This window comes from Archocentrus centrarchus, chromosome 19 (genome assembly GCF_007364275.1).
Source record: "Archocentrus centrarchus isolate MPI-CPG fArcCen1 chromosome 19, fArcCen1, whole genome shotgun sequence".
Lineage (NCBI taxonomy): Eukaryota > Metazoa > Chordata > Actinopteri > Cichliformes > Cichlidae > Archocentrus > Archocentrus centrarchus.
The window spans coordinates 7,644,724-7,925,538 of record NC_044364.1 but is presented as its reverse complement, the minus strand read 5'-3'; the positions used below and the strand labels follow the sequence as shown (position 1 = coordinate 7,925,538).

General features: G+C 41.1%; 15 protein-coding genes and 4 non-coding genes across 36 annotated transcripts; 9 read left to right on the top strand and 10 right to left on the bottom strand.

Moving 5' to 3' along the window:
* The first annotated feature begins 37,179 nt into the window (after window positions 1-37,179).
* trnai-uau (transfer RNA isoleucine (anticodon UAU)) lies at window positions 37,180-37,273 on the top strand. Its single transcript has 2 exons — window positions 37,180-37,217; window positions 37,238-37,273. It is a non-coding gene; the product is annotated as a tRNA-Ile (tRNA).
* A 1,151-nt stretch (window positions 37,274-38,424) lies between these two features.
* Window positions 38,425-76,672, bottom strand: rhbdf1b (rhomboid 5 homolog 1b (Drosophila)). Of its 3 annotated transcripts, XM_030755805.1 has the most exons (20): window positions 76,434-76,672; window positions 54,130-54,271; window positions 53,708-53,844; window positions 53,294-53,440; window positions 46,904-47,132; window positions 45,985-46,191; window positions 44,708-44,830; window positions 44,290-44,432; window positions 43,954-44,208; window positions 43,749-43,860; window positions 43,585-43,659; window positions 42,613-42,774; window positions 42,313-42,413; window positions 42,017-42,080; window positions 41,366-41,460; window positions 41,093-41,168; window positions 40,670-40,770; window positions 40,407-40,560; window positions 40,035-40,258; window positions 38,425-39,387 (listed from the first exon to the last, which is right to left on the bottom strand). In XM_030755805.1, exons 2-20 carry the CDS (start codon window positions 54,241-54,243, stop codon window positions 39,192-39,194), a joined length of 2,715 nt encoding a protein of 904 aa, XP_030611665.1. In that variant the 5' UTR covers window positions 54,244-54,271; window positions 76,434-76,672; the 3' UTR covers window positions 38,425-39,191. The 3 variants fall into 3 exon arrangements, with proteins under 3 accessions (XP_030611665.1, XP_030611666.1, XP_030611667.1); XM_030755806.1 differs by lacking the exon at window positions 53,294-53,440; XM_030755807.1 differs by lacking the exons at window positions 53,294-53,440; window positions 53,708-53,844; window positions 54,130-54,271; window positions 76,434-76,672 and adding an exon at window positions 49,720-50,372.
* trnai-uau (transfer RNA isoleucine (anticodon UAU)) lies at window positions 40,905-40,998 on the top strand. The gene is made up of 2 exons: window positions 40,905-40,942; window positions 40,963-40,998. It is a non-coding gene; the product is annotated as a tRNA-Ile (tRNA).
* On the bottom strand, window positions 55,909-56,002 carry trnai-uau (transfer RNA isoleucine (anticodon UAU)). Its single transcript has 2 exons — window positions 55,965-56,002; window positions 55,909-55,944 (listed from the first exon to the last, which is right to left on the bottom strand). It is a non-coding gene; the product is annotated as a tRNA-Ile (tRNA).
* A 3,922-nt stretch (window positions 76,673-80,594) lies between the features above and the next one.
* trnai-uau (transfer RNA isoleucine (anticodon UAU)) lies at window positions 80,595-80,685 on the top strand. Its single transcript is given in 2 exon segments — window positions 80,595-80,632; window positions 80,650-80,685. It is a non-coding gene; the product is annotated as a tRNA-Ile (tRNA).
* Window positions 80,686-82,538: 1,853 nt separating this feature from the next.
* hbae4 (hemoglobin alpha embryonic-4) lies at window positions 82,539-84,525 on the top strand. 2 transcript variants are annotated; one of them, XM_030755480.1, is made up of 4 exons: window positions 82,539-82,613; window positions 82,811-82,908; window positions 83,404-83,608; window positions 84,218-84,525. In XM_030755480.1, exons 2-4 carry the CDS (start codon window positions 82,817-82,819, stop codon window positions 84,344-84,346), a joined length of 426 nt encoding a protein of 141 aa, XP_030611340.1. In that variant the 5' UTR covers window positions 82,539-82,613; window positions 82,811-82,816; the 3' UTR covers window positions 84,347-84,525. The 2 variants fall into 2 exon arrangements, with proteins under 2 accessions (XP_030611340.1, XP_030611339.1); XM_030755479.1 differs by having other exon boundaries at window positions 82,548-82,610.
* A 5,181-nt stretch (window positions 84,526-89,706) lies between these two features.
* Window positions 89,707-90,582, bottom strand: LOC115798013 (hemoglobin subunit beta-1-like). Its single transcript, XM_030754658.1, has 3 exons — window positions 90,421-90,582; window positions 90,123-90,345; window positions 89,707-89,945 (listed from the first exon to the last, which is right to left on the bottom strand). Exons 1-3 carry the CDS (start codon window positions 90,510-90,512, stop codon window positions 89,817-89,819), a joined length of 444 nt encoding a protein of 147 aa, XP_030610518.1. The 5' UTR covers window positions 90,513-90,582; the 3' UTR covers window positions 89,707-89,816.
* A 10,796-nt stretch (window positions 90,583-101,378) lies between these two features.
* On the top strand, window positions 101,379-102,434 carry hbae5 (hemoglobin, alpha embryonic 5). Its single transcript, XM_030754736.1, has 3 exons — window positions 101,379-101,540; window positions 101,791-101,998; window positions 102,220-102,434. The coding sequence occupies exons 1-3, from the start codon at window positions 101,446-101,448 to the stop codon at window positions 102,346-102,348; spliced, it is 432 nt and encodes a 143-aa protein (XP_030610596.1). The 5' UTR covers window positions 101,379-101,445; the 3' UTR covers window positions 102,349-102,434.
* A 184-nt stretch (window positions 102,435-102,618) lies between these two features.
* On the bottom strand, window positions 102,619-104,356 carry LOC115798641 (aquaporin-8-like). The gene is made up of 5 exons (XM_030755554.1): window positions 104,100-104,356; window positions 103,626-103,752; window positions 103,313-103,527; window positions 102,840-102,974; window positions 102,619-102,727 (listed from the first exon to the last, which is right to left on the bottom strand). The coding sequence occupies exons 1-5, from the start codon at window positions 104,354-104,356 to the stop codon at window positions 102,682-102,684; spliced, it is 780 nt and encodes a 259-aa protein (XP_030611414.1). The 3' UTR covers window positions 102,619-102,681.
* Window positions 104,357-107,776: 3,420 nt separating this feature from the next.
* LOC115798630 (aquaporin-8-like) lies at window positions 107,777-109,903 on the bottom strand. The gene is made up of 3 exons (XM_030755541.1): window positions 109,647-109,903; window positions 109,139-109,265; window positions 107,777-107,989 (listed from the first exon to the last, which is right to left on the bottom strand). The coding sequence occupies exons 1-3, from the start codon at window positions 109,901-109,903 to the stop codon at window positions 107,777-107,779; spliced, it is 597 nt and encodes a 198-aa protein (XP_030611401.1).
* A 572-nt stretch (window positions 109,904-110,475) lies between these two features.
* On the bottom strand, window positions 110,476-119,194 carry lcmt1 (leucine carboxyl methyltransferase 1). 2 transcript variants are annotated; one of them, XM_030755067.1, is made up of 12 exons: window positions 119,143-119,194; window positions 118,816-119,001; window positions 118,347-118,438; window positions 117,997-118,118; window positions 117,796-117,872; window positions 116,949-117,010; window positions 116,738-116,840; window positions 114,446-114,566; window positions 114,230-114,331; window positions 113,909-114,000; window positions 111,204-111,301; window positions 110,476-111,092 (listed from the first exon to the last, which is right to left on the bottom strand). In XM_030755067.1, the coding sequence occupies exons 2-12, from the start codon at window positions 118,899-118,901 to the stop codon at window positions 111,070-111,072; spliced, it is 978 nt and encodes a 325-aa protein (XP_030610927.1). In that variant the 5' UTR covers window positions 118,902-119,001; window positions 119,143-119,194; the 3' UTR covers window positions 110,476-111,069. The 2 variants fall into 2 exon arrangements, with proteins under 2 accessions (XP_030610927.1, XP_030610926.1); XM_030755066.1 differs by having other exon boundaries at window positions 118,816-119,182.
* Window positions 119,195-121,264: 2,070 nt separating this feature from the next.
* On the top strand, window positions 121,265-154,357 carry arhgap17a (Rho GTPase activating protein 17a). Of its 7 annotated transcripts, none has more exons than XM_030754699.1 (21): window positions 121,265-121,794; window positions 130,383-130,422; window positions 138,085-138,189; window positions 138,409-138,441; window positions 138,893-138,969; window positions 139,675-139,786; window positions 140,243-140,319; window positions 140,513-140,630; window positions 141,372-141,440; window positions 141,609-141,690; window positions 142,795-142,922; window positions 145,013-145,124; window positions 145,407-145,488; window positions 145,844-145,924; window positions 146,020-146,133; window positions 146,317-146,408; window positions 147,362-147,509; window positions 147,714-147,992; window positions 148,812-148,960; window positions 149,636-150,163; window positions 150,252-150,271. In XM_030754699.1, exons 1-21 carry the CDS (start codon window positions 121,742-121,744, stop codon window positions 150,254-150,256), a joined length of 2,484 nt encoding a protein of 827 aa, XP_030610559.1. In that variant the 5' UTR covers window positions 121,265-121,741; the 3' UTR covers window positions 150,257-150,271. The 7 variants fall into 7 exon arrangements, with proteins under 7 accessions (XP_030610559.1, XP_030610558.1, XP_030610557.1 ...); XM_030754697.1 differs by lacking the exon at window positions 150,252-150,271 and adding an exon at window positions 152,069-154,357 and having other exon boundaries at window positions 121,270-121,794; window positions 148,815-148,960; XM_030754696.1 differs by lacking the exon at window positions 150,252-150,271 and adding an exon at window positions 152,069-154,357 and having other exon boundaries at window positions 121,270-121,794.
* A 910-nt stretch (window positions 154,358-155,267) lies between these two features.
* Window positions 155,268-198,026, bottom strand: grid2ipb (glutamate receptor, ionotropic, delta 2 (Grid2) interacting protein, b). The gene is made up of 23 exons (XM_030754283.1): window positions 197,697-198,026; window positions 194,852-195,006; window positions 182,193-182,471; window positions 179,045-179,130; window positions 177,325-177,394; window positions 172,663-172,815; window positions 172,399-172,554; window positions 171,482-171,633; window positions 171,109-171,243; window positions 169,981-170,066; window positions 169,589-169,712; window positions 168,777-169,078; window positions 165,416-166,153; window positions 164,737-164,889; window positions 164,248-164,335; window positions 163,724-163,801; window positions 161,591-161,787; window positions 161,347-161,502; window positions 161,176-161,262; window positions 160,959-161,088; window positions 160,523-160,641; window positions 158,024-158,188; window positions 155,268-157,724 (listed from the first exon to the last, which is right to left on the bottom strand). Exons 1-23 carry the CDS (start codon window positions 198,024-198,026, stop codon window positions 157,653-157,655), a joined length of 4,011 nt encoding a protein of 1,336 aa, XP_030610143.1. The 3' UTR covers window positions 155,268-157,652.
* Window positions 198,027-203,202: 5,176 nt separating this feature from the next.
* On the top strand, window positions 203,203-205,243 carry zdhhc4 (zDHHC palmitoyltransferase 4). Of its 5 annotated transcripts, none has more exons than XM_030755319.1 (7): window positions 203,203-203,271; window positions 203,636-203,769; window positions 203,836-203,909; window positions 203,992-204,170; window positions 204,359-204,484; window positions 204,579-204,823; window positions 204,912-205,243. In XM_030755319.1, exons 2-7 carry the CDS (start codon window positions 203,647-203,649, stop codon window positions 205,209-205,211), a joined length of 1,047 nt encoding a protein of 348 aa, XP_030611179.1. In that variant the 5' UTR covers window positions 203,203-203,271; window positions 203,636-203,646; the 3' UTR covers window positions 205,212-205,243. The 5 variants fall into 5 exon arrangements, with proteins under 5 accessions (XP_030611179.1, XP_030611177.1, XP_030611176.1 ...); XM_030755317.1 differs by having other exon boundaries at window positions 203,209-203,391; XM_030755316.1 differs by having other exon boundaries at window positions 203,209-203,452.
* A 1,750-nt stretch (window positions 205,244-206,993) lies between these two features.
* pgp (phosphoglycolate phosphatase) lies at window positions 206,994-209,393 on the top strand. The gene is made up of 2 exons (XM_030755116.1): window positions 206,994-207,928; window positions 208,404-209,393. The coding sequence occupies exons 1-2, from the start codon at window positions 207,076-207,078 to the stop codon at window positions 208,727-208,729; spliced, it is 1,179 nt and encodes a 392-aa protein (XP_030610976.1). The 5' UTR covers window positions 206,994-207,075; the 3' UTR covers window positions 208,730-209,393.
* A 474-nt stretch (window positions 209,394-209,867) lies between these two features.
* bricd5 (BRICHOS domain containing 5) lies at window positions 209,868-213,838 on the top strand. Its single transcript, XM_030755460.1, has 6 exons — window positions 209,868-210,004; window positions 210,256-210,393; window positions 210,477-210,626; window positions 210,718-210,825; window positions 212,003-212,153; window positions 213,289-213,838. The coding sequence occupies exons 1-6, from the start codon at window positions 209,951-209,953 to the stop codon at window positions 213,381-213,383; spliced, it is 696 nt and encodes a 231-aa protein (XP_030611320.1). The 5' UTR covers window positions 209,868-209,950; the 3' UTR covers window positions 213,384-213,838.
* A 333-nt stretch (window positions 213,839-214,171) lies between these two features.
* On the bottom strand, window positions 214,172-217,401 carry mlst8 (MTOR associated protein, LST8 homolog (S. cerevisiae)). 2 transcript variants are annotated; one of them, XM_030755459.1, is made up of 9 exons: window positions 217,348-217,401; window positions 216,948-217,085; window positions 215,992-216,043; window positions 215,738-215,900; window positions 215,584-215,659; window positions 215,308-215,460; window positions 215,067-215,191; window positions 214,812-214,975; window positions 214,172-214,416 (listed from the first exon to the last, which is right to left on the bottom strand). In XM_030755459.1, exons 2-9 carry the CDS (start codon window positions 217,074-217,076, stop codon window positions 214,298-214,300), a joined length of 981 nt encoding a protein of 326 aa, XP_030611319.1. In that variant the 5' UTR covers window positions 217,077-217,085; window positions 217,348-217,401; the 3' UTR covers window positions 214,172-214,297. The 2 variants fall into 2 exon arrangements, with proteins under 2 accessions (XP_030611319.1, XP_030611318.1); XM_030755458.1 differs by having other exon boundaries at window positions 217,261-217,397.
* A 1,812-nt stretch (window positions 217,402-219,213) lies between these two features.
* Window positions 219,214-227,410, bottom strand: meiob (meiosis specific with OB-fold). 3 transcript variants are annotated; one of them, XM_030755454.1, is made up of 14 exons: window positions 227,329-227,410; window positions 226,941-227,040; window positions 226,721-226,778; window positions 226,423-226,554; window positions 226,110-226,182; window positions 225,765-225,960; window positions 223,770-223,870; window positions 223,481-223,533; window positions 223,197-223,292; window positions 222,908-223,000; window positions 220,573-220,717; window positions 220,301-220,487; window positions 220,079-220,165; window positions 219,214-219,997 (listed from the first exon to the last, which is right to left on the bottom strand). In XM_030755454.1, exons 2-14 carry the CDS (start codon window positions 226,995-226,997, stop codon window positions 219,881-219,883), a joined length of 1,395 nt encoding a protein of 464 aa, XP_030611314.1. In that variant the 5' UTR covers window positions 226,998-227,040; window positions 227,329-227,410; the 3' UTR covers window positions 219,214-219,880. The 3 variants fall into 3 exon arrangements, with proteins under 3 accessions (XP_030611314.1, XP_030611316.1, XP_030611315.1); XM_030755456.1 differs by having other exon boundaries at window positions 223,197-223,280; XM_030755455.1 differs by having other exon boundaries at window positions 226,941-227,019; window positions 227,329-227,404.
* Window positions 227,411-249,573: 22,163 nt separating this feature from the next.
* On the bottom strand, window positions 249,574-270,029 carry LOC115798200 (heparan sulfate glucosamine 3-O-sulfotransferase 6). Its single transcript, XM_030754956.1, has 2 exons — window positions 269,232-270,029; window positions 249,574-251,073 (listed from the first exon to the last, which is right to left on the bottom strand). Exons 1-2 carry the CDS (start codon window positions 269,702-269,704, stop codon window positions 250,455-250,457), a joined length of 1,092 nt encoding a protein of 363 aa, XP_030610816.1. The 5' UTR covers window positions 269,705-270,029; the 3' UTR covers window positions 249,574-250,454.
* Window positions 270,030-280,815: the final 10,786 nt, after the last annotated feature.

The window sequence follows — 280,815 nt, the reverse complement described above, 5'->3', positions numbered from 1 at the left end:
ATTTCATTTGTACCTTTTTTAAGCTGTTTGAAAAATGCAATCATGCCTTAATGCAATAAATGGTGTCAATTAAATAAAAAAGCAGTAATAAATAATTCCATTCCTTAATTGAAATATCTTAAAACACCTACACATGGTGGAGTGCAGCAAAACATGTCGGTCAGGTCTGTGCGTGGTTGTGTGTGTGTGTGTGTGTGTGTGCAATCAACAGATAAAAGGTCTATCAGGGTTTATTATTAATCAGCCCAGACAGGCCTGGACTTGCCTGGCATTTGAAACATACCCCAGGTAGATATAATAGCATGAACACCTGTACAGCACACATAAGACAACAGCACATTCTACCTTTAGAATGGCATTATTTAATGATTGAGTTAAAAGTATGTTTACAAGCACATTTTGTTTTTCAGATGATATTCATAGGACACGTTTTTGTTGAGTATCTGATGCCACTGTGGTCTTTGGTCTGGGTTAGGATGAAAAACATGAAAATTAAAGAAAGTTAATAATATAATATCAAAAACTATTGAAATGCCCAAAAAAACATTTCTTTAAAAAAAAATACAACATGTGTTTGGTCATAAAACATCCATTTTATGAACAAAAACTATTACCACGAGCCTGTAAATATACCAAAAAAAAAAAAAAGAACAGCTTCATGTCAGTTACACTCATAGAACACTTCATTAGGTACATCTCACTACCTCGTACTGAGTTGGACCCACTTTTGCCTTCAGAATGCTCTTAAGTTTTTGTGGCATAGATTCAACAAGGAGCTGGAAACATTCCTCAAAGATTTTGGTCCATATCGACATGACAGCATCACACAGTTGCTGCAGATTTGTCGGCTGAACAACCATGATGTGAATCTCCTGTTTCACCACATCCCAAAGGTGAGCTATTGGATTGAGATCTGCTGACTGTGGAGGTTATTTGAGTACAGATAACTTATTGTCATGTTCAAGAAACTATACTATATTGCCAAAAGTATTTGCTTGTGTGCCTTCACATACATATGAAATTGAGAGGCATCCCATTCTTAATCAATAGGGTTTTAATATAATGTTGGCCCACCCTTTGCAGCTATAGTATCTTCATCTCTTTTGGGAAGGTTTTCCACAAGGTTTAGGAGTGTGTTTATGGGAATTTTTGACCATTCTTCCTGAAGCGCATTTGTGAGGTCAGACACTGATTCTGGACAAGAAGGCCTGGCTCACAATCTCCACTCTAATTCATCCCAAAGGATTTCTATCAGGTTGAGGTCAGGACTCTGTGCAGGCCAGTCAAGTTTTCCCACACCAAACTCACTCATCCATGTTTTTATGGACCTGCTTTGTGCAGTGGTGTGCTGTCATGTTGGAACAGGAAGGGGCCATCCCCAAACTGTTCCCACAAAGTTGGAAGCATGAAAATGTCCCAAAAGACTTGTATGCTGAAGCATTAAGAGTTCCTTTTAACTGGAACTAAGGGACCGAGCCCACCTACTGAAAAACAACCCCACACCATAATCCCCCCTCCACCAAACTTTACACTTGGCACAATGCAGTCAGACAAGTACTGTTCTCTACTGTTCTCCAGACTCCTCCATCAGATTGCCAGATAGAGAAGCGTAATTCCTCATTCCAGAGAACAAGTCTCCACTGCTCTGGAGTCTAGTGGTGACGTGCTTTACACCACTGCATCTGACCCTTTGCATTGTGTTTGGCGATGTAAGGCTTGGATGTAGCTGCTCATCCATGGAAACTCATTCCATGAAGCTCTCTACGCTTTTACTGCTTTAATCCTTTTGGCAATATAGTGTATTTTGAGATGATTTGAGCTTTGTAACATGGTGTGTTATCCTGCTGGAAGCAGCCATCAAAACTGTGGCCATAAAGGGATGGACATGGTCAGACAGGCTGTAGCATTTAAACAAGTTCGTACTAAGAGGCCTAAAGTGTGCCAAGAAAATACCCCACACACACAAAACTGAACGACTACCACCAATTTGAACTGGTGATACAACATAGGATGGCTGCATGTTGTTTATTCAAAATTCTGACTCTACCATCCCAACATCACAGCAGCAATTGAGACTCATCAGACCAGGCCACATATTTTCCAATCTTCTGTCTAATTTTGGTGAACCTGTGTGAACCTTCTCATCAGTTTCCTGTTCTTAGTTGAGAGGTGTGGCACCCGGTGTGGGCCATCTGCTTCAAGGTTCAACATGTGTCAGAGATGCTCTTCTGCATACCTTGATTGTAACCACTTGTTATTTGAATTACTGTTGCCTTCCTATCAGCTCAAAGCAGTCTGGCCATTCTCTGACCACTGGCCTCAATAAGGCGTTTTCACCCAGAGAACTGCGGCTCATAATGCAGTGCTGACACTGATGAGGTTGCAGATATGATCACCACCTATAGCCACCTATACTAAAAAAGGAATGCAGAAATTCAGGTGCAGAAGCACTCCCATTTTCCTAAGATATTGAAGGGACATTTATTAAGAGGATCAGGATGTTTGCACAACAAATTTGCATCCATCATACAATGTCTTGAACAAGCTTTCTATGGTGTTTGGGTGCCACATCACTGTTTCGCTTATTCGCTTCCTATCTGGACGCCCCTGAAGGATTCATTGCATAGCACGAGTGGGTTTAAGTTGTACAACCATTAAGGGGTGTCCACCCAGAAAGTGATTTGCTCATCGCACATAGATCTGTTGTTGACAGTCTGGCACTAGCGGACTTTCCAGGGTCCAGTTGTTCAAATCCATTTACCACCATATGTCAGCGATATCCTTTGGTGTCATTGGTAGTCACTTCAATTGCTTTCCTCAAAGATGAGAAAACTTTAAGCCAGGACAAGTCCACTTCACATCGCCAGCAGTTGTTTGGCTTGTTGTCGCTTGATGTCGCTAAATGTCATTGACTTTCCGTGGTCTCAGGCTGCTATGTTGCTGTGAATCACTTCCTGTCTGGATGCCAATTAAAATGTGGTTGACTGGAAATGAGCCAACCCAGAGCTCTGGAGTCTCTACTGAACAGCTCTGTTCAGTAGAGGATTGCAGAATGCCCACTTTAATTAAGAAATCACTACTCCTCTTCTAAAGGAGACACTCATATAGATCCTGCTGCTCTCTGATGGTGCAGATGTTTGTTCATGTAGGATGCGTAGATGCTTATGAATTAGTTTTAATGTCAAATTATGAGAAAACTCTTGCTGCGCCCAGATCAAATCTGTTCACCCTTGAGAACCTTTTTGTTTTTATTCTATAAAGTTGTCATGATTTGCATCAGGGATGAGACTCAAATGCAGACTGAAAAAGTTTAACAGATTTATTTACAACTTGGAAAAGGAAGTGTTGGCAGGAATGACAATCCAGTTAGCAACTATATGCCAAAAAATTGGTATGAATGATTTTCTTCTGCTATGTCTTCCGAACCCTGGAACCTGAATTTCAGAATGATCTGTGGGTGCCTGCTGGACAACTCTGAGATGATCTCAATGCACAATGGCCCAAAAGTAAAAAAAAAAAAAAAAAAGGGTAAGTCACTGGCATGCAATGTGAAGTGTAATCATTATGTCCAAGTTTGTGGCAAGTCTACAATCTTTGCAGCTAATTAAACGTGTTGATTGTGGGCTTCAGGGTCAAATTAGTTTAATGAGAGGACAAACAACAATTCTCTAATCAACACTTTTGTCAACTCCAAATGATTATGGAAGTTAAATGCATGGTACTGTTACAAAGCTTTCAACAGTGGATTAAAACAATTTTGTGCATAGGCAATTAAGAAAGCCTTATGCTAAAAAAAAAAATCCTACATATATATATTTTTAAATGAATTGATAGGATTTCTATTGTGTATTTCTAAAATGCTCACAGTGGTGTGAAAATAAGAACTACCCGAGACAGCAGTAGCATCACATTTATGCAGTCAAGTGTGATATAACAAGCCAGTTTAAGGCTACGTGGGCCCATTCTCCACAAAAAGAGACGTGCCTGGTAGCTGTTAGAAAATGCCCTCAAAATTTAGCACCACATCTCATCTCAGCCTTTTCCAGGATTTTGTTTGAATGCCCTGTATGAAAATGTGCTTTTCCACCTCAAATCTCTTTTTAATTGAAATTGCTGGAGTAAAAGGGGAGAACGGGCTTATCCCCGTCCCTCTGGCTCGCGGCTCCCAATAGCGACAGGTCATGTGTGGAGATCTCCAGGAATGGGTGGAATAACTCAGATTCCTTAAAACAGCGGGGACTACGGCCAGATTTGAGGCTAAGGCGTGTGACCGGTGACCACCCTGCGCTGGAAAAAAAATCACCTCAGCTGATCGAGATCAGCATGAGAGTTAAAGGCAAGTTTATACCAACAAAATCTCAGCTTGAACATCGCTGAGAGCAGGAGAAACATCAGTGTCACTTTCAGGGTGAAGTGAAAGTGGGAAAAGGCATCCATTGTCCTCAATCCTGCGCATGTGTGCATGTGTGAACTTTCACATTTGGCTCTGTTTGTCTGCGGCCCTGTGCACATGTCCTTGTGTGTTGTTACATTATATGCCCATAATGTTTGTTTTGGTCCACAGGCTTCTTTGTCTGCACTCCTGGTGATGTGTGTGCTGCCCGCTGAGAGTGTGTGTACATGGCTGCGATTGGAGCCCCGTGGTGGCCCAGATAACACTATCTCTGTGGAGCCAGAGTCCCGTGGTTCTATTCAACGTGGAGGATGAGAGGCTGGGACTGCCCAGCATGCGGACACTTTTGAAAGAAGCAGGAACAAGCCGGGCTGTCACTGTAGGCTAACCTGGCTTATAATGCTTTATAACCTCTTCTTTGGTGCCCCTCTGGGAGGCTGTGCATTGGTCTGAGTACGCCTGTGTGCGTTTGCGGTCACACAGAAGAGGGCAAAGGCAGGAAAAGAGACAAGAAGAGGGTGTAACCGGTGTTTTATTGCCTTCATGGCACCCTCTGGACTGCTTCTGATTAGAGTCAGGCATAAACAGGGTCAGCCAGATTTGCTAAAGAGCACTCCTCCCAGCTTGACATAGACAGTCGGTTCAACTCCCCACTTATTGTGCAAAACCATACAGCTATTCTTTATGGGGGAAAGCAGACAGAAGACACATCATGGGGGTCCCTCTCTAATTAGAGGCTTCATTGTACCACAAAGCAAAACTAACAGTGGGAAAACATCTTAGGGCTGTTTTATAGCCCCCAAGGATCCCCTGTTCATGAGCGATTACATGTACGGATAAGAGAAAGAGCTTGCTGATAAATTAAATTTTCTCATGGTGCACTGAAGCAAGGACTTGCACATGTATTGAGATAGCTCCTCGTATTCAGACAGGATTCTCCTTCACCTCTCTGAGCCAGCGGGGAAATTGTCATCAATTGTCAAATATTGATAAGGAAAAAAAAAAAAGACTGGGGATGATATTCAGTGGTCTGACCATCCGCTAATGCCTCTCCAGACGAGCTTGACACAAGAGGAGGGGCTTAGGCAGGAAATACACCTAAATAGTCTTTCCAAAAGACTGTTGTTTATGTATGAAATGCTAATAAGGGTTCCACTTAGATTGCCTGCTCCATTTTGAAAGGAACTACGGATGGTAAATTAGAATAAAAGGGCTTAGGTGTAACACAGTTGAGGGGGGGGGTTTCTTCTATTGACAAAGATTATCAGGGTTTCACCCAAATGCATAATTGATCACCATCCAAATGGTCATGTTTATATACAAAAAGAACGGAATCATTACTTAATGAGCTGGATGGGATTATTTTTTTTTTGATACATTTTCCTTCAACTAAAGCATCATTGCTGTAGTGTTTTCCAGAGGAGCTTTTATTTCCTTAAATATGACAACTGGATCTCATATTTCCATGAAGCCCGAACAGAAACACCCCCAGATGTTGTTTTAGTTTTGATGTGCTAATTTTTATTCATTCAGGGCATGTTGTGCAGACAAAAAAAAAAAAAAAGGTGTGCAAATGAGTGCAATTGCAACAGCAGCACACAAACCGCATTCATGAAAACATATATGTGATCTTGAAGGCCAAAGAGGCTCTTTTCATTCTTATAGGGATGCTTGCTTGAGGCTTATGTCACATCAGCTGTGCGGTATTTGTTTTTTTTTTCTTCCATAGCCTTTTTCTCTGTGTTTCTATGATCATTCGCTGCAAGAACATTTTTTTAAACCATTTTCATTACTTTTGTTTTTCAGTGTTGGAAGCCTTAATGTTTAGATGTTTCTTTACTCTGTTATCCTTGACTGCCTCTCAGGGACAGTGTTGCTAAGAATGAGTGAGGTCAGACTTGTGAAAACCACAGACAGTACAGTACAGTATGCCCACTACAGCGCATACCGCATATCTTCTGACTCCAGCGTACTGCTGCAACTGTATTTACATTTGGAAAAACATCAATATGGAATGTTAACAAAATGCAATTAATATGCATACACAGACTCATGTTACCCCTTTTTAATGATAGTGTGACTTTGAAACAAATGTATTTCAGTGAAAGTTTATTACATGGCCGCACCACTCATGTTTATGGCATCTCCTTTGAGACCTATATTCCTTTTCTATAAATTAGAAAATGGGGCTTTTAACTGGGTGGTAAGTGATGCATTTCATCTCCAACCGTGTTCTTCTTCTGAAACCTAATCAGGTCGTTTTGGTGCCTATAAAGCAAATTAAATGTAAAAGTAACAGCAAAGAAAAGTGACCTAAGCCACCACCACCCTCTCTTGTTTCCTAATGCAGACTATGTTGCTCTGGTAAACCACAGGTGGAGCAATTTATGTTCATGAACACAAATTCTTCTTATGTATAATATAATTTTATTTTTTGTAATCTTTTTAAATGTAATTGCATTAGATTTTCATCATTATATTTACAAAAGTTATGTATCACACCAAATCATATGGCTTGCATGACGTGTCATATCCAATACTTTTACTTTACTCGTGCTAAGTGAAGAGCCCATCCTTTCAAAAGCAGCTGGTGTGAAATAATTTAGCATTTTGTGATATACAATGCTGTGCAAAAGTCTTGTGTCACCCCTCATTTCTTTATATTTTGCTATTAAAATAGGAACTATGTGCAGCAAGTTAATGAAGCATGTGCAAACATACATGGGAATACAATACACAAGAGCTTGAACCTGATTGCTCATAACTTGTGTGTACACACTGAAAGTGATTTGCAGGGCTGTGTTAACCAGAGATGATAAAAAGTGAGTCTCCATCGTGTTTTACAGATGAATGTAGACACTCGCTGTCGTACTTCTCTCCTGACCTTCTCTGTACATATTGGCAATGTGTGTAATTTGGCATACCTCAGCCTTTTCTCTCTGTTTTCCTTTCTTAAGACCCTTCCCTTTCCCTTCTTGACAGCCACCCATCCACTGAGACCATTTCTGGTGAGGCTTCAGCAATTGGCATTAAAATACACCAACTTAGGTTCTGCAGAGATTAAACTAATAATATATGAAATTTCAGCAATGCTTGGAGGTAATGCATAAAAAAGTAAGTGTGTTCAGCTAACCTTTTAATTGCAAGGAGTAACCTACTGCACTAGATTTAAAATTCATGTACCCTAATGTTATAGTTTTATTTCTCTGCCTGGCACACTGCTATGAAAGTGGCTGTGTGCACGTGAACCTCAGCTACCAAGATGGAAGAAAGAAAAAAAAACTGGGCTGTGAAAGTATTCACTTTATACTGAATGTGCAGTAGTGGGAAAAAAACTAACATTGCTAATTATGCCTGTGTGTGGAGAGGACACCCGGTAGCCAAGGAAGGCCTGCTGAGGAAGAGCAACACATTTCTCCAGCTCAAAAACCTCAGTGGCTAGCTTTCAGTGCTGCTAAGGCAATGCTACGATGCTACCAATATCAAGCTGTGGGGTAAGCATACCCTCTGGACAATATAACCAACATGCACAAGGAATGGTAAGTAGGTAACAATAAGATGCAACAGCAGAAACAGTGTTTCTTAGTAAAAAATATTTTCTTTGAGCAGAGCCTTGCTGACCTCTGTGCATGTCTAAGCAAACCATATCCTGACACCTACTGCTTATTAAAGGTATAAACAAAAGACTTGTATTAATCTTGTTATCAAACTCTGGGCAAGAAAGCCAATGAGTGTATTTCCTAAGGTCGTCTATTATTCCTTTATTGCACACAGCTGCATAAAAGAAATAAAAGAAGAGAACAGAGCTGAGTTATTAAGGCAGCTATAAAAGTGCTAAGTAACATTTTCCTGGAGGTCTTTAAGCAAAGAATGCACTCACATTTACCTTTAGAAGATATTAATGAAGAAATAATAAAGCAATCTCAACGTCTTTCGTCTTGTGTGTGTGTGTGTGTGTGTGTGTGTGTGTGTGTGTGTGTGTGTGTGTGTGTGTGTGTGTGTGTGTGTGTGTGCATCTTGGCATCCAGCACTTGGTCAGAGAAAGACATTCTTGTCCCGTGCCTTCGGTCTCTGTGGTCGCAGGGAGCGGTCGATTGTCCCACAGGCAGACTGGAGGAGGGCACACAGCTGCCCCACACACACACACACACACACACACACAATTGTACACACAGACTTAGGCCAGTCACACAGATACAACTGCATGAACTCTCACAAGGTTCAGCACTCATGCCCACACACAGAGGGCTAGCCAGAGGGCAGCGTGTCAGGAGGCTGAGCGTGGATGAGAGCGTAGAAAACGAGCCAGGACAGTGCTGGAGCTGCGCCACTCACACAGCATCAATATCGGTGCCAAGAAGCAGAGCAGAAAACAAGTCTGGACCAACCTCCTCAATGTGGCCTGCTGCTCTGCCAGGTTCTCAGCCAGAGAAACTACTGGTTAGATTGTTGTTGAGCTCCAGATTTTATGGTCACAAAATTTTTTTTGAGGTACTGTTCTGTCAAGATGGAGAAGTCCTTTCTCCAGAAACTGTTTCTCAATGCACACCTGCATCTCCAGACAAATTCAAGTGGTCTTAACAACAAATTCCATACATTTTCTAAGGTGAAATAAATCAGGATTATTTATGCAAAGAGCCATCAGTTCAGCCTTGGACTTGGTGAGAAGTATTTGCTCATTCATCATCATTTTTTTTTTGTGCTTTCTCTCACAAGGCCACTTATGTGGAAACAAAGACTATGGAGACATTCTAAGAAGCTAAGAAATAAAGATAAGACAAAAGGTGCTGGAAATGTGTGTGCAATTTGCACACTGTGTGTGTGTCCCCATCCACCCCCACCTACTATCCAGGATGTCTTGAAGCCACTAGACAACCTCCAACACCTTCTCCTTCAGACACACACAGACACACAGTTCTCCCATTCTTCACCCTTCGTCTGTGTGCTGTTGAGGGCTCTTATTTGATTAGCTGCGATTTGCTTTGTGAAGCAGTGGAGCATTTGGCTCAACCAGGGGAGCCGCACACACACACGCTTTGACAGACACATGCGTGGGTTCTCAGACAAACACACAAAGACACATACAGGGCACACGAGTATATTTTACATCTACATTAGCCCGACCATGTCTCCATCCTTGATCTGTGTGTCGGAGTGTTTAAAAGATAAAATTACAAGTAGTTATATCACATAGCACAACTCTTTTTCTCTGGATATGAACAACAACAACAACCTATAAACAGATGCGAGGGTCCAAGCCATCTCTAAACAGTTCCGTTACCACTGACTCACCAGCATCTGTTTACTGGCCATGACTTCATGCTGTGTGCTCAAGAAATTACCTCTGATTGTACAGGGATGTCAGTGAAGTGACACTCTATCTGCCAGGCCTTAGTTGCACTAACCATCAACCCGTCAATAATGAATGCGGGGTCAGCGTGTCAGTACGGGTGTGTTACTTTGAGAAGTGTGTGAAAAAGATGCACTCAAACACAGGCTGTCATTGTCTCGTTATCAGTCTCCCTGTGCTGTGTCTCCTCTTTATCAAGCATTGAGAGAGATTAAAATAGAATCAACATAATGTCTTTAAGTTAGATGTTGGGTCATCATAAGCAGCAAGAACAGTTCTAATGACAGTGTTGGAGAGCACAACAGTCTCTAAGTCTGCTGCAAGCATTTTGTTTGGCTAATCCAACTGTAAGGATTTCTCTGCACTACAACTGGCATACTTGCTCACAAAGAAATGATCAGTCTCTTAATTTTTTGGTAGTTTCATTTTAATGGAGAGAGACAGAATATCAACCAAAAATCCAGGAAAAATTACATTATATAAAAGTAAACCGGTTTGCAAGTCACTGAGTGAAAAAAGTATTTGATTCCCTACAACACAGCCAGAATTCTAGCTCCCACGGGTCGGCTGTGTGCCCATGTGGTACACAGATTACAAGCAATCAGTTATTACAGATACCCCTGATTTCAACTTGTGTGTATGAAGCAGACCAAAGAGCTGTCTACGGATGTGAGGAACAAAATTGTAGACCTGCACAAGGCTGCAATGGGCTACAAGCCCATAATAAAGAAGCCTGGTGAGAAGGTGACAACTGTTGGTGCGAAATGGAAATGGAAGAAATAAAAAAATACCATCAATCACTGTGAGTCTGGAGCTCCATTTGATATCTTACCTCATGGGGTGACAGTGATGATGAGATAGGTGGTGGATCAGCCCAAAACTACACGGGAGGAGCTTGTTTATGAACTGAAGGCAGTTAGAACAACAGTCACACCACTGGTAACACACTACACCATGATGGATTGAAATCTTGCAGTGCCCTCAAGGTCCCTCTGGTCAAAAAGGCACATGAACAGGCTGGTCTTAAGAACATCTAAAGGGTTCAGAGAAGGCTTGGGAGAGAGAGCTGTGGTTAGATGAAACCAAAATCAAGCTGTTTGGCATCAACTTGTCCTGCCATGTTTGGAGGAAGAGAAATGCTGAGTATGACCCAAAGAACACCATCCCCACAGTCAAACACGGAGGTGGAAACATTATGCTCCAAGGCTGTTTTTCTGCTAAGGGTACAGGACGATGACATGGCATTGAGGGGCCAATGGACTGGACCATATACTGTAAAATCTTGGTCCTTCTTTCCTCAGCAAGAACGCTGAAGGTGGATCATGGATGGGTGTTCCAGCATGACAATGATCCAAAACAAGGCAACAAAGGAGAGGCTAAAGAAGGAGCGCATTAAGGTCATGGAGTGGCCTAGTCAGTCTCCAGACCTCAGTCCTATAGAAAACCTGTGGACAGAGCTGAAGCTTCTGGTTGTCACGCAACAGCCAAGAAACTGAAAGGATTTAGAGAGTTTCTGTAAAGAGGAGTGGGCCAAAATCCCTCCTGAGATGTGTGCAAACCTGGTGACCAACTACAAGAAATGCTGTGCTTGCCAACAAGGGCTTCTTCGCCAAGTAGTCAGTCGTGTTTTGGTTGAGAATCAAATACTTACTTTACTCAAAAACATGCAAATGACTTTACAACTTTTATGTAATGCATTTTTTCTAGATGATGCCAAAAGGCTTGATTTTGGTTTCATCTGACCACAGCACTTTCTCCCAAGCTGTCTCTGAATCATTTAGATAAAGAATAAAGTTGTTAAACCAAATATTGACTTTCAAGCTTGTCATAATTGTGCAAACTCTGTTTTTGCCTTATATACTGTATTTCCATGTGTGTTTGCACATGCTTTAATAAATCGCTGCACCCATTTCCCATTTTGCTAGCAAAATACAAAGATTTGAGGGGTGGCTCAAGACTTTTGTACTTTTTTCTCTATTTTTCTCTGTTAATTCCCATCTGCCATCCGTGTCTGTTGCAATGACAAGCACAAATTTCTCCTCTCTTGGTTCTCTTTCCCTCCACCCTAGCTGTTCCGTCTCTCCCCATCTCCCACACCCCACACCCACCCGCCCTAAACCACAAGGGGTTAATTAAAACTGATTGGGTCTTTGGAGACCACACCTGCCTCTGACAGTAAGGCATCGGGCTCACATGAGCCATGTGTGTTTGTGTGTGTGTGTGTGTGTGTGTGTGTGTCTGTGCGGATATGTGCTTAGCACATCGGGCTGTTAGCACATCATGTGCTCTGATACCCATCCCACTAGAACACCACGATGGCTTTCAGTGTGTGCGCTGTTTTATATCATTGCATTTGTGTGTGGCCTTCAGTCTTTAACTCTGCATTTGCATTCTGTGTGGATACATACATATGCATTTTAATAGCGTGTGTCCCATCTTTTCAGAGACACTTAAGGATCTCATACTTGATGGCTGATTAGACTCCGCTCGCTGGAACCAATCGTTGCTTTGCTTTAACTTCACACCTGTCTGTCACACTGAAGATGGCACATATATATGATTTAAACCTCCTATCATAATCTTTGCCACTGCTGAGATTACATACACAACATATAGTATAATCATTTCAAGCATCATCCCAGTTCACATGAAAGCCGGTAGGGCAAAAGCTTGCCTACTAAAATGCATGAATGAAACAGTGATAAAGGCTGTCCTTTTGTATGTGTGTGTATGTGTGTATATTTTCTGGCAAGGGATATGTTTGTGTGTAGAGACAAGAACTAGTGTTGTATAACAGCACCTGGCAAGGGAGAAGTGCAACAGGCACACACATACACATACACAGAGCTCCCGCTGCTAAGTTGGCAAGTAGAACAGTCAAATTAGCCACTGGAGAACAAAGCACAAGACCACCGCTGGGAAAAGGTAAAGGGGAAAAAAATGGTAGAAGCCGGAGGAAGAAATAGAGAGGCTGAGATGTAGACAAAACGAGAGGTGAAGAAAGAAGATGACAGGGTGGGGGAAGATGAGAGGCTGTACTGTGGGGTGAAGGCACAACCGGGAGTTGCATATGAGCTGGAGAAAATAAAAGCAGGGAGCATGAGAAAGGTAGAGGAGGGGACTGAGAGATATGATATGTGTAAGTAAATCAGTGGGTATGAGTGGTTGTGTTGTGAGGAGGGGGTTTGTGTGTATGAACAGATCAAAACAGCAATGAAAATGTATCTTGAGACATGATATAAAGTTATATTATTTTAAGGAAGTCAATGTTGGAATACAAAGTCTGATGAACGATGATGTAATTCCAATATACTACACTTCCACACTGGGATTATAGATTAGCATCTACAATATCTACTGAAGTGATTACAACTAGTAATGGTGATTTAATGGCTGGTAATAATTAAAGCGCGTGTTATGACTTGGTTCCAAATTTTCCCCACTGCTACGGCCCCGAAATGTGAGTTATTTAAGCCGATCAACCTTTATCAAAATAGGTAACTTTCAAAAATTTGCAATAACTCATTGCTTTGAGTTATCAACCTGTAGTTTAGGAGTTTAAGTCCTAGTCACACAGGCCTAGAGACTGGTTAACAACCCCCTGATAACCACTGGTCGCTAAAGAAAATGCGCATTCCCACAAAGGAGGGTGCTTGCTGTCGCTAGGTGACACTGGTCACAAAGAGGTATACAGCGCTGCACCAAAAACCGCCTTGCGATTATCCAGTCAGCAGATTGCTGCTGACTGGAAGATGCAGCATAGTCTCCAAATACTTGCCAACTACTTGCTGAGTGCAACGCAAAATGGAAACAGAGAATCTTCACCTTCACTTTTTCAAGTTTCACTCCACTTGGTGGTTAGTTAGTGTTTCCAGACAAGTCGGCATTGTCCATGCACACTACGAGTGACTGTGGCAATCTGCTAGTGACCAAAGCAATTACCCAGTGACTGATTTTACCTAGAAACCACCAGGAACCATCAGCAACTACATGCCAACCAGTCAGGAAATATACATTTTTCCATACTAACCAGATGTTGCCAGGGAGTCACTGGCCTTTCTCTAGATCTATGTAAACGAGGTCTTGCCTGTTAAACTGCTTAACCTCTAGAGGGCACCACAAATGCAAAAAGATCTCTCATAATTGGGTTTGGAAAAAGCTGCATTCTTACTGAGGTAATTCATATAAGCTTATATGAGCTTATATTATATTATAAGAATGAGCTTATATAAGCTACTGAGGTAATTCATATAAGCTTAGTAAATATTGATTAAAATATGTGTCTCATATTGCAGCAAATTAAAATTTCCAGATATTTCACATTTAAAATTTAAAAATATATAAACATCAGTATGGCCCATGGAGCTAATTTTATTTTTATTATTTTTTTTTTTTGGCACTCAAATGATTGCCCCTAGCAGCTGTATTTACCTTGTGCTAAATATGTTTTAGTGGCAATTTCAATGTCAGGGCATCTAATACACCCCATAAGCATAGCTGAAAACATTAGAGCAAGTAGATATTGTGCGAAAAATGTTGTTACACTTTAAAAGGTTTTTGACATGAGGCGGAATAAGCTGCTTAATACTGACATAGTGATTGAAAACCTCCCAGTGGAACAGCTTTCAACTTTTGTTTTAGTCTGACAAGTTTTTCTTGTTTCAGATGTAGAAAAGCTTTAATTTTTTTGGCATATACTGTATGCTGTAAATTTTTAAAATGTCACTTAGAGAACAATTTATGCACAAACAAACTTAGTTTGCAAGAAAAATTAATATAATAATCTCACACCATAAAAAAGGTTCAGTTGACCTTCAGATAGACTCACAGCCCTCTCTTTGTCTGAAGTGATCTTGTTATGTTTCAAGGCTTGAGAGTTTTCACTCTGATGTGAAATAATAAACCACAATGGAGTCATTGTAGTTAAGGGTTATACTGTGAAAAAGGTTTTTTGTTTTACACTTTCATTATTTTTAAAGGCAGTCTAAAAAAAATTGCATATTTTTTGATGTCTGAGCTGTTGTCTTACAAATAAGCTGGGTTTGAAACCAACAGGGGTCAGCGGTTGTGAATGTAGAGGGGAAAAGTTCTACTTGGGCCTCTTTAACATAACATAAAAGTTACACCAAGTCCACTTTGGTTCTATGAAAAAGACAAAGCTGCTTTTTTTTAGTTAGTATCAAAGCTTTTCATGCATGGTTACATTCTTTATATAGGTCCAGATCTCTCTCTCTCTCTCTCTCTCTCTCTCTCTCTCTCTCTCTCTCTCTCTCTCTCACACACAGACACACACACACACACACACACACACACACACAAAATCGATTTACTATTTCTTCTCCTCATTACATTCACAGGCCTTCGTGCTCATTGCTGAACCCTTGCTTGGTTATGAGCGTCTACAAAAGTGTTTAGAACCAGGGTATCAAGGCGCTAGTAAAAAGTTATCACAGAGTTGGAAGTTCTCTCTTGGTCTAGGGAACTTTATATTGACAATGAATACAGTGCTCAAATTAAAGGAAAACTTTGAAAACACATCAGATCTCAATAGGAAAAAAAAATCATGCTGGATAGCTATACTGATATGGACTTGGTAATATGTTGGGATTGAAAGGATGCTACATTGTTTGATGGAAATGAAAATTAGCAATCTACAGGCGGCTAAATTCAAAGACACCCCGAAAATCAAAGTGAAAAAAATGATGCAGCATGCTAGTCCATTTTGCTGAAATTTCATTGCAGCAACTCAAAATGCTACACAGTAATTTGTATGGCCCTCACGTACCTGACAACGTCAGGCATGCTCCTAATGAGACAACAGATGGTGCACTGGGGGATCTCCTCACAGATCTGGACCGCAGCATCACTGAGCTCCTGGACAGTCAGCAGTGCAACCTGGTGGCGTCTGATGGACTCAAACATAATGTCCCAGAGGTGTTCTATTGGATTTAGATCAGGTGAGCGTGGGGCCAGTCAATGGTATGGATTCCTTCATCCTCCAGGAATTGCCTGCATACCGTCGCCACATGAGGCATCGTTGTACACCAGGAGGAACCCAAGGAATTCATCCTAATGGCCATTGGGTTCAACCCTAATATATAAAACCTCAGTATACAAACCTATATTCTTCTGTTTGCTCACTGCAGTAACTAAATCTTGCTGGTTTTTGCTCTGTTTTGGACGCTGGTTTCTGTGCTTGCATGTCTTTCATTTGATAACATTTCGTGTCTTCAGGTGCCTTCAGGTATGACAAAAAGAATGTGCATTGACAATGCATGCCCATGAATTTGGAAGCTGTAGCTTCTGAAGAAGAACTTGAGGGAGGGGAGGATTTTGTTTAGCTTTCTCAGCTTTTAAACCAACCAAATGTAACACTTGTTGCTTGGTTTTAGTGGCCAGAATTGGATTATTGCTTGTTAGAAGCAACAAACAGCCTTTCTAAAGTCAGATTAGGTGGCTTTGATAAAAATGACTGCATCACATTGATGACAAAAAAGCTGTAAAAGGACACTGAACTTTGGTGTGAACAGTTATTCTGTTTTTAATCTCATGGTCACACTGGAGTAAAAATAGGACACAACTTCCTTGCAACTAGGAAAAATTGGTGGTTGCTTGGTTATAGCAGTGAATGACCACAGCATGTCTGTGTTATGTCCCTTTGCAATAGAGACTCAACTGGTTGTCAACTAGTTGTATTCTGGGTGTGGCACACCTGTCATTTTGCAATTAAATTGCTGTCCTGCACCAGCGACTTCACTATTTGTGGAGGTTCTGGCAGGACTCTAAATGTAAGTAGTTGATGTGAATTTCTGTGTAAGAGATTTGCAATTTTTGCTGATTTATCACAAGCAGTTTGGACCCCATTCACAAACTGATAAACTAAACAAAAACATAAACTCAACTGACCCCATTTTATTGCCGTTTTATTGCCCCAAAGTTGCTTTTAACATGACACCTGACTGCGAGTGGTCACTCTGTCTTTCAAGCAACTATTTCAAAAGCAACAAGCTCACAGGTTCATTGCACCTCATCCTAGACCACAGTCATGTTGGTCGTGCTATGGTCTCCAACCACTGTTTCCCCTACTGTGACTATAGTATTAGAGAGACTTGGTTGTGTCTTTTCACCATGTTAATCCATGAACTCGCACCATATAATCTCTAAGACTAAAGCAGAAAAAGAGGATGAGGTAGGAGAGACAGGCATATTCTCTGTAAAGAGTCAGGTTTGAGCCTGAGCCAGATTTGGACCAGACCCACGGCAGCTTGGTTTCCAGCTAATTATGCAAGACTGCAGGCAGCTCTGGCAGACAGAGCGGGACGGCAAAAGAAGAGATGAGGAAAATGAAAGAGAACGAATGAAGAGAAGATAGAGACTAAGTAAGTGACATGTCTAGAGAAAGCAGATGAAAGACGGGGGTACAGGCAGGACAAAGCAGGTAGCAGTAAAGGGGGAGAGCAGCACAAAGAGAGGATGAGAGGGAGTGGGGGAGGGATGTAGCAGAAGGGGTGAGGTTTGTCCTTTGGTTGATGGTCAATTAGTGGTGGGGAGAGTAAAAGGCCACGGTGATCTGTGTGAGCGGCTGCAGAAAGCTCTTAGCTTGTTTACTCTTCTACTGAAGGAGACAGCTGAAGAGACAACGCCGAGGCCAGAGAACGTCATCAAGGGAAATACTAATGAGGAGAGTGTGGGATGAAAAGTTTCCTGTATTTGAGCAGAAGAAAAAAAAATCCATACACTTTATAGTCAGTGCTTGAAAAAACTGATTCATCTTTCTAAATATTACAGTTAAAAAAAAAAAAAAGTAACTCCAGTTGAATTCTGGAAGAAAGTTGCTGTGACTGATCTTAGTTTCAGCAGTTAAAGAAGGTTTTGGAAGTGTTTTAGGATAAAGCGGATTAAAAAGACAGTAACGTGTGGCTCGAGACTGCTACTTTATGTTCCCACTGTGCGGTGTAAATGATAAATTTAAGCCAATGTAAAACTTCTGGGAAGGCGTAGGACACTTGCTCAAGTTCCAGCATTTTCCCTTTCAGACTTCAGAGTCACACAGTGAAAGAGAAAACGAAGAAAAAGAGAAACCCCGCTTTACTATTTTACTCTTACACCACCAGTTTACGCGTTCCTGGCCAATCTCTATTGAGTGCCGGCTGATGTGGGCAGACGTACGGTTTGCACCATCCTCTCTCCGGCATTCCTCTGTTTGTCTGCAGCTCCATTAAGGACATGCGGTCTGACCATTCTGTGTTTGTGTGTCTGGCTGGCTGGCTAGATGGCTGGCACAGGCTGGGCAAAAGAGGTGTGTGTGTGTGTGTGTGTGTGTGTGTGTGTGTGTGTGTGTGTGTGTGTGTGTGTGTGTGTGTGTGTGTGTGGGCAGAATGCTAACTCGGTTTGATTGTTCAATAGTATCAAAGCATGTAAAAGTGTGTGTGCATGTGTGTAGGTGTGTGAGACTGCAGTCATGTTTGAGGACACCGAGGTCATTTTTCTCGACACCCCCCCCCCCCCCCCCCCCCCACACACACACACACACACACACACACACACTAAACAGGCGTAAAAGTCCACCATGTCCGTGCTCCAGCATGCTTCTCTCACTGGGGTTGATTTGGAAGCCCCTAGTCTACATTTAATGGATGAAGAAAGCCGATACAAATGAGGTAATGACAAGTAAACCTTCTGAAGCTTTTCGGGAAGTGATGAAAGGATGATGTCAGTAGGCTATAAAGAGGAAAAAACAAAGAAAAAGAGCACACAAATACATCTGATTGAGGATGATGGAATAAAAGGGAGGCTGTCAAAAGGGGAGCCTTTACTCTGGGTTTCCAAAAAGAAATGCATCTCATTCATATCTTCCCCATAACTGTAAATATAATCAAATAAAACTAACAAGACTGTCTTTTACTTTAAACATCCTAGATGAATACAAATGATGTACAAATGCTGAAAAAAGTCCTAAACAGTAACATGTGGGTGCTACTAACTTTACGACCACTTCTACGATCGTCATGTGGTGCAGTAGACGTAGAATTTCTATTCGGTGGTGTGGTACATTCACTTGGCAAAATGTAGCACATTTCATTTTCTCAATAGCCTGCCTGAAAACAAAGGCGGGGGGGCACCTTTTGTGAAAGCTCCAGTTTCTCCACGACACCCCGTTCTGTGCTTCCCTGTGATTAGGTTCAGAGCACATCACACAGGGGTGAGGGGCGTGAAATCATTTGTGGTTGTAATTATGGCCTCCCCTCTCCAGAGTAATCATGAGCTATTAAAAAGCACCCTGAGCTCAGCCCCGCCACCCCAACAATACCAGTTAACATCTAGGTTCCTCTGGGAAGCTGCGAGGAAGAGACCACCTACCTGTAAAATGCAGCAGGTGGTGAGCTGACAAATGTTAACAGGTAGAAAAACCTGAGTTGGAACCGCTTATGTGAGTAGTTACGGATGGGGCTAATGCTTGAAATTCTATAAGGATTCACAGATGCAGCCAGTTGTGATTTCTCTCCACAGAAATGATCTAAACTTCCAATACATTAAGCTACAAAACATTCTGATAGGTTCTCAGACCAACTGAAATGTACTCTGGCTTTCAAAATAACCGGCTCATCATTATATTGGAAAAAGTGGAAAATAGCAATAAAAAGAAGGAGGAAATGTCAGATTTGTGTGCTGCTCTAATGAAAGAAATGCTAACACATTTCAAAAGTTATTGTATGCAGTTTTACTGCTTCAAATGTGCTGAATTTTATACATTACTTTAAGTCATTCTGTCATTCTCATATATAAAAAAAAAAAAATGTATGCATGTGAGTATGGTTCTGAAAGCCAACAGTGTGCTAAAAAGCTACTTTTGGCTGCTCTCTTGCCACAAGGGGTCGCTACAGAGAGTAGCTCCGCACGTTTGATTTGGCAGATTTTTATGCTGGATGCCCTTCCTGACACGACCCAAAATGGGATCTGTGTCTATGTGCTAAAAGGACATACATTTAAAATATGCAAATTAGTGTTGTTCAAAGGTTAATCGAGAACTACCAGCATGATGTGACTTCAGGAGGGAAAATTTAAATCCTATGACTAGGAGCCTTCTGCTGCAAAGCATGTGCCTGATGTTACTCCAGCAAAATTTTTAAAACCAGTACCAGTACCAATATTGTGATATTTAGATACATACCTTTCAGAAACAATAAACATAAACAGATTTCCCTAATATTTTATATATTTAGTTATTTATTTACTTGTTTATCCTCTCCCTGACTCAGCTGGTGTTTGCAACCGGTAAGTTGCAGAGTGCCCTCTGGTGGACAATCTATGCAATGTCAACCCTAACCCTAACATTGTTGAAGGGTGTTTCTCCGGTCTCTTCTTTCTCTTCTTGTTCAGTTACCGACCATTATAAATGTGGAGACTGACAGATAAGCAAATACCTAATATCAATAAATTGGTTGGTGTCTAACAGATAATGAATCATGCTCTCATCCACTCCTACGCCCAATTTAGAATCATCAGTTAACCTAACAAGCATGTTTTGTTAGGTCTTGCATGGAGAGCACCCATGCGGGCACTGGGAGAACATACAAACACCACACAAGCTAGTGGATTCAAACCCAGGACCTTGTTGCTGTGAGGCAACGGTGCAAAACACTGCACCATCCTAAATATATCCAACAAACTAAAAAAACTGGAAAATGAGTTCAAAATTTAGTCGGTTCCTATTTTTTAAAAGAAATTATGGAATGAAAATCAAAATATGAAACATGAACAATAGTAGGAAACAGGATGAGATTTTCTCTCGGTTTCTCTCCGGCCTCTCTGACAGGTTCACAGGCTGTGTGCTGCCCTTCATTGCACCCTAGTTCAATAAACCTAATACCATTATCAGTGACAGTCAATTAAACATCTAAATGCCAATTTCTGAATGCTTTATGCTATGACACAGAGGGCAATTGAAGATCATTGGCCAGAGACTGATTGGTTTGAATATGCTTTGGGGGAAATATTGAACAAGAGACGTGCTCTGAAAATATGCTTCATTTCTCTAGGATAACCTTTGTGATATCACCTATTTCTGCCTGCACATACACTTTTTTTTTCAATACAGCTGTCATCACGGGTTCATTTTGTGGACAAAAAACAGTCGTTGATCTTGTCCTGTCATAGTGTGATACACAGAAAGTTGTGTCTAACAAGGTGTCCCCACAAAGACAGACGGCAGCAAACAACTTGAGCGAAAAAGGCAGGAACAAGACAAAACCAGATAAAAAGGGAGAAAAGGTTGTATAGTGTGTTTGCCTTATTGAGAGGGAACTTTAGTGAAAATTTCTGTCACATTGTATTGACACAGCAGGGAGTGGAAGAAAGGAGAAGAAGAAGGGCTGAGCGAGACAGAGAAAAGAAACAGTGAGAGGAGGATTGTTTGTTCTCGTTTTCTTCCCTCCTCAACCTCAGCCTTTTCCCTCCCTTTTTGTCCATTTGATGGTGTATGTGCTTCTGTGCCTGTGTGTGTCTGTGTGTGTGTGTGTGTGTGTACGCCGTCTTCGCCACACTTGAATCTTTTACTGATTACTTCGCACACGTCACGTCTTTCTGAAGGGCTTTTAACGCTGGAGGATTATCAGGCAGTCGGGTGCTTTTTAACCCTTTTTCTGCCCTCCCTGCTGCAACCAAGCAGTTGATGAATGTTTCAATTATGCCCCCATCCAAAAACTTCTATTTCTTTTTTCTAATCTTAATGACAAATTAATACACAGATATTAAGTGACAGAATAGGCCTCGTGTCCACTCAATGCAGCTGTGTTAAACTCTGGTTGTTATCTCCTCATCAACGCATTTGCAGCTCCTTCAAAATCAGAAAGACTGAAAAAAAATGGATACATGGTTAACATTTAATCAAATGAATGTCTGAGACAAGAGCTGACACACAATTCCAAATTTGTGAATTGCACTGTTGCACCTAACCTTCCAAATTACTGTCACAGTGTTGAATGTCATTTATTGATTTGAAGAGATTTTCAAGTTTGTGACTCCTCAAAAGAATAGTGAAAGCTTGAAGTTTGCATTATTAAAGGTTTCTATGAGGTACAGAAGATTTGTCAAGTTTAGTGGGGGCATGGGGTAGCATGTAACTGAATAAAATACGTGAAGGAGCACAAAGCCTTTCTGCTCGCTCACATGTGTCATCTCTAAGGTGGTCGTGTGTTTTGTCTCTGCTCCCTCCCTCTCCTCCTCATGTATTCCTCTGTTTTATGTGTCCTGCTCATCCCCTTCCATTCAAACCCCCCTTTACCATGACAATAGTTGCCTGCAGAGACCCTCTCCCATGTATAGTCCGACCACCGCTAGCTATTGGCAGGAGCCCATTGAATGCTGCAACCCAACTCAGCCTATAAAGGCCCTGGCAAGACCAACTAGGCCCCCCTGTAAATGGCTGACACCACACTTGTTCTGTCTGTCTGGCTATACTGCCAAGGAATGGAGGCAGGGCAGTAGAGCAATTGGGTTTATGCACTTGGGTTTTGACAGGGGTAAAAAGGAGGGGTTTGGTTTTATGCACGCAACACTATAGAGCTGCAGTTTGAATAGTCAGGAAAACTGTAAAGGACAAATTGTCAAGTGTTTACCTTGAAAAGGAGGAACAAAGGAAACGTGCATGAGCAGATTGTTTCAAGTCATGGTCATATGCTAATTTACTCTGAGAAACCTCAGCTACACGGTGTAACGAGCATTGGGGTTACAATTTTTACAATGTGGTCGTTTGCAACCAACTTGAACCATCATGGAAAGTCTAGTAATATTAGATAACCTTGCTTTGAAGGATAATGCAGGAGGAATGCAAGTTTCTCAGAGCTACTGACAATCAAACAGGTCTTGAAAAAACAGGGATGATTAGCAGGGATAAGAGATTAAGTGGCAGACTGCAAGTAGTTGTGATAACCAACATTTTCAATTGCAATTCGATTGCACAGGTCCGCTGGTGGAAGGCAACATATCTTTAAATGATTCCAAACTCTGAATGAGTGCAATCACTCTCAGACAGACTGGTGAAGGTTTGCAAATAATCGCAGTACAGTAGGCAACTCAAGTGGTTGCCAACCACTTCCATTCTGGTTATATTCCTACATGAAATACTTTTGTCATTTTGCAGTACTTGCCATCCTGCAGCATCTATATAAAAAAAAAATCATCAAAGGCCTTTTTCTTCCTGCACACTGGTGCTACAGTTTATTTCATTTCCTGTGCAGAGAAGAGGAAAATAGTGAAGTGTCTACAACGAGTGGGCAACCAAATTGCACTCATTTTCATCATGTTATGGTTTCCATTTTTATTTAATTTTTACCAAGCACAACAGTATTGCAATAGGGCACACTAAACAAAACCTCACAAATAACTTATATATATAATATAGGTTTTGACCTGACATATTTTTTGCTACTTTTACCTGTTTGTAGGAGTCTTTCCTCTAGGGTCATTAAATATCTGCAGCATCCTTATGAGTTTTCAGAGTGTAACTTGCTGAATTTACAGATGTGACATAAGCATAAGATGTGATATTAATTACTTATAATAAGTTATTCTTAAAATGGAGAAAAGATCAGTCAGGGCTTAAGAGCAAATTACAGCTGGTATTTTTCTAAACCTCACACAGGTGAAAAAACATTTTTCTGTCAATTTATCTTTTTAATTACACATTTTTCAGCTTCACTGTCTCACAGTCAGAAATGTGCATTAGTAAGTACGTTCCATGACACAGACACAAACATGACACAGACACAAACGCCCACTCAATCACAACTCAACAAAATTGTTGGTGTGCGTAACATGCTTTGTTAGTTTTGTTTTTCACACACAAATTTATTTTTGCAAGTATTGATAGTATTTTTTTATATGTTAAAGTGATGAAGTATCTGATTAATAGACTTGTGCTCTTTCCCCTTTTTTTTTTTTGCTCCCTTTCTCTCTCCCTTTTTCTTCTCTTTATTTTCCTCTTCTTCAGCCTGTCAGCTCTGGCTGTTACATAGTATGTGGAAAAATAACTCAGATAAATAAAATAAAGGGTTAAAACATCAACAAGAAGAGCCTATTGAGAACCTATAGAGCTCATCTTGAAATAGCAAATATGTTTGGCACAACAACGCATTCAGATCACAGTTCTGCTTGCAAGATCTACCAGACATGACAGGCTTTAAAAAAAAAAAAAAAAAAAAAAAAAAAAAAAAGAAATGTGCATTAGAGAAATATACTGTAAAAAAATCAGAGTAGAGCATCAAGTCAATTAAACTTCTGGGATATTGATCTGGTCAGCTAAGTAGCAGAGGGGGTTTCTAATCAGTTTCAGCAGCTTTGGTGTTGATGAAATTAACAGCAGCTACACTACAGGGGCAACAATGAGGAAATCCAGAAAACAGGAATGGTTTTACAGGTGGAGGCCACTGATATTTTGGTCTTTGAAATCAGCTGCCTGTAGGTTGATCATTTTCATTTTCATCAAACAATGTGGCATCCTTTCAGTCCTAACACATTACTGAGTCCATATCAATGTAAAAATATATATATCCAGGATGATTTTTTTCCCCAATTGAGATCTGATGTGTTTTCATAATGTTCCTTTAATTTTTTGAGAAGTGCATAAATATAGTATTCATTCATTTTTTTTTTTTTAGGGTATTATTGTATTATGGGACTTTATGGGTGAACTTTAGTGTTCATGCTTTAGGCATTTACAAATATTTCCAAAAATAATCTGAACAAATACAAAATGTCTTCCAGCTGCAGAAAAGAAGAAGTAAACTCAAATTCCACCTTGCCTTAGAAATACAGCTTGATAGTCTAAAATGAGGATATCTGAAATAAAATCAGATGCACCATTTCATAACTGTAATGCACCCACTGATTCTGGAGGTCATTCTGTTTTGTGCAGATGATTGCCAAATTCTAAGAAATGCTGTCATAAAATGTTGCACGCTCTCCTTGGTAATACTTGGAGGTCAGATGGGTTAGCAGGCAACTGTAGCCTCTTTAGCAGAAGCCACGTATGATTGCTCCCCATCTGAAGAGCTCCATTCTCTCCAAAATCAGTAATTTACTTGTGGGCCATTCACAAGGTCTCTGTTTGATTGGGCAAGTTGTATTGTGTGTGTGTGCGTATGATTATGTGTGCACATGCCTTAGACCTTGGGAGGGCTGGCTGTGCAAGTCCCAGCTTGCCCCAGCGATGCCACAGAGGCTGTCAGAAGTGAAAGATAATGGCAGCACACAGCCAGGAAACGTAGGATATACCCCAGTAATTCTTATGAGAACAAATACACACCCAGTCGTAACACAAAAGCTGTGATATATGAGCCGACCATAATTATTGGCATTTTTTCTGTTACAAATCTGCGATTCGCTCTCCAGAGAGAGAGTCGAGGAAACAAAGAGCAAAGCAGTTATCTGGAGGAAGCGTTCCATCCAGCCGTTATCGACGCAGATTGTAGAGTTACAGATGAAACAGCTGATAACGACTGCCTTTGTGTGTGTGTGTGTGTGTGTGTGTGTGTGTGTGTGTGTGTGTGTGTGTGTGTGTGTGCATGCGTGTGCGTGTGTGTGTGTGTGTGTGTGTGTGTGTGTGCATGCGTGTGCGTGTGTGTGTGTGTTTTCACGGACCTCACGCAGGCTGATCTTCTAAAAAGAAACAGAGCACAAAGTGGAGTTTACAGATGCCTACAGATTAGCAATGAGAGGAAAGAGATTACTGCTGATTTAACCTTACTCCTTTTTAAGTACAGTGACAGGAGCTGTTGCAGGAGTTGTGATCAATTGGAGGCACTGGGTCGGATGTGGAATTTTTTCCACTAGTTTCACCCAGTAAACACGAGATTTTTGAAATTCTTCTCTTGACTGATTCATTTCAGCAATCTGAGGTCGGTTAGCTGATTACAGACTCAAAATTTAAATTCTTGCTATGTGGTGCTTTTTTCCCACAAAGTAAAGAAGAAGAAAACTAATCAATACTATAGCACATCAACATCAGAATTTCCCAGCAAGTTTCCAAAACACAAAATAAGGGACTTTTGAAGATTATAGCCGTAAGGATGATGATAGTATTTAGTCTGAACTCATCTTATGGAGCGCTGCGCCTTCCAAAAATATTCATGAGATGCCGAATTGCCTGTCAAATTGTATCTCAGAAAGGAGAGGCTCTGATTTGTTGCTGTGTGGAGGGATAATGGTAGAAGACGAGGAATAAGAAAGATGGGATGTTAAAACATTTCAAGAACTAAAATTGGGACTGAGGTTGATTTGCATCGTAATCAGAGAGGCCGAATGCGTTTTCTTTGCATAAATTTGTAACAGAGGCAAACATACAGTATCTGATCCAGTTTTGTGGCTGTCCTGCTACAAAAACCATTGATGAGTGACAAAATGTCCCTCAGCCACACACAGTGGAGTGGAACACCACGTCCCACTGAGAGATGTAGTGGCATCTGATACTTACAAGATACAAACATTCCAAATACAACCTGAGATGAACACCATGACATGTTACACTGTCTTTATTTATTAAACAAAACCTGAGCCAAAATGCAGAAGCAGTGTGTGAAAAAATAAGTCCACCCCATGATACTGTAATGAAGTATTAGTGCTTCATTACTTCCCACCTCTGACAAGAACGTCATACCAGCTGTCCAACATGGTGGTGGTAGTGTGATGGTCTGGCGCTGCTTTGCTGCTTCAGGATCTCGACAACTTGCTGTAATTGATGGAATCATGAATTCTGCTCTGTACCAGAAAAAAATTCCCTGGAAGAGAATGCCCGGCCATCGATTTGTGCCCTGAAGCTCAAGCAGACTTGGGTTATACAGCAGGACAATGATCCAAAACACACCAGCAAGTCCACCTCTGAATGTCCCAGAAAAACACAAACAAAATGAAGGTTTTGGAGTGGCCTTGTCAAAGTCTGGACTTAATTCAGCGATGCTTTGGCGTGACCTTAAACAGGTCATTCATGCTCGAAAACCCTCCAGTGTGGCTGAATTAAAACAATTCAGCAAAGAAGAATGGTCCGAAACTCCTCCAGAGAGATGTGAAGACTCATTGCCAGTTATCACAAACACTTGATTGCAATTCTTGCTGCCAAGGGTGACACAACCAGTTATTAGGCTTAGGGGGCAATTTTACACAGGGCAGGGAGGTTTGGATAGCTTTTTTCTTTTATTAAATTAAATCATCATTTAAAAACGGTATTTTGTATTTACTCTGTTTTTCTTTGAAATCTTCTGTGCAGTTTTGTTTTTACTAAGGTTGTGTAACATCCTGGAAAACAAACTGAGATATACTAACTTTGTGTTATTCAAAAGTTGCATGAAAATAGTGCAGTTGTACTGTGGTGAGTTTACAGTAAAGCTCTGTGTTGGACTGGTGCACAGCAGCTGTGGTGTTCATGGTCAGCTCGTGAAATACTGGTTTAAATCTCATTGAATTCAGGTGTGTAAATCCACACAGAGCAGTAAACCTTAAAGCAGCAGCGGCAGCAGCTGATCACACACAAATAAACTCTGCTGGAGCGCACAATAGAAATTATTATGAGTAGTGATTTTGGTTTTTACCCTCACTGAGCCACTACAACCTATCTTAGTGTTCCTCACCTGCCGCATCCCACTATAACTCCTTGTACTCTGTACTCGTTTTATGATATGATCTGTAAGCGTAAATCCTCTGGTTTTATATGCATTAATAATTATTGCTCTATCGTATGTGGTTTCAGTTCTACTGGCATTTAAAAGCAGTTATGCAATTGGGTGCGCCGACACTCCGACTGGTCTACCTGATTGAAAATGGGCCTGCAGTTCTGTAGATGTGGTTTTGGGTTCATTTGTGACCTCCTGGATGAGTCGTCGAGTAATTTTGGTGGGACGGCCACCACTGGGAGGTTTCACCACTGTTCCAACTTTTCTCCATTTCTCAGCACGGTTCGCTGGCATCCCAAAGCTTCAAAAATGGCTTTGTAACCCTTTCCAGACTGATAGGTGTCAGTGACTTTGTTTCTGAGCTGTTTGTTTTAGATCGTGACATGACATGCTGCTTTTTGAGATCTTTTAGCCTGCTTTGCTTTGTCAGACAGGTTCTATTTAAGTGATTTCTTGATTCAGCAGGTCTGACAGTCATCAGGCCTGGATGCTGCTAGTTAAATTGAACTCAGCTTTCCAAAAAAGTGTGGTTAATTCATAATTTAACAAGGGGGTTGAGCCAGGTAGGTTTGGATAGCTTTTTCCCCCTCAATAAATAAAATAATTTAAAAACTGCATTTTGTATTTAATGAGGTTATCTTTGTCTAATATTAAAATTAGTTGGATCATTAAGAACAAAGCAATTAAAATGCTCAGTTTTGTCTGGACCAAGAAAACTAGCTGAACTGGTTTTACCTTTACTGAGTCATAATGGCCCATCACAACATTGTGACTGACTGGTAACAGCCAGCAGCTGCTCCTCAGTTCAGGCAGGCCCAGACTTGCCTTGTTCAATGATTATTCCTGCTTGTCTTACACCGGACACAATGGCCCCTTCCTCTTAGCCTTGCATAGCTATTGACCCAGTGCTAACCAACTGGAACAGCATGAAACAAACAGGGTAATCAAATCGTTTCATTGAGAACAATATGAGAAGTGCAATGTGGGAGAGCCACATTCCTGACGTCTGTAATGACTGTGTACAATACTGGAAATGTGACAAGCTGTTCCCATTCTCATTCACCTCACACAAAACTATACAGAACGCAGAGGTGATATCGCCAACTGAGCTGTACTTGTCTTAAGTATGAAAGCGTGATTTCGTGGCTACTTGGTACACCACACCATTTTGTTCAAGAACAATATGCCTGCCATTTGGCTTGAAAAGACACACCAGTCCACACCAGCTATGCTTTAAAAAACTTATACTTTCAGTTCAGCTGCACTGTAGAGTACTCCACTGGTTAGTCCAGTGCAGTAAATTTAATAAAGCACTTTGCTGCAAATTTTCCAGAAAATGAGCATTCGATTAAGTTTAGGTAATCCACAAAGTCCAGCAGCAATCCTACCATATCAGCTGATCTCAGTACTTGCCCACATCAGCTCAGGCTCAGCTTATACCCCTCTACACATCCATCTGGCAAATCTCATATGAGTTTCTACACCTCTTCTGTACAAAGGTCTTGCTGCTTCTCTCCTCATTTTATGCTTTCTAAATATAAATGACTACAGATAGAAATAAAAATCTTCTATTGACTATAGTAGTCCTGACCAAAAGTAAATGTCTTTCTTAGTCAGCTCCATTAGTGACACTTGGACACTCACTGGATGAGGAAAAAAGATTGTATAAAAGGTTTTCTGGATTCCTAGTTGGCCCCAAACCCCAGACCCAGGACCTACAGCCCTACAGCAGTACCTAACCCATGTGTACAGGGAGCCAGTGATGGATCACTGTGTCTCTGTTCTCAGCACACTTCCTCCACACCTCCACAGTAGATCATCTGCCTCCATATCACCCTATCCCTACCATCCTCCTCTGTCACACCAACCCTCTGCATATCCTCCTTCACTACATCTGTAAACCTTCTCTGTTCCTCCTGCATGGCAGTTATTTTTATTCTTGCTGAAAAAGCCAGTGTTCAGGGACTGTACACTGGCTTTGGTGGAAATCATTCATTTTCTCTTGTTAATACTTAAGCTAGTTATGTTAACCTTTCCATGGCTGTTCTTCCTGTTGCTTCACAGCTGCTAACTCAACTGTGTAAACCACCTCTGTCTAAATAGTTTTTGCACTTATGCATAAATGCAATGAAATAGCTGCTGCACATTTATTAATTTGGATCGGAGAGTGCAGGCGATAGCTGGGTTGAATGTTGGGCATTCACAGAGACCAGATCAGAGACTTCAGTCTGCATCCAAACTACTGTCTGTGGTTTGGTTTCAGGCAACAAAAATGAGGATTGCAGTTTTGATGTCTGGGATTTTTTTTCCCCTTGGTGGGTTTGTGCTCTCAAGAACAGTACTGTTTCTGCCTCTCGCCACTGGAACACCTACTGAGGTTTCTCACATGACATCATGCACACATTTCCTAGAGTTGTCCACCATATTGGATGTCTTACAACCACCGATTGCTTTGAAAAATGTGTTTTCCCCCAACTTGTTGGCAGTGGCTCCTCAAGGTTGCGCTTGCTGGGTGAAATCAGTTGCAAAGAAGGTGACGCACCAAAAACCTCCTAGTGATTGCACTGGTTCCTATTTTCACTGAGAGTTGTGTATGGGCCTCAAGAATTTTAGCACCACCAATGGGTCAAAGTCACGAAATTATCAGCAATTTCCACAAGCTACAAAAATTCACAGCAATTATCACAGAAAGTGGGGTTACCTTATTTTGACTTACCTATCAAAAACAATCTTAGCACATGGAGTCTGGACTCCCTTTACAGTGGGTTACCACTATAGTGGGGAGCTGCAACAAGCAAAAGAATCCATTTAATTCATGCAGACCTAAATCACTTTCTCTAAAATTGCAAGAGAGGGAAAAGGCAGAGGACTCTCTAAGCATTTCCAGTTCTATGTCACAGTGCAGTAGTGGAATATTACACTGTAAAAACTGAATAACATGGGTTCTAATAAAGTTCCTTGAGGAGCATCCATTGATGACTTTATGCCAACAGACGGTGCATGGTTAATTTTAGCACAAGCCTCTATTTTGCTTTTTAACATGCTATTTGTCTTTCTCCTCCTCCTCCTTGGGGTCCCATGTGTACTGTGTGAACATCACATAACAATTCCATGAAAATGAATCCAGTGAGACGTAACCTACACACAGGGAAGGGGGTGGGGGTGGGGGGTGTCACATAAACATGAATACACAGATTGAGGGAAAGAAAGAGAATTACTCGTCATCGGAGAGAATCTGAGAGGGCGTACAGGGAGAGGGCATTGTCAGAGTGATCACTAATGAAGTAAGTGCATGTAGGTGCACCTATGTGTTTGTTTGTGTGTGTGTGTGTGTGTGTGTGTGTGTGTGTGTGTGTGTGTGTGTGTGTGTGTGTGTGTGTGTGTGTGTGTGTGTAATTAGTGAATGTGAGCCTATGAGTGCAAGATAAGAGCAAGTCTTCAGGGCGGCTGGAGGACACATGGCATAGAAGGGGAGGATTGTCCTCTGGAGATGACAAAGAGGTGTGTGTGTGTGTGTGTGTGTGTGTGTGTGTGTGTGTGTGTGTGTGTGTGTGTGTGTGTGTGTGTGTGTGTGTGTGTGTGCGTGTGTGTGTGTGTGTGTGTGTGTATGTGTGCATGTGGGAGTGTGCGTGTGTGTGCAGGAAGGCAGCGCTCAGAAAGATAGTCACATTTCATCCAGCGTGACAGTTTGACACAGTCAAAGAGATGAGTGTTGCACCACTTTGATGTTATTTGGGACAATTATCAACAACAGCATGTTGTATATAACAAACTCCATATAAAGAAACTGTATGCCAAACTTGCCCACAATTTTATGAAACGCATCTTTGGTTATACATATACATATGTGTGTGTGTGTGTGTGTGTGTGTGTGTGTGTGTGTGTGTGTGTGTGTGTGGCACGATTAAAATTATTGCCACCTTGTGCAGTGAACTTGTGATCTTGCTGCCTTTGAAATGGCTGCTTTGAAATCAGAGACAATGTGACCACTCGCAGTCAGCGGCTGTCCTCAAAGTGACCTGAGTGCATCAAGTCAGTGATAAAACAACATTCATCTGCTATTAGTCTGCTATCAGTTTGCAACTCAATGGGGTCAAGTAGCCAATTACATGCAATCTGTGATAATATGGTGTAACCATTTAAGTTGTGTGCCCTATCGCAAGGAGACACGCTGTAGATGAGTTGCACTGAGCAGCACAGACTGACCAATTGCAGCATGTTAGCAATCTGTCTGCATTCATATATTAGACAGCAATTATTTGCAAACCTTCGCCAATCTGTCTGAGAGTGACTACAGTTAGAGTCAGACCATGATTGTTTGGAGACAGGTTGCCTCCCACCAGGCAACCTATGCAATTGTTTTGCAATTAAAAGTGATTGAGCACAGGTTGGTGACCAGTAGGTCACCAAGGACTACTTGCAATCAGTCGCCAAAAGTGGGAAAAATTCAATGCAACCACCGGCAACCACTAATTTTTTCTAGTTGCAAAGAGGTTGCTGTCTTATTTTTACTCTAGTGTGACTGAGTCATAATGGATCCAAGCTGTAAGAAATGCAAATGAGCTGCAAGTAAACTTATGGAAAAGATAGGCTGGAACTTTGAAGGCTTTGCTGTTCTGATGTTGAAAAAAAGTCACAAAAACTGCACGCAAATCCAAAAATATCACTATGTATACACATCTTATAATTTCAGAGAGCAAAGAGTATAACTTCCAGAGGAAGTTTTTATTTTGGGGGCAAAGTCAGCATGCTTTTGAAGCTTTTTTTTTTTTTTCTTTTAAATCTGGTTATTTCTTATATATAGTTTTAACATCCCAGTGACCAAAAATAACAAATAATGCAGCCAGTCACGCCATTTAGAGTTAGCGGCCTCTAAACTGCTAGAAAATAGAGAAACAAAGTCAGTCATATGACGCAGTAACTTGCATATGCTTAGTATTTGTGGACCTTGCAGATTAAGCAGATACTAGACACAAGATTTATAGTGAACACGCGCACACACACACACACACACACAAGTGGCAGAAGGTTTTTCAGTGTCAGCCCAGGTGGTGTATGGGACCATGTTGGGGGAGGATACTATAACATTACTCTCCATCAGCTCTGACATAGATGGGATCATCAGCCAGGTGTGCGCAAGGCCTGTGGTACCCCTCCCCCTTCCCTCCTCTCGCTCTCTCTTACACTCACACACACACACACACACATATAAATACAGCCACTCCTCTCGTGGCCACTTGGTAGCCTCCTTCACCTGATGGCCAGGGTGCTGAGTCGGAGGAGTTTGTGTGTGTATTATTATGTGTTGCAGACACAATGAAGAGAGAGGGTCTGTCAGTTGCCACCTGTTGGCCAGCTGTCAGGGTCCCGTTTCAGGGTCACCTTTCCATGCAGCCACAACAGCAGCTACATCTATCTATCTATCTATCTATCTATCTATCTATCTATCTATCTATCTATCTATCTATCTATCTATCTATCTATCTATCTATCTATCTATCTATCATTTTTTTCCCTCTCCCTGCTCTCATCTTTTCATTGTAAATACCTGCAAATCACATAGGCATTGTGAGCTTCAATTTCTACCCCCCCCCCCCCCCCCCCCCCCAAAAAAAAAAAAAAAACAACCAACCATTAAAACATTACACAAGGAGGTGGAGGAAGAGGAAGAGGAGGTGGGGGAGGTCTTGGGAGCACCGTAGGGGTGTCTAAATGTGTCTCGTTTGATGCTGATCAATGGCTCGCAGATACCATCCTCTTCATGTTACATTACCATCTCTATAGGAGCCTTGATGGAGAGTTTAGGGGGGATGCAGGAGAGGAGAGGTTTGGGGGGTGTTAGAAAAACCAAATGATGAATGAGTGATGGAAATAGGGAGGCATGAAATGAACATGAGGTGGAGGAGGTGGACGTGACAGGAGTTGGATTGGAGAAAGGATGAGTGCAGAAGTGTGTATGTGTGGGGGTGGGGGTGGAAGTTGGGAAGAGAGAGGAGAGATAATTTCCTCTGAGGAGGGTGGTGGTTGTTGTGGGCTGGGGGATGGGGGGGGTAATGGCTTTGGGTGCTGCTCTAATTAGACCAAGGAGCCAGTAGATGACAGAATGAGATTATTTTTCAGGAATTCTATGCAGGGTCATTAATTTTTCACTCTTAGTTGTTCAGCCACCTACAAGATGGAGATAACACAGAAAAAGGAATTCATGATAGATCCCATAGTTTTCCTGAGCACATGCTATAAGTATAGCAAAGTGATAGTTTAAGGAAATTTAATTAGGCACACAGAGAATAAACCAACTCCGCACAGAAGGGTCCCCACTGCGGTTTGAACTGGGAACCTTCTCGGTGGGAGAATATGAAAAAACTCTCTTTGATCTGGGAAAAGGCCATAAAGCAGCGCTGAATGGACGTGCTCTTGGGAACTTCAGGTGACATTAAAAGCAGACGTGATCCTTTAGAGGAAATCACGTCACACGCTCAGGAACACTTCTGAAAGCCACTGCCAGTGAACACAGTCCTGCATGTAAAAATGCAACTTAATGGCAAAAAAAAAAAACAGACAGACAGGCACACAGACAGCATAATAGCAACAATACAGTCTTTGGAACATAAGTCGGGGGTTTAAATCCCAGCCGGGACATGCATCTTGTAAGGGCCTGACCTGAAAGTGAAGATCATGGCTAAGCTGAAAACCAAGACTATGTGAAAGTCTACTAGAAGAGGTGAATGCAGCAGTATGGACAGTCTCTATTGTGACCATCACTGAAACCAACCAGCTGATCTATACCATGGCAACACTGATCCTTGAGATGCTTGCCTGTAAGATGAACAGCCACAAGGAGCAGAGCCCTCCATGGAAAAGAAGAAAAGAGGCTAAGATCAAGGCAGCAGAGGGAAGTCACTCAGCTATCAGAGCTGAAGAAAGGGGTGCCTCTATTTATATATATAAAATACTTGACTAATATGTGACTAATAAGCCAAAAATATCAAACTGTCTTTTTGTATCATATATATTATAATTTAAATAATATTTCTTTGTTAAAGTGTATATTTTTCTTTTATTATTGTATAGTATTATTGTTATAGGATTGTTTTTTTTTATTGTTGCATCTATTCATTTTATTCCTCCTCCATATTCTTTTTACAGCTGTAATAATGTGTATCCCCCCCCCCCCCCCCCCCCCCCCCCCCCCCCCAATGGTCAAATGATTGTGCAGTATACATCTTTAGTGACTAAAAAAAAGAAGTTAGAAATGATTTTGGATTTTTTCTAATCCACACTGGGTCAAAATTATACGTAGAACCCCACTGATATTTGGTTAAACATCCCTCAGCAAGTTGCACCTCAGCCAGACGCTTTTGTTAGTCATCAACAAGCTTCTGTCATAATTCTGGTTGGATATTTGGCCACTCTTCTTGGCAGAATTGGTAGAGTTCATTTAAATCGATAGGTTTCCTGGCACAGACCCAGCTTGTCCACAAATTTTCAACAGGGTGAAGGGCTTTGGAAAGGCCATTCCAGAAGCGTGCAGAATTGACGAGTCTGGCTTGTTGTGAGCCCGCCTGGTATCATGAAACAACATAGGAACAAGACAGCGATTTTCTTTAAGTGTTAGGGTGCTAAATTTGCCTGCCTGAGCTCCAGGCCTTTGAAAATATTCTAGAACAAAAACTACAACAAAGCTTAAACTCTATATCAAGCAAAAGTATCAAAACAATTCAAATTTTAGAAGTACAGCAATCGCTGCATTTTAATAATAAAAAAGAGTAGGGTATGGGCAACAGATTTTCACGATACCAAAGTTAGCTGCAGTTAGGCGTACAAAGACGACTTCTCATGCATTCTGTATGCAGATCAGTGTTGTCTGTGCTGTTTGTCCTCTCAGCTCCTCTCTAACATAAGTGCACACTTATTTAGAGTCAATTACAGACAAGACTTAATGAATGCCAGAGCAATCACATGTGTGTATGTGCATGCAAATGCCAGCGTGTGTGCGTGCATCCACACACGCTCAAAGAGAGGAGGAAGGAAGCAACAGCATCAACAAACCTCAGTGGGTACAACACATGGGGAACATCAGGGGCAACACTGAGCGTTCTGCACGCTAATAAACCTGCTTGAATTAATGACATTCAAATGCCCAAGAACACCACAAAAGCACTGCTGTAATTTGAGCTTCGCACCCTCAGTTGTAGTCGTGTTACTGTGTTGCACCGCGACCTGTAAGTTACTGGTCTCGGGCTGCCATCTATTGGCCGTTCCCCAAACACAACAAAACTTCAGTTTGTCTACCTCTGACCAGTGTTGGGAGATTAGCCATCAGTGTTTAATGGTGTGTATAGTTTCAGTGTAAAAGGGCACTGTCATCATAGCTGGCTTATGTTATTGCTTTCATAAGGCGTCACATCTGATTTGATTTTCATCCCGCGTGCCTAAGAGAGGGTTACTGATTATCTGACAAACAGAAAAGGTCAGTTTATATGCCAATTTCATTATGATGTACCATACTCACAGAATTTTAAAAAGAATCACTTCTGTTATCTGTTAGCAGTAACGGTAACCTGATATCTATATTCACTGTTTTGGTTCAAACCAAAATCATATTATTCTTAGATAAATATCATGGGAAAATCAGCCAAGATAATGGAAGTGGTATGTTTTTGAATTCTGTACATTATAATGGAGCTTAATAACTAACGAATTCTAAATATTTGATATTTTTTATCTGCTCAGGTTTATGTTACTGGTGTTACATAGCAGGCAGTCAGTTTGTCTGGGTTAGTTAATTGTTTTATCACTGATTTCTATAAGTTGCATTAATAACTTTGTTGAGTTATGTGCCTGCTGCTGGTTAGACAAGAGAGGAAGATGAGTTTGGGCCTGGTTAAAGTACAGAAGCCCAACAAGATGACCAAAACATCCACCATCACAGCATGAAGGGAAGAATGGGATGTAATTGTATCGACTTTAATTATTGTCGCTTTATTATTATGATTGGATCTGCTGGTATTTACATACCCATGCCACGAAGCTCCCAACCCAGCATTTCTGTGTTGATGTTAATGCCAGAGGAAGAGTCTCCTAAACAAGTGGTGGGTGCCAGGAACAGGAAACCCCGCCCCCAGTAGACTTTTTATTTGATAATAGGGGACTTGAGTGACCGGATTGATAAAGAGTCAAAAGTTGTGTCATATATTTGCGTATCCGGATCACATCCCTATCAAATGTTACATGTCCATTGACAACAGTGATATGCTTCTTACTGCAACAAATGGAGGATGATGTGTCTTTTTTTTCAGCTGAGATTATGGCTAAAAATATGCATTAAATGGAGTTTCCCATGCTAAATTCAAGTACCCTGCAAATCCAGAATCTGGATCGGACTCATATGATGTTCAGTTTGGCACTAGTTCTTGGCATCGCCCACAACTGTGTGCCGAATATCAGTTGAATCCGACTTTAAAGGGAGATATGATTTTTTTAATAAGTTTGCCCTACGTTAAAAAAAATAGGGATTTTTAAATTTTTCTCTTTGTTTTTTTTTCCTTGACCTTGTCCTAATTATGGTGAAAATTAAATCAGGTGACCTGCTTTCGTGCAAATTTTTTATGACTCAGACTGGTACTGTAGTTTTGTTGTAATATTGTTAACCAACAGCCAAACATACCAAAAACAATACCGTGTTCCACCCTCTGGGGGCAGGATAAAGAGCTGTATCAGTCATAGGCATTCATAAAAATTCACAAATATAGCCCAAACAGTGCCAAACGAAGGCTCCAGTGGCGCAATTGGTTAGCGCATGGTACTTATAAAGCAGTAGCCTATGAAGCAATGCCAAGGTTGTGAGTTCAAGCCTCACCTGGAGCATTGCTTTTTACCTTTCTGTGAACAGACACACATTTTGTCCTCTTGATTGTTAGTGTATGCCCCACATGTTGGGTGTCAGAAGAGAAAGAGGAATTCTGGAGTCAGCTGGATGAAGTGATAGAGTGTTCCTGTGGGGAGATATTGACAATTGGAGAAGACTTTAATGGACATGTAGGTGAAGGAAACAGAGGTGTTGGTAGATATAGTGTTACGGAGAGTAATGCAGAAGGACAGATGATGGTGTATTTTGGGAAAAGGATGGAAATGGCTGTGGTGCACGTGTACTTTAAGAAGAGAGAGGACCACAGGGTAACATACAGTAAGGACAGAAGAAGGTGCACACAGGTAGACTACATCTTATGTAGAAGGTTCAATCTGAAAGAGATAGCAGACTGCAAGGTGATGTCAGGGGAGAATGTACTGTAGCTGGGCGGCATCGAATGGTAGTCTCCAGGATGACTTTGGGCATCGAAAAGATTAAGTGAGTGAAAACAGAGGCAAGGATTAAATGGTGAATGTTGAAGAAGGAAGAAGGTTATACAGAGTTCAGAAAGGAGCTGAGGCAGGCTTGGGGTGGCAGGGAAGTGTTGCCAGATGACTGTGAACATGCAAGGAGCAGAGGTAGTGAAGGGAGATGAGTTTAAACATCTGGGTCTACCATCCAAAGCAACAGACAGTGAACAAGAGAGGTGAAGAAGAGAGTGCAGGCAGGGTGGAGGGGTGGAGGTAAGTGTCAGGGGTGATTTGTGCCAGAAGGATAGCAGCAAGAGTAAAAGGGAAGGTTTAAAAGATGATAGTGAGACCTGCTATGATGTATGGTTTGGAGATGGTGGCACTGACAAAAAAGACAGGAGGACAAGCTTGAGGTGGCAGAGCTGAAGATGCTCAGATTTTCATTGGGAGTAACCAGAATGGACAGGATAAGAAATGAGGACATCAGAGGGACAGCTCAGGCTGTATAGTTTAGTGCAGAGGAGAGATAAAGGATGTTTAAGGTGGAGCTGCCAGGCAGAGGGAAAAAAGGAAAACTTCAGAGAAGATTCATGGATGTAGTGAAAGAGGGAATGCAGAGGGTTTGGAGGATGAGGTGGAGGCAGATGATCTGCTGTGGCAACTCCTAAAGGGAGCAGCTGAAGGAAGAAGAAGAAGAAGAAGAAGAAGAAGAAGAGTGCTCATTGCCTGGTAGCTAAAACGCCACCACCTTTAATTAAAAAAGACACAAATTCACCTTAGTAACAGCTTTTCATGATTAAGCATATTAACCTACCTGTTGTGGGGCTTTTTTGTACACATGTAAAAAAGGGTGAATATAAAAAACATCCATTTGTGACTGGAGTGCTTTAAAGGCTGCGGTTTCCAGAGTGGTAAACAAATAAACAAAATGGCAATTCAGCCACCAAATACTAAAGTAAAAAACACATTTTACATGATTTTGTCATGAAAGCAGTTTCCACAGACATTAATGCCAGAAGCTGTGATGTATCAGTAAGGCACGCTGTCCTTAGACTTCATCTAAGAGCATCCAGTAAGACAAAACTGCTAGGTAGAAAAGTAGCAAAAAACCTCTGCTCCTCCACTGTATCTATGTTAGGTTGTGCCCAGAGTGACTGGGCATTTGATTAGCTCAGCTCGAGTTCAGTCACACACAGATCAATCATTAGTACATTGTTCTCCTTGTTCTCATGCACATTAACATATTGAGTCAAAGTCCTGAAAGCTTTCATGCATGGTCTTTTGTACATTAAAAAAAAACTGTGGAATTCACCAGTCCGTATAAAATCATGAAATACTGATGGTTTTATCAGGAGAAGTGCTCCTGTTCAGCCGTAAGTTGCACTGCTGCACAGTTTCAAACATCCCATCTTATCGCTCGACATCAGGGCAGAAAAAGTCCAGCTTAGATTCCACCCACTAACATTCAGAGGAGGTGTGCATTTAGGTCGTACTTCTCACAGAACTTGTCTGTGATAGGGATGCAGGTGAGGTACTCGCACCAGTCGCACTTCACAGGGTAGACGTAGAAGAGAACGGCCAGAGCAGAGAGGAGACCCAGGAAGATCAGCAGGAAGACGCAGATTTGGACTCGCTTTCGGTACATATCGGAACGACCAAAGCTAGGGGTGAAAAAAAACAACAAAAGAACAGCAACATTATTTAGTTCTTAATGAAGTTAGGAGCAAGTCAAAAAATCTCACAGCAGTCAAAATGCAGAAAATTCTGTCTGTCCCCAAATCACAACAAAACATATTTCCAATTTTCTTAGCAAAATATAAAGAAATGAGGGGTGACTCTGTTCATGCACACTTAGGCCAGAATTATGCCTCTGCGTGGGGTCTTTGCGGAGCTTACGGAATAACCTACATAAGTGGCCAACGCTGCCAGCATTTATGCCTGTGTGAGGTGCCTTGTGTGGTCGTGCCCCCTAGTTTTTTGTCACTTCTTTGTACATTCCTTCTCGTCCATTCCAATAGTTTCAGTAATCTCCCGCCAGGAATTTGCTGGCATTTGTGTCCTATGATTAATATTCCTTATATTGAGACCATGATTGTTCCTCTCTCACTGATACATTCAAAAACTCAGGGGAAAAGTAGCCCAAAGTGCACACGAGGAATCTGAGGTGCTGAACGGGCCAATCAGAATCATTGTGAGCTGCATCGACCTGACATGTAGTTACACTTTTCAGGAGGTGCACGTCAAGTTACGCTGTAGGATGCTGCGTCAGATTCAGAGGGGTTTCTGTTTGACAAGTATTTTCACTTACCTGATGTATGGGAGGAAGGCGAAGGACAGGAAGAATCCGGACACAAAACCACAGATGTGGGCAAAGTTGTCAATCCAGGGAAGTAAACCAAAAGAGAAGAAGAACACAGAGATGGCCAACAGTTTAGCAAACGCCCGCCACGGTCGCTCAAGGATCTGCCAGCTCTGAAACAGCTCCACAAAGAGACAAGCCAGGATGCCGAACTGGCTGCCAGCAGGACCCACCTGGGAGAGAGGGATGAAAAAGATGAATACAGGGACTGATAATCGCACACAGATCCACCAAATGAAAACAATTTATATTTTTTTTGGTAACATCTTTTATTTGCTTATTCTGTTTAACCCTTTGGTGTTCTGTAAGATCTGCTTGTACCTCTGCTCTGTAGGGCAGAAAGATGGCAGAGGCCAGGTTGCCAGTGATGCCACTGAGCATGTAGATGATAGAGATTCTGAGCCAGCCTGCCAACTTCTCTATATCCCTTAGCACCGTCATCTGGAACAAGACTGACACCAAGCAGTGCAAAATTCTGCAGAGAAGAGGCAATCAGTTATTATTAACACTGACCCAAATCCAAAGTGAACAACAGTTTCGTTGCTGCTGTAAATACTGAAGGGAGAAAAGGAAAGTGCAGTCACCCAGCATGAAGAAACAAGGACAGCCAGAGGCGAGAGAACTGATCAGGAACCTCTGGGTTGAGGAAAGGCAGCAAACCACACACATCATCCATGCAAGCCACCTGGAGGATAACAGGGAAAAACACAGTCAGGATTACAGGTACTAACAGTCAGTAAAGCTCTGCTGCCACCCTGTGGAGGAACATGCCAGAGCTGAATGCAGTCCACAGTCCATCCTGTTCACCCCTCCACACAAGCTCCAGTGGCGCAATCGGTCAGCGCGCGGTACTTATATGACAGTAACCTGCAGAGCAATGCCGAGGTTGTGAGTTCGAGCCTCACCTGGAGCAGTGAAGTTTTAAATCAACGGTGTCTTAGTTAAAGGAGGAAAAAACACAGGTTTTAAACATACAGTTAAAAGGTTGCGTGTGCTGTTTGTCCTACCTGTGAGCAAAGAGTAGCCTCCTCGTGGAAGTAGCCATGCATAAAGTCACAGTACTCTCTAGAAGTTATTTCACATCTGCAACACAAATCAGGCTTGAAAGTTAAGTTTAATGTATCTTTTTGAGCTTTTACTCATAAATATATATCATCTAATTGAGTGATGGACGAATCCTTTTTTCATGATATCATAAATTGGACTGCTACTTTGTTCTACTGTTACCGAGCACTCAGAGGGTATTGAAAACATAGTGTTTCAGTGACACTGATCCTTACCGTCCTTTAGTTCCAATGCAGCAGGGCCGGCCTGTGATGGTGCAGTCTATGTGGGGGAGGTTAGTGTGGTTCCCAGAGCTGAACCTTGTGCAAACCTACAAATCAAAACCAAAGCGAAAGTTTCCCATCAGATTACTGTTAGAACATAAAAAAAAAAACTCACAAGGAGATGATTGTTTGCCCGAGCTTCACTTGAACCAAATCACTTAAATGCAATATTACATTAGTCTCCTTTGTAGCCAGTGTTTAGAGACACTCTCACCGCAGCATCTCTTGCAGTACTGTTTACAGCTATTTTATCAGTGTGCTTTTTAAGGCTCCAGTTGTATAGTCAGTCATCATCTCACTATGCATAACAATTTAGCCCATTGGTGTATTACTGACATAGAAACAAAACCATCATTATCCAATACCAGCTCATAATTTTGATGATCCATGTATCTATTACTGTAGTTTATAAATAATAGTATCAGATAAACACTTTGGGGTAGAGTTTGGGTTTGGTTAAAAAATTTCACTGAAACACTGAAAAATGCTGAAAGACTTCACTGGAAATGGAACATTTTCTAGTTTCTGAAAATTGGTCTACAAAGCATGTGGTTGAAACAAAAGGACCTGCTGGTTAAACTGCTAACATGTAAGTGTGCTTACAGGCCAAGAGGTGATGTCATCCGGCCACTCGTGTGGTGAAACGGAGGCTGGCTCCAGACAAATTCTACAAAATCAAAATTTACAAGAAATAACAGTGAACATCTTCTATCAGAGTAACTCAGCTTCAACATCTCAGCCTACGCATGAATAAAAATGAAGTCTGTTTAGTAGACTGTTGTTCTTGTCTAAGTTATGAGTCCTTTAATCCAAAATTGTGCTAAATTAATTGTACTGTTTTAAAAAATTGTAAAACAGAATCACAGTTTGCTGGTGAAGCAGACAGCGGTGTACGTTACCTGGGGTCCTGATGGCAGACTGCACCATGCTGCCGGAGTTTACCATTCAAATGCGGAGCGCTGGGGTGCTGAGGCCACTTTACCCACACTGCCAATGTGCTCTGCAGAGCCAGACAGAAGAATAACAACCATTCCTGAAGATGCTCCCTGTAACATTTCTATTCAGTATGCACTGAAATTATAGCAGAAGGTTCTTCTGAGTAACATTTTACTGCAGTGTTTTATAAGCAGACGGTCTATAAAAGCACAGGGTGCCTTAAATAATCAGGTTATAGTCAAATCTAAGCTGGTTTCACTGACCGAACACTCCTCCTGTAAAGTCTGCAGGCAGCCGGAGCGATCATTCCTCACACAGCAGCCCGATTCTCTCTCGAGCGCTCGCTTCTCCTGGATCAGTCTGTGGATCTCTTCATCTTGACGCATACACGGGGAAAACTTGGCTCCCAGGTGAATCAGTGCTTCCTGCAACGAAGCAGAGATGGCATTAAAACTTGAAAGAAAAAGGTCCACCTTGGAGCCTAACCCTTCATTTCAACTGAATTTAACAGCAATACAATATTCATATTCACAGCTTCTATTATGAATAATAAACATAATTTCATTATGGAATACATTTTGGAAATTATCCATATGACAGGACCCTGGCATGTTAAATACAAATACAACAAAAAGTTGATATTTCAACCATTTATTCCTTCAAATCAATCAAAAATCATCTATGCATTTATTTTAGATATGTGCTTCAATCATTTGTCCTTGACTTTTACCTAAATATGTCAATATCTCTTCCTCTTCCTTTTAACTAACACTTAACCACTTTTCCATTGCTTTATTGTACTACACTGTGTTATTATTTATTTAACAAAAAACTGAGCCAAAATGCAGAGGCGTATGTGTGAAAAACTAATTACACCCCCACTGCTTGGATAGAAATTAGGAGCCAGGTGCTGCTAATCAAATGCACTTGATTAAGTGATCATCAGCAAGTGTGAGCACCTCTTTTAAAACAGAAGTTTTGGCAGTTTGCGGGTCTGAACCTGCTGTTTTCTTTCATTATGCCCTGAGATGTAAAACATGTTTGTACTTTTTCTGATATCACAACTTCAATTTTTCAAAATAACCTGACCTGTAACAGTACAGCAGTACCTCTTGATGGCTGTCAATCACTGACTCAGACACCTATGTATTATTACATTGCAGCTTCCCCATTTAGACCATCACACTTATGAGCTGAAAAAAGCAGTAGTTTGAAGGTAGAAATAAAATACTTACCGAGCTTGGACCCACCCAGAAGTTTTGTTGTTGCACAAACTTAACGTTTTCATAAACCCCCTTGTTCCTCAACACCTCAAAAATGAAAAACAAAATATTGCATTATTCAGAAATCCATAGAAAAGTAGCAGCAAACCATTATAACGGTTGTACAGTTTACTTACCGAGTCTACAGTTTCGTGCTGTGAGAAGCCTATAGGGGCAATACCGTAAATGCTGACGGCCAAAATGGTAATGAGCAAATGGACACAGGTGATCCAGTAGGTAAAAAAAGGCCTGGAGAGGGAAGCATTTTTATGCATTATTCACTTTTTTACATTTAATCAGTTATAGACAGCCATTCGTCAGAGTAAACAGAATCCGTCTTACCTGTGATCATCCATGTCTTCAATCTGCCGCTTGACATAGCTGTCAATGCGTTTGCGATATGACCGGTTAGTGAGACGACCGACTATGCCCATCCCGTACGGCCTCTTTTCTCTAGCAAAAAGCTTCTTAACTGGAACCACAATTCTTTGTCCCCGCTGCTGATGGCTGCTGACACTCACCACCTCCTGTTTCAGACGGACTTTTGGTTGGACCACAGAGCCGTCTTTTGCCTTCCGCCACCCTCGCTCTAAGGGCCTGAATCGACGAGCAGGGGACTACTTTCAGTAATGAAACTCGTTTCATGTGTGCATACAAAAGATATGGTGTAAAACCTACATCATGAGATGACTCCTCTCCAGTTCATTCCTATCCAGAGCACTTCCGGTGAGCTCACTCTCATCCAGCTCTTTAATGGCAGCCTCTGATGGAGTCTCAAAAACCTCGTCAGCATAGCTGGACAACTCGTCCTGCAGGCCCTCCTGCAAAGATGAAAAGTGAGTAAGGAGGAATTTAAAGCATCTCATAGATAATTAGTAGACGTGTATGCTCAGACTGCAAGAAGGTGCTTTTAATTAAGTTGCTACAGTTACATCATTTAAATTATGGCTGCAGGTTGTAGAACTAAAAATAATACAGCAAAAAGTAGCTATGCTGTAGGTAAAGTGGAGCCTTTATCTACTGACTTTATTAATCTTTAATTTAAAATGAAGGTCAAAGTGACTAAAAGCTTTGCGAGAGCATGCCCACTGCTCACTCTGGTAAAGAAAGAAGTATCGAGCTCATCAGGGAAATCCACGGTGTCATCTTCGAAGAAACTAGGAGGCATGAAACTCCGTCTGCGACGTCGCCCAGCGGTGCTCTCGCCTAACGTCCGGCCCTGAGGAACACAATCGCACATGCATACATCATAATTATTATCATAAACACACATATCAAACATAGATGGGGGGAAACTTCTAAGTCATCTCAATAACAGTGCCTTCCTTAACAATAAAGATAATATTTTACATAGTGTTCTGCTACCACTGCCAAATGAGAGCTGGTTTATATTAATGCTAGCCTCTGCTTATAGAAAGTGTCAATCACACATATTTAAAGACTGCTCTCATCCTGAGGGTGTCAAATACTGCCGTTTTGTCAAAGTCGCTGGTGCCAGTTCAGCTCAGTGGGTGAGCAGGTGGCCAGAATGCAGCAGCCTTCACTGCTCCACTAGCCAATAAATGCACTAATGATAAAGCTACTAGTGGCACACAAGGTGGTGCACTAGCTTCATGAGAATGCTCACATATGGGCTTTTGTGTGGGACCTTGTGACGTCACATTTAAAGACAAAAGGTCAGTGTCACTTTTTTTTAATGTGCAGGATTAATATTGAAAACAATTTAACCAAAAGGCTCTTTTCCTAAACCCGTGACACACCAGGAAAATAAGAAGCTGACATTTCTTAATTAAGGTGTGTGATGTTTATGCAGCATCAGTGGCTTCTGTGTGTTAGTATATAAGCTCAGCTCTTTCAGAATATTCTGAAAATGATGCATCAGATAACTGTATTATCAGTATTATCATGGACCATCTGCTGGTAAAACTGCTACAGTAATCCCTGTCACTCTAAACAGCAACATAATTCCTTTACATATGTATGTTTCTGTAGCTTTTGGTTCATCTAAGGAGAGTCACCTGCACACTGCTGTAAAATATAGGACTTGACTTTAATCCCCAACAGGACAAGCTGATCTCATGTGTTACATAACATGCCTGTGTACAGGAAAACCCATCCAAATAATTTGAGTAGGAGACACGGACATGTCACAATGTTTAATGTAGATCAAAGCGCATATGTGGGTTATGTTCCTGGAAAAGATTGCACAAGCTTTTAATACCAACAATGAGGAACTGTTGCAGAAAAGTTGAGAAATTTACACTGCATGGACATCTTGACTGGCAGCAGCTTAGAAGAGTTCAAAGCAGAGCAAGAGCATATTATGTTGATATGTTTTTTTAAAAAGTCTCCGTATAAACAAAAAATGTACACCTTCATTAGCGCTGCTGCAGCCTTGAGACTCATGACCGCGACAGACTCCCGCTTGCGTCGTCGTGGGAGCCGGTTGAGGGCAGAGCGGGAGCTGGAAAATGAGCAAAGGGATGCGGTGCCGGGTGTCATGGGCGTTTGCGGGGCACTGAAGCCATCTACTTCTTCCACATTGCGGAAGGCACGACCCCGAGCCAGGGGGTCTACGATCTGCACACAAACACATCACGCACATCGTACAAGTGTGTTGGTTCACCAAAGCCTTTTTTTTTTTTATGCTCGACTGTCAAGACAAACAGAACAGGAAAGCACAGGGATGCACATAACACATCTAAACTAGGGTTAAATTGATGCATCTGGTACTAATTAGATTTTACTTTATGTGTGCTTTATGCCTGACATCTGAATCCCCTTTTATACTAAAATCAAACCCCAAATTATATATGAATTTGCTAAACCAATTGCTTTTTGGGGTACTAGCATTTAGCAGGCTATGCTGACATGCTATGAGCTTAAACAGAGTGTCCCTTATAAAAAAAATATGAGCAAGTTATTTAGAAAGCTTGCAAAATTATTTGTTTTACAGAAACAATTTGGGGAAGGTGCTACTATAAATAAACATGCACACTTGTAATGTTAATTGTTAATCAGAACTACTGCAGCAAAGCATCTGATGTAATCTGATTAATATTATGCATTATATAACTGTGTAATCATTAATAACATCAGTGCTTTATCTGTTCAACCACCATCAATTGAACCCTAAGAAAGCTGACAAAGCCAGGCGTTACAGCAAGCCCGATAATCACATGTGAACTGAAAAAAAAGAGGAAAGAATGGGGGAGAAAATGTGATTAAAAAAAAAAAAGGTGCCCATCTTTTTTCTCCATCCCTCTAACATGCCCCCCTGGCGCAGGCCTACCCTCTGCATGCCATAGTGGTGATGACTGGGGTGAAGGGGTGGGAGGTAGAGGGGAGGAGGGGTCTCAGTGCTGGCCAGGGAGAGATTGTCCTGGCTGTGTAGCTCCATCTCCCTCATCACCTGCGCCTTCAGACCCCCGTACAGATGACTGCAGTGCTGCAGGCTCTTCCTCCTCCATCGCTGGGTGCTGTCACTGTCTTTGCTCACCCCAAACCAGTCGGCCGTACCCCTGGGGGAGATTCAAGCAGACATCTCTTGTGTAACACAATATAAAACGACCTTCTCCTTATTTCCTCCTTTAACTCTGTCTTATGTGTGCAAGTCTGATTGCACAGATGCTGGCCTGGATCACATACACTGTCTTGTTTCCTTACATAACTTATTGCCCTTTGCCAGAAGATGCAAAGCAGATGTTGCCTCATATTCCCAGAGTAAATGACACAACATGGCTCTTTGTTTATGACATTTCAGCTCAATAAATGTGCACTCAGGTCCCCTTTTTCCAAGAAACCGTGTCCGCACATCAGGCTGTGTGTTAACCGATCAGGCGGGGGAGGCCGTTCTCGGAGAGACTGTTTAGAGTGCAGAACATTTGGTAATAAACACTCATCCCTCTTCATCAAGAAGAACGCCAGCTGGGGAAGCCTTTTAAGGCTGCACAGGGACAGGGTGGGGGGTGGCGCAGCCATGATTACTGTCCCTGAAGAGAGGGATGTCTTAAAAAGAGGAAACCGGTTTAGAACAAAACAAAACAAAACAAAAAGGTAGAACTTAGACTGGTTGTCTTGAGCAAGAGAGGAGACGTAAACAGCGGGATTAGAGAGGCAGAAATAAGGATGATAGGAGGTCCAAATTTGAAATTTGAAAACTTTTCTACAGTTGTAAAATGTGTGTTGCCTTAAATACAGCTAGCAGTCCAGACTGCAATAACAACCACACAAACAATATTAAATCCTGGTGAAAAGCCAAATTGCAGAAATCAACTTATTTCAGGCTCGATGACAGTTTGTTTAGAAAAGCAGTTTCTTTTTTTCTTCTTGGGCACATGCACAAACAAATGAGCACGTCTTATTCACCCACACAAAACACGAACAAAACATTCAGACAGCACAGAGCAACAACACATCGCAGAAGATTAAAGCAATTTAAACACGCATGAATTCGTCTCTATATCCTCCAGATAAGGCTCGCACACACGAGGCAGCAGTGGGCTGTGCTGTAATTATGGGCTTACACGGCATTCGGGGCACCAGGGAGAAGAAAAGGCAGAAGGTTGCAGCTTTGCGCAATCTAAACAAACACGACACAACAAATCCAAGTAGTAGCTATCAAATAATTAGACTACTGCTGGTTCGGCTTACATATGCCCAGACTCATTCACTGATAGCCACACGTTGTAGAGAGGAGAAAAAATAGAGAAGGCAAATGTGACCACTGATAATATTAATATGGAAGTCAAAATAGGCATTGTTTTAAGAATGCATCATAATTTATGAAAGGAACATAATTAAGTAAACTTACTCAAGTTCTATTCCTCGGCACAAATTGAATGTTGGTTTGCATTTTTCCCATAATTTAATATTTAATCCATTTAATGTCTTACAGAATTTTACAGAAAAAATAGTTCATTATTTTTCAGTTTTAGATGTTTCCTAAAAACACTGGAACTATTTTTTTTTTAATACATAACTACAAAAGACCACATTATGCAATTTCTAAAACATATAGCTCCAACACTGATGGGGCAGCTTACATGGAACAAAAGTTGATCTAATTGATCAACCAGCATCTATTATTTTTAAGACTACTTTCAATAGTACTACCCCCAGAAAACGAGGGGAAAAAGTGTTTTTGCTTATTTTACCCTTTAATCAGATCAGCATGGGCATCAAATATGCTGAAATTAAACTAATCATTACTTTTGGCTTCATCCCAGATTCCCAAGTGCAAGATTTGTTCATACCCAGCTGTGAATCCTGAAAAAGGTGTACTGCAGTTCCCTTTTCAAGTACAATATGAATACAATACAATATGAAAGGTTATCATGGTTTTTTGGGGGGACGAAAAAAAATTTTTTTTAAACAAATCTATCATTTTAAAGTTGGTTGTCTACACCAGTTTTTTTTTTTTTAAAGATCAGAATGTCGGTGACATAGTAGTGCATCTGGCTCATGATCCATCACAATTCATGGGCTGCTGTAATATGTGAAGCACAGAAAAGAAGATTTGTCGTCATTGTCTGACTGTAATTCACAAACTAATGAGAATTAAAATAAAAGAGGAAGGCAGGCTCACAGTCATATCCAGGACAAATGAAGTTTGTTTCACTAAAATCTGACCGATACTCCTACTGCACATAAAATGTCAAATATGACCTTTACTTTGACCTTGGGCACAATTTGGATTTGTTAATAATTACGTGCAAGTTTCACAAAAATCCTCAAGGCGAAGTTGTAATTCTTGAGACAGACATTCAGACGGACGGATGTCTTGCCACTGCATAAGCTTGCCGGTCCTTCGGCTCGATGGGCTAAAAATTAATATTTTTCTCTTATATTCTTATATTTTAAAGAGATGACATAAAACACATGACATGAAGATGCTGGCAATCACAAAGCATTCAGTAAAATCCAACATATAAGACTAAAAGCAATTTTAAATGTGTGCTGCTAGTGAATCTAAATCCTGTAGTTAATTTGGAGAAAACCTTAATCCCCCTCAAAGATAGAACAAGTGCTTTTCATTCACTGTCCGAAGCATCTCGTGCTGAGTCAGATCTTTTGCTGGTCAGCTCTAGTTTGCCTCAGCACACTCACCTGTCCTGAGATCTCCAGGTGGGGTTCAGAGTATGGGTCATTCCTGATTGGGCTGAGGACTCTGGAGCTGAGTGATCTCCATCGCCAGTACTGTCTCCGCTTAGCCCCTGACCCCTAATAAACCCCAATCCGCCAAATACAAACTGATCCTTTGCAAATCCCACATACAATGTTCCATAAGGGGATTTCCTGATATCCAGGCCAGCTCTACGTCACGGCTGAGCAAAGAGAGGAGGATCAACACATGTCTGGACTCTGCTGAACATCCCTTTCCTCCTCCGTGATCTCCTGGTTAATCAAAGTTTGAGGGAAGCCGGTGCTAAACTCCTCAGTCAGACAGGAGTCTGAGCTCTACATCCTGATGTAAAAAGAGCTCCACAGAGAGCTTCTAGTTTCTTCCAGCTGGACTACATAATACACAATGAGTAAGAGGATCTTGGCTTTTCTGAACTTGTGTCACCAGCACGCACAGCCAAAGTTTCCATAAGTGAAGAAGAGCGTTAATGTGTCTGGCTGTCGTCCCAGGCTCCCTCCTCGAGAGCTCACATAAAAGAATGTGACCTACTGGGCAAAAAAGACAGCGACTCTGGTCCTCGTCAAGCCGAACATTTTCCCACATCAACGATCTCTATCAATGAGTTCCTTCTCTCTCCCTGCCCGCCTGTCTCCCTGCCTTGTTTTGCAGGAGTAAATGTAAACACCAGTTCTCCCTCTAACACAGCACAGGAAATGGAACATTAGAAGGAGGGAGAGAAGAAAGATCATCATGCACATTAGGAGAGAGAAAAGATGAAGGGAGTGCACCTTAGACATGCCTGGACATGACACATACTGTATATACACACTACCAGAGAGGTTTATTTCCTCCGACTCATTGCTCCGAGTTTAAACCCCACCTTGCGCTGCAGTTCTGAAATTCGTGTTAAGGAAGTCAAACTGAGCGTGTCAACCTCAAACTGCTGTCATTATGAGCCTCGGTGAATGATTAATTTGTGGCCTAATCTGTCAAAACGAATGCCTCCTTAACATGAAATATGACCCGTGAAGAGCACTGCTCTTGTCCTCCAGATCAACAAACATCAGGGTGTCCTCTCAGATACCCCGCGAGCGCACAACAAATCACACTCAAAGACACGCTTTGTTTGAATAGTAAAGATTTAGCCTGGATTCATGAACTCTTGTGGAGGAAGCAGCTCAGCTAACCTCCACAAGTCACGTACAGCCACATAAATTTCTCTCTCTCTCTCAGTCCTATTAATTCTCTCACAAACATCAAACGCATTCTGTGCCTCTTCCACAAATGCAAATAGAAAACTAATAAACCTCTGCGAGATAAAGTTAAGGCATTAGGATGCTCTCTTTGAAGAGTATCAGCGGGTATGAGGTTTGCATCTTCAAACATTTACACTCAATTTAATTCTGTTCAAGGAGCTGCTTTGAAGTGGCGCGACACACATAAGCTAGCCTGAATGGGTCCCTGTGTTATTTTGTCTCTTTCAAACTGTGTGGTCCTGCGTATGACCTGCACGGATACAACACACCTCTTATATTCATTTTCATACAAACCATCACAGCATAAAGTCCGCTCAATATTTGTTTCGCAGAAGTTGGTTTTAAAATGTTTCATTAATTTGCCCACACAGTCTTTAATTGAGTGAAAAATGCATGTGTCAAACTCAAGGCCGGCGGACCAGATCCGGCCCACAAGATAATTTCATATGGCTATTATATGGTGGTGAATAGCGCTCCCACCACATATTCTACAAATCCCATTATGCACTGCAGCAGCTGCTGTGCAGGTCAAGATCTGTGCACTAACCCGTTTTCCACGTTGCCAATGACACACTGATCAGCAGTCAGTGGATAAAAACATCATCAGCACTATTTTACAGTGACATTTAAGCTAGTCTAACCCCCAAAAATGGCCAAACGAAAAGTGGACTTTGAAAACAGGTGGGAGGCAAAGGATTTGTGTTCACTGACATCGTAAACCCGTGTGTCTCTTTTCTCTGCCTGCGATGTGCGGGGAAAAGAGGGGATTGGTGGGACGGATGCGGGAGAAGGTGCAGAGGGAGACCTGCACAGGTGAGCTGACAGAGCATCATACGCCAGATCACACACAAGTCCTGAAGATGAAACGTGTCATGGTCCTGGGCCGTATGCCCAGTGTTTTAGTATTTGTTCTTTTAGTTTCTGTTTTCACTGTTTCTATACTTGCTTATCGTTTGGATTCTTAGTTTGTTACTGTTTTCTGAATTCTGTTGTTTATATTGCATTCCGGGTTCCCTTTGTTCTCCTCTTCCCGTCTGTGTCCAAGGGTCTGTTTTGTCCCCCTGTCAAGTCCAATGAGCTGCCTGAGGAAATTTGTCAGTTCATGAAAAGTAAGTAAGAAATGGAATAAGAGGGAAAACTAAATAGTAACTTTTTGCTGATCTCACATCACAATTTTTATCTGAAAAATTTGCAAATTTGAAATGTACCTATATTCTTATTTTTCCTGATGTTATTTTTTGAAGAAAGATATCATTTTATTATTTATTTAATGTGTTGAGGAAAAGGTTGCTGCATTGTGGCCATTCAAATTCATACTGCTGATTAAAATATTTTCAGTTTTAGACTCTTCAACAAAGGTTAATCCTGTTTGGCTCGTGACCTAGACTGTGTTTTCAATTTTGGCCTGTTATGTGATTGAGTTTGACACCACTGGAATAACCCCTTCCAGTTTTTAACCCCTCAACCTCTCTTGGATGTTCTTTTTATATTTACGTTACAAACTTGTTGACAGTTAATCTGTTCACTAGTGAGATGTTCCACACAGATAGTACAGAACTGTTTTTTGGTGCCCCTCTCCCAGTGTTTTCTTTAAAAGTGGCATCAAATCTAAAATTAACACATTAAAAAAACTTTTCTTTTTTCAATTTTTCAATTTTCAATCATTTTCAATTAACTATAGTACTTAAATGCTTCTCAAATCAATACATTCTGCTTTTATGCACATTTTACACAGAAAGTACTAAAGTAGTACAGAGACAATAGGACATGTCACCTGTTGAGTTAAATAGTTGCCTAGTTGAACACACAATAAATATTTGGACATATACATGTTAGTCCAGTTTCCAGTCTCAGTTTAGCTGTTTTACTCTAAATTAAGGCTGGAATAGGCATTAGGCTACATGTTTTAGGCATCACTGGACAAAAAAAAAGAAGAAACCCATAATAACCTTTCAGCATACTGTAAATCAAGTGGGCTGACAAAGAACTGGACTCCTTCACTTCCTCTGGGCTCTGTTTTCAGGATTTAGGAAATCGAACCTGTGCTGAGAGACTTTGACCAACTGCAGTCTTTTCAGATCATGTGAGTAGTTTAAAGGATGACAATGAGTGGCGCAGTGGGTTAGGCAGAATCTTTTCACCTGAAGGTCTGGGTCAAAACTAACTAAATCCATGCAGCACTGCTGACCCACTGGTGCTTGTTTAAGTCCAAGAATCTACTACTAATCAAGATGCAAGAAAAAAGATAAACAAGCAGCTATGACTTGCTGTTATCCTGCCCCTTTCTCCACCTCTCATGTACCTGATGATCTGTTTTGGTATAGATGAACGCCGTCTGGTCAGTATTTTGGGAATACAGGACCGCCTTCGGATGGTTGACACCCTCCTGGGGCTCCTCTGGCCCTTTGGGGGAACGGTGTTGACGCGCTCAAAGCGCACCCTTTTCTCACTACATTCACATCGGAGTAAGAGGTTTGCAGGGAAGCAGTGAGGAAAAGTAAAATAAAAGGCAAGATCAAAGAAAAAGAAAGGAAAAGAAAGAAGAAACACAGCAAGATTAATCAGAAACAAAGCTGCAGCTTCTAACAGTTTAGTTGAGGAATTATTGGAATTATAGATTATGCTTGCAGAAAGAGGAAATAAGCAGCTGGAAAAAAACAGGTAGAAAGGAAAGAAGAGTTGTCTTCATATATTCCTGTGCGTGTGTGGGTCTAACCTTTTAATGGACTGAGTGATGGAGGGCAATCTCTCCGCAGGAGGTCTGAGGTAGTTGTTGGACATTTCCAAGGCAGCAATACAGGCCTGAGGGTTTTCCCCCGGCATGCTGACACTGCGCAGACGCCTCACCGGCTGCTACACACAAAAACGCAGACACCAACAGATGAAACAATCATCCTCTGTACCACTCAGAATGAGTAAAAATATGCAGAGAAACAAGTAAATTCTACATAGAAGAAGTAATCTGTTCAGCTGTATGCCATAGTCTTCCTCATTGTGAGGAATTTGTTCAGTTGTCACATGTGAAAGTCTATTATGGTCATAATTTTACATCTCTTGTCTTCCTTTGACTTTTCTAAACTGCTGTTCTAATAATCTCCTAATCTTATCCAGACACGTTTTTGAGTGTTGTGACTTTACCTGGTTGAGCGCTGGCGTGTCGTCCGGTGTCAGCTGGATGGTTGGGATGTCCAGTTTGAGCCATGGTGGCTTCTTCCTCTGGAGGCTGCTGTTCCTGCTGCCCGGCTCATCCATGCTCGGTACCTCCCCCTACGCCTGCCAGCTGGGCAACACAAACACACAAGGGAATTGGTTCTTAGGACGAGTCACACAGTCAGAGCTTGTGCTCAGACGGGTTAGTGAACTGTCACGAGCCAAAACCAAAACTGACCAGCTTGGTTGATTAATTACAGACAGTGGACAGAACGGGCTAATAATCAGCTGCAATCCATGTTGCCCCATGATGTGAGCTCATATAGATACAGTGTGGAGGCAAATTCCTGAATAAACCAACTGCTTCACCCAAATGTATGAGGCTTCTTCTCTGCTGACAACCACAAGTGTCTTCTCCAAATAACCTGAATCACAGCGTAGAGTGAAACTGAACTTTTGTGACTGAAGCTCAATTGAGCAGGTCGATCATTAGACTGAAACAAACATACTGCTTATAGTATTAGTAGCAGCGGCCCAGTACTTTATTATTTTGACAATTTAATTTAGCCAATGTGTGTCACAAGCAAGTGTCACTGTTATGCCTCTGGTCTCCAGACAGAGGGATAACTGCTCAATACTGATAGGTTCAGTTTGCTCCTTTTTATCAGAACTGCTCCAGTTGAGGCTCGAACTCACAACCTCAGCATCACTGAGCTGGTTACTCCCTTATGAGCGCATAATAGATTACACAAGTTGAACCCTCACAAAATCTATCCTAAAAACCAGTTAATATTCCCTCCATTCCCACAGGATGCTCAGCATTTATCCACAAAGACCCACAAACTCCTCCCACTGGAGTTTTAGGAGCGCATTAGTGCAGCTATGTTTCAAAACCACAAGGTGGCACTAAGCTGCTCATATGTAAGGCTTGTGCTTAGATAAACACAAATTTGCCACTTAAGAAGAGAGACAGGAAGAGTGAAAAGGGTTTTTCCTGTTTTCTGTTTCCATGGAAGCTGAATGGAAATAAATAAGACATTTCCTTGTTCCCAGTCTGTTTGTGAATGTTTGCTGTGGAAATTATTATTAATGTTCAAAACCAAAAGAAAAAAAAACAGCAATTTCTTTTCCCTTAAATTATGAACCTTAAAGCTACTGCTGCTTGAAGTCAGGCAGTGATGCAAAACCTGTGCACATTTTGGCTGCTTACTTTGTCATTGTCTTTTTTAGTGATTCCAAATCAAGGACTATCAAAAAAATCTACAAATATCCTGATATATGTGGCTTATCTGATTAATATCTGTGTCTCTAAATATGGCATCCCATATGTGTTAAGGTAAAAAGTTCGCTTTTTCGAGAAAACTTGGTTAATTATAATTATGTGTACAGCAGAACGCATCTGACTCCACTGTTTTCAATACTTAGAGCTGTGTCTGCAGTACAGCTAGCAGAATACGTGTCAGCCAGCCTGCCACAGACAGAAGTCTGGTGAAGGAGAGAAACTGCTGTTACCAAAAATGACAGCACGAGGCCACATAAATTAGCAGGCCAATTATGTTGGTCTCCAGTCCTTTTGTTAATGCACCATGGGTAATTTTTGTGCAAACAGACTGCAACCGCTTCTTAAAATAAACTTGGTAGAAACAAGAGTGGGGGTTCAATAAATATTTAAGCCTAAATAACATAAGCAATCTCTTTCAGTGTGCCTCAACTATGACAGGCAAAATTTGCTATAAACCTCATAAATCAAGGAGATCATGACTCCTCTGCTCCAGGTGAGGCTTGAACTCACAACCTCGGCATCACTCCGCTGGTTACTGTCTTATAAGTACCGCGCGCTGGCCAATTGCGCCACTGGAGCCACTGCAACTACGGCTTTGGGAGAGCAGTAGTGTAGTTGTTCCTCAGCGCCCAAAGGTGGCACAAGTCTTCCCATGGGAAATTCTCTATATTTTTTTTTACTTAGATAAGCATATCCCACTTATGAACAGAGACAGGGATGTTAATAGTCACCAGTGAGAGTGCTCCCACTCTTTAGGTTGAGTGGTCTAAGTGCAGTAGGCCACCTATTAACTGGCAGCTTTACTCAAAAAAATCTGATAGATGAACAACTGAGCTGCACAAACAAATTGGGGGAACTCCACAGAACAGAAACCAAAGCCTCCACTCATCCCCGCTGCTTGCTGGTTAATGACTTTGAAGACTGAAAGTGGTTTTCCTGTTTAACTGTTTCAGTTAAAGTTAAATGGGGATAAGTAAGATACCTTATTATGACTTTTTTTTTCTATATTCACTTTTAAAAAATGACCATTAACGTTCAAAAAATGTGTCTGTATTTCAGCTAATTTTGAGAAAACATCAGTCTTGCTCGAGTCATGGTTACAGCTAGTGCCAAGTGAAAGTCATTGTGTACCAGTGAAGGGACTATTACTGCATAATAGGACATCTGCATGGGGCTCTGGTGAGAAGTAATGAGCGACCACCAACAAGGAGCTCCTGTAGATTTCAGCTGTGAATCATTCTGTGATTCAGGGCGGTGAGTGAAATTACAGGCTCTCCTCTTTTGCCATAAAGTCATTAAAGTCAACAATAATCTCCTCCATCATGCGTGGTCCTGGAGCCGATATTCAGACTTCTGGCCAGATAATCAACGCCGGCAGCTGGGGGACTCCTTGATACAAACTGCTCCGGACAGGACGGCATGTGCTTCCAAAGCCCGAGAACTGCTGCACACAAACCTATAGAGTTTCAGCAAAACCGCAAGGAAATATCTCTTTTTGGATAACTTCACTTGTAAAGCACAAGCAGTTCAGGCGTGTATTTTTCACTCAAATCTGATTTTCTGGTGTATCTGCTCTCAGGTAAAAGGCCATGTCTATTTTGATAGTGATTGCACACAGTGGTGCCTACAGAGCAGGTGTGAACTTGATGTTCTCAGTAAAGGGTGGGTGTTTGCACAAATAAAGTGTGATTACTCAGCTGCAGATGGGAGTAGGAGTAGTAACACAACAAAGAGCATGAGTCGAGCGCGTCCTTTGTTGTATCTCAACAAAGCTGTCAGAAACGATGTGTTGAGCTGCATTAAATACTGGAGCCACTCAGGCTGGTGGGGTCTGGGATGTTTGGTTTGGCTAAAACTAACTCAAATCTGCTAAGTATGGTTTATTTTGGAGGGGATATGACAGATTTAAAAGAAACATGGGAGAGTCCTACACAGTCCATTTGTGTAGGTGGTAAAAAAATTAATTAATTAATTTAAAAAAGTTCGTCCTGACAGAATAATCTTAACATCTATTGGATTGCTTTAACCTTAATTTTATTGTTCCCTAAGGGGAAGCATAATACACAACCTATGCTACAAATGTAAAAACAGCTGTTAAATATCAACACAAACCATCAGTGACAGCAGAACATGAGACTATAAGGACCAACAGCAGTTCAGTGTCATCCCTTATCAAGCAAAATATCTAAACATTGTCTTAGATTGCCAAATATTTTGTGCAGACATTCATGGTTCCCAGAGGATAGGTCTACCACCATGAGGTTTATATTTGTGGTTTTGCATGAGATGTCTAGACTACCATGAAATTTTGCACGGATGTTTCTCTCAAGATAAATCATTAGGCTCAATTTTCTACTTTGGTTTATGGTAAAAACCTGCAAAGCTAATCACATCCTCGTTAGCTTGCACTTTGTGTTTTGTGTTTAGTCCAGCAGATCTCTTAAAGACTTTTTAAAGATGATTATAAATGCCTTTTTAAGACTTACTTTCTATCCATACTGGCAAAAAAACGGGATAAAAAATCTGAATGAGAATCACAGAGCCAGAATTACTTTGTAGTACAAGTCCAGAGCACCACCACTTTAATGTTGGCGTGGCTCCAAATGCTGTCTGGAATTACAGGAGTAATGCTGCTAATGTAGAGTGGGCTGCACTGGAGTGGGGATTTTGCTACTGCTGCCACAACGATACTGGGTTTGCTGGTGGTGATGTTACGGCATCTGATGTTTTTCTGTAAAGCTTAACTACCAACATGTTAGCTTATGAGTGCACATTAGCACACATACCACAGTGCAACACACAAGGTGGGTGTGCTTGATGCAGGTTGCACAATTTGCATTGGTGTTTACTGGTTCCACATTGGTTTTGTTTTGTTACTGCAAGATCAATACAAATCAGCAGTGATTTGAATTTACACCTCAAAGGCTATTTAAAGATTTTTAGCTACTCTGTAATAAACAGCTACTAAGATGCTAATGCACTAAACTAAGCTGGTGAACATGGTAAGCTTTATACTGGCTTTATTTATACAAACTGTACTGTGCAAAAGTTTTGAGCCACTCCTCATTTCTTTTTGTTTTGCTAGAAAAATTGGAAAGAGATGCACAATCTGTACAATTCTAACGAGCTTGAAAGCCGATATTTGGTGTGAACACCTTTATCCCCCAACACAGCCTGAACTATCTTAGGCAGCTTTTTTGTAATTTTTTTTAAGTCGTCTTCAGGAATAGTTCTCTAGACTTCTTGAAGGACATTCAAAGCTCTTCTTTGGATGTTGGCTGCCTTGTGTTCTCTTCACTGTTTTTCTATCCAGGTATGCTTCTACTGCATTGGCAATGTGTTTAGGATCATTGTCATACTGGTTTGAAAACTGAAGGAACTTTTCTGTGTTCATAAATCATGAATTTTTGAAAGAGCCTCCACTGTGTTTCATAGTTGGCTGTAGACATTCACTGTTGTCACTCACTTTGTGCATACTGATGAGAATTTAAACCAAAAATGTCTAATTTGAATTCATCACTCCATAAGACCTGTTGTCACTGATTTTCAGTCCAGTTCTTGTATAATTTGGCATATCTCAACATTTTCTCCCTGTTTCCTTTCCTTAAGAATGGCTTCTTGACAGCCACCCTTCCACTGAGACCATTTCTGACGAGGCTTCAGTGAACAATAGATGAATCAACTGAAGGGCCAGATGCATCTCTCAGATCCCGTGTCGGTTCTTTGCTGGATTTTTTTTTTCCTATTTCTTAAGGACATCACTGGCTTTCAGATACTGTTCATCTGCTGTAGGTAATATTTTAGGCCTGCCACTTCAACCTTTGACCTCCACTTGTCCAGTTTCTCCAAATGTTTCAAGGACACGCTGCACGACATGCTGAGATCTGCCAAGTCTTTGGCTTTTTGTCAAGTTTATAGCTCTCTGTGAATCGCATTCTTGGTACAAAATTACTACTTTATACCTGTCAAATTGTGCTATCTTTGGCATTTTTAATAGATTCAACTAAAGAAATGGGAACAAATTATGTGTTTTTGTGACAGGTTTCTAGTAACAAAGTGCCTGAAGAAACAATTTTAAATTGGCTCTTTGATAAATTGTCTGTTATGTGTCGACATGACATATGTAGATGTACTGTGCATTCATACAGTACACTGAACCAACACAATTTTTGGTTGCAAAGTAAAATATCAAACAAAAGCTGGATTCGGTTCCTTTTGCCTCTTAGCTGCATGTGTCAGTGTTTTGGTCCCTCTGCGGTCGCATGAAGGAGCCTGTGCGTTCTTTTATAAACACACCCCTGCAAATAGAAAGCTTCGCTATAATCCTTTGCTTCACCACATCCTTTGCTTATTTTGTAGTGGTGATATTGTGTGTGTGTTTGTGTGTGTGCGCGTGCAGGTGTGCACGTTGACATGAACTCAAGCACTCTGATACACACTTTTAAAATAAGGTCTGAATATGCTCAACCTACACACTCACTCAAATGCATATAGTATATAAACACTCACTTCATAGGCCTCGTTTCAGCCCCCTCACATCAGGTTTTTGCAGGTCTCTACTTTGCTGAAAGTGCAATGTGGTCCAAAATCAATATCCCCATTTTTCATCTTGTTTTGTAACATTCGCCATTTGTTATTCCATAATCTTGATCTCTCTCTCTCCTCTTTTTTGTTCTCTAGTTTTTTTTCATGACAGGCAGATTACGGCATGTAATCCCTGTGCTGTGTGCCACATGGCATTGCCCTGCTGTTCAGCCACAGAAGCTCATACCACCCACTGCATGGATGGAGATACTGTTGCGATAGTGTCATCAGCAGGAAACGGTGTCACTGATATCAAAGAATCAAACTCAAAGAAAGAGTAAGTTACTGTCATCACATAATCATACTGGCCAGTACTGAGCCTTCACATTTCATCTAAGTTGAGATTTATCAGCCAGAGATTTGAAATTTTGAATATTATCATCTCCTTGTTGAACGCTCTCAGACTGAGTACTTCCTCTGGATGCAGCAGCAGACTATTTATGATAGCAAGAAAGAACATTTAAAGACTTCTTATTATTTTGAGAGAAGTTCTCATTTTGCCATCAAAACCCCACATTTATGTCACAATCACACCTCCAGTCATGTCAGAATAACTGTTACTTCAAAGGAAATATGACCTCCTCTGCAGCTCTGCAGTTAGTTGTGCCTATAGGGGACTGTAGCAGAATGGTGGCGTAATTGGATCCGCTTTACATAGAGTGACATTTCCTGACGTGCCGAGACAGAATAAAACAAAGGCATCGCTTTGGCACAGAAGCAAGACTTGTCCTGACACTGCTCCCTGATTCTGGTCTTTGAGGCTGAGGCAACCACTCATTGTGGCATGGAAAGCTACCATGACTGCATATCAATAAGCTTGGATATTCAATGGTTCATCATGTTAAGCAGGCCACAGTCTACTCACTGTTCTATCTCCTTTATATTCTCTAAATCACTCGCTTTCTTTGTTCTCTTTCTTTCTTTTTCTGCTTGCCGTTGAGTGCGCAAGCCTTTCATTTACTCTGCTTTTTAATATTAAGTGTACTGTCAGAAAATTGGTTGGGTGCTTTGGTGCCAAAAATTTTGAATACAACCTGCAATTTCTAGCTATACTTAAATCAAAGTGCTGTATTTAAATCACCTTCTTTCACACAAAGGACCAGTAACACAGGTAATTTAATCCATGTACCTTTATAATATTTAGCTTTAGAAACCTGCTAGCCCAACTGCTGCCTCTCCTGCCAGCCAGGCAAACAACATTCAGGGCTCAACAGTTGCCTGCCTTCCAGTATAAACTCTGGGCACTGAGTTGGTTTTTCCGTTACTTTTCACTGTTTCCACTGGGCTGATTTTGTCACACAGACCTGGCAAGATCCATCTGAGCTTCTTTACTATTTTCTCTCGGCTAGCCCATTTAGTGTCATGACTGTACAGAATTTCATTGAGCAAAAAGTGATTGAAGAGAAAAAACAAAGCTTTTAGAGTCACTGAAAGTAAGCAGGCTTAGCTTAGCTGGGATGCTTGGACACAAGATGTCAATGTGTAATTGTATCAAGGACTCCAGGCACTGTCTTCTCCCATGTGGAAATAGTAGAGTCTCAGAGAGAAATATTTTCATCATTTTAAGCTTCTTGGCTCACTTTCCCTCAAAGGTCAATAATGTCCGGCTAAATTTCATACCAAAGATTTCTGTGCTTTTGCATCATTACTGGAAGCAAATCCACAAATCACAGTGATTTCACTCGATTATAATAAACTTGCATGGTGTGGCCATGCCTTACCTTAGGCAGTGCCTAATACCAAAATTACTTTATTCAACATACTTTGAATGGTGGACAACCAATAAAAGTCTTCAGCTGGCTAAAGCCAGTTTTATTGCAACTTTTGTAGATTTCTACCTAAAGCTGCCACTTTGTTAGATTTATCCATTCGTTAATGCAATATCTAATCAGGCAATCACATGGCAGCAGCTCAATGCATTCAAACCGAGCATTAGAATGGGGATTTAAGTGAGTTTAAATGCGGCATTGGACGCTGGTGCCAGACAGGCTGATCTGTGTATTTCAGAAACTGCTGATCTACTGGGATTTTCCCACACAACCATCTCTAGGTTTACAGAGGACAGTCTGAAAAGAGAAAATGTCCAGTTAGTTTTCTTCCAGGAGAAAATGCCATGTTGGTCCCAGAGGTCAGCAGAGAATGCATGCATTACTGTTGCCTTCAAGCAACAGTAAAGCAACTCAACTAATCAAGGTTTGCAAAAGAACATCTCTGAACCCACAGCACACTGAACTTGAAGTAAATGGGCTACAGCAGCAAATGACCACACCAAGTGCCATTCCTGTCAACTGAGGGTAGAAAACTAAGGCTACAATTTGTACAGATTCACCAAAATTGGACAACAGAAGACTGGGAAAAAAACATTGGCTTGTTTGATAAGTCTTCATTTCTGCTGCAAAATTCAGACGGTAGGGTGGAATTAGGCGCAAACAATATGTAAGCATGGATCCATCCTGCCTTGTATCAACAGTTCAGGCTAGTGGTGGTGGTGTAATGGTGTTGGGGATATCTTCTTGGCACCAACTGAGTATTGTTTAAATGCTACCATGTCCATCCCTTTATGACCACCCATCTTCTGATGGCTGCTTCCAGCAAAATAGCACATTATGGCACAAAGCTCAGATCAGCTCTAAGTGGTGTCTTGAACATGACAGTGAGTTCCCTGAACTCAAATGGCCTCCATAGTCTCCAGATTTCTACCCAGTAGAGCACCTTTGGGATGCGGTGTAATGGGGGATTCACATCGTGGATGTGCAGCCAACAAATCTGCAGCAACCGTGTTACACTATTATGTCAGTACGACCCAAAATCTCTGGGGAATGTTTCCAGCACCTTGTTCGATCTATGCCACAAATAATTAAGGCAGTTCTAATGGTGTACCTAATAATGTATGTCTGATAACTGTTTCAGGTCCAATATTTATTTTTATTTGACAGGTACATGGTATATTTAGTGAAGAGCCCTGTTGTATCCTTTGCTCTCCAGCAAAAATGTGTTATAAAGCTGCACTTCCAAGTTAATTGGCTTGGAGCTCAGCATAAGATTACAACTCAGACAGCCCAGGAGGGTTTGAACTTTATTACGCTGGCACCGCTCTGTTCTAATAGGCACTACAACCTGCCAAACAGCACCACTGGGCCCATTTTAAATCCAGTGTTGAAGTAGTTGCTCTTCTCAGGGCAGTGCTTCTCTGATTTACTGCCATTTCACTGAATTTATCAGTTCCTACAGATCCTTTTGCACATAAAATCCCTGTTTCTGGAAGCTTCTCAAAACTGTGCATCGCAATTCTTTTAATTATTGTTCTTTATGATTACGTAACAAAGCATGAAAAGGCCACATAGATTTAAACTACACCCCCCCCCCCCCCCCCCCCCCCCCCCCACACACACACACACACACACACACACACACACACACACACAGGGACTACATTTGCTCTCGGCTCCCATCTCTGCCAGATGTTAGTCATAACACAGTGGGTCATTTCCTTTCTGTTTGCAGAGTTTGGATGATGAGTGCATGTGTGTGTTTCTCTAATCTGCTACTACCTCTAAAACAAACACTAATAAATGATTAAACATCTGCCGCAACAGAAACAGAATCTCTGTCGTGTCAGTAAGTAAAAACAAGAAATGATGGATGGCATAAACAAAGAAAACAGAAGAGCATTTATGTCTTTCTTGGCCAAAAGCATTAATTAAAATTGCATGTTGACTTTTTGAATTCCTGACTTGCTAAATTTGTCAGCATTAAATCCCAGAAGTTTTACAGTAAAATATATAAAAGTACCATATATATCTTTATACACTATTAGCACAAGATTGCAACTTTTGTGTCAATTCCCCTAATCCTGGTTGGCTGTGGGGATGCAGCCATATTTAACATTCTGGCAGCCACACTGAGGCTGAACGCTGGCCAGAAAGGATTATTCACCACAGAAGTCTCAGTTGTGGCCCATTGCTAAATCTTGTTCTCAGATCCACAACATTAAAAGTCTGAATGCAGCATATCTGAAATAACACATATATCACAAATAAATAAATCACATGAACTTAACAGTTTATATTCCCATGAGTCTTTGTGCTCACTTGTTAATGATGTCCATAATCTGAGCAGCTGCCTCCTCTCACTGATACAATATTTCAGGCCTGCATTATGTCTTCTTTCTGCTGACGGTCTGACAAATTAGGTAGCTGAGCTTCACGCAAAATGATTTGGCCCAGGTAAGTTGTAACTGAGCTCAAGTGAGACTCAAATTACATAAACCAAAAAAACTGGAAAATAACTTAAGACTTTAAAGTAGCTTGGTGCTAATTTTCAGTGTACACAGTATTCAGTTGTACTGAACTTCAAATATTTGGAGTCACGAGCAGATAGCAATTATTATATTCGATCTACCATACACAAGAAAGTAAGGATGGGATTTGTGTTGAACGATATAGGATTTTTAAGGGCGATATTTGGTTATTTAAAAATACAATAGCCTAATATATTGATAGATAGATTCAACTTTATTGTCATTGCTCAGTACAAGTACAGGGCAACAAAATGCAGTTAGCATCTACCAGAAGTCCAAATAGTAGCAAAATTGTAGGAGTGCAACAAGTAAAAAGTGTTCTACAATTATGGATAACGTGCAAGTGCATCATGAAATTATGACAGAGTGTGATAAATATGAGACAGATGTGGTAAATAAGAATATATTTGCCTCCCAGAAGGCAGGAGGTTATACAGTGTGTGACTTGGGTAAGAAGAGTCCCTGATGATGCTGTGTGCGCTCCGCAAACAGCGCTGGTGGTGAAGGTTGCTCATGGCGTCTGCCTTTTATCTTCTTACCACAGATTACGTGACAGTGAGCAGTTCATTAGTCAGTCAGTTGCTATGCAGCCAAACCTTGACTCACATCAGTGCGCAGGGGTGCGGGCACATATCCCACCCACTTACACACACACACACACACACACACACACACACACACACACACACACACACACACACACACACACACACACACACACACACACATCCTATCCCAGCAGTCATAGGGCAAGAGGCACAGTATACCCTGTACAGCTCGCCAACCTGTTGCAGGGCTAATGCAGAGAGACAGAAAACCATTCACACCTACGGGCAATTTAGAGCCACCAATTAACCCAACCCCAGTAACTGCATGACTTTGGACTGTGGGAGGAAACCAGAGTACCTGGAGAAAACCCACACATGTAAACTCCACGTCACGTCCTTCTGCCGCTTTCGTCACACATTCTCGGTTTGAGACCAGGTAGCTTGCATGGCCCGAGTTGAACCCGTTTTTCGGCCGAGCACCAAGTGAGTTCGCGGTGGAAAAACCGCTGAACAGTTCAAATACTGGCACAGGAACCGGAACCCCGTCGGTGGAAACAGGGCCAAAGACACCTTTGAAAACCTTGTATCCCTCTCCCCACTTGGTTTTCTTATTCAAAGAACATGAATGTTTTTGTAAAGTGATGTTTCCATCTGCCTTTGAATCTGTACACCACCTGCCATAAGAGGAACTCTCAAGAGTGTCTCAACCATTTAAGAAGAACAGCAAATAACCTCACCTTGCTCTCTAAAGCAATCTCCTTCTGTGCCATAAAAAAGTCAAATCTGATCTGGCTGCACAACTTGCAAAACAATTTAAAAGTATTAATTGAAGCTGAAAGGCTTTTTATTGACAAAATCATTTGTTTACAGTAGTTTATAGATGTTTCAAATGTCATAGACAAGAATAAAATGTCATTTGCTTTTATGCCAAAGTGGCTCATTGTGCCATTTATATGTTTTCCTTAAACTTTACTTTGAAGACACTGGTGCAATCATAAGCAGTCACCTCAAGCACCAGAATTAAAATGAACAAAAATTCCTAATGTGCTGTGTTCAGCTTGTCTCACAGCTACACTGCAAGCTAGGAAATGCCTCACATTCCTGTAAAGAGCTCGAGTACCTTGCAGCTCATTTCGCTCTGCTCTAATTTGTCAGCTACAGCATGATAGGTGTGAGAACCGTGACTGATCAACATCTGGCTAGATTACCGTCATCTATACCTCAGCTCACGCAACTGTCCCAAGAAATGTCTTCTTTTGAAACTTTTCATACCAGCTTTTCCAGGGAATGTGTCACTAAAAAAAGCAGATTTTCCTGTCATAAAACTGAGAAGCTGACCTGGCTTCTTCTAGGACCCCTCTGCAAGATCTGCCAGTGAATAATATTGACTATATGAGGAACACAATGTAAAGAAAAAACACTTTACTGTGAAGAAACAGAAACACATGGTGCATCCAAAATATGAATAAATGTTATACAGGGGAATCTTTAGAACCTGTAGTAAAGCTGTATTGCTCTTTGTTAACAATGGGGTCAAGGCACCATCGCCAGTAGAGGCTTAAAAAGTCACTGTATACTATTTATTCAGTTTTATTTATAGACCACTGATTAGCAGCCTTCCCAGGGTGCTTAATGCTGTAAGGAAAATAACATAAATATACAGAGAAAACCATCAGTTCCTTATAAGCAAGCATTTGTTAACAATGAGTAGGGAAATGCTTCTATTAACTACAAGAACCACATTTTTACATTACTTTCTAATAGTTTCTACAACCTAACAATTAATACTGAAGAACAATAAAAATAAAAAAATGCCAAGGTTATCGGTTCATAAATATGCTTGGTAGATTGGGTACAATCTCCCTTTGCCTTAATACATAGGGGAAGAGCATAAAAAGCTGCTTAACTATACAAAGACAAGCAGAAGCCCATACAATCAGAGCAGGTCAGAGGTCAGGTCTGCCTCTAAGTACAATCATCTCTCTCAACTACTGAGCCATCTAAGCAGGACAGATTTAATTGGCAACTCAAAACCAGGTCAGAAGCAAAAAAATAAAACCCACAGCTACACTTCATGCACTCTTGGTTTTACATAATCCAAAAGTCTCAGATCTGTTTTACAATGAAAAAATGTCTGCTATGAAAGTCATTAAGAGTTTAAAGGATTGGCATAGGTTACTGGTATCAAATGCTTCCTACTGTAGATTGACATGTGGCCCGTGGGGAAGCAGCTTCAGACTTGGAAAGCCTTGTGCTTTATTCAAACTTCAACCCGTCGCGCTTTAATTCACACCCACACGTTTCTGATGAAGCAGTCTGCACAGGAAGACAAGCCTTTTTATCTGTGCACAGCTAGCGATCACATCAAACCTCAAGGTAACCATTGTTGGGACATGAACGGTTCATAACACGTCAAATGGTGACAGTGATGAGAGTAGAAAAAGTCTCGAAAGTTGTCTGGGTGAAGTTGTCTGAATTCATTATGGCTGGAAAAGTTCTACAAGGATTTTAGTGTGATAATGGGATGTGGCTTCACACTGCCTCTTGACTGAAGATGACCCGGGATGTATTGAGGCAGAAAGAAGAGAAAAAAAGAACAACAGATGCAGAGAGATAAAAAAAAAAGGCAGTAAAGGGATTTTACGTCATGTTGGGAGAAGATGAAAGATGCGTAGAGAAAGCGAGAAACTGCACCAAGTCAAAGAGCGTAAAAACCCCCAAAGGAAATCCAGAGCAGCAAAGCAGAGAATAAGCAGCGTAATGCTGTGTGAAGACGACAGTCAGATGGACACAGAACAGACAAAAATATCTCTCTTAACCAAAAACAGTTATCTACCTCGCACATGCATGTCCTAACAACATAAACATGCTGTATGTTGTGTGCGTATGTACATAGTGAGTGTGCATCCATATAATGTCCGTCTGTCTGCTATGCCAAACATCTGCATCAGTTTACCTGTTTCTGTCTCTTAGTTACAGGGTTTTCGTTTTGGTGCGTGAAATCCTTCACATGCTGAATCTGAATTTCCCTAAAGCAGATTTTTAATCTTAAAAGCTTTTTGGCCACTGATCAGGCTATAAACCCAGGTGATTTTTTAATTACAGCACACCTTTTGGGAAATAGGACATTATTTGCACATTAAGCAGATGAGGCAGTTGCATGTCGCATTCTGTCATTGCCATCTTATTGTTTTGAAACTGGATGTGACAAGAGCATCTGGATCAGACTGTGAAACCGCACGCTCATTGGCTAATGACTCGTCAATCTCAAGTCTGAGGCCACTTTTCCTGTAGACTTCCCATTAACTTCTAAAAGGACAGTTTTTTTGAGGGCTTTTTTTGCAACCACAGGAATCCAGGTTTAATGGTTTAAAGCATTTCTGCTTTGATTTCCATTTTCAGACCTGAAAGCTACGTCCATCCTTCATATTTTTTGTGCATACAACAAAAATGCCAACAATAACATCAAGTTCTTAGTAAAATCTTTTCAGAGTAATTGATGGAATCATTATCAGTTTAAACAGTAGGTAATTACTGGCAACTGCAGATAATTCAACTGACTTGATGGAAAACCTCTCTGTACGAATCAGCCTGCAGCATTGCCATTCATCACTTCAAATGTTCCAAGACCTCATAGCTTCACAGCACATATGACTGCCAAAGATGCAGCTGGAGAGAGTGTAGCAGTTTCTCAGCCCGTGCCAGATGAAGGACTTGAGCGGATGGTGCAGAAGTCTAGTTACCCATCTACTGCTCTGGTCTGACTGAACAAAAAGTAAGCAACAGAGGGTAAAAGAGAAAGAAGACAAAACAGAGAGAAACACAGATTGATCAGTAACAGCCCCAGGAGAGGGGACTGGAGACTGAGTGCTGGTTTTATGTTTCATAGCATCTTAGAGCCAGTGATCGTCAGATCCTCAACAATAGATAAAAGGCATGAACGCTTAAAAAAGTTGATTCCAGGAGCTTTTAGGACTTCCCTTTTCAACTAAAAACAGGACTAGTTGACCAATCACCATGTCCTTTTTTGAGACAGGCAAGGGGGAATTTGTGTAAAAAACAAAGATGGACAGATGTCGACCAAGGTTGGTGTGGCTGGTGCACTGAGTTATAGCTGAGCTGCCCAGTAAGCACAGAAGGGCAAGGTTTAACCCTCATTTAATCCCAAAGGCAAAGCTGGGTTATACTTAACACAATGAAACTAACAAACAATTTTTAAAAAAAACTGCAACAAGAAGGACTGATCAAGGATGTCACTGACCTGTCACTGACCTTTCCACAATAAATCTTTATCACCTTCGATTTAAACAAACAAGATTCTGTTCTCACAGATTCACATCACTTTATATGTGCTGCTGATGGCCAGTTTGAGCCTTGCCAAATCTGCGTTTAAGAGGGTATACTGTCACATTTACAAAAAATTACAAGCTAAAGAATAAGATGCTATTCTTAAAATAGTAATTAAAGAATAATATAAAAATAACAACTATTAAAAGTTATTAGATATATTAAGTCAATCAAGGACTGGGCAGTTGAGGGAAAGCAATAACTAGAAAAAGAGAGAAAAGTGAAAGGTTGACTGGCAGGAAAGGAGACAAACAACTCATGTGCCTCGTATGAAGCTGTTTTGTGTTAGCTGCATGGTGACAGGAAGGTCACCACTACAATAAGTGTCTAGTCAAGTGTGGGCTCGCCTGGAGACATGAATAGGCCTCCTCAGCAGCCATCTATTCCTCCCGCTATTCCTCCTTCCTGCCGTCTCTCTAGACAGCCAGCAAATCCATGCTGTGAGTGCCAATACAACAGCTTCCTCTGTTGGCTGGCCTTGTATGAAAAGTTAATGGTAATTGCCCACAGATGCCACATTAGAGTAAGATAGCGGGGGAGTAGAGAATTGGCTCTGAAAAGAATATGAAGGAAAAATGGTGGTCATAATTGTGGTTTCAAAGAAACACAGAGGAGTTATTCAGGATTTTCATAAAGCAGTCTGGCCGGGGGATAGCATTGTCATCAAACAGACATCGTAGAAGTGTTTGGAGACCAGTATATGCCACATAATGGCCAGATTAAAATTCTTTTTTCTTTTTTTTTGACAGGCAGTTTCTATTCATCCAGGCTTCGTTTTTAAATTTCAAGATAAAGATGCTCTGTTCTCACTGATTTTTTTTTCCTCTTTCCTCATGCTCAGTGAAAGATTATTGACAAAAAAAAGAAAACAATTCACAAAAGGCTGGAGTTATTCAGTATTTTCCAATATGATAGCACTCCTCTGAGCTTTATGATATTACCACCTGCAAGAAGTCATTTCTATTTAGGAAGCATGACTCCAGTAAAAGTGCTTTTTGTTGGGGATCATTTTCAGCTGTGGAAAATAGTTCGCTAACAATGATGGATAAACAGATAAAATAGTTATCTTAAAGTTAGGATTAAATAGTAAAAACAGTTCACTAAATAAACTGGATACATATCTGAAACAGCTCCCTGAGAATACTGGATAAATAGGTAATATTAATATCTAATTTTCAAGTTTCACTACAGCTTGGAGAGTAAATGGTGTGTGTTTGCAGACATGTCGGCGTCTTCCGTGCAAACTACAGGCAACCGTGGCAATCTTATAGCGGGCAAAGCAACCATGGAGGTTTTTCTTGTAACACCCTCTTTCCAACTGATTCCATCTGATGACAGCCAGCAACCACTCACCAACTGATTGGGAAATGCAAGGCTGCTGACTGGTCTCTAGAGCTGTGTGACTAAGGCCTTCCTTTTTCCAGCTGGCTGTTACAAAGAACTCAGGTTCAGGGCACTGGTTTCACTTTTTAGACACAGAGGCTACATTGTTTGTATATTCTTTATTTTGGTACCAAATGAAAGATATCCATAGTGGTTACACTGTATAGCTGTTCATTTTAACGCAAGTAAAGCAAAGTCCATCTAGAAGCAAGTCTCGCCATTAGGCAACCATTTTGGTAGCATCTCTGAGCAATTATTTGGACAGTTATGTTGAAGCCCCTATCTAAATGAATGGAGAGAAAGCCATAACTTTAATTTCATTAGTGACTGGGACATAAAAACTGCTTGGAATTACAAATAAAATTAAATAAATTTTTTAAAAAAGCTGGCATGAACAAAACCTATAGCACATTCCAGAGCACTTGAATAAATGACATGGTAATTCACATTATTGATATAGTGAGCCAAGAAAAACACTAAGTACACTTACCAACATCCTTATGATAACAAGTAGATGCGCCTCATGGTTTCCCCTGTTTGCCTGTTAATCGGTTCTTTGAAGGCAGAGGCAGGACAACCGCCATCTTTGTCATTCCATAATCCTCCAAAAAAATTCAATTCAGGGTACTTTGAGTGCCATCTCTTTCACTTTTACTATTTGAGTAAGGTACTCTTCCTCCAGCATCAGCTGGTACGTTCAGAAGCTGCTATCGCACTGGTAGTCAACTCTTCAAAGACTCATCACACACTCAGGAAATCTGTTTATGCAGCTCCCACCCAACTCAGCATGAAACAAATGTTTCAAAGTAACTGCAAGACTGCACATCTGCCCATCAGTCATCCATTCATGACCGTTCAATGACCTGCATGTCCATGCTTACACTGTACAGTCAGCGTTCCTTCACTTCAACCCTTGACAATCTGTTGTACAGCACTTCTTCCAATTCCAACAGATCTCAAATTTTTATTTTTCTTCAAGCTTTGAATGATCGAGGGAATTTTAATGCATATTTATGTCACAGTGTAGAGCTGCACAAGCAAATGCAAATATTGCTTGCCCTACTAAGTAAAAATTGCACAAATATAAGAACATATTTTTTCTATCATCTCTCTCATTATTTGCTGATTACACTAAAAGCATCTATTTGATCTTATCTGAAAAGAAAAAGAAAAAAGCAAGAGCAAGCACAATGCAGTGACAAGAAAAAAAAAAAGAGACACAATAATGGAGAGAGAGAGGATTAGATAAATCTCTGTCCAGATCTCTGGAGATCAGCTCAAATTTTGATCATTTGTTCTTTCAGGGGGAGCACAGGGTAAACCAAGCTGCACTAAAGCCTCAGTTATTCAACCATTACCTGTCAGCACACAGTCAGAAAAATCATGTGACTCGAGGCAGACGCCCATCACACCGCTAATCATGGGTAGCTGTTGTTCCATCTGCAGACTCTAGCTAGGATGTGACTATAAAGACAAACCTTTTTATGCAGCCAGCACCAGACTGTTAACAAACAATCAGAGAAACCTCAGTGCATATGCAGCCCTCCCATTTATATGGGCTTGGGACTACTCCCCACACAAAGTTGACTTTCAAGTTGCAAATCAGGGACAGGGATCAGGTTTGCTCGTAACGTGAATGTGCTAACTTTAGACTGTGTCCTCTTCATTGTATTTATTCAGCATCATTCAGATGCAATTATTACTAAGATAAATATCCTAGAAAGTTTAATGTATTTCAATCATGGGGGTTGACACGTTTGTCTAACACACTAAAGTTTCCCAATTCGCAACCAGGAGGACACGCAAACCCATCGGTCGCAAGCTACTGTACTCCCACTGCCACTCCTGGATAAATAGAAGGAATGCGTCAGATAGAGTCTCTGGTGGCCAAACCAAAAATTGTACTGTTAACCTCACGGGAATATTGGTAATTACCTGAACAAAGAAATTCAAGTTGCCAAAACTCAAAAATCTACTGAATCAAGCTGTCTTGATATTTTGGTGTTTTCTCGACCTTTTCTTTTTTATGCTGTGTGGGAAAAACTGTGCGTAGTTCCCTCAAACCATGATCTTTTCCTGAACTGTAACCAAATAGTTTTTGTGCCAAACCCAAACCAAACCATGAGTGAAAGCAAAACATAAAAGCAGCTGAGACAAAACTTTGAACTCCTAGTCTCCTGGCCTGTGTGTGTGTGTGTGTGTGTGTGTGTGTGTGTGTGTGTGTGTGTGTGTGTGTGTGTGTGTGTGTGTGTGTGTGTGTGTGTGTGTGTGTGTGTGTGTGTGTCACCTAGCCTGTGGACTGGCCAGGCTCCTACATTTCCTTTCCTTCCTTTCCTTTCCTGCAGCAGCCGCTTGATATGATAGGCACAAATAATGCCGCTTGATATGATAGGCACAAATAATCAACATGATCATTTGATTGGAGGGTTTGCTATAATAGCTTACATTTTCACACCCTTAGTTTAGCATTAATAATTCCTAAACAAAAAGCATTACCAAGGCTGGGGAGAATGTTGCTCATTTTGCAGGTACTTGATCATAAATTAAAATACTGGACACAATTTGACCTCATTTTTTTTTGGCGTTAGAGAAAAACCATTAATATTCATGCTATGGCAACTATAAATGTCTTTATAAAAAAAATGGGGGACCAAAGGAACCAAAACACCACCCGTTCAAATTCTGTGGAAAACCTCTTTACTGGCATCTCCTACATGAATGAACTAGTTGTCCAATAACACACAGTGGCGTAAAACACATGAAAAATGTAGAGTGTGACTTGTAGGCACTGGAGATGATCCACACTGGGCAAGCTGCCATGAAAAGTGAATTATAAAAATATGCTTGAGGGCTCCTGTAAAACCAACCCAGTTTTCCACCCTGATGCACCCAGCAGAGAGCTCAGTATAAACATGAAGGTGCACTTCACTTGGGAGAGCAGCGGCCCAGAAATAAACCTGCTATTGTCGCCGTCACTTTTCTGCCCAACGTGTTCAAACAGGCTCAACACAGCAACCTCAATATGAATGGGCAAGAGACAAAGAGACAAAAACACACCTGCAAAATGTCAACATGCCTACCATTTAACACCTACTGTGTGTTATGTTGTCAGCTTCCTGTTGAGGTCAGTCAGTGTATGTGTGTTGTTACACTTTTATCATTAGGCTATATCAAGCCATTTTAGCTCTAATTTAGTGCCACAATTATAAAAGACATAACACGATGCACTGCTTTTCCACGTGTATTTAGAATTGAAATTTGGATTTCTTGTAATTTTAGGTTTCATTCAGAGTTGGTTAAAGGATCAGTTCACTCCTTTAAAAATTATTTTAACACCTCCTCAACATAAGTTTCTGTTCCATGAGCTGAAACTGATTTTCAAGGAGTTTTTAATTATGTAATAGCAGCATTTTCAATCAAAGGCTACTATTACCTATTTATATAATTTTCTTGAATGTGGGAATGTTTATTTTCAGTAAGCTGAATATTCTTTCCTTTTTGACCATGAAAGACATTTAAATTACTTAAGTATTTTTCTGTATTTTATTGCATTTTTAAAACCAAATAAATATAAATATATATTCACCAGCCACTTTGTTAGGTATGCCTGTCCAACTATTTGTTATTGCAAATACATAATAAGCCAATCACATACCAGCAACTCTATACATAAAGGTATACATGGTCAAGACAACCTGCTGAAGTTCAAACCGAGCATCTGAATGGGGAATAAAGGTGTTTTAAGTCACTTTGGTGCCAGACTGTCTGTGGATTTCAGAAACTGCTGATCTACTGGGATTTTCCTGCACAACCATCCAACCAACAATGGTCTGAAAAAGAGAAAATATCCAGTGAGCGGCAGTTCTCTGGGCAAAAATGCCTGGCTGATGTCAGAGGTCAGAGGAAACTGGCCAGACTGCTTCGAGCTGATAGGAAGGCAACATTAACTCAAATAACCACTAGTTATAACCAAGGTGTGCAGAAGAGCATCTCTGAACACGCAACATTTCCTTGAAGCAGATGGGCTACAGCAGCAGAAGACCACACTGAGTGCCGGTCCTGTCAGCTAACAACAGAAAACTGAGGTTACAATTTGTACACACTCACCAAAATTGAACAGAAGACTGGAAAAATTCAATTCAATTCAATTCAATTTTATTTATATAGCGCCAAATCACAACAAACTGTCGCCTCAAGGCGCTTTGAATTGTGGGTAAAGACCCTTTGTTGCCTGTTCTGATGAGACTCACTTTCTGCGCAAAACTGAGGGTCAGAGTTTGGTGTAAACAACGTGACAGCATCGATCTATCCCCTCTTGTATCAAAAGCTCAGACTAGTGTTGGCGTATTGATGTGTGTGTGTGGAGGGGTACTTTCTTGGCACATTTTGAGGCATTTAGTACAAACTGAGCATCATTTAAATGCCACAGCCTACCTGAGTATTGTAGTTGATCATATCCATCCCTTTATGACCACTGATGGCTGCTTGCAGCAAGATAAGACTCTAGGTCACAAAGCTCAGATCAGCTCTAACTGGTTTCTTAAACATGACAGTGAGTTCAGTGCACTCAAACAACCTCCACAGTCACCAGATCTCAATCCAATAGAGCACCTCTGGGATGTGGTGGAACAAGAGATGTGCATCACGGATGTGGAGCAGGCAAATCTGCAGCAACTGTGTGATGCTGTCATGTCAATATGGACCAAATTCTCTGAGGAATGTTTCCAGCACTTTGTTGAATCCATGCCACAAAGAATTAAGACAGTTCTGAAGGCAAAAACGGGTCCAGCTCATTGCTACCAAGATGTACCAAATAAAGTGTCAGGTGAGTGTATATTAATTGAAAGAAAAAGCAGGAGATCAGGGAGCAATAGTTTGCTGCAACCCTAATTTTAACACCTTATCTGTGCCAAAACTGCATTATTATTTTTTTTTACAAAGTTTATAAAGTTGGTGAAGATTCAATCCACAACAAAACTCCAAGTAAATCCACGCTAACTGCATCGTAAAATTATTTAGAAATCTAGTAGTTCACTTTCAGGTACAGCTGAAAGAACAGAATCTGAACAAAATGTGTGTCTGTGACAGCTGACATATGAATGCCACACTCCACTGACTCATCACTGAGATCACAGATTTGAACCCTGACCCAAACTATTGTCTCCCTAAGTAGGGAATTTTGTACAGCACTGCCAGGTGACTGTGTGTGCTGCACAAGTGTGTGCCAGAGCATATGCTCCAGCCATCTGCCCCCAAAAAATCAGCTTCCTTCCATGTTTCCGAACAGGAAGGCAAAACAAATCCTTGATGACACGGGTCAGTAGTTTAATTGTCTCTGTGGGATTCCTGCGCAGCCAGAAACCGAAACAACCTCCTTCATCTCAGCAACAGGGGAGGCTGCAGCACTCTTAAGGCAATTTATCACTCTTAAAAACCTGAGAGTGCCCTAGAGTGTGTGCATCATGCAACTCTGATTTGAATAACTAAAGCATTTAAGAGTAGACAGCATATATAGAAATTTGCTAACAGTGGCTTACAGGGTATGCCTTAGCAATCCCAGAGGCTCCACAGCAACACGGCATTTTAATTCAAAAGGCTTAAAAGACAGTCCAGATGTGTTCAACTCCCTTAGCACCCATACAACAAGCATGAACGCACAATGCCACTCATGTGTGCTTGCCGTGAGCCTCGGGAGACCCCACCCAGAGAGCCCGCGTGCTGCAGAGCAGTTAAAACCCAGCGTACCTGCACTCTGAGTGAGAAGCTGACAGCTCAGCTACCGCCTTTTGAACTTCAAGGTGCGATTTCCTTTCTGCAGCCGGCTTAAGAAGAGACACGGTCCGCTTACCTTCAAAATGAGACGGGTTCCTGCAGCAGAGGACAGCACCGAGGGCTCCCCACCGGTGAAACGCTGACTACGCTACATAAGTTATACCTGCCTCATCACGCGGGCACGAGGAAGAGCGGGTCCACTATTAAGCGCGAGCTCCAGATGTTAGTGAGGGCGGAACCGTGCTCACGTGCCATAAAAACGTAAAACAGCTGCCAGCTGAAACCTCAGTTCTATATCGGGTACACCAGATTCTCCTCCGTGCCAGCCACTGAGTTTCGGTCATGTGTAGACGCTCACCTCCGCCGCTGCTGCTGCCGCCACCACCTCTGGATGGACGCCGACCTACCGGCAATTTCAGGGCGCCGTCCACCGGTGATAACGAGTAACTGCATGACAGGCGACAAATAGGTTAAGCGTAATCTGCATGGTTGTAATTGTAAGGTTTTTATCCCAGCGAAGATTAGACATGCCATCTGGTCAAAAAGTTATTTAAGCAGTTTTCTGTCTTTTTTCAGTTTAAAACCCTAGTTATATATCGGCATAGGAATAAAGTTTGTTTGCTCTAGCACTAGTTTTCTTTGCTCTTTCATTTATTACTCCCTGAACATTTTTGGATTGTGAGCAATAAAAGCCAAAACCAAAAACCATATATATGTGTTTGGATGTGCACTGAAAATGCCCTCAATAATGTAATGAGAGAAATGCTCACAATTACAAAGAGATCCCAATAATTTGAACAATGACATGGTCAAGGTTTTTAGGATTTAGAGGCCTTAAAAAGAGGCAAAACATGTTTACCTTAGAAAACCTCTTTAACAACTGGAAGTACCCCCTATTACTATTTATGATGCATTCAATGGTATTTTACTTTTTTTATCTTACATACTGGCAGTTTTAAACCTCCATGTGTCTCCTTGTGTTATTAAATCTAGTCAAGGGTTTTTAAATATATGCTGGAAAGAATGATATCATGCACTCATATATAGTAAAGTAATTCTATCTTCTTGGTCAGAGATCTCTTCCAGCACAGGTGCTCCAGTGGTGATTTACTCCACCTGAAACAGTCTTTCCTTCAGGGTCAGTATCGTCTTCTCTAAGCCCCCGGATCCTCTTACCGTCCTCCTTCATCACACAGCCATCTAAAATCTTTAATGGGTTCATCTGACCACCATTTCTCATCATCACCACCGCAAAAGGATCATATTTGCAGCAGCAGGTTGTGCAAGCCCAACCAGGTGTTCCTGAGTGTGTTAAGGATGAATTTCAACTTCTGGTCACACGGCGGTTATGTGAAAATGCAATGCAATTTTTTTTTTTTTTTTTAAAAAGGTGGGAAAAAATAAAATACAGGCAGTTTATTTTTATTTAAACTGAAGAGGTGGCATCATGGCTAAACATACAAATACACAAATGAACTCTAAGCCAGAAGCCATGAAACATTTGGAAATCAGTAGAAAGAGCTACACGTGTTTCAGCAGAATGACGGTGTTTATCTGAGGAAGGACAGTGCCAAAAAAATGACTTAACTACTAAAAACTACACAGGTTTTTATATAAATTGATGGATGCAAGTGAACACCTGAGACGTGATCTCAGCAGGAGACTTTCCCTACCCAAGGAGCATTGCTTTTTTTCCCGTGTCTAAATAAAGTACACACAGACCGAGGGCAGGGTGCTGATCAGTGGAGGGTGTGATTACTAAAACTAAAACTGAGATTTCTGTTTGCTGCATTCATACAGATTTGAAATAAACAAATATAGAACATATTGTATTTTGTTGCTTTAAAAATAAAGTTGCATATTAATACATATTGGAAAATATACCATGTTTAACTGAATTGGGAAACAGCTGCTGAATAAAGTGACACAATAATGCACTTTTGCACACTGGAGAATCTGTTCAGCTTTGCTGTGATTAGAAGAGAGGATGGTGTGTAGTAAACCTCTGTGTGTGCGCTTTCTCATTTCTGAGTATTGGAGAGCAGGTTTCCTCCTGCTGGCTGTTTAGTTGTGAGCTGCTTGGTTGCATGCATCACTTCAAAGGCCACTTCCTTCTCCTGCTGGAGGCCAGAACAGGAAACGGTGTTTGGCAGGCTTTTTGACAAATAGCACTACACTGAGGGGACAGGGCCTGAGCTATCGTAAATGGCGTACTGACCATCCAAATCCTGGTACACTATCAATTATAGTTTGGTGTTCAAGCTAATTTACAGCTACTCAGGCAACAGTACAAGTACAAGAACCCACAAATGTGTGCACACATGTCACCTAAAGCTATTCGCTCTTTGTTGTGGGGCACACCATGTGGGAGTCACGTTACGTGCAAGACATACAAAGACCTGCTTTCCTTCTGTAGAAACTGCTTACACTGCAGAGCTGCATCAAACTAGCTCTGAGGATAATCAACTGGGGAATGACAGAAGAACAGACTTGTGCTGCGCTTCCATATTTTAGGAACCCTTTATCAGTGTTAGGAGGAAGCGCGTTCATTTTGTAAGTTGCTGCATGTAACTACAGATTATTATTACCAGAGGTTGAGAATTTCGTGAAAGGATTAGTGAAAGATAAGTAGCTAATGAAAAACGATCATAACTGCTGACAGCAAAGCAGTTTATAAACATTCAAATTACAGAGTTTGGAAACATTTTGGAATTATTGTGCTTGTCCGAGTGTTTCTTGTTGCTGGATTGAAAACTGCTGCGTTGCCAGGTCTGTGTTATTCATGAATGCAAATGCTGTACAGACTGGAACTGCAGTATCACATTAGTAGCTGTGATGGGTTACTATATAAAGCAAGTAAATGTAATTCCTCAGCACAAAGCACATTATGTCTCCAGGAAGTCAACAGCATGCAGTGTCTTCTTAGATGGACCCCACAGCTTATTCAGTTTTTGAGTGAGTGAGATTGAAGTAATTAAAATGAACAGTGATTTTATTTTGGGTTCACCAGCAGCAAGTGAGGTGAATTTTCTATTGCAATGGCACATAATCAATAGGGTTAAACTAACTTAACGATGGTCTACGAAGATGTTCTGGAAGTCAAGTTAGGAGTTTTCTCCTAAGTATTGATGCAGCTGTCAATTTAACACAGCTCTTCATTTCTCATGTTAAAAATAAAAGAAGGAGGTCAAATCACACCAGAAGTGAATCTGCTTCTAAGAATTCAAATCTGGCATTTTAATGTAAAATAAGTGATTTTATTACTGCAGTAAGGACAGTTTTATATTGGCAAGCGCAAATACTCACAGGACACTTACTCCATCCATCCATTTTCTTAACTGCTTATCCAATTCAGGGATGAAGCGTATCCCAGCTGTCATAGGGCAGAAAGGGAGAGCAGACACTGGATTCAATGTTGTTGCAGTAAAAGGCACAACAAGGTGCTTTTTACTGCAAAGTAAAGACCCTATCACAGCTACCAAATTTAGAACCTCCAGTCAACCTATCACACGTGCCTTTGAGAGGAACCCAGAGAGAACACATTAACTCCACACAGAAAGCTCCTGACCACCTGGGAGATTCGAACCTTCTTGCAGGGAGGGAACAGTATTACCCACTGCACCAGTCCTCTGATAATGACACAACCAGTTTACCACTTCTGAGCACAAAAGGCTGGATGTGTTAGTATTTAATTGAAATCACAGTAACACTTTATAGCAGGCTACACATGTTAACCATTAATTCTTTGCTATGCAAATTGATGGCTAACTAGCTTTTTATTATTCATTCAAAGCACTTTTTATTACCTCATTCTGGATGACTGTATACTGCAGCTATTAGGGCATAATAGTTGCCTTGAGGCAACTGTTGTTATGATTTGGTGCCATATAAATAAAACTGAATTGAATTGAACTGAACTGAACTGAACTAAAGACAGTGTTTCCTTTCAATAACCTCCTATTTACTGCTTAATGATAGTAAGAAAGTTGATGTACACAAATAGGCCTTATAAGGTAGTAGACCCACCTACCACATGTAACTCGGGACCACCTGAGTCAAACTAAATTATATTAATTGAGTTTCATTAGAGTGGCACAGTATATGTGATTTAATCTGTGAGTTAGTTTTACTGCTTAATTTCAGTAGGCACTCAATTGTTTTTGACTCAAAAGCAGAAGTTTACTTAAAAGAATTGATCAGACAATTTGAACAATTGATCAATGCACAAAACAGCCGAGCTCCAGTGGCGCAATTGGTCAGCGCACAGTACTTATAAGACAGTATGCAAAGTGATGCTGAGGTTGTGAGTTCAAGCCTCACCTGGAGCAGTGATGTTTTCTTGGCAGCAAATTAGATGACAGGTCTAAAGAGGAGACACTGTTCTTTTCCTTAACTGTTTCAGTTTCGTTCCCTCTGCCACTCAGTAGACATGATGTTACCATCTGTTTCATTTCCTAAGTACTGCTGCACAGATACTCAAAATTACAAGGCCCATTGAAGCCCCATGAAACTATTTGAGACAATAATTGTGTCTGTGTTTAACAAAAACGTGCATGCTTCTTTCTTTTATGGATACGAGCTGGAGCTTTGTAAGTATGGACAGCTTCGCACTTGGAAAGCCTGAAGACTCAGCAGGATTGTTGGATTGATGACCTCCAGTAAACCACTTAGGTGTTAGGCTAGGGGTTTTCTGTGTGGGGGGGAAAATTATTAAAGGTAATAAACTGTGGTGGATTAAAAAACAATAAGTGTAATAATATAACAAGAAATGGAGTTAAAAAATGTTTGTCATTGAATATAACATCCATATATAACATGCATTTGATGGTACGTGCGACCAGACTGCTGCATGGAAAAAAAAAAAAAAAAAAAAGCTTGACTGTGCTTTTTCTTAACTGGACACGAGACCCTCTCTATGTGCTGAGTCAGCTCTCATCACTTCACTGGGAAACACCTGAAGCAGAAAGGTTTGGAGATGCTTTAGACCAATAGGGAAAAAAATGCTTTAAGGTAAAGTGTGTCTTTGTTTGAAAGGGTTTTTAGCATTTTTACTTATAATTCTAAACCATTCTTTTTTTTTATTACAGTTAATGTAATATTGTTATCACTGTAAATATTAAAGGGGCAGTTAACTAACTGAAAATCTTCAATACCATCTTTAAAGTATAATTAGTCAAAGAGAAAGACGCTTGTGCTGCATTTCTTTGGATCATGAGTCACCATACTAAACTTTAGTAGACAGCTATAGCCAATCAGGAGAATGATGGCTTAAAGGGGGAGGCGCTTAAAGAGCTTGTTTCAGACAGTGAGTGACCTGAGGGCCTGCACAGAGTCCAAGAATAAAAACATGGAGCTGGAAATTAGCAAAATAACTCCCCTGTAAGGAAAGTTTACCATCGCGAGAAAGCTGAAGTTTCCAACCCTGAATTGTGGCATCCAGGAAAAATCAAGGGGACATGTCAGTTTTATTATTTGTCTTTTTTCTAAATCTCTCTCTAGCTTCAAAATGGAAATAGATGCCACTCCTGAACAATGTGAGCTTACATACCAAACTGGGCCTTAAGTCCAGTTTAAGGCTGCCTCAGTTTCATGTCCTGTGTGAAGACCTTTATTATTGCAATAATGAAGCATGGAAAACCACACTGAAAGCATTAACCAGAAAAGCCATTAAAAATTTGGACATCCATGTGCTCTATTTAGTGCACTGCAATGCTCTTATTAATGGTATCAGATGCAAACTGGGCTCACGCCCACTGTTCTGTAAACAACGACTTATGGACCTGCAGATAATAGCAGCTGAGAGACTTTATTTCCAAATGAATTATCCAAGTTACAGCGACATTGACTCATTTATTTTCATTTAATATTATTAATAGAAATACTAAATGTCTTTTTTTAATGGCTGTTAAGGTTTATTGAACATGTTTATTTAAAAAAAATTACTTTTTTATGTCATTTATTGTGTTTTTATTTACTACCTGGAAGTAAAAAACTCTCGAGCAGATATAGCACCTAATCCTGGTAAAATGCCCATAATTTAAAAAAAGAAAATCTACCATCAATGAACGTCCGTTGCACTTTGAGCTGAACCTCACCAGCGATATGGTAAATATCCAGCATGACGCACATACCATAGCAGATAGCGCAGTGGTGTGGAGCCCCCACCCTGCCCTGGCTGCAGTCTGATAATGCAGAGGAGGAGGGAGGCAACACCGCTGCTGAGAGGTCAACGGGTACAAGTTGCTTTCTTCAGGCAGTAGGAATTATTACTTCAGCTCTTTCACTCATCATTCCATTTATTTGGTTTTGGGGGTTTTCTGTTTGTTTCTTTTTTAGCATTTTAGTTTATAGCATTAACATGGTGATGTAAAAATGGTTGATTAGTCCTTTTTTTTGCCTGTAAAAACATCTGACACTCTGGATATTTAGCTACAGTGTTTCTTCTTACAATAGGCCACAATGTTGTCCAAGAAGGAGAAAACGTTAATTAAAGAAATGTTGGAAAGACTGACTCCTGTGGCTGCAGAGATTGGGGCAGATGCGCTCCTTAGGTAGGTTCAAACTTACCTGTGTAACCTTGATCCTTCACTGCATTGCTTGACAATGTCTCCTGTGAGTCTTTGAATGGTTTTGTATAAAGATTTCAGCTCCTACACACCAAGTAACTTTTGAAATAACTTTATGTGTTGTGATAAAATTGATTGCTGATGTCCTGCACCGATGAGCTTTCATTTCAGTTTGCAGACATTATGTCTGTAAAGCACTGCTAAAAGATTTACAAACCATTACTCAAGTAATTAGTTGCTGCAAATGAATGCTGCACTAGCATGAATCCAGGTCCATTGCTTACTACTAGGGGGAATTCCTGAAACCTCTAACAGGGGTTTGAAGGTGCTGGCTTTGATCCAGCATCAGTGTGGAAACACGTGGGTTGTGAGTTAACACGAATGAGAATTGGTGACCAAAGTCGGTCAGCGTGTATCTCTAACTCTGATGCTTCTCTCATTTTTGGAGAGAACTAATTTTACTTTTCTGTTCTTCTGCAGGATGTTTGCTGCTTATCCAGGCACCAAGACATACTTTTCCCATCTAGACATCAGTCCCAACTCTTCCCATCTGCTCGCTCACGGGAAGAAGATAGTCCTGGCTATAGTGGAGGGAGCCCAAGACATCAGCCAGCTAACTGTCACCCTGGCTCCCCTGCAGACTCTGCATGCCTACCAGCTCCGGATAGACCCAACCAACTTCAAGGTGCTTGAACACCTTCTTTGTTATATGCCATATGCAATAGAATGAAAACACTGGTAGAAATAAAAGAAAATCTAGTGGCAGACATGTATCTACTGCATGAAATAGTTCATTTGTGTATATTAGGGCACTTTTCCATGCAAAAAGATAATATTACTAATATATATGGCTCTTTTTAATGATTTTTTTATAATACAGTTGAAAAGAATCAACACATTTACTAACTTTAAGTTCTGTGCTTCAAGTTGAGCAAGTTGAATAAACTAGTTTGTTTTAAGGAAGGAAAAAAAATCTTCAAATGTTTCATTTATTCTAATATATTTCACTGAAACAGGTTCATTAAAGATTTTTGAAATCAAATGGCGAAAGAGGGGCAGAGAACCAGTCAGGGAGCCCGTTAGAAATCAGAAAATTGTTTTGCATCTATAATTAGCACATGTGCTTTGGTTATATTTACAACAACACACAGAGAAGGACAACTGGCACCACCCCAGGCCCCCGTTTGGCCACTCCCCTGGGTTCATGATTTTCTGAACACTGACACATGCTGTAAGTTGTGTTACCTGCATCCTGTTATTCACGCCATATCGTCTCTTTGTTTTTCTCCTGCAGCTGCTGTCACACAGTATGCTCGTCACCCTTGCCTGTCACTTGGGCGATGAATTCACACCTGTTGCACATGCCGCAATGGACAAGTACCTGTCAGCATTTGCAGCTGTGCTCGCCGAGAAATACAGATAAGACTTGACCACAGGGTTTCCAGGAAGCGTAAGAGGAATTTAGGATGCCTTGTAATATAATTTTTTTTTTTCTTTGTATGTATGTGTCACTGTTGTTATGTTGTTTAATTTTGTAATGGTCAAAAATGTGCAATTAAAGTGTTACTTTTTGTGTTGTTGTTTTTCCAAATTAAACCTGGTTTTGCATGCATTATCGTATTAACTACAAACTGCACTGTGCTGATCATTTTTAAAGGAGTCATCATTTGACTGAGTTATTTTAACTTACTGCCATGCCAGCTGATAGTTTGCATTGTTTTATTTTATTTAAGCAAGCCTTTCTACTTTAAATATTAAGCCTGATTGATCATTACTCAGGGTTTAACTCCACTGAATAGGGAGCTGTCTGAATGTTTATCTATGGTTCCCAAATATATTTCTAATGCATTTGGAGCTATTAGTGGGGCTGCAAAAAAATAGAAATTAATTTCCAGATAAGCTATTTTAACGTGTTCAGAGCAACAGCGCCCTCATTTGGTAAAATGATGGTACTAGGGTGTGAATCTTAATTCAAACACATGCAATATTCAAAGGGGCACACAGACGTGAAACTAAAGGCCAGGTTTATCTTTAAGTGAAATTACTCATAATTTACAAGCATCTTTGTTGGATTGTGAAACTATTAAGACAGTATGTGTGAAAACGCCTTTTTCTTAAAGAAAATTTAGATATTTTTAATTCTGTGAAAACAGGGTAAATCACATCTGCAGAAGCAGATAAAAGGGTGTCACAGTAAGCTTTACAGAGGTGTGGAGGGTCCAAACCACAGGAGTGCAGAAATGCAGGAGGGAGGCAGAGGATCCACTATCCCTCCAAACCAGGGGTCTTCAACTCCAGGTCTCAAGAGCCGGTGTCCTGAAGGTTTTAGATGTGTCTCTGCTTCAACACACCTGAGTCAGATATAGAAGTCATTAGTAGGACTCTGGAGAACTTGACTGCATACTGAGGAGGTAATTCAGCCATTTGATTCAGGTGTGTTGGATCAGGGACACATTTAAAACCTGCAGGACACCAGCTCTCGAGGCCTGGAGTTGAAGACCCCTGCTCCAAACCATCTCAGCCTTGCCTCTCTAGTTTTCACTTTAAATTTCCTCTGATTTACTCATTTCTAATCCTGTCCATCCTCATCACTCCCAATAAACATCTTCAACTCTGTCACCTCCAGCTCTGCCTCCTGTCTTTTTGTCAGTGTCACATCTCCAAACCGTACATCATAGCAGGTTTCAGTACCATCTTCTAAACCTTCCCTTTCACTCTTGCTGTTATACTTGTTTTCACTCGCTCCAACCTGCCTGCACTCTTCATTGCATTTGTATGGTTGATCCCAGGTAGGGAGCGCAACGAAGGTAAAGACAATGAACAGATGAAAACAGACAAGACAGGAAGCAAAACTGCTACAGGGCACGAAAGAAAATAAACCTAAGTAACACTAATAACAACAATGATGCACATGAAGCAAAACTAAAACTCATCACTACAGTGTACAAAGAAACTAAACACAGAAACCTAAAATATGAGAAATCAGAATAGGATCTTTTAAGATAAACATCACAAAGTCTTTCACAGCAAAATATAGCCATCATTAATTTATTGTTTCATACAAAGTGGATGTTACAGACAGAGGGGTGATAGGAGAGGAGTCAAACAGAGACTAAGGAGTAGGGGAGAGTGGTAGAAGAAGGGTAGGTGATGGGGGGGAGCAATGAGATTAAGGGGCTGAAGAGGGTGGAGGGAGCTACTGTTGTTCAAACACTGAGCAATCAGCAGCCTCCTCCACCCTCCTGTTGCTATCATGCTTTTTATTTCAGGGTATCAGACCCCAGACCTAATTCTCCTTTCCATCATTTTCTTTAGCCGGACTCTTTTATTTCCTCCTTTAGCTCCTTCAGTTTAAAAACTTTCAGCTTTAATTCAAGTGGTTTTTACAGAAGCCTTACATTAATTAATTAAATTACAGACATTTTTATCCAAAGTCTGCAAAGGCTCAAAATGAATTGGAAAAACTAATATAATTTTAAATGTACGAACTGTTTTTAATACTTAGATTAAAATCCTGTGTTGTCAGTGACAGCTGTGGGTCTTTGCGCACCTCAGTTTTATATTTAATAACTGAAAAGCGTGCTCTAAGGGGTCGAGATCACTTGGCCATTAAAGAATATCCATTTCTTTGCCTTAAGAAACTTCTGTGCTGCTTTTGCAGCTTGCTTTGGGTTATTGTCCACTTGGCTGAATCTGTATAGCCCTGCACACTTAATAATTCAGCTGCCACATTATCAACAAATGCCTTATTATAAACCTTCTGTATTTCCATTTGGGAAGGTTTTTCATGATTGTAGACCAAAGCAATGATACACCTTCCTCTTCAGGAGTGTTCTTGACTTGGTTTGATGTTATGAAGTTGTTTTTCTTAACCAAGGAAATAATTCTGTCATCACCCACTTTAAATGTCTTCTGTGCTCTTTCAGGCCTTTTGGTGTTGAGCTGGTTGGTGCATTCCTTCTTTTTGTACCAGTTTTCTTTTTGTTTGTTCAGCCTCCTTCACTTCTTTCTACATCTCCTTGGACCTCATGTTGAACTTTCCAGTGAACTGCTACCAAATACAAGTCCCGCACTTGGAAGCAACTCCAGTTCTTGAGATGCATGTGTCATTAAATAAGTCTGTAAAGTATATAATTTAATACTAACTGTAAAGCATGAACATATGCATCCACAATTTATATATACAGATATACAACAAAATATGTACATATATACACATGAATATTCATACAACAAAGATACCATCAATCTCTCTTTTTATACTTAATCATTTAGACTCAGTTATCAGAGTTTTGATGACTCTGATACAGTCAAATAACTTTAAATCAACTACAAATTGGCAATAAACAAACTTTGCTTTGTGCACATAATGTTCACAATTTCTCCCAAGTATATTGTTTGAATAAAAATGAACAAAAATAATTTTTCAGTGCAACTTAGTGGGTTTTTTTATTTTCTAATTGAAAAATTGATCCTTGTGGAAGGATTAGGTCCTCATTTTGAGCCTGATATCACAGCCATGATTTCAGATCTTCTAGAGTAGCTCAACATCTGTATTTTTAAAAGTTGCACAACTTGAACAAAAGAAAAAGGCTGTACTTCACTGTCCAAAATGTTGCTTTTATCAATGTTTTTTTTTTTTTTTTTTCTGCCTGAGTGAAACGATCCTGCTATTTTTTTCTCAGGCACATAGTTAGGTAATTATACTGCGCATGTGCAGAGTAAGTTTTACCGTCCCCCCCCTCCCGCTCCCCTACACCGAAGAGTGTCGGGCGAGGACTCACACGTGTTCTGACACCTTCTGTCAGGCAGCATGATGGTTGGAACAAGCCTTAGGCGCCCACGACCATGTGGCCAGTTTACTGCTAATCTTTCTTTGGACCTTTGTTGGTAGGTTATATTCTTCCACCGTTGTATGATTTTAGTTTTGGAAATGGGTTCGATTCGCTTGTTTTATGTGTTATGTGTTCGCGTGTTTTCCTTTAATTTGGCACGTGGTCTGACACTTTACCTGCTTTGTTTGTTTGTTTTAGTTATAAATCTCCAGAGCTCCATGTGCGGTTGAGAACATAAACAAAGGAACACAGAATAGGATGTTGCACATGAAGCTGCTGTGAGGAAGATGAATAGCGCTGTCTCTGGTGCTGAAAGGAGCTTGATTGGACTGTATTTAGTTACTATACTTTCTATACTTCTGCAATTTGTTTTTATTTTTGTTTTGTTTTGACTTCTTCCAGTTTCCAGAATGGGTCTGATGCTTCCAGTTTTCTTTTGTTTTTTCAGAAGTCTGGTTTTTAATTTTGATTTCTGTTAATTAAAATGTTTTTGTTTGTTTGTTCTCACACCTAGTTTTAGTTTGGGCTTTAGTTAAAAATGCCGCTTCTTTATATAAACATAAATATCTTCATATACAGGCTATAGTATATAAATTGCCCTGTCAAATGCAGAGTTGTAGTTCTGTTTGTTTGAGTTAATAGAGCATGCTCTAAGTCCCAGGTTTTAGATGTCCTGCAGGTTTTAGATGTGTCCCTGATCCAACACACCTGAATCAAATGCCTGAATTACCTCCTCAGTATGCAGTCAAGTTCTCCAGAGTCCTGCTAATGACTTCTATATTTGACTCAGGTGTGTTGAAGAAGAGACCCATCCAAAACCTGCAGGACACCGGCTCTCGAGGCCTGGAGTTGAAGAACCCTGACTTAGAGGAAAAGTGTTACGTCATTTTTAAGTCACACAGGGCCATCTGGTGGATTTAAATGGCAGTTACACTTCTTGATCTTTTTCATCAGTGCTGCGCGGACTTACATTACATGAGTGTAATGATGTTTGCAAAACGTTAGCCTAATAACATAACTGCCTAAGTCATATTTTGGGCATATTTTGAGATACCTACCTAATTCTACGCTAACAGTGTAGATTCATTTAGATAGATATCTCAATTTTGGCCAAAATATGACTTAGGCAATTATGCTATTAGGTCAACGAAAAGTTAATCTCATCCATACATGTAAAACCCACTTATAGATTTTACTTAATTGTTTCGTTATTATTCTTTTTTGTATGTTGCAGAGCAGCACTAAAAATAAGAAATAACACGTGGACTCGTGTACACTATATTTATTTATTTTATTTTTTATTGAAACATTAACATTAAATTAATTGACAACAATTATCCAGCAGTTAATATACTTCATTAACAACAAAATAAGAATTTCTAGCATACAGAAAAATAAATGCACAGCAACAAACTGCTTTAAATACTCTAGCGAGAATAAAGAACAGTATTTTACTGGTAGGTAATTTTACGATTCTAATTGCTTCTACTTGCGTGCGCTCTAAAATACGAACACCTTTCGTGTTTGTAAAACAAACTTCCAGAAATATTTTGGGTATCATAAATTTTATTAGTTACACAAATTACACAGTTTAAAATAAAAATATTTTAACATTTGCCAGGGCAAATGTGTCCTAGTTTATTATTATTATTATTATTATTATTATTATTATTATTATTATTTTATGTATAAGCTGACCTATTGTGATTTCGAGCTTCACTCTTCTGAGTCATATGTTTGTTTTTTAATCTGCCGTTTAAACGCAGTCACACATATGAGAGATCCGATTCATATTTATAGTCTAATGACACAAAAGCACCAACGATATCCTTTATTCATTCTCTTCTCATCCACCAACCCCCCAGTGTGATATATAATCGATGTCATGCATGTGTAATTTATTTATTTAATTTTTAAGAAAAAAAAAGGGGAAAAATAGAGGCAGCGATTAAACTTTGCTTCAGTGGGCTTTTATTTCTCTTTTTTTGAGGAGATATACAACACATTTAAACAGGCCGTAGATCTCCTCCTGCTTTCCAGATGCAGACGGGGCTGCATTTAGTGGTACTGCTTTCCAAGAGCGGAAACCACCACGGCAACGAACTTCTGGAAGGCGGCCTGAACCTCTGGGGTGAAGGCGGAACCCAATTTGCCGGCAATAACAATGGTCAGGCAGTCAGAAAGCAGCTGCAAGGGGATAGAAAATGCGTTAGAAATCATTTTATTAAAAGATAATAATAATAAATGTTTGCTGTTGCATTTTCACTGAGTGCAGTGTGATGTGTGGTGTGCAGTTCATAACTGCGTGTGTGGAAACGAAGTGAAGTCTTTGGCATTGAAGAGTTGCCAGGTGTTGAACTGTACCTTGAAGTTGTCGGGGTCGACGTGCAGCTTCTCTGAGTGCAGGACGCTCAGCTCGGCATAGGTGGCCTTGATGTTGTCCAGGTTCTTCACAGCGCGATCCAGACCGTGCAGCACCTTGACTCCATGGGCCGCGACTTTCGGGTTGGTGCTGATGGCCTCGGCGTTGTAGAGGTTACCGAAGGAGGCGAAATACCTCTGAGTCCAGGGGTAAACGACCAGACACCTGAAAGGAAGAAACGGGTGAGTTTGGCACCAGAGAATGTCGGAGGAAGGATTCTCTCACAGAAATCTTCCTTACCTGATCAGAGCCTTGGCGCCTACATCTTCGTAGTCCAGGTTGGAAAAGATGTTGGTGATGATGCTGCGTTCCTTTTCGCTCCACTCAACCATGGTGGCTTTTGATTATTTTTTTTTCTTCAGGCTTGAAGGAAAAGGCTGAATAGTGTTCCACTTCAACTCCTCGTCTATTTAAATGTCTCAGAGCTCCCCCGCCCTAAAGGAGAGGTTTGCTGTGATAGGCTGGAGATGATGCGCTTGAGATAAACTTCAAACTTCGCCAGAAGATTCTGGATTTGTTGATATGGGTTTAATATTCACGTCTTACGCAATTCTAGCGAACAATAATGCAATCTGCACAGTTACTGTGAGCTATTAAAATTGCAATAAGAATGCAAACCGCCTATGAATTAAAAAAAAAAAAAAGCCACACAGTGAAAATAATACTTATTAATCAACAACTGCTACATAACGCATTGGAATCGTTTTAACTACAGTTCTCACTTCTCTAAATTGTTTTGTTTTGGATCTTTTTCCTGTTTCAAGCTGCTGATTTCAGTCGAATCCTGAACTTCACGATGTTTTATTTATTTATTTATTTATTGCGAATAAAGAAACGCCACCGAGAATAAAACGGTTGCTATTAATTAGAAGACCCTGTTGAAAATTGTCAACAGTTATTAAAATATGAAAGAGCATGTATAAGGCCGACCTGCAGCTTGGGAAACTCTAAATAAAGAATATATTTATTAGTGAGATTCCAGATTGATAGAAATGCGTACTTCGAGTTTATCTCATAATGTATTTTAATGTTTGTGTAACCCATGTTAAAATCTGACATAAAAAAGAATAAACAGTTGATTAAAAGTCTGCAGACAGAAAATAACGTCACTGCCCCTTTAAGGAACCAGCGTTACAGACGCAGCACCTGAGTGACGCTGCAGTACACAGACCGGAGGGAGAGAGCAGAGGAGGAGTCGGAGAGAAGAGCGGTGATTAATTAACAGGAAAAAGTTAATATTATGGTGAAAAAAACATAATCTACCTGGTCGGGAACTGACAGGGATTTTATGAGAACTAAGCTACATCGGGTTTGGTGAGTTTTATGTTTATTTTCCTGCATTTTCACCGTGTCGTACTTTTTCTTTTGGCGGAGGGCTAATGCTAAAAAATGTAGCCGTTACAAAGAAATGCTCTGTCATAAACTGTTACCTGATTAATATATTGGGTTTATGAAGAAGAGTTTATTTGTATAATTTGAGGATTTAAAAAGAGTTTTATTGTGTTTGTGACCTGTTACACAGGTCAGGTTTTTTGCTTGGTTGGAAGCTCGGTCGGAGCGAGGATTGGTTTGCCGTGTGCGACGTGCACATTCACAGACGGGATTCAAGATGGCGAGCCAGACCCAGACCTTCAATTCATCTTCTCCATCGCATTAGGGAGGGATTCTCCTGCGTGTGGTAATTCGCTGCCGGAGCGGTAGGAATATCAGGAACTAGTTCGAACTGAACTGACCAGAACTGAGAACTGATTGAATTATTATCCTTTTTGGACTGAGTCAAACTGAAGCTTTTCACTGAACTGAGTACCTGAATTTACATTTTGACTTGAACTTGAATTTAAAGTGCCATACTCTGATTTTCATATGTTTATGTGTCTGAATGTGATTTGAATAGTTGTGGTCCACTTTGATTTAATTGTGTTTGAAGGTATTTTTCTTACCTCTAAAAGAAAGGAGATTGAGTTAACTCAGGAAGAAAAATAGGAATCTTAAAATAGATGCAACCTAGGAAAAAAAGACTGGTTTAACTAACTCAAATTAGTCTTATTAAAATAAGCCAGGTAAACTAAAGAGCAAAAAGAAAGAGTGACATACTCTTTATTTTTTTTTCCTTTTCAATTATATTTGCCTCCTTGTTAAGAACCTGCAGGGTAATTTCTGTTTCATGTATTGTATTTTATGTGTGTGTTTTTGCATTCAGTAAATTGCCGGCCTGTTCCACTTAAAGCAGCGATCTCTGGTGTTGTTATTCTTGCTCCCCACTCCTTAGAGCCTAGAACTGGTCCAGTGGCGCAGTTAGCGGTGTGACACCGGTGCTACAAACGTGGCGAGCCAGCCAGGAGTGGCTTAAAGCATTTAAACTAGAAACCAGAGACCGTATAATATTGTTATCAGAAAAAAAAAGAAAAAAATGGATGTCGTTCAAACCAGTAGTGTAAAAATCCCTAACTCAGTCATAGTTAGCGGCATGACCGATACAGAAACTGATGACGAACTAAGTGACTTCCTGAAACAATATGGTTCCGTTCAAAGAGTAATCCCAGTTGATCTCACTGAACCAGATTCAGCCAAACAGGTTATCGTAGAGTATGTGTGTGGTACAGCTGTGCAATCTCTCTTACCTTCATTGCCATACAGGCTTAACAGTAAGACTAAGACTGACGTCACCTACCACATCAGAGCCCTAGCTAATGTTTACACACCTGTAGCTAGCAAGACAGCTACACAGACTTACCTTTCAGAGTTAAAGGACATTGCAAAACAGACTGGTAAAGACTTTGCAGCTGTCCTCAGAGAGGAGCTCTCCCTCATCAGTGAGACTGTCGATCTAGATCACTCACCTGATACCCCAGAGCAACATGCTCCTGAAAATGCTGCGCAGGTAAGCTCCCTGCCCAGTATGACCCCACAGCAGCATGTTCAACATCATTGGTCCCCACCGTCGACATCATCTAAGGAAAAGACACTGCCTGCTCTGAAACTTTCTGACGTCAATCCACCTGACATACAAAAAGTAGTTGTTGAGCACATAGTGAGAAATGAAGACTCTGCTCTGCAGGTGCACACTTCCTTGAGTCTCAGACCCTTCTCTGGGCGTGTCCCACGTCCCAACAGTGAAGTGGATTATGAGACATGGCGCTCCAATGTGGAACTTCTTCTTAAAGACACAACACAGTCTGATATTTACAAGTCACGAAAGCTTCTTGAAAGTCTCTTATCACCCGCCATTGATATTGTGAAGCACCTGACACCTGATTCTCCTCTTAGTGTGTACTTAGAGATCTTAGACTCTGCTTTCAGCACAGTCGAAGATGGAGACGACCTCTTTGCAAAGTATCTCAACACGATGCAGGATAATGGTGAGAAACCCTCAGCTTATCTACAACGGCTGCAGGTGATGCTGAGCACCACCCTCAGAAGGGGAGGTGTAACTGCAAGCGACCTTGACCGGCATCTTCTTAAGCAGTTTGTCAGGGGCTGCTGGGATAACAACTTGATAGCTGAACTCCAGCTAGAACAGAAGAAGCAGGATCCACCTACCTTTGCTGAACTTCTCCTGTTACTCCGCACAGCAGAAGATAAACGTTCTTCCAAAGCTTCACGCATGAAACAGCACTTCAATGTTTCAAAGCCAAGAGTGTCTTCTCATTATCAAGGTGTTTATGTGCAGGGTGAAGAAGACTGCAGCTCATCTCAGCCAGCTCCTGATCACAGGTCTGAAATCCAAGACTTAAAGAAACAAATAGCTGATCTACAGTCTCAGCTCACACGTATCACACAGAAAGACAGTAGAAAAGCTAAATCAGCTACCAGACCACTAGCTCCCCCAACAGCTAACACACTTTCCCCACCTATCACTCACACATCTCAAAGGCTGCAGCCCCACAGCCGAGATGCAAACAACAGCACAAGCAATAGACCAAGGCCCTGGTATTGCTTTAGATGTGGAGAGGATGGGCACATTAAGCCTCAGTGTGAAAGTGAGCCAAACCCATCTCTTGTGGCTGAGAAGAGGAAGCTGCTAAAAGAAAAGCAGTTAGCATGGGACAGTCAACATGGCACTTCAAAGCCTGATCCTTTAAACTAGACCCAGTTCCGGTTGTGGGACAAACGGGGACTGGAGCACAGGCAAAGTGTCCCAGAAAGGAGTTTTACAGAGCCCATGTGTACTCTCACACACAAAGACAGTCAGTGACTTTGCCAAAAGGTCTGATTGGAGCCAAGTGCACCACACAAGTGACCATAGCTGACAAAGACTGTAGTTGCTTGTTGGATTCAGGATCCCAAGTAACAACGATCCCCAACTCTTTCTATCTAGAGAACCTGTCTCACTTGCCTCTCAATTCCTTGAACGACTTGCTTGAAGTGGAAGGAGCCAACGGTCAAAGCGTCCCTTACCTTGGCTATGTTGAGGCCACCATCAGATTCCCAAAGAGCTTGCTTGGAGTCGACATCGAGGTACCTACGCTGGTCTTGGTTGTACCTGACATGCGCTCCACATTGTCATCAGTGCTTATAGGCACAAATACTTTGGATGTTCTCTATGAAAAGTATGCAGAGATCGCACCTCAGAACTTTGAGTCTCTTCCTTATGGCTACAAAGTCGTCTTAAAGACCCTTGAAATCCGGAAAAGACAGTCTGTTGATTCCAGCCTGGGAGTGGTGAGGCTTCATAGTAGGGACCTCGAGACCATTTCAGCTGGACAGACTAAGGTCCTTCAAGGATCAGTGAGCTGCACAACATCTGGTGTTGGAAAGTGGGTGATGGTGGAGTCACCAAAGTCATCGTCCCTGCCTGGTGGCATCCTGGTGACAGATAGCCTGGTAAGTCTACCACCAAAGCCATCACGCTGCATACCAGTCATACTCAGAAACGAGTCACAGCATGACGTCACTCTGCCCCCAAAAGCTGTGATAGCAGAGATACACGCTGTCAAGAGTGTTCAACCTGTCAAGACCCCTGACTCAGACTCTCCTACAAAATCTGACAAAAAACCAAATCTCGACTTTGACTTTACTGATTCTCCTGTACCCAACGAGTGGAAGGAGAGGATAAAAGAGAAGTTGAATTCCATGCCAGAGGTGTTTGCAATGCACGAGCTTGACTTTGGCCGCACTGACAAAACCAAACACCATATAACTCTCGGTGATGAGACACCATTCAAACACAGGCCAAGACCTATACATCCGCAGGACATAGAAGCTGTGCGTACCCATCTCCAGCAACTCCTCGATGCAGAAGTCATCCGTGAATCAGAGTCACCTTTCTCCTCGCCGATCGTAGTCGTCAGGAAAAGGAATGGCGATGTTAGACTCTGCATAGATTACAGAAAATTGAATGCACAAACGGTAAAGGATTCATATGCCTTACCCAATCTGGAAGAGTCCTTCTCAGCATTGACCGGGTCCAGGTGGTTCTCGGTGCTCGATCTCAAATCGGGCTTCTATCAAATAGAGATGGAGGAGGCAGACAAACACAAAACCGCATTCGTCTGCCCTCTAGGATTCTTCGAGTTCAACAGAATGCCTCAGGGGATAACCAACGCCCCTAGCACGTTCCAGAGACTCATGGAGCGTTGTATGGGAGAGTTGAACTTGAAGCAAGTCCTAGTTTTTCTGGATGACCTCATCGTCTTCTCCTCTACATTGGAGGAGCACGAGGAGAGGTTGATGCACGTGCTCAACCGATTGAAAGAGTTTGGCTTGAAACTGTCACCAGGGAAATGCAAGTTCTACCAAACTTCTGTAAAGTACCTCGGGCACATTGTGTCTCAAAAGGGCATTGAGACCGATCCTGACAAATTAGCAGCACTAAAAACCTGGCCAAAACCAAACAACTTGAAGGAGCTAAGAATCTTCCTGGGTTTCTGCGGTTACTACCGCCGGTTCATTAAAGACTATTCTAAGATCGTGAAGCCACTTAACGAGCTCACTGCTGGCTATCCACCACTAAGAAAGCACGCTAAAACCACAGTGAACCCTGAGAAGTATTTCAATCCAAAGGACGTCTTTGGTGACAGATGGACACCTGCTTGCCAAACAGCGTTCGACACTATAATCGAAAAGCTGACAACCGCACCCATCCTCGGGTTTGCTGACCCTAAGCTCTCCTACATTTTACATACAGATGCAAGCACGTCGGGCCTCGGTGCTGCTCTCTACCAGGAGCAACAGGGACAGAAGCGCGTCATTGCTTATGCGAGCCGAGGTCTGTCGAGGTGTGAGTCCAGGTATCCCGCTCACAAATTAGAATTTCTTGCCCTTAAGTGGGCAGTAACAGAGAAATTCCAGGATTACCTGTACGGAAACACATTCCTTGCTGTCACAGATAGTAATCCATTAACATACATTCTTACCTCAGCTAAGCTCGACGCCACGAGCTACAGATGGTTGGCCGCTCTGTCGACGTTCGATTTCCAGCTACAGTACAGAGCCGGTAAGCAGAACCAGGACGCAGACGGACTGTCCAGACGTCCTCACGGCAGAGTACCTGATGACACATCATCACAAAAAGAGTTGGAGAGAATACAACAATTCACAAAAAGACACTTGTCAGAGGCTGATTATGCACACCTGAATGAAAGCACCATCAAAGCCATCTGTGAGAAGCATTTGGTCCATGAAGTAATCAACAATCACCCTGGGGAAACATCACCCAGCACCACCTTGGTTGTGTCACTTGCCCACCACCCAAAGGCTCTCCCTCAAAGCTTTGAAGAGGAGGATCAGCTTGGTGGCTTACCTGTCATTCCACCATTAGCACCAGCTGAACTAAGAGACAAACAAAATGCTGATCCCTGCATTGGTGAAGTCATCAGGCAAGTGGAGTCAGGAGAGAAACCTCCACCCTCCTTGAGGAAAGAACTTCCTGAGCTTGGTCTCTTATTGAGGGAGTGGAACAAACTGGAGGTCTCAAATGGTGTTTTGTATCGCAGGCGACAAGAGGGTGCTCAGACTCACTACCAGCTTGTACTCCCTGAAGCCCTGAGATCCGTAGTCCTCGAGAGCCTCCACGACGACATGGGCCATATGGGCACAGAGCGCACGCTAGATCTTGTCCGGAAGCGATTCTATTGGCCCAAAATGTCAACTGAGGTGGAAAATAAAGTCAGAACCTGCAACCGTTGCATACGACGTAAGACCATGCCCGAGAAAGCGGCACCACTCATCAACATCGTGGCTACAAGACCACTTGAACTCGTGTGCATGGATTTTCTCAGTGTGGAGCCGGACTCAAGTAACACAAAAGACATTTTGGTCATTACCGACCATTTTACGAAATATGCAGTGGCAGTCCCCACCCCAAATCAGAAAGCCAGGACAGTGGCCAAGACCCTGTGGGACCACTTTTTCGTTCATTATGGCATTCCTGAAAGACTCCACAGTGACCAAGGTCCTGACTTTGAGTCTCAAACAATAAAAGAACTGTGTGAGCTCATTGGCACTCAAAAGATAAGAACCACGCCTTACCATCCGAGAGGGAACCCTGTAGAACGCTTCAACAGGACCCTGCTCAACATGTTGGGCACCCTTGAAAACCAGAAGAAGAGTCACTGGCGTGAGTATGTCAGGCCGTTAGTACACGCTTATAATTGTACTAAGAACGAGACAACCGGCTTTACCCCCTACGAGTTAATGTTCGGGCGTCAGCCGAGACTGCCAGTTGACCTAGCCTTTGGCCTACCAGTCAATCATCAGCCAGGCTCTCACTCGCAATATGTCCGCAACCTGAAATCTCAACTTGAAGACAGTTACAGAGTAGCAACTGAGAATGCTAAAAAGACAGCCAATCGCAACAAAGCAAGGTTTGACAAGCATGTTGTTGACTCCACCTTGAAAGAAGGCGACAGAGTCTTGGTTCGAAATGTCCGTCTCAGAGGCAAGCACAAGTTAGCTGACAGGTGGGAGTCCGACGTGTATGTTGTCCTGAGACAGTCCGGAGACATCCCAGTGTATGTTGTGAAACCTGAGACAAGAGATGGTCCACAAAGAACTCTTCATCGTGACCTCCTGCTGCCATGTGGTTTCCTTCCTGCGACCCCGGTCGAAAGCGAAACTAACCCACCAAAAGCAGTAAGGCGACCAAGAACTCGACAACATTCTAAAAATGACACATCAAATGGAGCTGATGGGGATGAATCCCAATCTGATTCTGAGGGATATCACTATCACAGAAACCTAAGAGTGGAAACACTAGGTTTCAACCTGACTTCAGAACCTACGGAATACTTACCTGAAAGGAATGAACCAGAACCTGACTTGACTGCTGTTGAGCAAGATCCTTCAGACGTAGCCAAAGCTTTCCCTGAAGATCCTCCAGTAGAAACTTATGATTTAGGCTTACCTGATACTGAAGAGAAAGACCTACCTGATCCTGAAGAGAGAAACTCAATCGCTGAACAGGAAATTGGAAGCCTACCTGAGAAAGACCTGGATAATGTCCATCCTTCTACTCAACCTGCTCAGGAGAGCAAAGAAAACACAAGTGATCTGGGTCAAACGGACAACCAAAATGAAAGTGACTGTTCGGGAAGACCTGTCAGAGACAGAAAACCGACTAAAAGACTGACTTATCCTGAGCTAGGAAACCCGTTGGTTACAATAGTTCAGTCTTTATTTCAAACCTTGAGTGATGTGTTTACAGATTCTCTTGAAGAACCTAGCTTTCCAAAAACTCCTAGAGTTATGACAGTATAAATTCAAAATGCACAGGGACGTGCATTAGGTAAAGAGGGGAGGATGTAACCCATGTTAAAATCTGACATAAAAAAGAATAAACAGTTGATTAAAAGTCTGCAGACAGAAAATAACGTCACTGCCCCTTTAAGGAACCAGCGTTACAGACGCAGCACCTGAGTGACGCTGCAGTACACAGACCGGAGGGAGAGAGCAGAGGAGGAGTCGGAGAGAAGAGCGGTGATTAATTAACAGGAAAAAGTTAATATTATGGTGAAAAAAACATAATCTACCTGGTCGGGAACTGACAGGGATTTTATGAGAACTAAGCTACATCGGGTTTGGTGAGTTTTATGTTTATTTTCCTGCATTTTCACCGTGTCGTACTTTTTCTTTTGGCGGAGGGCTAATGCTAAAAAATGTAGCCGTTACAAAGAAATGCTCTGTCATAAACTGTTACCTGATTAATATATTGGGTTTATGAAGAAGAGTTTATTTGTATAATTTGAGTATTTAAAAGGAGTTTTATTGTGTTTGTGACCTGTTACACAGGTCAGGTTTTTTGCTTGGTTGGAAGCTCGGTCGGAGCGAGGATTGGTTTGCCGTGTGCGACGTGCACATTCACAGACGGGATTCAAGATGGCGAGCCAGACCCAGACCTTCAATTCATCTTCTCCATCGCATTAGGGAGGGATTCTCCTGCGTGTGGTAATTCGCTGCCGGAGCGGTAGGAATATCAGGAACTAGTTCGAACTGAACTGACCAGAACTGAGAACTGATTGAATTATTATCCTTTTTGGACTGAGTCAAACTGAAGCTTTTCACTGAACTGAGTACCTGAATTTACATTTTGACTTGAACTTGAATTTAAAGTGCCATACTCTGATTTTCATATGTTTATGTGTCTGAATGTGATTTGAATAGTTGTGGTCCACTTTGATTTAATTGTGTTTGAAGGTATTTTTCTTACCTCTAAAAGAAAGGAGATTGAGTTAACTCAGGAAGAAAAATAGGAATCTTAAAATAGATGCAACCTAGGAAAAAAAGACTGGTTTAACTAACTCAAATTAGTCTTATTAAAATAAGCCAGGTAAACTAAAGAGCAAAAAGAAAGAGTGACATACTCTTTATTTTTTTTCCTTTTCAATTATATTTGCCTCCTTATTAAGAACCTGCAGGGTAATTTCTGTTTCATGTATTGTATTTTATGTGTGTGTTTTTGCATTCAGTAAATTGCCGGCCTGTTCCACTTAAAGCAGCGATCTCTGGTGTTGTTATTCTTGCTCCCCACTCCTTAGAGCCTAGAACTGGTCCAGTGGCGCAGTTAGCGGTGTGACACCGGTGCTACATTTGCAAGAGAGAAAGTTTGACACTCCAAGTGATATCTTCAACACCACACCGGTGTTATCTGCAGCAGCGCCCCCCTCCACCCATGCACCCGGTGCCCAGAGATCCATGTGTTCTGATCAAGAAAAAGCTTGAGCTCGCTGATAAAGTTTGTAAGCTCTGTTTTTCTGCATTTGATAGGAAATTGCTGAATTAAAAAAAATTCAATCTGAGAAATCTGAGAAAGCTTTAACAGCTTCAATTTGATAAGACAGGATTGTGGGTTTGGGGTGGTTTTATTATTATTATTATTATTATTATTATTATTATTATTATTATTATTATTATTGTTGTTGTTGTTTGCTTGTTTGTTTTTTGTATTTTTATTTGTAGGTAATGTTTCATCCAGTGGATTTTGAGCACTTTTCTTTTTAAGTGCGGATCTGTGCATGCATTCATTTTTTTGTAACTCCAACCGGTGTCAATAAATGATCCACATTCGCAAGTCACAAATATATATGTATAAGATTAAGATAGTGTTTATTCGTCACATGCACAGTTATACACAGTACAATGCACAGTGAAATGTATTTTGTACCTGCAACCATATATACACACACATATAAATAAGAAGAATAAAAATAAAAAAGTATATATTTAAGTGCTATGAATCTAAATAGTGATGTTTCCTGTATCTGCAGATTTTTCTTTGATTTTTTTTATTGGCAGCAAAGCCAGACATGTTTCAAAATTTACTGACTACATTATAGGGAAAAAAATAAATAAATTAAGTCTTTGATGAAGGTGTGTGCAGCCTCTTTTTTCACATCAGTTTTACTGACATTAACTTAACAACACCAGCTTCAGCCTAAGTTAACTTCTCGTTAATTTTGTATTGAGTTTCTGCACCTCATGTCAGTCTGTCAGAGATATCCTCCTACACCTCAGGGGTCCCTGTGCTTCGTTTCTAACTTCTCTAACCATAAAATTAAAATGTTACTTTACATTTACAGTAGCTTTCACGTAAATACTGTTTACCCACTGTTTTTGAGCTACGCCCAAGATGTCACCAGCAGATATCATCTTCAGTGCTGGCTTCCACCCACAAAAGTTTCTATCAGGGGAGGCGGATGAGTCCTATCTGCGTCACTGGATGCAGCTCGGTATCAGATGCCGTGGGTGTGACCTGGAGGCCAACTGAATTTAAGCAGCGCTCCTGACCGGGTAGCATCATCAGAGAGAGAAAGAGACAACCAATTCGACATGAGTCTGACTGAGAAAGACAAAGCTGCTGTCAAGGCCCTCTGGGCCAAGGTCTCCAAGTCTTTGGATGCTGTTGGAGCAGAAGCTTTGGGCAGGTAAGGGTTTCTGCATATTTCTAAACATTTTTCTCTCTAAAATGCATGGCATATTTAAACACAAGTAATTTTCATAATATAAACCCCACTGGGTAGTAATACTGGGTAAATGTGTTCCATTTCGACCATTTAAAATAACTTCGTGCCCCAGGCGAGGCTCGAAGTCACGTGCTGAAGTCCTTTGTAAAGCCATACACGTTAGTCCGTATCTCACCTGTCTTAACCATCGCCATCATCTCTACCTCCACAGGATGCTCCTCGTGTATCCGCAAACCAAGACCTACTTCTCCCACTGGCCAGACCTGAGCCCCGGCTCTGCCCCCCTGCTGAGTCACGGAAAGCTGATCATGGCTGGAGTCACTGAAGCCGTGGCCAAGATTGACAACCTGAGCACCGGCCTGCTGGAACTGAGTGAGCTGCACGCCTTCAAGCTGAGGGTGGATCCAGCCAACTTCAAGGTAAGACAAGGATCACTGACTTCATGTGCATATAAGTTTATTAACTATGACTAAATGACCAAAGAATTTGTCCCAATTTGAATCACGTTTTGGGGAAAATGTCGATTTTAAACTAAATGGAGACAAGTGGAAGTTAGTCACTGGGAGCAAACAAACTATTAGGAGAGATTTCTGCCGAGCAAACCTCATGTCTGGTATAAACTTGTTTCCTCTCTCCGCAGATCCTGGCCCAGTCCGTTATGGTGGTGATCGCAGCCATGTTCCCTAATGATTTCACCCCAGAAGTTCATGTCGCCTTCGACAAATTCATGTCCAACGTGGCCCTGGCTCTCTCTGAGAGATATCGTTGAGATGTCGGCAGCGGAAAGCGCAGTGCATGACCATTAAAGTCATGGTGGAAAAAAATGATGAATAAAATGCATCCAGCCAAAAATGATACTGTTGTGTCTTGTCATTTCACACCTGCACACTCTGCAGAAAAACTCGAAATAAATAGGCTCAAATGAATGGCAGTAAATGAGTCTTTATGAAGAAAAATATCCGAGGGGGAAAAAAAATAGGTTTATTTTTTTCTTAATTTATTTTACACTGAAAATAATCAACTGATTACACACTGACATGGAATAACAAAAGTTGGCTTGGTATTATGTGTGTGTGTGTGTGTCATCGCGCTATAAATGGAGTTATGGCTTCATTACGATTCGTAGCTTATCATCACCCAGAATGACCCTACAAAAAAAAAATAAAAAATTAATTAATTAATTAAAATTAAAGAAAGAGAGACTGGTCCATCAATCCAGCTGTTTCGTTTACTAATCCAGTTATGTGTGGCCTCTCTTACCTGACCAAAGCAGCGCCCACCAGACCTCCCCCAATGGGTCCGACCCAGTACACCCAGTGGTAGGTCCAGTAGCCGGTCATTACAGCTGGACCGAAGGCCCTGGGTGGATTTAGACACGTTCCTGATACATCACCCCTGCGCATAAATGATAAGATGCTTAATTTCGAAATGCGATGACATCAATCACACACACACACACACACACACACATACATACATACATACATACATATATATATATATATATATATATAAAAATAAAGAGACAGAGATGTACAGCTGGATAACACTGCATGATACCAATGTAGGCATTGGTACAGTATTGGTGAGGGTCACTTGGGGAGGGGTGACCCTCCCTTACAGAAAAAGCAATAGAGCAGCCGTAATTTTGTCATAACCACTGTGAATTTTTAACAACAATAAAATGTTAGTGAGTGACTTGCTGTGTTATGGTCATTGCCCTTTCATCTCACCCTGCCAAGACGTTAACTATGATGGTACAGCCCACCAGGAAAGGAGCCAGCGGGGTTTTTGTCTTGCCATTGACCGCCACCAGCAGCACCACCATAGTTATCAAGCAGGTCATAGCCACCTCCCCAAAGATAGCTCTGAACAGTTGGCTCTCTGACTTGATAATATCAAACGCTGCTCCAGTGGCATTGATGAAGCGTTCTGGCGGGGTCATCATCTATGAAATGCAGGTCATGGTGAACATTTCACAGGATGTAAGTGAGCTCAAACACACATCCTTTAGGAACATGAGTAGGTGGTGCACACGCAACTGACCTTGGCCATTCCAGCTCCCAGCACTCCTCCAATTATCTGACACACAAGATAGGGTCCCACCATTATCAGCTCCATGCCTCCACACAGGTAGATTGCAATAGTGAAGGGAGGGTTGAAGTGGGAGCCGCTGGAAGGAGGGACAGAACAGATTGAAAAAAACAAGACAATGCAAACTTCAGCTGACCTAATTCCACTCAAATCTGTTAAATATCTACAGGGTATACCTTTAACCTGTTGACTTTTTAATGGCTTTATTTGTGTTTATCGTATCTACACTGCTTCCTTTATCTGTGACAGATATCCTGAAAAGTTTCAATGTACAGAAATGGCCTTTAATGACCTTTAGACTTCAACTGGCCCACCTGATAACTTGAAGGTTAAAGTTTGGCCTATAGTGCATGTGGTACTCAAACAAATAAGCCAACAGCCAAACTATAAATTACAGCTTTTGACTTTTTCAATAAATAACCTTACCTGATGTTGTCCATGACAGCCACCAACACGGCTGCAGCCAGCCCGTGCACCAGGGCCGGCTGCAGCCGTCCAGCTGCTGGCACGTTCTCAATCACAGACACACAGCCAATGAAGACAAAGAACATGGTCCCCACCAATTCAGCCAAGCAGGGCTGGTACAATCTTTCATATTTGTTGGAATGTTTGGACACAGGTGGCTTCTTCGTCGTAGTCTCCATTAAAGTAGAATCTTCCATTTCCAGTTTCTCCTGTCCCATCGTTGCTGCTGTCTTGTTTGTGCCAACAGGTGACTTCTGTAACTCAGACCAGTCTGCTGAAGAGTCAAAGGTACTGCGAGGTGCCGGGTTTATTTATTGTGCTGTGAGCACGCTGAAAACAAATTGTATCACTGGTCATAAAAACGTAAAAGGTGAATTATGACACCACCACGCCCAAACGTATTAAAGTCCTTCACACCTGTCAAGCGATTTCCGGCCTGGCAGTCTTTGAAGGAGTGTGTTTAAAAGAAAAAGAAAACATGATATCCATTTAAAGACACCAGCTGTTCAAAGCTGACCACAGTTCCATGTTCCAGGGTTAAAATATTCTGTTGTCATCATAATTATTGTCTTTGCTTTACTTGGATTTACTGGCAAACATAAAGGGAACAACAGGAGCCTGTACAGATAAGCTAGATTAATGACTACTGTTTGTCATGTGGAGGGTCAGATTTTACACTCTTGTGTTACACTGATTATGCCAGACTAATAACATCTTAAACTAAAGTAAATAAGTACACTATAGTTACAGAGAGATATTAATTTAATAGCTAAATTAAATAATAGTAAAATATTATTTTACTATAATATTATTAATAATAATAAAACAATCAGCGTCATCTCTTGTTAGCAGTTATTTTCACACATTTTCATTTTTAATAGGTGCTTTAGCATCAAAGAATGAGAAAACAGTCAGAATCGTGCATCAAATTTATTGTATCAGGATAATCCCCTGGAGATCTAACATCTCTGTTTCACTTGTGTATGAGATCAAATGCTGTTGGGTGAGCTCAACCAGCTCGCCCAAAACACATGCTGCTGAGGCATCTGCAAAACAGCAATAGCAATATACCTGGCCCCAAAATAGCAGAAGAGGATGGATGGATGGATGGCTTGACAGAGGGCCGGAGTAATAAAAATTATACAAATTTTTTTCCCACCATTTTTGTGGTGAAAACTTCAATAATGACACAGCAAATCTGTTATTTAATGAACAAATCCATGTAAAATTACAGGCATTTTTTTGTCTCATTTTACACTCAATGCATCAGATTTTAGATATGCATTTACAGCAATAAACTAGAATTTAACTGTTTTATATTTAAGATAAACAGGACATATTTGTGCAATTATGTTAAATGTGTGACTGTGTTTTTGTTTGGAAAAAAAATTTAAATGATTATACTGTATATCCATGTATATTTGCACATTTAAATGAATCACCACACCTACTTCCCATTTTCATAGCAAAACAAAAAGAAATGACAGGTGACTCAAGACTTTTGCACAGTGCTTTACATTTTGATGATAACATTTTCACTTGTAATTGAGGTATTGGTATTTTTACTTTACAAAAAAAAAGAAAAGAAAAGAAAAGAAAAGAAAAGAAAAGAAAAAGAAAAAAAGGGTACATTTCACCTATTTGATCAAAGTGCACCAGTTAATGATTCCAATCTAGCTTTATATTATAATCCAGTAGCCTGTCCTTGTACCAAGTAATAAAAGTATAGTTTTCCAATTGGGACTTTGGTTCAAACAATAAATATAAAAGACTTCAGTAAACAGTAAATATAACAGACAGTGTGACCATTCGGATGAAACTGGAATTTATTACCAAATCTATCTGGATTTTTTCCAGCCAAACATTTAAAGGTCAACTTAGGGGTAGCTAATAGATCACCATAGGACCATCAGGGTACTTATTAAACCCTGAAATACCATCATATTATGATATAGCAAATCTGTCGGCACACATTCTTCAAACATTGTTGGGAGATGTATGACCATCCAAATGGAAAAAATGTCATCATTGCATAAATTAGGCCTTCACTTCAGCATAACTCGAGTTTCCTGGTCACCAAGCAACAACCTGCAAAAGAGAGTAATCCTTGCAGGTTATTACCATCACCATTTAGCGTCACGACCTTTTGTGGTTCATCTGAAAAAAAATGTAATAAAAAGCACATGACATGGTACAAAATGATCGTGTCCTTTGATCACAAAATCTAAATAAATAAATATTGTTTTAAAATAAATAAAAACAACTTCAGAGAGACTCAAAGCAACTGCAAGATGTGTCCCATAAGACCCTAGGAGTCTTGCTCCAGTGTAGAGGGTGTGGTGGGGCTGTGGGGCAGTATAAATGGTTAAGAAGCATATAATAAATCAGCATTAGAAACAGTCTTACAGAAGTAATTCAAGTCAAACTGTAATAGAGCTAAAGCTCATTAGGTGGAGCCACAGCAGCACAGTTTTTTTTTTGCCTCGAGTTCCACCAAAGTTCAGTGCAAACAGAGGAAGGGACTTTGCTACTGTTACACAGCTCAGCAATATGCATAGGACATAAAATGAAAGGAAGGCATTATTTTCATCTCTGAATTCTTTATATGTGCTTTAACCAGTTTTTTTTTTTTTTTGGCTCCAATTAAGTTTAACCAGTCAGATTATTTCTGCTCTGAGGATTATGCTATCATTTTAAACTGGAATCTACAAGAATAAACACAATCTACGGCTATACTGTTTATACAGTGCACATGTGGCTTTTGGACACAAATGCAAACAACATTTATTTGTGTCCTGAATCTTTAAAGTCCCACTTTCATACCTGACAATGCTGACGGTCAGCAGTGCACCAGCACTGGGTCCAAGCCAGTAGATCCAGTGATTGTTCCAGTGGTTGGCAGCCATGGCAGGACCGAAGGCACGGGCAGGGTTCATGCAGGCTCCAGACAAAGTCCCTCTGAAATGACAGACAGGACAAACCTAGTGATACAGATCAGCAACACACTTCTCATTTTGGAAATAGCACACAGCCTGTAAATGACATAAAGGCTCATTTAAAGGGAAAGTTCACCTAGTCAACGAATTAACTCATGAGGCTGCATTAGAGGAAATTTGGAGTTTAACCTGTAACAGTGGTTCTCAGACTTTTTCTGGCATGTTCTGTTTCATGAGCCACCCTCCAGTTTGTATCAGAACTTTACAATAAAAAAAATGATCCAATTTGAATTTTAGCAAAATTTTCCCTTAAAAACTAAGAAACATATCAATTCAATTTAATATCACTTTCATATTTCCCCCCAGCTCAGCAACACCACATCCGAGGTGGCTCTGCACCCTGCTAGTAGGACCTGCCCCTCAATTTGAAAACCACTGACCTATAATAAGAACCAATATTTTTAGCTTTTGCCTTTGCAACTTTTACCATTTTTTTTCTTACAAAAGTCGCAGAAATGCAGAACAAAATCAGTGATTAGATCTTTTTAAAATCTGATTATCAGAACCTCGGTATTTCTAAAAATCATGGCTGCAGCCCTGATTGTGATCTGGAGCACAAACAGACTGGAACAGAGGCGATGGTGGTATTTCTGGACTTCATGAACCATAAATTCTAGCTCCCAGTGTTTCCACCTGAGGTCCTTACCCAGCAAATATGTTGGCTACCACAGTGAGGCCAATGCTAAAAGGAGCCCAGTCTGTTCGGGTTTTCCTGTTGACGGCCCCCAAGCACACCACCAAGGTGAGGATCAGGGTCAACACCATTTCTGCCAGGGTGGTTTTACCAGCATCAGCAGACACTGCATTAAAGGCTCCTCCCATGGAAGCGGTATACTTATCAGAGGGGTATATTGCCTAAAAGTAGAACAAGTACAGTATATAATATAATACTATGACATAATGTTGTAAGTCAACATTTTAAAGAACAAAAAGTCATGACAGAAAAAACACAAATGTTGACTAACTCAAAATTAAGATAAAATAGAAAAAGAATTGATGAAGGCCAAAAATTTCAAAATTGATTGTGCATGAAATAATATTTTTTCCCTGCAATGTCTCAGCTTAAGTCAAAATAAGGTGAAAGAGAAGAAAATGAGATACAAAGTCAACATTTTGGTAATAAATCGGCAATTTGACTCACTATAAAAATGGTCATTTGAAATATTCACATACACTATATTGCCAAAAGGTGTCTGCCTTCACATGCATATGAACTTGAGTGACATCCCATTCTTAATCCATAGGGTTAATATAATGTCGGCCCACCCTTTGCAGCTATAACAGCTTCCACTCTTCTGGGAAGGTTGTCCACAAGGTTTAGGAGTGTGTTTATGGGAATTTTTGACCATTCTTCCAGAAGTGCATTTATGAGGTCAGACACTGGTGTTGGATGAGGTCTGGCTCACAGTCTCCACTCTAGTTCATCCCAAAGGTGTTCTATCAGGTTGAAGCGCTCTAAGCACTCTTGAGATAATCTGAAGGCCACATGAATTTTAGAGTTCTGCAGTGATTGACTGCAGAAAGTTGGTGACCTCTGTGCACTATGTGCACTCAGCTGACCTGCTGTGTGATTTTACCACTTTGTGGTTGAGTTGCTGTCATTCCAAATTGGGTCCACTTTGTTATAATACCACTAACAGTTGACTATGGAATATTCTCTGGTGAGGAAGTGTCACAGCTGGACTTGTTGCACAGGAGGCATCCTATCACAGTACCACGCTGGAATTCACTGAGCTCCTGAGAGCAACCCATTCTTTCACAAATGTCTGTTGACGGCCCCCAAGCCTGCATGCCTAGATGCTTGACCTGATACACCTGTGGCCATGGTAGTGGTTGGAACACCTGAATTCAATTATTTGGATGGGTGAGGGAATACTTTTTGCAATATAGTGTATATTTATGATCTAAGAAATATCTTGATTTACAATGTATGTTTTTGTGTTGTATGTTTGTAGCGTTTAATCTTTTATTTTGCACAAATGGGCTTCTACATTTGTTTTTTACCTGGGTTAAAAAAGCACCGATCGTCCCTCCAGCCATCTGAGCTACGACATAAGGTACCAGCAAAAGCAGCTTCATGCCTCCGCACAGATAAACACTCAGAGACACTGCAGGATTAAAGTGTCCTCCGCTGCAATAATCAGGATGAACTTTAGTCTACAATGGTAACAACTATCCATCAGAAATGGGATGATTAGAATATTTGAGTGATGCGTTTGTGTGTGCTAGCTTTGTTGTATCAAACTGAATAAGGCAAAATGTGTGACAGAAAATTGTAATATGATTTTAAAAAAAGAATAAAAAAAAAAAGCCTAGTATCCTCTGGTTTCCAATTCTCGGAGGCTCTTTAAATTGCAATAACCTCTGTAAATCAGGCAATAAATCTTATACTTTAAATAAACCTATAAATTTGCTTTGTCTTTAGCTTTAACCAAACCAAAATACTACACAAAATACTATTCTAAAATTGTGAAGTGATTAATAAAATCCAGAACATATAATAAATCTGTACCTGATTGGTCCAAACACTGCGATCAGCACTCCCAGGGCCAGTCCATGCGCCAGAGCAGGCTGGACAACACCCCCCGTTTCCACGTTCCCAATAACAGATGCACACCCCACAAATACAAACAAGCTCGTCCCCAACAGCTCAGCCAGACAGGGCTGCACGTACTGCTCATAAACACATCTCCTCTGACTTCTCTTACTCTCGTCCTTCTCCATTGCCACTACCGTGAAGACTTCTGTCTTATTTTCTTCCCCTGACATACTGTATTTGTGCTAGACTCACTCCTTCCACTAGTGGACTACGGCCTGATGAACATACAGTTCTGTATATAAGCCCTCTAATATGATAATGCACAAGGGACACATGCACATTCACGTTTTTTTGCTTTGCGATGCCCCTCCTTATGCAATTGTTTCTACTCCCAAGATTTTTAGGAGGAGCTTGTTAAATGATTAGACCTGCATACAGACATCAAAACGATAAAGGTGAGGATCATCTAATTACATAATACCAATGTTTAGTTTTTTTTTTTTTAATTGCTCATAAATAAGCTTACAAATACCAATGCAAATAAATAATACTAAACTTTTCTGATCCTACAAAGGCTGATAAATAGTCACTGAATATGATTGCTGGGCTTTACAGCACAACAAAGTTAATTTGTCCAACTAAATAAGCTTAAGAATTCTCAGAATTTATCATAGTGTTCGCTCCAATGAATGCTCCGCCCACTCCGGATAAGCTAAGGCTTAAGACATAATCCTTTAGATATGAAGTCCATATCAAAGTACAAGAAACTGATAGGGCAACACTGGTTTACATAAAAGCACTGTTTTAATTATCTGCATTTGATCAGCATTCATCAAATATAATCTGTTACAAACGAATCTGCCGATTTCTCTTTGCTAGGGTCAACAACTGAAAATACTTTGCAGGCAAATGTAAATTAACGAGCATTTTTATGTAATGCATTCTTTTTAATTCTTTTTAAACACTAGTTATCGCATGCATGTAAGAAACTGCGTCCGATCAATAAATTAAATTGAAATGGCACATGAAAAAAAAAAAGAAGAAAAATCAGACAAGCACAAATATATAACATCTGAGATTCTTCATACATTGTTTCATCTCCACTACACAAGAGCAGATTTTTTTTTCCAGCACATTTTTCTGGATGGGATTTCAGCGCCGGCACCTTTTCACAATTCTCAGCCTAATTATGTCTTATCTTCAACACATACAGGGATACAAAGGACGCTTGTAAAACAGCATTTTGCTGATGCTGGGCTTTTTTACGCCGGACCAACTCCCAGATGATGGGCTTAACGGAGAATAACGGCTTCCTCTTTCCTTACATCTCCTTTCACACGTCTTCCCCAGCTGTTTATTTTGGTGAACACATGTGAAAAGTGGTGCAGTTTTATGCTCAAAATGCCAACTGAGACAGACCTGAGGAAACAGAACATGATTTGTTTTTATTAACAGCCACAGCAGACAAAGCAACTGGAGTTTCTTTTTTTTTTTTTTTGTGGAAGTATGAAAATACAAAGTGTGCATTACCCAGATTGAGTTTATCCTTGGTGGCCCAGCAGATACAGTAGTGCTGAAGAAGTTGTTGCAACAGTTCCTTCTCGTCCAAGAACTCCAGGCGCTCAATTCTGCAATAAATAAATAAATGATAATCTCCTCAGGATTTTGTCTTAAAATGTGACCTTTCATATCAGGAGGCTACATGCAGCCTGGTCTGCAGCATTCAGGTGTGTGTAAACACACAAGAATGTCTCAATCTTCCCAAATTCCCCTCATCACCAGAGGGTGCAATGCTCAGAGAAACTGCAAAAAACTCAGACTCTACAAAGATTGAACAAGCATGGCTTGTTTGGAAGGGGTGCCACAAGAAAGTGTCTTCTCTCTAAAAAGAACATGGGAGCATGGCTTAGGTTTGCAAAACTGCATCTGAACGAACCCCAAGACTTCTAAACAATGTCCTTTGGACAGTTGAGACCAAAGTGGAGATATTTAGTGAAAACCAACCACAGCATATCTGCGCAAACAACTCACATGAGCTGCCAAGTACGGTGGTGAAGGGGTAATGATTTGGGTTTGTTTTGCAGCCACTGTACCTAGGCACCTCACAGTCACTGAGTCAACCATGAATCCCTCTGTAAATCAAAGTCCTCTAGACATAAAACATGAGGCCATGTGTCTGACAGCTAAAGCTTGGCTGAAACTGGATCACAGCAGCAAATCTGCAACAGACTGGCTGAAAAAGAAACAAATCAAAATGACCTCAACCTTAATGAAATGTTTTGGCAGACCTTAAGAGAGCTATGCATAAGTGAATGGCCACAAAACTCACTGAATTGAAGCAACGTTGTAAAGAAGAGCAGACCAAAATTCCTCTATGATGATGTAAGAGACTGATAAAGCCATACAGAGAACCATTAAAAGTAATTTTCTTTTAAAGGTGGCTCTACAACCTAATGAACCATAAGTTGTGCTTACTTTTTTCACAAGACTGCTGATAAAACACTTTGACAGCCATAAAATAGATTTTGTTTTTTTTCCCCCACCAACAAGATGAGTCCCAAAGAGCTATTAGACAAAAATTTGGCATATTTCCACATGGTGTGCAGTGTGTCTGTCCCAGGACCCCAGCATTATTGAAGCAGTGTGGGATCATCTTGACAGAGAACAGAACAAAAGGCAGCCAACATCCAAAGAAGAGCTTTGAATGACCTTCAAGAAGCCTAGAGAACTGCACCTATTTCCCATTTTTACCAGCAAAATATAAAGAAATCAGTGGTGGCTCAAGCCTTTTGCACAGTACTGTATAATGCAACAAGCCTTAAATGCCTTTCACTGAGCCTTTTTCTAGATGAATCTCCACAAACTCCACAACATTCATTTTACAGGTTTGCCTATTATCTCCAGTTAAAGAAGCCATAAAACTAGACATCAGTCATAGAGCCAGGACGTCAAACTTCAAATCAAATTAGGTAGCTTTACTAGCATATAAAATGTCACAATGTAACAGGTTTAAGATGAACAAACAAGACAAGAATCCAAATGAGAAGTCAAGGAGAAGGAACCCCAGTCAACCCACAGAATCACCAAACTGAATCACCAAAACCTGACATATCAATAAGTAAGCAAAAGAAGATGTAGATTAAGCAGAAAAATGTTTTAATAAGCTAATGGAGATACAAACCAACTAATCTGTACAAAAACATGAAAATATATCATTAACTACGATAAAAAATCATTTTAAAGGCATTTCCATTATAAAAGAAAATGCATAAAAATGAATTTATAAATGAAAATAAGGATAAAATGTGCAACATTTCTGTTGCTAAATATATATTTGCTTACTCTTAATCCAGTATAAATGCATAATGGTAAAATAAGGAAGTGAAAGCACTGTGAGCAAATTGAGAGGTGGAGAAAAGGGAAGGATCTGAAATAAAATGAGTCCGCGAGGTTAAGAGTTCATGGACAACAAGAAGTGAATTTTGGGTATATGACATCAGAGTCATGACCCTGATCACGACTTTTATAGCTCCCTTAATTGGCAACTGCAAATGATCTAATGTCCATATCGAGAGAGCGAAAACGGTTTTAGAACAATCACAGATTCTGTTCAGCCTTTCACATTATATTTAAAGAAATCTTTAAATTCAGGTACTGCTGATGGAGAGCCACTACAGAGCCAGTATTGCCTTGCTTCATGAGAGCCAGCCTACATTATGACACCTTACAGAACCAAACATTCATCAAAACAGTTACAGATCAGTTATAGATCAAATGATCCTCTGTGAGCAAGCACTTGGCAATGGTGGGAAGGAAAAACTCCCGTTTAACAGGAAGAAACCTCTGGCACAACCAGGCTCAGGGAGAGGCAGCTCAAGGAGGGGTGAGGCAAAGAGAAAAGAAAGCATAGGGAAACAGGGCAAAACACACACTATGGGAGAGAGAAGACAATTTAATGACATGCGGCAAAAGAGGGTGTCTCGCAAAAACCTACTGGGAGCTGGTTCCACCAGAAAGGGCAGTCTTTCTTTTGATGGGCTACTTGATCTTCAAAGATAAAATGTGTTTTAAGTGCCTTCTTAAGCCCACATTGCTAATTCAGCAGATCATAATAAAGTACAGATTTGATCAGTTATTACTGAGGAGAGAATGTGTCTCAATGTATAAAATAAAAGGGATAATAATGTATATCCAACAAATATTGCAGTTGTTGCGATAATCATTGCCTGCATTACCTTGTGACATCATCCTGCGGGAGCATACTGTAGACTGTCATCATATCTAGAGCGTCAACGTGCTCCCAGCCAGTTTTCAGAAACCGATCCTTCTGCAAACAAACGCAATTTAATGCCTGTAAAACCTCAAAAACGTAAACTAAATGATACAACCAGCATCACAGTTTCATGTCTTAATGTACAGAGCACCTCTTGGACATTACATTCTAAAACCTGTCAGGTAGTTAGCCATAATAACTCATCCATAATAACTTATAATGTGTATTAATACTAACAAAGTATAGTACTGTCAGAAATACAGACTGATGAGATGGAGGTTACCTGAGAGTCCAGAGACTGACAGGCCTCTACTCCCGCCAGGGTGCACTGGCGACGTTGCAGGTTCTCGACCATCACTTGACCAAATCGATCACTCATGTTCACCTGCACACAAAGACAACAACTAAATCTCTTTGTCCCATTGAGAAAAACTCCCCTGTTACTCAGCTCTAATCTACATGAAGCTTTTCTACATGAAGACAGGATTATTTAGTTTACCTGTTCGTAATTGATGAACATGGCAGTGTGAAAGGTTTCTGCTGCCCAGTGAACAAGGTTGCACGACTGGGATGATGTCATGTAGACCAGCACACACTCTGACAGGAGCAATGTCGGTAACCTGGAGATGAGAACAGCATATATAAGCACAACATACCAAGAAAGTACTTAGTGAAACCTGGACAAAGGCAAAATGTCTTTTATCCACATGCAGAACAATACAATGTACAGAAATATCTTAATTTAATACAGCGTGGTGGAAAACAGTGAAGCTGCATCATATTTTCTGTAATGTTGGTAGAGTCTTGTTCTTATGCAAGGCTGCATTAGTAAATTAAGGGCAAAAAAGATGCAAGTTCCCAGCTATGGTGAATGGGTCTGCCAGCATTGCTACAGAAAACATCCCATCCACAAAAAAAACTAAACAAAAACCTCTATCCCACGTCTTATCTCTTTATGACATGTTTTTATCCACCACAGGCGGTAAAGTGGTGCTCCAGCCGAAATCTAATCTAGGGATCAAACACCTGAAGGACTGACGGTGGCTGTAAAATTGCTCACAAACAATGTGTTGATACGGCGTCTAAGACTGCAAAGGCAAACATAGATGCATTCATTTAGATCTCCTACAGATTGTCTGCCACTTCGTGCTCTCAACAGTTTCACGCACTCTTTTTAAGTTATTGCATAATCTCTTATGAGGTGCACAATCAAGCAATCAGCAGGACAGGAAGCCATAAAAGCATGTCCTCGCTCAGCGGGTGAGCAGCTGACCATATACACTACATTGCTCTGGTGCAGGCGGCCCAGGTTCATGGCCGACCTGTGGCCGTGCTGCATGTCTTTCCCTATTTCTCTCTCTCCCCACTTTCCTGACTTTCTTCACTGCTCACTATTTTTAAAAAAGGCCAAAAATAGCTTAAAAAACAAACAAACAGGCAGAGCTTTCAGTGAATTAAAACATTTGGTGGGTCATGAAATTAAAAAAATACAACAGGACTATTGAGCAGCTAGAATCCTTTATGAGACAAGAATTCCTTTCTCAAAAGTCCAGCAACTGTTTTACAGCCTGCTGTTAAAAGAAGACGGGATGCCAGGCTGCCCTCTCCCCTCCCTGATGGACGTCTATCCCTCTCGCATCCTCAGCAGAACTAAAAACATCATCGGGACAGCTCACACCGATTTTGAACTGTTTGACCTGCTGCCCTCTGGCAGGCGCTACAGGTGCATCAAAGCCAGAACAAACAGACTCAAGAACAGTTTCTTTGCCAAAGCAATAACCGCCCTGAATTTACACAATCACCCAGTCTAACTGTGCAATATTCATTATGTGCACTACTTACCCACTGTACATCATATTTATACGTATATATCTATTTATTTTATTCATATATATATATATATATATATATATATATATATATATATATATATATTCTATTTTATATATTTATGTGTGGACTTTCTACAGTATGGCACTGAAGCAGGAATGGCCTTCCAATCTCACTGTATATTCTGTATAATGACAAATAAAGGCATTCTGTTCTATTCTACACAGTTATAAATGTGGCCCTGTCCCAACTTTTTCGAGGCATATTCCTGCAATGAAATTCAAAATGATTTTTTTTCTTAAAATGGTCTATTTTCTCAATTTAATCATTTTATGTTTTCTACATTTATTCTCAATAAAATGTGGGTTGATTTGCAAATCATTGCAATCTTTATTTATTTACATTTTGCACAGTGTCCCAACTTTTTTTGGAATTGGGGATGTAATTAAACCTTAAACTCATAAAAATTTGTGTACATATTCAGGCTTCCTAAATGCTCAGTGACCTTATGTTCTACTTAACACACAGGAAGTGGTAAAATGAACCACGTTTCACAATAGGGCAAATTAATCAGACCTGCTGTAAATGTGTCACACTAACTCACCATGAGTTTGCACATTTAAGTAGTATGTAAGCAAAACGATGACTAAGCATACAGAGGAATCTGTAGTCTGAAAGCATTTTAGCATTTCATACTCATGCCTCATGGGTGTGTTATCCTTTTGAATCAGGCTGCAGATGGCAGACATTATATCTGCACTGCAGCCACACACATGATCAGTAGGGTGCCTCTTGTTATCTGCAGCTACTTACACACAAAACAAAAAGATAAGCTGCAGTTCTTGAGCTCAAAATGATGTGTGGTGAAACAATTTATATATATATATATATGTATATATATATATATATTTTTTTTTCCCTCCATTGCGACCGATAAAATCCAAAAATATGTATCACATACTCTGGGTTAAGGTGAAATTTTTTCAGTTTTTCATCCAAACTGGAGATGTCTCTGAGGTCCGCCCCAATGATACAGTAACGATCTGATTCGAGGCTGTGGGCATCTGGCAAAACACAAAAACACAATTAGACATTAAATGATATATATCTGGTATTTTAAGCCACTGAAACATCATCTGGATATCAAAATGACTGCAACTTTTACTGAGTACCCAGCAGTAAGGAGTCCGTTGAGTGGGTTTCAATGATGGGTTTGGACAGAGGTGGTTTTGTCCTAGTCAAAGAAAGTAACACCATTACAAGTCAACATTAAAACAGTATTATCAGCAGTAAATAAGTATTCTTTTTTTTTTTTTTTACATGCAAACACATACCATTTATAATATTTATAAATATGAATACATAAATAAGATCAAATCATGAATAGTTCATAAAGTGCATGTGGCTTTAATTATATTGTTCAGCTCAAGTTCCTTGTTAGTAATTTGGTTAATGTGGCACTTAAATTCTTCTTACAGGTCTGTTTTTTTGTTTGTTTGTTTCTCAATCACCCATAAAGAACTTGATTTAAATACTGGTAGCTATTATTGAATTATAAACATATATAAGCACAGGTTGAACTTACATACATGTAAGACTAATACTATATAAATACAGTGGCAATGTCACGCCACTTCTTTTGTGAAGCAATTTTTTTAAAGGCTCTAGCTCCCCCTATGGATCTCTGGTCTAAATTACGGTCACCAACAATAATATCATTATTGTTATTTTATAACATAAGCCACAAATGCTTCATTAATCTCACTACAATTTTGGGTATGCACTTTTTTGGAAGGGGGCAGGTTAAGGACAAACAAACAAATCTAGATCCAGATCCAGGTATTTGATTCTTGCATGTGTGGAGTCAACGTTCAGCCTTGAGTGCTCTTATCTTATATTTAGTGGTCATAAATTAAGATTATTAAAACTAAAATGATGAATAATATGCAAGTTCCTCTACAGTTCTTCTAATATCTACAAGGATTCTAAAGACTGAACATAAATATTGCTTTGTCTTACTTTATATTGTGTATTTTCCTTGCCGCAACAGTTGGAAAGTCAACTTCAAAGAACTTCCGTGGCATGAGGTTTTCATCCTATAACACATATGCACACTCAAGATTAGCACCTTATAATTTTTTTGAGGGCAGACTTCAGTTATTTTGATGCAGCCACATCACATGAGACAGCAAGCAAACAGCAAACTGTACAATTATAAACCTTTAGTCTCCAAAATGTAGTGTCCAGTCCGGCACCCAGGTTGATTACTTGACAGTCGCACTGCGTTTTCCTTATAAACGCATCAAGAAGAAGGTTCACTCCTTGAACACGGGCGTAATAACCTGTCAAATCAGACGAGTCGAGTGAAAGCTCATTAAAACATAAAATGACTGTCATCAGCCAGTTATATTTTAATTGTCAGCCATAATGACACATTAATACTGCAAACTGTACTTATGCTATGGCACTTATAAATATACTGCAGAAGGTTTGCCTCACTCAGACAAATAGGCACTGTTAAGCAAAGTAGAAAAGGCAAAGTGCTTTAAAGAAAACACTGCATTGCTTGCCTCTGTTGATTTCAGGGGCCTTCCGCTCTCCTACAGATCTGGCAAAGTATTGGATATACGGGTCGTTCCAGTAGCCTTTACTGGTAGCAAACCTATAAAACAAATCAAGACATTAATAACACCCACAGTGGCAAGCGCTTAGTGAACAAAGTAAAAGACACCAATATAAATTCAGATACTGTATAAACAAGTCTAAAAAAAATTAATAGCCTAATTGTGTACTATATATCAACTATTATGAGAGGAAATTGAGTGTTTGGATGGTGCTGTAAATAATGAGTGACCCTTACCTGAAATGTAGGCTTCTATTTAAGTACCGAAGTTATAACACATATCAGAGTGACTGATTCATGCAAAATGAGCTTCTGCGTGCAGCAGCTTACTGACTTCTTCACCTTAAGTTACCCTTACAGTAATCAGCATAATTCATGTGGCTAGCGAATTAAACAGATCCATGCACTGCTGTTACCGTTTGCATGTGGTTGCATCGTCACACGTCGCCCTCACTGCTTCATCGGCTGTGTCCGTGTCTGTAAAGGGTTGCCGAGATGCCATCGGTGATTCCCGTCCCTGCTCTCGTCCACCTGCGGTACTCTGGTTACCTGCTAGAAGCTAACTATGCAGCTACGATGACAGGTGGGTCTATTTAGCAAGACTGGACAAAGAAACAATAACGCTATGAGCAAAGTTGAGTGACGGAAGTCCTTGTGAAAAGTCAGCAAGTTACGAGCGGTGGTGAAATAGCCAGTACCTAATGAGGTTATAATATTTCGCTGGACATTTACAAACTACTCACAGGTCAAAACGTATGGATGAACGATTGCCCGGAAGCAAAATATAAGCACTTCCGGTTTGTTTGTTTTTTTTTGTTTTTTTTTTTTCCTTTTCAGATTAAGAGCGTAACAAGCGTTCTTAGTTTAAACAAGAAGAAAAGAAACTTTAGCTAGAAAAAAGGAAAAGCAGCGCAGTGTCGGCAGTATTCAGTGTGGTAAATGTTCAGTAGAAATTTTAAGCATTATTTACCTCCACCATGGAAAATGACCCATCCAATATTTTCAAAGTACAGAGAGAACGTTTGTGGAATAGCTTAAATTTTACATTTGCTTAGTGTCGTTTTGTTTTCGGTCTGAGTTTAATGTTTAAACAATTATTTGTTAATTTGTTATTATCTTTGACGGTTCTGGCAGTCTCTGTGAGTTGATATGTTTACAACATTTAGAATTTGCAAAGACAGGAGGCCCAGGAAATGAAGATAGAGAGCGGGTTTGCACGTTTCGCTTTGGTTTTTATTGTTTAAAAATGTTTAGTTTTAGTTTAGTTTTATTACTTTCATTGTTTTTGTTTTAAGTCTTTTAAGTATTATTGTGTGGGGCGCATATGCCAGAGAAAATATTTAGGAAAATGAACAACCAAGGTATTAACAAAATAAATAAATAAATAAAAGCAGTTGACTCACATTCTTGTAGGCATCCAAGTCTCAGTAAACATGTCCATTAAACTATAATAATATATATTGGACAAGGGATGCTGACTATGGAAGCAGATGATCTGCTGTGGCAAGAAGAATTACATCATAATTCTGATGGATGAAGACCACAATGATCATAATAGTGAAAAAAGAGTGTTGGCATGCATATGCAGAACATGTGAAAATGGACCTCTGACATAGTTATGTCACTCAGAAAATCAAGAATATCTAGAATATGCCAGAGAAGTGCCTACTGCTTTATTAAAAATCCTTTTGAGTTCCATGCTGGAAGTTAATTACAGGGTTGCAAATCCTGTGACAGTGTCTGTTAAAGTCTCTGCTTATAGAGAAGCACAGCAAGCCTATTTGTTCATAACAAGATGTACAGTTGCAGAGACCATGAGACGAAGAGCAGAATGACTTCAATTTACATTTTCAAAGATTGTAAAGGAAGAAAATATGCAGCTCTGAGTCATTCTAACATTGTTAGAGTATATTCAGAGTGATCCAGATAATTGCATTAACAAACAGCTGAGGTAAAAATCTTTATCTGAGATCCACAGTTTCGATCTTACAGAAGCATAATGCATTCCGCTCCTGGCAGAAGCCTCTTGGAGCTGTTTCACTGGTTTCAGTTACTTGAGTTGAATGGCATTAAGGGTGCATATATAGCCTTTTTTATTGCTGCATAGCAAAAAGGATGTGGGCTCCATTCCCAGACTTGGTGATGCTAATGCTTCCTGTAAAATGCATCTCTTTCGCTGTATTGTCATTGCTTTCATTTTATTTATTATTCCAATCATCCATCCATCCATCCATCAACCTTTTCTAGGACCAGGTCGCGGGGGCAGCAGCCTAAGCAGAGAAGCCCAGACCTCCCTCTCCACAGTCATCTCCTCCAGCTCGACTGGAGGGACCCCAAGACGTTCCCAGGCCAGCCAGAAGATATAATCTCTGGCTGGCCTGAGATTATCTCCAGCATCTCCTGGGTCTGCCCTGGGGCCTCCTTATGGTGGAAACACGCCCAGAACACCTCACCCAAGAGGCGTTCCTTTCAATGTGGAGGAGCAGCAGCTCTACTAGCTCATTAAAACCTGTCTCTTGAATTTGTATTTTGTCCTGTCTCCCACCTGTAACCCTCCCCTCCTTGAGCCTGAGGTTTCTTCCTGTTAAAAGAGAGTTTTCCCTTTCCACTGTGGCCAAGTGCTTGCTCATAGGGGTCATTTTGATTTTGGGGGTTTTCTCTCTATCACTGTAGGGTCTTTACCTTACAATATACAGCGCCTGATGTTGTGATTTGGCGCGATATAAATAAAAAATTGAATTAATATTAATTCTTTCCCCATCAGTACAGCATGTGAGTGGGTTTCTCCTGCCTGTTGTCCAGGGGGTGGTGGTGCTGCTGCTTGGCAGATGCTGCGGTGCGCTAACGTGACTTCCTGCCGCTGTGTGTGCTGGCAGTGGCAGAGGTGAGCTGCTGCTGCTGCTGCGCACTCAGCTCTCACTCATCAACTGCGCTCTGGGAAAAAAAGCAGCCGACGGATTATCCAGCTCCCTAACGCTGTTAGCTCGTCGGCTAACGGACAAGCCAGGGGACCATGAAAAGCCGCTGGAGCCAGTGAAAGTTAGTCACGGGTTACTTTGGGACTTTAATGCACGTAAAGATACCAAAAAGGAGGTTCGCGGATCATGCCGTCGCCCTCAGTGGGAACTTTTGTCTAGAATTTCCACTCGGGAAAGGCTAGCTCAGGGGCTAGCGAGGCTGCAAACTATTTTTAATTGGCTTTGGGCTCAATGGCTCTCGCTTGTTTTTCCCTGTCATAGCGACAGCTTGGAAAATTGGGAGAGGCCCTGTGAAGTTCATGATAAACCAAAGCCCAGTTTGGGAGCTTAAGATCGGACGACTAAACTGGCAAAGGAGCGAAAAATGAAGAAGCAGTTCAATCGGATGAAACAGCTCGCCAATCAAACAGTTGGCAGGCAAGTATTGTACTGAACTCTGAAGCTTATTAGCGAACTAGCAAACACTTTATTTTGCCGCTCTGACCGGGTTTCCAATGCTTGTGGACACAATTTAATTTTTAACCTTAGTGTAAACTAACAGTAACTCGCTCTGTAGCCGTTCTGGCTTTGAAATGCAAGAAAAGACAGTCACATGAGCTGATATTAAAAAAAAATCTAATAAGGGGAAGCTGGTCTGACAAGTAGGGCAGCATTTCATGAATGAATCGTTTGACAACCAGATTTACAGGTGAGAAACTCTTAAGACTCAACTGAATTTAGCAGTTTTTGAAAGTTTATTAACGTAAGGAGATGGTGAGGATTTAAAACAGAAGAAAATCATGAAAATGCTAGCGTCCCCGAGAGCTGTAAAGCTGTGAAACTATATCGATATGTCTGTGTCCAGGGGTTAAGCCGATGCTGCCAAGTGAACATCTTTTCATGCTTGCTCCTTTGCAGCTGAGTGTAGACATCAGATTCAAACTCTGTGCTGAACCCTAGAGCGTATGAGACAGTGATGGCTTTATGTGCAGCCACCACTTTTATTTTTTAGGGGCTTTACAGTTAAAAATAACGCTCTTTTATTTCATCCTGGCTCTGAAACAACAGGCATTTTTCTGATTGACTACCCCTTGCAAACGGAAAGTTTAAACAGCAGCTTCTGCAGTCCAAAGCCTGAGCTTTTGGCTCATAAATATTTCTTACACGTAGAAAAGAGAAGGATAATTTTCCTGCTTTCATTCGAAAAAGAGTGTAAATTCCACCGTGTAGACCTGTCGGCCAGTATCATTCTACGTGATGACACATGCTGTCCCTGCATAACTGGATACCTAAAGCCATGATAAGCTCAGTCTTGTGAAAACATGAGGGTAAGACATGTCAAAGGATCTTGTCATCCTGGGAGGTTGTTCTCATGATGTCAGGTGTTATGGTGGTGTGCTTTGTGCTTGTATGTAAAATATGTTTGGCACCTTAGGCAGGTATTGGGCACAGCTAACACTGGATGGTGCCAGATAAAGACACTGGCAGGCAGGAAACGGTAGTTTCAGAGGCAGACTTGCATAGATTTGTTCCCTAAAGCTGAAGATCAATAGATCAGTTTTGTCTGGAAAATATCAGAAAAAATAGTCAAACAGGAATTCAAAGCCAAAACTAATTTCAGTTGTAGTTGTGCTGTCCTGTTTTATATGATGATCTGCATCCTTCGCATATGTCAGTGCAGGTGTGGGCAAACAGAGGAGTATTATACACTTTACATAAGTTAGAAATTATTTGTGTAATTTGGACTTGGAATACTACAGACTAAATGATAAATCGACAAATTAATCAGCGATAAATGAACTCTAAATGAAAATAAGCATAAGCAGACAAAGCAGTGATAGTTGTTAGCAGAAATTGAGTTGTTGGCAGCTTTATTAAGGCAGAGTAATCAGCATGTTGACGTGCATTCCGTGTTTACTTCAGCAACAGTAATGCTGTCATGGAAGTCTATGGAGAGATTCTGCTCCCGAAGCCAAAACTTCAGGACCCGGAGAAGCAGGGCAGCTGGAATACTCATAATTTCCTCTCTACACTCAGCAGCAGTAAATTAGAAGTGGAGAGAGTGTAATGTAGAAAACAGACACATATGTGTGTGTGTGTGTGTGTGTGTGTGTGGACGTGTGCAGCGGTTGCTTGCTCTTTTGTATGCACAAGTAGGGTTAATCCCTCATGCACTCATATGCATGGCCTTCTGAATGAGCAATCTGTCAGTGGTTGGGTTTAGAGCGAGCGAGCAAGCATAGTCTGTTTCATCCATTAAGTTTGTGGCTGCCTGTGTCTGCAAAAAGCTTGGAGTGCAAAAGGCCACCTCTGCTGGCCCCCCCTGGGTTCCTGTGATTGTGCGAAGGCAGAACACTGTGTTCAGTGAGCAGCCGCTCTGAGGAAATCTCTCCTTCTCCTTCTACAAACAGGAAGCTGCGTCCCAGAGACATGCTTTCTAAAGAACAGGAGGGAGGAAGAGAGAGCTGGGAAAACTGACATTGAATCAGAGAGTGTAACAGATAAAGAAAGATAGTGGCGTATGATTCATGGTGGAGATTTCTTTCTTATCTCCTTTTGGAAGGTTACTGCGGTTTGCTATCTATCAACTTACTGACCCTCCATCTATATTTGTTTGTGGCAGGTAATGTGTGCAGATAGTGACACCTTTAGAGGAGATAACTCATGAACAGGAAACTCTGGGTTATGACTACTGTCTGCATTAAAATGAACACTCTTGCTCCACAGAGCCAGAATGAGGTGAACATTTTAGTCCATACAACTAATGTTTAATGGGGACTTAATATACTTTTTCTTATTTACTGTCATGCAGTGCATGATCTTCATATTAAACATGACCAAAGCTTCAAATAATGAAGTCAGAGTATGAGCAGGTGGTTCCTTTGAGTTAAAAGCTTCAGACTGTTCCAACCACTTTGTTTTAGACAGTTTTTCTACTCTTGAGAGACGAAGTATCCTTAATATGGCCATCTCAGGCACAGCTCTTGTCCATCTACCTGCTGCTCAAACCTTATATTTACAAGAGGAGTCCAATCAGAAGGCAGCTGGCTTAAATAGAGAAGAGCTAAAACGGCTTGTTTCAGATAGTTGAGGATTATTTTGAACTGTAGATCATGCACAGCTACTCTTGTAGAGTCCAAGAATAAAAGATAAGGAGCAGAAAATAAGCATAATAGGTCTTTTGTCTTCTTGGTATTTTGTGGTTCTGTCAGGAACACACTCTGGCAATAACAGGCGGTCCTGAAGTGTGAGACAAGGCCATGTATGCGTGGGAACTCAGACATGAAGCAGTAAAACTCAGAGCTGTTAGCTCCAACATGTTTGGAGTTTTTCAAGTTTAGCGTGTTGACACACCCCAGTGCTTGTCACCTTAACTAACTAAAGTCCTGCTGTGTTGCAGAAGTAGATAGTTTGCCAAAGTCACTCATTCACTACAGTGATGAGCTTATCAATAATTCTTGAATCCCTTTTAATTACAGTTGCTTTGTTGCGTAGCTCCATTCTTCCAAGAGTGTGGTCAATGCACTGACAAATACTTTAACTATCACCCACACTGTTTGCACTGTTTTCATCAATGCTTTTTGCCTCCCCCATTGTGAATAACTCACTGGGTTCATAAATTACATTATTATATAATCCTCTTTGATGCTATATCTAACAACATAGCTGCGTGTTATGCAATTTAATCATCTATTGTATTTGAAAGGCCTTGAAGGACTTGAGAGAGGCTCAAGTTTGAAAAGAAACGCCACACAGGAATCAACAAAATGTCACCATAGTGTTAACAAAGATAGGTGACTCTGGGTGTTTCTCCCACATGAACAATGACATGTCACCTGGGATGCCTCTGTGGTACTGCTAAGCTATCCATGCAAAGTTAGGCTGCTGCTTCCAATTCCTGCTTGAAGCCAAGTGATAAATTTCAAAGACACAAAATGATAATTTCCTAACAGAATCACCACCATTTGGTGGTTTCCCAGTGATTGCATTGATTTTTTAAATTTTTTTTTGCATTCTGCGACCAACTGCAAGTAGTTGCTTGCTTGGTTGAGCGTGCAGCAGCCTCAGCCTTTGGGCGACCACTGTTGATCGCAAGGTCGCCTGATAGGAGGTAACCTTACTCCACGAAAATGCGGTCCAACTCTCACCGACTGCAGTCACTCTCAGACAAATTGGCAAAAGCTTGCAAAGGATTGGTGGCTAATTTATAAATGCAGAGAGTCAGTCTGCACTATAAAGAGCACATCTTGTCTGTAACATGTCTCTTTGCAATAGGGGAGTCAATTCAGCAAGCTGCCAGCTGGTTTTATTATGGTTATATGTCTAAATGAAAGCAAGGTTGTTGAGTACATATGTCTTTTTGCAGTTAAATTGGCATTCTGCAGCAACTATGATGCTATTGGTGGAGGTTTTTCTGAATTTCTGCTTTAATTCGAATTTCTGCTTCAACTCTGGAGACTTTCAGACTTTCAATCACCACCCTGAACTCACACACACACCCCCACTCTAACTGTGCAATACCCACATCTCTGTGTAATATTTATATCATTCATACTGAACAATATCTATCACCAGTATTATGTGCAATATCCAATATTCATTCACTATTGCAATGTGCATTCACCAAGTGCAATACTCACCCATCTCCATCTTCATTATTATATGTATATATTTATTTTATTTCTTAGAATGTATATATTTTTATGCATTCTATTTTATTTTTCTGTATATTTTTAGAAGTTCTATTATCAGTGTGACTTTCTACAGCATGGCACTGAACAGGAGTGGCCCTCCAATCTCATTGTACATTCTATATAATGACAATAAAGGCATTCTATTCTATTCCACTTTCTTCCATTTGAAACTGAATGAATTGTGAAAATAATTGTTAGTTGCATCCCTTTTACAGTTTTATACACTGAAGTGTTGGTTAATTACATAGTTATTAATTCTTAGAGCATTTGGTGTGGAAGGAGACATGCTGTTTTCTCAGATTAGCTTAATCTTGATCTATCTCTATACACAGCAGAATGAAGTCCTTTGCTGTTCACCCGCATCTTATGCTATCTCTTGCCCAGAGCTAATGTTAATTTAACAGCTCACGTAATCAGCCACATTAGATGGGCCGTATAGGCTGAGTCACTCCATTATGCCTCCAGCTCCTTTCATCTGGGTCCAGTATCCATTACCTTATGCCTTAAGCTGCCAACTGTTGCTGCTGTAAGAGCAGACCTTTCTTTACTCTCGAGTTCACTGGCTGTGTTGAGTGGCCTGTAACAGCCGCTGTGTTGTGCCCGTGGCTTTACTTAATCGCTTTCTACTTTCATAGTAGATCACCATGGTTACCATTCTGAACAAACAGCCGCCACGGCTGTGCAGCGAGGATCTCTTGTTGTTAAGGAGTCACATGCAGCGTACAGTTGACACACTTTCTCCAAAGGCTGCTGCTTCAGCGAGGCATGCCGAGGTCAGCTCTATTTGCTGTAGGTCAGCTGATGCTGGCAAAACAATTGTTTTGTTTGTTGTTTGTGCTCTGATTAGGCTGCACACAGCCTATTTTTGTCTCTGTGACACTGCATTTAAAGGTTTAAAGTGTTGCTTTTGGGAGGGCTGTAGATATGAGTGTCCTCATGTGGTCTGATCATTCAGTTACAGAGACACTGGCTCAGTGTCTGCACACGTCATAAACACACCTCACCAGGTTTCCTTGGTCACATCAGCGTCAGGAAGCAGAGCTCAGGGATATCAGTCAAGTTTTTGTATTTGTCTTGGCTTGTAAATAGTTGAGTCTGGTTTTGATTCAGCTCCTAAATCACATATGTCATTGAGTGGGCCATATGCAAAGTGGATTTGTTTAAATGGCATGAACATTGGTAGTGGGGAAAAACATGCAGTGCAGTGTTGGCAAGAGTTTTTTTTAAAATGGCTTTCTCCCAGTTTTAGTTGAGGGCCCTAGAAATGTAACCACTTCTGAACTATGTTCCTTAATTTTTTTTTGTTAATATTATCTTTTCTATTAGTAATGGGTAATATGATGCATGCATTTTTCAACCAACAAATGGAAATTGCTGATATAATCACAGAGGTGTGAGTGCAGCACCCCAACCTCTGGTTACATTCACTCAATCGTTGCAATAAAAGAACATAATTAAATATTTTGGATTTTTTTCTTTGGGTTTCAAAACAGGCACGCCAAGGGACCCAAAATGAACTGCCTCTAAATGAACAAACTGGTGGTGATGACATCCTATTTTATGATTGGTGAAACACTAGCATGGAGAACGTTCACCTTCAAAGTAAAAGTTGTGCTTTACCTTTGAAACCAACATGTTTCAAAAAGAGAAAGTTTTAGATTGAATCTTTCTTTCACAACTGCGGCAAACTGCTAGCGACCAACTTCCTGTTGTCTCTCATCCTGGTGTCTGTCTCTTGGCCAGTACAGCTTTGGTCTTCCAACTGTGCGTGACACAAAGCTCTTTAGTGGAATGATAGCACTTTAGCATGATTTTAGCACCGCATGCTTCAAATCTGAAGCTTTACCAGTCCCCATATGATGAGTTATAAACAAAAAAAGAACTCCTCCACATACAGTTTATTTGGCCTGAATTTTTGGCACTTGGCAATGCATTTGCTTCATATTTCAGCCACGAGTTAAAAACATCAAAAAGCTGGTGTCAGTAAATTAACCAAAATATAAAAGGGGATAAAATCAAGCAAAAAAATTGCTGCACTAAAAACGTGCAACTGACTGACATCACCGATGGCTAATGTAGCTGTCTGATCGCTCAATCCAAATCCATATTTGCTTTTATTCTGTAACATTTTACAGTTCTTCTAGATATTACATCACCTAGCAAACAGGAGACTCACGTTATTTATTTACATAGAAAAATACTGAATAATGCCAAATGGAAAAAAATACCTTTGGTTGGGGTAACATAGATTTCAAAATACAGGTGGGAATAAGATTATCTTTAAAAAAATATTGAAGGTTGGGATGTGATCTGTAGGAGTGTCGTAACAAAGGGATGAGTACTTGATTTTTTTTTTTATTTTTTTTTTAACTTTTGACTATTTTAATAGTGCTATTACCACCATAAATACTTCTGCTTAATAAAACTTGAAAATCCATTTGATCCTTCCTCATATTTTTTTCCTGTGGTTAAATTCAAGTGCAAAATGAAATACAGCATTGTAAATCAAACTCCGACAACATTAGTGCAATTTTCCGTTTCTACTGTTATAGATTGCTCATATAAGTTGATCTTGTGCTGGCTTCATGAGATTAAAATGTGACATAGATATAACTGCTGCACCAAGCGCTGATTCTGATGACCATCAGAAATCACCTTCTCCATCTCTGAAGACGCTGACGTGGATATTGACGTATTGATAGATTAACGAAGTGAAATCGCTAGAAGCCAATTAGATTCAAAATTAAGTGAAATTACATTTTTTTAGACTTGTGCATAAACTTTTTAAACAGGGTTTAGACAGTGAGTGGAAATGCATGATGTGCTTTATCTAAGTTTTGACAAGCTAACTAGCTGTTGTGTAAGTGTACATGAAAAAGAGCTGGTACAGTATGTTGGTCTGACAGTCGAGTACTTGATTTTTAAGATCAGGACCACACCAGAGCTCTTCAGCATGTAGACTAGACCAAAACATGGATTCCATACTGTGGCTTTATAATCACTCTTTGCGTGTGTGTGCGCGTGTGTGTGTGTGTCTTGCATTTTTCCACATCTGTTTGGAAGTCTTGTCTGTAAGTTTCTGTGGGTTATTAGATGTTTCACTGTGGCTTTCCACTGGAGAACATCTTTCCTTTAATCTTAGATTCCAGATTATTCCCCCCCCCCCCCCTGAAAAAAATAAAAAGGAACACTGTTTGTATGTCTTTCCGTAGGACCCCAGATCTATGGTTCCTTCTCTCAGTCTATTTTGCCTTGCTCCCTTCCTCTGTGTTGTAATTGAAAGCAGCTGTGAGGAGGTTACCATAGTTCACAGAGAGCAGTTTCTGGAGCCCAGGCTTCATTTAGAGCTCAAATCTCCCAAAATTCAGGCAAATGACCATCTTCAGGTTCCTTCAATTGGAGGACTGAACCTGCATTTGGAAAAGTTTGCACATTAATTTGGCACAAATAAGTCAGTGAAGGAAAAAAAAAAAAAGAGACAGTTTGGCAATTATTTGATGACAGCAACCCACTTTGCGAGAAAGAGGTAATAGAGGTGTAATACTGGAGGCATGTACATTTACTCTAGTGTGCAATTCACATTAGCCTGCTTAGCTGTCATGCCTCCCTTGCTTTACTTAGAACCCTTTTATGGTGCATCCTTAGATATGCCGATGTAGAGATGGCTAAATTACAGCACTTACACATTGAAAGTATTGCTTTTATTCCCTTAATAGAACCATGGGACATGGGAAAAAATAACAATACAGCAGGCATTAAACTGCAGATATGCTACACTCCAGGTGGTTTGGTACATCAATTGCAGCAAGTCCTTTCTTCTCTAACAAGAAGCCACCAGCCTATGTGAAGGACTTAACAAGCAGTCTGAGGTGGGCCTCTGTTTCCCAGCCTTCTCTCTTTAAGTGAATCTAATCTGTCTGACCTCTTCAAGTCGAACTATTAGTTTACTATTAATAGGTTTGGGTGGAGCAGGACTGCGTGCTGTGCACATGAAGACATGAGTCTGAGTTGCTGCAGCTTAATTAAATCAAGGCTTGCCCAGCAAACAGCAGAAACACACCTTCTGCATTGTTCTTTATTTTATATCGTTTAAGCACACAGTGAAGTTTAAAGGAAAATGTGATAAAGATCCACACACTCTTGCAACATTCCCACAGATGTCCAGGACACAGTTTTGGTATTGATTTAATTGTGGAAGCCAGTGTTTCAGGGTTAACATAATTCCACTTGCAGAAGTTTTTCATAGTGACTGCACAGCGTATTGAACTATGTATCTGCTGTCATCTGTCAGTGCTAATCTGTGCTCTCTCTGTTGTCCTTTCTCACCCGCAGGGCAGAGAAAACAGAAGTCCTCAGCGATGACCTCCTGCAGGTAAATCATTAATCAGACACTGTAGAGCTCTGACCAGCTCTAAACATGGCTGCATCTATCAAGCAGGGGTTGCAGTTGCATGAACCATTCTTTTTCTGTTCTGAATGAAACCAGTTTGTATTTACATGTGCGTACAATTAAAATAATTGGAAAAGTTTAATTGATTACATGTTCCACAGTAAGCAACCAGGTTGGTTTTAAAAACACACCGTGTATTGAAACCAGCCCTCCACCGTGTTGTAGAAACTGCACTTGAGCTTATGGTTTTCTGAAATTTTAAAGTATATTTGGATTGCTTGTACAATACTGTGCAAAAGTCTTGAGTCAGCCAGTTTGAATAGTACTTGTGTAACTCTGTGCACTAATGCATGTTCTGAAGCACATGCATTAGTGCTTCTGAACTTCTGTAAAACTCTGCGTGCAGAGCAGCACATCGATTTCGCCGGGGAAATCTATCCGCTGCCTCTGAGGCAGATGGCAGGTGGGGCTAGGTCAGAATACTGGCTGCTCAGCAAATACATTCCAGCAGTGAACATTGTCTTTGTGTGTGAATGGGAGATGAAATAAATGTTCAAAGAACCTCAGCTGCCTTTGCACTACTCCCTGAAAACAGATGCAATGCCCAACACCCTCTATTCTAATCGTACTTCTCTCCACCCCCTTTTGTTGCCGATTATTTAAACAAACAGCACTGACAAAACTGTAAACAGGTTCCTTTCTGAGATGGACAAAATACACATTTGAGTGACTGCTAGAACATCAGATTTAGAGCCAGCTGGACTTACTATAATGCAAGTGGACAACAGTGGTGACTAACCGCTTGCGGTGCTTTTTGCTGAAGAGAGGAAGTTAGATTTTTCTTGACAATTGACTTTGACTGCTTCTCAAAGACACAGTTGTTCTATCTCTGCCTGGAAATCAGCTGTTGTTTCTCTGGGGCCAGTTTCTAAGCCCTTTCTGATCCAGGAAAAGGGAGTAAGTCACTCAGAGATAGGCAGTCAAACTCCTTAATTCCTAAGAAGGTTGCTTTCACTTTAGGTCTCAAAGCACAAATTCTCACTTTGCTGGAACTGCTGAAAGCTGAAAAATTGCAGCTTTTGTGCAGTTATGTTTTTTTTAAAGAAGATGCTTAATTTAATTTGTGTTTGTATATACTTGTACCGTTTTCGGCTTACAGATAATTTATAATTTCCAAGAATGGTTTTAATGCAACCTACTGTGTATCCTCAGAGCTGTAACAAAATCCTCATTATTGCATATTAAAAAGATGGCTGTGGAAGAATTCTTATTCACGCCTTTATTTCTTATAGCATGAACTGTTGTATTACACTCTTTACTGCCCCATTTGTGACAGTTTCAACTCATTCAAAATGTCACTGCTGGAATACAGAGAAATGACAAGAAAATACTACACTCCAATTCTTAGATCTTTAAATGGCTTCCAGTTAAATATTCAGTTTAGGTCTCTCAGTGGTCTGGATTTATAGTATATCACAGATGTGTTTGCTTCGTACATACCTGATAGGAAGGTGATAACAGTAATAACGATCTTTTTTTTTTTTTTTTTTTTTACCAGGTAAAAATGTTTGAGAACTAGTTCTCATTTACAAACATGACCTGGCCAAGAGGCCCCAATCGAATTAGGTCCACTACACATAAATATAAACATACAAACATACCAAATCAATCAATCAATCAATAAAATCTGAGATTTATCATGGAGTATGCGTGTAAGTGATGACAACTGGATAAAACAGGAATGAGAAGAAACATACACGAGTTAGCAAAAAGGGAGAGAGTAGACATTAACGTGTTTGTGTGATTGTACGCGTGTATGAGTATATATAGGAGAAAGTGTATGTGGGTATGTAAATTAGTGTGACCTGAGGTGGTCAGCATGAGCAACAGTCAACTATAATCTGTTGAGTTTTATGGTTGAAAGTTGTAGGAGATGTTAAAGTTGCAAGTTTGAGGGTGCTTTGTAAAGTATTCCAGTCATTTGCTGCTGCAAAACGAAAGGAGTTGCAGCCAAAAACAGTAGAGGTTTTGGGAATGGTGAGCTTAATGTATTCACTTGACCTTGTTCGATATTTATTGTGAGCAAAATGAAGAAGAGATGACAGATAAGGTGGTGTCTTGCCCAGGATTGTCTTATAGATGAAGTGAAACCAGTGATGGAGCCGCCGGGTATGAAAGGAGGGCCAGCCCACCAGTTTGTAGAGGTCACAATGATGGGTGTGGAAAGGCGCGTTAGTGGCAAAGCGGATGGCTGAGTGATGAAGAGTGTCCAGTTTTTTGAGAGCAGTGCTTGATGCCATTTTATAGATGATGTCGCCATAGTCCAGAATTGGGAGTATTGTCATCTTGACAAGAGCGTGCTTGGCAGCATGAGTGAAGGAAGCTTTATTGCGGAAGAGGAAAGCTAGTCTGGCTTTGACTTTTATTTGAAGATTGTTGATGTGTGTGGTGAAGGACAGAGATGAATCCAGCCAGATGCCTAGGTATTTGTAAGATTTAACGTACTCCAGAGCTGTGCCATTGGCACAGCTAATCTTGGGGGGATTGGAGGCCTCATTTTTTCGACCAAAGCTGATGCATTTGGTCTTACTGGTGTTAAGGCAGAGATGGAGGCTGTGAAAGGACTGCTCTACAGAGGTGAGGCTGAGTTCAAGTGTAGATGCGGCAGAATGTAGTGAAGGTCCAATTGAGTATAGGATGGTGTCATCAGCATAAAGATGGATTTGGGAACTGCCAGCAGCTTTGACTACTTCATTAATGTAGATAGAGAACAATGTTGGTCCCAAGATGGAGCCCTGAGGCACACCTTTGGAGAGGGTTAATGGTTCTGACAAGATGTTCTCTGTTTTTAGCTGCTGGACACGGTCAGCTAGATAGCTGGAAAACCAGTCACAGCAGGTGGTGGACAGACCAATGCTGGAAAGCCGACCTAAGAGGATCCTGTGATCGACTGAATCAAAGGCTTTGGCAAGGTCAATGAAGGCAGCCATGCAGAACTTCTTGCTGTCTAATGCTGTAATAATGTCATCAAGGACCTTCGTGATAGCGGCCATACATCCATGTCCAGAACGAAAACCAGATTGAAGGTCAGACAGGATATTGTTAGAAACAAGATAGTGGCTTAGCTGTTTCTGAACCAGCCTCTCCAGGACTTTGGATAGGCATGGTAAAATAGAAATGGGTCGATAACAGTTGGGGTCTGAGCTAGAGCCACCTTTGAAGAGGGGGAAAATCATGGCCGATTTCCAGTCAGAAGGAAAGACAGAGAGCTGTAGAGACAGATTAAATATTCTTGTGATCAGAGCAGCAATGATGTGAGCGGATGCTTTTAAGAACATGGGATCAAGTCCATCAAAGCCAGCAGATTTATTTGGGTCAATTTTAGTGAGTTCATCCAGCACTTCTGAGATAGAGAGGGATTTGAAGGAGAAACCATTATTGCTGGAAAGGAAAGGCTGAGCATCAGGTGAGGTAGTAACTGAGCCTGGAAGAGTAAACGCTTTGGTTGAATTAACAAAGTAATGGTTGAGGAGTGAAGCCATGCGGGGCTTATCTATGATAACAATGTTGTTGAATACCATAGAGATTGGCAGGTGTGAAGAGGTAAGTTTGTTTTCCATGGACTTCACCGTTTTCCAGAATTTCCTTGCATCAGAGCCACATGTGGTGAGTTTCTCTTTATAGTAGGAGATTTTGGCATTCCTGATCGCCTGGGTGGTTTTGTTCCGACATTGCCTGAAGGCAAGCCAATCAGCAGGAGATCGAGAGGAACGGGCTCTTCGCCAAAGGGTGTTCTTTTTATGGATGAGCTCTGCCAGGTCATGGGAGAACCATGGGCTGTAACGATTCTTAGTCCTAAATCTTTTCATAGGGGAATGTTTATTGATGATCAGACTGAATGTTTTCTTAAAATAGGACCAGGCATCATCTAGGGAGTGGATAGAATTGATTGTGTCCCAAGGCACTGCTGCAACGTCTTGAAGAAAGGCCTGCATATCAAGTTTCTTAAGTACTGGGAAGTATTCTCAGTAGTTTATTTTAATTTGCTCCATTTCACTCTTCAAACCCAGGCAAAGCCCTTTTTTTGGCATTATTACCTGTTGACTCAAACCCACATTAGACTGAGGTGAGCAATTAGTTCTTGAGTGATTGGTTAGGGAAAATTGAATTCCCTTTCCCATATAATTGGGTACAGTAGATTCACTATTGTTTGCTATTAATCTGCTTTTGTGTCTCTGTTAGTTTTTTAAAAATGTATATTTAACTTATCTGTATCTTCATTAACTGTGTCTATAATAAATTAATTAATAGCACTTTGATTTGCCTCTTTGTGTAATAAAGGGTGATGGAAATGCCATCAGAGAAGCAGTTTGAGTTTCAGCTTCCATCAGGTTCATAAATATTTGGACAATCAAACAATCATTGGCCATTGAGGAACATCCCATTTCTTTACCCTGAGAAACTCTTGGGTTGCGTTTGCAGTTTGCTTTGGGTCATTGTCCATTTGCACTGTGAAGTGCTGTCTGATCAGTTTTGGAGGATTTGGATCTGAGCAGAGAGTGTAGGTCTGTACGCTTCACAATTCATCCTGCTACTTCTAACAGCTGGCATATCATCAATAAACACTAGTGACCCGGTTCCATTGGCAGCCATACATGCCCATCCCATCACATTGCCTCCACCGTTTTTGACAGATGATGTGCTATATTTCTGATCGTGAGCGGCTTCTCTCCTCCTCCATACCTTTTCTCTTTTGATGGACAAAAATGTTAGTATTATTCCAATACTTTCCGAAATTAACCAACTCTTTACAGTCAGCTTCTTTCTTAGCTCGATCACCTTAAAGCCTTTATATACATGGTCTTCCAAGGTGGCAGAAAGTCAGGCAACATTCCTGTGCCAGCTGTCTGTTCTTTTCAGCTTCTCTGTATATAGCAGCAGCCAGTCCACATGGGTACCATAGAAGTACTTCATATATACCATGTTGCCTGCTTGGACTGTGTGTGTAATAAGTTTAGAACCAGCTGTTTGAACACTTCTGTCATTGATCCCTAATGCAAACAAAGAATAGTTTGTTTCCCATCCAAGGCTTGCTGAGTAATTCCACCCTTTAATGAGTCATCATTTGCTATTTTTGCTCTTGCAGGACTTGTCCAGACATGTTAACATCATTTCTCTTAGGAACCAATAAATAAACACATCTACTTTGTCTTTTTCTCCCTGTCTGTCCTGCATATTATCGGGATTCCCTTTCCTATGACGCATCATGGGATTGACCAAGTATTGACCTCATCACATGGCAGAAGGAAAAAACACGCCTTTTCAGACTCGCAGAGACTCCTCAGTATAATTTATTTGTTCTCTAGCCCCATTTTCTAACAATGTAAGGAAAAAGAATCCTGGCATGTTATCCAAACATTTCCCATACACCCACACAGGAACTTGGGCCCTTGTAGACCATAGGGAGGGGAATCCCCTGAATGGTTTTGTACCAAGCACTCACTGAGCTGAGTCTAATCGCTGTTCCCAAACCTGTAACCTGTGTATCCAAGTGTGTATGTGTGTTTGGTTAGATTGTATTTAAGCCAGCTGTTTTAGGAATGCTGGGGGCCACTGTGGGTCAGGTCTGACGTAAGAGTCTGAGGAGAGGGAGGGGTGGCACACAGAGGCGGATGTCTGCTGTGCAGTTCCTGAGCTCTGACTCCATTCTGTTTTTGGAACACAATTGTGTGGTATTTGGTTGATCCTCCTTCTGAATGTGTCTCCCTTCATGTCTGCTTATGTTACCCTCTAGATCTCAGTGTTCCCATTTATATTTGGAACAACTCAAAAGCGCATGTTTATCCCTTTGAGACATTTATAGAGCTCTGATGTCTCACTTCAGTAGAAACCTGTTCTGTGAAGTTCCTTTCGAATTTCTCAAAAGCTTTGCCAACTTTAAGCAGTTCCTTGTGTAATCTCGCTGTACTTGCCAGACTTCTATGTAGACTTGAACAGTAACTCGCAATCATGACTCCCATTCATGGGTTAGTGACAGCTTGATGTTGACACTGACTGTCGCAGTCAGACACCTGGCACGACGAGGACAGTGAATAGTCACCCTGCAGAGTTTCAGTTGGCCTCTGTCCTTCGGCCTGAATAGCTGTAACTTCAATCAATGACAGTATTATATCTTGTCAGCCTAAAAGCACAGAGTGGTTCTGTGGAGTCACCCTAGTAAACAGGAGAAAGTCTGTGTAATCCGAAAGGCCTTTTTAAAGACCCCCCTCGCACGGGGTCACATCTCTGCGGTGCTGCTGGGAAGACATTTCCGATGAGTCACGTGTTTCAAAGATAACATTCCAGCATTGCTCCGCAGGGACGGGGTCTTATCAGTCATGCTTGAACTTTGACCCCTAACTCAGACGAGGCTGCCACAAATCATATTTCTGCATGGAGCTGGACCTCATTAGCCTTCAGCAGGGCACGCTGCCATGATGGATAGTAGGGTTGATGAGATTAAGCTGAAGTTCATTAAAGCGGCACTGTTATGTTTCCTTTTTCTTTTACTATGGTTGAAACCAGGGTTGTCAATGCTATTTTCAATTATTTTTATAAAGATTAGAACACTACAAACAATAATACCAGCCGCAAAACAATTTTTTTAAGTTGTCTAACACATTGCACAAAGTATCATCAATTTAAGATAAGTTAAGATTCTCTTAGGTGGTGCAAAAAAGAGGTGCTTGAGGTAGTGCTGGGCTTCTGGTGACTTGGCATCATACTTCCATATTCATCAAATAATTGGTATAAAGTTTATTGTTAAGGGAGCCTGCTACCGTTTCCGTCTAGCTGCTGGTAGACTTTTCGGAGCTTCAGTCTGGGATTTTAAGATGCAAATAATTATGTTACCCTGTTAAATTAACACAGTCCACAGTTGGGTAGGATGGATAACATTTGCTGCCTAGCTGCCACATTAACGATATTGTTTTATTATTAGCCATAGCCACCAGCCACTGCCTTAATGTTAACGAAACAATTGGCAGTGTGGTATCAGGTATAGTTGTAGTGGGGTTATGTAAAGTTGTGTATCAGCTGGAGGAGGAGACAGCACTGCTGGTATTGATATTATTAGTATCCGAGTATCTCCTTTTATTTTCTCACTCTCTGAACAACCCCAGTATTTCCTGTGAACCAAAATCTCAGGCTTCATTCATTCATACTCTTGGCTCTGTATGATGTCAGCAAGAGCAGATATCCCCCATGTCGACTCTGGCTGTGATCACTGCAGCGCCACCCAACTGCTGTTTAAACCTTCTGTTTGTGATGGACAATCAGTCAGAAGAAATCTAAATTCAATGGAGGCAGAAGGGATGCAAAACAGCTTTTTTTTTTTTCCAGATAGAGGGTGAAATTGTGGGCTTCACCAAGGCTTAGTAGAAGATAAGTGGTGCATTAATTTGGAGTGTGAGTCATGCACAGCTACTCCACTAGAGTCCAAAAAAAATATGGAGGCTGCCTTTTATCTAATTGTAATCACAAATAACATTACTTGGGTTGTTTTTTTGTTCTTTCTGCTTCTGTATAGGAGCTCATGATTGCTTGCATCATGATATGAATTTATTTGCTGAAGATCTCTTCTCGCATGCCATGTCTTGTGCACAGATCGAACGACGCATGGAGCTGGTGCGTGTGGTGTCCCACAACACACACAAAAAGATGGTGTCATGTCTACAGGGACACATCGGTGCAGATGCAGAGAAGAGACATGTAAGGCGTCAAGCTTGTGACTATAAAACCTGTTAACGCAAATTAAGCCGCTGTTCCAGGATTTAGCTGTTCCTCCCACACTCATCGGGTTTTCACTGTTTTTTTTTTTTGTTTTGTTTTGTTTTTTCCTTGAATGTGTGCACAGTAGGCAGCACAGTCCATAATTTCTCTTTTGTTTTTGTTTTTCTACCCTACACCACCCCAAAATATGCACCTCAGTCTGTACCACGCCTCTATACAGGAAATGGTCAGGTAAAAGCACTTACTCCACTTCTCTAAGTCTCAACATCACTTGCTCCATTTCCCATTTCCAGCATCTGTCATCTTCATTTACTATGCATGACACACTTGTCTTTGGGGACTCTTTGGATAAAAACAGGATACTCAACACACATCAGTGTTTTTTGCACAGATGTAAACCGTGTAACTATAAAAATAAGCTCCGCCACTATCGTTAATAGATGTCTCACTTCCCTAGTTTGCATCTTAAATTCTATTAAGCATCTGTTTTATTTCCATCCTTTGCTCAAAAATCCCGCTTCCTCTTTCCGAATTTACAGTTGACCTTTTCAATGGAAAGTCCTTGATCAATTTTCCATTGGTTTGACCATGATATGCAGATGTTCATTTGTATTAATAAATACTTTTGTGCACCCGCATCTAATCACTGTTTGTATCTGTTCCTCCACCAAACACACAACAGAAAAAGCTTCCTCTCACAGCACTATCCCAAGCAATGATTGAAGGTGGAAACCAGTTGGGAGAAGACTCCTTGATAGGGTGAGTTTGTGACCGATTGACCCACCAAACATCCAATTGCTTTTTCTGGGCAACCGTTGCCATGTAGAGCAGATGCACCCCAACGGGTGTGAAATGTGAGGGCATTCAAGGCAAGCAATCTTCCCAGTTTTGTTTGTCTGTCTGGGACTTTCAGCAGTTCCCTTACAGAAGAATCAGATCATTTATTGTGACATGCATATGCACAGTAGTTGAGGATCTAGAAAGTAAAGATCTACAAATCTACACTGCAGCCATATGTCTGTCTGGAAGGAATAAGGAAGGGAAAGTGTTGACAGTCTGCTTGCACATGTGATGAATTCATGTAAACAGTTTTATTGTTATCTGGAACTGACTGTTTCTCATGTCAGGGCTTGTAGGTTTCATAGCAGGGAAAACTGCGGCCCAAAACTGACTCACTCGTAGATCAAGTGTCACTAGGTCACTTTGTGCTCCTGGCTTTGGGCAGCTAGAAATGATGACGTCACATTGACCTGGTTTCGTTCTCAGCTATTGGCTGCAGACAGATGAAGAGCTGGTCACACAGACTGATGTCCTTCTGTGTTGTTATGTAAATTACATTTTGCCAAGAAGATGTGTGATTACACTGGTTGCAGAAGACTTAGTGCCGATGTGATAATGAGGCATATTATGACTTTGTTTGGATTTTTAACACCCCTGTCTCTCTCTTCATGTGCTTGTCAACAGGAAGATGATGGAGGTGTGCGGAGAGGCCGAAAATCGCCTGGCATCAGAACTGATGCAACACGAGCTGCAGATAGAAAAGGATGTTCTGGATCCACTCAGCCAGTTAGCAGAGGTCAGAAACCTTATGCCACCTGAGCTAAAGAGCACCTGGATATTAGATAATTATGTAAAGATAGAAAGTTGACAGCTTTTTGAATGCTTAAAATTTTCTTCCCTTTGTTTGGTGTCATTTGTACTGTATATGATTCATTGCCTTTCGGTTCATGCTGCCCAACTGAAAATCAGTTAAAGCTTTTGAGTAAATTTCCTATTCCCGTTCCTTTCACCCTCAGTTGCTTGATAAGCCCACCACATGGAGTTACATGGTAGTGATTCTGGTCAAATTCTTAGAGAGTCTGAATATTGAGTTTTTAAAATTTTTTGGCAAGTGTAAGCCAATAAATATAATTGTTGTATTGATATTTAGTTTCTCACCTATAGTCATGCAGGAAAATCAGTGGCAGTGCCTATCAGGTCTACTTCATAGGTATACTTTCTTAAGCGTGGTGTGTTATGACCATTTGTGTAGGTGGAAATTCCTAACATCCTGAAGCAGAGGAAACAGCTGGCCAAATTGGTGCTGGACTATGATTCTGCCAGAGCAAGGTGTGTCTACAGCTCAGTGTGTCTGAATTTCTTCCTGCTTGTTAAGTGATGCATTCTAAAATACCTCGAACTGCTAACAGAGTAGACAAATTAAATCTATACCTTAATCAGATACGTTAATTCGTTTACTGTGCCCACACTTGACCTTGGGGTCTACATTTTCTACTTTTTCTCCTTTGCTTTCTGTATTCAGATGGTTGCAGGCAACCAAGTCAATAATCTCAGGAACAAACACTCAAGCACTGACGGCCAAGGCTGACCTACTCAAGGAAGAGGTGGATGAGGCCATGAACAAAGTGGAGCTTTGCAAGGTAACCTTTATATGCAAACATTGCTTAATTTCTGCAGGTTTACGGCAGAGTATACCACCAGTCATATACCATCAGGATTATATTGAAGTGATGCCAATTTCAAGGTCATAATGGAATTCAACTGATGCTATTAAATTCAGACAGATTTTTGATGGGTATTGATTGTGTTTAATAGTTTTTATGCTCACGTCTGGTGACATAGCCTGACTGAAGAAGGAGACTACATGGGCAGAGTTAAAGTGATCTGAGTAAAAGAAGCTGGAAATAGGCCTGGGAGGAAACAACAACTGGACATTCCAAGACCCTTTGGCCCCTCCGAGCCAGCTTGCTGACGCACACAAATGACTGAAAATGTCCTGTCAGCTCTCTGCGTGTGCTTGTGTGCATCTAGTGAACTGAGTCACTGATCAGCTTTAGTGTTTAGATCTAATTTTTTTGCTCCGGGAAGTACACATCTTTGTGCTTCTAGTCTCCTTGAAGTCTTCAGTCTTGCAAAAAGTAGAAGGATTTATGATTCGTGTAAAGCTAACCCCTGACCTCGTGCCACCTGAAGCATCTTTTAATTTAAGGAATGACACTGTGCAGTAGATGTGAGCTTTAAAAAAAAACCTTTCCTATTACTTATTTCTTCTAATTAATTGTTGGTGTGTAGAGCCCACTGTGTCTTGGTTTAGTAAATTATGATGAAGATGACCTTTAAGTTAATGTCCTGTCTTTTTTTGTTTTTCTTTTCTGCAACAGGATCAGCTTGCTGCAGATATGTACAGTTTTTTCTCAAAAGAAGGGGACTATGCACACTATTTCGTAACGGTGAGTTCATTGTGTCAACAAGTCAGCGCTGTCGTCGCATGACTTTCTGTGGGAACGTTCGCAGCTGCCGAGTAGCTGGGGAGCGGGCGCTTGGCAAGCTGTTTGTATTTACTTTGCTGTCATATACTTATTCTGCTTACCCTTGTGTGTGTCTTTGTGTTTCTGTAGCTCTTAGAAGCTCAGGCCGATTACCACAGAAAGTCGCTCACTGTTCTGGAGAGTGTCTTGCCAACCATCCAGGCTCAGCAAGGTATAAGATATGCAAACATGCTTTTATCCACATACACACCTGTTTAACAGTGCAGCTTTGTTAGGTTAAAAAAAAAAAATACACAAAAGAAGGCACTTTCCCATGCATAACCTGTGACCTGTTTGTGTATTTCTTCTGTACTTTTTTTTTTTCTTCAAGCAGCAACATGTTTTATGTGTGTTTTTTGGCACCCCTTCAAAGATCTACTTTACATAGAAATTCTCTCATATGTGTCCTGACAAGTACTTGGAATGAGGAGAATCAGATTTTCGTTCTCTTCTCCAGCTGATTTAGCCGGTGCTTTCAGTTGCATCCCTTCAGTCTCTTTTTCTACCCCCGTTGTGTTCATTGTTAAAAGCCACAAATGAGATCCAGATATTAAAGACTAGCTTTTTATTTTCAGCAGTGTACTCTCTGAAAGCACACCATTTTTCCATGTTTTTACGAACATGATGTCTCCACTCACTTGGCTTTCGTCTCGCTGTGCGCTCTTTAGCTGTGTCTTGTTCAAGGAGCTTGTTTTTCTTCTGCACTAAACACATGCGGTCTCACACAGACCGGCTCAGTCTCCCACCATGTGGCAGTGACTCATGAAGTCCTCACACACACACACACACACACACACACTCTTTCTCACATCATACCCACCTGGGTTTTGTAGACGACCCCCCCCCCCCCCACAAATCCTTTCCCCCAGCCTCCCTCTTTACTGGCTTTGAAGCTCACACACTCACACAAGCTCATAAACACAAAAAGATGGCAGAACAGTCACTTCTGCTGGCTGAGAGCATGTGGTTATTATTTGGCGGCACCCCGTAAGGGGAGTCAAGACCATTTTGTGTGTGTGTGTGTGTGTGTGTGTGTGTGTGTGTGTGTGTGTGTGTGTGTGTGTGTGTGTGTGTTTTTTTGTTTGTTTGTTTTTAAATGGCCTGAGGGAAGGTTGTTGACCCAGAAATCTGCCATCCAGACTAGCAACAGGCCTTGCTCACACTTAAATGTATTTTTTTAGTATAATAATCTGCTCTGTCTCTTCAGGTGTTTCTGATTTCACTCTTGTTTTCTTTCTTCTCCTCTCTATTCATTATTAACTGTCTTTACATTCAGATTCATGGATGGAAAAGCCTGCGTTTGGCACTGGGTTGGATGAACACCTGAAAAGGAGTGGAAGGGAGATCGCCCTGCCAATAGAGGCCTGCGTCATGATGCTTCTGGAGACGGGCATGAAGGAAGAGGTATGGAAGTTCTAGAGTGAGGGGCAGGGAGGGAGGAAGAGATGAAACAGAACAGGGCTGATGTCAAAGCATTGATTGAAATTGCATTGCTTTGGATCATCCTCTTCTTATATATGTACAGAAGTAGGATACACACTCACCGGATACTTTTAGTTAGTTAAACCTTGCTAGTAAGGGGGATTGGACTATGGAGGCCATTTGAGAACAGTGAACTCACTGTCATGTTTAAGAAACCAGTCTGAGATCATTTAGACTTTGTGACATGGTGTGTTATCCTGTTGGATGCAGCCATCAGAAGATGGGCACATTGTGGTCATAAAGAAAAGACATAGTCAGCAGCAATACTCAGGCAGGCCAAAGTGTGCCAAGAACATATGAAAGAAGAACGGCCTTGTAATGAAATCAGTGTTGGGTTTGAAGCTCAAGTCAGAATCTAAAATACCTCCAAGACTCTTAAGTTGTGGTTTTACCCTAAATTATGGAAATCTGCTAAGTTCCCTATTTTATTAAGAAGAAAATTGTGTTTGGTTTTAAGGCCAAGTAGAAGAATTTTCATTTTTTGTGGCTCCATAGTGTAGTGGTTTACACTGTTGCCTAACAAACAAAAGATTTCCGGTTTGATCCCAGGAGGAGACATAAATCCCTCTGGTTGCATTTGGATTTTGGGCATCTGGTGTAAAAAGCTGCCTAATCAAACATCCAGCACTACCCACTGTAGTGACCACTTGTGTGAATAAGGGAGCAGCCGAAAAGCAGCTTCTTGTTGTTTTGTTTTTTATTTGTTTCTTTAAAGCGTGCTCATCCATTTGTGAATGTAACATTGAACATGGTGCTGGAGAGTTCAGTCATTGTCATCTGATTCTGCAGAAACATGTAGCATGTATCATCTGTATAACTATAGTAACGAATGTTTCGCTGTCTGATAAGGTTGCCAACTGGCAGCATGCGTAGTGAGATAACTAACAGAAGTGTCAGGAGTTGACACCTGATCTCCAAAGATCTTTCTGTCAGTGATATTTGATCTGAACCACTCAGGAACATCATTGGAAAAACAGTCCCAGTTCTCCAGACAGTGAATGAGGATCAGTTTTGTTAAAGGCTGATTAAGTTATCATGCTACTAAGATTGTTGTCCTCATTTTACTTAACATCTCGGTGAGGGCAGTCCCTGTGCTCTGTGTCAGTCTGGAACCTATCAGAGATGTCTTGCATGTTGGTCTGTTATTACTCAGTATACTGCTGTCTAATTTCTTTAAAAGAGGCTTTAGTGCAGCCTTTTTGGATGCAGAAGGAAAGCGTCCCGTCTCAGTCGATGGGTTATTGAGAAATCACCTATCGTGATTGAACTAATTGACTGGCTCTTCTGTATTTCTTGTTTTTTAACCAGTGAAGTGGAAACAGTGCTGGCATATTAAATTAGAAGTCACATGGAGGCTGTGGCTGGAATAAACAGCTCCACTGGTAATTGAGAAAACTGAAACTTTGCTCTCAGTTGTTTGTTTACATGAATATCTAAGGAGATGGGCAGATTAAAATAAAAATGATTTCCCCATAATGCTGTTCCAGAGAAAGGGTCACCCGTTATGGTAAACGGGATGATTTATGAAATGTCTCCACCCTGATACAAATTTAGAATATAATGTGCTAGGATGTACTCATCTCCTGCCCATAAATCAGAGGTTTTTGTGCATCCATGATTGTGCAAAAAAGGAGGGCGGGAGAGGGCAAGTGTTAACTCCAAAGCACATTATTTGTTTCCCTCTTCATTCCCCTGTGAGTCCAGTCTGTGTCATTATGGTGTGAAGACAGGCTTTGTTTATGTGTCAAAGTAAATAGCTTGCTATGCTGTGACTGGTGGGTGTGTTTGTTTGCCTGCTTTAAGGTTTCATTATGTGCAGCTGGCAGAGGGAGTATATGTATTGGATTTATACAAAGTCTGTCTGTAACTCTGTGTGTGTCTTTATGTGTATGTGCATTTGATTGAAAGCTCAGGGTATTGCGTACACACTGAATGCCTGCATGCATCTTTGTTTTTGTTCACTGTTGTGGTTTATTTGTCTTTCTGTGTGTGTGTATGTGTGTGTCTGTCAGGGTCTATTCAGAATTGCAGCAGGGGCATCCAAGTTAAAGAAGCTAAAGGCGGCGCTGGACTGTTACACTTCACAACTGGAGGAGTTCTACTCTGACCCCCATGCTGTCGCTGGTATGTCCCAAAACCAGCACCTCGATGTGTCCAAATTTTATACCAGAAGATACAAAATTTGGACCCAAATTTGAAAAGGAAGCAAAGACTTGCTGTTTAATATAATTAATATTTATTTAAAACTTTGTATTTTCTTCTTCATATTTCAGTGACAAACTCAGGGATAGCTCAATTTCAACATTCAACTGAGAATGCACTTAGCAGCTTGATTTATTTGAACTACAATGTTATTGACTGTAAAAGTGTTTTTAAAATGACAATTATCTGCATGTGTGGTTACAGGAGCACTGAAGTCCTACCTGAGGGAACTTCCTGAACCTCTAATGACCTACCAGCTTTATGATGAATGGATCCAGGCATCCAGGCAAGGCTCAAAGTATTTCCACTGAAAGTGAATTCCACCGATACTCAATGAATCTATCGCTGTACAGCAGATTCCGGTCATTTTGCCATCTGGAAACTGGACTAGTAATTATGGAGGACAGAAACTGCAAAAATAGATCAATTATTCATTTTTTCCCCCCATTCATTCGTAAATAAATGTGTGATCAAATCTTTTTAATTTACTTCTGTATTACCTTTGTTTTCAGTCCCCTCTATAATGTGAGAAGAGAGGAAAAATAAATAAAACCTAACAGCGAATAAGATTTAAAAAAAAAAAAGTCTTCCATAAATAATGAACTGTGCTGTTATTTACCTGCTGTGTTCTGTCACTGTAGTGTGTCTGACCCAGACAAACGGCTCCAGGCACTCTGGGTCGTATGTGATAAACTACCAAAGAACAACAAAAACAACCTGAGGTGAGTTGTCGAAACCTGCAGAGGCCGATCTCGCTTCTGTTTTGCCTGTTGTGCGAGACTATTCTCACCTCTCTGCTCTCCGTGTTTTCATTTAGGTATCTGGTGAAGTTTTTAGCCAAACTGGCTCAGGAGAGTGAGCTGAACAAAATGACCCCTAGCAACATTGCCATTGTCCTGGGACCCAATTTGCTCTGGGCCAAGACTGAAGGGTGAGAGGGGAAGACAGAATAATCTGTTACAGTTGACCTGTTAGTCATGTTTAAAGCGAGGGAGATGTAACCTCCCCTCCCTCCCTCTGGGAGGTCAGATTGTAGACTAGGGTGGCAAAGAAAATGTTGCAGAAACGATGGTCTGTTATTTGAGCTTATTTCAGTTTACCTCTCATTACCCAGGAGTCTGGCTGAGATGGCTGCAGCTACCTCTGTGCACGTGGTGGCCATTGTAGAGCCCATTATCCAACATGGGGACTGGTTCTTTCCTGAGGGTAGGTCTTGGGTTTCCTCTACAGCTGCTTATTTTTCAGTCTGACCTTGTTTACCTTCTTTGTAGACATTAGTCCTATCAGTATATAAGGGAGTCATGGTGAAGGCGACTGATATTGATTGCCTTGCAAGACCGATAATCAGGAGTAATGAAGGACTGAGATAAAATGATCAAGGTCAAACAGCGGTTTGTACTTTAGAGGCTGGCTTGAAGATAAAGTGTCACATAATCCCCCTTGTTACGTATGAGTTGTTTTAAACACTCACCAATATAATATGTGTCTATGTGTATTTATGTACCTTTTTCTTGAGTTGCCTGTGAAATTCCACAGCTTTTGTCTTTGTTTCACAGGCAGGTTAGTCAAAGCCACTCTTCTTTTAGTCTCTCTTGCATCCCTGTGTCTTAGGCAGAGATAATATACTACCAGTTCTCCCATAATTGAGCATCTCTGGTGTACATACAGGGATGATGAGACATTGAGACCTATCACCTCATAATAATAATAAGGACTTTGGTAAATTGCTGACTATGTTTGTGGAAACAATCTCTGGACAAACTTTCATGACCATTATAGTAAAACTACTCATTTCACCACCTGCTGTGTTTTGCGGTGTTGGCAGGCTGGCCGTCAACACCTGCCTCTTCTTACCCATAAAAACTTGTATTTCAAGGTTGTTTTCTTTATTTCAGTCTAAAAAGCTTAGGTGAAGACCCAAGAACTGTATATCTTGTTCACTTAGGTTTCCCTTCGATCACAGGTCACAAGCTAACATAAAGTAACCAAAAATTGCTTGATTCAACATTCTGTACGTCACAGTGAATAACAGCAGTAACTTAAGCATTTCCTTGAAATTATTGTTTAATTAAAAACCAAAAGCAGGCTGTATAATATCCTCCTGCATTCTTTCTTGATGCAGTTTAGCCTCTTTTTAAATTTTTTTTTTTTTTTTACAGATGTGGAGTTCAATGTGTCTGGCATGTTTGTGATGCCCACACCTGCATCCAACCACAACAATCACTTAGATTATGACTCTGGCACCATTGAAAGGAAGAGACCTGGCAGCATGGTGGGACCAGAGAACGACACAGCGCGCAAAGACAAGTAATCAGCCAGAAGTTGCTTACTAATTACTCCAGTTCATTTGCACCTTTAATCCAGTCACTTTTCTTTTGCTTCTAGAAATATTGGCGTAAATAATCCAATCACTTTTCTCTTTGGGTGTTTGGTGATTTTTAGCCTAATCATGAATTTCTTTTGGTCGTTTTTGTTTCTCTCCTTCACTGTCTCCCTGCTATCGCTGTGTAGCACCACTAACAAGCACTCAGACCACACCCTTCGTAGAGGCAGTAACACCTTAGGGAGAAAGCAGCACACTTCACCTGCTTTCCAGCCTCCTTTACCCCCTGTGGAGGCTCAAGGGCAGGGACACGGGGCCGGGCAGGTTCCCCAGGCCTCGGCTGAGCCCCAGTCACAAGCTCCACCTGGGGGTTCAGGGTTTGATCCTTCCCAGCAAAGCTTGGCACAGAGTCTTGCTGCTCTCGCAGCTGCTCAACAGCTTCTAGCCCAGCACACAGAGGAGCTCAGGTAAGAGGTGTTTCCCTGCCTCTCTGCTGCTGGTGGGGAAGTAACACAGCATGCCTTACAGACAGACGTGCATGCTTTTGTTTTCAGGGTTCAAACTGCGGGAAGACATTAGTGCCTTGTCTGTAAACACATGACGTCAGATTAGTTTCATAAAGTGGAGAGGATTGTTAATGCATAGTTCACTGGCATCTCACAGACACCAGCTCTTCTCTTTGATTCAGCTTGTTCTTTCTCTAACTAAAACCACAAGTTTTCTTACGCCACCACCAGTTGCAGCTATGCAGACTTGTCTGAAGTCAGCCCACTGAAATGGCACAACAATGGCTTCTGTCATTCCACTAACAGCCACTCTCAGGGCCTCTCAGCTTCCCATCCCTCTGCTTTCCTCCCCAAATCACTGGAATCAGCAGGAAACTTGCACTAACTGGCTCAAACTGCATTGAAACGCCTGGACATTGGTGCCTGTTATGCAAAGACTGAAGGGGTGTCTTTGATTTAGTTGCTGAAAGGACAACATTCATTTTCAGACAGATAACAGCATTCAGTTCAGCATTTTTTGGCCCTACAGATTCCACTGGGAAGGTAAATTTAGATGAAACTTCCAGATTATATTTGTGGGACTTATTATGCAGCACATGAGAGGAGTTTGCTAAAAAGGAGTCTACTAAATAAAATAAATCTGGATCTACTTTAATAGCTCTAAAAAGAAAACTATTCAGGGTTGGATGCTATTGCATATGTGCTACCCAGAATTTAGGCCAACTTGAGGGTTTAAAGCCTTTTTTTTGGTGTGTGTGTGTGTGTGTGTCTCCTCTTAAGCAGCCCAAAGCTACGTGACTCTACATTCACCCCAACCCCTGTGCTCCAGAGGAATGGCTCTGGAGGAGGCAGCCAGGCTGCTGGGCAGCTAGCCACTGGAACCCCTGGGGCTGGATCCATGGGGCCCAGTCCACATATGATGCGCAGAGGTAAGAATCTGCACTCTTAGACGGTATAATATTTCAGTCATCCAGTGCTTACAAATATTAAGTAAAAAATTATCTAAGTTTAAATATGTTTTATTGAAGCTCTACATATGTTCAGGTCCACACTTACAGCCTCTGCATAGGTTGAATTCCCACAGTCCCTTCCTCTGAATAGCCAAAGGCCTATACAAAAAAATATCAGGGTGGGAACATTAATTCTGCATGAGTGATTGCATGGCTGCAGGAAACCGTATGAGAGTGAGAGCACCTGTCAGTCATTTTAGTGATGCTGTGTAGTGCAAGTGGGCTGAAAAATTAAGTCCCAAAAAACTGCAGTTCCTCTAGTGGCCACTTCAGGTTGGTTCCATGATCGAGTCAGTTCCCATAGACTTCAATGCTAAAATGCCCAACTCAGCAGCATTTAAAGGAGTGGTTCCCTGCTTGGTGCAAGAATGGTTTTAGCCTCTTGCTTTAGCAGTCAGTTTCACAGCAACTACGGGCAACCGGTCAGGGAATGCACATCTTTCCTTTGTGACCTGTTATTGGCAGATGCTCCCTAGGCCTGTGAGACTGGGACCTAGATTTTCTAACTTATAGAGATGGGTATAATGTGTATACTTTTGGACTATTATTTATATTTTCCCACCAATAATGACAAGATTTACCTTTTGCTTCCAGGTACCAAGAAGCAGGCTCCTGCTCCTCCCAAACCAACAAACCCTCCTCCCAGTCAACCCTGTAATTCAGTAAACCACACCTCATCCTCTGGCTCATCCCAGACTGTCAGTCCCACCCCCAGACCCCTGTCTAGCCACTCATCCACTCCCCCACTAACCTCACAGCCATGTGCCACACCTAGGCGCCATTCAAGCAACCAGCCCCCAATCCAGGCGCCCAGCCATCCGCCCCCAGAACCTCCAACGCAGGTCAATCACCCTACGCAACCTGCATTCCTCGGCCAGCCCAGTGGGGACCAGCACAGTGCCGACCCCTCACCTCCAGGAACCCCAACCCCCCCAGACACCCCTCCGCCCTCCACTAGCAGCCAGGATGTAGTCACCCCTCCATCCCCATCTCCCTACCAGTCAGGCTCGCTTCCTCGGCCGCGGCCTGTCCCCAAACCTCGGAACAGGCCCAGCATTCCCCCACCACCCCAACCCACCACCCTGACCAATGAGACCAATGGGATCTGCACAAAGATGATGGGTGCGTACCATTTCTTACTTACCTATCATTACTAATCTAATACTAATGTATACCAATTCTAACAGTCTGCATTGTAATACCTCTGCAGGTTAAAGAGACACTTGTGAGGTTTGTTGATAATGGACACTCGTAGTAGAACTTTTTGTTAAATGTTATGTCATCACCACAGCCTGCTGACTCTTTCACATCATTTTTTTTTTTAACAAGCTCTGATGCACGACTGTCACATGGTGTGCGATGGCTTTTAGTAAGGAACTCACTTCTGATGTTAAATATACTAGAAGTAGATCTTAGATGAAGTTGCACTTGGTGCTGCCAGTTGAATAGTGAGGAAGAAACCAGAAGATGAATGCCTTGAGAGGACTAAATATAAACCAAAAAAATGCTAGATATTTAAAATGTGACTGTGTGTTCCATCACTACTATGCAAATTGTCAAGCATTTGTGGAAATCGAGAAAATTTTGTGTTTTCACTTCATCAAATGAGTTGCAAAGTGTAGAGTGAATATAATCTCAGCATCTTTACCATTCATTTAAGTCATCTTGAGACATGTGCGCTTTTTCTGCACTGTACAGTTTCTCTCACACAGCAGCTTAGTAGGTTTGAGATCTGGTGACTTTGCTAGCCACTCCGATTCCTACACACTGCTGGTTTGGAGCTGTGTTTTGGGTCATTGTCCTGTTGTAGCTCCGATCAAGGGGTGTTCACAGGGTATGCCACAGTACTTCAGTGAAACACTCTCCACTACACATTTTGTCCTCATTAGAACACCAATTCTACACCTCAGCCAAACACAAAAACTTTATTTTTCCATATGTTTACCATACAAGGTGCCCAGTTTGTTGGCACTGACTTAAAAATGTTTTTCTTCCATTAACTTGGAAAGATGCCTGACATCACTACACTGACTGACTCGATTAAACTGGCTACACAGCTTCATCTTTTGCTGCTTCTTAAAATATGTTCATTGGGTTTGTATTTTCAGAAGTGGATGTTTCACCATAGGTAATATGGCAGACTGGCATCAGAGCTGTTATTTCTCGCGAGTCATTTTCATTGGCTGTCACAGTTTAATCAAAAGGGTTCAAAGCTCAACGGTTCTTAAATTAAACGAGGCTTTCAAACCCTTCACTGGGAGGTAAACTGTGTTCAGATTTTCAGAAATGTGAAGCATTCTGTGTTGTGGAGTTTCGAAGCCAGTGCCCCCCCCCCCCCCCCCCCCACCCCCCTTTTTTTTTAATTTAAATGCATGTGTACCTCTTACATGCATGTTTGTGTTTTTAGTGTTCATATTCAGAATCATGTCCCCTAACAAACACACATTTTAAAATTTGTTTCAATTTTTAGCAGTTTATTCAAATGCACTTGAGCGTTTTCCAGCAACAAATTCCCAACAAATAAAAACCACGTTTCTAATTTCTAAGCATCACATTTTCTGTCTGCTTCTGCTGCTTGGCTGCACTGCTGTTGCTCACAGTCTCTGTTGCACAGCGCCACCTCCTGACAGGGGAGCTTCTCACTGCTGAGCGTCTGCTGCAGTTTAAGCTATGGAAAATATGATACAATTTGACTGCACCGCAGCAGTTTTAAGTGTTTTCATACGTCAGCATGAAGCTGCACGTGTTTGTCATTATGGGCATTGTTTATGTAATGTGGGCATGAATAGTGCATTTATCTTTTTGGGATGTTTATGTTGCTTTTATATGAATGCCTGTGTGCATGAGAAACACACTTGCAGTTCCTTGCCAACATAAACAAAAAGTGGAGCTATCTGTTTTAGCTGTTACCACACGTATCGCCTTTTTTATTTAAAGATTTTTCTTTTTTTTTTTCTTGTCACTGATTTGCTTCAGTGTCTCCTCACTGTGACTCATCTGTCCTCCATAATGTGTCCTGTTTTGTAGATCCGGTGATGTCTTTCAAAGGTTTGAGTCGAGCGTTGGTCCCTGAGCTTGCGGTAGAACAGCAGCTAGCGGCCGCCGCCTCCTCCTCTCTGCCTCCTCCCAAAGACTGTGACCTGGACACCGAGAGCACTGTCCTATAAGGAGGCGCCTTTTCTCATCATGCACACACCTCATTTAGTCTCCTCTCTAGCCCATACCTGCAGGCCTCTTATATAAGATAAACCTCTCCTGGTGCACCTTGTATGAAGGACAATAAACTACTGGCAGCCATCATGGAGGTCAAACAGCTTTCTGTCAGCAAAATACCAGTCATATGATTAACCTTTGACATGTTAGTTTATTATGTATGAAATACACTCTACTAGTATTTATACAAACTACTACACACACACATGCACACACACATTAATATAGGGATGAGCTAGTTGAGTTGCAGTTTGTCTTTGTTCATTACCTGTGGTAGTCTTCATATTATGTATGTCATAACTAGAGCTTAAACTCAACAGATCAATAAGTATTATTGATGTATAATAGATTTTTAAGCTAATAGGGTAAAACATCACTAAATCTCAATGCCAGGCGAGCTGTTTAAGCTGCTTAGGCCTGCATCTGATTGCAGTGCATCTGCAAGCTGCTTTGCAACCCCCCCAGCTCCTTTATTTCATGCCGTTTCTAACTTAAAAAAATTTCCACTACTTTTACCATTACTTGCAGTTTGTATGTCTCAGCAGTGATTAGCAGTCACTTCCTGACAGTCTTCTCGACCTCCATGATGTTGCCAGATGTGGTTTGCAGGGAGACTCGTGATACAAAGCCTTTACACTGCAGCATATACCACCCCCCCCCCCCTGTCTTTATACCACACTCCCTACAGAACAAGCTCCAGACAATCATCAAAGAAGAGCAGAGCAGAAGGGCTGAAGATGAACTCGTGGTGCTGTCGGAGACTCTGTTACAGCAATATAAAGAACACGGAGTAGCGTGGGGGTTGCCAAAATATGGACTGATAAGACTTGGCTGTATTTGGTGTGAGGTTTTTTTTTGTGTGTGTGTGTGTGTGTTTTTCAGTGTTGAATATGGCCTTAGAATAAAAAATAAGTTGTATTTTTTAAAGGGGGGGCAGGGGGAAACAAGTCATCGGAATAGAATAGAAACCAAAACAGTGCTGGTGACTGCAGGTTTCCAGTCATCTCAGACACTTAATTTACACCCCACCCCTTTTTTTTTTTTTTCTGTCTCTATGGGAAACCCCATCCTTTTCCCTCCTGCCTGTATTTATTTACCAATTTAAAAACACACATTCCCTGTGGCTTGACATCATTAATGCAGTCTATAAATGTACACCATGCCTTATCGGTTCCTCCTAGAACTATGAAATAAACATTTACTGTACGGAGGATTCCCTTCTAGTACTACAAGTATTTCTAAGAAGCTGTATGGGTAGCAGGTATGTTTCAGGCTCTGTCCAATTAAAAACTGTGCGGTTGTGTGTTGTTCCACAGATGTCGTGTATTTAAATGTGTTCGGGTTTTCTAAGCAGACGTAGCAGGGTTAACTCGACCCTCCCAGCCTGAATGCAGTCAGTATTTTTGCCTTTCTGTTTCTCCGTCTATCTTTGTGTGTTCTCTGGTGTTTGCTAGGGCATTACACACGACAGGCTGAGCGTTAGCGAATGTAGTGAAAAAACTGGCCTCATCACCCTGAACAGAAAGATGCATAAAGAGCTGATTTTGCACTTGAGCATAGGCCGGACTCATTGAGTGGTTTTCTAGTGAACTGGTTTAGAGGGCTTGTTTATATTTTTGGTTTCTCTCTCTTTCCCACTGAGCTGAGTGAACACAGTACTGTGATATCTCAGTAGTGATGTGGTGTTAGAGTTTGCCAGGTCATTTATTTTATTTCATTTTAAATGGCTTTGTTGTATTTTCTGTGTAAACTTTGCTTCATTATTATTATTATTTGGCCTCGAATATAATGCAGATTTTGGTTCCTAGAGAACTGACCCAACATGGTACCAGTGGAGAAAGTCTTGTATGCTGCAGTTGCCCTGAAAACAAGTTGTGTTTTTCAGAGACAATCAAAGCATTATAATCCCCTCCTTTCTCTCTTTACGCTCCTGTACCTGGCTGCCTTATCCCTGTGCATCGAGAGAACAAACAAATGCCATTAAACTAGAAATGATAATGCTGCATTTTTAAGTTCCATAGTTTTATATGTATGCTGTCTGGTGAGCTTAAACATGGGAAAAAAAAAACATGTAATATGCTTTCCTTTCCAAAGAAAATAAAGTATATAAAGAAACTATTTAAATCTGCTCCAGTGTTATTGTCTTGTGAATTGGCTCTTTCTATTAAAGGATGATCAACGAGGGAATTTGCTAATGCTACTGATCGAAAAGCATTTTGTTTAACTTAAAATGTGGCTTAAAAACATTTATTTTTGTCTGTGGCCACTGTTGGGCTACGACAAGTTACGATGGCAAAAAACCCCCCATCCAACAGGTTAAGCTGAAATAAGTTTATGAAGGATGTAATTAGGTCGATGGTAGACTGAGTTGTTCAGATGATCATCCACACTCTCCACAGAGAGGGTAAGCCACGAAAGGTTATTGCTGAAATCGAAAACCTACTAGCAGAGTATTTGCTGACCATATTACCCTTGGAACAGCCAACTCACTTGACCTGAACCCAGTAGAGGCCATAAAATACTGTCAAGAGGAGGATGACCGAAAAATACAAATGAGCTGAATTCCACTATCAAAGCACACTGGGCTTTAATAACACTTCAGCAGAGCCACAAGGTGGTACCCTGCACTAATGCAGTCATCTGTGGTAAAGGAGCCCCAGCCAGGTTTTCAGAAGTTGGACATTTCTGACATTTTTTGATTAATTGTAGAAAATATTCTAATAATCTGAGATACTGGAGTTCTTATTATCATGAGCTCCAAGCCATAATCATTAAAATTAAAAGAAAAATAGGCTTGAAATTTTTCAGTTGGAAGCAGGATGTATGAAAGTTTACCTTTTAAAAAAAATTAAATTACAAAAAACCCCCTTTGACATAATTTTCAATTTTTTGCAGATGCACTACTATGTTGATACCTGTATATCTGTTATCAACAGATTATATTGGGTAATCAATATGTGGGTCGCTCTCTAAATTTATCACCTGAATGCACAGATAAGTCAGGCAGTCACTCTTTCAGGCATGTTCTTTTATTAGATCAAAACATATCCTTCATCTGAAAGCAAACAAAAAGGTAAAATGATCACAAAACATGAGCAACTTTTCATGAAAACATATAAAACAGTTATAAAAGAGAACCAATAAATTAACCTAACTAGACTAACAGAAGTGCACCTAACCTAAATAAACCTAAATATCCAGGGAGGGTAAATGCTACCAGCTGCACATCTTTTGTACATTAACTGCACCAACATGCAAATGACTGGGACAAGAAACACTGTTACTACACCTGTAGCAGCTAGGATTGCATTGTTACGAGGTCATGGTCACCTCGTAAGCCTGGCTAAAGCTATGCATTAAGAATATAAATAAAATGGTAATTTCCTGATGACACTCTTGAATAAGAAAATGAACTAGGACTCGGAGGACGCAGGAGAATACAATAAAAAATGAAAATGATGAGCAGTGCATAGCAAAAAAAAAAAAAAAAAGTCTCCAATGAATTTACAATTTCAATAGTTCATCAACAGAAATACAACACAGCTACAGGTACACTGTACAGTAGAGGAGTCATGGCATCACCATGACAACCAGAAAAGCAGGAAATGTCCATTTACAGTGTTTTTCCTCCCCGCACGCGTTTGACGTGCATTCATCCAGCAGCCGCCCACTCATTCAAGCAGGGATGCATTCGCAACACTAGAAACGCTCGACAAATTGCACAACCATTAGCGGTCCTCTCTGCCAGAAGCAAACAGCTCATGCTTCACAATGAAGCTGGCTTTCATCTTTGAGTACTGCCAAAAAAAGGACATTAATTACTGGAAAAGAGTTATTGATCACCCACACTGAAATTCGTGATGTGCTGATGGCAGGCGGAGCTGCCTGGCCATGAAAGGTGCAGTACTGTTTGCAAAACACTCAGAGCACTCAAACAAATGTGCAAATGCATGTGGATCTCACCGAGTTCTCACAGGGAGAACAGCAGTGATGCTGAATGAATATGACCTCATGTTCAAAGGCTTCAGCTCATGTGCAAAATGGCTTGTTGTACTGCATGGAGACATGGAGTGATGGTGTCTTGATAATGCCTTTAATGTATAAAGCTGAAACAAAAATGAGCCAGGACCACCCAACACACAGATGGACTGACATCTAATTGATGCAGACAAGTTGCCAACACGTTGCAATCAATCCGAGTCTGCGCTAATGACGGCAACTCGGCGATTTATCTCTTTGCAATGGGGGACTCAATTCATCTGTTGACAGCTGGTTGTATTCTGGTTATATTTCTATATAAAAGCAAAGTTGCTGAGGACCTGCGGCATTTGCAGTTAAATTGCTCTCCCTAAATTGCCATAAGTAACAAAATAACCTGAAAGGATATGGGCCAAACAATTCTTATCATATGTTCAAATGACAAATACATTTTCCATTAATAATTTGAGTTTTGACATTTGGCTTGACTTGTATTTTTTAAAGTACTAGTTGTTTTAATATATTTGCAAACATATTATTTTTTTAATTAATAACTAGAAATAAAAACTACGATCTTTATGGCCTTGCTTTGCTTCCATAGAAATGATCCACTGATCCTAAACACTTTAGAATCAGAGTTGGATGTGGATTCCCCCCCCAATGTCTTTTAAATTCACAGTAAATTAGACAAATATGACCACATCTGATGTTCTAGATCCACGATTTGGACAAAAATTGTTTAAAAATGTCACTATTATTTCTGAATGTTTAAAATATATCCCGCTGTATGGGAGGGCAGTGAGTGCACCATCAAACACTACACTAACACTAAACTACACCTGTCAGTCATCTTGATTCCAGATAGCTGTCATCAGTCTACATTTACGCTTAATCTTTACAATTTTCAAATATGATCTGATAGAAAATATAAACTTTATATTGTTGTATAATAAACATCTAAATATTCATACCGGTTGCTGTCATTGCTTAAATCTCACTTTAATGTGGCATCGAGATGAAGGGGAGCAGTCTTGGAAGGCTTCTTTCTTACATTCTTTACAAATTTACTAATTAATGCGCATTAAAAAGAGATGTAAGTAATGTTAATAACTGGTGTAAGTATTGCGTGTACGGTGTGGAGTTCCTATCGACCTGTGGACACCTGAATGTTCCTGCTCTACCCAGCACCTGAAGTAACAGCACTGTTGCACACGGGGCACTCGTGACTCATAACTGTTGTGATTATCTACATATAGACACAGCGCTTTTCCATTCTATTTGCTATAGATGACGCGGCCTCTGTTCCCGTCGGTTTGAGTGTCTGCGTGTGATCTTGGCACTTTGGTTATGGAGAGCAGAGTGAAAATTGAGCTAACCGGCCTTTTCGGTTTGGCCCGACATCTGCCTGCATTTCTTGATTCTACCAGGCCAGAGGGGAAGACAGTCTGGGGCTTCTGGGGTTTTCCGGAGTCTGGATCTCACTGAGAGCTCTCTGCAAGAGAAAAACCATAATCTCATCTGATTTATACTCATTTTACCCTATTATTTTCAGATTTGGAGTGCATTCATTTATTCCACAGACAGCAGCAATTTGCAGCCTAATCAGTTTATAGCTGCAGGCAGCTGGTCTGTGTGAGAGCACCATCTGAATACCTCATTGTTTTGAGTAGGTTTGAGTCTGTCGCACGCCTGCTGAATATATCCAAAATATAATATCACCTTCTGGAACAAGTCAAATTTAGCCTTGCTCACTCTAACACCTTTAAACAGAACAGTGGAGTATCGGCTCACCTCAAACTTGGACATGAACTCTGAAAAAATGCCGAAGAAGATCTCTGTGCTGGTGGACTTGCTGTCCTCTCCAAAGTAGGAGGCCACCTTGGTGAACTCCTCCATGGCTCTGGTCTGCAAAGATTCCAGAGACTGGATCGCAGGGTGGCTGTTCTCCAGAAAATTCTGTGGGTACAAATGTTCAAATATTAAAGGGGGGGGCTTCATTTTGTACTTACACATTAAAGTCAGTTCACGTGTCATAATGAATGATGCAACTGGATGAAGATTTAGAAAACAATCAGTGATGTCACCGTGATGTCAGTAGGTTTGATAGCTGCGAGTAGTGGGGTTTCAAAATATGAGTATTTTATGAGATATCAAATCGTTACAGTTATATTGCTTCAATTATATTATGACCTGAGATGAAGATTTTACAATATGATTTCTCCTTGCAATTCCCTACATTTAAATCCCTCCATAACAAGGGATGGGTGGTACAAAATTGCTTAATGACCCCATGGAAGCAAAGCAAGGTGCTGCTACTTGCACAGTAGTAACTCTGTTACTACTGTTATTACTGTGATATTCTTATAGTTTTGCTCAAAAGGTTTTTGCAGCCTCATACATATGTGTCTGTACCAGGGTTATAATAGTTTTGGATTTTACATTATAGTTTAGTTTTAGTTAGTTTTTACTTTTTTTTCTTTAATTCAGTTAGTTTTAATTAGTTTTCACAGAGCTTTTTCTCGTTTTTATTAGTTTTTATTTTTGGTTTCATGCTTAGTTTTAGTTAGTTTCAGTATTAGTTTTAGTATTTTCATACCTAATCAGGTGCAAGATTCAAGGCGCAAAAGTGATTGTTGTGTAATGAAAACTTGACAAAAGATACCGTTTAAAGAAATATAGTCAACAACCAGCTGTTCACAAGACATGCTAAATGTGTGTAATATTAAGGACACACATGAACATCAACAGGGAGAAACAAAGAAAAACATGAACTCCCAAACTCAATAAATTCTACAATAAACTCCACAATAAAGTTCAGCATCAGTGCAGCAGATTAACAACAGCTACATGTGGTGTTTGACAAAAACAAACTCTTTGAAGGAGCTCAAATCCAGCTGCATCCTGATGTTCTCACCACCTGAAGCTGCTTCTGTTTTGGAGCTAGCTCGGTTAGATGCTGCTAATTAAACTTGCAGGGTCTTTGCGGCCTCTGTACATAGCCTACGGAAGTTGCCGACCTCATGTCCACATTTATGCTTATGTAGCTGGATTGTGTGTGTTATTACCTTGTGGTCGTGTGCAGGTGTTTTATATGCAGCGCAGGCTGGGACTTCTTTTTTGGTCCTCGCTCTTTGTGCTCAGTTTTTTAGGTGCAAACATATTTGTCCCTGTTTTTTTTTCACTTTCTTCATTCCTTCACGTCCATCCTGATAGTTTCAGCAGTCTCCTACTAGGAATTTGCTGACAGTTGTGAGTCCTTATATTGATGCTTTGATTATTATTCCTGATCGTTATTCTCTCACTGATAAAGTAGCCGGAAACGCACAAGGACGAAACAGTTTAGTCACAAGTTTCTGGGCTGCGTGGACCCGACAAGTAGTCCCGTTTCTCAGAGGCGCAGGCCAGGTTACCTGGAAGGATCAGAGCGGTTTCTGTTGTGCGCTTCTCAGGTGGACTTTGATGTTGCTGGTTTTTCCTGACTGAGAAATGTTCCGCACATTTTTCATCATCCACAACAAGACTTTAGATTCTATCTGTGCTCTTGTACTCAAAGAACCTCCATACGGGACTCTGCAGCTTTCTCTGCAGACCGCAGCCATTACTTTGCGGACCAGCGCGGTGAGCGCACGCACATGCGCACACACTCAGTTGTCCGATGGCGCTCCCAGCTTAAACTCGGAGAGCGGAAACAATGATTTCATATCAATCCACAAGTCTTAAAAAAAAAAAAACAAGTAAATGAAAGTCAGTTTATGGATAATTTCAGTTAGTTTTAGTTAGTTTTGTAAACTCACAATTCAGTTTTAGTTAGTTATCGTTTTTTCCTTTTAATTATAGTTTTTATTTATTTCAGTTAACGACAATGTTTTTTCAATTTCAGTTTTCGTTATTTCGTTCGTTTTCGTTAACTATAATAACCCTGGTCTGTACTCTCCTCTTTTGCTTGTGCTTACTGATACTTAATAAACACAAGCGTGGAAAATGTATTTTCGTCCACAGTGCAAGTGAAACGCAGATCCCGGATGAGCCCCTGTGTGGAGTCTGGATGTTCTCCCTGTGCCTGTGTGGGTTCTCTCTGGGTACTCTGGCTTCCAGCCACAGTACAAATACATCCACGTAAGGTTAATTGGTGATTCTAGAGTAAATTAAGTGTAGGTGTGACTGAGTATCTTTCTCTCTGTTTCAGCCCTGTGATAGCCTGCAGCTTGTTCAGGGTGCACCCTGCCTTTCGCTCTATGATGGCTGGGATAGGCTCCAGCCTTGAAAATGGATGGATAGCTCTTATCATACACTCATGACTGAAGTGAAGTGGTCCTCAGGGGCGGGCTGGATCTTCTGACAGGCCGCTCTGATGTCCTTTATGATGGAGTGAAGGTCACTCAGCTCTGTTGTGATGGCCCTCTGGTTCACTGTTACATGAAAATATTGGTGATGAGTTACCAAACCCAGAGCATGACCATAAGACAGCTGCAAGGAATTATGCAAATCAGACTATAACAATCAGCTAGCTACCTGTAAATTAAAATATTCAAACCATTATCATGTGTTATTTTAAAAACATGAAACAAAAAGTTACTTGCACAAACACAAATCTACATTAAGTCAGTTGCTTTTAATGAAATGTGACAGCCCCTGCAGCGACATCTAGCACTATGTACAAAGATGGAGCGCTTCACAGGATCTGCCACTAAAGGTAAAGAGCTCAGCTGCTGTAATAGCACTGTACCTTTAGCAGCCAGAGGCACTGTTGTCAGGTCTCTGGGAAAGTTGAGCAGCTCCGGGAAGTGCTGGCACAAGGACTTGGCCAAAATGTGGAGAAAGGTGGATTTCCCATCTACTGTTTTGGTTGTGCTTAGCTGCGAGACAGATGAAAAGTATGAATGACTAAACACCAAAATCAAGCTGAACATACTATCTTGAAAGCACAGACGCCCATGCTGTACCTCAGTTAGGAAGTTGATCTTAAAACTGGTTGTTCTGTGGCTCTTCGGCTGCCCGTTGTTCAGGTAATTTCCCATTGCAAGAACAAACTGTTGGTAATGTAAAGCCATAAATATCCAGTGCTAACACAGACTGATGGCTTCATTTTCATTCTGACTGCAGTAAAGCTTTACCTCCAGGATTTTGGCCAGTTTCTTACTGCTCCTCAGCTCCACTGAAGCCTTGTAGATGTAATCGTATGCGATCTTCATCTCCTCTGTCCTCTCTTGTAGGGTTGTCTTGAAGTGGAGGCTCCGCAGGCGAGTCTTATAATCAGGCACCATTAGCATCTGAAAAACAGAAATTGTTTATTCATGCAGAACATTTCATTTTACTTCTTAAAATTTTAATCATCTTGGACATTTTTCCTGCAATCACCTGGAAAATGAACTGGTCCGGCTCGCTCAGCTTGCCCGGGTCCTGATCAAACTGCTCGTACTGTTTCACCTCGTCTTCGTCTGGGGCGTACAGCAGCAGCTGCTTGATGTGGGCCGGCTCCAGTCTGTCGGTGGTCATGTTCATCAACACCTGACGCAGCTCCACGGGGGAGATTTTCAGATGGGCAATGAGGATGGCTGCAGGGAGGAGGAGGGTGAGTAGGCGGGGGAAAATATGGAGAATTTATGTACCGAAGAGGATCACTGTGTTCCAGCACTGCCGACAAACCTTTCATCTGCCTGTCTTTCACTCACATTTATCACCATGTGTCTGTACCATCTAGTTATGAAATCCAAAGTCACATTATAAACCTGGTAATTAACAGCAGAAGATAGAAGTTGATGTTTTAATGTAAGGTCAACAGTCTTCCATGTGAATAGGGGAGATCCATGGTATCCTGAACTGGCCAGAGCTAATATGTCAAAGAATCCAATCTGGCTCACTGGATGGCTTTGCATATTGTGATAACTGCAATGACAGAGGACATCAATTCTAGACTTTTCATTGTCCTGCTGTATTGCTACACTGGCCTGTTTTATTACAATGCAGTAAGATGATCAAGATAAGGTTTTAGCATTTCTCTGTAATGGCAGAAGCTTTAGCAGATGTGGAAAAACAGATACAATGTTGAAACTGTGTTTTTAAAGATCAAATTTGGACATATCCAGCCCACAATCTAAGATGTGTTTGGCATCCCTGCCTTATAAGGGGAATATAAATTTCTTTTTCTTGTACAGAGCCACTCTTTTTCATGTGTGTCTCTCAGAGATATTATGAAAGGAGCTTGCTTCTCACAGAGTTGCCTGACTCATGAGATGAGCTTCGTCTACAACAGATGCAGATCTCGGGCAGATATCGGTCCTGCTGCTGAGCCGATGCCCTTCTATGGCCCTGTCCAGCTCTCCTCATGTAACAGCCCATCTCATGGTACCTTCTCTACACTGTTGAGACTGTGCTGGGTGACACAGCAAACCTTCTTTTGACAGCACATATGGATGTGCCATCCCGGAGGAGCTGGATTACCTGTGTGACCCGAATAACGTGCTGGTACCGTCCAGCAAACGGCAAAACTAGAGAAAAATCAGTCAGGAGGGATAAGGAGAGAGCAATGGTCTGTGGCCACTACCTGAAAAACCATTCCCTCTTTGGGAGTTGATTGATGAAGCTTAACTGACTTCGTGTTACACTGTGATGATTCAGTGCTCCCTTGATTCTTTTAAACAGTGCATATTTTTGCTGTCACATAGCACACAAAATCAAAACATCTGCATCCATCCATATTCTTAACTACTTATCCAACTTGGGCGGTGCGGCGGTTAGAGCCTACCTTGTTCCCACAAATTAACACAAATAGAAAGGCAACCACACACTCTTTCATCCACACCTATGGCCAACGCAGAATCACTAATTAACCCAATTAACAGATGTGAGAGCAAAGCAGGAGCACCAGGAGGAAAATCCACACAGATTTGAACCCAGAATCTCCTTGCTTACATTACAGAAGATGCACCACGCTGTAGAATACCACCATACATCGGTAAAAATGTAACTACTGCTGAATATTTAACGGGTGCCAAACAGTCACAGAGCCTGTAGTAATTTGCAACTCTTGATTAATTTCCATCAACACTGTTCCATTAACACATATATATATATATATATATATAATAATCACTGTTATTCATTGTTTTACATTTTTTTTAATCAATATTCCACCTGAACCCTGACCTTCAATGCACCGTAACTACTTCAGGCTAGGCTGTTTTCAGGCTAAAATAATCCTGTTAGCTTTCATCAACCTATTTTGGTTTATCATCAGCTCCACATTATCTCATGGGCACAATGCGGCTCTGATATCTTGCCTTTGTAGTGTATATAATTCCTCTCTTAACATTAATGATGCAGTAGATATTTGGCCTTGGTTATGCCATCCATGTTCTTTGTGACATGTCTTCTACTTTTGTAAATTGTCCGTCTTTTGTAAAATTGAAAGCAAACCAGCTGTAACTGTAAAAAGGTAAAAAGGTAAAAAGGTGATCCTCGACCTTTCTGTCGTGTTTTTGCGGTACTCACAAGCGTTGTAGGCTTTCTTATGAGACAGAATCTCCACCACGTCTTTCTTTTTTAAGTTCTCTGGCTGGAAGGCTGGCGCTGGAGGAGAGACTGATAATATTAACACAGTGTAAGGATGCGTTCTCCAGGCACCAGGGGTCAAAACACAAACTAACACACCCCGAATGTGGCGAGTTGATGGGTTAATAACACAGCGCTGCCATTAAAGGTCAATATTCTGGAAAATGTTCTTTAATAAATAAGATGGTTTTTTTTTTTTTGGCTTTGGCAGATCTGTGTTATTGCTGAACTCTGTCGAGACAAAAAAACAAAAGGAGGTAATGGTGCCATATGGAGAATGGGTTTGAGGTGAAGGTGAATGAAGCAGCTCCAATGGAGAACATCATAACTGTGAAAGCACAAACAACAGGTGATGTCAATAAAGACACACATGCAATGCAAATGTATCTTTTTAGTGACAAAAGGGTTAAGATGTTCTTGATCATGGTGTATATGAAGAAATGAAGAGTAACAAAGTAACTTACTAGATCTGCGTTGAGTCCCAAAGTGCAGGTCGAGGTCTAAGTGCTTCACCATGTCGGTGAGCTTGTCATAGTCTGAATCCTCCCCGAGCTGAACATAGACAAAGACACACTATACTCTCCCAAAGGAACAATCAGAATCAGCCTTCTAACAATCTTTTATAGACAGAGTTCAGATTTTGTTCATGTCCAATAGGATTATACGTTGGGATCAGAAAGGCCCGACATTTTAACATCTAAACATCTAAAAGCAGATAAAGTGGCACAGACTCTGTTTACAAAAACAACATTGTTGCCTTGATGACTCATCAGAGACACATAAGGAGGTCTTTCCAAATATGGATGGAGATATGTAGGAGTAGTGAGAAAACTCACAGCCCAAGTGGGAAGATTCACACGCTTTTTTTGTTTTTAACTGACAGAGCCATATATATATCCATACACAGCCTCTAACCACAAGGTAATGCAAGAGAACTGGAGATCACCACTCACCTGACCCCATATTGTTCCCTCAGAGTTCTCCACCTGCTCCCAGCGCAGCCTCTTTACACTCATGTGGTTGGTGTCTGAGGCTTTCTGGCCTGGCTTGGGCAGTGGAGGTGGGTCACAAGGTGGAGGCAACGGTGGAGGAGGCGGGGGTGGAGCCTTGAAGATGAAAAACAGTTACTTAACACCATAGTGTTCTAGTTCAATACACAGACAGCAGTTCTCACTACTGAATCATATTCCCATAGTTCTTGTACAGCACACAGTAACTGTGGACAGGGTAAAGCAGATTAAATACCAAGTATTATATGAGTTTTCCCACTTGGATTCATAGGAAGATATCAGCTGAGCTATCAGCTGCTGTCCTAAACTGGCTCCTGGAAAACACGGGCGATGCTTAAAAGTTAAAATGAAGCAAAAGATGCAGAATATTTTCTGTTACCTGAAATCAAAGTCTTCCATTTGCATGGCCATACTGTGCACTGCTTAGCACCAGAGCATTAACGTGCCCGTTTGCACTTCTGTTGCGAAGCGCTCTTGGTTGCAGCATTGTTGCAGTGAACATCTGCATGTTTAAATTTTCTATTTTTGTATCTGCTGATGTCTCAATTGTACTTCAGGTAGGAAAAAAGTACAAAAGAAAGAGAAAAACCCCAAAACAAAGAAGCCTAAATGCAGATGTTACCTGTTGTGATTGGTGTTCCTGCCTTGTGGTTTCCAAGGTCTTCATGTGACTGGGGAGGGTGGAGTGAGAGGGCTGTGGGTGCAGTGAGGAGCCTGCATGGCCATGGCTCTGACACTGGGATGGGCTATGTTCCTGAAGGGACGGCGGCAGTGGGCCCTGGTAGCTGTGTTGGTGGTGGAGCTGGTGGTGCCTCTGCAGGACAAGCTGGCTCGGCCTCAGCAGCTGTGGGGCGGGTTGGGGAGAGGGTTGATGGATAGGCTGGGGCTGGCTGAACTGCCGTGGGAGGTAGCTGGGGCGAGAGCGCAGGGTGGTGGTAGAGGTCAGGGTGGTGTGGCCGAGGCGGATAGTGGGTTGGAAGCGCTGGTGAGTTTTCTCTGTTTCGTCTCTGGTTGGGAGCTTTTTGTGCAGAGGAGAGCGGCTAGACAGGATGGTCCTCGGAGGAGGTGGAGGAGGAGGGATGATGGGGTGGTGTGGTTGGAAGGGCATACGGCTGCGGGGAACATGCTCTGGTGAGAAGCGTACTGGCGGGAGAGGGTCAGTAAAAGGAACCGGAGGGGGTATCAGAGCCTGCAAGGGTGGAGGAGGTGGGGGGCTTTGGGTGGGAGGTGGTGGGATTGGTTCGGATCCAGAAGAGTAGCAGGGAGAGGAGGCCTCGTCGCTGCTGCTGTGATCCTCGCTGCTGCCGCTGCTGAGCTGCCGAGGCATGAAGCCGATTTCCTGGTCCTCCTGGAAGCTCATCTGGACGGAGGAGAAATGCACCATCAGACCCGATAACCACATTTCACCTCCACTTAATTAACAGCTGAATTTAAATGACAAAATACATTACAGCACTTCTAAGTTTTCTACTTTTACTTATCAAGCTGATTCCTGGATTAATACTAAGTTTATTATGGTTTTATACTTTTGCTTGCACTGTTGTACTGAAACTTACTTTACTGCCTGTTTATATTTGAACAGAAAAAGCAACACAAGGTGCGATCAAAATGTTTTGGAACTCCAAACCACTTACCTGATATAAATCTGGCCAATCTTCCCTTAAATGTTGTGTCCTTGTGCACTTCTGGACCATTTCTAGCACTGCTGCTATTTTTAGTCCCTTTCATCTATTTGTGGTCTATCTGGACCACAAACTTCCGCAAAGAGGCAATGTGAACTTCTGTGTCAAACTGACCCAACTTTAATGTCCTGAAATATCCCTGCTGGTGAGAGGTGGGTCTCCAGTTACCACCAAGAAACAGTTGCCAATACATAGTGTTCAAGCTCAAAAGCATGCTCAGCAAGGTCAGACTCCAGGTCCAGGTCAGACTGTTAACGTGTATTTCTACTATAACTTGTGCCCTCTATGCAGATTTGGCTCACTGCAACTTTGTCCTTTTCCCTAAAAGTTTAAGTTAAAGAGCCACCACTTTGGCACAGGTGGTGAGAAATAACTTTTTTTTTTTTTTTTCCATTTTTGGCCACAGCAGCTTTTTATGACAGTGGAGAGAGACAGGAAATGGGGGAAAGATACAGGGGAAGACACGCGGGCAAATCGGCGCCGGGCTGGGACACGAACCCACGCCGACCGCACAGTAACGCGGCGTGTGTATGTGGTCGCCAGCTTCACCACTAAGCCACCCAGGCACCCAGAAGATAACTTTCAAGGAGTGATCTCAAAAAAGCAGCAGTGCTAGAATCAATCCAGAGGTGCACAAGGGTGCAACCTTGAAGGGGAAACTATCCAAATTCAAATCAGTTTGCTCTTTAACTTTTTTTTATTGGTGCAGTCCCAGAATATTTGGATCACACTTTATATTAAGTCCAAAAGTCCTGAAATTCTACTTTTTTCCTTTTGACTTTTAGAACAGAAAATATCTAAAAAGCAAAATAAAGAGTAAACAGAATTTAAAACCCATGCACTTAAATATCTCCAGAGCTCTATAAAAAACTATTGAAATAATATGAATACAAAACAACCCTGAGACAGCTATAAAAATCAGCCAGTGCCTTATTCTAAACACAGATTTCTAAGCAGAAATATGCAGATATGATTAAACTCTATGGTATAACTGAGTATTATTTTACTTACAGGCACAATTCTTCTTCTGAAACCATGACAACCACCTTGATATATCTGTTCATGTGACACAAGTGTTCATTGTAGCGTACATTAGAGGTGCTCTAATGTAAACATGCAACACTACAATGTTATTCCTTCTCGAAACGTTGAACTTGCTTACTGTTTATTCATAAGCAAACGCACAAACAACACATTTTCTGCTCATAATGCTACATATAACAAGATCCCTGCAGTCTAACATTCGTCCGCACTGCTGCAGCATCCATTCTGTGCAACTGAGTCAGACAGCATGACATTTTGTTGTCTGGCCCAATCAATATTGTGGCAGTGAAGGTATGAACAACATTACCTTTTTATTATAGTAAGTCTACTAACATATTACAAGTACTGCAAAACTTAAAAGTAATAAATGTAGTAGCTTTAAACATAAAATACAGATAATAATCATTTAGACCACTATCATATAGGTTGCTTGCTAAACCACTGAGAAACTGCAAAGAGGTTGTCTGTTTATTTGTATTCAAATGTTCAATCCATGGAGATTTTATATTTGTAAAATTTAGAGACGCTAGCTTCTCCAAACTTCCTGCATAGGCTGCTGTAGGCTGAACAGTAAGTCACTCACTCTTACAGTTAGCTTCATAAATCGTTGGACCATGTCCGTGGGTTCTAGACTTCAGGCAGTCATTGACAGCAAAGGATTTAGAAACAATCCTTATATTTGAAATGATGTTAGTTTGTCCAGTTCATTTTGAAAATTGGGGACTATGTATAAAAATGGCTGCGATTTCTAAACAGTTAATGCAACATTTTTGTAAAAATTGTGCCAATGTGGGAACAACAGCCCTGAAGAAATAGTTCTACAAAGAAGTTCTGCTAGGAAACTGGACAGTCACTGGATGGGCTCATAACTCCAGTTCTATTAGTATGTACATAGCCCTCTTAAGGTTGTGTGGGGTGGCCACTCCTTTGTGTCATCACTTTTTAGGACCTGCTTGGATGATGTACATGTTTTGCAACTTTGTTGATTCTGACAGCAAAGCATTATCTGCAAAAGCTAAATGAGACATCAAAATCAAACATTCAGTTTTAGCTAAGCCCTTAATTGGCTTCTCCTGGCTTCTTTGGACTGGTGACTATTATTTTAAGGCCCAATAACAGATAAAAAGAGAAGTAGCACTATCTGCCTCTCACAGTTAGCAGTTCAGTGGTGGAATAACCAAAATTCACTTCTATCAATCAATTAATCAATTAAGAAGCAATAATGCTGCAAGCTTGTGGTCCACTGTTCTTACTCACCTCCTCATAGTCGTTCTCCCCGTGCACAAAGTCATCCACCAGCGTGACCCGGTGGCCCAGCTGCTCGCTCAGGGAGTCCAGGAACTTGTCTGTGTCTCTGCTGCGAGGTGGCCGGGAGAAGGTAAACAGCTTTTTGCGGCGGGTCAGCGTGTTGGGACAGCTGTCTGAGGGTTGAGGGGAGGCCGGGGGGCTCTCCAGGCTGACATAAGGATTGGAGTCTATGCTGCTTTGGTGGTGGATTTCATACACAGGAGTGGGGAGAGGCTCTTTCCAGGACAGGGACAGGCCAGATTTACGATTACCTGTAGAGAGGGACATTAAAGATGACAGCCTCTATTTCTATTGAGACCATCATGCTCTGAGAATTATTCCTTATAGAAAATATCTGATATTCTTGGCCATGTTGTCATCTGGAGGATTATTTCTTCTGAGGTAACCATTGCAAAGAAAAAAGGTAAACTGCAAGCTTATGTGCACATGTAGGCTGTGAGATCTGAATTGGTAAGTGGTTGTCATGCCATATTCAAATCAGACAGGCAAAGAAAAGAATCATTCTAAATTTTTTTTTAGAAGCGATTCTGCCTGTTTGACAGCTATAAGGACACATTGTTCACCATACCCCCCAAATCTCATCATAATGTAAACATGGCATGGGTCACGTGCCACCAAGTTCCAAAATTAAAGAGTTTCCATCATTATACATCTTATTTTAACTGGTCATTATGCAAATATTGGAACTTGGTGGCTTGAAACAATAGATGAAAGCATGTGGATAGGTGAGGTTTTAGGCGTGTGTGTCAGACCCAGAATACCTGTGAGGGTGGGAAGTGTGAGGGGAGAGAGAGGGCTCTCAGGCTCTGGTGAGGAGCCACACTGCAGTGGAGGCACACTCTTTCCTGCGTACACGTTCTCCAGCTCCGTATACACACCTGTCATCTATAGATGAAGGCATGATCATCTCATTAGCACACATTGGCTGGGTACATTTTCTTTGAAGGTCTGCTGCTTATTAACGTTTTCGATAAATGTGCAAATCACAGATTAGCCCTGGTCTCGGATCTGATTGAATATCACATCTTTAACTGCAGTAATTATCAGCAGACCTTCAAATAAAGTGAGACCAGAAAGCACAGGAAACATAACTAGCATCCACAAATGCCAGTTGCTGAGGAGCAAGGCGCGGGAAAGCTGCAGGTATACCTACATGATTGAGGTCAGGGGACTCGGGGAAGGAGGTCCCATCTCCTGACTGCCTCTCCTCCGGGCTCCCAGATTCATCGATATGAATTCCTAAAGCACAATAAAGCATGAACAGTGACACGTGTTCATCCACCATCCACCTCCAGCCTGGTGAGGAGAGTGGATGAAGCAGAGCAGAACAGCGCAGAGGAGCAAAAGCTCAGCTCCTGGAACAGGGGTTAGCAATGGTAATGGAAAACTGGGAAAAGGTAATACCTGAAGCCTGAAAGAGCCTCAGCTGGAAATAAACACCACTTCAAACTGAGAGCTTGGGAAAGTTTTTAAAAGCAAAGGCAGCTGAGAAATGGATGTAATGTATGAGCTGGTGATGACTATTAAGGAGCCTTCATTTGTTAGCAGAGGATTTGCTTTGCACACATCTTTTGTCAGTAGCAGTCCACTGGGAGTTCATACAATTACACACATTCCCACCTGGAAAAACACCCTCATTACTTATCTCTAATAAGACTTGGATCAATGGGAAGTTGCAGTAACTGCAAAAAGAATGCTCATTTATTGTCTCAAACTTGATTTTTCTTGTATATCCAGTTTTTTATATGTCCAAACCCCCCTGAAAAACAATGCTATAATAATGAGAGCACTGAATGAATTATGAGACGGAGATAAGCACACAGCTTATTAACAATAACAAAGCTATTTAGATCCCTTTTGCTTTACAGTTTTTGTTAAACCTGCAGTAACATTTTGTTTTAGCCACCTGGGGCAAACAACCTTGTTACACCATTTAAGTTCATCAAGCGGTGACGAAGCAACATTCCCCACTCAGTCTTACTTTTTGGCTCCCGAGAGAGAAAAAAAACCTTCATCTTCACTGGCTATATTGTTAATTGCTAACTTTGTCTTCCAGCTGTCGCCACACTGTAGAATGGGTTATTAGAGCTTTTACATCAAAGAGTAGTTGCCTGACAACAAGATAAAGCGCTGGAAGTGGCTATGTTGTTGCATCGAGCTGAATGTTGAAGTTATGTTGCAGAATGGAGCTGGAAGGCTCTTTAAACCTTGGGGTTTAAAAGAACAACAGAACCTTGTTCAGTAGGTTTATCCCTCTGGGATGTTGTCGTGCACAGCGTACCCATTCCTAAGTGAGTCCCGATGATGCAGTCATCTGAGCTCCTCTCTCGGATGTTGTTGCGGTACGACGTCCCTGTCACACGCATAGAGCTGCTGCGTCGATGGTGCTCCGGACCGCTGTCAGGCTCCAGTAATGCTGCAAAACACACACACACACACTCAGGGTCAGATTTAAAATAAGAAAAACACATCCTCAAAGTGCATACTATTAAACTAAAGTTTATAATGATCAGTTCTTGCGGAGTGAAATGCAACAACAGGACACAGTCATAATAATCAATGAAACTACTCACTTGTTTGCTGGTTCCTAATAAATTTATTGCTAATGTTTTTTTTTCTCAAATGCAGAAAATCCCCTTATTGTGTCCCCTCACCGTTGCTCTTGTAGCCAAGGAAGCGGGACAGTTTGCTCTGGCAGCGCTCCTGTTCGTCATAGGTCAGTAGCTGGTAGATGAACTTCCAGATCAGCTGTTTGGCTGGAGTGTCCAACACTGGAAACACGTCCACGATCAGAGTGTCCACGTTCCTGCAGACACACACACACCACATTCATACACATCATCTTTATATGACTCCTGCTTACTGCTGACTATCATTCAGTGGAAGGATTTAGTTTATATTCCCTGCATCTGCAGCGACATATACAGCTCAGAAGGAGATACGGGAAAAGAGCAATTAAAAGGTGGGAGGATAATAAAGATGTCACTTATGGTATAATTTATGTTGCTGGGTGTACACGCTATGCATATACAGATGAATAAAACTGGTATTTTAATCCTGCTGCATCACATATTTGCATAATCTGCAGAGCTAATTCATTCTCTCTATCCCTTTATCCTTTAGGAAATATTATCATAGCCTAACGGAAGGTATAACTTCTTAGCTATATGCATCTCTTTTCACCTTCTCTCTTATATATATAAAGTATGGTAAAAATAGAGTGTCCAAAGTAACAGCTACTTTTCTTATTTGTATATATGTCAGTATACGTTAGCTAGTTAACACAGTCTTACCACAGAGAGTGTGGCAGATGCTGGAAGCATCATTTTGAGCTGGCAACCGAAATAAACTCATCTGAGAGAGAGAATTATTTCTTAATTATATTAGTAATGCAGCAATGAATCTACAGTGTTTTCAGCTACAAACCCACTTAAGGTATCTGTCTCTTTAAAGCTATACTCCTGCCAACCTGCATGTTTCATCTATCCCTCAATACTCTCTCTCTGCTTTTGTGAACAGATTCCTCTATAACCCTACAAATCCTCTGCTCTCTGTCCCTCCCCTCACTGACCTGTGTTGGAAGAAGGTCTCTAATGCCTTGCAGACACTGTATCTCTCCTGGATGGTCAGCAGGTGCTCCAGCTGCTGGCTGAAAGTCCGCCCGTGGACTTTGATGCTCGGTGGAAGAATCTCTGCAACCCACTGGAGAGAACTGAGACCTGGAGACCTGTATAGCAGGCACAGAGGAAACCTACCATTGTTTTTTCCATTCATACTTAAGTAATGCTTCTCCTTCATTATGCTTTTTCATTTTTCAGATTTTCGGTGTACTAACCTAGAGCGTGGTATCGTGGTGGGGGCCAGACTAGAGGATTCCTCTGGGTCAGTTTGATCTGAAGAAAAGTCAGAGGGACCCTCCTCCACTAAAAGAGTGGGCACTGCTCCGCTGCCCTGCAGCATAGACACCACCTTTTCATGGGAGCAGTTCCTACAGCAAGGGGAAAAACAAAGTGAGCAAACCAAGTGACGCAAAGATGATGGCTTTCAGCTGTGCAATAAACTGACTGGAGCAATGTAATCTATAGCAAGCTTGTATGAACCAATAGGATCACTGTGTTAGATTATGTAATATTAATACTGGGAAAGAAGAAAAGTTGTTCAATTTCTGAGAAAACAAATTAATTTTACAGACATAATTGAAAAATATACAAGCAAACACACATAAACAGTTGTCCAATCTACATTTAACAAGATTTATCTACTTTTATCTGAGAAATAAATACAAATGAACAGAATTTTATAAAAAAAGTTGATTCTTTTGGCTTCAGTCTGCCCAGAAACATTGCTACTGCTCTAGGACATTTTGTAAGCCACAAGGAGCTTCCCACACTTACTTCTATATTTTTGTACAGCAGGTGAGAACATCTTGTTCTTTATGTGATGTATATATGGTCAAGATAAATCCAAATCTAAGCCATGATCATCATGTACCGCAAGGTTTCAGCAAACTTTTCACCTTAGTATTAAAATATGCAATTAGACATATTTTTTCAATGTACAGGGATGAGGACTGCAAAAAAAAAATAGTTTCTAATTTTCCACATTGTTATAGACAGCCTATGTTCGCTTTGTAAACACTAGACTGAAACTCCCAAATATCTCATACTTTCTTTTCTCCTTCTTTCTGGTGAGCACCTCCCACTGTTTTCCTGATCACCTCCTACGGCTGCTGCACCATGTTATCAGGGAGAGCAGCAAAATTATACAGCGCCAATCAAATCGGTACATCAAGCAGCATGGGAGAAGGTTCTGCAATTCTTCTTTCACATGGTTATCAGGGTGGCAGGCTGAGTAACACTGTTTCTTCACGTGGAAATATTGTCTGATGTACTGCTTGGTATACTGTGTTTGCCAAGTTCATATAGGTGCAGTTCAAATTCAGATGCTGAATTTCTTATCTGCACTCCCACACTCACTCACGAGGCAGAAGGTCAAGAAGCTGTCAAGTCCACAGACGAACTACAGTGACTCCCACGAGAAAAGTTCAGTTTACATAAAGGCTGCGATCACGTTCGTCAGCCCATGCGTACATACCGCACCTGCACACATGTCAAGGTGTGTGACGGTGTTGCTTCATTCACACACCCCTCAGGATGAGCTGTAAGAACTCACTTTTCTTGGACATATCATCACTTGAAAATTTTGGGATCTGATCGCATCCAAATATCCAATAAAAAAATCTTTATAGTTCGCTAAAAAATGGAAAATGTGTGCAAATATGAATGGAAACACGATTTATGAGGCACCGTCTCATCTGGAACATGTGTGAGGCTACTGTTCTTGGACTTTATTTCTGCGTTTAATACAATCATCCCCAGCAGACTGGAGACAAAGTTGTTAGACTTGGGTGTGAACCAGCACACACGCTGGTGGATTAAGGACTTTTAAACTAACCGGTCACAGACAGTCAGGCTTGAGAACCACCACTCTCCCTCCCTAACACTCGGCATTGGGTGGCCTGCACTGTGTGCTGAGTCCTCTCCTGTTTGTCCTTTAAACATGTAACTGTACACCTATTCATGCCACTAACACCATAATTAAGTTCACAGATGACACCACTGTGCTCAGACTGATACAGAACAGAGATGAGACTGACTACAGGGATGAAGTCTGCAGGCTGACTGAATGATACACCACAAACAACCTGACACTCAACATCTCCAAAACTAAGGAGATGATAGTTAGCTTCAAAAAACAGGATCCAGGATCCAGCTCCACTATACATCAAAGGAGAAGGTGTGGAGAGAGTGCCTTTCTTTAAATTCGTGGGCATGTAAATCACACATGTACATCACACCTCACGTGGCCTCATAACATCACTAAACTTGTGAAGAAAGCACAGCAGCGACTATACTTTCTGAGGAAACTTAAAAAGACCAATCTGTGCAAGGACCTGCTTATTTCTTTTTACCATTGCTGCATTGAGAGCATCCTTTCTTATGGCATGCTAGTGTGGTTTTCCAGCTCCACAGCTGTTGATAAAAAGGCTCTCCAGAGGGTCATCAAGTTGGCCCAAAACATGACTGGCACACAGCTACAAGCACTTGAGGACCTGTGTAATAGCCGCTGTCTATGCAGGGCCACAAACATAATTAAGGACTCCTTTCACCCAGGGCACAAGCACTTCACACTGCTGCCCTCTGGGAGATGATACAGGGCTATGAGGACTCGCACTTCCAGGCTTTGTAACCACTTTCTATCCAAGTGCCATTAGAATAGCAAATTCTTCTATGTAATTCTATTGAATTGGATTGAAATTTGAATTCATCACTTCAGACCTGTTGCCACTGATTTTCAGTCCTGTTCTTGTGTAATGTGGCATACCTCATCCTTTTCTCCCTGTTTCCCTTCCTTAAGAATGGCGTCTTGCCAGGAGCCACCCTTCCACTGAGACCATTTCTGATGAGGCTTCATTGAAGCACATGGATCAACTGAAGGGCCAGTTTTCCCATTTTGTAAAGACATGACTTCCAGATACTGTTCATCTACTGCAGATAGTTCTGCTACTTCTTTTTTGTCCTCCAGCTTGTTGATGCAAAAATATATTTTTATGCCCGTCAAACTGTGTTATGTTTGGCATTTTTTATAGATTCCACTGAAGTTATCTGTTTTTGTAACAGGCCACTTATAACAAACTGCCTAAAGATACACTTTAAAACTGGTTCTTTGTTAAGTAGTCTGTTATGTGTAGACACAACACTGATTCATCCCTTCAGTTAGGTCTGCTTTTTATGCTTGAATGATTCATCGATCACCGTTAACAAAAGAAAAAAAAAAACAAGACCACTTAAAAAAAAAAAAAAATCTAAGATGGTCTGGCTCCTTAGAAGCAAAATAAAAAGAAATGAGGGGTGACTCAAGACTTTTTCATATAACTGTATTCTTTTCTCATTAGCAAACTGTGCTTGTCGGTTTTAAATGATGGATGAGATGGTAGCTCTAAACTGGATTAAGTTGGAGTGAGATAGCAGTGGTGACGGTGGGAGAGAGGTTTGGAGGATCAAAAGTCTACCACAGAAAAGTTTTAGTCATTTCACTGAACCGACCCTTTAAAATGTGCAGGAGACAGCATGCTGGTATATGTGAGGAGGGTAAAAATGCACAACACTGTAATTCTCCAGGTATTTACAACTACCATCTCAAATCTGATGTTATTGTTATTGATAAAAATTTTATTTGTGTGTGTGTGTTTAATGATTTCCTGATTTTTAAAACACCAAAAATTCTGCCCATGAACAAAGATAATTAAATATAAATAATTAAAGATAACTACAGGCTACCAGGCTACTTGTTGCCATGGTTTGTTAGTTACTAAAGATCAGAGAAGTCAAATACTATATATAGTTATGGTACACATCCCTGAACAACATAATAACACTTCAACACTTCTGTGAATCTTGAGATTGAATTTAAGGGTAAAATGAGTTCAGGATCCAGCCTGAAGATGTCACTGTCTAACAAATGATTTAATGGTAAGGTCGTCACTTTGTGTTGCGAGTTGTAGAAATGAATGACTTGAGGTTCTGAGAGGTCTTGTCTTTTGTTGGAAATAATAAACAGCTCTGACTGATCAATAAAGTTACTGCTGCTGTGCAATTTGTGGAAATGCAGACGACTCTCTCACTTTGGGGATGCTCATATGGATCCTGTTGTTTTAGGTCTCTTTGTGAAGCTGCAGATATTTTAGATACTCAGAGGAACTAATCCTATAAACAGCTAAAAGCAACAAACACAACTCTCTTACAGACAGCACTCAAGCATGTCTAGCGTCCTTTGTGTTCTCTGTGATGCATATTTGTTGTCGATATGCATCACAGTAAAGAGCCTGATAACCAAAAAAGAGTTTGAATATGTAATTTTTTTCATAACGGACAGACTTTGATATTTTTTTTGTATTTTGTTGAGATTTGTTTTTGCAGATAAAAAGTGAAGGATGAGATGAAAGGCTACTAAAGCCTATGGTCTTGCAGTTGTAGACTTTATTGGCTGCATAAATTATACTTCTATTCTGATGCAATCAAGAGCGAGACATGATCATTTTTTTTTTAAAGTTATTATTGGCACTTTAATCCAACTCTGAGATTTCCATTTTCTCCTGAGGAGTACTGACCCAGTGCACAAAAGTTTCTGTGATGAAAAAAAAGGAGAATCTACAGCAGAAAAAAAAATAGAAGCATCATGTGTTTGTGAAAATATGAAAGAGAATCTACGTCAGAAAAAAAAAAGAAGCGTTATGTGTTTGTGATAGATTATCTGGCTGTGTGAGAGCTTTTTTTCAGACTGGGATAGAATAAATGGCAGCAGATGGCTTCTCCTGGAGAAAAACAAGTGCTGATGTCTAAATATACTGTTTAAGGTCAAGGACTTGGACAGCAGGAAAAGACAAAATACTACTAACTACTACTGCTGCTAATAATAATTTCCATTAAAGACAAACCTCATGTCCAGTCCGTTGAGGAAAAGGATGCGGTCGCCTGGTTTCAGTCCACATTCCTCAGCGGGACTATCTGAGAGGTGGACAAAGATGGCAGAAAAATCGAACATCAATCAGAGACTGGAAGAAAAAAAAAAAAGGATCCTGGCACAACCCTTCCAGCTAACAAGGTGCACAGAACAGACGGGCACAACGGGGAGAGATGGTGACTAATGTGATGCTGTCAATCTGTGTATGAAATCCAACAAAGCCCATCAACAAACAAGATGAGCTCCATGCTAAATCTTATTACGTAAGGAAACAGTGCTGTCAAAACAATCCCTGATGGAATAAGTTCTGACTGCACTGTACCCATCGCCTCCTCATCTGTCAGCACACTGCAGATGAGGAGCTGTCATGTCATTTTTTTTTTTGTTTTCTTTTTTCTTTTTTAACCCAAAGTTTGAATGCAATAAACTCTTAATGGGGAAATGATGCATGTGCAGGGTTGTGGTTTCCGGGCTATCGGTGAAGAATCTGTGGTCAGATCACGATGAGAACTATGCTACCCACCTCCACAAGGCCCACTGAGTCAGTCCGCTCTAGCTGCTTCAGCACATGTTGGTGGGGGATGATGGTGGGCGAGAGCGGTGCCGTCATCGTCAAACACACACACACACAACGCACACGCACACCGCCTTCCTCACCAAGGAACCTGGCAAAATCCCTCAACAGTAGCTTCACAGCCTCCCTTGTCTGCTACTTTTGTTTCAGAAAGCAATAACTGTGAATTAAATAACCTTTTACTGCAGGAAAGTTAAGTAAGTAATTAAGAATATTTCACATAAGCTCTAAGTGGCAATTATATTTAAAAGCTAGCTTTAATAAAGCAAGCAAAACCCCTCACGAGAGTCACACAATATGGCTTTATATCTAATGTTATGATGCAAGTCTATAAGGGAAGACCATTTTAAAGTATGGCAGCTGGTAGAAATACTCTATAGTAAGAATAAAGACAAATGGGAAATCTGCCTAATTGCTTCTTTGGCCAGAGTTAGACAAGAAGATCAACAGCTAGGCTGGCTGGATTACTCTCTGGCATTTAACTGCCCACAAAACCACAAGCCTACAGTTATTGGTATGATTTAAATATTAAAGATGAAACCTGTCGGTACATAAGCCCTGGAGGAGATGACTCATTTTGGTACCAAAGCAAAGTTGTTACATCTTGTTTCCAGTCTTTGAATTGAATTTTGTCAAAGCATTAGGCTGCCCTTCATTGTCTATCAAGCTACATAAAATAAATGATCATAACACTATCACGTGTTTAACATGATTTGATGTACAACTGACCCCCCCCCCCACACACACACACACTCTATAAAGAGAATAAAACTACATCTATGACAAGCAAACCCACGTAAATATCTCTCAGTGTGTGGCTCTGACTGAAAGCAGGTGTACCTGCTACTGCACAGCGCAGCCTGTTCTGAGTCTTTTCCGCTTAACATTTCATTGGTGAGTCAGACAAGTCCACTTCCGGCTACACAACCAGTCACACACACAAACACCTCCTGATCACCTTAAGCCCTGAGCGGCTGGCACCACAACAGACTCACCCACGTAAAAATACATCTGCGCCCCTCCGCTCACCAGCCAACACAGAACGGCGTACGGCGCCACACAAAGAGAGGAGGCGTCAGTCAGGACTGTACTGTACTGGTTTTTATTATAGAAGCAGTACCTGGGATAACGGCGTCGATGCAGACGGGAGCGTGACCTCTCAGCGTGAAGCCAAAGTTCTTCTTCCCCCTGTAGACACGAACAATCCTGAGGAAGAGACGCAGGCAGGAAGTAAGATTGGTAAATTATTCAGAGTTATAGCACTCTAAAACAATCTTTGCTGCTCCATATCGACTGCATTTTCCCTCTGGGTGTAAATATTCGTAATAAAAAGGCTTTGTACTTTTCTGTTCATATTCACCAGGTTGAAAGACCTTCAGTTTTCAAAGACGATGACACAAATTCAACGTGAAGCATACTGCATTCATGTGATTTTGTGCCAGTGGCTGTAATTTATGTGCAAAGCATTTTTTTTTTTGTCCTGAACTCTTTCAGCAGTCCCTCTCTATTGAGTGGCATTTTCTAATTTCTTGTATGTGCATATAATGCATTAAATCACAGTCTGAAAGCAGCCTCTGTGTCACCTTTTTAAATCTTTAACTGATTAATCTACTAACAATTTCCAAATTTAACAGTAACTGTAACCTGTGATTTTTTTTAGCCATGGGTTATTTATTTATTTATTTATTTTGATCCATTCATCTAAAACCCAAACAAAGAAGAAAGAAAAAGCAGACGCTGGTAGCAGAAAATATTTGGAATTTCTCTGATCATACAGTTAACCACTTACTAAAATTGTTGCCAATCAATCCAAGCAAAATCAGACTGGTGAATTCTCAGTGTTACTTGTGACGTCATTCAACAGCACTCATGGCTGTGAATGAATGGGAAGCCCAGCTGTCCCCGGAGTGAGCACTCACTCACTGCTGTTTACAAGCCTGCATGTGCTTCTTTTTTGCTTTTGTCACTTCCTGTAAGTGGGAGTCTGAACAAGCAGAGACATGACGCTCTGTTTGCTTCGATCCAAGCTGATATTTTTCAAACGTACCCTAAACCAGTGCAGCTTGAATACCAAACATTGTTGTTTTTTTTTTTTTTTAATTCAACAAGCTTCCGGCCTACATAGAAACAAATTGGGACATGTTCAATGTAGAAAATAGCTTTGACATTTTGCTGAATGCGATGCTCCTCGCTCTCATTCACCCCAGCCGGAGTAATATGCGGTGGAACCTCCCTGCACATTAAAGATGAGGCTTGTTCTGTCTATCCGCGGAGCGTTACCATGGAGATAACTAAAGGCAACACTGCTTTGGTATATAAACAGGAGGAAGGCAAAAAAGACAACAGGGGGCTGAGAAAAGAGACAAATCTATTCTTTGATAGCCGTGGTTACACGCTCTTATGTAAGACAAGCTAAATGCAGAAAGGCACACTGGGTGCTGAACATCTGTGTGTGTGTGTGTGTGTGTGTGTGTGTGTGTGTGTATGTGTGTGAGAGAGCTGCGCAGCAAAAAAATAAAATAGAAAAAAAAGAGTTCACAGCATCAGCCCTAAGCACACTCGACAAACTAAGTGTCTGTGGCCATCAGGCTGCTTGAGGCCTCTCCTCATTCCCATCAGGCCACACCAGCAGCACTTCGTATATGATTTCACATGTCATCACCTGAATGCACACTGTAAAGGAATCAATCGGTCTACTGGTACATCAACAGCTGTACACACTGTGCACACACTAAAAAAAAAGACAATTGTTGGTCTATGGTGCTTGATTTTGAGTATCTATATTCAACAGAACATTTTGTACAACAACACGTGGGGGTGGATTTATCCCAAAAATATGTTGTCGACATAACATCACTCAGTCTGTTTCCTACTTCTCTATCGATCCCTTTCTCCATCTCTCGATCTAAATATCGCTACCTATCCCGCTGTGTCTATTTCTGTCTCTTTACTTTCAGCCATCTATCACTGTTTCTTCCCCTCTGCCAAGCAGCTTATGTGATGGGTTTGTTTGTCTGGCAGGATTATTAATAAAGTTATGGATGGCTTGGCCTAACTTAGCAATGCTTTAACTTTCGCAGTCAATCTGGATTGAGATAGGAAAAACTGGACATGAGGAAAACTGGGACACACCATCTTGATGTGGTCAGGAAAACGTAACTAATCCAGATCCAGAGACTCACTTTAGCTCATGTAAATTTTCAGCCGTGATGAAGTTAGGCGTTTTCTTGAATTCTCTTGTTCCTATAGATTTTATCTATATTTATTTCCTTCTCTAGCTCTCTCGCTATATATTATTATCTATATTACCTTATTATCACTTTTTATCTCTCTGATTACCTCTACTCTCCCTCTCTTGCCCTCTATGTCATCCTACTCTGTTGTTATCTATCTCTTTCCCCATCTCTCTATTCTTATATACATCAATCTCTATCTCTCCATCTGTTTACTTCTACTTCAGTTCATCTCTTTTTTCTATTGATATCTAGATCTCTCTCTCTATGTTCCTACCACTAACTCTCTGTCTCTCGCTCTCTGTCTGTGCTTCTCTATGAATCTTTCTGGTTACTGTGGAGACACAACAGTGTTACACAACACTCTTTGGGTTTATTCAGTGCATGGAAAGCACCAGCATGCAGCACAACTTCTTACTGACTGTACCACACAGGATGCCCGTTTAACATAATTAGCTCACGTCCTATTAACAGTACGATCATGCTTGACATTAACAGCCGCACATTTTTGACCCTCATATTGATGAAAACAGAGCTTGGGATTTAATTAGTTACTGCCACAGTCCTGTTCTGCATCATGTCCACTGTGGTCTTATTAACTGGACAGTCATGTAATCAGCGTGTTAGTGGGTGGATGTGACATGTCAAATGGTCAGGCGGTCTACAACATGTTGGATGGTTGCCAAGAAACAACCAAGCAGAGGGTAGTTTCATATTTAAGGAGTTACAGTGTTTGTTTTTTGGTGCATGAACACCTTCATACATACACAGACTTGAGATTTTCTAAGTGCAGCTTTGTTAAGACTCTGAGGAACAGAGGAGCTTTAGCACAGCAGAAGAGACAAAAAGACACAGGCTGTCCCAGGGTTCACCTGCATTTTTTAAAACAAAGTATCTGAACAAAAAAGGGACTTCTTGGCTCTTGAATTATGATTTAACACTAAGCTGTTAGCAGCTTAAATTCCCACAGTAAACAACACTTAAAACAGAGCAAAGACACTTATGAAACCTCTTGCGTTTGGTATGTGCACTTACCTCTGATTGGGTCCAATGGGGGGATGCACGGGCATCCCTGAGATGGACTTCCTTAAGCCCCTCTCTCTCTCCGCTTCACCCCTCCCTCCGGGTTCGCCATCCCTTGGCACCGAGCTGGCCCGTTTGGACCCGCGGTGGCGATCGGAGTGATCCTCGCTCCGACTGCGGCGGATTCTGCCATGTGGCTCGCTGATGCTCTTGCTGCGACAGAGCCGGTTGATCACGTTCTGGGAGACGGTATCGTCGAAGCGCTGCCGGTGCTTCTTGGGAATGAAGATTCTGGCCAACATGGCAGCATATGAGGAAAATAAATTGGTTGATGTTAACTGTTTGTCCATAAGAGTTTCTTCAGTAAAAGAAAAGAGATGGGGACGAGGACGGATCTACATCACAGATCCACCTCAATCCATTTTGAAAACATGCAGTCCATAATCAGAAATCTGAGAGCTACAGTACAATAACAGCCAGTGCTCGAAGAGATTAAAAGTGATGATACACTCAAACTCGACTGAGACAATTTTCACAGTCCTGGTCAGCACAGATTCAACTCAACAGGCTTCCTTCTTCATGGCACAGATTTAAAGAAAAGAAAAATAAAAGCTTTTGACCGAATGGTGCGTCTTTCCCCTGACTGTTGTCCTACAGAAAACAAAAGGAAAACAAAGAATTTGAAAAGAGCTGTCTCTGAGGAAAAGTGAGAAAAGACAGTGAGAAAACTGTGGCGTCACTCACTGCTTTCTGGAGTCTTACTGCTGCAGCGTGGGGTACCAGAGCCAGAATACAGCATGAGAAAAAGGTGTGGGAGTGAGTGAGCAAGGGATTTCTCCTCTGCTCTCTCTCTCTCGATAGAGCAACTGATTCTCGCTTTTTCCTACACTTCCGTCCACACCTCACCTATGACTGACACAGAGCGGGAAGCTGTCATCTTGTCCACCTAGGACCTGAGCAGTTCTTTCAGTCTGACAAGGAAACTCAAAGTGTAACACTCTGGGGTACAGGAGCAGCAATTACAGTGGAATACTGAATTAAACTGTGTGAAATCATAATGAGGCTTTTTTTTTTGGATCCATTAAGATTTTCTACTAAACACTGTGGCTGAGTTCTTTTAATACCAATCTGCAGGTATGACACTGCATAATAAACATATTTTTCTGAATCCTCACTTTGAGAAAAGCCAAACATCTTGAAGAGTATGCTGTTGTAATATAAAATCTGTCACAGTGACTGATATATTAGAGCAGCAGAATATTGCTAGGGTTTGTCATGTAGACTCCAAGCTCATCACTCATGAGTGATGAGTGAATATCCCCTGTAAAGCCTACAGTTGGATGCTGGGGCGCTGAAAAGGTTGAAACCAATGTCCAAATTGGAGGGTTTGTCTGGCATATGCCGTAAAGACAGCGAGGCACATCACAATAAGTGACTGAACCCCTAGTGAATATATAATTTTATGTTACAAAGAAATGAGCTCTCTATAATTTCAATGGTAGGTCTATTTTAGCCCTTTCAGATCTAGTGTAATCACTGGTGACCCTGACCCTGAGCAATCAGAATTTTGAATTTTTTTTTTTTATATTGTTGTCCCACATCTCAGCAATCAGAGAACAAAGAAAAATAATCATTTGAATGAATACACATCATTCGTATTTTATCAAGGGAAATAAGTATTTGATCACATTTATTACTTGGTGGAGTAACCGCTGTTGGCAAACACAGTCGCCAGACATTTCTTATGGTTGGATATCCGGTTTGAGCTGAGATTTCTGACCACTCTTCTTTCCATATCTTTTCCAAATCCTTAATGCTTCTAGGCTTTCATTTGGACACACAAAGCTTCAGCTCTCTCTTTAGGTTAAGGTTCAGAGACTGCCTATTCCACTCCAAGACCATTTAACACCAAGTGTATTATATTTGATACATGAGTTTTTGACTTCTACATCATCAGTTTAATTTTTCCCACCCTGAAAAAAGTAAATAAATTGCACAATACATTTCAAAGCAATGAGTTGCAAAAAAAAGAACCAGATATAGCAAATATGATACAAATTAAATCTTGTATATGCTAATTAATATTTCTTTTTTTTTTAATTTATCAGAGGGCTCAATAAACACTTAGTTTTCAAAAAATGATCATTTTCTGGCCATTTTTTCATTGTTCAGGTTTTACAGGGTTAATGTGCTTCTTCTTGAGGAACTCCGCTGTTGTCTTGGCATATGCTTTGAATCACTGTCCAACTGAAAGACCCACCCATGATGCATTTTCAGTGCCCTGGCTGAGTGAAGGAGATTCTTTTCCAAGATTTTTCCATCTTTCCCTCTGTGTGATGCAGTCATCCTGTAGCCTTGGCAGAAAAACATCCTTGGAGCATAATGCTTGTGCCACCATAGTTGATGGTAGGGATGGTGTTCTTGGTAGGCACACACTTCTTTTCACTCCAAATGCAACCAGTGGATTGATGCCATGTAAGTCAATTTTGGTCTCATCTAACCACATTACATTCTTGTAAGTCCCACCAGAATCGTTCACATGTTCCTCGGCAAACTTCAGACAGGTCTGGACGTCGGCCCTCCTGATCAGGGGTATTCTGCAGTCACTGAAGGGTTTCAAATCACAACAGTGTAACCAATGTTGCCAATGATTTCCTTGGTGACTGTGAGATCAGTAACAAAATCCTTGCTTGTAGCTATCAGATTGTTATTATCATCATTGTCTGCTGATGTTCTTTCTTTCCATTCCAGGCTTGTAAAGGTTAGCAATCATGTACCTGAGCTCTTTAGTCTTTTCTGTGTTGGTGAGTCTGAAGATGTAAACGGGTTAGGAACCCTCACTGTAGGTGTGTGTATAGCACATTGTAGCCTGATTTAAATCCACAAAAATCTGATTAAAGAAAAAGTCAGAGAAAGACAGTTTTTTGTTACACAGGTTTGTAAGAATTAGACTGTTTTTGCTAAACAGTGTTACAGATACTTTTAGCTGGTACCAAAAACATGTAGAGGTTTGCTCACTTGGCTTATTAAGCAGACTAAGAACAAACAAAATATCAAACAGGGGGTAAGTGTGAACTGTACATGCTGTTTCATATGGAGTGCTGGCAGCTTACCAAACAATAGCAGTGACTAAGAGACAAAACAAAACAAGTCCCCACTCACCACCACACACCCACACACATACACAGACACACACAGAGACACACACATGGACTAAGCTGACAGTAGAAAACAACTATTCATTCAAAAGATTAGAACTGCTGCCAGGAGACAACCACCCACACATCCGAACACACACACACACACACACACACACACACACACACACACACACACACACACACACACACACACACACACACACACACATATATATAAAATTTCTGGGACTATACTTATTAAATATAGATGCTCTAACATTAAAGGACTAATCATCAGTTTTTATGATGCGCACATCATAAGACAGAAGACAGTGGGGGAAGCAGCTAGCATAGCACTATGCGCTGGTTTAAAAGGCACCTTTCACACTTTTCCTCATTTTCTTTCATTTAGAGACTGTTACACGCTCATATAAAACATGGTCCAAGAGTCAAATAATGAGGTACGAATAGTCTCTGGAGCCAAAAGCTGAGGCTTTAGATTGCTCTGAGCAGTTGGTTTCAGTCAGTTTCTGTCTCTGGGCTCTCGATGATGTCAGTCAGAGTGGATTTCCTTAATATGGTGGTCATCACAGACACACACTCATGACTGTGAGCGAAAAAGCACCTCCCACCTGCTTTTCAAATATTTTTCCTTAGGAGGGGCAGGATTTTGGAATGGGGGTAACTTCCCAGTATAATATAGATAAGAATTATTTTGGCCTGTGAATTATTCCAAGCTGTTCTAGCAGAGTTAAAGAATAAAAGTTGGAAATGAGCATAATTTTCTCAAATTTGGACAGAGCAAGGCAACTGGCTTCCTGAAAGAAGTTTCCTAATTGCTTTCTATCTTCTCTATCTCATGTGGGCATACATAACAAATTCTTTAAGTACACTAACGCTACGTTGGGCTTCTGCCTTGTTAGAAGGGGTTGCCACAGCAGGGAGGCTCTGCATATTTGATTTGGCAGATTTTTTATGCTGATGTTAGGTAAATGTGGAGCCGCTCCTCTAAACCAGCCCATTAAGGAGGTGAGAACTGGCAAAAATCTCTCCACCTTGGAGACTTTACAAATGCATGTCACTATAAAAAAGTAGAGGTCGCAACCTGCACATTATGAAAACAAAGCATGCCATATAAAGTCTAATAATACTTTTTTTTTTTCAAAAGCAGACCCAAAGGAAATGTAGAAAATTCAGATGGCACCCAAAAGAAACCTAAGTCATTCTATCAAACGAGCCAGAAGTTCATATTTGATGAGTGCTGGATCACCGAGCTGAGGCCAAACACAGATTTGCACAAACAGCCATTTTGATTCCCACCTACACCAGTCTGTTGTGTTCTGACTGTCTGTTGCTGATTCGCTGCTGATCTGCTGACCAGATGAATCAGTCATTAGCAGACAGGGTACAGGGTCTGTGAAAAATAGCACCAGTCAAGCAATTAACACGCAAACAGAGATGAGGGAGGAACAACAGCTTCCACTGTTCTTATCCACATGGAGCTAATTAAGCTGCAACAACAATTCTGACAGCTAAACAGAGCAATTAGGACACTCTTTGGACAGAGAGAGAGAAGCAGCTTCACAGCACATGTGAGTTTTACCCAGTGTGCATTTAATTATCCATGCTTCTTAAATCACTCTATTAGGAAAATATGGAGCACCTTCAGCCCTGTTCTGTACTTGTAGTGTGGCGAATAATGAAGACTCATTTACATGCAGAACCTTCGGTCACCGCTGCTGTTAACAACTAGCTGCCTGTATGAAGTGCACACCACATTTTCACTCTTTAGGAGCTCTAGAAACTGGCCTATAGAGACAGAGATGAGATAATTAGAGCCTGAACCAGTGCCTTTGGTGCCAGTGGTGATATTTGATGCCATAATAACAATATAGCAGCAGCTTATTTAGTATTCAACAGATGTTAACAACCTGTATACACCGATCAACCACATGGCACTGACAGTCAGTTGATGTCAGCAGCCTCCTCCAGCAGGAGGCGCCACACCACACTACCAAAACTACTCAGGACCGGTTCAGATGATGACCAAAAGGCACTGACCCAGCCTCAAGTCTTCCAAGATCACAAAATAACAGGACTGAAAGCACACATTACCAGTCCCACTGCTGCTATAGGTGTGGCACAATGCATTCACTTGACAAAAATGTCCTGTTTATCTGTATTAACATATATTTAAAAATCCTAAAAGAGCTTCTATTTACTTGAAAGCTTGATATAATGCGCTGCAAAGACTATTTAAAGAAGAGAGTTCAGGATGTGTTGAAGACTTAAAATGGTCATATCAAAATATTGAAGCATCATCTTATAACCTGAAGCTCTATTGGTTCAAGTGATACTGGAGAAACACTGTATTATCCATCAATCAGTTCTCAATGGGAAAAAATAATGCTGGATATCTATATGGCTATGGACGGGGTAATGTGTTAGGAATGAAAGAAGGGGTGAATTCAGAGACACTCCGAAAATCAAAGTGGAAAAAAAAAAAAAAAAAAAAAAAGATGCGACAGGTTAGTCCATTTTGCTGGAATTTCATTGCATCAACTCAAAATGGTACTTCACAACGTCGGAGCATGCTCTTAATGAGACAACGGATGGTATCTTGGGGGATCGCCTGCCAGATCGGGACCAGGGCATCACTGAGCTCCTGGACCATCTGAGGTCCAACCTGGCAGCGTCGGATGAACTAAAACATAATGTCCCAGAGGTTTTCTATTGGATTTAGGTCAGGCGAGGATGGAGGTCGGGCAGTGGTTCCTTCATCCTCCAGGAACTGCCTGCATACTCTCGCCACAAGAGTCCAGGCACTGTCGTGCACCAGGAGGGACCCAGGACCCCCTGCACCAGCGTAGAGTCAGACAGTGGGTCCAAGGATTCCATTCTGATACCTAACAGCAGTCAGGGTGCTGTTGCCTAGACTGTAAAGGTCTGTGTGTCCCTCCATGAACATGCCTCACCAGACAATCACTGACTAACCACCATACCGGTCATGCCAATCAATGTTACAGGCACGGCTTCTCCAGACCCTTTCACATCTGTCACATGTGCTCAGGCTAAACCTAATCTCATCTGTGAAAACCACTGGGCACCAGTGGTGAACCTGTAAATTCTTGATACTGTGCTGGGAGACTCCTGGAGAAGCTGGACTACCTGTGCAACGTCTGTAAGGTCCAGGTACCGCCTCTTGCTACCAGTAGTGACACTGACCCAAGCCAAACACAAAACCAGTGAAAAAACAGTCAGAAAAGATGAGGAGGGGAAAATCTCAGTGACCTCCACATATGCATAAAGGATTCAGACATTTTTTTAAACCTCCTGCTTAAATTAAACATTTTTCCTGATTGTCAGGCGCTCATAACACACATTAGTAGTGTGATCAGATTTTCAGATCAGATCAGACATTTGTCAGAAACTAAAAGTTAAGCTTTGAAAACTAGGGCAGTGCAGCAGTTAGCACTCTCACCACATCAAGAGGGTTTCTGCTTTGAGCCTGCCAGCAGGCTGGGAATTTATATGTTCTCAAATGTCTCACTGTGTCTGTGTGGATGCACACAGCAACTAGCAATTCTAAATTGACTGTAGGTGTTTATGTGAGTGTGAAAGGCTGTATTCTCTCTGTGTTAGCCCTGTGATGGACTGCTCTCCCTCTCACCCAATAATAGCTGATACAGGCTAAGAAAATGGATGGACGCTAATTGATTAAATGCTGACAAATTGCATTAAGTGAAGTGTAAGATACAAGGTTTAGAATCTGTGACCCACACAAGAGGATAATTCTGGATATCCTGGCCTCTACTGCATAAGCTTTGAACTTTTCCCAGCATCACCGTGAGTGACTGTGGTCAGACGGGTGGCATTTTGCACCCACCTGTAACCACAACCAAAAGGTGATGCCACATTTCACAGGCACACCTGAGAGCACACTTCTGCATCACCACAGCAAAGTGGGAAGTCAAACAACTGGAGATGAGTGAGAGCAAGGTTTGTGCTTTAAGTTACATGTCAACATTTTTATTCAAATATTCACAGCAATAGTTTCATCTAAGGAGTTTTAAAAAGTTGTTTGTTTTTTTTCTAATATAACCTATCTCTTACAGAAAACTGTACAATAAGACTTCCAAAAGTACCTTAACTGCCAACCAGTATTCCAGGTTTAGCAACATTTATTTTTAAAGACTTAAAAATCCACATGCAGCAACTTTAAGTTACCTGACATTTGTTAAATCTTCTCTTTTTTTTTTTGTCCCTATCTCTTATTTTCGAGAAGCTTTTAAGCACTGGTGGGTATCTTCTCTTTGAAACAAATCTGTTCAGTTAAAGATATAGGACACATATTCTTAGCCCGCTGTCACTGTCTCTGCAGACTTTGATCAGGTTGAGGTGTGACTGTAGCTGCAGCCTGAGACAGTGTTGCCTGAGCACAGACTACTGGCTACAATAAGCAGACTCCCAAGATATAAATAAATGTTCTCTTAGTGCCGTAGGTGTAGCAGCCCACACAGCTCTCCTTTGCTATCTGTGCCTGCCTGCTATTTGCCATTTAATCATATCATAGCAGTATTATGCCCCCATCTCTCAAGCTGATGTGGTACCTGTCTGTGCAAGGCTGATCTCTGTTGGGGTGTGCCTGCTGCTATTAGTGATATATATATGTATTTTTTTTACATAAATGCAGGTATTTACCCACCACAGAAACACAGCCATCTGTTGAAACAGCAACATCATCAAAAGAAGTTTTCCGCATCAACTCTTGGAAACTAAATGGGTGCTCTGATTTGACCTCATTTATAAAGAACAGAGATCTATAATTATCTGAAGGAGGGTTGTGGAGGAGGAAGCAAGCTGGGAGGAAGGGACAGATTTCTCAGAAGGGAGGAATGACAAGCCGAAAAACTACAAAGACCTAATTTCCATTTGAGTGTCCAGATGTGACAGTAATGCGGAGAAGCCAGTTTGGTGCAATGCCTAAATACATATAGGCTGGAAAAGTAAGAAGTACAGATGCAGTGGAAAAAAAATTTTCTCACATGATTTGTTTGTTCTATATAACACACATTTAAAGCTGTCATAATAAAATGAATCTATTTTGGACATAGTCAAAAAAAGAAGTCATGTGATCAAATCCTGACCAGTTATAAAAGGCATACCGATTTCAAATAACAGAAAAAAATATTTAAACAATGTTTAAAAAACATATTTATATGTAAAGCACATAACCTGAGTTGACCAAAGGGATATACACTCACCATCCACTTTATTAGGTACACTTGTTGAAGTGTTCACAAATACCCAATCAGGCAATCACATGGCAGTGACTCGATGATTTAGGCACGCAGACATGGTCAAGACAACCTGCTGAAATTCTAAGTGACCATCAGAATAAAGGAAAAAATGGTGATGTGAGTGACTTTGAATGTGACATGGTTGTTGGTGGTGCCAGAGGTCAGATGAGAATGGTCAGATTGCTTCAAGGTAATAGGAAGGCAACAGAAACTCAAAGGATCACTCTTTCTTTCTTTGATTTGTCTTTCGCCATTTTTATTGTGGTTTTGCTGATCTGCTATCTTTAATGTTGTTTTATAATAATGAAAATTTCTATAAATAAAATATTTAAAAAACACAACCCTGAAGCAGATGGGCTACAGCAGCGTAAGACAATGCCGGCTGCAAAGCCTGTCAGCTAAGAACAGGAAAACTGGGGCTACAGTTCACGCAAGCAAGAGAAGATTGGAAAACCATTGCCTGGTCAGCTGAATATCTTGCTGTGACATTCAGATGGTTGGGTCAGAATTTGGTGTAAACAACATGAAAGCATGGACTCGTGTTTCTTTTTATCAATGATTCCGGTCAGTCGCAGTGGTGTAATGGTGTGGGGGCTATTTTCTTGGCACACTTTGGACCCTTTAGTAGCAACTCAGCATTGTTTAAACACTACGGCCTACCTGAGCTTTGCTTCCATGCTGGAAGCATGGAAAACGGCATGCCACAAAGCTCAAACCATCTCAAACTGGTTTCTTGAACATGACAGTGAGTTCACTGCACTCATATGGTCTCCACAGTCACCAGATCTCAATCCAACAGAGCGCCTTTGGAATGTGGTGGAAAAGGAGATTCACATCATGCTATCATGTCAATATGGACCAAACTCTCACCAGAGATCTTACCAGCACCTTGTTGAATTTTTGCCATGAAGAATTAAGCCAAAGCGGTAGTAGCAAGGTGAACAGGCAATATCAGAAATCACAGCTGAATCAAAAATGATACCAATGTTCCTCATATGTGGATGATTTTGGCTTTTTACAGCCAATAATTATGATTTCATTACAAGCTACACAATATATTATTGTGTACAAGTGAACTTTGTTATCTGATTATCTTGGATAATCACACTAGAACCTCTGTGAGGCTGTTCCTTTGCTTCAGCTGTTCCTTTGCTTCGAACTAAATGCTTTAATATACTCCCACACTTGAGCTGATTGTGCTAAAATACTAATTTAGCAGGTATGTTTACTACGTGATAGTATCGTTCACTATCCAATGAGCCTATTTGCCATCAAACTAAACTGTGAACAAAAAATTGTGATGATTCATAGCACAGACAAATTTGTTCTAAAAATATCAAATCTATTTGTTAATATTTCCCCAAAAAATAAAGGGCAATTAAATGTTTTCTAGTGGCCTCAGAAATACATGAAGACTAATATTCAAACTGTTCTAGTCTCACATAAACGGTGTTGTGATACACAACATTGTCTAAAAAAAAATGTGTGACACTTCATTGATGATCTGGGCTTGCTCTAACTGACAAGGCTGGCACTGTTAGGGTCCTTGGGGGTCCTGCAAAGGCCATCTGCAGTTCCTATCTGGTTTCTTTCTTTCATGCAGAGAAGCCTTTCTTCATCAGAAGACTTTAATTTCATGCAGGATATTGAACCATCCCAGAGCTAACTCCTTACCTGGAAGCCAACTGGCATCCTCAGTTAGATATCGAAGAAGCTCATTTGTTTTGAAAAGCTTTCTTTAAACTGAAGAATATTCTGTCATAACAAACATTACAGACTTGGGTTCATTATGACCTACTGGAAGTTTTCAAACTGCATTTTGCATAATATTTTCATAATACAATATTTTTATCAAGTATTAACCTATAGTAGCGCCGACTGATCCGGAGAAACAAACACAACTGCAGCTGCTTAATAATTTGGAACAAGGTTTATATTAATAGAAAGAGGCAACTTGTTCCACTCTTATTCATGACTGTACCCCCTTTGTACTGTTTGTGTTCAACACCCACTTCATTAAAGACACTGTGCAAGGCTCTTGTGAGACCGTGTGCAGTGCAGCAGCTCGGGAACAGTTACAAACAAGCTCCAGCCGCTGATTCCTGCGCTCCAAATTAAATACCATCATTATCAGCACTGCTAACAAAGCAAGATTTGCGCTCAGCATGTAGCGTGGATGAAGAGGAGCTGGTGAGGCAGTATTGCTGATTAAGAGTACTGACTGCGATCACATGATAGTTGAGTTGAATAGCTGCAAATGAGTGATTTTGTGACTGATGTCTACATATAGCTGCATCCATTTGGAAAAACAGACCTCAAAATAATAAATAACATAATATAAATGTTAAATTGATTATATATGTAATCTCAGAGTCAACATGAGCATGCATACAGACATTAACTGAACCACACCCCTTAATACACGTGAAAAGAGATTACATCCTCATCCTGAGAACCCCAGTCGTTTAAGAGACAGACACAAAAGCATTATATTGTTAAATCTGTTGTTAACCACATTTTCCATCAATCCAAATGAGACTGCATTGCATCAAACTGCACGAATAAACTGCCAATGGTCCAAATGGTCTCCGTTATCCCCTTAAATAGGGTAGAATGATTTTTAAAACTATCAAGCATCAACAGCAGGCTTTGTCTTATAGCATAAGGACTGCATTAAACATTCACTCACCGCTCACATTATTACACCTGCACAGGCACCAGCAGGTGGGAACTGACAACAGTGCAAAATGTCCTCAAAAATACACAAACAACCCACAGCCACATTTCACACAACATTAGAGAATATTAGCAAAGAAAGGAGGGTATACTCACCCCAGACAATTCATTGTTTTAGCTGTCACCCATAGTTCAGAAACAAGATAAACACAAGCACAAGTCTCACAGCAGTAATGAGCAGAATACTGGACTCATGTACTGCTACTGAGCTGCTCCTCTGTGGAGGATAAAAGGTCTTCTGGGACCTTGGTGCAGGCAGGAGGCCGTCTTTACCAAGTGTCAAGAGAAAACGGTCACTGCACAGAGAAAGCAGGAAATAGTCTGAGCGATATAATGAGAAGGCAATCCATCAGTGCTAAACACAAACACCCCTTAAGAGAGCGGGAGAGCGAGGTAAGAGAGTTGTGAGATGGGCAGGGAAGGAGGTCCACAGAGAGAAGTTATTAATGCTGTTATTGGTCCTTGTGCAGATAGGAGTGTCCCTCATTGTACAAATACCAACTCTCAGTGAACACACTTTGAATTATTCATGCCCAATTTGAGGCACTAAAATCCATTCCATTTCTATGAGTGCCTCATACAAATAGAAACCCTTCTTACAGTATATTAATATCACCAAAAAAAGAGCTGAAAGTAGTGTAGTAGTACTGGAGGAGGAAGCCAGCGTAGTAAGAGAATAAAAGGATTGATTGGCTGCACTTGCGGATGGAGAGCAATCTGTGGACAGGCTGTCTGGGGATTTATTTTGGCACATAGACAACCACTTAACTAAAGAGTTTTTCACGTTTAGTTACCTGGCATGATTCTATCTCATGGAAAGCAACCTGCTGGATGTAGCTCCAGATTTTATTTTTTATTTGAAAGGGCTGCAGAGACGGAGAGCCGCATGGATACCAGTAGTTCCATGAAGCGAGTATTCTGCTAAATATGTGTGTGGCTCATCATCACAGACACCTCCATGCCGTGAATGCAGAACGCTTTGCCAAGTCTCATTTACCGCGAACAACTCTAAGCTCAAACCCCTCCTTGTCAGTTTAGTTTCTCGGTTTCACTAACAACAATGGCAGCCTAAGCGACTCAGGAGGGTCACTGTGGATTTACCCTGGGTGGCAGATGGGACCCACAAACCTAAAGTGTAGATTTATCATGGGTGGCGGTGGCTGAGACCTCTGTAATCTGCAACCAAATGAGCAACAGGAAATCCAATTTACACAGTCATTATGAATTCAATCCCTGCAGATTAGTTTAGTTTTCACTGGGACCAAAACTGTGTGCAAGATTATACAAAGTGATGGTGTAGTAGGGTAATGTACTTTAGCACAAATTTTTTTGCACAAAATGACCATAAATATGAGATGAGATGGAGAGGATAAAGATGTGATAAGCATTCACAAACAAATCTTTTTTTGCATCTTCTCCACTGAAGACACTACTCTGCTTCCTACCTGCAGTTTATTCTCAACTGTGCATAATATGAGCTAAAACTGGCTCCTACCTGATGCTGGAGATGAGCTGTCGATGTTCATCTGTGGTAAGTATCTCCGGCAGAACAGAAGCTAACCACTCAACTTTCTTCTCCGCAGCATACTGCTTCAGCACAGCGAAGAGCCTCTCTTTCACTTCCGGCTCATCACCTAAAATCTGGTCAACCTGATGGAGATTCAAAAATATTGTTAGAGACTGGAGGTAGTCAGTAAAAGTGTAGATGCTTTGAGTAGATGTGATGACCTCCTAGTTTTTTAACACAGTACCAGACTTGTCCAAAAATATTTAGCCTGAAGTTTAAAAGACACAATAGGATGTATTTTTTATGTTTGTGTCTCTTGCCTTCTTTTTAATCTTGTCTTGCACTTCAAAACTAAATACAGGAATGTGAAAAAGAAAGCAAACCCTCTTTCAGTTTTACGGTTTTCATATGAGGACATACAAATTCTAAAACTCTTTAAATACAACTTCAGATGAACAACAACACATGACATGTTACACCATGTCATTACTTATTTAACAAAACCTGAGTCAAGATGCAGAAACCGTGTGAAAAACTAAGTACACCCCATGATTCAGTAGCTTGTAAAACCACCTTTAGCAGCAATAACTTGAAGTAATATTTTCTGTATTTCTTTATCAGTCTCTCACATCATTGTGGAGGAATTTCTTCTTTACAATGTTGCTTCAGTTCATTGAGGTTTGCAGGCATTTATTTATGCACAGGTCTATTAATGTCCAATTGTAGCATTTTAATCTGGTTGAGGTCTGGACTTTGACTGAGCCATTGCAGCAGCCTTATTCTTTTCTTTTTCAGCCATTCTGTTGCAGATTTGCTGTTTGTTTGGGATCATTGTCCTGCTGCATGTTCTAGTTTTGTCCCAACTTTAGCTGTTGGATAGACAGCCTCACATATGATGTGCTGCTGTGCATTATGGCCCCGTATCTCCACTTTGGGCTCATCTGTCCAAAGCACATTGTTCCAGAAGTCTTGCGGTTTGTTCTGATGCAACTTAAGCTGTGGGGCCATGTTCTTTTTTAGAGAGGTGAGGCTTTCTCTTGGCAACCCTGTAAAATCAGCCATACATATTCAGTTGTTTCTAACTGCATTGTCATGAAATATAACGTTTAACATGCTAACTGAGGCTTGCAGAGTCTGACATGTAGCGCTTGTGTTTTCTGCAGTTTCTCTGAGCATTGCACAGTCTGACCTTGAGGTGAATTTGCTGGGATGTTCACTCCTGGGAAGATTGGCAGCTGTCTCAAATATTTTCAACTTATGAATAATCTTCCCCATGACAGAATGATGGACTTCAAATTGTTTGGAAATGGCCTTATAACCCTCCCCAGATTGATGGGCAGCAGCAATTGCTTCTGTTGAGCACCTGAACATTCAAGTGTGTTAACATACGCCTGAATGCTCTAGACTAGTGGTTCCCAAAGTCACGAGTGCTGAAGCCCCTTCAAAAAACAGAAAATCCCTGGTTCTCAAACATTTTACCTGGTAAAATAGAGGTTTTTTTAAAAAAAAGAAAAAGACAAAAAAAATTTCTGTTATTACTGCGACCCCCCACCCACCCCCGCAGCAGCCCACACTTTGGGGACCACTGCTCAAATCTACTGTTTTTACAGAGGTGCTCACACTTGTTGATGATCAGTTAATCAAGCGCATTTCATTAGCGGCACCTGGCTGCTTCTTGCGCTCATAATTCCTATGGAATAAGGTATACTTAATTTTTCACAGGCTCTTTCTGAATTTTGTTTTAGATTTTCTTAAATAAATAATGACACTGTGTAACATGCTGTGTTTTGTTTGTCATCTGAAGTTGCATTTAAATAATTTTAAAACCTGGTATGAACCAGATGACTTTAATTGTTGTGACCTGACACATAAAATCTTAGACTTGAAAGAGGATGTATTTTCTTTTTCAAGTCTAAGATTTTATGTGTCAGGTCACAATGACTGAAAATTGTACATTGTTGGATGTTGAGTGATTTTGCAGAGTTACAAGCAGATAACTATAACATTTCTAGTCATTTTTCATTTATTCTGGTCTTAAAAAAAATGTGTGTATTATTAAATATTCACTAAAATAAGCAAAAATAAAACTTAAACTAAAAGAAAAAAAAAACAGACATCGTTAGACTAAAAATCAGCTAATCAGAACTATGCGGATGGTGTTTGATCTCAATTGATTAGTGCATATAAAATGTTACAATACTGGATGTGATGTGGCCAGTATGTAAAAGTAGTCCCCTTTAACCAAAAGTGCAGACTTCAGACTCTGCTGAGCACTGGGCTTCAAGGCTTTTTTCTCTGATTTCTGACTGTATAAAGAACTCTGATGAGCTGATGCCACAGATTTCTTTATATGGTCATCTGCAGCAAGCCCACAATATATAGACACTGCCCTTCATTTGGCTTCTGGAGGTTGGCCAATTATAAGAAAGAGACCTTTTATGAAGAGAGGCCTTAAAAATAAAGAAGCTTGTTTCAAACAGAGGACAAACTGAGGGACTGTAGGACAAATAAGGATTTTTGTAAAACTGTGAGTCATGCAAGACTCATAAAAAAATAAACAGCTTAAAACCATAATAGGTCCTTAAATTCAAATAAATTACTGCTAAATTCTGCTTGGTGCACAGAAATACTTAAAATTTTTTTCAAATAAGCCCTACCCACTTCAAAACAGTTACATGGGAACAGAAAAGCACAAGCTCAGATATCTGTAATGTGAAAAAAACAAAATAGTTCCAATTCAGGCAAAAAATGTTGCCTTTAATTAGAAAATCACTTTTCAGGGCCTTTTAACTCAGCTGGTCCACCAGCAGAAAGTGTGTCTATACAAACCTACCTTCCTGTTAAACTCCAGAGCCTTGTATTTGCGGTCCAGTCTTGCCCCCTCACCACCCATCTGACTGTCCTCTATGCTGATGCTCTGTTTGTGCCTTGGCCCAAGGCACAGCACTCCCAGGCGGAGTGTCCTCCCCTGGGATGCCTTTATTAGTGCTGCAGCCATCTCGTGCTGCCTGACTGGGATGCCGTTCACCTCCATGACATAATCCCCGGCCCTCAGGCCTGCGCGGCCAGCTGGGGAACAAGGAGAGCAGTCCTCCACCAGTAGGGGGCAGTCTCCCACAATGGTAAACCCAAAACGACCATCTGGGCCTGGTGTGATGTCCATCTGTACAAGACATTTGCCTCAGTGTTTGACCACAGAGCAGATCTTCAACAACTATCCACAATGGTGCAGCTCTACATCTTGCTATATTATGACATGCATTTCCACAGCCATTAACCTACACATGCAGTATTGCTCTGGTGGATTTGTAAGCTGTAAGACCTGCTGTATGCGGGACACCACTCCAATGCTGGGGGGGATGTTCTTCTGAGTCTGGGCGATGGCGATGACAGCTTGAGGACCCAGCGTTGATACATTGTGGCCTTCAATCTCCAGGACCTGATCCCCTGCCTGCAGCCCTGCCAGGTGGGCACTGCTGCCTTCCTCCACTGATAAGATATAGCTCGGTCCAGTCCCACCAAGGTGGAAGCCAAAATCCTCAGGCCAGCCTTGGTTGGAAGTCGGCATGCTGAGGACTTTAGGAAGAGGAGAAAAAGACAGTGAAGTTTTTTTCAGTATGGAGTCTTGTGCTACAATTGCAAACACTTACCCTCTGCAGCTAGTGCATTCAAGTTCAGCAACACTGCAAGAAATCTCTATGATATAATCTTATGTTTTAAAGAGATTCAATTTGCTCTCTGTCTCCTTCCCTGTCTCCCGTGTCTCAAAATGTACATCGACTGTGGCTCTGTAACCCTCTATGCTGAACCATGACACACTCAGCGGTCCCTGACCTGGTTCACAAATGTCTTCACAGCCAATCAAATTAGAGCATTGAAAGATTGTGACCTTAATTAGCTCAAGAGACAGAAGTTCCTCTTGCTATTTTTTGCACTCATTGCACATGCATGTCTCTCCTGTTGAATGGTAATTGAATAGAAATGCAATAATGCAACAGAGCACACCACTGGCTGCATGGACGAGCAGGTAAGGGGTTGAAAAAAGTGGCAAATATAAGGCAAAATTTGACTTAAGCATTAAAATGAAAAAGAGTTAAGCTAAATGTGAAAGGATTTCAAAACCACCTCTATTGTAACAAATACAGATTTGCAGCAATGAACTGCTGTAAACCCTGCAGCTCAGCTATAGGCTAATGATGTGCTGCACAGCTTTCAAAAGCCACAGCACAGCAGAATTTACATAGCTGCCAAAGACGAAGGTTATAAAGACTTACAGAAATCTTTAGCTGGATACCGAGAGCCTCGTTTGCTCTGTCGAAAAGAGTATCTGCCCTTTTTGTTTTGCAAAAACTTCTTCATCTTGAATGTCAGATACCCCGTGGCCTGTTAAAAGGCTGTTATCCAATCAGTCTTCTCAAATATAATGTTTTAAAAAAAAAAACAAACAAAAAAAAAACACCCACAACCCAAAGTCAAAGAGAAAAGGTGACAAACTCAAAATACTGCCCCATTCCGCTTCCCTGAAACCACAGCAGTCTCCTCATGAGCAAAGGGTGAGTGTGCATGAAAAGCAAGTGCAGTCTTTCTGTGAGTATGTCAAGGAGTTGGTCCTGCATCTCATCCCTGATTCATCCTAGGGCCAGCCTGCTTGCACAGTGTTAATCAGAAAACTGGGACGCATGCACCCGCGCACCTCGGTTCCTTAATAATTCTCTCTCCAAAAAGGGTATTGTGAGGCCTCATTTTTCTATAAATACACCCATGTGTCTTTTTTTCCCTCCTCCTCCTCTCTTGGCAAGGTGGCTCTCCGTGGGACCGCTACTGGCCCAGAATCACTCTGCGTCGATGCAAGAAAGCCCGAGGAGCTCTAATTGGAGCGTCTGCGTGCCTGCGATTCTGTGTGTACTCTGAAATGGTCAGTCCATTGATAAGGAGCAGGGGCAATTTAAGACTTTAGCCTGTAGGATTAGTGGGATTATCAGCTGAATCTGCTCTCCTCCACCCCCCCTGTTATTAATACTGTAGGAACACATGCTCCCCTCCCCTATTAGATATTTACACTTCCTCTAGTGGAACTTCTTTAGGCACCGTGCACACCTTAAGACATTCATTTAACAGGCTTAATGCTACTGTATTTCCAAATTAAAACTGGCAATTTGTGTAGTCTATGCTCTGATGTCAATTAGAGCCTGACCGATAGCTAAAGATATATGCCCATATTGGTGACACTGGTGTGTATATTGTCCAATATGCTATGATATGAAATTTATAGTTTATACAGCAGAGTTTACGATACTCTCAGCACTGTCTACAGAACATTTATCCCAGATGAGCAGAAGATGGTGTGATATTAAGCAGTAAGTTGCTAGCTGTATTTGCTAGTTTTGTATCTGTTGTTAAATTATAGTTTCAAACTGAATGGTTTTCCAAAGCAGCCTAAAAATCCCTTTGTAAGACTTTGGAAATGCAGATCTAACAAGTTAATAGCAGCTCCCTGTAAGAGAAAACTTCCTGGTACATTGTTAATGATTATTTTATGAATGCAAAAAACATGAGACAGCAAAGATTCCATGAGATTATTTTATACTTAATCAGACCTAACAGAGCAAATTCTACTCAACTATAATTATAGCATTACCAGAACCCGATGGATATATCAGCCGATATCAACTGCTATTGGCATTTATAATGGCCGACAAATTAAAATAAAAAAAATAATCGATAGAGGGACCTCTGCAACTTCCCTGTTGGTAACACACGTTTGGAAGGCCAGAAACAGAATAACCAGATGACCCCAGTAGAGTCAGAGTGTGAAGGAGTAAGTCATGATTTCTTGTGACAGTAAAACAAGAATTTTTTTAAACTACACTGTAATATTATCTTAATAAATACTAATTAATAACTACTCATAACAAATGTTAGGAAGATCTGTTTATGTATGTGTGTCTGAAAGAAAAAAATATTGGCTGATATGTCTGATTTTTAAATTACCAAATATCGGCATTGGTCTTAAAAATTCAGTATTGGTCAAACTCTGAGCAGTACATGTAATTACACTCTTATGTCCTTGAACTGCAGCTCAAATTAAGTTTTACTTTTTTACTATTGTAATCTTTATCTATATAATCCATCTGGATGGGTTTTTTTTTTAACTAAAATGCATAACAGCTGGAGAGAAAGCACTAAAGAAGTGCGCAGGTGGGCTTATTGGAGTGTAAACTGTCATTAGTGGCAAAGCACACAGTAAGGAACAAACATTCCAGTGCAAACTGAATAATTAAACACAACTGGCTGCATCTCCAAACACACTTTTCACTTCAAACTCTCCTCTTACACGACAGCCAAGACAGTTGAGTCATCTGTGACAAGATGTGTGACAGAAAACTGACATTTCTCTGGCGCTCCAGTTTTATAAAACTTTCAGCAATCTCAAAGCCACCTGAAATCATTTATCTTTTGACAAAAAAAAAACAAAAAACTTTTCAGCCATAAAGCTGTAATTTTGATCCCAAATTGGAAATGCAGATATGCTCATGGCATTGTAACTTGATTTATCTGACATAAGAGACAATAAAAAATGATTAAGGTACCAGCACAGCACATCCAAACACTCAGTACCTGTTTAAGCAGCATTCAGAGATGAGCCTGCACAGCTCCTGAGTAATGCTCCCCTCTGCAGCTCTGTGAGCTGTAATATGAGTGTTGGGCCATGTCCGCAACAGTATCCACCGACTGGTGTCCTGTGGTGCCTTGTTGCATTGTGTGGATAACTGGATTGCAGAGACAAACAGCAAACGGTTTATTTTTTCATGCAGGCACCAAAGTCAAATACTATAGGCTGATATCGGTCTTGCTCGCTGGTATCGACCTATCATCAAATCAGATGACATTTACAGATGCCAGTAACTGATATTTGTCTGTTGTGTCACATTAATTTTTGAACAAAATAGAGCTCCTCAAAGCTAGAGTGACAACAAGCTGCAAGATAATTCTTCATGTCCCTGGCACAAAGAGTGGGATAAAAACAATGCTCGCAGCAATGTAACTTGATTTAGCTTACATAAGACACAATAAAAAATGATTAAGGCACCAGCACAGCACATCCAGAAATTCAGTAAACAACAGGAAAAATTCCTGGTATCAGTTATTGGTCAAATTGTTAAGTTAAATGTAGGTATCATTGTCACTGAGAGTGTATATTTAAAATTCTCTCTTTTTTAACAGTTTATATGCCATCTTATAGACACAAACATTTTACGCTTTATTTCATGCTTTGCACATTAAGTTTAAGTATAAAATACTATTTATAATTAATTATTCAAATGTATTTTGGGCACTGGAAATAAAAAGCCACATTACTGCTCATGCTATCTCACACTGTTCCTCTGAATGCAGGTCATCTTCCACAGTGTATAAAACATTCCCGAACAAGAAAATATCCCTCAAACGAGTACACCACCAGCAGCTGCCTTAATCACTGATACAAGGCAGGATGTATCCATGCTTTCATGTTTTTCACGCCAAATTCTGACCCTACCATCTGAATATTGCAGCAGAAATTGACACTACGTTAGTTCTAGCCTCCGTTTCCTGTTCTTAGCTGACAGGTGTGGTCGGTACCTAGTGTGGTCTTCTGCTGCCGTGGCCCAGCAGCCTCTTCACAGGTGAGTTTAGAAATCCTCTACTGCATAACTTGGTTGTAACAAGTGGTTATTCAAGTTTCTGTTACCTTCCAGCCTTCTTCTCTGACCTCTGGCACCAACAAGACATTTTCACCCAGAGAACTGCAGCTCCCTGAATATCTTCTCTTTTTTTGGACCATTCTCTGTAAACCCCAGAGATGGCTGTGTGTGGCATCAGAAGTTTCTTAAATGCTCAGACAAGCCCCTCTGGCACCAACAACCATGCCACATTCAAAATCACAATCTTCGTCATTCTGATGCTCAGTTCAGTGAACTTCAGCAGGTTGTCTTGACCGTGTCTACATGTCTAAATGCACTGAGCTGCTGCCATAGGCTGATTTGATATTTGTGTTAACAGTGCAGTGGCCAGTGAGTATATGTGGATAGTTATGAAACCTTAAGAATGTCTGAAGCCTGTTTTAGATATCAGGTGTAAACTGTCGTAGAATAAAGGGATTTTAAACTTATTTGTATAGGACACCCCCTATTATGGCTATTGATAAACTTTTAGAACAGGAGAAACGGACTTTTAACGCAAACCATACTTGCAAATAAAATATTTTTCACGCTTAATTAGCTGAAAAGAGTTTTCATGTATTTCAGTGCGCAGCTGAAAGAAAAAAGACCCCTTTCTGCAGTCCTCTCGCTGCAGAGAGGCGGCGACGTTAGCTCAACCCATCAATCGGTGCTAAGGAAGTAGCATTGTTTACAGAGCATGGAGCAAAAGTGAGGCTAGAAGCTTACCAAAGTGACTCTGCTGACGAGAGATAAACACTAAAAGGCAGCTATGTGCAACCTCGACTAGATAGTAAGGGGTGAACGAGCTTGAAAATATCTTTATAGGAGGTAAAGGAATGAAGATTCGGTTCGGTTTTGCTAACGCTGCGTGGGCGCTGACAGGTTTGAGGGGAGCATGCTAACGTAACTTGTTCACCTGAGTCGTTTTTAAGGTCTTAAACGTGTTTAAATAATGTGACTATGATTAATAATTAGCAGTACCAAAGCTGCATTTTTTTTCTTGTTACGCTTGCTGCCTGCTGGCGGTGAGTTTGTCCCGTAAACACCTGTTGTTTGCCTCTCTGTGATGCAGCCAGGTGAGATATGGATTTCCTCACGCTGTTTGCTGTTTACGTCGCGGTGGTGCTCACATGTATAGCTCTAGTCTGCAAATACTCCGGCCAGCAACACAGCCCCCTTAATGTACTCTTCAACTTTGCAGCAAAGGTAAGAACAGAGTAGAAACAGTGACACTGGGTGGCGCTGTTGCATTTACAGCTCTTTGCTTCACAGATACTTGGACCCATTACACCAAAATGGCTTCAGAAGTTTTGGCAGTGGACGTTACACAGACTGTTCCATCAAAGGTTTGTAGTTAAATCTTAGTGTTCACAGAGTTGATGTTGTTTATTTTAGGTTTTATTCAGTGTTATTTGCATCTAACTGCAGGAGCAACATGTTCATCTACCTGCATATCCTGCTGGAGGGCGCAGTGTATGCAGAGTTCACCTACGAGGTGTTTGGCTTCTGTAGGGAGATGGACACCACTCTGACCAGCCTATCTGTGCCTTATGTCCTGCTGGGCCTCAAGACCTTCTTCTTCTACCTCTGCATCAAGACAGATCCAGGTTTTATTTACTTTAGCTACATAATATTTTTAAATATATGTCTTACCGGCTGCAGTGTTGGTGCATATAATAGAAGAAAAGTGGTGTCTTGTTCCTTGAAGCTTATTTAAAACACTGATAAGGATTAAAAAAAAAACAACAGATCAACTGGAATAGTGGTTTGTTCCTCTCGATTCTCCATCTCTCAGGCACAGTGACAAAGAAGAAAGTCGCTGCTCAGCTGCACATCTATTCATATGACAGAAGACTGTTTCACCCGGGAGTCTCCTGTCCGACTTGCCAGCTTGTTAAACCGGCCCGCTCTAAACACTGCAGTGAGTACTTTGTTGCTGTTAGTACCTGAAGTGCCTACAGTAGTAAATAGAAAGGAAGTCTTAGTGCTGACTGTAAACACCGCCTGTATTTCAGGGGTCTGCAACAGGTGTGTGCAGCGTTTCGACCACCACTGTGTCTGGGTGAACAACTGCATCGGTGCTCAGAACACACGTTTCTTCCTGCTTTACCTCTTCAGCGTTTGTGCCATGGCAGGCGACATCGCCCTGCTAACAGGGGACATGCTGCTTCATGCTGTGCTGCGCTCAGGGCTCCTCAGGGCCAGTTACATAGATGAGAACGGCCAACAGCAACCAGCAGGACCTCTGTTTGTTGTGCAGGTACTGCTGAGACACTGAATATTACAGCTGTATGCATTTCCAGCTGAGATTGAATTTTAATAAACCCCCCCCCAATGTGTCCTTCCAGCATCTATTTCTGACTTTCCCCCGAATCGTCTTCATGCTGGGCTTCTTGGTCTTCGTTTTTTTCCTCTTGGCGGGTTACGCCATGTTCCATTCCTACCTGGCTCTTATCAACCAGACCTCCAATGAGTGGTACAAAAGTAGAGGCTACGTCTGTCAGCACTGCCATCCAACTGCAGCAGCCGATAATCTCCATAGCCCCGTGCCAGATCACTCTAAAAGATACTACTACAGCAGGGGGCTTCTCCGAAACCTGGGAGAGATTTTCTTCCCTCCACGGCCTGTTCAAAAAAAAGACAACTGAACTGGTTGGTTATAGTTTCTGTAACTACCACTGGGAAAATAAAGTTTATTGATTTCTTTATGAGCTCTGGTTTGTGAATTACTGATTGTGTTAATTAATCGTTGCAGCTACAAGCGTGGAACACTGCTTATTGTCTGTGCTTAACTAATTCAGGAATAGAGCAAGTTTTTCATTGTAATTTTTAAACCGATTCCTTCAATATGTCAATATTGCATCAGACCTCGTTCTTTAAATATATTTGTTCATTCATATTATGGTAAATTCCATCCATCCTTTCTCTTCAGCTTATCCTGTTCAGGGTTGCTGGGGGGGGGGCTGGAGACTAACTCAGATGATAGGGCAATTTAGAGTGACCAGTTAACCTAACCCCAGTCTTTGGACTGTGGGAGAAAACTGGAGGAAACCCACGGGGAGAGCATGCAAACTCCACACAGAGAGAGGCCCGGTCCATGGTTGATTTTTTTTTTTTTTTTTTGTTTTGTTTTGTTTTGTTTCGTTTCAGTATAGTGTAGTGTGTGTTTTTTTTGTCTAACAACCAAAAGATCCCTGGCTCAATCCTGGGAGGCTCTTTGGGGTTGAGGAAGGGCATCTGCCAAATCAAATGTGGAGCTACAATCCCTGCTGTGGATACCTTTTGGGACAATGAAGCAGCTGAAAGTAGCTGCTGCTGCTTCTATATTGTGGTAGATTTTAGGGATTTATTTAATCACTCAATGCCTGCAGAGGTCAATGAAGCCAGTAGAGGGAGCAGTACCTCGATGTTCTTAAGAATTCGTACTGTTATTAAACACCTTTTTATGACAGGTGTATTAGGGTCATGGTAATATGAGATGCTTAAAAATGGAGGAAGATGAAAAAAATCATAGATGAATTCACAAATATACAAGAAATAAAATATTCACTAAGATTAAAGTCATAATTTTATGAGAAAAAAATGCGCAGGGAAAAAAAATATATGTATAGAGTCATTGAAATTACTTGAAACTTGGCTCAGTCCCAGGTCATGGGTCGGTCCATCCATCCATCCATTGGAGGATAATGACACAAAACACACAGCTAAAAGCACCCAGGGATGGCTAAGATAGGACAAAACATTAAACTTTTCTGAAGTGGCCTTCTGTGAGTCCTGATCTAAATCCTATTGAACATCTGTGGAAGATGCTGAAACACGCAGTCTGGGAAGGCACCCTTCAAACCTGAGACAGATGGAACCGTTTGCTATTGAGGAGTAGACCAAAATACCTGTCAACAGGTGCAGAAGTCCCATTGAGAGTTACAGAAATCACTTGATTGCAGTGATTGCCTCAAAAGTTACATAATAACCTCTGGAAATTAGGGAAGCGATTGCACCAGGATTCTTTCTGAATTCAATTTCATTTGAGCAAATAAATTAACTAAAATAAAATAAAGAACATATGACAAGAAGCAAGAAGAGAAATGAAACATGGGGTGACAGATTTATATTATTCAGTAACTGTATATGTATCAAACACCAACTTGGCTTAGAAAACGAATGCTTCTATTCGCTGAGTTATCCACAAAATAAATTCAAATATCTCTATCATAAAGAATGACTGTTTTACTGTTTTTCTAAATAAAAATATTTTCTACATACAATCCAGAATATTTGGAATACATACACTGGAAAAATAAATGAGGAATACTTTATTTAGACCACAGAAACTGCAATAATAACCAATAATCAGTTTGAATCTTTCTAGAACGTTTTTCTTTTCTTTTCTTTTCTTTTCTTTCCTTTGTCACTGAGGTGTCCTTGATGGCGCCTAAAAACGGAAGTGTGACCGGATTTGTGTGCGTGCTGTTCCTGTCCCTTTAAGCCGGTGCGGAAGTAGTCGCTGAATTGATGCAACGCTCAGTGGAAGGTCAGCCTGGGTCTCCGGTGAATTACAGCTGCACTCACAGTAAACTAAACCTGCTGTTAAACGTTAACATTTACAGTTCGGCGTCCCCTCATATATCGCTACTCAACTTGAGTAAAAATCGTGAATTTCGTGTCTTTTTTTTTTCGGTGAGTAAAGTGACGTCCAGTAACAACAGGCACCGGCCGGGTAGATACTCGTTTTTGATTCAGTTTTACGCTGTGACTACCGCCTCTTCCCCCATGTCTGCGTCCAAATGTACACGGCTGAGCGGAGCTCTGGTGAAGCAGCTGCTGGACTCAGTGGACAGCATCCTGTTCGACTGCGACGGCGTTATCTGGCGGGGGGACCAGGCCATCCCTGGCGCTCCCCAAGTCATTAACCTTCTCAAGGAAAAGGGCAAGAAGGTCTTCTTCGTGACCAACAACAGCACCAAGTCGAGGAAGATGTACGCCGATAAAATGACAACGCTGGGGTTTGACGTGAAGGAAGATGAAGTATTCGGGACCGCGTACTGCTGCGCCGTGTACCTGAAAACGGTCTGCAAGCTGGAGGGTAAGGTGTACCTGATTGGAAGCGACGCGATGAGGCAGGAGCTGGAGGCGGTGGAGATCCAGCAGACCGGGGTGGGACCTGACCACATCTGCGGAAAGCAGATTGACTGGGCCAACGTGCCTCTGGACCCCGAGGTGAAGGCGGTGGTGGTCGGTTTCGATGAGCATTTCAGTTACATGAAAATGAACCGGGCCATGCAGTATCTGAGCCAGCGGGACTGTCTGTTTGTGGGAACCAACAGGGACACCAGGCTGCCTCTGGAAGGGGGCAAGGCCGTCCCAGGTAAAGAGTTGGACTTAAAGCCTTGCTGGATACTCTGCACTTTGTTCCGTTTAAGACATTTTAGTCAAGGCCTTTTATTTGTTTTTTTAAGGTCAGAAAACTCTTTAAGGTCAAACTATTTTGAGGGATTTATTAAATCTTGTTTAACCTTAAATAGAGGTTAGACGAGACTAAATAGAAGCAGAGCTGATGCTTATCATATACTCTCAAATATATTTGTACAATTTACAGATTTATAGGCAGGACTTGTAAGCTTTTTCTTTTCCTTTTTTTGAAGTGTAGTAGCAGATATGCAAGATATTTTCAATCCTGCCCTCTTTCCTGTCTTCTCTGCCTCTGGAAGATCATTGGCAATCTTTAGAAAACTAAAACTAATAATGTGTCTGCAACTTCATCCTGATATAAAATTGTCCTTATCTGTAGGATTAAACAGTAAAAGGTCACCTCACCTTCTGATTGTCGTTCTGCCCTTCAGGTACCGGCTGTCTGCTTCGGGCCATCGAGACAGCAGCCCAGCGTGAGGCCCAGACGGTGGGGAAGCCCAACCACTTCATGTTCGACTGTGTGGCCTCCCAGTTCGGCGTGAAAGCCGACCGCTGCCTGATGGTCGGGGACCGTCTGGACACTGACATCTTGCTGGGCTCTAACTGCGGCCTGAAGACCCTCCTCACCCTCACAGGGGTCAGCACTGTGGCGGATGCTGAAGCCCATCAGAAAAGTGGCTGTGCGGAGAGGCAGGGGATGGTGCCGGATTATTACGTGGAGAGCATCGCGGACCTCATTCCAGCTCTGCAGGGATGAGAGTGAGAATCGTACACGATACTCAGAATCCAGTGTCTTTTTTGTTTATTTTTTTAAAGGGAATATTTTTTGCTCCAGATAATCTCCATAACAGCATTTAGCTGCTTTGTGACAGAGGAGACAAAGACTCTAGAATCTCTATCTAAATTTTAATTTATCTTACATGCTAAACCTTCTAATTTTAATATATGATTATTAACAGCATGAGAACAATAATTCTCAGTATTATTTTTGATGTATTTAAATGTTAAAAAGTTACACTGAAAAAATGAGTGTATATTCCTTTTTTTAAAAGTGAACTATAAAGGCCCTTACTGGATCTGTGATGTAATCTCTTGAGCAACTACATGTCAAACCTGAGAAGAAAAGCGAGCACACAAGAAGTGTCAACAGTTTGGCAATATGCTTAAAGTTTACATCATTTTTTCAACGGGCAGAATCAGGACTGAACTGGCTGAACTTGAGCTTTCTCTGTTCTGTGTAGTCTAAGACCTCAACACAATGTGCTGATATGTGCATTTAGATTCAAGGGATGGTGCAACAGTGATATCTGGATCTGTCATGTCATTTATTGTTTTATAAAACAGTGACATTAATGTTTTAAAGATATGTCTGACTTTGCCTTTCTCAGAAAGCCATGTTCAACTCTATAATAAATTATTTTCATAAGAACTACCATACTTGTGGCTTTAAGTTCTGAGTGGATTTTCCTCTAAGTCACCTTGGGCTGTCATCGGCTGGATGTAGCAGCAGGCGCATATCACCTCTCACCTGATGAGAGACTTTCCAGGCTGCGCCTGCCTCTCCTCTTTGTCCATTGTTTGGACTGTAGAGAGAAGCCAGTTCCTCTCGTGTAAGTGTATGTTTGAGCGAGGGGAGCAGGGAGGGAACGGGGCTCTGAAGAGATGGATCATGTTAAAGAGGTGCATTAAGCCATATTAGGCAGAGAAGACATAAAAAGGAAGGAAATTGCAGGAAGACAAAGCTTGAAAATTGAGTTTGGCGAGATCTGGAAGTTTTGGGTGAAGCGTGACACTGTTTTGGGAGGGAAACTGTGAGACCTAGGGCGGGGGGGAGGGGGAGGTCTGAGGTTTTCAGGGACAAAGGGAAGCTGGCCAGGTGTACTGAGTCTCAGTCCAGCGCTGGTCATGACCACAACTCCATGCCGGTAGCCACGAGAAGGGGGCAGACCGAGTCAGGAGCCATCAAGGGACAGCAGAGATGGTGAGGTGCTGGAAGCGTTCAGAAAACCGTCTGGAGGAAGAAGAGTGCACGGTAAGCACATACAGACAGGGAAGATTTGCAATGTAGTGGCATCTGTTAGGTACTTACAGACCCAGCCACTTTTTAGTACATTACTACAAGCCAGCAGTAACTTTATGACTGGGCAGGTCATTCAAACCTTACTTTTAAGTAGGTTCCTGTTCTTCTACAGATTGCGACTTAAATATCATAACTAAATATATATATATATAATGGTGTATGTAGCTTGCTGCTAGTTCATGTGTGTGGAAACATGTTCTCAGGATGGGGGCCCTGAGGCGTCCCCTTGGTCCCACTTCCCACACAAGGCATTCTGGGTCGGCCTCTCAGCCTCCCTGCTCCTGGTCATCCTTGCCCTGGGTTTGATGGGGCACTTCGGGAGGTCTCAGCCTCACTCTCAGGTATGATGCACACCTGCCTAATCTGCCGTGATTCTCCCTGTTTGTATTTTTAACCTTTGATTTACCGGACTGTGTTTTCACAGTCTTTGCAGACTGTGAGATTCACTGTTCCAGATCAGATTGGCGCTCTTATCAACCAGTCAGCAGTCGTTGACCAACAGAATGAGCTGGTGACCTTTTCTGTGACCTCACCAATTAATCGGACGTCCACTGTGCTCTTTGATATAAAACACGTACGTCTGGATGACTGGAATTATCTGGGATAATTAAAGGAAAGGCAGAATGTCTGCGCACGCTGACGAGTAAAATTTTTTTGTGTTGCAGAGCTTGATATGTTACAAACCCATTGATCAGGAGAGCTGCTTCCTGCGAAAGATGGAGGAGTCTGACTACGCGAATGTGAACTCCCTCCTCCACGAGTCAACACCCAAGGTAGAAGGCAGGGACATGTTACACAATATGGTCTTCCTTGCATTATGAGAGACATCAAAGCGCACCAGGCATATTAAGAAAAAGTTGCCCTTTTAGCTCTGCCAGGTGTTTCTAAGGTAGCAGCGTCACTAATGTGTGAACTGGCATTTCTGAGTTGTAGCTCTATCCCCAAAGCAATGCACCACTGAGCCAGGACTTGCTGGTTTTGCGTGACTTTGTGGGTATGCCGTACAAAGAGAGAGGTGAAGCATACAGGGCCTTGAAGAGCCTCATAGTCTGTCTCTCTTACTCCACGGCTGAATTCCTCAGCACACCTGATCCCTTCAGTCCCCTCGGCGTGCTCGGGATCTTCTTACAGGAGGCTACGGCAGCGAGCCCGAGCCCTGGACTGGGTACAATGGCTGCTCTGTGTGAAGGCTTTTCAACTTTTAAGGCGCTTCTTTTGGGTTAAAATACAAGTTGAGTGTGTATCTGCTTGTTGACAAATGCCTGGATCTCTAACTGTGACATCCAGTCTTCAAAGAGTGTTTGCGTATGATTATCTGATTCTTAATTATGATTTGACAATATGACCAGGAGAATGGGCCTGGCCGTGGTTGAATGGAGACCTTGAGATGAGTTGTGGGACCTTGCATGGAATCTGAGAGGGACTTCTTATCATCTTTTTACACAATACCCCAGTTCTACGCATCAGAAGCTGCAGTTTCAGTGTTTTTGTGATCCCGTCTCATGGTGTCACATATCTCATGCAGCTTCTCTGCATTCAAACGTAGCTGTTGTGGTCATTTAATCTATGATAGTTAGGCTAGGCGATGTGGTTTGTCTGTGCAGAGGCACAATGGTCTTATTGGTCTTTTTTAGCAGCAGAGGAAAACTGGTTGCTATGTGACCCACTCGAGCACAACAGTACTTTGAGTGGTTCGCTATCAGAACCAATCAGAGGTGTAAGAGGCGCAATTACACACAGTCTTTGCGGTGAATACGAGCACAAATGTGCAACCACATTGACCTCATCAGTGAAGATATCAGGCTAATGGCAGCCTGAGTTTCCACTGGTTTTCTCCTTCATGGAACCCCTTTATGAGTTTAATATAATTCCTCACACTAATTAAGACTCTCTGCAGAAAATAAGAACTCTTTGTTGTGGATACTGATACTGTGGTGCTGTTCTCGGCAGAGCCAGGTCCAGCTGTCTGGGAATGAGACCCTGAGGCAGATGGAGTTCCTGGGAGTCCTGGCAGCCAGTCAGGTGAACGTATCCTCGCTGGAGGAGCCCCTCCAGGCTCTGTGTCAGGACAGGTCTGTCCACTGGACCAGGAGGACCGAGGGTGAGGGGACTGCTTAACATCAAATATCACATTTAAAAAAAAAAAAAAAAAGCTTTACAATTAATCTGATAAGATTTAGAGAAAACAAAGCACAATATTCTAAATTTGACCTTTTGTCACCTTCTGTGTGACATGTTTCTGCATTACAATTAATTTGGGCACTACTGATAATTATGAGTCTCACAAGATAGAAATCATCACTAGAGCATTAAATGTGTTAATCCACGGCTGAAAATAGTCCCCAACATATGTATCCTGTAATCCTGAGTAACTGTTTCTAAAATCTACAGTTCCACACATTTTTCCTTTACTTACATCTTCAGGAGAAATAAATTGGAACCAGGCTCAGTTCCTCAGGAAAGTCGGAAAATATTATGGGCTCTGAACTTTTGATGGAATTTGTCTACAGTATAAAAAATGAAAAATAAAATCCTGCTTTCACAATAGCTTAAAATTCAGCTTAAAAGTGATTTCATTTACCCAAAGAGCACCACACAGTCCTTTACTCTGATTATTTCCTTTATTATTTTATCTACAGAGTTAGAAAATAGTGACATTTTCCATCATCTCCATAATCATCTGACATCTGAAAATGTTCCAATACCAATTTCATAATTTTAAAAAGCAACCAATTTCTTTTCTGCCCATCGACTAGAAAATGAGTCATTTTTTTCCAGACATCCACGTCACAAATTGGGGAAACAGAATAGGATGTGAGTGCTCATACAAAGACTCATTTGTCAGCGTCACCAGAGCCTGTATGAAGAGAGGTTTTTAAATTAGTCCTGCAGCCGCCCCACAACGTAGCAGTGTCTCAGGCTGAAACCTGATCCATGACCTGATGTGACCTTTCTGCAGGCTGGAAATCTGTTACCTGTTTCACTGTATACTTTAATAGCATGCATGTCGTGCTAATGAAAATTTGTGCCCATTCTGAACAAACAGCACAAAAGGCACACCAAATCTGACTGCTTTTAAGCAATGAATGGTGGCCAATATGGCAAGTAATTGCATCATGGTTCTGCATGGTTCTCTATTATGAATGACCTGTTTTCCAGGGACACTTTTTCAAAAAAGAAAAATCTGTATTTATATCAACATCTTTGCCATTTCACTGTGGCCTCTCTTTCTTCAGGCCCCGGCAAACAGAGGCTGGTCTACTTCTGCATCGATATCTGCTTCCCTAGCAACATCTGCGTGTCTGTGTGTTTCTACTACCTTCCAGAGTGACTCTGCATGCTCTCTATCCTCCCGGCAAAAGATCAGGGAAACAAAGTTGTCTCTTTTTTTTTTTTTTTTGCTCCCTCTTCAAAAAAAACCAAAAAAAAAAACAAAACAAAGCAAGCTTTGACTGTTTCCTTTGTGCCATACAGCCACCAGTAAACCAGCCAACCCTTCCAATCCATTTTCATCCTTCCGAGAAAGAAGAGACCTGGAGACAGGCTGTCATAGCTATCACCAAATCCCCATCATCACTCTCTTCATGTATAATACCCTCTCTGGTGGCACGCTTCAGAGATTACAGAACAAAGTTCCTCCTCCTTTTTTTTTTTTTTTGTACCTCTAACTGTATTTCCCATAACGTACTGCTGCAGTGTACTTGTGTTTAACCGTTCCTGTTACAATGTGACTGTTTTTTGATCTAATCTGAGAATAAAAGGCGCATTCTGTTGGGTATAAGAACATTTCTGAAACCTCATTTATTTAGCATTTCTTCTCCACATGATCAGGACTAGAACACCTATTCAAATTAATTATACATAGCACACATAAGAGATTAAACAAGTCTACTTCACCAAAAAAAAAGAATTAATGTGGTCTTTTTGGTACAATAAATATTACAAAGTTTTACAAATTCTGTCACAAAGATTTCTTTCTGCCTGAGTGTCGACACAAAATCGGCCCGTTAAAGTGGATTTTCATTTCATGAATTTTTATTTTGGCCGTGTCTCTGCTGTTGACATGCATCTGCCAGAGAATGCCACTGTGATGTTCAAACTCAAGCCCCCCCCCCCCCCCCCCCGCATCCTCAAGTTGATCACTCTACTGGTGCCGACACACGTGACACGAATCGCGCCCTCAGAAGAGTCTTTATTTCCTGTCCACCAAACCTTTTAGCTCTTGCTTCCTCCTCCTCCACCTCCTCAGCCGAGCACGCTGTCATTAAAGGCCAGACACACCACAGCCTTCTGGTGCCCGCTGTATTCCCTTTTGATCTCGCCGGTTTCCACGCACCACAGGCGAGCCAAGTTGTCTGAGGACGCTGTGGCGAGAGAGACCAAAAAAAAAAAAAGCGTTGAATTAAAGTAATTTTTAATCTTACGCAAGTGTGACTTAGTCTAAAAATCACTTAATCTGGGACCAAATTTACAGCCTTGTTTAAGCCATTTATAAAAACTTGCCATTGTGTGTTAATGTGTGTGTCAGTACAAAAGAACCCTTCTTTTACATCGTGCTCTTTTGCAGACAAATGAGGAAACCTTATCTTACAAACAGGTTCATTATAAAACTGCAGCCCTGTGACAGCTCGCAGTGTCTGACTTGAACAAAAATCACATTCTCCAACATTTTATTCACATTTCTTGCAATTCTTGTGCAATTTTGAGAGCTTATGTTGCAGTGTGCTGACAACCCATTTTTCCAGGCTGATGCGCAGACCTGTAACGATATACTGCGAGTCTCCGGAGAAGGCGCAGTCCCACATCCAGCCTCTGGACGTCTCTCCGGGATTGTTGCTCTTGATGCTCAGCTCCGTCATCAGTGAGAAATTGGATGTCCTCCAAATCTTGCAGGTCTGGTCTGCCGAGCAGGTGGCCAGCAGTCTGGAGGCGACGATAAACGCAAAACGTCTAATTGTGTTTTCGCAAATTAATATACTTCAAAATGGGGGGAACAAGGGAGAAAGTCACTCACGTGGAGTCGGGGCTGAACTTGCAGCGGAGGGAATAGCGTTTGTGTGCCGGGATCTTAGTCTTGGGAATGAGTTGAGTCACTTCATCCCCGATGCCTCCAGCCAGGTTCCACACATAACAGTTTCCCTGTAAAAGAGAGCAAAAAAAAAAAAAAGGGTGGGGGGTGTCAATTATATAATACAATATAAAACAGTACTTTATTAACCTGCACCATGTTTGCTCCAGATTTTTTGGGTACTGACCGAGCTGTTGACTGCTGCCATGTAACTGGCATCTGGGTCAATGTGAACTGAGTTGACTGAGACCTCCGGCTCTGGAATCAGCTGCTCGTTATGGTCTGTCTTCAGATCCCAGATATGAATCACTCCACTCTGGTCTCCAACTATCAGCTCTGCCTGAAAAACATAATGAAATCTTTGGCACTAAGCAAACACACTCTTAATATGTTACAGCAAATAACATCTAATAACCAACAGCGCCACCTCACCTTACGGGTCGGTGCGTACTGAGTGTCTCACCTGGTTAGGATGCAGGCACACACAGTTGATTGGAGCATTTACTTGGAAGATCCTCTGACACTGTAGATTTCTTGACCTGCGGGAGGAGTAGGGATGAAAGTTTAGGTTACTGATAACCAAATAAACAAAGACGAGCGAGCTCGCGCTGCAGTACCTCAGGTCCCATATGCGAGCCATGCAGTCCTCTCCTCCTGTGTACATCCAGCGTCCATCTTCATGGAAGCCCACAGACGTGATGTTCTTACTAACTCCATCGTAGTTGATGACCGGGTTTGGGTTGTTGGAGTTTAAGTCATACATGCGGATATGCTGATAACCTTAAAAGCAGAGCGTAAACATTACTGTGAAACAACATGGCAATATGACAGATGAGAAAAAAAAAAGATTGTGAGGAAAGTTGTAACCAACCTGCAGCTGCAATCATACTTCTGTCTGGTGTGACCTCAAGTGAATTTACTTGCTGGAAGCAAATGTTAAGGAAGTGGACTATGTAGGTTGCTGCTCTAATATTTTACAGCTCATCATCTGTAAACTACTAGGTCAGGTCAGAGTGATTAAGGATGGAGACAGAAATGTGTTAGTGAGAGTGTGTGTTGAGAAAGTGGAAGGAGTACTTTGAAGAGCTGATGGATATGATTAGCTGATGAGAGGGCAGTGAAGTTTTTGACTAGATTGTTTCAGGTGATGATCAGTTTGCAACAGTATGGCTTTGCGCTACTTATGCAACGTTTGGGTTGAGACGAGTGTTGGGTTGATTTGTGACATAAGGACAGCAGCAAGAGTGAAAGGGAAGGTTTACAATAAGTGAAACCTGCTATGATGTATGGTTTGGAGACGGTGGCACTGACAAAAAGACAGGCGGTCGAGTTGGAGGTGGCAGAGCTGAAATTGTGAAGTTTGGAGACAGAGAGGTAAGGCTGAGATGGTTTGGACATGTGCAGAGGGGGGGAATAGTTGTTATACTGGACAAAGGATGTTGAATACGGAGCTACCAGGCAGGAGGAAAATAGGAAGACCACAGAGAAAGTTCATGGATGAAGTGAAGAAGGACATGCAGAGGGTCGGTGTGACAGAGGAGGACGCTAAGGATACGGTGAGATGGGAGGCAGAGGAGATAGTCAACCGCAGCAGCAGTTAACGGTTACATATGTAAACTACTAGAAAGCGGAACTGAAACAAAAGCTTTCACCACAGTTCATGCAGATTCTTGTGCGGGGGTTGTTTAATAGCCTTTAAGAGAATTTCTTGATTCCCAACCACTATAATATCATAAACCTTTAACATTAGACTTGACATTTAAAACTGGTCATCATCCTAAACGAATTAAACATCGCAGTATAGATTCTGTGTCAGGCCAAGGATACAGAGTCCTGGTGCTGGACCGTTCTGGTGCAGATCCCGCTGTGGGCCTGCCAGAAGCGGACAGTGTGGTCGTATCCAGCCGTGGCCAGAATGACCGGGTCGCTACCCACCGTCCCCTGGTTCACATTCATGATGAACTCCTGTCAGAGGGACGGATACTTCAAGCAAATTCAATGCGCAACCGAGTCAAACACAAAGAAAAAGCCTTACAATGGCAACGCAACCTAGGCTAACTTTAGCAAGAGGCTAACTAACTTATAGGCTGTGCAAATCGGACAATAATCAACTCTAATACAAATCATTAGACTTCTTAACTGTAACGACACCGCAGCACTGTAGTTTTGGCAGCAGGAATCTCTCAAGTTCCCCTTTGTTAGTGTTGAAACCAAATCAGTACGTCACCTTAACATGTCGGTGTTTCAAGAGTTCCGTTTCAGTCACTAGAACAGTACTGCCCTCTGCTGGGCTGCTTTATCATTACACGAAGAACTGGCAAACGCTACATTAAGTACACAAATTTTCAAACACGTGTATATATACATACACACACAGATATATATATATATATATATATATATATATATATATATATATATATATATATATATATATATATATATATATATATATATATATATATATATATATATATATATTTATTACACTCACCCATATAATGCATACCGTGTATGCTGTGTACCTTACCGGCTACAAATGTATATAATATTTTGATATCTGTATATAGTGTTTTGATGTGTGTGTATATGTGTGTATATGTACATGTGTGTATTGACTATATATTTTCTGTATATAGTGCTTATGTATATGTGCATAGTGTTTTTCTATTTTATTTTATTCTGTTCTATTTTTAGTTTTCTGTACTGAGCTGCTGTAACGCGCAAATTTCCCCGTCGTGGGATCATTAAAGTTTTATCTTATCTTATCTTATCTTATACACATACATATATATATATTGCATATACGAAACTACGAGTTTCTATACTCTTCTTTACAACTTTGCTTCAGTTTATTGAGGTGTTCATTTATACACACTCTGACCATTGCATGGTCTGACCTTGGGGTGAATTTGCTCCTGACATGATTGTGGCATTGTGTTAACTCAGACCAAAAACTTGTTCTGTTATAGAGGTGCTATCATCAATTAATAGAGCGCATTTGATTATCAGTACCTGACTGCTACTTACCTTCTTCATTCCAGTGGAAGCAGTAAAGGTGAGCTTCATTTTTCACAAGTCTGTATACACTAACCAGCCACTTTATTAGGTACACCTTGCTTGAACCACTTTTGCCTTTAGAGCTGCCTTAACTCTTCGTGGCACAGATTCAACAAGGCGCTGAAAACATTCCTCTGTGAATTTGGTCCATATTGACATGATGGCATCACACAGTTGCTGCAGATTTGTCAGCTGCACATCCATGTTGCAAGACTCCAATTCCCTCACATCCCAAAGGTGCTCTATTGGATCGAGATCTGGTGACTGGAGCATAATTGTACACAGCTATCTCACTGTCATTTTTGAGAAACCAGTTTGAGATGATCTGAGCTTTGTGGCATGGTGTGTTATCCTGTTGCCAGGTGTTCCCCAGGTAAGTGACACACACATACCTGCCCATCAATGTGATCTAAAAGAAAACACAATTCATCAGACCAGGCCACTTTCTTCTTTTGCTCTGTGGTCCAGTTCTGTTGCTCATGTGCCCATTGTTGGCACTTTCAGCAGTGGACAGGGGTCAGCATGGGCACCCTGACTAGTCTGCAGCTATGCAGCCCCATACACAACAAACTGCAAAGAGCTGTGTATTCTGACATCTTTCTATCAGAACCAGGATGAACTTTTTGGGCAATTTAAGCTACAGTAGCTCATCTGTTGGATTGGACCACACGGGCCAATCTTTTGATAGATACTGGCCACTCCAGACTAGGAACACTCCACAAGAGCTGCACTTTTGGAGATGCTCTGACCCAGGCGTCCAGCCATCACAGTTTGGTGCTTGTCAAACTCGCTCCAATCCTCACGCTTACCTATTTTTCCTGCTTCTAAAACATCAGCTTTGAGGAAAAAATATTCACTTGCTCCCTAATATATCCCACCCACTAACAGGTGCCATGATGAAGAGATGATTAGTTTTATTCACCTGTCAGTAGTCATAAGGTCACAATTTTATGCTTGATCAGTGAATATACAGGCCACAGAAAACATGAATACTCTGCTATATTAGAGTGAATAATTTAATGGATTTTCTGCGAGCTGCATGGATACAGCCATGAAATAATAAAGGATGAGTCTGAAGAACTGAAAAACCTTTTCATGAAGTAATTCATAACATCCAGAGGTCAAAGGTTGTGCAGATTGCATTTAACAGGGCTTAACTCTATGAACCCTTTTTAAAAATTGGGCATATGCTTTAAAAGTATGTACAATACAGTTTTAGGAGCTGCTAGTCTCCAACGTCAAAAGAAGAGAAACATTACAAAACACAAACATTATGAAACATTGTGAGTTCAAATCCAATCAAATTCTTTAATAAGAAAACAGCTTATTGTCTAATTTGTGCATATTTGTAGATGCTTTACACTCAGACTGCTATTTAGATTTAATTTAATGGAACAATAGTTGGAATAAAAATTGACTGATATATGTAAAACACAACACACTAACATGAAGCTGTTTTTAAAGGTGAAGTTAGTTTAACAGCTTTAAAATCAAACAATGCAGCAGCAAGCATGTTTTTTTTTAAATAAATACTTTTCCATAAATACACTGAAAAAATGTGGAGCATTAATAAATAATTTGTAATCATTAAAACTCAAAGTGCACATGCATAAAGGCCTATTGTTAACATCTTAGTCAGAACACTTTGCACCAAACAGCAGGTAAAGCAGAAAGCTGAAACATGTCAGTGAGTCTGCTGATCACAGGCGCTGCTGCAGCAGTGCAGACATGTGCTGCTTCACCTCTCCTGCATCTGCCAGTGAGCAGTCCAGGATCATCCCTCTGATTCCACTCTTCATCTTAGTAGAGGGAATGATCTACAACACACAAGATTTTTGTAAACACTTGCTTTGTTTTCATAGCTAACCTGCTCAGCATAGGAACAAAAGATGCAGTGCCTTCACATATATTTTGCATCTCTCCAAAAGAAATTTCCACTTCATCGCAGTCCTCTCATCATCAGTCAAACTGCTGAACTCCTCTATCTGAAAAAGATCAAACGAAAACGCAGCTCGTCTCAGCTCAAGGGCAAAAAACAACTGAACAACAGACCACAGATGTAGGTGTCAAACATTTGGAACCGAGGCTGAAGGATCATCCTTCTGCGAAGTAGTACTGACTGTGCAGCCGAGAGTCTTTTCTGCCACTGGGCTTTTGAGGTTGCAGGCGTGCAGAGTGCCGGTGTGATCTGTGAAGTCCACCAGGAGGTCAAAGCCCGTGGTGGCTGAAAAAGTCTGATCCTTCCCTGGGCACAACTGGTTGGTGCAGCTACTGAAGTCCTCAGTCACAAGGAATTTGCACCTAGAGCTGAAACAAAGAGAATACAAAGGAGTGTTCTTTGTTCACCTAAGTGGCTGTCATGATATCGGTAGTAGCCATTGTGTTAATTTACCACCGTGTCCTGATGACTTTTGAAACAGACGAGTCGAGGTCGAGCTTGGAGATGAAGCTGTATGTGATTCCAAAAAAAGCCTCAGGATTCTCTTGGGCCTTCTGCTTCAGCTGGCTCACTGTGTATACGTCGGTGATGGACTCTACTGCAGGCGAAAACAGCAACACATCTACACTCACCAGCCACTTTGTTAGGTACACTTGCTCAACTGCTCGTTAACGTAATCGTTAATTTAATCAGCCAATCACATGGCAGTTGGTTGATGATGTCACACATGCTGGTCTGAGTATTTCAGAAACTGCTGATCTACCAGGATTTTCCCACACAACCATCTCTAGGGTTTACAGAGAGTGGATCAAATAGGGAAAATAACCACTGAGCGACAGTTCTCTGAGAAAAAAATGCCTCGTTGATGCTTCAGGCTGACAGGAAGGCAACAGTATGTCAAATAACCATTCGTTACAACCAAGGTATGCAGAAGAGCATCCCTGAATGAAGCAGATGGGCTACAGCAGCAGAAGACCACACCACGTGCCTCTCCTCTCAGCTAAGAACAGGAAACTGAAACTACAAACTGAGGATTCACACAAACTCACCAAAGTTGCAGGCTCACCAAAGACAAGATTGGAAAAGCACTGCTTGGTCTGATGAGTCTTGATTTACAACATTTAGATGGTAGGGTCAGAATTTGGCGCAAGCAACAGGAAAGTATGGAGCCATCCTACTTTGTATCACCAGTTCAGGTTGGTGGTGGTGGTGGTGGTGGAGTAATGGTGTGGGGGATATTTGATGACCACAGTGTACCCATCTTCTGGTGGATGCTTGCAGCAGGGTAACATGCCATGTCACAAAACTTAAATAATCTCAAACTGGTTTCTTGAACATGAAATTGAGTTCACTGTACTCAAATGGCCTCCACGGTCACCAGATCTCATTCCAAGATTCACATCATGGATGTGCAGCCGAAAAATCTGCAGCAGCTGTGTGATGCTATCATGTCAATATGGACCAAAATCTCTGAGGAATGTTTCCAGCACATTGTTGAATCTGCCATGAAGAATTAAGGCAGTTTTGAATGCAACACAATGCTAGCAAGGTGTACCTAATAAAAGTGTCAGGTGAGTGTATGTCTGCAGTCTTTATGCAAGGGAAACGCTGAGGTGTTACCTCTGGAAGATAGAGGAACCAGGATTGTGATATACATGTACTACAAATTATCAAATACTTTCTAAATATTCAAGAACTGGAAAAACACACTGCCACCTCAACAAAGGACTTAACTGAGGGAAAAAAATTAAAGCTTTTGGACTGGCCAAGTTAATCACTAAATCTTAACCCTTAATGCCAGAAAAACAGACATCTAAAACATGGTGTGGTCAAAGCCTAGAAAGGTAAACAAGGGCTATGCAACCAAATATATATCTGACTTTAACTTAGTTGAAAACACTATTCCAATATTTTGAAGACTTTCCCAAATATGGGCAAATAAAGTGTTTCTAATCTCATCATCTTTAGTTCATTTGGAAATTGGGTGGTTTGGTACAATATGTGCTATCTTCTATGTTGTTTAACACATCTAGATGTAAAGACCTGGGAATAAAAGCTGGAACTCTGATCTCTCCTCTCATGTTCATCGTTTGACCTTCAGTGCACAGAAAAACAAACTCATTGGCATCGCTGTTCCAATACTTCTGGAGACACTCTAAAAGTAAGTAATAAAAATTACTTTGATATAGTAAAATTTTAGGAAAGGGTTAATTTTTAAATAAAAAAAAAAAATGTATATATATTTTTAAATTTCAACAGAAAGCCTTGTTTTTACAGCAGAAGGTCTCCATAGAGACTGACTAAAAAAAATTCTAAGTGGACATTTGGTGTTCCTTTTCAAGAAGAAAAACAGCAGCTAGTGTAACCGTGTGGCTGGGTGATGTGTTTTTAATGCAGAGCTGAACTGACTGTGGTAGCATTGACCAATGATGGAGGTCTAAGCCACAGGAATAAGATGTATAAAACGTTAGCTGTACTTGACTGTAGGATCATGTTAGTTTTGGTCTGTTTGGGGGATTTGCTAAAAGTAGGAAAAACATACAATAACATGACTTTATGATTTGATAATGGAATCCTGCATTCACCTTTTAAACTTTCCTATATTTTACCCTCTGTAGCAGAAAATTAAATTACTGTACAGAGTATGCTCTGCTTTGGTGTAAGATCCAAGACAAAAGCGGGGGAAATAAGAGCCTCAAATTCAAAGGGTGTTTTAGATTTAGATGCAGCAAGATTTGAGTGTAATGAGAACATGACGAACTCATGGCAGGAACTCATTATAACCTACCAGGCACATCCTCCAGCATTTCATCTTGATCCAGAGCTCCAGACTCTGACACTTCTTTAGCATAGCTGAACAGCAAGCTGGCCTCTCTGGTGTCTGAAAACAAATCGTGATTGACTCTAACATGTATTTCTCCTTGCACAGCAGGAAGGTAAGCTCTATTTCTTTCACTGTCTACCATGACTGGTTGGTTGAATCCAAAAACAGCATTTCAGTCTTGTTTTTCATCAATTATACAATTGAAATCTCTATAAGATCCTATGTTGTTGTAAGTGGTGCTGTGATCTCTTACCAGGATTGACAGTGATAATGCTTTTTGAGTTAACGGTTGCCGTCATGCCGCTGCGAAAGCTGTCAAAGCTAATCTTTGCATCAGCTATGAAGAGCACTTGGAATGAAGAAAAACAGTTAAAACAACAGTAAGCCATCTTAAACACAAACACACAGTCGGATCTCAGGTAACCACCTCCGTGTTTGTCTTCGGTAAAGTATGCTAATGGGACATGACGGTCAGGAATAACAGTTAAATAAAGATTCATTTTTGCGGCTGAGAAAGAGCAGCGGCCGTTAACCTACCCGTCTCCCTGGGTATCAGAGTTTGCATGAGCTGAATGGCTTCCCTGTCCCAGCTGTGAGTGAAACAGAGGTCAGGGAGTCACTCGGAGGAGGGGGGGGCACAGTGAAAATCAAACACACATGCAGTTCAACTGGGTAATCTAAAGCTTCATATCACTAATGTAAATTTGTGGTTGCTTAAAGAGACACAGTGGTGATCCAAGAGGCAGTAAGATGGAATATGGCACAAAAGCAACAGAAGTAATAAATCTACATTCATTTTCCAAATTAATAAATGTCTGTGACACACCAGACGAGGGGGAAGGAAGAGACGGAGTCGTCAAAGAGCCTCACTTCCAGCCTCTGCCCTTTGCGTCCGTCTGAAGTGGTGAACTGCTTTGTGTCTCCGATCTGAAAATGTAAACAGAATCATGTGAAGTTCCTATCACACTATCTCCCTTTCATGTGACATTAAGTGCAGGGTGGGTCTGGCCCGTGTGTGAACTTTGAGGCATGTTTTTAGGGCCATTATGGTGAGGTTTATGTTCCAAAACCAACAACAAGCATTCACCATGTAACCCCACACACACACACAGACACACACAGAGTGGTCTAATTGAAGATGTAAATAAGGCACATTATTTGAAAAACTCTGACTTACTTGATCACTCACTCATCGCACACATTCAGTCTTACCAGGCTTCCCACCACAGTGTCTCTCTGACTTTTCCACTGTGGACTTTAATAATCTAACATTGAGCCGCTTTCTCACTACCCTTCCTCTCTTTTCTTGTTAATGTTGTTTTTCAGCTTAGGAAACTTTTAACAGCCTATTTTCCACCATAGCTCAGTTTATGGTAGAGGAAAAAAAAAAAAAACATCTAATGCAATCAGCGTGAGAGTAAAGTTGGAAAAATCCATATTTTACATTCATGTTTGAAAAACACCTCTCAAAATATCAATAACCGTTGTGAAACATTAAGCTTATATGATTGCAAACTGTTACTTTTGCAAAGATTTTCTTAGAACATAACCTTTTTTTTTTTTTAACTTAGTTTAATCACATAAACATGCTTTAAATGATTTTACTTATACTTTCAGAATACTGGGTCAAACCAATGATCAATAAAAAGATGGTTGATTGTTGTTACCTTTTCCTTCTTTAGTGCCAAACTAAGATACCTTATCCAGTGATGCTACACAACAAATAAACACTGAAAGTCAGATGTTTTATTTGCTGATAGGATTGTATGAGTTAGCAAGGCCAATATCCTTAACTGTCTATTTTTACCATGTCTTCTCTCCTTTATTTTTAATGCCTGGTAATTCTACTGAATTAAAATTGGTAGACTGCTAAAAATTTGGTTGTGGAAAAAACATATTATGTAACATATATTACATATTAAAAACACAATTTTTAAAGAAGCTAACCTAAAATACTTAAAGTAACATCTTAGTTTAGCTAAAGATCCTTCTAAATGGATGTTCTTATACAGCACGGTGAATGCTTGTGAATCATCCCATACACTGCTACCTATTGGCCAGTCATAGTTATTTTTGTTATGTTTATTTGTCATTTGAATGTAATTAACAGGACCAGGATTAGTCAATACTAGCAGTAGAGACAATGGATATGAGGATGCAATATAATTTTTTGTTAAATAATATTTCTCTTGTTCAAAAGTCAAACGCACGGTGTCCAACTGAGTGGACATGTTTGTAACTCCATGAAAAATAGACTCGTAAACAAAATTTCAATTGCATTGTTTTGTTCATGCCTACATAAAAATAAAAATAATCACAAAGGAAATAAATCTTGACTGAGGTTCTCATAATTCATGCACGAAAGGGTTAAAGTACTCTGCAAATGTGTAATTTCCTCATATTTTGCTTAAAAAAGGTCAACTTTTTAAAATTTGTCCCAAGCAGCCATTCTCAAGGCTTTCCCTTGGACACTGACTGCTTTTTCACTCATTTCCAGTCTAGTCCTTTCTTTAGCTGAATCTAAGAAAAATGCCAAACATAACAGTTTGACAGCCATAAAATAATTTTTTAAAATTGTTTTGCACAGTAATGCAGTAATAGAGAGACTCTTCTGAGACTGTCTTTATTATATCATTATTGAAAATTGTCAGATGTTTTGGGAAATTAGCTTAATTAATTAACTGCTGAGAATTTGAATAGAAGATAAATATTACTGTTATAACTAAAGTGTAAATATGTAGCTGTTTGGATTTAATCACATAACCAACTTTTCTTAAATTTCTATTTAACACTAAGGGCCAGAGGCCTTAAAATGTCCTACCGATTTCACAGCAGCAAGTATATTTATCACTGATCCATCCAGCTTTTGCCCGTTGGCCACTATGTCTCCCAGAGTGTAGAAATCTCTGGAGTCCTTAACAGGCAGGTGAATCAATGGCAGCAGCCTGTCAGTGGTGTCCATATCAGCACACAGACACACCTGGGAATGAGCCTCAGTCACTAGCAACCTATAATGGCTGAGACAGCAGATGCTATCATTAGACACTGTTACACCATATTTTACACAGTGTTACATTATATTTGCCTCACTTGCCACCAGCTACCTAAAAGCAGAGTAAGGTGAATATGAGTCTTAAATGGCATCTGTCTTAAAATTTTGAATTACCTCGGTGTTGCAGGGCAGAATCGATCTCCTTTCTCCAGGTCTTTGGTGGCAACTAAAGGGTTTTCAATGATGACTAGAAAAAATGAAAACCAGTTCTGTTCACACATGCTTAACCGTGTACATGTTCTAAATATCCAGGCATCATTACTTAATTTTTGTGGACAAGAAATACATTAAAAGGTTTCAGTTAATCCCCCCCCCCAAAAAAAGCGCTGATTTTAATTACAAAAAGATGACAAAGTCTCTGACTCAAGATTTAACAATAGTCATAGCTGACCCCAAATCCACACAACTTTGGGAGAGACTTCCTCACCACAGTCTCCAGTGCTGAAGCTGCTGGCGAGCCCGTTGATATAGGCATCACCTCCCCAAGCTGTCACGTTGATGAAGAAGTCTGGAGAGTCCTTAACAGTGAAGCCAAAAGTGAATCTGTCCATACCAAAATCTGAATTTCAGACATGTAGGTTTAGTTAGTGATGCAGTTAAATGGCAAACAGAAAAAAAACTTAAAGATCACCACCAGGAGAGGGCGCTGGTGTACAAGACACCGAGGTGAAATCTTGAAAATAGCAGAGAAGGTGCACTGACTGACAGAGGGACAGGATACTAACTTTTTCTGTCAGGGAAGCTTTTCACATCAGTCTTTCCAATGATGATGCCTGCCACTCTCTGGAAAATATTACAAGGGCAATGTCAGTGTCTCATACTGATAAGTCAAACTCACTAAAACAGGCCTGAAAATACACTAGATTACATCAGTGTGCAACTGCTAGGAGCAAGAAGGAAATAAAGGGCATGACTTTAGAAACATTAGAAAAGAGTTGAACTCACTGGATGAGAGATGTTGGGATGCAGCTCAGAGATAGCGACATAGGTTTGAGCAGCCATATCTTCAGCTCCAATGTGTGCCCTTTTTTTTTTTAAATAAAGACTATAAATAAGGCAAAATGAATGAAAGATAAAAAGTGGCTTTGAACATTCTCAACAGCCTCAGCAAGGCGTTTTCTAAAATTAACTATTAATTCATCAGAAGACAATGTATAACATGTAAGGGACATACAGTATTAGCTAAAATTTAACACACTAATAAGGTAAGTAGCTAGCTAAAATTGGACTATTATTAATCATTTTAAAAGCTATGTTTGATTAAAATAGACTAATAAAGTTTTACTTTAGTCTTCATACTGTTTCATTTAGTTTTTAACTAAGTTTTTTTTACCTGTCTCTAGCTTTCTCTTGTCAGGTGACAGAAGATTTTCGCGGCATAGCCGTTGCACGCGACAGTTTCCGTGTAGCTTAGATGCTGCCTTCACAGCTGCCGGAAATTTCTGCATTGATACTGAAGCCACTTCAGGTTACAATACACAAAAACGGCTGATAAAAAAAACAAAAAACAAAAAACAAAAAACGCAGCTCTACTTTTATGGTAGCATACATTCAATAAAATAACATAAAAAAATTATTGTGACGAGGCACATTTAAAAAAAATCAGTTTTTAATTGGGCATACTCTAACAAGCAACAAAAGATTTAAACGCCCTCTTTGTTGATTTCGCTAACTTATCAGCTACATTAATCTTGATTTCATAATAATGAACACAATCCAGGCCCTATTCACCTAATGTTTTGGTAGTTCCTGTTTAATGTTGCACAAGATGAAGTCTATAATTCAGCACACATTCAGTGCGGTAAACCCAGATACAGCTGTGCAAACATGCAATGAAAAACGAGTGAACAATAAAAGTGCTTTGGACACAATGACTGAAAGCTGTCAGTTATGCACACGCTGAAACATGCACGTATTTTATTTGAGTCATCTGTTTAGTATCTTTGTGCCTTAGACTTTCATATTAGCTTGATCCTACCCTGCCATCATTCACAACATGGGATTTGTTCTCAGACAGCTATGCTGAGATTAATTTGACAGCTTCCCGGTTTGTTTTGATAGTGTAAAGCCGTGTTTGACATATGATACTATCTCGTGCACCTAAGCAGGAATCAGAAGGTGTAACAGTAAACCCTCATTCAGCTTCATTGGGCCCTTGTTCATTTCCCGTGTTGACTAATCCTCAGCCGGATCAGATATCTGATCCCTGTGACTAATGTTGATTTTTCAGGCAGTAATATGTCTGGTGATGAGATTTTATGATCAGCAGGTTCCTAATCGCTGATAAAAAAGAAAAGGTGCAGTACAGTAGCAGTCATGTGTGTAATAACACAGCAAGAAAATAGTTAATGCAAGGGAGAATATTTCTCAGCAGACAGTCTGATGTGTAACTTTCCATCAACGTATTGGTATAATGATGTATAATGTGAAACTTAAGCGGTTAAATGCATTGAACACGGACCCACACAGAGGAATCGATTTGCTATCTGCACCAGCGGCAGGCTATTCAAATGAAACAAAATTTCAAATTCTAATTTCATTAGGTTTTTCTGACTACACTTGGTGAGTCCATTAATCAAAGCACTGTAAAGCGTCATCAGATAAATCAAGTGAAACTTACTGTTGGTTCGATGAATTATTCATAATGAATTCACCTGCCATCAATCACACTCGGATCAGATGTTCAACTGGTCCTTTTGACGTAATTTGAATAAACTATGTAAATATCTATACCAAAAAGCAGTCAGCTAAGGTCTTGCTTGTCACCTCCAAAAACATGACTTTATGCAGAGGCAAGCAGGATGTGATATGCACACAGTCACCGCAAGAATGTGCTGTGATTGGGTGGCCTCTCTGGCTCAGGTCGGCTCCCCGGAGGGCCTGCGGCTACTCCTCAACTATTAATCCATCATCTCACATATGTGAGTGTGAGCGCTTTTCTGTAGATGTGCCATGCATGTCATTGTATACGGCATATCTTTGTAAACATACTTTAAGATGTTTGCAGTGCAGAAAAAACAAGTGCAAATCCAGGCTTTTGTTATTTACTCTGTTGAAACCATTTTAATATACTTGACATAATTTTTGAGTATAATTATTATCATTATTTTTTTATTTCTGTGGATTCATGCAGTCATTCTTTCTCTTGACAGAACTTTCTTTAAAGATATAACACATTTTGGGGTCAACTTGAAAGAACGGCAGGTGTAAAATGTAAAAGTGAGGTCAGAGGTCAAATGTGACACGATATTTTAAATCTTTATACGGTACTTTTTATATTTTGACAATACACACAACACTTGTCATAATCAGTTATAAGGGTTTTTGTCAATTTTTGACCAATAAATCATTAAGTTGATGTTGAAGACCTCAATGGATGCAAGGCAAATTTTGACCTATTCAAATTTGAGCTATTCAAAACTTTTTGAGCTAATGTGTTTACAGACGGAATGACACTCATGCGCGCAAACACTATTAAAAACATAACCATTTATCTGACTATGTAGAATGCAATACAATAATATAGCTATAGAGCTTTTTATTAGCTCTACTAGGTGGGGATAAGTTATGCAAACATTGCCTTAACCAGCTTCAACCTTGAAATACCGCTCAAATGTTAATGGATCTGTAGTAAAAACCTGTACCCAGTACAATGAAAATAAATTAAATAAGACTGGCATTTTTTTTTTTTTTTCTGATGGAACTTTCAGTTTTGTATCTGACTGTTTTTACATTGTGGTGTTGCTATTCAGAGTAGCCATAAAATTCTTCCACTTCTTTAGCAGCAGACTCCTGGACCTCTGTGAAGGCACCAGACAGGAGATTTATAGTTAAACTGCAAACCATGTATAAAACATGAGAACAGAGGAGGAAGTAAAACCACCGCTGACCTGCTCAGACACATGGCGACACAAAGACAACACAAAACCAAGTTCAAATCCTTTAAAACTGCAGGGACTGAGGGCTGCAAGGCTGTGGCACCTACATAGTTCCTCCATCCAACAGCAGAATTACACAGATTGATGGTTTATTGAAATGACCTTTTGTAATCAGGAAGTGCATGAGCTGGTGTTTACACTGTATGGATATGGTGAGTTATGTACCAAAAAAAAGTTTTTATATTGTTTTACAGGAAGTGGGGAGACAGGTTGTAGTATTTAGATGGTTTGAGCTCACATGTGAACTTGCACCCATGATTGTGCACATGCAAGACAAGAGGGCTATTGTTAAAAAAAAAAAAAAAAAGGTCTAGTGGAACCAATTCTCATTATTTTATTGTATCTGACCATTGAAACATATTGTTCTGTGCATGGTGAGCAATATCTTGGCATAACCCAGTCTTCTACATCCAACTATAGCTTTTGCAGTTTGTTGGCAGGAGCCCGTGCAGTCTTTATTGGTTTCCACAAGTGGAAGACGTCCAAACTACAAGTATGCATACACTGTAATTTCCCTGCCACCTGTGTGACTGACTGCAGCGGAGCTCCTGCAGCACTGGGCCTGCTCGAAGCCATCAAATCTGCCTGGCTTTCGTGGAACAATGCGCTCTGTCTCCTCATCCACATGCCCGGTGAGATGGGGATGTGGAGGAAACTTTAAATGATGTTAATAACATGCTGTTGAAAAACAACACGAAGACAGAAGTCGGTGGCATGCGTGCATGATGTCAGCTCCTGTCATTATGCCACCATGAGGTAATGGGAGGAACACTGCGGCGTTTGTCGTGCGATTGCTTCGGCAGCCTTTTTGATGTGCTGCTAGCTGATTTAAAGTCTTGTTTTTCAAACTAAGCTTTGCAACACATTCGTTAGACAGGAAGCAATTAATTACAGTTAAAAACTGAAATCCCAATGAGGAGGAAATAGAAAAAGGCATGTTTTGATTCAAGAGATGGCTGAAATCAGTTAACTGTTACAGTACAACAGAAATTGCTTTTCATAATGCTATTATGCAACTGTTTTCACATAACCGGTAATGCTATCTGCACACCCCGATCAGGCGTAGTTTCTATCTTCCTGCTGTCTGGCTTGCTCGGTTATGGCCTTCATGTAGTTTGCGGTGCGCTCTTTCACAGGTTTGACTGAACAGGTGAAGAGTTTAAAGGAAACTCATTTGGTGTGTCACTACAGGCATCTTTCATTGTGGAAGTTGAATCGAGGCTGTTTTCAACAAGAGTTTTAACAAAACCTTTAATATGAATGACTTGTTCTTCCGATGAATGCAATCAGTTGCAACATTTTATTTAGTTAGGTTTATGAAAAAAAAATGTTGGTTTGGTTTAATCAGGGTTTGGGTTATAATAGAGCATACACTGTGGTTACAGTGATTAACATGTGGTTCGGGTTATGGAAAGATCATGACTAAAAATAATGTTGAAATAAGAAACGAAGAGACTGTATAGAAGATGGATGTAGCTGGAGTGATGTCATTGGTTTGTAGACTATTTTTTCTTTTCATCCTGCTCACGTTAATGCATCGGTAGCAAAAAACTGTACCCAACATAATGAAAATAAATGAAATAAGACCGGAAAGAGCCTTTCCAAGAGCCGCCAGACTTTTAGTTAATTTTTCTGACATAAAAGACTTACATTTTAACATTTGAGTGTTTTCAATTCAACTAACACCAAGGCTACAGCTCTCAGACCAGCTAAAGGCCCATTGCTCATGTGCTGAATCTATGCTGATTGTTTGAATGGGCATCACAGAGTTCACTCCACAGAGGAAGGCCTCCCAAAATAATGGAGAGCGACGAATGAAGAACAGGCAATTGCTGCAATTAACAGCTTTAATGATTTTTTTTATAGTCCAATACAGTTATTAGCACTAAACACAAAGAGCAGCTGAGGCTGATGCCATTAGTTCTGATAGTATTTGGTCCCAAGGCACCAAAGTAGCAGACAGACTGACTTGATGTCAGGTGTGGTAAAATGGTTACTACATTGAATGGCAAGATTCAATTCAGCCAATAGTTCTTGGGACTCAAGAGCACCGTCATGGTAGCACCATGTAAAAGACTGGCCATGTTTGTTAGATAATCCAATTAAAAATACTCCAGAAGGCTCCAACAGTACAAATACACTTGTATCAGCTACAGCTGCCAACACAGGTACCTGGCATCCTGCTCTTAATTTGAAACTGTAAACATGCTTTATTAAGCTGTAAAATTGGACATTTTGACATTGGAGTTTATGGGGATTCACTCGCTTCTGGAGCCAGCCTGAAGTGGCTACTCCAAGAACTGCAGTTTTTGGGGTTTCCATACTGGCTTCATTTTCCAGCTCTGGAACAAGCCAAAGCATGGAGACCTTCTCGGGACAATGGATCCTGATAGTAAATTTCATGGTAATTGATCCAATAGCCGTTGAAAAAGCCCAGACAAACCAGTATCACCATGTCTGGACTTCATGCAGTACTAAAACCTTTTCCACATGTGAAATACACTAGATATCTACACACGTTCCCCATTTATCACGACTTACTGATCTGAATTTGGAAGATACAAAATGTCTGGTATGAAGTTGTGTGACTTGGAGCGAGCGTGTCTTGTCAGAGTGTGTGCATAAATGTGTACGTCTGTGTGCACGTGTGTGTTTTGGAGTTTTTGTATCAAGTCAAAGGGCATCACTCAGTTCAAACTTTTTATCCGCTAGGACAGAAATCCTCCCTGATATACAGCCACTGTCAATTTAATGTTACCCAGAGAGATTTTTCATCCATTCATCATTTTAACTGTGGAAAGACTTGGAGCTGTATTTCAGTTACATCAAAGCCAGTCCCGCTGTCCCGGTCTATCACAAACGTCTTCGCAATAACCACTGCTTAGGTAGTTCCCCCTCTGACAAACCTTGACAGAAATATTGTGCTCCAGATTTGACCCCAACTCTTTCAAATTAAGAAAGACCCCCACCCACCCACTCCAAATAAGTGAGAAACACATTTCTTCAATTATTGCCAAGTGACATATGAAACAGAAGCTTTCTTTTCTTTGCCGCATGTGTTCCACTGAACAATGAAATCACTATATTCTGGAGAAACATGGCACAGAGCAGGACACAGATTCATACGTTATGACAATAATGCCATTTATTATTGTTTAATGATTTCAGTGTTGCTTTGATTGGGTGCTGATTTTTCAGCATGTGGAATCAATGTCCTACATAAAGAATCATCTGTATGGAGTTGATACGCAGATAAACTCCTTCTGTATTATTTACAGTGGAAAAAAACTTTTTACTCATTTCATTGGAATAAAAGACTAAAAGACTGGCAGACTGACTTTCTGAAGAGTTTTGAGTATGAGTCATTTGTAATTTTTCCTTAAAAGCGGAATGATCGCAGTGAAATTTGTGTCCTCTAATTTACTGGTGCCATGGTTAGAAATCTTTAGCGGAGAGTCTTATTGTAACAATTCAAAAGAAAACATGAATACAATGTCTTCGATGCCTATCTGCTGTTAATTTTATTGTGTGGTGTGTTGATTCTTTTTTCACTTTCATTGTTCTCAGTTTTCTCATAGTTAAGATCTGTTTACTGAAGGATTTAATGTGAAGAAAAACAGAACCATTCATATTCTGTATTTTCGGGAACTCGGGTATTCTTCCCATTGACAAGAGAGATGTTTTGTCTGTGCTGTGCTCATTTTCAAAGAGTAAGCGTGTCTCTGCAAAGAGTGTTGAGTAGAGTCATTATGTTTCCTTTGTTTGTGTATGAGTCACATCCATTAAAAATCAATTCCATCCATCAAAAATTAGTTAATGTATCAGAAACATTACACTTCTGGATCTGTATTTTTTTTTTTAAACTTATCCAACCAGTGTCTAGTGACCAATCTAAAAGTTGTCAGGGATGTTTGCAAAAAAAGGGGTTAACCTGTCCAGGTTTTACAGCCATGTGACTGCTAACCACATGACATTGACTTGTTGCTGGAGGTTTCTGGCAATCAAAAGAAGAAATTGTTGGTAAAGAAATGTGTAGTGCTGCGTCGATGACCTCCTAGCCATTGCTTAGGCCAACAGCAGATTGCTGAGGTCACCTTTAGTTTGCATGGAAGATGCCAAAGTTTCTGGGAACACTCTCTAACTACTTGCCAAGCAGTAGTGAAACTGTGAGTGACAACTCACGAGCGATGTGTGCACGGCGTCACACGAGAAACCCAAATATTAGATAAATGAAACCAAATTTCATGCCGTTGTGCTAAAGCTGAAGCTAAATGTTTGCAAATTAAATATTACCCTCATAATCCATCATAGCCTCTGTAAAAACACAGTGTTGGTCCTTCCTTATAAGGTCAGCTAAATCTATAAAAGGTTCCACCAGACCTCCTCAAAGGATTTTTTTTTAACACCATGACTTTCGTATAATTATTGAAGACATGTGAAACATTACCTTAATATACTTTGAAAGTTGTCCCAGGTACGGGCCCAGGCTGAGTACCTGGGTTTAAATACGGGTTTAAATATGACACCTTTTAATTTATCTTATTATAAATACATGCAAATTTAAGTTCTGTTTAAAAGTGCAACCAAATCAATTTTACAGTCACTCAAAATATCACAGTCTAACGCCAAAATCTTGTGTTTAGGCAGTGCTTTCTGGTCTAAAAACACTAAACGACAGCTTGCTGGCAGCCCAAACGGGCACTAACAAGGAAAATAGAGCAGTTTATTTTAATTCAGTAAGCTTCCTCCGAACGGTGGCTGGCCTCTCCCTTAGAGATAGGGCGAGGAGTGTTGTCATTCGGGAGGGGCTCAGAGTACAGCAGCTACTCCTCCACATCGAAAGGAGCCAGTTGAAGGAGTTCAGGAGTCTCACTAGGATGCATCCTGGGCGCCTCTTGGGTGAGGTGTTCCGGGCATGTCCTAATGTCCTAATGGGAGGATGCCCCAGGGCAGACCCAGGACACACTGGAGAGATTTTATCTCTCATCTGGCCTGGGAACACCTCAGTGTCCCCCCGGATCTATGGCCACAGCAGAAAGGATTGTTTTCACTCAAAATTTTGAGTGACTTCAACTTTCTGCACATACACTCTTTACTGTGTATTATTAAACATAATGTGTTTAGAAACAAATCTCTGACTGTCCTTTACACAGACTTTAAGTCTTGTATTGCCATATTGCTTTATCCGCCTACAAGAGCATAACGTGCTGCTGTGAGCTCAAATCCTATTGGATGTCATTTGGGGCTTCTTTAAACCAAACTCTACCATTAGCGGGAAAAGGCTCCGCCTCATCTGTCTCTTCCAGTCCTCTCTCTCCTTTGGATGGTAGTAACATCACATATGGAAGACATCATGCTGTTACAGAGCAGCTCTCCTCACCAAACACTAATAACAGTGTGGCTATGGGTTTAATAAAAAGGAATGGAACGAATTATGGCCCCATCCTAGTCAGAGCCATCATGTACTGCAGCGCATTAGTGTGGCCTCAGCAGCCAGACCAGACCAGCAGAGACAGGGAGGGCTGATGGGTGGGTGGAGGGGGGTGTTGGGGCTGACTAGGAACAACCAAGACTTTCCCAGCAATAACTAGTCAGACTCTTGGGGTTCACTGCTGTGGTATTGAGAAGGGGGAACGCACAGAGAGATATAGAGAGAGCAAGTCTGTGGGTAGCTGAAACACGGGCTCTGCCACGAGTAATGGGACATCAAGAGCAGTTTGACAAAGGTTAAATGGAGTCTTCCAAGTAAAAGTATGAAAAAAAAAACTATCACGCTCATTTAGAACAGTGAGAACATGGGAATGCTATGAGAATGGGAGTGAAAAAAATTGCTAAGAATGAAAGGAAAACAGAGCAATCCAGAGGTGAGGGAATGTAAAAGTGAAGAGAAATGATGCTGCAGGCAGGTGATAGACCCAGTCAGTGACCCATAACAATTTAATTTGCAAGAAAAATGTGGAAAGATGGTAAGATAACATATTCTTAATACCCCGAGAGATCCCCCGAGTTTCCCCTTAAGCAAAAAAAAGCTGTATTTCAATTCACTTTCATTCTCAGCCCTAAGCCTGGCAAACATGATCTTTTAAAATATATAGACATTATAATAATAAATGCATATGCAAATAATATATACATCACTTACATCCACATTTACAGTTAGAATTCTTCTGTATCGCCTTTACTGGCATGTTTGTTGGATTTATTGGTGCAATACCACCAAATGCGGATCACAACAACTTTAACTTACTTAATAATTTACTTATTTGTGTAGCACTTTTAAAAACACACAGTTGCAAAGTGCTTCATAGTTTGGCTAGAACCACACATTAAAGGTAAGTGTCCACACAGACAAACACAGTCAAACTAGGGTCTTAGACTGATTCCTGCACACACACTTCCATACAGACATTAGAACACCAAGAGCCAAAAATAATGGGCGAAATATTAAGGGAACGCTAACCTATAAAAATGAATTTTCAGCAGTCGTTTAAAACAAACCACAGATTCAGCTGACCTGATAGGCTGAGGAAGGAGGTTACAAAGTAACCGATTTCAAATAAAGAGCGTGGAAGGGCTAAAACACCCTGTTTCATGATCGGAGAGACCGACTGCTGGAATAAGGTCTGCTTTATAGGCAGCAGCCCGGCCATGTAGGATTTCATATGTTATTAATAAAAAAAAATGGCAGTAGTCCATCCAGGTGCATCCATAGAAAGGGACAAAAAAACATATAAAAATACTCCAAAAGGCTCCAAAAGACTGATTCTAGAAGAGAAGGACAGGCACTCACAAATCTCCCAGAGTTTTTGTTTTCTTAAATCATTTTCAGCAGTCCCCACACATGATTTGACCTCTTCCTTTCTCGGTGTGTGTGTTCCTGTCTCATCTGCGAGTGGACTGTGGAAAATGCAGGAAGAGCATTTTTGAGTGCTTGCGCTGCTTGTTTGGGAAAGAAATTAGTACTCTTTGACATCTGAATATAAATTCTATATATGGTAAAGTGGAGTAGATATAATGAGGGAAACACACAATAGTCACAGAATTTATGTATTTATTTATTTATTGCTGTGAAGCTTTCCACATGCGGATTCACATTTGTTGAGGTCAGCGAGACATTCTGGCTCCCCAGCTTTCTCCTTTACTTTTGTTTGGCTTCTATATATTTCTTTATGCAATGCTCTCTAATTAAACAGCTATTAAAAGTGACATACTGCACTAGTCAACATAATAAGGACCATTAATGTACAGTGGTTTCATCCTGATTAATGTTACCTGCCCTTAAATAGAGCAGATGAAGACGAGCAGAGCAGCTGGCAGTGAAAGTGGCTGCTTTTACTTCATGGGTGGGCAGATCTGGTCCTAACCTTTGTCTCTGTATGCAGTGGCATGTCTGTCCTTAGATCAGCTGCCACTAGAGGAGGTGACAGGTTAGTTTAGATCTACAGCATGGAGGGAATCCTAATGGCTCCATCAGGACAAGCGTGCAGTCTGCTATGTCCCTGAAGTATGACCTGTATGTCATTATTTCAGAATAAGTATGTGAAGGCAGCAAACTTATATTTGGTCAGCGGCAGTCTGGGCTTCATGTCAGTCCGGACTTAAATTCAGTAATTTTGCTCCTGTCTCCTTTTCTGCTTTACTGGGTTTGCCACTCGATACTGTCTTCCATACCAGCTCGCAGCCATGCCTGTCTTTAAAACTGGCCTGTTTTATTGAACCTACATGTACGTCTGTTATATTTGGATTAGAAGACACCAGCTCGCCTGATTTGATCTCCCGCTCTCTCTTTTTGGGGCATTTATTTTGACCTCTAAGTCGTTTTCCTCTTCGCTGTCAGTGACGTTATACTTTGGACCACCAGAGTTGGACTTCTGGTATTCCACTCTGGACTTGGGTTACCTACACTATATGTAAGAATAATTTGATCTAGAAGGATTTTTGCCGAACCACTTCACTGCTAAGTCATCCTGTCTATATCCTGTATATATATATATATATATATATATATATAATTGATTTGACAGCCTGTCCATCTAACAAAGAAAATTATCTGATTATTATCTCTGATATTAGCAACATAGTCTCTGTGTAATTGATTTCCTTTAGGCCTCATCACTACTCCAGTGACTCTGACTATTAAGTCCCAGAGAGCTACAGCCTGAAGGGTGGATGCTGCAAATGCAAAGGCATGTCAAACTGACCAAAGATACATCTGCGTTGTAAAAAGATATATTAACTCAGCCACACATGCGTGCACAGCCAGTTGCAGGAGCACTGTGTACACACACATACACACGGACATAAAATCACATTTGTCTTCTCACCATCTTTGTAATTGTGGCTCCATCAATATCATATTATACCTTTTCCTTTAGCTGCTTATTGAGGAAGCCTGCAGCAAATGTTCATGTGTTGGTTATAATGTGATATATTACCTGTGCCCTAGTGTCAGCCTCTAAGATCAGGGTAGTAGGACTGACTGTGCACCGCTGTGGGCTGGGGGTTGGGAGGATCATGGTCTGTCTATAGATCTCTGGGAATGTGAAGAGCCTCTGTCTCAGATGGACACTTTATGGCATATGGAGCATGCTGTAGTGGCTTGGATAGGATGCATGGGTTAGTATGGATTTCTAAAGGCTGATATAAAAAATTATGTTTTTTTAATTTAATGTTACATTTTTCTATATTTTAAAATGACCATTAGAATGTCTAAAAAATGATTATACCCATGCCCTAAATAATGCATCATTTAGATGGATGGTTTTATTTCAATAGTCCTTTTATCTGTAAGTTCTTGGTTTCACATCCCAAAGATGCTGTATTTAAATGAGATGGAGGCCCTTTGAGTACAGTGAACTCACTGTCATGTTCAAGAAACCAGTCTGAGGTGATTTGAGCTTTGTGATTTGACATGTTATCCTGCTTATCCTTTGGTTGTAATAAGTGGTTGTCTGAGTTGCCTTTCTATCAGCTCAAAGCAGTCTGGCCATTCTCCTCTGACCTCTAGCATAAACAAGGCATTAGAATTGCTGCTCATTGGATATTTTCTCCTATTTCAGACTGTAAACCCTAGAGCTGCTTGTGTGGGAAAATTCCAGTAGATCACCAGTTTCTGAAATACTCAGAGCAGCTCGCCTGACCCCAACAACCATGCCACATTCAAAGTCCCTTAAATCACTTTTCTTCAGATGCTCAGTTTGGACTTCAATAGGTCGTCTTGACCGTGACTACATGCCTAAATGTGTTGTGTTGCTGCCATATGACTGGCTGATTAGATGTTTGTGTTAACAAACAGTTGAACAGGTGTACCTAACGAAGTGGCCAGTGAGTTTATGAGGAGAGCCTGTTTGATTCAGATTAATGCCATTTTACTGCAGCTGGCTAGAATTCACCTAAAGGGTGCTCACAATGAAGCTAAAAGGCTAAATAATAATTTTTTTTCAATTATTTAATTTTGAAAATATAATTTGTTAATTGTTAAATTAAAAAACAAAACAAAAAAACAAAACAAAAGATACTTTCTGACTAGGAAGCTGATTTTGACCATTAAATGCTGGCATTCTGCATGACTACTGAATAAGAGGACATCCTCCATTGGTTGCAACTGTTTCCAAAGGGATTACAAAAGGAAGGCAAAATGGGTGAATGCTATAAAATATCATTAATACTTGCATAAAGATATTTTACTACCATTGAACCCCCATACTGTATTTACTAAACCTTCCTTGACAGTGCTATGGGCTGTCTGATGTCTAACATCAGAAAAGTAATTTCCTACATATATAAAAAGAATTATGATTCCACTGCAATGTTTGTCTTTCCTTTCTCGTCCACTGCTTGCAGTCATTACTACCAGAAATAATGGACACGTAATTTTTCTTTCTGTTAATTTCTGGTTTGCGTTATCCCCCTAACCATCATGATGTCAGTCTGATGTTTGAGTTTCTGCCTCAAAGTGACAGCAATGGCAAAGCTGCAGCGTACGGCCATTACGGTCGGAAAACAACATGATATTTTAAAGAGTAATTATGACTATATTGTCAGCGCATTGATATCATATAATTTTTAGTGATGATTTAAATTGTGAACGATAACCACATCTGTTTGTAGTTTAAGATGTGAGTTTCTATCTCAGCTTCCATGCTGGAGAAAGAAAAAAGAAACGTGGAAAGTGTGCTTGGCCAAAGGTTTCTTCTTTTCTTGCGATCGCTCGTCTCATTTCTCTCGCTGGTGTTGAGCAGCTTGCTCCCACTTTCTCCACGCCTGGTCACCCTCATCTCATCTTTTTGCTACCTTTTCTTCTCCACCACCAATTGCTCCTCTGCAACAGTCTCTCTCTTTATCGCTATATGTCTTCACCCCCTCTGCAAACTAATGTCTATAAATCCCGAGCTGGCAGGCCTCCGTGTTCATCTTTTTTTGAGTGTGTGACATGCTCCTTATTGAACACTGACCCATAAATCTCTGACCTCCTTGCAGCCTCTGAGTAAAGCGCTCTGATATTAAACAATGAGACTCAGGGAGGTGATGTGGCCCTCTGTCAGGCCCCCCCAGGGATGAGATGTGATATTGTTCCCATATCTGCCTCCAAAGTGGGAATTAACTATAGTCCGGATCCCAGCAGCACCATAAGAAGAACACTGTCTCCAATTTGTTTGCGTAATCACTGGAGATCATAAAGCTTGATGATCTTTTTTCATGCTGAGTGATAATATTTGCTTAGACTGAACCAATCTGAGCTACTGTGAGAAAACAGTGAGTCAGCATATAAGGGCATTTATCTATTTTGTGGCTTCTGATGAAAATGAGAGGCAAACAAAAATCAAAAATATTTAGGAACAAAAAAATCTTCACCTATCCTACAGTTCACATTTATATTCAGATATCTGTTAAGGGGTTAGCTGATTTACTAACTTAGTAAATAAAAATCTTCTTATGATGATGCCACACCAGGTTAGGATCAAGCTGCAGTCTCCAGGTCTGAAAAATAAAGCCTGCATGGAAGCACCAAATACTGTAAGGTTGCATCAAGGTGTAGCTTTCAAGGATCTTCTGGTGGACCTTACTGTGTCAGGCAGCTCCTATTTAAGTGATGTCTTGATTGGGAACAGGTGTGGCAATAATCAGGCCTAGGTGTGGCTAAGGAAATTGAACTCAGGTGTGAAAAACCACAGTTATAGTATGTTTTAACAAGGGGGGCAATCACTTTTTCACACAGGGCCATGATGGTTTGGATTTTTTTTCACCTTTACTAATAAACACCTTCATTTACAACTTGCATTTTGTGTTTACTTGTGTTGTCCTTGACTATTGTTTAAATTGGTTTGATGTTCCGAAACACTTAAGTGTGACAAACATGCAAAAAAACAGGAAATGAGGCAGGGGGCAAACACTTTTTCACACCACTGTAATGCTAAAGGCAGCTTAAAAAAAATACAAGAAAGTCTGGCTCCTTGGAAACATATATAAAGAAATGAAGGGTGGCTAAAAACTTTTGCACAGTATTGTACGTTTAAGAGTTAACTATTCAACCAAAGCTGCTACAAAGTGACATATGATATGTTTTATATGTGCACAGGGCTCAAAGAGTCGCCATGCATTTTGTAAGCATGTTTTCTGAAAGCCAAAGCTATCATCCCACCCCAGCTGGCAGAAGTGTTAATTGGCATCTCCCGAGAATTTTCCTGCCAATTATGGTCATGCCCAGTTATTAAAAACAAAAGAAAGAGACAATCTCAGGACTTTAAAATGATAGTCCACAATCCATGATGCCATCTTTGAATTTTATTGTAAGGATTAGCTAGGCAGCTGCCTGGAAAGGCTACTGTCTGTAGCATTAGTGTTAACTTTTTGGTTAGACACTGGTAAACATACAGAAACAGAAAAAGTCAAACAAACAATTCAATGTATAACTTAATGAATAACTTAAGAGACAAAACTAAAAAGAAGTACAGTGTGAACCTCTATTTTTCTAGTTTACATCATAACATACTTTTTCTAATATGCGTCTCACAAAAGTACCAGTTAAAAGAAAGTTATAGAATACTTGTCTAATAAACTCAAAATAACTAAACAATAGAGGCAATATTAGTGTTTTTTGAATATAATTAGTAAGTATATTAAAAAGCAGTTTTTGTTTGAACATGTGCTTCTGTTTTTCCACTCCGCATCGTCCCCCAAGCTGCTGAAAGATGATCACGTCCCCGAAGACACTCTCCATCTTCTTGGTTGGGGTGTTAGGAAACTCCATCTGACCTAAGAGAGCCTAAGAGACACTGAGACAGTATACAAGGGGTCGGGGGGGACTTGACTCCCAAGACATCTGTTACATTGAATGGCATCTAATTTACCTTTTGGTGCAGAGGGAAAAATAATGAAAGGGGTGTTTGTTAGAGGGAAGCACAGAAATAAGCCTGGAAACGGGAGGTCTGTATGCGTGTCTGTGTGTTAGAGTCCTTTCTTTAAGCCTGCTGCATACATGCCAAAGCCCTCTGACCTTCTTCATTTGTACAAATCTAGATTTTGCTACTTCTCTGTTACTGACTAACAGTCCAATAAAAACTAATTTAATTTACTTCTACTTAGAAAACTAGAAATAACAAAAAAGAAGATATCACAGTGGACCTACAGAGTTTTTCAGCTACTTAGAGGAGAAAACGGAGATTTTGGCGCTGGAAGCTTGGATGAATTTTTCACTGCACATACAGACCAATATGTTCAGCGTCGTCTGAGGAGTAAACTCAAGTGAGACTGTCTGAGCGCAGGCTGAGCACAGGATCCAGAAACAGCTGTGTAATAGCAGGTCTCTCTCACACACACCGACACAGAGGCTAAGAAGACTGACAGTGTAACTATATATACTATAGTTTGTTCCTATAGGAAAGACGAGAGGCAAGAATAGGAAGCGAATATGGGTGGAGACATGGTTTAGGGTCATTTACATTGAAAAAAGTCTTTTATTAATTTAGCCGTTATGGTCATTTTAAAAAATAATTTAAAATACAAATAAACCAAGGTAAAATAAAATGTAGTTTAAAGAATTGCATGAATCATTTATCAACTCATTTTTTATTAACTGACTTTTTTTGGTAAAAACTTCATATTTTCATTTTTATATGGGAGAGAATTAGCCTATTATGAGCATTCTTTTTTATTCTTTTTATCAAACCACAGTCACTTGAGTGATTTCAATAATTTTATTGTAACCTATATATTACAATTTAAAGTAATCATCAGTTAATCATTAACAAATAATAACCACAGTTCATTGTACAATAAATAACTGTATATTCCCAGTAGAACAACTAGCCTGTCTCTGAGAATTTGCCTGCTTCGGGATCTTGACGGGCACTTTAAGGGTCAAAGGTGGTCCATAGATACCCTCTATGGGATCAGTTTCATTAGGTGTCAATGAACCTCTCTGAGGGCTGACAGTTGTTCTTTCCACTTTTATTTCTAAACTGTGCTTCTTTACTGTAATAAAAGACCACCTGTATGGGGTTTCATTCATCTGGCTTTCTCTGATTCCTGTTTTTCCAACATTTCAACTTTAAAAACTCCACAAAATCTCACTGAACCGGCTCTGCTGAACATGTGGCGAAATCAATGTGAGCGTCCATTCATTAAGCAAACTGTCACCAGGAGGCCATTCCAATGAAATTAGCCAATGAGAGTACGTAACACAGGAACTTGGATTTATTCCCAGTGATTGAAAAAAGTGTTTGTGTAAATGTACATGTAGCTGATGTTTTTTGTTCCTCCCTTGATCTGCTAATTAGCGAGGAAACATGGGTGCAGATTTTCTCTGCTTTGCTGCAGGAATGCAGCTTTTGCAGCCAGAATTCAAATGTTTGCTCCTAATTTGAAGCTTGCTCATCAAAGTAGAGAAGGCCCCATATTAAACCAATCATGGTCTGTATAATTTGGCATCCGTTCAGGCAGTTATGATAAACAGATACTGTAACAGCAGGAGTGGAGATTTGAAGGACACTTTTTGATGTTCCTGGCTTCAATTCCAGTTTCCTTTCGAGCTGACCAGGATCTTGTTAGCAGCATGTGAGCGAGTCCTCTTGTGCTGTCAAAAAGGTCCTTTAACACAGTCTCTTAAACCTCCAGTGCAGTCCCTTCAGAGGTATATTTAAATTTTTGGATTAGAGGGGCACATTGCACAGTTTAAAAATACACTAAGGCTTAGGTTTAAAGCTCTGAGTCTTCCTTAGCAAAATGAAAAAGTATATTACTCTGCGCAGTGTTAACAATTTATTTGGCTTACACATACAGGGATAGATTTTTGTCACAATCTGACAAAGTGTAGCGATCATGCATAATGAAGGTATACAAAAAGGTTCTCCTTGAGCTATAATGGCTAATTTAGTTCAATCATTCACAGTAAATGACTCCATTACACAAATAGGGTAGCAGATTATTCACTTTCTACTCATTAGTCTGAGAATAACCTTCAGAGTATGGGGGGTCAGATGACCTTAAGTGACTCCAGTGGTGGAATGCATTCTGATCTTTGATCTCCAGGCGGACCAGAGTGCTGATCCTGACCTCCACAGGGAAGAGCACGGTAAAGAGGGGACCAGTGACCAGTTGCTCAAGTCACTTCAGGAGTGAGAGGAGATGTTCAGGTCGTTAAAGGGGAATGCGGACAGTAGATGGTCGGTATATATGGCTGTTCTGTTGTAGGAACAGAACAGGCTTGTTTTGAGTTTGGGTATTGAAAACAAGCTTGGACATTTTAGTGGTTAATCGGTGGAGCTTGTGGAATGCAACAGTGGCACGTTTTGGTCAGCCTGTTGAAGGCCACGTTTAACCTGCACTGCAGATTATAGACTTTTGTGTTATTCCTATTTCTGACTTTTCCTTTTCTATTGCTGTTTGTTTAGACCTAGGATTGAATTCTACCTTGGATATTGAAAAATGCTGCACAAGGGGTACCGAGTATGTTTAAATTTGTTGCCCAACAGTCCTGACCAAGCAACAGAATAATGGGTTGGAAAGAAAAACTATTTGACTGAGCACAATAGATTTTTTTTCCCACATTTGTTTGGCATCTCAAAATGCATGGCAAAATTTAAGCAAATGAACTAAGAATGAATTTTGAACCAGAGTAAAATTGCACTGCAACCCATACGTCTGCCTGGCAAGAGTCAGGGTTTCTATTAGCTTCGTTTGTCCTTCTGGTGTCACACGCCTGACTGAACCCACGTGGTGCCCGGTAAGCAGGTTGGCAGAGTGGCAGGCAGTCCTCAAGCAGCCATGTCCAATCCGCCTGAGTAAAAACACTTGACCTCCTCAATAAGGGTCACCAGTCACTTTTATTACGGGTGTGAAGATCTGAAGGAGTGACGTTTGCCCATCCACCCTGATATCCGGGTTTGGCCTAATCCATGTGTTTTTGGATCCTATGCACAGTCAGTGGAGCCAGACACTCACATGGACCACTGACAGGAGGGACCATTGTGTGAGTGACAGTGAAATGTATAAGGAAAGGAGCCAAGGGTTTTTTTTTTTTTTTTTGGATAAAGGTCTGTTCTGCAGACCTGAAGCTGAACCATCTAGTTTGCATATCAATACCTTCAGGCCTGAATAACTTCAGTCAGCTGATGAATGAGAGATTTGCAGCTATCTCAGGTCTCAGGGCTCTCTGGTGCAGAGAGAGACATAAAGGAAACTTTTCACCAGCGGGGAGCTCAACGACATAGCCGGGTGGTTCCCTTTACGCACTCCCCACCAATGAATGGGATTGTGTGACTTGAAGATATTCTATAACTAGAGAGTATGCATGGTGGAAAGTGAACACCACCCGCCTGTCAAATGCTAGCACATTTTAGTAAAAATTCGCTGAGGTAGCTGCTCGTCTAATGACTCCTCTGAAAATGTAGTTGGCAGTGAAAGAAGGATGTGGTCCGAGGATTGACTTGTCCTTCTAGACTCAATTATTTGCTTCCCTTTCATCCCTTTTTTTAAAATCTGTAATAAAACTGTTAATAAATAAAACTCTTAAGCTGGTTAAAATCCAGTCGCAGACAATGAGTTCACAAGATGCGGGGGGGGGGGTGTACCGAGCTAGCTGATAATTTATGATGTGTGAGCCCAGCTTTAATTTTTGCTACTATCAAAAATTTACCAGTGTCCTCCAAGCTTTTTCTACATTGCTGGAAATTGGATTGAACTTATACCCCTGCTGATTTGAAGTCTAATGAAATGATAACTTAAAATAATGAATCAATCGGAAAATAGATGCGTCTTTCAGAAGCCCCGATAATGACTGTGTAGCTCTTGAAGGATTAAAGTCATAATCTGGTCCAGCATCCATGCGAGTACCCCGTGTATTTGTGTTTAGGTGCTGCATCGATTAAAGATGTGTGAAAGATATACCAGTTGAGAAATAATATTTTACAAATGTATGATAGCGACCCATACTTGACCCCAAAGCTAAATCAAAATGGTGGTGGAACATGGTACCTATAAGCGTTTATCCCCACCACCCATAAACTAAAGAGGCAGTTATTGATTGGTACCATCTCCCCTCAGTGGAGGTCTCAGAGGTTGAGAATGTAATATTAATGGATCGGGAGGGTGTTGTTATGCGTCTCTCTGTGTGTTAATTTCTGTGAGTGTGTCCATGCATCGCCGCTCATAGCTCATGGTGGGTGACCAGTTTATGGTGACCAGGCTTACAGGTCAAGGGGGAGCAAAGAAGGTCAAAGATTGCCATCCCTAAAAGGTCTCCAATCACCCCATTGAAGTTATTGCTTACACATCAGAAGAGCCACTGTTCTGTGTTAACTTCAAATTTAGCCCTAGATGCCTGCAGCCGTATGACCCCTACAAAAACCCACCAACTATAGCCGGCTCCAACCACTGGGCACTTAAAATGAGCGTGTGCCAAAAATTGACTGACCGTACACTTATGTTTACAACAGTACAGCATATTTAAAACTGCTGGAAGGCTTTCCAAAGTTTACAAAGGTGTTAAATCTGGAGTCACTTTGAAGATATTTAAACGCCATCACGGTCAAACATACTGTTTGATATTCTGGTGAATTGTCTTATTTGCTGAGAGTTAGATGAGAATGTTGATATCTCTTTCACATCTGTTCACTAAATATGATGCCAAAGTCAGCAGATGGGTAACATAGTTTCAATATCGGGAAACTAAATGACTAAGCCTCTGGGGGCCAATGGTCAATTTTTCAGGGGTTTTGTGGCCAGGATGTCCAGATAGTGGATAACAGATATTCAGTTCCAGACTTCCTGTTCCATATGACATTTATTGCTTATGAATGTGGTTAAATAATAATAATAAAAAAAAGCTAATAGCTTTAGCAGCAAGCGTGAAATAGAAGGTTCACAAGATGGTAGTGAGACCTGCTGTTATGTATGGTTTGGAGACAGTGGCACTGACAAAAAGACAGGAAGCAGAGCTGGAGGTGGCAGAGCTGAAGATGTTAAGATGTTTGCTGGGAGTGACCAGAATGGACAAGATTAGAAAGAAGAAGGAAGAAAAGAGGAAAACCACAGAGAAGATTCATGGATGTAGTGAAAAAGGACATGCAGAGGGTTGGCGTGACAGAGGAGGATGCTAGCGATAGGGTGCAATGGAGGCAGATGATCTGCTGTAACAACCCCTAAAGGGGGTAGCAGAAAGAAGACGAAGAAGAAGCTGCTGGTTTCAAGATTGCGACATTTATGATCTCTGTTTTGATCTCCACATGGACTGTTTACTTGCATGCAACCAAACTCTTCTCAAATGTGATTGGTCCAGAAAGTGTTTGCATAGTCACATGCAGATATTGGTTACAAGATATAATCATAGTTTAGACTGGAAACTGGCTGGATCACCCAAATTTAATGTCCAAATTTAACAAAGTCAGCCTACCAGCTCACTATCTCTCCAAACTTTATTCTCATATTCAAAACACAGATAGAGGGGAATCAATCTTCACATGATGCTTTTGGCAAGAAAACAAAAGTGTGTTTCCCAAAATTTTGCGCCACTCCTTTAATCGGCTGGTTAAAATGCAGTTGGAAAAAAACAGTTTGTATCATAAACAGTGGATAAAAGCCCTCATATTTAGATGCTGACAAATGGATTTTCAAACAGGCCCAGGTGCGTTTCCAGTCAGTTTGCTAGATTAAGCAAGGTGAAACTTGAACTTCCAGATTACTTCCAAGAAGTAAGAGTTAAAAGTCCCACTGATGTCAATAATAATGCTGGTAATTAAAATTCATGGTGGTGTTTTTATACTGCAGTAGTGAAAGGTGATTTGTTGTAAAATATGGGAAGTCAAACCCAGAAGTATTTTTTGAAAGTTAGATTAAAGAAATGCAGAATATGCAGAATATGAGCTGCTCCTTATTTCTTTGCTCCCAAGGAGCCAGACTTTCTTGAGCAATAGTTCTCCAGGCTTTGCGAAAGTCTTTCAAAGTTTCTCTTTGGCGACTAGTTGCTTTTTCACTCAGTTTTAGTCCAGTCCTTGTACCTGACCATTTTAAGAGGAATGTCTTTTTTTGGTTTTGGTGGTTTGTTAAGCCACTTAACACTGACCTCTGAATCATTGAAGGATGAAAAAGCACCAAACTCAACAGATGAACTACTGTTGTGTCTACACATAACAAATTAACAAAGAACCAATTTTAAATTGTATCTTTAGGCACTTTGTTACTAGCAGCATGTCAAAAAAATGAATAATTTGTTCCCATTTCCTTTGTTGAATTTATGAAAAATGCCAAAGATAACAGAGTTTGACTGACATAAAACAGTATTTTCATGGTTTCTTCAGTAAATCTGAACTGTAGTTGTATTAGTGAAGGACAAAAGAATAAGTCTCAGGCTTAGTAAAACTGGAGAACTATACCTGAAAACTACTTAAAGAAATTAGAAGAAAGCTCCCTAAGAGAGTTCAGGCTGTGTCGAAGAATAAAGGCAGTCATACCAAATATTGACTTTCAAGCTCTTTAGAATTGTACAAACTCTGTTTTTGCCTTATATACTGTATTTCCAATTGGATGCGTGGAACAAAATGAATGGGTGCATGACCCCTAGGTGGCTGAATGGTTTGATACTGTATTCCCACGTATGCTTGCATATGTTTCAATAAGTAGCTGCACCTATTTCCCTGATGTGGCTCAAGACTTTTGCACTGTACTGTAGGAGAAAGTGGAACAGATGCTAGCTGTGGTGTGAGCTCATGACTGCTAAAGTGCCAGATTAATCTCATTTTACAGTTAATAATTGTGTCAAGATGAAATATTAAACAAACAGTCTTTACAATTTTATATGATGTAAAGGAATGGGGTAATTCCTACCTCATCTCTTGAAATAACTAAACACCGATTAATTACATGTTCTTTCCTAGTCATCACGAGTCTTGTACATCTTTCCCAGAAAACTAGCAAATCATCTGTCCCACAGATGTATGTTGTATTCTTGGCCAGAGCAAAGTTGGCTTGTCTGGAATAAGTACAAAGAGGATGAACTAACCACTTCTCATCATCAAAAAAAAATAAATAAATAAAAAAGCAAAAAATGACCCCAAAGTTTGTTTCAGAACAAAATATTTAGTCAGAATTTCCAGCAGAATTTCAAATACAAAAGTTTCAGAGAAAATTCAACAACAGTTTGTCATCTTATAAATTAGACTTTTAGAAATACACAATTACATGTAAGCACTGTACCATTTGAAACGATAAGTGTTAATCAAATGAAGTGGAAAACAGTCACAGGTTTACTGGCTGTAAACATTCCTTTCCAGTCTGTAAATATGCACTCATTACAATAATGACATAAATAACTGCAAATTTACAGCACGTAGTGGACTATGTTTGGTACCTCTCTTCATCAGAACCAGGTATATAATCCTTGCTACATCTTATATTAAAAAAAGAAATAAAAGTCCATAAAAGAAGTATGAAATGCTGATTTGATGCAACTGTTTCTGAATGATCAACTTCTGTGTGAACCACCCGTTTGCATTTATTATGATTGTACCAGTGTGCACATATTAGTTTTTTCATTGCTGTCGTTTGGTTTACCGTAGCTTTGTTTACCTGCTGAAGCTTGTTATCTCTTTTCTTTTTGGTTTAACTTTGGGTGTGTCATTACTTTGGACAGCAATGACAGCTTGACATACATTACGTGCAGCTCTTGGGGTGCCAAGCGTTTGACGCCCCGACTTAAGTGAATAAGCAGTATGCTCTAGTTTGGCTTGTGCTTGTCAGTATGAGCACAAAACAAGCCATTTACACAAGTCTTTGTTAAAAAATGCTTGTTAAAGCACCTCAAAGGATTGAAGCTCTTCTAAATTTGGTCAGCGTAGTTGTTATAAACCAAGGTGAAGGCTCCTATATGTGTTGGGATTCAGATATCATAGCTTAGGAAATGAAAGAAAGGCATGTTATGCACAGCAGAACATTTGGCGACAAACAATAGAACACATAATATCCCTGCCTGTGTTTAATTGTTGGTGAATAAAACTGGCAGTTTTTAAGGGCTTTGGTGAGTTGCCATTTACTCCCAGCCAAAGTCGTGGCCAGTCATTTGGTAGAATTTAAGATTAAAAGGTCTGTAGAAGTCTCTGAGCCTGAGCAGGACCTCAGAGGGTATCTGGGGATGAGGCCTCCCCTTGGACTTCCCCAGGCAGCGTGGCCTGCTGCTCCCCTCAGGCTTCTTTAGGCAGGGGAAACCTTTGGTCTGGTTGAAGTAGAAGTGTTTATCTGTGACCACACGCTTGAGTCCTAGAAAGTCCTGGACCCGACCCATCTCGCCTGCTGGGTCTGTTACAAGGCGTTCACCGCTGACAAAAAGGAAGCGTGAGAGTGGAAAGTAGCGCAGCCAGTTCTCTAGATGTTTTGCGTAGATGCCGATGCGCACGGCGCTCCAAGACGTGTCGATGAGGCCTGTGGTGGCATTACGGAAGGCCAGGTTCTGGAAGGACGGGAGCCCGGGAGACTTGGACAGAGTCTGCGTGTAATCAGAAACAGCACGCGTCACAGGGTCTCTCACCACCACAATGAGCCTGGTGTGGCGGCTCATGGAGAAGACACGACGAGGAGCTTCTTTGGTGATGAAGTAACTCGGGGTTTTCTCCATGGTTATCTGACCTTCCAGAGTACGAGGCATCAGGTTCCTGGATAAAAGAGAGAAAGAGCTATTTATAAAACCATAGTCGAAAAAAAACTCCACTACACTGCAGGAAATGCCAGCATGTGCTCTGTATTACTGAAAACTCACATATTAGAGTGAATATTAGAAAAATGATACATTCCCTTAATATTTCCAGTGCATTCCTTTGATGATGCCTCACTTGCCTTCGAGGCTTTTTGATTTCACTTTGTAATTAGAGGGATAAATCTATGATTAGACAGAGATAAACATGACATTAGCTGCTGGCATTGATTGAGTGACCATGTGAGTTTAGACTGGGAGAGAGAGCTACTGAGCGGCTACTGTAGGAAAACCGCAAAGGCTATGTTAACCTCAGAAAAGTAATTTCCTCTCATCCGCGGCCTCCTTCTAAACAAGCTCATAACCGCTGCTCTTGCTCCTGTGTTCCCTGATGCTTGGGAGAGTGTCCTGCTGGACTGAAAGAATAGTCATATTGCTGTCATACCACTAGTATTTCTTACAGCGCTACTCTCACTGACACTATGGAAACCAGTGGTGGAGCAGCTAACTATTTAACCAACCAAACAACCGGAGACTAAGTGCCTCAGTGTGGTCGGTTACAAACCTCCAACGTTACAAGGTAGAACTTTTACAACGTCCTCCTGCTTGCTTTCAGATGCGAACACAGTAGCTCTGCAGGCTACTGTCAGCTCCAACAGCTGCAGGCTCGCTACATAAACTTTCAGCAATCATAATGCAATTTCTCCAGAAATGTAGTTTACAGTACTACTGTACTTGAGTAAAATGTTATTTTTTGCAGTTTGGCCATCGTGTTAATCAAAAGCATTGTATACAATCAGTTAGCAGGTGTTTTTCAGAGCAGACACTTTGACCATTAGGAAATCACAGGTGTTACTAATTACTAATGGAGCTCTGTCATGGTTTGACTCAGTGAGCTGAGACAGGATAGCAGTAAGGCAGCATCGCGCAGGTACCAGGGCTCTGAAACTGAAGCTGCTGAATGGAATTCAGCTGTCAGTACTTTATTATTTACATGTGTGCCTTTTCTGCAATGGCTAAATGTTTTCTCAGGAAAAGGCCTAATGCTGGGAATGCAGAATCACTATTAGAAAGAACTCAGAGAGTCGAAGAAACATGGTCAGATAGTCAACTTATTTGGATTAAAACACACTTTTAACACTTCGACTGGTCCTCTGAACTTAACCCCAAGCCAGTCAACCGATGAGACTTGGGGCACTGGTGAGATAACCTTTACTATATCCTCTAACTCTGTCCCCTAACACTTGTCTTTGCAGATAGCTACATTTTAAACATTGTAACATTTAAAATTACATCATCCCTCCAGGATCATATGATATGACATGCCCCCCCCAGCCTATGGCCTTAAGAAATATAATTTGTGTTGGTGCAAATGACATTTTAGTTCATTACTTTTGCTCCAGTGTGTTTAACAGATGGATGTAAGTGTTTTATAAATTGCTGGGAGTTAGATTTGTACGGATTACTTTTATCAATCAATCAATGTTATCATACTCGAGAAAAGTAATAACATATGAAAATAAGAACCAAATGACCAACTGGGATTGTTATTGAATTTATGGACTATTTGGGCTGTGGTGGTGTAACTCGATTTCTGCATTTCAATTATACTACTGCAGCAGTTATACTTGTGGACTGCATACAGCCCAAAGGTATCCTATAATAGGACTTACCATGTTTTCTGGTCCAATCCTGTTATTGCTTTTGGCCCTTTGCTTGTTATTATCAGTACTTGAGGTATTCTAGGCACACTTTGGCTCTTTTTTTTTTTTTTTTTTAAATGGGCTGCCCTCTTCCTCTTGATCTTTACCCCTACTTAGATGACTCAGACTGAGAAGACATACCTCAAAAAGTTCAACAAACCCTGACCAAAGCCTGTGTTTGACTGAGAGGCTCCATAACCTGCCAGAACAGATTGTATATAAATCGGGGGAAATGGGAGGGAAAGGAAAACCTATTTGTCTCGTGTCGTTTGCTTCTTTCAAATACTACCGTAACTCTAAAATGGAATCTAATAACCTCCGTTGTGAAAAATATTCTGCCAATTTTCCTCTCCTATAAAAACAACAAAAAGCACTGTTCCTTTCGTCGAGTTGAAAAGGAGATTCAAATCGCGGGCTCAGTTTGTGCTATAGAAATCTAAGCGGAGAAGAATGCCAGTGTTGCAACTGTGAAAGATCCCTCAGCTAATTTCCATGCTTCCCCCTTCCCTCCTCAGCAGGCATGTGGTGGCGGTTGGGTCGGAGTCTTCGTGGTTGGTCTGTAAGTGAGGGGCTTATTGGGGCTCTGGTGTGTGCTGATGGAGACTCCATTTTTCTCTCTCTTTCTCTGATCCAACACACACACTCAGCTCCAACTCCAGTATGTCCCCTGGCATGAAGCTATGAGGGTAACACCAGATACACAACTTGTGGCATTCATAAGAAATGTCTGAGTTGGATTACGGGGCCCAGGCAAAACAAAATTGTGAAATGTGCAACAAATACCAAAAGGAGAAATGTTTACAAAAACAATGCTGTTTCCATGGGTCCTATCTCTATTAGGATGTAGTGTAAACTACACCTTATGGCCCAGAAGCTACGTTTCTGAGCCTGTCGGTCACGAGTTTATTTCTTGTGACCGCACAATATAAGTGGCAATATAGTTTTTATAGATCTGGGTCCCAGAAAAAAAAGAAGCTAAAGGTCTCCTTTGTATCCCAGGGAAGTTTAACAACTCCACTTTTGAAAGGAAATTCCACCCTTACATACATCAGTCTGTGATATATTGTTTGGTAAGTGCATGCTGTTTTCCTTGCTGATCTATGTCACCTGCTTCCCAGAAGGGTGATGTGCAGAACTGCAGTAACTAGAGAGGGATAAAGCTGATGAGACACACCATGAAGATATGGGGAAGAGTTGTTGAAGCTAGGTAAGGAACAGAGGTGACGATTAGTGAGCAGCAGTATGTCTTCATACTGAGAAAGAGCACTACAGATGAGATGCTTGTTGGGATTACATCAGGGATCGGCTTTGAGCCCCTTCCTGTTTGCAGTGGTGATGGACGGGCTGACAGATGAGGTCAGGCAGGAGTCTTTGTGGGCCGTAATGTTTGCAGATGAGAATATGATCTGCAGTCAAAGTAGGGAGCAGGTGGAAGAGAGCTTGGAGAGGTGGAGGTACGCTCTGGAGATAAAGGGAATGAAATCAGTAGAAACAGAATACATGTGTGTGAATGAGAGGGAGACAGGTTTAACAGAAAAGAAGCAAGGAGTAGAGGTAGCGAAGGTAGGTGAGTTTAAATATTTGGGGTCATCCATTCAAAGCAATAGACAATGCACAAGGCAGGGTGGAGTGGATGGAGAAGAATGTCGGGATGATTTGTGGCAGAAGGAGAACAGCAAAAGTGAAAGGGAAATATTACAAGATGGTTGTGAGACCTGCTATGATGTATGATTTGGAGGCGATGGCACTGACAAAAAAGACAGGAGGACAAGTTGGAGGTGGCAGAGGTGAAGATGTTAAGATTTTCAACAGGAGTGACCAGGATGGACAAGATTAGAATTAAGTCAGAGGGAGAGCCCACATTGAGCAGCTTGGAGACAAAGTTAGAGAGACGTGTGCAGAAGGGGGATAGTAGATATATCAGTCAAAAGATGCTGAATATGGAGCTGCCAGGCAGGAGGAAAAGAGGAAAAAAAAACGACAGAGAAGATTCATGGATGCAGTGAAGGAGGACATGCAGAGGGCTGGCGTGACAGAGGAGGATCCTAGGGATGGGGCAGATGATCCACTGGGATGACCCCCTAAAGGGAGCAGCCGAAAAAAGAAGAAGCTGTTTTGGCAGATTTACTTCCCCATTAACCCTCCCCGCCTACCTGTGTCACCTACTTTTTCCAGTATGATTCCCAAAAACCCATCAGAAAACATGTGCAATCAATTAAGTGAGTATTTCCAGTTGAGAAAAAGAAACAGTTGCATCCTTTAATTATCATATTTTTTTGGCCGCAATGCACTTGGGCCCATTAATATATCTGTCATAGGACTCAGCCTTTTTTATGATGGTTTCATCAAACTCAGCCTCACTGACACTGGAAAAACCTATATTAGCACCATCGATATACTTTTTTGTGTATTTTTTTGAGATTCCAGCACATTTGTGCCATTTCATGAGTGTGCTGTAGCACTAAAAGAATGTTTGAGTTCAGACAGTTGAATGAGAGCCGCAGTAACCTTTTTGAGGTTTAGAGGGACTTGTATTGACATCGCGTTTACATTTTCAGGCCACACAGTGATGAAATACGGGGAGGGGGAATTACAGCAGAGAGAGGGTAGAAAAAGATGACCAGCACCTGAGAGTTTAAAGAACAAGAAGCAAGAGCGCAGACGGAGAGAAGAAAAACAGCAGTGACGCAAGAAAGCACAAAATTCTCTCATTAAGCTTGCATCACAGGAGCGTCTCATCTCATCTCCCGTTATCTCGCAAAGATGAAGAACAAAGAGTTTGTTCTTTTTATCTGATTGCAATTGGTGTGTGTGTGTGTGTGATGCTGCCAAAGAGAGTTTGGGGAGACCTAGCAACCTGATGTTTGCTTTCATCACACCTCTCCCATCAGCGTCTGGAGCAGGAATGCGGTTGGGTCCGAAAGTATGCTGATGTGCGTTTATCTGTGCATACAAGCACATCCAGGTGCTCACACACACACACACAGCTTGCGGTCTGTGTGGGTGGGCTGCAGTTTATTAGAGACTGTTTAAGGGACTGCAAACCTGTGGGCTCCTATTTATCAACAGAGAATGAGGATACATCAGTTAGTTTGTGCTGACCTCGAAAGCCAGAGGAAAGCAGGGGCTATTAGACAAACAGGGTGTTTGAAAAGTATTTTCCAGCCCTCCTTTACATGCCAAGTCAAGGTAACTATTGCACATGCTGCATTTAAGATCAAATTCTTTGACATTTTTACTACATGAAAAGTGCTTAATCCAAAAGAAATGAGTAATGTCCATGTGAACACCAGGAAGAATTTGCAGTTAATACAGAATTGAGCTAAAAAACCAAGCCAAACTTAACTGAGCAATCCTGGCTTGGTCAAATCTGGATAAGCAGCCCACATCCTGCAGCAGCATCAACTATAAATCAAAATTAGACTGGGTACTAGGGAGATATCTACTAGATTAGTTGCTCCCTTTGTGGTTCCCTTTGTAGCAGTATGTTTTCTGTAGCTCTAGGGGAGGTTTCTAAAATATGAAAATACCCTGGTGATTGATGGCTTTATACTCTTGCTATGGACAAAGAGAAAAAAAAAGAGATTATGATCAATACAGGATAGTTTGACCTGTAGGGAATATAAGTCTGGAGATCTTGACATTATAACTCTATAAAGTTTGATCTTTCTTTGTAAAAGGGAAAGAAATTTCCAGCTTCTTTAATAGTCAGTGTATTAAATTGTAGATTAAATTGATGTAATAGTAATAACTTAAATTTATATAGTGCCTTTCAAGAAACCCAAGGATGCTTTGCAAAGAGTGTGAATAAACAAAAGTAAATACCCAAACAAAATAAATAAATAAACTAGAGATTAAACCAGATGTCCTAGATGTTATTTATTATATATAAACATTGTAATACGAGTGATAGACTGGCAGAAAGGCAAAGCAAAGATGATGTATGTTCCTACCACTGTTTGCAGGCTGAATGCCTTATTTGTTTTAAAAAACACGTTTGTTAAGGTAAGGTACTGTAAATGCCTATTATCACTTTTCCAGTGCTAAGCACATTCCCCAGCCATCTTCATTTCTGTTTGTGCACAGCCCATCTTACTCTGTCTGCTTTTTCCTTGCACACACATAAACACAGCGCACATATGTGCACACAGTAACCATCTGAACATGCCCTCCACAGGATGGACCCACATCTGGGAGCAATGAAGTTTTTAGTTTGTGTGCGCGTGTTGAATGTGTGTGTGTATGGCGGAGATGAGGGAAGTGTTTCTGGTTTAGGAAGTTTCCCTCTGGTCCCAAGGTTCGGAGCTCTGAAAGCTGTGATCCATACCGGCTCTGCCGGGCCTGAGGCCAGACTCCCGGACCCTCTTAATCCCCACCAGCCTGCACTGCACGGAAATGCACTCTTCCACCCCGAAGGTCAGAGGCAGATGGTTGTGTTTCAGGGGGCGAGACCACCAGGGATCACGGAGATCATGTAATGCAACATGTCATCGTGTGCAGATTTCTCTCATATGTGTTGCGTTTCCTTTCTCTATCCCCGGTTTCTTCTCGCCTCACCACTTTTCTCCACTGACTCCTGATCCTTTTTTTTTTTTTTTTAATGCAACTTCAAAGCTTTCCCTTGGCCTCTACTGTATCCTTCAAAGAGAGAATGCTATGAATGTATTTGACATGTGTGAAGGGATTTTAAAACACACTGGCATCCTCGAACCACTACAGAAGGACATATGAAGACAGATACAGTTAGCCTGTGTGTGTTCAAAGATCTGCAAAAGCTGCTGCGTGGAGGGAGAGGGTTGTCATTACTGCCGGCAAATACAGGGCTGAGAAGTTTCTGTGGGCTGATTAAAAGTCAACAGGGACTGTAAGCAACTCAATAAAAGGGAAGCTAAAGTAGTGCTTCTCTTTGTGTCTTTTGGAGTTTGGCCATTATGTTAGTTGGATGATGTTTTTGGCCAGTGGTCTTAATTTTAATGTACTCAGTGCTTTGTAAAAAATACAAAAATCTTGGACATTTTCCTCTTTTTACAGGTTTTACAGTTCTGCTTCTCTGCCTGCCAAAATTTGATTTCAGGAAAAATAACAATAATAATAATAAGATGAATAAGAATAATAGGAAACTGTATGTGGGATTCTTTGCAGAGTTTTGTGTCTAAAAGCAGTTCAAGAGGCTTTTCATGCAAAGAAAGCAGCCCTAAAGGGTTTATGCAGCGTTCATTAAAAATGCAAGACCTTTAAAATATTACTTAGAATAATATTTCAATTTATATTACATTTTGTTAATACTTCCCAGGAGTTCACCAGAATGATTCCTAGGATTAAAAACAAGACCACAATGAGCGTCCAAGTTAAAGTTATGGCCTAAAAGCAAGAAAACATAATCAGGGCCAAAGAATTGAAGCCTGTTTATTGGAAGCATATTCAGTACGTATTCAATACTTTTTGATCCATACAAATATTCTGTCCTATACTGAAGGTTGGCACAAGAGTTTCACACAATATTTGTATGATATAAATCCATCACAGATCATGTTACTCTCCCTACAGTTGTGTATGTGTGTGGTAGACTATTACACGCTCCGAAGGTTACTGTCTGGCTGACGTACCGGGGGTGGCGATGAGTATTTTTACCGAGGAGGTTTGCATCACTGGGGTAGGTCGGTAGGAAAGAGCTGAAGAATGCGTCTAGCTGAAGGGAAAAATAGAGGCGTAACAGTTAATAGACACATCTCAAGGCCTGAGAGCGGTGAGTGAGTGAGAAGTGGTCAGTCAGAGTTTCCTCTAAAAAACCAGAACAGATAATGAAAGACGAAGATCTGTGTGGTTTTGTTGTTGAATGTACATGTGAATTTCAATAAAACCACTAAGCTGTAGCATTAACTTGAGACCGACCAGACTGAAACGTGACTGAGTAAATATGTTTTATATTGAATTTCTGGCTCTTGTGGTATAATGCATATTTTAGGGCAGTAGCTTAACATTTTGGGAAAGACTCCACTCATAAAGCTCTTAAAAAAGACAGAATGAAGATTAGGAAGAAAGGATGTGGTGATAAGATCGTTCTGATAACAGAACAGCCCATAATGACAGAACACTAAAATAAGGAAACCCTCATGTGTGTCTGGACTTATGAGTGTACTTTATGTGCCCATACAAGTGAGTTTAAGTAGCTGTGTGTGTGTGTGTATGTGTATATGTGTGTTTGAGTGTGTGTGTCTGTGTGTGTGTGTGTGTGTGTGTATGCACATGCATGTCGCTTCCACTGATTGCTCCCACTCTGCTTGGCTTATCAAATGGGAAAATCTACTGCTGTGTTCCTGCCGGGCCCACAGCGGCCTACTTGTGGGGCTTTATCTCCAAGCAGCTAGCCAGGGGGCCTTCAAGGACCCCGCCCTGCCTTCGCCTGATCTCCCGAGCACAGGATGAAGACGGACAGATAGAGTGGGTGGAGAGAGACGGGCATATTACAGAGGGACACGTCCACTTCCTGCCGTCTCAAACGTAACCTCAGTGATGGCATGATGTCACCGACATCACAGGATGCTGTGGTTACATAATTAGGCCGGCAGTGAGATGTCAAGACTTGGGAATGTATGCGGGCATTTGAGGAGTTTCTTTGGAACAAAATTCACTTTCTTATGGAATGAGCAAATGCTCAATTAACTGCCCAATTGGATTAACAATTAAAAGGCAAACTGATTCCACTCACTCTAATGTGAATGTTTGCTACTTTAAATACATTTACATTAAATCAAACTGAACACCCAGAGGGAGACGGCACAAATTCATGACTCAAGAGGACGAGTGAGTAAGATTCTGTAGGAAAAAAAAGTGAAAAAAAAAAGACGGCGGCTACATGGGAAACATGAAAAAACAAAACAAAACAAAAAACTGCTGGAAAATTTGACTGTAATGAGAACCAGATGAGTGAGCAAGCAGGAGGCGGGAACAGGTGTGGTCGATTAACACAGGTGATACAAATGAGGGTGGGGCAAAAAATCATAATAGAGGGAATTATAAAATAAAACAAACAAACAAATAGACAACAACAACAACAAAAAAAGAACAAATAAATTCAAACAGGTCTTCAGAACTATGAAAAGTATGTTTTAGTTTCTGCACAATTATCATGGGCCAAAGAATTTATAATAACAGTGTAGTAACAACATCTTTAGAAAAGTCAAATAAATCTTTAAGTTTGTTTATTTTGTTATTTTAGTTTTCAAATATATTGCAACATGCCCCAATGCAGATCATCTTTTTGCTGCATTTTTAGCATTTTTATTTTGATTTTAATTAACCCAAAAAAAAAAAAAATCTATTTTTGGAAATTAAAAATGAATCTGAGAATTACTATAGTCACTATAGTCACTATATTGTGCATTCAAAAGATGAATTAAATGAGTAATATTGATATATTAAAACTATATTGCAAAAGTTTATCTATAATAACGGTAATTATAAGTTTATGCTCCAAATATGACCCATTATGGCAAACAGATAAATTGCTGTTTATTGCCTTTTGACTTGCTGTTAGTTTGACCTTCGGTCCAGTCAGTCCAGTTAAATATTAAACATGTGAAAAGAGGTACATGCTGTAATGTTTACCCTTCTCTTTGACCGTGCACTAGCACCAGGGAACACATGCTTCCACTAATTAAACAGCTCGTCTAAATGAGAACATACACATGTTGGGCAAACACACCTCAGCAACACTGTAATTGACTCAATATGGACTTTTGCTTGTCTGGCAACTCCCCAGGTCCCAACCAATAAGAACACTCGATACTGTACGATCGTGAAAACCCCACTTCCGAGCAGTTTCAGCCTTCATCCCTGTGGTTTCTCAGCTCATTGTTAGCACTGTCTTAAGCTGAAAAACGGAAATCACTGCTGGCAGAGACTCGACTTTTACAACTGGAAACCATCCTTGCAGTGGTCTGCTATTAGTAGCATCTATCAGGCTCTTTAGAGAGCAGCCCTAGCAGGCTTTGGCTACATTTATAGACATCAAATATGCAGGACACAGAAAACTTTGGATGGACATGAAGCAGGAGCTGGTGTTGGTTTCCAGATTTCCACCCATCAACATGTCTTGTTTGATGTTTTGCTTGTCCTCAAATTCAGCTCTAGCGCTCTGTGCCAGAGTTTCAGGCATAATTAACCTAATTTCCTCTCAAAACCCACGCAGACATCACTAACAATCAACCAGTTATTCTAAGTTGGTTAGTTCCCGCGTGTGGGAATTTTCTAGGAAGCTTTTATAGCAGACAAAGAAAGGTGTGTTTCTGTGGGTTTCTCAGCGTGGCTGCAGGTTCTCATGACCCACTCCCCCCCAGACCCCGTCAGGCAGTCAGACATTAAACAGAGATAGACACCAATGAGAGGTCAGCGGCCACACACAAACACACACACAGTCAATAATTTCCTGCCTCGCCAGTGAGACCAGTAGTGGCAAATTTGGTGCGAATTTGTGGATTAACACTAACTATGAACGAACAGTGGGAAATATAGCATAGGAAGCAGGCTTAAAAGGCAATTTAAATTCCTGAGCTTCCTGAAACAGTAATCATTTCAATATTGTCGAGCTGACTACATGACTAATGATCTCCAGAAGATGCTGAATATGAAAGATGTTTTTAAAATTATTTATTTTTATACATAGTTATCTTATATATCCCGTTTATCACTTACAGAATATTTTAGAATTAAAACTGTTTTACTAATTATTACTACACATACTGTAGGTGATGAAGTGTAGATGTATTTTACTCAATTTTGAATCTCATATTAAAACTAGAATAATATCAGATATCCTTACAATGAAATACAATTTCAAAGTTTCTACTAATGTAATTATATTAGATTAAGTTATACACATACTGCACCAGGATGTGGTGAAATATGAGCCTTAACTTATGAAAAACATTTAGTTCTGGATTTTCCTCACAATATTAAAAGGAAAAAATATATATTATTAATTTTTTGTTATTGTTGGTTATTTAGTATTTTTATTCATCATATCTGAAAAGCATGTTAATGTTGCAGCATTAAAGGTGGGCTGATACAGTAAGTGTAGTGGAGTTAAAAATATTAATTTTAAAGGGAATTTTTGCCTTTCATAGTTCCTCAAATATAAGAATATAGCCACAGGACTGGACCACAAATGAAAATGATGGCAAACTCTGGTACATTTACAGTAATATTTATTACCATTTTCCCTGCTAAAAATAAGCAAAATAAAAAATTACCAGTAAACACCGGGGGTTTCTGGTGATGGCCAGAGGTGTGGTCTCCATGATCAACTAAAGGCCTCAAATGAATCATAACAAGCTGTTCTGTGCTTGTCCTGTATGTTTACAGTTCTTTTGTTCATGCAGAGTTCATCAACCTTCATGTTAGATCAGCAGATCTGTGACACTGTGAGTGCAGCAGGTAGCTGCCGGCCTACGAATGAATGGAGCATATTATATATAGAGCTTATTTAAGTGAGTCATTACCTGCTATAATACAGGTAAGGCAGCAACATATCGAGATGAAAGAAAGTGTGTGAGGCACTGTTACATTAACACGACCAATTAAAAATGTAAGAAAATAGAAATATTAAAAAAATAAAAAATAAAAGCCTACATCTAATATAGGCCTGCTTCAAATGTGGGGGTGTTACCTTCTTTAGGGTAAATATATATAATATATGATTATATATACCTTACACAATCTGATGACTGTTACCATAAATCAGTTATTGTGTCATTAGTTTTGCTTCTTTTGCCCACACTTCTTTCATTTCCTCTTTTTTTTTTTAATTTATGAATAAGTTACGCCTGCAGATTTTGCACTAATTTTAACCTCCCCATCTTTCCGTACTCATTTAATATAAAAGACTAATCGCAGCGCAAAGGAAAAAAAACAAAACAAATCAAGAGTCTGGGTGGAAAAAGAGGCAAATGATCTGATGAAAAGAAGGTGAAGGAGGCAGAAACAGGATTATTATTTTGTCGTCTGTGGCAGCTCATCAGTTATCCTGATCTCGCAGGTCTCTTGCAGCCTCGTCTGCTCTGTCTGCTTAACAAGGGAGAGGTAGATTTCAGTGATCTCGTGGCTCAAGAAAAGTAAAGGCCCCCCCTTACTGAGTCTTACTAAAAATGCACATACTCAGCACAGCAGTTTGGGATCAAAACCCCAAACAGCAGAATTAAAAATCAGTCCGGGGTGATGAACCACACAGACGTTCTCTTTCTGCAACTGTGATTGAAATGTGGTGAGTTTCATACTTTCCCCTGTGATCCTTTCATTGTTCATCTCTCTCTAGTCATCTGTTTCTATTAAATCTGACTGGATGAAAATGGCATGCGAACAGCAGCGAGCTGTCAAAAAACTGATGACAGAGCTGCATCATTCTTTTTTCTGACCAAGTAAAAATCCATACCTCCTCCAGAGCAAGTCTTGTTTGATCAAGTCATATTTAATTCCAGCCCTTAAGTTTTTCCAGCTGAATTTTGGGCTCATTCCGACAAATAATATATTTATGTGTAAATAATGTTGGTGTCATGTCACATGTGTCAGTTCTGACAGACATGTTGGATGGTGATGTTAATGTTAATGGTTTGAACCCACTTGTTTATTCTTGTTGTACTGATACAGCTCAGACTTCCAAAGCACTGAACCTTGTCTTCTACCCAAAGACATTTTCTCTTCCAGGAAGATCTTTGCATTTCCTATTTTTCCTGAATTCCTCGCTGGAAATGTCCCTTTCTTCCAAATCCTTTTTTAGTCTAAAAAACTCTGTAACATGCAGCTTCCAAGAATGCGAGTGCAGAGGAATTCAACCAGACAATCTCATGTGATTGGTAGAGAGGTCTGACAGGAAATAAAACCTGGACATTCCTGTCTAGGCAGCGCATCCAGCCCTCAGCTGAATTATACAACACGCTCTCTCGGTTTTATGATGAGAAAAAGAAATGAGTCGATAAGGAAAGAGAAAGAAAAGTACTGACTGTAAGAGGGCATAAAGAGAAAGAGGCTCTAACAGGAGTGAGAGTGTGTCCAGTGGCTTTACATCGCACAGTTTGAGTGACCTGAACAAGCAAATAAATCCACTCCATCAACGATCAGACTGTGGGGCATAAATGTCAGCCGTGAATGGGAGTACCAGCTTCTTGTCAACAAGATGGAATATTCAGAAGTTAATTAATTTCTGCTGCAACAGAGTGATAAAGGCAAGCAAGAAGGAGATCGATAGAAAGAACCTATTTTAGGTGATCAATATGGGGAAATGACATTTATATCTGCAAGATATAAATGTATATTTATAGCGTCGAGAAATGGTGGGGAGATGCTGAGGAGAAGAAGAAGAAAAAGAAGAAGAAGAAGAGTGGATGGAGTTCAGGTATACAGCTGAAGCAGTGTGAATTAATCCAAGCTCACACACATGCTCGCACTCACTCATTGCACACTATGGCTGTCTGAACCCTCATTCCCCACCACAAAACCACAGAATCGTTTCCAGTAGATGGTAAAGCCAAGGCTTTTCCACATATAAGCATTTTTTCTGAAACAATTTGCCAAATGCTTCCTTTAAGGATGTCCATGTGTTTTACTTGGTTACCAGTTGAAGACAGGGCCATGGCTCTCCGAGCTCAAAGACACTTTGAAATGAAGAGCTCTGTCAGAGGATACTAAGTGATGCTTTCCAGCCCAATTTCAGATGATTTTGTTGGCTTTATATGCTACGGTTCTGTTTCAAATTGATATATTTGAAACACTGGGTACTTCAGCTGTAATTACACTTAATTAATCATATTTTTTTTTTTAATTTACAAAAATAGATGAGTTTTGGATTTATGGAAGAGGCAGAAAAGCAGGAAAATCAGAGGAAGAATGGAAGAGGAAGACATTAGTAGAGCCTGACCAATATAGGATTTTTAATGCCGATACAATACCGATATTTGGAATATCCTATATTCTGCTATATCAACCAATATTTTTTCTTTCAGAAACACAGAACATGAACAGACTTCCCTAAAGTTTACTATATGTAGTTATTTATTTACTACTTTTATGAGTCCAGCTAGATCAGCTGGTTGTTGCACTTCCAGCATTCTAAACACAGAAACTGCTGAGTAATCTCTGGTGGACAAACTATGCAATATCAACACTCATAACATCGTTGAAGGGTGTTTCTCCTGTCTCTTCTTTACTTTTTAAAATTTAAGGTTTTATGTGTTAAAAATCCAAATACAGAAAGATTGGTAAATTGGTAAATAGCTAATATCAACTGATAAGGTTGACCCATCGATAAATGTAATGTAAAGTAAATGTGTCTATTATTCATGCAGGCTATAATACAGCGTACAGGGGAAATGTGCTGAGATATATCAATAATAAATACATTTTTAAACTAAATAGGCTAGCCAACTGGTTCATCTGTTTATCCAGTCAGTTTAGAGATCTTTTATCTTTTCAGCTATTAACTAACCTTTAGCTAGCATCTCTAATTAATGCTGGGAAAATAAATGTGTGTCCACTGTTTTGCATAAATATAGCAATTTTAATAATTTAACCATTAGCCATGTAATCTACCTTTTAAGCTACCTAGCTAACCTTTAGCCACCTTTGTGTGATGGCATGCAAATAAAAAAGTAAAATTCTTGTCTTTCATGAACTATATTTTGTAATTTAATATTAAAAAATTAAACTATTTAGCTATCAATAAACTTACTTTTTGCTACTTAGCTTAGCATTACCATCTCTCTTTGATACTGAGGAAGAAAAATCTGATGTATTATTTAGTATCTATTATAAACCCATGTTTGTTCTGTTTGTCTTCTTGGATGGGTGTTCTGTTAACTGTAATTTCGCCATTGTGGGATCAATAAAGTATCATCATCATCATCATCATCATCAACCATTTTTTTTTTTTTGTTCAGCAATTTTTATATTATTTCAACCAGGTGTTCAATTCACAGTATAACCTGTTTCCCCACCCACCACCCCCATTACTTGAACTACTCTAGTAGTTGTAGGTAATGTGTGACCTAGCCCTGGTTGGGAATCACTGGACTACTTGCACTTGCTTTGATCATTTATCTGTCTCATATAAAATAAAAACAGCATATACATAACTCAATGCTTGTCTGTAAGACAGAGGACTACACAGCCCTTGGGCACAACAAGTATCCCCTACTGCACTCAAGGTGGAGGTGTAGGATGACTGAAGTTCTCATCATAGATCAGTGCTTCGTGGTAAGAGTGTGGCTGGATGGGAGGGGTGTTGACTAATGCTCGATAAGGCCTTGTTTAACTGCAGCTAGGAGCCTAATTCATCTCACCCCCCTTCATATGTCCCTGAGCTGTCCACCTTAATGCCTGACCTGTCATTACACCAGTCCAATTCACACAGTGTTGACAAGAGCTGTCAGCGGATTAGGCTGGAGCAAAAACACACATTTCATTATACCTTCAAAGGAGAAAAGAAAAGAAAGAAAAAAAAACAGAGGTGTTTTACATCACATCAGCACTAAAAAGAACAGCGTAAGGTCAGTTTCCTATCAACAGAAAGTAAAAAGAACATGTAAAGGTCACTGATCTTTCCACATTTAATCCTGTTCAGTGCTGCATTGTCATCACTGACGCCGGCAAATGGCCTACAAATCGTGACATTTACATTTTTTACATCTCTTAGGCAGCAATGTGCATTTAAAAATAGGCTCTAAACCAACAGACTGGAGGCAGTGATACCAAACAAAGAAAACATTTTTAAAGAAGTATCAGCAAACACAGCATGGATATGATGGCAGAAGTAATCCACCTGAATATTTTAGTTTTGCACCTCTGGGACACAGCAGTAACGATATTCTTCTTCTGGATGCTCTCTTCCTGAAAAACTCTCCATCTCAAGTTTGTATCCAAGGCTTTCTTAACATTTGAACTAAAAACTGTTTAGAGGTTAGGACGAGTAATCTGTTTTACCTTCCCCTTTACATCAAAATGAAAACTTGAGGTTTTTACCATTTTGTACTAATTCCATCATAGGTTACTTTATCTTGTAACTTTAAAAATTAATAGATTAGAAATGAACAGAAAATGAATCTGCATTGTGTCACATCTCATAAGTTATGCAGTTGGTGGATAAAACCATAAATTGCAAGATGCCATTTGTGGATTCATAGTGATTCCCTATCCCTTATTTGGATCCTGTGATTCTTAGAGATATATTTGTAATGTATGTATGTATAGAAATGGAATTATGCATTTTAGTACTCTGACATCTCTCTCTCTGTTTTATGTAGCTGCTTATATTTAAATTTGCACAGTGGAATAATACTGTATACGGGCTTTTGCCACTTAACCATTTAACGTGTTTTTATTTTGGGTGCATGTGAACCTGCTGGACAGGCACACCTGTTGAGCACAGAAAGAAAATCTGTTAAGATAAAACTGCAGTAAAAGTGCAGCTCACTCAGTCCTAGATTTTTAATGCACTCTACTAATAAAAGTGTCACCTACTCTGGTGTGCACTGGAATTTTTATTGTCTAATTAAAGGTTTTATGGGATTGAACTAGTCCAGTTCTGTGCTTTAATTGTCTCAACGTTGAGGATCGCTGATTAGAAACTCATCTTCAGCTTTTAAACCCAAACTGCCTCAAGAAGCATTTCTCACACGTGTCACACATTAACCTTTTTTTCTCTGTGTTTGCCTCATGCGGTGGGCATAGCAGGAAATCCCCTGCCTCTTCCGCTTCCTGAAACAAGTGTCAAGTAATAAGCCAACCTGCACTTGTGCAGACGTACTTTGATCTCTGATGTCACTTAGCGCTCGTCCACCTGGACTCGCCACTGAACTGCTGACTTGCCGGCTGTATTGATTGCATCTTTCTGTCTTTTTGCTACATTTTTCTGCCACACCTTCACATTCACCTCTACTTTTTTTCCACATCTCTTCATCAAACTGTCATTTACTCAGCCGATCCTCATTCTTCCCTCGTAATGGTCCTCATCTTCCTCCCTCTGTACAGTAACTGTATTTTTTTCTATCTTCATCAAATATGAGACGATCTGTACCTTTTATCTATGTTGTTAGAAGATAGCAAAAAATGATAAATGTTAATGTTTTTCTCTACTTGGTGCTATTATTTAAAAAAAATAAATAAAAAGCAGCTTCATTTGTTCAGTAGAAAGAGTCATTTGTATCTAAAGAAATATCTCCTTTGAAAGCTGGGCCACCATCAGATCAACGACACCACCAGAATCCACAATCAGCCTTCCTCCCTCTGTGTGATTAGGAGCTGGTAGTGACGAAGGCTCTCGGGGGACCAGCATGGACACTTAGCGAGGCAGTGTGTCAGCTCAATAAACAGCAATTTATTGGCAGGGGACTGAATATGCTGCCATCCTTGGAAGCTATCAGCAGAGCATCTTATTGCTGCTGAGAGATATTAATGAAGAGAGAAGAGGTGAGGAAAGGGGTTAGAAGAGTTCAGCTCTCCTCACCTCTCCTCTTTCAGCACAGAAATGTTTGCCTATACTAAAAGAGACTTATTAGAGCACTAATAAGGAGAGAGTGTGTTGAATTTGTTGTGTTATTGTTGCATCATGCCCAGTCAATGCTATTTCAATATTTACTGTCACAAGAAAATGCCAATAATACATTTATAGTATACAGGTTCCCTTTGGGATATCTACTGATAGATATATCAAATGTGGCCTAAGCCTGGGAAGAAATTTTCAATTTCAAATCCTCCTGCTGAACCAATTTTTGATTCCAATAGAACAAACTGAGCTCAGCGTTTTTATTTATTTTTTTTTTAAATTTAACATCTGCCTAATCAGGCGTCTGCCACATCAGACTGGTCCGACAAGCTGCATTAAAACCGCAGCTACTGAAGATAAAAGCCATATCTGGCTCAAGTTTCCATGACAGAGCGAAACAAGCAATTCAATATAATCCCGAGGAGAACACAGATAATATAGGGCCCTACAGAGGGTCTAGATTTAATTCCCCAGCATGACCTGTTATGATGTTATATTATGATACACCACTGATGTATTTTATTGTCTTTTATGAAACAATATACTACATGATTGCATTTTGTAATGTGAATTCATAGTAAATAAAGGTCTCCCGGCCTTCCACGAATCAGCTTTATAAACGCAAGATAAATGGGGTAATCACAATCAGTCAAAGGAAGAGAAAGGCCGTTTTTTAACTTATTTGACGGAACTTTGAAGGTATTAAGTGACGAAAAGCAGACAGACTTCTTGATTTCAGCTTTGACCCTACTATGTAATTCTCATTCCCATTTTCCTGTTTCAGGAGTGCAGCAAGAAAACTCGCAATTTTAATTAAACATTAGAAGTTCTTGAATCAAAAGTGAAACAACCAACCAACCAAACAACCAAACACACACGCCTTACCTGTACCATTCCAGTCCCTTCTCGTAGAAGCGATCGAAGAAGTGCGGCTCAGCGCCCACGGCTCTCACGTCTGGATGGATGCGCAAAAACTCCAGGAGAGCCCGAGTGCCACCTTTTTTCACCCCGATGATGATGGCCTGAGGGAATTTTTTGCTGCCAAAGTTATTGGCTATAGAAATATTGTTGGACGTAGAATCGCTGTTCGTCAAGTCCGACAGCTGTTCCCGGACAAACGAGACCGGAGGCGCGTTATACGCGCCGAGCTGCTCCGTTTCTTGTCCATCTTTCAAGATAATTTTGTTTTGAAGATTACTTTGCTGGTCATACACAGGTCTGGGTAGTGAGTCACAGTAACCGTTGAGGCAGTAAAAGAGGTAAATGAAGAGAATAATCATGGTAAAAAAGACAGACAGCTTGGACTGCACCTTCAGGTGTCCAAAGTTGAACGCAGTTCTCCATTTACTACATCCCATGGGTCGCAATCCTGAGCATGGGGACACAACGCAGGAAACATGCCATATCAGGGGGATTGATCCTAAAGTTACTCAAACTAGTACCAGTTTAAAAAGCGCCTGTTTTGTGCCACACTTGCAAGTGGCGCAAAACTTGTCCATGGCGCATCCAGAAGCCCCACATGTCCCTCGTTATAGTGCCCTCTGACTGTCTTTAAATCCGTCAGCGTATCAAAACCAAAAAGTTCCTTCAATAACTGGAGCAAAATCCCAGCCAGATTCAGGCTGAAAATTTCTGTCGCACAGCGATCCGTGCCTTCTGTGCGCCCCTGTAGCTGCTTGGCAGCGGCTCTATAGGAAACCCTCAACACTCCTTTCCGTGTGACTGCCAAATCCACGCCCTGTTTATCAAGCACACGCCCCTTCCAATCTTCAGCTCGTGCCACGCTGAAAATACAGCGAAAATAATTACTGGCACAATGCGCCCTCTCCAAGGTGACAGAGAAGAGAAACGCTCATATCACGTTATTTTGAAAGCAATTTTAGAGAAATATGGTAGTTAGTTTAATTGTATTTAATGCACCGGGAGAGGAGAAAACGTCTGGGAAATGATGAAGAGGGGATATTAGTTTTTGAAAGCAATTTCCCTTCATTTCCCCTTAAAATCACCACATCCACTCCTGAACTCTGCAGAAATGAAAACGCGGACTGAGCTCCAGGTAACCTCTTGGTCGCATTGCGCAGCTCCGTATGGCCAACTAGCGGCCACCTGCTATCTGCTATGGTTGGCCTGCCGGACCACACACCCCAATGGTGCCAACCACGAAACACACATTTAGCCTTGTCACTCCTGGTTAACTGTACCAAACAGGTGTCACCAATTTCTTTTCTCCTTGTGAGTGGGTGTGTGTATATGTGAGACCACAGTGGTAAACATGCAGTAATTGAGACCACCACCAGTTTGTCCCTTTATTTACTTTATCCTACAGGCAAATGCTATAAAAAATAAAAAACCTTGGAAGTATTAAAAAAAAAGTCATGTATAGGAACTTTTGTTATATATACAGGTCAGGATTATGGATTCATCTCCCTGCGAGGTGTACTCATTTGTTCTTGAATCTTGCCCATATTTTCAGGAGTGACACAGACAGATAAATTGTCCACATCTCTTCCACTCTTCCTCCCAGTGACATTCATGAGGTGTACTGCTGCACTAAAAAGCCCAGCAGCCCCACTTCACCTCTGTAACCTGAGGATGATCACTGACAGTCATCACAGTCACAGCTGAAGTGGCTTCAAAACATACTGCACATAATACAGAATACTTTGAATGAAATATTATGTTTATTTTTTGCAAGCAGCAGAATTAGAGTTCTGTGAGTTTGTTACTTTATGTCTGAATGGATCTGTGTGCATGTGTGTGTGTGTGTGTGTGTGTGTGTGTGTGTGTGTGTGTGTGTGTGTGTGTGTGTGTGTGTGTGTGTGTGTGTGTGGTGTGTGTGTGATCCCAAGGGTATTCCAGCATTAAGCAGATACAGCAATAATAACTTTACTGTGCAGTTATGATTTTAGTGCATTTAAAATTGAATGCATTATACAGATGTTATAACAGCTGTTTTATACAATAATTCTGTGGGTTTGAATGCTGTGGGTCATCATTTATGCCAACTAGCAATATAAATAGCTGAAAAGTACCTGGTAGAGATATCAGTAACTGACCCAATTGTGATCCACATGTGCAATTCTGTCATCAGCCCCCGTGGACATTTACTGACTCAAGGTAAGTCTGGCTGCCTCAAAGTTCTCCTTATTTGGGCCAGATGTCAGGCATGTTGTAACGTTTGGGTCACATCTGGCCCGTACAACACATGCCAGCGATCTAAGAGAGCCATAAGTGCCAAAAGTAGCTCAGATTAGGCTGAAATGTGTCCACTATCTGGGGCCGATGTTACATTTTACTTGCCTCAGAGCATGTAAGTGCAATTGCAGCACTTTTTTTTTTCAACAAGTCAGTATGAAATCTGTGAATAACTGCCCAACATGACATTACTTTAAATTAAAGGCTTCTAATCTGGAGAATAATGGGAAACACGAGTGATGCACCAGTGTTAAAATCAGATTCTAGCGTCTGTCCTCCAGAATCAAAGAATGAATGTGTTTATTTATGCACTTAACACTGAAGATTACGCAGGAGCGAGTTCACAGAGAAAGAAGAATCAGGCAGCGAGACAAATTCAACCCCCCCCCCCCCCCCCCCCCCCCGCCCCCACTTGACAGCGACACAGTTTCAGTTTAAAGCTTTCATCTGCTGATTTGGTCTGAAAACTTTACGCCAAACGCCAACCCCACCCCAACTCTCCCCCGCAGTGTCAGAGACTGTTCTGACATGGGATACGAAATCCTAAAATGGCGCAGTATAAATCACAGAATATCGGCACCTTCACCTTATATGTCGAAATATAAGTAAGGGTACATGGCAGCACGTTCATGCGGATGATAAATCTGAAGCGGATGACAATATCTATCGACGCAGGCCTCCTCCAGTCCAGCAGTATGTCAATTTCCCCGAGTGTCTAAACAGAGAAGACATCATTTACCCTTCTCTACTGTTCAAGCACTCCTCCATATTGATCTGCTGTGATGTTGAAAAACAATTGGAGATGTGCCACTCTCTTGTCAAAGTGATCAATAATGTGGGTTAAGCTTTGTGTTGTTTAATGTTTAGGGCCAAGATCTGGTCTTTTTCTTTCTAAACCAAAATGGATAGTCCTTGTTTGAAGGCAGTTTGGTAAAGGGCACCCACCTTTAAAGGAATCTTTATGAAGGTAAAGTCCAAATCTAGAAAATACTGACGTTCTTTCAGCTCTCTTGTGCATTGTGACTAGCTTGTTACTGTGTTCATTAGATTAGGACATAAAGGAAATGAACCAGGCTGCTGTAAGGACTTGCAAGCAAGGGCATACACCATCTGTCTAACAATCAATATGTTGCTATATTCATATTAAAATATTTAGTGCATTTAAATATGCTCACTGGCCACTTTATTCGGTACAGGGTTGGGCCCCTTTTTTGCTGCCAGAACTGTCTTAATTCTTCATGGTACAAATAAAAACGTGTTGGAAAAAGCCTTAAGAGTTTTAGGTCCCTATTGATATGATAGCATCTGAGATCTGCTGACAGTGGAGGCCATTTGAGTACAGTGTGCTCACTGTCATGCTCAAGAAAGCATGATTTCAGCTTTGTGACACGGTGTGCTAAATTTGAGTTTGATATACTGTGCTGTGTAAAAGTCTCAAACCACCCCTCATTTCTTTATAGTTTGCTAGGAAAATGGGAAATAGGTACAGCAATTTATTGAAACATCTGGAAATATAAATATAAATACAATTTAAAAAAAAGGAGCTGAAAGGTTTGCACCTGTTACCCTATGTAAGATTTGCACAACAAGCCTGAAAGTCAATATTTGCTATGAGCACAGCTATTCTTCAACACAGCCTGAACTCTCTTAGGCAGCTTTCTTCTCATCTTTTGAAGTAGTCTTCATGAATAGTTCTCCAGGCTTCTTGAAGGACATTCAAAGCTCTTCTTTGCATGTTGGCTGCCTTTTGTTCTGTTCTCTGTTAAGATGATCCCACACTGCTTCAATAATGTTGAGACCTGGGCTCTGGGAAGGCCAATCCATTACTGATATTCTTCCATTGTGTGTTTTTCTATCCAGTTTGTTTGCATCATTATCATGCTGAAAAATGAACCTATTGCCAATCAGATGCTTTCCAGCTGGTACTGCATGGTGGATCAAAATCTGATGGTACTGTAACGTTCCGTTATGTCACCCAAGCACCAGGCAGAGGTTTCGTTACTAACACCATTTAATCAGGCCGGACACACACAGAACAGCTCTCGCCGGATACAGCCAACTCTAACTCACACAAGAAAAAAAGAGACCTCCCTCCCAAGAGCGACCCCCCACATCTCCTTCCGGTTCAACCCCAAAACAACCTAACTTAAAGAGAACAATAACTGTGACACACATTTAGCAATAACGTCCATCATGGATCATTACACTGCTCCCCCAACAAAAAGTTCCTCGTCCTCGAGGGAAAAACACAGTCTCTGAGGCGGGGAGGCAGTTGACGTCGCCTCTTTGGCTTCCGAGGGGTGGCATGAACTACAGGAAACTGAGGGGGAGAACAAGGGGATGGGGAGGGAGCCATGTCCAGCTGGGAGTCCAGCTGAGCTGGAGTGTGGGGGATTTGCACGCATCCCTCAGAGAAAGGGGAAGGAGAACGACCCTTATAAGGGGCCATCCTGTCTCTGTGCAGGACCACTTTCCTGCCTCTAGGTGGTAACTGTACTCTATAAACCACTTCCCCAACTCGTTCCAGGACACTGCAGGGTCCAACCCAGTTGCTGTCCAGTTTAGGACACCGTCCTTTTTTTCTCTTCGGGCTGTAGACCCACACCAGCTCTCCAGCACGGAAGTGCCTCCCTTTAGTAGTCAGGTCGTAGTTTCTCTTTTGCCGCAGTCCCGCCTTTGCCAGCTGGTCCCGAGCATAGGAATGCGCCGACTCCAGTCGGTCCTGCAGCTTCCTGGCATAGCTTTGACCCGGTGGCGCATCCGGAGCATCAGGAGGTTTCCCAAAAGCCAGTTCAGCAGGGGTCCTTAGTTCTCTCCCTAACATGAGCAGGGCGGGTGTGCACTGGGTGGAGTCCTGGACGGCCGACCTGTAGGCCATTAGGATGAGTGGGAGGTGAGTGTCCCAGTCACGCTGGTGTTCTGACGTGATGATGGCTAACTGCTGGGCCAGTGTCCTATTAAACCTTTCCACCAGGCCATCACTCTGGGGGTGGAGTGGCGTGGTGCGGGTCTTCTGAATTCCAAGGCGTTCGCACATGGCAGCAAACACCCTGGACTCAAAGTTACGGCCTTGGTCACTGTGAAGAACCCCTGCCGTTCCAAATCTGCTGAGCATTCCCTCCACTAATGTGTCAGCCACTGTCTCCGCCTCCTGGTCCGGGATGGCGTATGCTTCCGGCCATTTGGTAAAATAGTCCATAGCAGCAACCACATAGCGGTTTCCCCTATCAGTCCGGGGAAATGGCCCCATGATGTCCACAGCCACTCGCTCCATCGGTGCACCTGCCGGTTGCTGTTGAAGTTGAGCACGGGACTGGTCCAGCGGACCTTTGTGGGCGGCACAGGAGTCACAGCTTCGGCAGAAGCCCTCCACATCTCTACGCTGCTGGCCCCAATAGTAACCCTGGCGCAGGCGGCGAAGGGTCTTTGACACGCCAAAGTGGCCAGCGCCTCTACTCCCATGGCAGGCTTCCAGCACCGCTGGCCTTAGCGACTTGGGTACCACAACTTGCCACCTTTCCTCACCTGTAGCAGGATCTTTCCAGCCGCGCTGCAGCACTCCCTTGTCCAACCTTAGAGCATTGAACTTGGCCCACAGCCCTTTGGTGGCGATAGAGAGCCCGGTAACCTCATCCCAGTTAGGTCGCTGCTCGTTCTCAAGCCATCGTAGTACTGGTAGCAGGTCGGTGTCTTGCTCCTGCTGGGCCCTCCATTCTGCCATGTCCACCACTAGGAGTGCCCTGCAGGAGAGCTGTGCAGGATTATCTGTTGCTGTGAGTTCCCTCTCCTTCTCCTCCCGCTTCCCACAATAGCGGCAGCCTGTCGCGGCACATGGGCGGCGGGATAGTGCATCCGCATTGGAGTGGTGTGCCCCTGCTCTGTGCTCCACAGTGAAATTAAAGGCCTGGAGCTCCTCCAGCCAACGAGCCACCTGCCCCTCTGGTTCTCTGAAAGACATAAGCCACTGGAGGGCGGCATGATCAGTCCTGATGATAAAAGGCGTGCCACATAGGTAGTACTTAAAGTGTCTCACTGCCATCACCACAGCCAGGAGCTCTCGCCGTGTGACACAATAGCGTCGCTCACTCTTATTCAGGACCCGGCTGAAGTATGCCACCACCTTCTCACCTTCAGGTCCGACCTGCGACAGCACGGCTCCCAGTCCCACACTACTTGCATCTGTGTCCAGGACAAATGGTAGTGCGGGGTCAGGTGGGGCAAGGATCGGAGACTCCGTCAGGGATCTGCGCAGGGTGTCGAATGCCTGCTGACAGTCTTGGGTCCAGCTGAAGTCATGATCCTTCTGCAGCAGGCGAAAGAGTGGTGCAGCTATGGAGGAGAAGCCTTTTACAAACCTCCTGTAATATGACGCCAGTCCCAGGAAGCTTTTTAGTTGCACCTGGTCTGCGGGAGTGGGCCAGTCCCTAATGGTCTGCACTTTTTCCTCCAAAGTGCTGATGCCCTCCCGACCCAACTTGTGACCAAGGAACTCCACCTCCCTCCTCATGAAGTGACACTTGTCCGGGTGCAGCTTAAGGCCTGCGGCCCTTACTCTCTCCATTACCTGTCTCAGGGTATCCATGGTGGTTTCAAAAGAGGTCCCATGCACCAGGAGGTCGTCCAGGTAGACCAGACACTGCTGTCTTGGGACACCAGCCAGCACACCGTCCATAAGTCTCTCAAAGGTGGCTGGGGCGTTGCACAGGCCAAAGCTCAGGACTCTGAACTGCCACAGTCCCCTGTTCGTGCAAAAGGCCGTCTTTGGTCTAGAATCTGGGGACAGAGGCACCTGCCAGTAACCACTTCGCAGGTCCAGGGTGGAGAACCAGGAAGACCCTGCCACCAGGTCGAGAGACTCATCGATTCTGGGAAGGGGATAAGAGTCCTTTTTAGTAACTTTATTAAGTGGCCTGTAGTCCACGCAGAAGCGCATTCGTGGACTGTTCTTCTTGGGCACCATCACCACAGCAGATGCCCAGGGACTTTCAGATGGCTCTATGATGCCCATCTTTAGCATCTCACGCAGTTCTTGGTCAGCCGCCTCCTGATGAGCCAGAGGAAGGCGACGAGGACGCATTTTAACAGGACGAGCATCCCCAGTGTCAATAACGTGTTCCACCAAGTGTGTCAGGCCTACATCACACTCTGTGAGGGCAAAAATGTCTTTAAAGTCCAAGAGCACCTGCCATAGACTTCCTTGCTGCTGCTGAGTCAGGCCCTCACAGTTCCTGGACCAGACGTTTCTCACTGCTGACAGCCTCTCCTCTTCATCAGTTCGCTGTTCAACTAGTGGTAATACAGGGGACTCCGAGGTGCAAGCCGCTATTACAGCAGGGGATGGGTTTAAAGGTGGGGGTTTAAGCTGCACCCTCTCTCCTCCCGGGAGTAACAGACAGCCTTCCCCGAGGTCCAGCACACCATCAATGGCTCGTAAAAAGTCCAGCCCCAGGATGCAGGCATCCTGGACGTCAGCCACCCACGCAGCAAAAGGCATGGTTAGGTCTCCAACCTTAAACTGAAACATCCCCCTCCCTTTTATGGGGGCCAGGTCACCAGTCACTGTCTTAAGCTGCACATTGGTTGTTTGCATGGCAGTCCCAGCTGGAATGATGTCAGGTCGGACCAGTGTTGTGTTGGACCCTGTGTCGAGGAGTGCTGTGCAGGATACCCCATCAACCACCACCGGAATGTGGCAAAAGTCACCAACTTGGGTCCAGCCTACAGTAATGACCATGCCAGGTGACAATGTGGGTGGTGTGGGGGTGTTGGTCACGACGGCCCGTGTACTCCCACCTACACGGGCCCCTGACCGTTTCCCTGCGCCGCTGCAAACCTGGGGCACTGCCTGATGAGATGTCCAGCTTGTCCACATCCCCAGCAGCTTTGTGGTCGGCGGCGTGTGCCAGCACGGGGAGAAGGTGACTGAAGAGCAGCCGCCTGGGTCATGCTGTGTGGTCCCCCCTGCCTCTCCGTCCGCTCAGCAGGTGCAGATGTTGCTCTGACCACTGGTGAAGCCTCAGCCCCTCCAGGAGGTCCTGTCAGCATCTCCCTCTCCAACGCCAACTCCAGAGCTGCACTGAGTGTGGTTGGACGAGCAAGCTGTGTCTAAATACGGAGCTCTTTGGGACTGAGGGCCTGTAGGAACTGATCACGGGCGAGCTCTGTCTGCACTGCAAGGGGCATGTTGTCATAGGCCCGCCTGCAGAGGCACTCAATGTCATGGGCCAGGATACGCAGCGGTTCTCCAGGCAGTCTCCGTCTGTTGTGAAACTCTGACCTCAGTAGCACAGGCTGGTTATACTGCCCAAACCGTCTCTGGAGTGCCCCAACTAGAGCAGTATAGTCTCCCCTCTCTCTTTCACTCAGCAGCAGCAGGCATGCTGCTGCATCCTCACACAGGCACAGAGCTAATTGCAATGCTTTATGTTCGACAGACCAGCCAGCTGCAGCAGCTAATAGTTCAAACTGAGCAATAAACACTTCCCACGGCGTCTTACCGCTGAACTTGGGTGTCTTTATGTTTACCGTAGCCGGCTGTGCATGGGCGCTGCCATCATTGTTTACATCGCATGACCTCCGCTCCGTCCCGCCGAAATGGCGATCATGGCGCGAACGGCCCTCCAGCCGAGACAAACCTGGGGAGAACCCAGCCTCAGCAGCCAGCTGGAGCGCCGCTTCCCTCACGCTGCGAGCGGGTCGGATATCCATCTCCTGCTCCTCCTTCTTAACAGTGTTCCTCCGCATAATCGGGAGTTGTGTCCCTGAGCCGTGAGCAGAGCCGCTGGTAATAGATCCAGGCGTGGTAGTTCGTAGTTTAAGCTTCTGACACCAGTGTAACGTTCCGTTATGTCACCCAAGCACCAGGCAGAGGTTTCGTTACTAACACCATTTAATCAGGCCGGACACACACAGAACAGCTCTCGCCGGATACAGCCAACTCTAACTCACACAAGAAAAAAAGAGACCTCCCTCCCAAGAGCGACCCCCCACATCTCCTTCCGGTTCAACCCCAAAACAACCTAACTTAAAGAGAACAATAACTGTGACACACATTTAGCAATAACGTCCATCATGGATCATTACAGTACTTTTCTGGGTTCACAGTTCTATCAGTATTGACAAGAAATGCAGCCCCAATCCATGGCAGACCCTCCTCTGTGTTTTATAGATGGGTGTAGACACTCACTGTTGCACCTCTCTCCTGACCTCCTCTGTTGACAATTTGAAGCCAAAAAAATTCAAATTTGGATTCATCCCTCCATAAGACCTGTTGTCGCTGAATTTCAGTCCAGTTCTTGTGTAATGTGGCATACATCAGCCTTTTCTCCCTGTTTCCCTTCCTTAAGAATAGCTTCTTGACAGCCGCCCTTCCACTGAGACCATTTCTGATGAGGCTTCAGTGAACAGTAGATGAACTGAAAGGCCAGATGCATCTCTCAGGTCCTTTCTTGGGTCTTTGCTGGATTTTTTAAATTTCTTAAGGCACAACTTTCAGATACTGTTTATATACTGTAGATATATCTATATATATAATTTTTCAGTCTGCTGCTTCTTCTGTCCTCCACTTCTTCAGTTGTCTCAATTTTTTTTTTTTAAAGGATTTGCTTCATACTAATTATATGTGCCAAGTTTTGGGCAAAAAGCTTTTTTGGGAATGACCTTGTTGGTGCAATTTTATGCCTGTCAAACTCTGTTATCTTTTGTCTTTTTAATCTATTTTTTTCATAGATGCAATTAAAAAAATGGGAACAAAGTGTTGTTTTGCAACAGGCTGCTAGTAGCAAAGTGCCTAAAAATACAGTTTAAAATGAGTTCTTTGCCACGTTGTCTGTTATGTGTAGACAACAGCCCTTGATTAGGTGCCTTTATTATACTTGAATGGTCAGTGTTATGTGGCTTAAGAAACAAACATTTCTCTGAAAATTGGGTACAAAGACTAGATTGAATATGAGTGAAAAGCAGAAACACTTTAAAATAATTTTGTAAACTTTGGAGAACTATTGCTTAAGAAAGTTTGGCTTCTTGGAAGCTAAGTATAAAGAAATGAGAGATGGCGCAAGACCTTTGCACAATAATATACATCACAAAGGTTCATAGCAAAAATATATAATTACTGCATAGATAAAATGTGGAATAAAAAATAGTGTTGTTATTGTCTTGTACTGTATCTGTGATATGCAGTGTTAGTGGGCCAATATGGGTCTTATGTACAATATCTGTGCAACCCTGAGTGACAGTCTACTGTATGGGAACTTTGTTCAGTTTACAGGGGAACACCTGAACTAAGGTATTCACTCTCTTACACACACACACACACACACACACACACACACACACACACACACACACACACACACACACACACACACACACACACACACCCATGTCTGAGTGACATCCTCTGGGTTGAATTCCTGCACACCTCTGTAGGGTCTGGAGCGGTGGGAAGGCAGACAGCTGTACAAAGTCCCTTAAATGACCTGTGGCGGCTTCTTCAAAGACGGGATCTGTTTCACATCCTCCTGTTCTTGAGACTTTGGGGATCTTTCAGTGTTATCATATGAGACCAAATGACGTCTTACCAAATAGTCAACATAACCTTTGTTAGAGAAACAACACGATCCCAAACGCATCTTGGACGTTAAATCACCAACTTCATATCAGAGATTTCACTGAAACATGCACGTTTCAAACCAATGCCCTTACCTTAATGCTTCCTGTTTCTCACAATAGAAAAATCCTTTACTGTTTCATCTCAGACTGAATACGTCGTGACTTCTCAAGCTGTCCAGAAGGGCGTTGTAGTCATTGTCCCCCAGGAGAATACAGAGCATTGTACCTGTATTGTACTGGCTCACTGAAGAAACAATACATGCGACAAGCAACTGAAGAGCTGTTAAGTCACCTGGATGGAATGTGTCTCGCTCTGAGCCTGGGACAAACACGCACACAAAGAAATGTATCACCAAACCACACCAGACACCATCATTAAAGAGAAGTGTGGATTATAGGATGAGTTTCATGCAGTTTTTTTTGTTTTTTTGTTTTTTTCCAGGCTAGTCTGAGTGATTGAACCCAGAGTTCAGGGGAGGCTTTTACACTTTTTGTTTACTCCTTAAAGGTATACCTCCACCCTTTAGGGACCTCTCATTCAATTAGGCGCTCACTTTCCTGATATTCCTTTATCTCATATTTGTCTGGGCAGACAAATATGTCATATAATATATATGGCATCTAAGAATTATTTTTTTTAATGATATGCTGCATACATTAC

Bases quoted from the DNA above. Each gene is read 5' to 3' on its own strand.
- rhbdf1b (XM_030755805.1), bottom strand. From the start codon at position 54,243: ATGGATGAGCCGGGCAGCAGGAACAGCAGCCTCCAGAGGAAGAAGCCA. The intron at 42,414-42,612 runs GTCAGTGAAACC...CTGGCTCTGCAG, and splicing joins CTTTACAGGAGGAGTGTTCG to AGCACATTGGCAGTGTGGGT. The intron at 41,169-41,365 runs GTAAGGATCAGT...TTTGTGTTGCAG, and splicing joins TGCATTGGAACTAAAGGACG to ATGTGAAATAACTTCTAGAG.
- hbae4 (XM_030755480.1), top strand. From the start codon at position 82,817: ATGTTGTCCAAGAAGGAGAAAACGTTAATTAAAGAAATGTTGGAAAGA. The intron at 82,909-83,403 runs GTAGGTTCAAAC...GTTCTTCTGCAG, and splicing joins GGGGCAGATGCGCTCCTTAG to GATGTTTGCTGCTTATCCAG. The intron at 83,609-84,217 runs GTGCTTGAACAC...TTTCTCCTGCAG, and splicing joins TAGACCCAACCAACTTCAAG to CTGCTGTCACACAGTATGCT.
- LOC115798013 (XM_030754658.1), bottom strand. From the start codon at position 90,512: ATGGTTGAGTGGAGCGAAAAGGAACGCAGCATCATCACCAACATCTTT. The intron at 90,346-90,420 runs GTAAGGAAGATT...TCTTCCTTTCAG, and splicing joins GGCGCCAAGGCTCTGATCAG to GTGTCTGGTCGTTTACCCCT. The intron at 89,946-90,122 runs GTACAGTTCAAC...ATCCCCTTGCAG, and splicing joins TCGACCCCGACAACTTCAAG to CTGCTTTCTGACTGCCTGAC.
- hbae5 (XM_030754736.1), top strand. From the start codon at position 101,446: ATGAGTCTGACTGAGAAAGACAAAGCTGCTGTCAAGGCCCTCTGGGCC. The intron at 101,541-101,790 runs GTAAGGGTTTCT...CTACCTCCACAG, and splicing joins GGAGCAGAAGCTTTGGGCAG to GATGCTCCTCGTGTATCCGC. The intron at 101,999-102,219 runs GTAAGACAAGGA...CTCTCTCCGCAG, and splicing joins TGGATCCAGCCAACTTCAAG to ATCCTGGCCCAGTCCGTTAT.
- LOC115798641 (XM_030755554.1), bottom strand. From the start codon at position 104,356: ATGGGACAGGAGAAACTGGAAATGGAAGATTCTACTTTAATGGAGACT. The intron at 102,975-103,312 runs GTGAGATGAAAG...ATTTATGCGCAG, and splicing joins ATAGTTAACGTCTTGGCAGG to GGGTGATGTATCAGGAACGT. The intron at 102,728-102,839 runs GTAAGAGAGGCC...TTTTTTTTGTAG, and splicing joins GTGGGCGCTGCTTTGGTCAG to GGTCATTCTGGGTGATGATA.
- LOC115798630 (XM_030755541.1), bottom strand. From the start codon at position 109,903: ATGTCAGGGGAAGAAAATAAGACAGAAGTCTTCACGGTAGTGGCAATG. The intron at 109,266-109,646 runs GTACAGATTTAT...TGATTATTGCAG, and splicing joins GCAGTGTTTGGACCAATCAG to CGGAGGACACTTTAATCCTG. The intron at 107,990-109,138 runs GTAAAAAACAAA...TTCTACTTTTAG, and splicing joins TCGGTGCTTTTTTAACCCAG to GCAATATACCCCTCTGATAA.
- lcmt1 (XM_030755067.1), bottom strand. From the start codon at position 118,901: ATGGCATCTCGGCAACCCTTTACAGACACGGACACAGCCGATGAAGCA. The intron at 114,332-114,445 runs GTAAACTAAATA...CTTTGTGTGCAG, and splicing joins TGTTCATCAATTACGAACAG to GTGAACATGAGTGATCGATT. The intron at 114,001-114,229 runs GTAACCTCCATC...GTTTGTTTGCAG, and splicing joins GTCAGTCTCTGGACTCTCAG to AAGGATCGGTTTCTGAAAAC.
- arhgap17a (XM_030754696.1), top strand. From the start codon at position 121,742: ATGAAGAAGCAGTTCAATCGGATGAAACAGCTCGCCAATCAAACAGTT. The intron at 138,442-138,892 runs GTAAAAGCACTT...AACACACAACAG, and splicing joins TCTATACAGGAAATGGTCAG to AAAAAGCTTCCTCTCACAGC. The intron at 145,125-145,406 runs GTATGTCCCAAA...GTGTGGTTACAG, and splicing joins TGACCCCCATGCTGTCGCTG to GAGCACTGAAGTCCTACCTG.
- grid2ipb (XM_030754283.1), bottom strand. From the start codon at position 198,026: ATGGACATCACACCAGGCCCAGATGGTCGTTTTGGGTTTACCATTGTG. The intron at 166,154-168,776 runs GTGAGTAAGAAC...TCCTCCGTCCAG, and splicing joins GGGAGAACGACTATGAGGAG to ATGAGCTTCCAGGAGGACCA. The intron at 161,788-163,723 runs GTGAGTACCGCA...TCCTCCCTGCAG, and splicing joins TAAGAAAGCCTACAACGCTT to CCATCCTCATTGCCCATCTG.
- zdhhc4 (XM_030755319.1), top strand. From the start codon at position 203,647: ATGGATTTCCTCACGCTGTTTGCTGTTTACGTCGCGGTGGTGCTCACA. The intron at 203,910-203,991 runs GTTTGTAGTTAA...ATCTAACTGCAG, and splicing joins CACAGACTGTTCCATCAAAG to GAGCAACATGTTCATCTACC. The intron at 204,485-204,578 runs GTGAGTACTTTG...CCTGTATTTCAG, and splicing joins GGCCCGCTCTAAACACTGCA to GGGTCTGCAACAGGTGTGTG.
- pgp (XM_030755116.1), top strand. From the start codon at position 207,076: ATGCAACGCTCAGTGGAAGGTCAGCCTGGGTCTCCGGTGAATTACAGC. The intron at 207,929-208,403 runs GTAAAGAGTTGG...TCTGCCCTTCAG, and splicing joins AGGGGGCAAGGCCGTCCCAG to GTACCGGCTGTCTGCTTCGG.
- bricd5 (XM_030755460.1), top strand. From the start codon at position 209,951: ATGGTGAGGTGCTGGAAGCGTTCAGAAAACCGTCTGGAGGAAGAAGAG. The intron at 210,005-210,255 runs GTAAGCACATAC...ACATGTTCTCAG, and splicing joins TGGAGGAAGAAGAGTGCACG to GATGGGGGCCCTGAGGCGTC. The intron at 212,154-213,288 runs GTGAGGGGACTG...CTCTTTCTTCAG, and splicing joins CTGGACCAGGAGGACCGAGG to GCCCCGGCAAACAGAGGCTG.
- mlst8 (XM_030755459.1), bottom strand. From the start codon at position 217,076: ATGAATGTGAACCAGGGGACGGTGGGTAGCGACCCGGTCATTCTGGCC. The intron at 216,044-216,947 runs GTATCCTTGGCC...ATTTGCTTCCAG, and splicing joins CGGTCCAGCACCAGGACTCT to CAAGTAAATTCACTTGAGGT. The intron at 215,192-215,307 runs GTCAGTACCCAA...TCTCTTTTACAG, and splicing joins TGGCAGCAGTCAACAGCTCG to GGAAACTGTTATGTGTGGAA.
- meiob (XM_030755454.1), bottom strand. From the start codon at position 226,997: ATGGCTGCTCAAACCTATGTCGCTATCTCTGAGCTGCATCCCAACATC. The intron at 225,961-226,109 runs GTAATTCAAAAT...CTGCTGTCTCAG, and splicing joins TTCTGCCCTGCAACACCGAG to CCATTATAGGTTGCTAGTGA. The intron at 219,998-220,078 runs GCACTGCATCTT...TGTGTGTTGTAG, and splicing joins GATGCAAAATATATGTGAAG to ATCATTCCCTCTACTAAGAT.
- LOC115798200 (XM_030754956.1), bottom strand. From the start codon at position 269,704: ATGGGATGTAGTAAATGGAGAACTGCGTTCAACTTTGGACACCTGAAG. The intron at 251,074-269,231 runs GTAAGGCGTGTG...TCTTTTATCCAG, and splicing joins AAGGGACTGGAATGGTACAG to GAACCTGATGCCTCGTACTC.